Below are 260,947 nucleotides of genomic sequence, written 5' to 3' on the forward strand. Positions count from 1 at the left end.
ATACAAAGTATCATAATAAATGTAGTTTAAAATTACTATTCAAACTTAATTTAAATTTTTAAAGTATTAAAAAGTTAAATTTTACCACCAAAAGTAAGTTTCATGGCTTTTGAGTCGCTGTAAAATAACGCTTTCAAAAATATTTAGGATGTATTGACAGGGGAAAATTTTTCGTCAATTTAGGTCGCTAATATTGGCCTTATTTATTGGTTAGTTCGTTCATCCAGTAGAAGGGGAGAAGATGGGGTAAATTGGGCGGATGGGGGTATCGTTATTTTAGCCAGCTAAGAGTATCTCTATATTAGAGTATATGAAAACTGGTGCAACATCCAAGTAATTGTATGTCGATTCACCAAACCAGCAATAATTAACACTTTAATTGCACGATCCTTTTCTATCAGTCTTTCATTTAATTGCTATTGGGCTATGACTTCTAAATAGGCGAGACATTTCCAAATCTAACATTTTAGAACCTTAAAAAAATCCAACGCTTAAGTTTTTTGTTAATTAAATTATTCTTTTCAGGTGTGTTGACCAAAACTTAAATAGGTCCCCGGGATCTTAAGAGGATACTTAACAAGTGATGTTCATTTTTAATGATGGAGGACAAAATCATACCTTTAATAGATTTAATGTACTTGTGAAAATATTTTGACACTGCTAGCTTGAACCAACCCATAAAGTACCCATTTATTAAGTACCCAAAGTTTTCAAGCCAACGAGAGAATGAAAGAACGTCTTTTAAGTATTTATGTCCCTAAAGAATGACTGATAAACTGACGGATCATGTAATTTTTACACTGGATGCTCATTGATACAAAGAATTCCCACCAAAAATTTCAGCTGTCTATCTTAAATAGCAGACAAGAAAATCGCAGTCTGACGTACAGACAAAGTAAATAATAGAGTAGCTTCGCTACTAAAAAGTCAATATTAACAATGCCATATTCATAGAGCAAATATCAATTTTATATCAATATATTCAACAAGGATGACAACATCCATAAGAAATTTATTAGGGAATTAAAAAATCATGCTGTTGTGCAAAAAATGTAAATAAAAAATACATTTTGTCTTCATAACAATCATTTTGATTGTCCTATTCCTTTTCGATCATTCATTTAATTCAATTTGAGTTAAGCCGGCTTTTCAACTGCTTTCTTACTGACGGATGTACCGACAAAACTATAGAGCAGCTTCGCTACTAATATTAATGAATGTATGATAAATGAAAAGCAATATATATTTATTGTTGAAAGTGTATGGGGGGGGGGGGGCGGAGGTGCTACCGTCCCAGTGTGCTTTGACGTCCGCATATGCATTGGTACTTCATTATCAAATTTTCATAACTGTATATTATTAAAACAGCACAAAAATATTCCTTTCCCTTTGACTTCTTTTTATCATCATTAAAAACCACCTTTCATTCTTTTGTTATTGCGATTATATTTAAGTAAAAGACTAGAGGGGGCATTAACTATATGCAATTCTGTCCACAGGGCGGTTACCCTGTCCCAATTTTTTATTGGCTCTTTAAATTAGCTAACAGAGTCGAAAATAATAACAAAGCCTTGTCCCTACATCAGAACAGAAAATAACAAAGCCTAATCGCTACAATAGAACATAAAGCAATTTGCTTGAAGACGAAAAAGGTCTCTGCCACTTGGGGCAGTTAGTTGTTTGGGTTATACAGCTATACTTGTGCATTTATTGAGAATTTGAAACAATGTACGGAAGATGATTAATATACTATGCGGAATTAAGGGGACACCTATATGGTCGTAAGGGTAAAACAAAAGGAAGTGGCTAGTTGTCAGGGATGGAGGGGACACTGGACTGTAAATTGCACCTGTACCCAAAGCTTGAAAACCAATTTATCTTTTTCCTTGGCTTTAAAACTTTGGATACTTTCATAGTTAATTCCAAACTTTTCAGCCAATAATTTTGTTCAGCATTATTGTTGATGTGTATCAATTTATTGTCCATTGTCTTATCCCTTTAAATGCCTGTAATTATTGTAGTTTGATGAGGTGGGTTGGGAAAAGGATATGTGTTAAGGTAGGTCAACTAGGGCACACCAGGAAGGCAGGGAGTGTCAATAAATCACAAAAAAAATAATTAATACTCTCATAGGACTGTAGTCTTATGTTTATAGAGGTCCTAGGGCGGGGGTAATGGTGTGTTTGTCCCCCTCATATTTTATAAACCCTCATTTTAACCCTGTAAAAATAGAAAGCTTGGACGGACATTCCTAACCCCTTTATCCCTGTAATGAAATAGCTTGATCACTGCCATTATTGATCCCCTCCCCCTCCCCCCAGTTGTCTTGTTTCTGTGCAGTTTAATTATTTATTTCCTGGCCATACACGCGGTTTTCTAGTGTCCATACATTCCCACCAGTTTAATTATTTATTTTCTGGTCATACACGCGGTTTTAGTGTCCATACATTCCCACCAGTTTAATCATTTATTTCCTGGCCATACACGCGGTTTTCTAGTGTCCATACATTTCCACCAGTTGAATTTTTTATTTCCTGGCCATACACGCGGTTTTCTAGTGTCCATACATTTCCACCAGTTTAATTATTTATTTCCTGGCCATACACGCGGTTTTCTAGTGTCCATACATTTCCACCAGTTTAATTATTTATTTCCTGGCCATACACGCGGTTTTCTAGTGTCCATACATTTCAACCAGTTTAATTATTTATTTCCTGGCCATACACGCGGTTTGGGTGTTGATGCATTCCCCCAAAATAGTGAAAATTCTGTAACCCATATAATAAAGTAACATGATCTTTGATGTCTGTGAGTATGCTTGTCTGTACCGAAAGATCTCGCTCACCGTCTAACTGATATTATTCTCCTTTGCACTATATAGCTTCTGAGAGGGCCTTGGAAAGTTTATAGCTATTTTAAGCGAAGGTAACATAACCCTTCCCTCATTTTAAGTGCCCCTAGAGATCTTTAGAAGCATTACTCAAAATCCTTGTATATAAAATGGTAATGTTTTTTGTCTGAAGCTTCAAATTTCAATATTTACTAAACCGATTGAGTTCTTCATTTATGGAAGCTTTACATAGGTCCTCCTTAGCTAGCAGAAGATTTAAATATACATTAGGATAAAATTTTGTTTGGGCGAGCTAGTGCAGAATTATGTTGATTGTATGAACATATAATAATATTGGTTAGAGTCCTCTTTTTATCAAACTTTTCTTTCCATCATAATTATTATCATATACCAATACTAGCTGCCTCGCCACTAGCCTCTAGGGGCACTTTGATATATTTGTTTGGGCTCGCTAGTGCAGAATTATGTTGATTATATGAAAATATAATAATATTGGTTAGTGTCCTCTTTTTATTAAACTTTTCTTTCCCATCATAATTATTATCATATACCAATACTAGCTCCCTCGTCCCTAGCTTTTAGGGAAAGAGGGGGGGGGGGGAGATGTAAGAAAAATAGCCTAAAACCAACCCATGTCATGTTTGAAGCTTCAGATCTTAAGCTTTAAAGATCTTAAGCTTCAGACAAAAAAGCTTTACTACTTTATATTATAGATTTATTACTCGAGGCTACGTCTCTAGAATCAAGGGGTACTGTATTCTCAGATTTTAAAAAAGCCTATAAACCATCCAGGGATTTATGTGAAGCTTCCCTTAAAAGGAGAACTTAATCGGTTCAATCTTAAACTTAAGACAAAAACCTTATTACTTTTTATGGTAGGATATATTTAATATATTATCTATAATACTATAATAACCAGAATAGAGAGCTGAATCTGTTAGCCGGTTAGTGAGATCTTAAGGACAAACAAAAAGCTTACTACTATGTTAAAGGATATTAGATAGATATATTATTATAATTAATGAAAATTTCTAGATATATATTACTTCAATAAATCTTTCCATCAACCAAAGCAATAAAAAAACTGCCATAAATAATAATAAAAAAATGTATTTTATTATTAAAATTTAAGATTTTATACTTATATTTTGAATTTTAAGCGTTTTTTCTACATAAAGTTATAATCCTCTGTTTGATTTACAGTGTTTTTGACAAATATATTAACTTCTTACAGACAAACTTGTACAGTAGAGTTGCAATTGATACTTTTATCATTTATCTGTTATTAGTCAAAGGCCATTTTAAATCCAAAAACGTTGAACTATAGAGTCATGCTTTTAAAGGGAAACTATTATATAATTTTAAATTGTTTTTCTGTCTGTTCGTCCATCTGTCTGTCCGTCAGCTAAGTTTTCTTGGCTACTGTTAAAGGTAGATGTTTGTAGTTCCCTTTAAATATTTACTTGGATATATTGATATGGACCTCATTTATTGGTCAGTTCGCTTCTCCAGTAGATGAGATAAAGGGGGTGGATAGAGGTATCGTTATTTTAGCCAACTGCGAGTATAACTTTAGTAGAGTAGATGAAAATCTGGTGCAATATCCAAGTAATATTGTATCGATTTCTTTGCCTCGCTTTGTTATTTTAGTAGAATTAATTAAAATAGTTTCAAGCTTCGCTACTTATGATTGATTTCATTCTTATTCTAAAGTAAAAATATATAAAAATATACATTACAATAAAAGTAGATAGAAAGATAGATAGTTGGATAGATAGATAGATAATATATATTATATATAGACCTCTCTTGCAGGTAGAAACTTTATAAAATAATATCATAAGGCAGCAAAAGTCATAGCGAGGAACAGTTTTCACAAAAATAAATATCAACCAAAACTTTTTCAAATTGATGATATACATATTTTAAATTTTTTCACAGGAAAGAAACTAAAAATAGCATTAAATAAAATGTTATTGAACTTGAACTCCTTAAAAAAAAACAACTAGCGACTACGCCCTTCTTGGGGCACTCGAGGGACGAGGTGGGGAAGTCGACCCTCCACAATACATTTTTTTAGGGTACAAACACAAAGACAGACAAACATTCTGTTACTTTTATATAAGGGTTAATAAAAAAATGGATAATCACCAAGTGTAAAGTCAAACAAACTTTGGAAAATTACCAATGCAAAATTACCAATACTATCAGACCGACAATGGGCTATTTACTACACAATTCCCAAGAGTTTTATAATAATGTTTTCTTATTCGTTGGCTTAAAAACTTTGAGGACTTTTGTGAATTTAGTTTGGTTTTTCATTAAGTTGAGTATTTAAACGTTTCAACCACTAAATTTAATCTAAAGAAGGGGTAATTTTGTGTATCATCATTGTGTATGTACATCAATTTATCAGCCATTGTCTATCTCTTTAAATCCCTAAATAGTATAATCTTTGTCTGCCCTGGTTGTTCTATTTGTTTGTTAGAACCCCCTTCCCTGTTCTTTGTGTGTAAATTTAGTCGATACTTATCATGAACTATGCTGTACCAGGACTTTAGATGTGCATACAATACAGATTATATTATATAGTAGCAAATTTAAATTGGCTATTTTTTTTTTTCAAATTAGCCTTGGTATCCAAAGCTTAATAACTTTACAAATTTTGATTATTTGGTTCAAAAATAGTTGTTTATCATCATTGGGGATACTCCTAATTTGTCCCCCTCAAATTTCAAATTCTAGTTTTTAGGGGCGATTTCTCGTGGGGGGTTTTGGTTCCCTCCCCCAAAATAGTTATGAACATTCTCTTGAATTATTTAAAGCTACTCTGTAAAAGATCCTTCAGTACACACATTAAATAGACATCTTGTTACTTTTATATAAGGATTTGCATATTATCTTTTATTATAAACTTTTTATGCACATTATGGACAAAATTTTTCTTGTTTACTTAATGCTAACTCCATTAAATTTTTAGTTACATTGTCTGATTTCTAAAGCACAACCAAAAGGAAAGCAAAGCAAATGTTTAGGTTGGGTTAAACAAAAAAAGGGGGATTTATTCATGATACTCAGCTTTAAAAGTTAAAAGAGGGAATTGTCATTTGCTTTGGGGCGGAGGGGGGGGGGGGTGAAGGGGGGGATTTATGTGGGGGAAAATGCCGCTAAATATCGTGCAAGTTCCCCCCCCCCCATCGACCCCCTAGTTTCCCCCTGTTTCGATGGTTTACCATTTGCTATTAGCATTCCTACAAAATTGTTTAAATATTTTATTACAATAGCAAAAATAAAAAAAAACAATGCATTTTAATGCAGAAATAATGTAAAATTAGCACAAAACTATAGTATTGTGTTGCAATTTTTTTGGCTTTCTTGTTTTTTTAGTGGGTTTTTAAGGACCCCTAAGCCAATTGCAGGTGACTCTCAAGGGAAGGGAAAGTCACCAACAACACTCCTCCCTAAAAAATACACAACCCCCCTAATAAAAAAATTTCCCTAGGTAAATAGTATGTATATTAAAATTGCCCTCAGTCTAATATCAGTGGCGGCCTCGCACGCCCACCAGCCGTAGTGGCTGTTTAGTTCGGCCGTGGCAACTTTTTGCTGCGGAATGGGGGTTAATTTTCACCTTTGCCCCCTCAAGAAGTACACCCCATACATCCCCAAGAAAATTTGAGCATTGGGGAATGGGCGGGGGGGAGGGGCAATGAGTTGCAGTGATATGGTTCTTAATATTAATAAGCTCTCCCTCTAGTTGTAGTTTGTAGTGGCTTCAAATAGATTTATTAGGTACTAAACTACCTATCCTCCCCCCCCCCCCTTAATAATTTGGGTATTCCTTTTGGTGAAGGGGCGAATTTACCCCTCTTGACTTTATAACTTTATTTTTACCTGTTCAATAGAAGGATGGTTATACACCCCCCCCCCCAACCTCACCTCTCTTCAACTTTTTTTAAAGCTAATGATAATGACCGAATTATTGGCCTACACGGGCACACTTACTTACATAGTATACCTTTCACAAATTGGACTATCATTGCCACCCCACTCCTCTTCCTTGGGTGTGCACCCAGGTGTGGGTGGGAAGCAGAGGTGTGATGTCTTGGTACAATTTAGCTGGCCACTTAGTTTATTATTAGCTCACCTCACCTAAACACACCCGCCCAATAAGTAAACAATAAAAAATAAACTTTACTATTTTGATGATATTTTTTTCAGGTATTTTTTCCTCCATAAAGAAAGACTTACACATTTGTGATTATTTAGTGACTTAGTGTTTTTAAATTATTTTTGTTTTTTACAAAGTTTTGTTTTAAAGTGAAAGAAAAATGAGACTTTCTTTCTGGTCATTAATAACATAGCATGCAGATTTCATCCAACCACGTTTTCCAGTTTCAAAATGGCCGCTGCATAGCAAGGTACGGTTTGGTTTGGTGACGGGATGATGACTTTACACAAATTTGAAGATAGTGTCCTCAACTTCTCAGTAAGAAATCTCATCAGAGCCATTACAATTTCGCGCCTTTTTTCTTAACAGGAAAAAAAGCGCGCGAAATTGTGGCGCCAAAAACGACTTTTCATCTTGGCTCGTCTTGGCACTGGAAGAATTCACAGATATCGTATTCGTGGATTCCCCTGTGTCATTGTGAGCTGGTGGAAATTTTGCATCATTGTGTTCAAGCAGGTGTCATCCAGCGACAGCCAGTTCAATTCTGGCAAATTTTTCAATATTTCAGGTAAAATATTGTGTGTCATTAAGTCGATAAACATTTAAATTTAAAAATGAAATTTAGTTCGTTTTTTTCTTAAAAAAATCTGTTAAATTTAAAAAAAAATGTATTTCCTGGGTAAATATACTCACGGCTAACCTAGATTTAGCTTGGTTTTTCAAATAATATTTTAGTTTGAGACATGCAATTCTATTGATTTCTTTACTCAACCATCAAACACACATTTCATTTCTTTTATTCTGCACTATTGGCTGCGCTCCTAGCATCTAGGAGATTTGTACATAAAGGAGTAGCATAAAACCAAACCTAGATATAAAAATTGAATAGCCAAAAACCATTCATGGACCTATAAGAAGCTTCCATAAAATGGAGAACTCAATCGGTTCAGTAGTTATCGAAATCTTATTCTTTATATAATAGTATATTTCATCATGTATTTCAAAATATGCTTTTTAGATTTGAAAATAATTTGTTTGTTATTTTTAAAAATAATTATTTATATTCGATTTTATATCAAGTATTTTATAATATTTTTATCATTTTTTTGTAATATGCATTGTACATTTTTAAAATAATTGTAATTGATTAAAACAGATAACAACATACTTCCTTGATAGTAAAAACTGATATCTAACTTATTATTATACATATGTTTTTGTTTTATAGATTTTATTATCACATCGTATTATAGACATTTAAATGAAAAAATTAAAAATTGGTTATTGAATTGTTTGTAAAAATTGTCTGTAATTCTATGTTATGCATGATTTTTCAGTATGGCTTAGAACCGGTTCTAATCCAGCGGTTTTTAATCTGTCTCGAAGCCATGAAGAAAAATAATTATTTTTTTCTTCAAATGTTTTGTTTAAATCAAAATCAAGCCATTGAAATTAAAAGATCTTTGCTTTAATGACAAAAACAATATTCAATTCTATCAGCAGTGTGTAGATGTGGGGTGTAAAATTAAGGGGGTTTCATATATCCCCCTAGGTTTTAGCCCCCTACAATCCTTGGATTGAGCCTAATCCTCTGATACACCCTCCTAATCAACAAAGTAAAACTAAATCAGGGGGTTGAGGGGCCGGATTTACCCTCCAAACACTAACATTTTGGAATTACAAAACCCGCAAGCTAAAATATTACCGCACAAGTTAAAACCCTAATTTAAGGTTCTTGCTACTATAGAAATTCTATGAAATTCAAATCCTACGGGGTCCTATTTCATGGATGGTACAAAACAAACACTGTGGTTTTACCATTTTTATCTATGATATCATTGTGTTTCATCCAATCCAATGGTAAAATTTTTGCATTCTGTGACCTTTTGTATAAAAAAAGTAAAGTTTTTGTTCTACAAAATGATTGTCATTTAAGGAGTAAAATGTTATTTTAACGCCCTTAGCATCAAAGGAATCTATTTTCAGAATGGGGGTAGAAAGGGACAGAAAAATAACCCAAAACTATTCCAAAACCTAAACTTTAACAGTAACTAGCATAAAATTAATCTGGGACTTATTTAAAGCTTCTCTACAAAAGATAAATTGGTTCTGTTAGACTCTAGAGGCAACCCCATCATTTTTATTTTATTGGCGGGGGTTACCAAATAAGAAAGTACCCAAAGTTTGAAGAAGGATTTAAAACTCTGGGTTCCAGTATAATTTCCCCTTCCTTTATCCAATTGTTATATCCCTAAGTTCTGAATAGAATTATCTTTTATTATCCTATCCCTCTTTCTCTGATATTTTAATAGAGTCTTTAATTTCCTTCCCTTGCATATTTTATAAACCATTGAATTTGCACTCCAAAATTGCGCAAATTACCTTTTTTTCGCAAAAGGACCGTTTGTAATTCCCCTATAAAATGTTTGTATATCGCTTACGTTAGGTAGTATATGTTAGAACCCCATAAGGTTGAACGTTCTTACAAGTGCTTGAAACATGTTTTAACATCCCCAATGAAGATACACAAAATTACCCCTTCTGTAGATTACAATTAGTGATTAAAACGTTTGGAGATTCAACTTAATGAAGCAACTAACTAAAATAAAATAAAATAAATAAGAAAACTTTGGGGACTAGTGTAATAAACAGCCCAATGTCCCCTCCCTCCCTTGTAACAGAGAGAAGCAGTCACATATAGAGCACCAAAACTACCAAATGATTAAGAGAGAGAGGTGTTAAAAGTCGTCCACTCATAAAATACCTAATTCTTCCAAAATTCGAAAAAAACTTTTTTTTGCATTTTAAATAATATATGAATAATCAAGGGTTGGATAGATAAAGACAGGATTATAAAAATTAATATAAATCCTTATAATAAAGTAACAGGATCTGTGTGTGTGTGTCTTTACCGAAGGATTTAGCTAAACACTAAATCTATATGGTTCTCCTTTACAATGTAGCTTCTCTTAGGTCCTGGGAAGGTTTAAACTATTTTGGGTGAGGGTACCACCAACCTCAAAAGATAAATAAAATTACACCCTCCCTAAAAAAAATTATGGGGGTTGGTCGACTCAAGTGCTCCTAGTAACACTATCTTGAGTTATGCTGAAATTCTAAAATTGTTTAAAATTGATTTTTTCTTCAGAAAACATATCCCTCCAATCCTGAAACCTTACAGTGTAAATTGCAACTTTTTAGAAAGACTTCATTAATATTTTTTGCAACTTTTTTTTCAACATGAAACAACACTTTTAGCAATGATGATAGCCTATACCCAGGGAGGAAGTGAGGGGACATTTGACTAAAAGATTTTTTGAAAAGGCCCGGGCTATCAAAACTAGTATTAATTTCATGATTTTTCAAATATTCGTGGAAAATTGTCTGTGATATAATGTAATACATGATTTTTCATTATGGCTGAAAACCGGTAAAAAATCTCTTTTCTTCCCTGATATGAAAATGTACTTTTTAACATAAATATTTATATTAATTGTAGCTCATTTTTTTACTATCATGTTAGACTGTTTTTCTGTTCTTGAATCAACATAGTCAATACATGTCGACATTTATATCGAAGGATAAGACACTGGGCATCCACTTCCCTCCAATTAGGATGAATAAAGTTACCCCTCTTTTAACACTGTTACTTTATACAACCCAAAAAACATTGAAAAATGAAAAATGGAGTTTATCATTGAAGGGCAATACAGTCCATTACCCCCTCCCTTCCTGAAAGCAAGCCAATATCATATATAAGCTGTCTATCTCCCCCCTTAATCAAATGCTATATAATCATAAGGAAAAAGGATAAGAGGATGAATACTCACCCCTTTTTCATGGTAAAATACTACTTCCCCATCCCTAAATTTAGAAGCAGACGAAAATCAAAAGCCGCCCAGGGCTTTTTGTAAGTCAATCATAAATAATAATGTGAATAAAAAGAAAAGCGATATTTAGCAAACAGCCGTGGGCGGTCAGAATCAGCTGAATGTTCATTATGAAAAAAATTTCCCCCTTTTTAGAAATAGAAGGATTCATCTTTCATGAACAAATTTTTTTAAATAAAGATAAAATTCTATGTAATTTTTAATTAAAACATTAAAACAAAAATATCTAATCTAATATTCTTGCCCTAAATATGGAAATAGTAAAAAGTAAAAAAATATTTTTTTTAATAATTTTTAATCCTCCCATTTGAAAAGTAGTGAAATAGCAATAAATTTTAGCGCGGCAACAGCGCTGAGTAGGCCTCTAGGCCCACTGCCTATTTTCGTCTTCTAGTTGCTTCGATTCCTCTCTTTTATTTTTTTCTCTATGTATATAATCGACATAAATAATAAAGATATTATGTCAACTTTCTACTCCTAGGTTTTACAGGATAGAATATCAGGGAGGGAGGAGACATTGGGCTGTTTCTTACACTAGTCCCCAAAGTATTAAATAGCGTTTTAATATTCATGGGCTGAAAAACTTTGGGGACTTTTATTGAATCATGATTGGTTGGTTTATTTAGTTGAGTGTTTAAACGTTTTTACTACTTATTGTAATCTAAAGATAGCGTAATTTAATGTATAATAATTGGTGACGTACAGTACATCAATTTATTAGCCATTGTCTTATCCCTTTAGATCCCTGATATAACATACATATGTAATTTGAATAATAATTTTGTTAAATGGTAAAAATGTCAATTTCATAAACGTAGTCATTTCGCGAGTTATAAATGGTGGTAATTTTTAACAAAAATGTTATGTATTTTAACATTTTGTCATATATAGGTCATAGTTTTAAACAAAACTACGGTACTTTCCCTCAAATAAACTATCAAGCACAGAAACCCATGTCATATTTTTCGATAGGCTTCTTTGATTAACAATTTTAGTTTTATAGAATTTTGATTGGTTGGTTCATTATTAGAGTAAAACACCAAAGGGAGAAAGGGTTAAATAACTGTATCTCCCCATCGCAACCGCCTTGTGCAACCTTTCTATTGGGTCATTGAAAATCAACCAATGGTGTCGCTTATTTTAACACAGCAAAGTGGCAGAAAAAAATTTAGAAGCAGACGAAAGAGGTCTTTGAAATACAAATATAATGTAGAAAGGGTTGTAGTTGTCTGTATATACATCTATAATATAGATCTGTTGGTTCATTAAGTCAAGTGTCCTAATGATTTTAATCTACAGAAGGGGTAATTTTGTGTATCATCATTGGGGATGTACATCAATTTATCGACCATTACACTATCCTTGTATACATGACAAATATAGTCATTTAAACTTTTATAATTTATACTTTTTTATCGATTCATTTTCACCCTCCCCTTACCCCTCCCCCCCTTAAAATATTTTTGTTGCCTGCAATCATCGAAATTAAATGACAATTTCCCCCCTCACTCCCCCCGAGTATATTTCCTGCAATACGAAGCCACAATATCCCCCCTCCCATATAAACACACAAAACGTCATAACGTCCAACTGTCAACCCTCCCCCCACCCTCATCCCCCATCAAACATATGTGAATGTTTGACTGTATTTTTCTAACCAAAAGAGATTAGAATATCGATAGAGGGACAATTGGTATGTGGTTTGGTCAGAGCAATCGATATATTATTACTTGAATGTTGCACTAGATTTTTATGTACTCTGATAAAGTGATGCTTGCAGCTGGCTAAAATAGAGATACTCCCAATCCACCCCCTTTACTATATCCCCTCTTCTTCTACTTGATGGATGAATAAACTGACCGATAAATGAGGTCCATATTAGCAATCTAAATCCACGACAATTTTTTCTTTGTCAATATATCAACGTATATCCTATATCCATTGTCAGAAATATTTTTAGAAAATATACATTATTTATTAAGTCTACTCAAAAATTTGTGTTTTCAATCGACCCAGGAATCCTGAGTGAGGGGACAATGGGGACAATTAGATGAACACTTATTTGTTGGTTATTAAAATCATTTGGGGGAAATTTAAGAAAAAAGTGTCATAGTATACAATACACCAATAAAAAATCAACTCATATCCCAACGAATTAGATAACGTAACTTTAAACTTTGGGGACCAGATAATTTACAGTCTAATGTCCCCTCCCTCCATGACCAACACACAAACAGATTCACATTCAGTTACTTTAGTTATAAGGATTGGTTCTCTAAACTTTGTTAACTCTATTGTGTAGAAGCTAATATGTTTCAAACCTGCAATTTATCAAAAATTTTATGTCACAAATCAATGATTTTACCCCCCCCCCCCTTTCCTCTGGCCACCTATCTTCTTGTTTGGACTTTAAATTCGAGGACATGGCTAATGATTCTTACAAAATAGGAAAAATAAATCATGAAAACATAAAAAAGCCATACAATTAAAGTAAAAGAATAGAGGGGGCAGGGGTAAAAAACATGACTGTATGTCCAAGGGTTGGAGACCCTGTGCAGTGCAGACTTTCATTAGGGTCTTTGAATATCAGCCAATAGCGTCGGAAATATTAACACAGCCAAGTCGCTACAAAAGAGCAAAAAGCAATTTGCTAGAAGACGAAGTTTAAACTGTTTTGCCTCTTACTTTTCCACTTTTTAATTTAAAAATAGTGTCTCTTACTTTCAAAAATTTTATCAATAATCTTTACCCTGTGAAAATTTCACATTAAAATATGATTCAGAAATATTATTTATATACATTTTAAACGATATGGTAAATATTAATTATAGTATTTGATTTAATTTTCTTATTCTATACTCTATTCTTTTGATTTTTAAATTTGACTATAAACAAGGAATACTTTTTTATTTATCATACTTATTTATTGTTAAAATTCTATTGATTTGTAAGAATTTGAAATGACAAATCCTTGAAGTCCATTTTTATTTTTACCATTTTTTAAAGTGCAAAATTGCACATAAACGCATACAATCAAACTCAGCACACTGTGCTTTAAAACAAAATAAGTTGTATATCTTTAAAAACAAAATAAACAAGTTATTGGTTCCAATTGTTTAATTTAAGTTTTTTTGCAGGGAGAATATTTTGGATTATAAATTACACTGGTACCCAAAGTTTTATAACCTCTTAATCTTTTTGGTTAGCTCAAAAAATTTGGAGTTGAATTTAATTACTTGGTTTCAAACTATTAGAGATCAAACTTTTCAATTAAAATTTTTTTACCTATAACAGGGTTAATTTTGCTTTGGATATCTTTGGATATTTATATCAATTTTCATCCTTTTCTTATCCCTTAAAATAACTGGATATTTATAAATAAAATTTCTATTAAACGCTTTGCTAATTTCACAAGATAAAAATCATTAAAAAATCATTCCATTGGATAGAAATATATATAAAATCATTTTCTATAAAGAATTCTAGAGCAATGAGAGTAGACTTAATTTTTTCTCTCTCAATGTTTGGAAATTTAAAAAGAGACGCTTTTGGTTTTTTGACGTAAAACAAATCCAGAATTGAAACTTTCTTACCCTTCAACTTATTTTGTGCTCGAGCATGGAGTGACAGAAGGCTAGAAACTATCTGATACAAACCTTGAAACTATGATGCATAAGATCTCAAGGATGGGGGATAGTTATCTTGAAAAATAAAAGGTTACGCAAGATACAAAATATGAAAATAATCTTTGATAATATACAGGGAGGGATGGGACATTGGACTGTAAATTGTAATGATCCCTCCCCAAATGTTTTTAAAAACATTCACTTATTCTAAAAATAATTTGAGTTCAACTAACTAACAGTATTCAAACGCTTCCCCAAATAATTGAAATGTACAGAAAGGATAATTTTGTTTGTCATAATTAGGTATAAACATGCTTTATAGTTCCTTTTTAATTTATTTTGTTCTGGCGATTGTTAGACCGAGTCTAGAAATTATTACCCTCTGGATCACAAGCAAAAAAAACGTTTTAATTAAGTTCATTTTATGCTTCTTTATAAATTTACAATTTTTCTTGCGAATATTTCCCCAAATCCATGCTGATGAAGAAAAACAAGCAATGGTAAAACTTGTTATTTTTATTGTTGCAAAACTTGATATCAATTCATTGCTTTATCCTGTTGATATTAGGTGCTTCTATTGGCGTATAATTGAGTTTAATTAAAGTGATCAGGCTCGGGAATCTTCACTAAAAAATCATCTCTCTGTCCAAAGTAACATCTGAGTAAACTCCCATAACGCAACGGACTGACGTACGGACAGACAAAGTTAATTATAAATCAGCTTCATTTATAAATAGGGGAATCATTAAAGGCTTTCAAAATATCGTAACATATAGAGAAGTTAAATTTTTATTGTTTGTCCGTTGAGATCTAGCTAACATTCATTTTAGAATTTAGTTTTGGGATGGATTTAGGATATTTTTCTGCCCTGTTTATTCCCTTTCGAGTACCGAGCCCCTAGATTCTAGGGGCGTAGCCACTAGTATATGTAAAAAACTGGGATCTAAAGGGATAAGACAATAGCTCACAATGATGAATGATGATAGGCAAAATTACCCCTTCTGTAGCCTAAAATAAGCGGTTTAAACATTTAAACACTCAACTTCATAAACCAACCAATCGAAATTCACCAAAGTCCCCAAAGTTGTTAATCCAACGAATAAGAACACGTTATTATGAAACTTTGGGGACTAGTGTAATAAACAGCCCATTGTCCCCTCTCTCTCTCTGTGTACAAGAGCTCTACGGTTAGAAATATACACGTTCTACAGTCATTCAAGTTCTGTTTGCTTATATCAATACACTTTAGTGTAATAAATTAGGAATTAAGGAGGGAGATGACATTTGACTGTAAATTATACTGGTACCCAAATAAAGTTTAATAAACACATTCTCTCATTCGTTGCCATAAATCAGGTTAAAAAATGCAGTGTTCAAATTTTACAACCAATAATTTAAATCTTCAAAACAGAAAATTCTTTTGGTGGGTGATAATCAATTTATCGTCCATTGTCTTATCCCTTAAGATCCCTAATGGTTAATAATTGTTTGTATTACATTATTTGATTTCTTTGGTAAAATCTCTCATATTGCTAGAGAACCAATTACCCTCCCCCCTCCAAATTTAAAGACAACTTCAAAAATTATTATACGCCAGAACTCTTCCCCCACCCCCTTATAAAGGAAAAATAAAGATTTGAGGAAATTTTTGTTAAAAACCATAAATGTCCCCTCACCCCTAACCCTTTTTCATTCAATAACTGAATATTAATCATGAGGGGTAATATATGTTCCAATTTCGTTTTCAGAGATTTTCCCCATAACCTTATTATATACTTTCATGTTAAATGAAAGATTTGTACAATTAAAATTTGTTTGTTTTAATTAATAGGTTAATACATTTATATTGGAAAAAAATATTTTTTTTTCTACATTTAAAAAAAAACATGTTTAATTAATTTGATGAGCATATAATATCATTTACTTCCTGAAATGTTTTTCGTCAAACGAAATATCCACCCCAACACTACTATCTTTCATTTAATTGTTATATCAAGTGCTTTATTAAATTCTAAAATACATGTTTTAACCCTTTACAGTCGGGCCCCTTGCCGCACCTTAATCGGTCGGGGGGGGGGGGGGCGTTCAACGCCCCCCCTTATTATCTCAGTTCCTATTAGAGCTAGAGGGCTAATTTTTTTTGTGCAAGTCCCCTGTTTGATAATGAATTTCCGACCTTTTATAAGTCTAAGTCAATTTTCGCTTCCTTCACCCTTTTATTTAACAACCTTTGTTTTTAGGTCTTTTTTTACTTAAAAATTTCAAACGGCTGTAATTTTCTTTTTTTTGAAGCTAGAAGAAAATTTTTTTTCCAGAAAATGTTTATCTTTATGTAAATTTTACATTAGAAATATCAAAATATAAATTTCAGCGGCCGCAGCTGTACTTAGCAGCTGCCAGCCGCCGCAGTCGGCGGTCGGCGGGAAAACGGCGGCGGATCTTCATGAAATTTTAATACGTTATGTAGACATGTAAGAAAAGCTTAAGTTTAAAATTTGAAGTCTCTAAGTCAAAAATTGCGGCCACAGGAGCCTTTTAAAGATTTCTGGAGACCTGGAGGATCAGGACCTGCAGGATCATACCTGGAACCTGAAAGTGACATGAACACCTGTATTTCATATAAGGATGTACTACTAGAGGATTTTTTAGTATTTTGGTATGATAAAATGCTTTGTTTTAGTCAAAAAAATATTTTTGCTCTTTACCTGGATGACCCTGCCAGGTTTGCTGGCATCCTGTGCCCGCCAGGATGGAGATTTTCAAAAAATTCCAACTCTCAGTTATGTGTCATACCCATACTTAAAAAGTCAAGCAGTTTGGGCTCTTTATCTTTCACACACAGAAAATGAGATAGAAAAAACCGGATGGGGGGGCGTTCAACGCCCCCCCCCCCCCCCCCCCCGACCGTTAAGGGTTAAGTATAAAAATAATATTATAATTAAAACTGTAAATTGAAATAAAATATATATTTTTAAACTCTTATCTTATGTATTTTTAATCAAAATTTTAGCAGCAATGCTTCTCTTTAATTAAAAGTCTGTAAACAAAAGACGAACCGCTTTAAAAGAATTGACTTTTATTGACGATCAAGATGTCAAATTTTAAGTAAATTTTTAAGTCGATCGAACATTGCCCTTATGCCTTCATGCCCTTGTAACTATTATTTCGAAAAAAGTAAGGAACAGCGCACAACAAAAAGCAATATAGATGGAAAGACGAAAAAAATTATATGTAGATAAGATGTTCAATAGTAGGAAGAATATTGTTATAAATTGAGTCTTATATCTAAATTAATCACCAAGAAAATAAATGTTAATAAAGTATTAACAAGAAGAATCTGAACACATAAATTCCTCTCCGTACGGACAAAATGAGTTATTAAGTAACTTTGCTTCGAATAGAGAAGCTTTTGGTAAGTACAAGATTTTAGAAAATAACAATTGACTTTGAGGGTACTCATACCGGTTACTGTGCTGTTATGCTTCACATAAAAACATTTTTAGAACCATTAAAAATACCATTTTGTTGTAGGCTGTTCATCACAAGAAAGAATAGATAGGGTAATTGAAGATTAATTGTTCGGCATCCTTTTTTTTTCATCCCATAGTTTACAATAGACTGTGAGAGGAGATTGATTTATCGTCCATTGTCCTCTCCATACATCCCTGTATTTTCCACCCTGTAGCGCCAGTTATATTTATAAATTATTTTCCTATTTGTAAACTTTGAATCAGGAATTATGGGATAAGTAAATATGAAATATCTAGGTTACTATATATCAGCTTCTGCTCGACCCATTGTGTTAGATTTTCTAGGGAATCTTACTATTGGCCCAATAATAGTTTTAGGTTATATATTTCAGACAAGTCTGTTCGCAGGATACAGGGTGAGATGATTTTATTGGCTGCTATTAAAGGTAGCTAAGATTTTTTGTGATTCCTCTTAATTATTAAAGTGAATTTTAAGTAGTATACAAATTGTTTTGTCCGTCAATCCGTCGGTAATTATAGAATTATGGGACATTAATCTTTAAAGGGCAAATAAGAGTTCCTCTTTTGTTATCTATGAGAGCTACATTGCATTATTCTATGAAAAGGAGAAATGGTTGATATTATATAGATGATTGTCCTATACCTGTCTCCCTGGGTAATGCAGTATATTAGAAAATTGAGAAAAATTTGGAGGGAAACATTTAATTATAATTCTCTTATCCATTTCTCTCTGACGAAGAGAATAAATTTAGAGGCGATTAGGATATTGTTCGTTATCCTATCCTTTTATCTCTGGTTATTGCAGTATTTTTTTAATGTTGAGAAAGAATTTTGGGGAAATATTGACTTATGATTCATTTTCTTATCCCTTTCTCTCTGAGTTAGGGTATTTTATGAAGAGAATAATTTTAGAGGCGATTTATATATCATACATTATCCTATACCTGGTTATTGCAGTATTTCAGTAATATCAAGAGTATATCATTGGCTTATTCCCTTCTCCCTGAGCACTGGAGTTTTAAATTTTTTTTAGGGGAAATGGAATATATATGGTCCATTATCCTACCCCTTTATCCCAAGTAAGTCCAGACATTCCATGGATAAGAAGCTTCACTGTAAAGGAGAACCATATCCGTTTGCAGTTAGAGGGATCTTTAACTATAGAAACACAGAATCAGACATCCTGTAACTTTTATTCGCGGATTGTCATGTCCCTTTCTCCCTGGGTACTGCAGTATTCTATGAAAATGTAAAGTCACCCTTTTCATAATTACATAAACTTTATTAAGAGCAAAGCTTTGCTATAATTAGGGTCTGAACGTCTAATGGTGGTTTTTTTGAGAAATTCTACACTACAACTTTATCCTATAATAAGGGTTTCATCCATAGATGCCTCTAGGAAGTATAGGAGGGGGGAAGTTGACCCTTTACTTTCAAGTTTAGTTTTAAAAAGAAAAAGTAAAATAATTTTGGTGGAGATTTTTGTAATGATTGAGGTACCCTCCCAATAAAGGTCATAAATCTTCCCTGGACATATAAGTAGCTTCATTGTTTAACAAGAACCATATCGGTTCAGTGGTTAACAATATACTTAGTTACAGACATCCTGGTATTTTGAAAGTATAAAGATGGTAATATGTCATTGTGAAAACATATAACCAACCTTAAAAGAGCAGTTTATTTAAATAACTAGCCTCTAGGGAAGGGCAGTGAACGGACGCAAAATAGTTTAAAACCATCCCAAGATATTTATAAACCTTAAAAGTATTATTAATCCGGATCAGCATTTTCTTAGATCTTTAGCTTTAGTCAGCTTCCCGCAGATATCAAAATGAAAACTTATAAGATTAAAACCAGTTTTCTTAACCCCGCGTGGCCGAAGGCCCGTACTAAGAAAACCGGTTTTACTTGTATGACTTTTATTTTAATATTTGTGAGAATTTGTCCGTAATACGATGGTATACAAAATTTTTGAGTATGTCTGAAAACCGGTTCTAATCCAGCGGAAATTAGTCTGTTTCGAAGCAAACCTTGTTACTTTATATTATAGGAATAGGAATATTTCAACAAGTAATATACTTGTAAGTTCTCTTATAAATGTTATCGTTCTTGTTGAGTAGGAAATTGATAACAAAATAAAACTTATTTATTTCAAACTTTTCAAGGGATAGAGTATTTTTTAGTAGCGAAGGAACTTTATAACTTACTTTGGGTATCGTTACTTTAGCCAGCTGCCAGCATCACTTTATCAGAGTACGTGAAAATCTGGTGCAACATTCAAGTAATGATATAACGATTCACAAAACACACTTTTGATTTTAAAACATAACGTCTAAGCTTTTTTTAGGGGGCATCTATTTGTATTTCATCATTTAAATGTGCATTTTAACAAACGAACCCAAGGACATGTAAAGACTGTAAATTATGGAGTAGCTTAACAGTAGAAGAAATAAACAAATAGTATGAAAGCTGCAAAATTTAAACTGAAATTTAGCTGCAATTTTAGGAATCAAAATATTTGTTTTCTTCAATATATCTATCTTCCTCTCTCTCTCTCTCTCTCTCTCTCTCTCTCTCTCTCTCTCTCTATCTTTTTCTATTTCTCTCTCAACTACTATTTTAGTAGCGAAGCTACTATATATTACTCACGTTGTCTATCGTTCTATCAAATCGTAAGTCTGTAACGGCTAATAAAATTTTTTAGATGACCCTGCGCATCCAGTTTTAACATTGTTTTGTCCGTCGGTCAGTCAGTGAATATTAGGAATCTTTAATTCTCCAAAACATATTTGATTTTTATAGGGAAAGTGTAAGTTTCTTGACTACCCATTGAAACTAAATTATAAACCTTTGATTTGTTGTATTTTATAATTTATATTTTTTTTCGATTATTCTTGATATTTTACGAAATAATTAAACAATTATTTGCTTCGCTCTTTATGGATGTTGTCATCCTTGTTTATATTCACTTGACCCCTATAATGTCACTTTCTCGATATCTTGACAAAGCTAAAAGTAGCGCAGCTACCTAAAAATATCTTTTTGTCTTCTTTTATTTGTTTTGAATCCTTTTATCATAGCAATGAGTTTGAAATTTAAACCAGAATAAGCAGCTTGTAGTGCCTAATAAAATATGACGTAATACAATACAAAGATGATATGCCAGTATACATTTTACCATTGGTCAATTACAATGTATACTCTAGATTATCATTGGTCATTTGTATTGTATGACGTCATTTTTTATTAGGCACTACAAGCTTTTTCAAACCATAACAACTTTTAAACAGGTTAATTTTTAGATATTTTAACTATCATTAAGTTGAGATTAAATTACTAACAATTTATATGATTATAGAGTTGCTTTGCTAAACGTTTTTTTCCTACTTTTTGTATTGTTTGTTATTAAAAGCGAATCTTTTCTTGATTTATGGACCGTCCGTATGTTGGTAATAGATAACTCTGATAGTTGATTAAAGCATATTAGAATCGTCTAATCTGCTTCAAACTTTAAATGATTAATTCTTTAAGAAAGGTGCAATAAATGGCGTAGCAAATCTATAATCATTACCAAAAGTCCATTTTAAGCAGGTTAATTTTTTAGCAATTTCAACACTAACTTTTTAAAGTTTAAAAGTTCCCTGTCATTTTAATGTTTTAGATACTCATTCCAAGGACAATTTGGTAAATAGATAAGAAAAGTTACTCTATAAACAAATCTTAACAAGGTTGACAACATCCATAAAAGAGAAGCTCTGAAACGGTAGGACAAAAGGACATTAACACTTGTATGGTGTCAGAACTGAAAAATCAGAATATAAATGAATAAGAGTCAAAGCATAATTGTGAGTAAATTTGTTGAAAAACTTCTTGATACAGGATAATGTTTATGGACATACTTACATTTTTAGGATTTGATTATAGAGTTGCTTTGCTTATAATAATGAACTTTGTTGTCCTAGGAATCAGTAAACCAAAAATCAGAACAATCGGATAATTGGATCACATACAAATTAGTTGTAAAAAATGTAAAAAATCAACATGTTAAAAATGGACGTACGGACATTTTGGTAATGATTATAGAGTTGCTACGCTTGCTAACTCGTACCTAACTACTACAGGAATCACCATGCAAAGTTTGAAATCGATAGGACAATTCTAACATGCCTAAATTAATGAAAAATGCTATCCATCTCAGACGTACGGACGAACGGACCGACCCTAATTATAGAAAAGCTTCGCTTATAAAAATGTAGGTTTTTTATTGACAGCATTCTTTATTCTTTTATTTTCTTCGTTTAGATTTATGAAATCTAGTGCAGTTCAAGGTAAAATCTTCCTGGGATTTTCTCGAAAAATGAGTAATGACTATTCCCGATTATTTGTAGACCTACTTTTATTGATTAAAATTTTGTAAAACTTAATATATACGTTAAGACGTTTGGTCTCTAATAGCCCTTAGTTAATAGATTTGTGTAAATAATCGATACCAAGGACATTTACGTGAACTGTATTAGATCCGTTTTCTCAATAATATTCTCACCTTTCAAGTGCTGACCCTCAAAGAAAGTTATATTTGTTGAACTTATCTTTTTATGAATATTGTCATCCTTGTAATTACTGTATTTTTATCCTATTTTCATTCCTTTATTGAAGTTAATATAAATAAGATTCTGTTTATATTAGATTATATAAAAAGTTATATAAATAGATCCCAAATAGATCTTTAATTTAAGCAGAAAGCATTTTTTTTCAAACGCGAAGCTTTTTAATAATTAATAATTCTTATATTAAATGTTTTACTAAATTCTAAAATACATGTTTTAAAATATATTTTTAAACTCTTTTTTTAAAGTATTTTTAATCAACATTTTAGCAGCAAAGCTACTCTACAATTTAAAGTCTGTAAACAAAAGACAAACCGCTTTAAAAGAATTGACTTTTATAGCTGACCAAGATGTCAAATTTAAAGTAAATTTTTAAGTCGATCGAACATTGCCCTTATGCCGTCATGCCCTTGTAACTATTATTTCGAAAAAAGTAAGGAATAGCACACAACAAAAAGAAATATAGATGGAAAGACGAAAAAAATTATATGTAGATAAGATGTTGAATAATAGGAAGAATATTGTTGAAATTGAGTCTTATATCTCAATTAATCACCAAGAAAACAAAATGTTAATAAAGTATTAACAAGAAGAATCTGAACACATAAATTCCTCTCCGTACGGACAACATGAGTTATTGAGTAACTTTGCTTCGAATAGAGAAGACTGTGGTAAATACAAGATTTTAGAAAATAACAATTGACTTTGAGGGTACTCATACCGGTTACTGTGCTGTTATGCTTAACATGAAAACATGTTTAGAACCATTAAAAATACCATTTTGTTGTAGTCTGTTCATCACAAGAAGAAGATAGGGTAATAAAAGATTAATTGTTCGGCATCCTTTTTTTCATCCCATAGTTTACAATGGAGTGTGAGAGGAGATTGATTTATCGCCCACTGTCCTCTCAATGCATCCCTGTATTTTCTACCCTGTAGCGCCAGTTATATTTTTAAATTATTTTGCTGTTTGTAAACTTTGAATCAGGAATTATTGGATAAGTAAATATAAAATATCTAGGTTACTAGTTGTCAGCTACTGCTCGACCTATTATGTTAGATTTTCAATAATGGTTTTAGGCTAGATATTTCAGACAAGTCTGTTCGCAGGATACAGGGTGAGATGATTTTCTTGGCTGCTATCAAAGATTTTTTCTGATTTCTCTCATAAAAGTGAATTTTAAGTAGTATACAAATTGCTTTGTCCGTCAATCCGTCGGTAATTATAGAATTATAGGACATTAATCTTTAAAGGGCAAATAAGAGTCCCTATTCTGGTATCTATGAAGGCTGCATTATTTTATGAAAAGGATAAATGGTGGATAATATATAGATCATTGTCCTATACCTGTCGCCCTGGGAAATGCAGTATATTAGAAAATTGAGAAAAAATTGGGGGGAAACATTTACTTATAAATCTCTTATCCATTTCTCTCTGACGAAGAGAATAAACTTAGAGGCGATTAGGATATTGTTCGTTATCCTATCCTTTTATCCCTGGTTATTGCAGTATTTTTTCATTATCGAGAAAGAATATTTCTATATCATTCATTATCTTATCCCTATCTCCCTGAGTACTGCAGTATTCTATGAAAATGTAAAGTCACCCTTTTCATAATTACATAAACTTTAATAAGAGCAAAGCTTTGCTATAAATAGGGTCTGAACGTCCATTGGTGGTTTTATTGAGAACTGCTACACTACAACTTTATCCTATACTAATATCTCTGGATGCCTCTAGGGACACTTTAAGGACGGGGGGGGGGGGGGGGAATATGACCCTTTAATTTAAAGTTTAGTTTTAAAGAAAAGTAAAAACAATTTTGATGGGGGATTGATGTACCCTCCCAAAAAAGCCAGAAACCTTCCCTGGACATAAAAATAGCTTCACTGTAAAGAAGAACCATTTCGGTTCAGTGGTTAACAATATACTTAGTTACAGACATCCTGGTATTTTGAAAATATAAAGATGTTAATATGTCTTTGTGAAAACATGTCATTATTGATTCAATTTCTAACTAATCTTAAAAGCTTTAACAGTTTATATCAATAACTAGCTGCTTCGCTCCTTGCTTCTAGAAAAGGGCGGTAAACGGACGCAAAACAGTTTAAAACCATCCCAAGATATTTATAAACCTTAAAAGTATTATTAATCCGGATCAGCATTTTCTAAGATCTTTAGCTTTAGACTATATTAGTTATTTATCGCATTGTATTATAGTCAGCTTCCCGCAGATATCAAAATAAGCTTAAAACCAGTTTTCTTAATCCAGCATGGCTGAAGGCCTGGACTCAGAAAACTGGTTTTAATTGTATGATTTTTCATTTTAATATTCGTGAAAATTTGCCTGTAATACGATGGTTTACAAAAATTTTGAGCATGGCGGAGAACCGGTTCTAATCCAGCGGATATTAGTCTGTTTTGAAGCCATACTGGAAAAACCTTATTACTTTATACTATAGAAATAGGAATATTTCAACAAATAATATACTTGTAAGTTCTATTATGAATGTTATCGTTCTTGTTGAGTAGGAAATTGATAACAAAATAAAACTTATTTATTTCAAACTTTTCAAGGGATAGCGTTTATTAGTCATTATTTATTCAACTTTTTAGTAGCGATGGAACTAAATAAATTACTTTGTCTGTCCTTTCGTCAGACCTATGAGGAAAATGAAATTTACTTAGCTGATATTTGAGATAGACGTCTGCTTTTTGTGTTAAAATTCTGATGACCAATGAGCACATATACTTGGTTCGTCGGCAGGGATCTAAAGGAATAAGACAACTTGGTCGATAAATTGATACTCATCCCCAATGATGATATATATCTTTAGATTATAATTAGTGGTTAAAACGTTTGGACACGTAATGAATCAACCAATGAAAATTCATTAATCCCTAATGTTGTTAAGCCATTGAATAAGAAAACGTTATTATAAAACTTTGGGGACTAGTGCAATTAACAGTCCCCTTTCTCTTTGGTTCGCTTGTCTGTCGGTCTTTCGGTTTTTCTCTCGGGGTATTTGATATTTTACAGAGAAATTGTGATTAATTGTAAAAATTCTAATAACAAATTAGCATCTAATCTATAGCTTACTTTGTCTGTCCGTACCTTATGCACTAGCGGACATACATACATACTGACATCCAGTTACTTGATCAAAAACTACTTTCTAGAATCTAAAAACCCTTGTTTATCTGTCTGATCATAACCCAAAAATAATTTAGCTTGCTAATTTAAACAACTTTTTTATTTGTCAGATCGTTCATCCAGTATGAGGAAGGGGATGAGGTAAATGTTGGAATGTGGGTATCATTACTTTAGCCAGCTGCCAGCATCACTTTATCAGAGAACATGAAAATCTGGTACAACATTCAAGTAATGATATCACGATTCACAAAACACACTTTAGATATTTAAAACTTTCCCACAAAGACGTTTAAGCTATTTTTTGGGGGGGGGGGGAATATCTTTTTGTATTTCATCATTTAAATGTGCATTTTACCAAACTAACCCAAGGACATATAAAGAAGGTAAATTATGGAGTAGCTTAACTATAGAAGAAATAAACAAATAGTATGAAAGCTGCAAAATTTAAACTGAAATTTAGCTGCAATTTTAGGAATCAAAATATTTGTTTTCTTCAATATATCTATCTTCCTCTCTCTCTCACTCTCTCACTCTCTCTCTCTCTCTCTCTCTCTCTCTCTCTCTCTCTGTCTCTCTCTCTCTCTCTCTCTCTTGCTCGCTCTCTTATTTTCTATTTCTCTTTCAACTTCTATTTTAGAAGCGAAGCTACACTATTACTCTCCCTGTCTATCGTTCTATCAAATCGTAAGTCTGTAACGGCTAATAAAAAGCTCAATTTTTTAGATGACCCTGGGCATCCAGTCTACACATTGGTTTGTCCGTCGGTCAGTCTGTAATGCTTTGGGAGTTATTTCATTTTTGTGACCATTAAAAATCTATTCTATAACTCAATTCGTCCGTCTTTAATTCTCCAAGAAATATTTGATTTTAATAGGGGAAGTGTAAGTTTCTTGACTACTCATTGAAACTACATTATAAACCTTTAATTTATCATATTTTATGATTTATATTTTTTTCGACTATTCTTGATATTTTACGAAATAATTAAACAATTATTTGCTTCGCTCTTTATGGATGTTGTCATCCTTGTTTATATTCACTTGACCCCTATAATGTCACTTTCTCGATATCTTGACAAAACCAAAAATAGCGCAGCTACTTAAAACTAAAAAATTATGCTTGTCTCTTTTATTGTTTAGAAACCTTTCAGCATAGCCATAATTTTCTATAGTTTAGATTCATACCGTAATGACCGACCTTATAATTTAAAAAATGAAGCTTTTCTATATACAGACGGTCTGTCTGTTTGAACGTTTGTAACATTTGACTCTTTACGAAAATCTAGATATTTAGAAGTTTAAAATTTAAACCAGAATAAGCAGCTTGTAGTGCCTAATAAAATATGACGTAATACAATACAAAGATGATATGCCAGTATACATTTTACCATTGGTCAATTACAATGTATACTCTAGATTATCATTGGTCATTTGTATTGTATGACGTCATTTTTTATTAGGCACTACAAGCTTTTTCAAACCATAACAACTTTTAAACAGGTTAATTTTTAGCTATTTTAACTATCATTAAGTTGAGATTAAATTACTAACAATTTATATGAATACTAATGGTTTTTAATATAGAAAAAAACAACCTTTGCCTTTTAGGGAAGCTTTAAGTATTACCTATGGAAGCAAATCCTTAAAATTTATAGAAACTAAATTTTTAAAATTCTAATTATCGATATATTAGTACTTGGATTTTGTACCAGATTTCTATGCACTCTGATAAAGTGATGATCGCAGCTGGCTAAAATAACGATTCTCCCTTGCACCCTTTTTCCCCAACTCCTACCCTCCTACGGAATGAACAAATAGGCCAATAAATGAGGTCTATATTAGCAATCTAAATTGGAGACAAATTTTTACCAGACAATATATTCATGCATATCTTATATCTATTATTCTAAATTTATGTAACTTCCAAAAAAAACTAAAGAAAACAGTCCAAACTAAATATTTGTGTAAACGTTTTTCCCTACTTTTTGTATTGTTTGTTGTTAAAAGCGAATCTTTTCTTTATTTATGGACCGTCCGTATGTTGGTAATAGATAACTCTGATAGTTGATTAAATCATATTAGAATCGTCTAATCTGCTTCAAACTTTAAACGGTTAATTCTTTAAGAAAGGTGCAATGAATTGCGTAGCAAATCTATAATCGTTACTAAACGTCCATTTTAAGCAGGTTGATTTTTTTTAGCAATTTCAACACTAACTTTTTAAAGTTTAAAAGTTCCCTGTCATTTTAATATTTTAGATACTCATTCCAAGGACAATTTGGTACATAGATAAGAAAAGTTACTCTATAAACAAATCTTAACAGGGTTGACAACATCCATAAAAGAGAAGCTCTGAAACGGTAGGACAAAAGGACATTAACACTTGTATAGTGTCAGAACTGAAAAATCAGAATATAAATGAATAAGAGTCAAAGCATAATTGTGAGTAAATTTGTTGAAAAACTTCTTGATACAGGATAATGTTTATGGACATACTTACATTTTTAGGATTTGATTATAGAGTTGCTTGGCTTATAATAATGTACTTTGTTGTCCTAGGAATCAGTAAACCAAAAATCAGAACAATCGGATAATTGGATCACATACAAATTAGTTGTAAAAAATGTAAAAAATCAACATGTTAAAAATGGACGTACGGACATTTTGGTAATGATTATAGAGTTGCTACGCTTGCTAAATCGTACCTAACTACTACAGGAATCACCATGCAAAGTTTGAAATCGATAGGACAATTCTAACATGCCTAAATTAATGAAAAATGCTATCCATCTCAGGCGTACGGACGAACGGACCGACCCTAATTATAGAAAAGCTTCGCTTATAAAAATGTAGGTTTTTTATTGACAGCATTCTTTATTCTTTTATTTATTTCGTTTAGATTTATGAAATCTATTGCAGTTCAAGGTAAAATCTTCCTGGGATCTCGAAAAATGAGTAATGACTATTCCCGATTATTTGTAGACCTACTTTTATTGATTAAAATTTTGTAAAACTTAATATATAAGACGTTTGGTCGCTAATAGCCTTTAGTTATTATATTCAGTTAATAGATTTGTGTAAATAATCGATACCAAGGACGTTTACGCGTGAACTGTATTAGATCCGATTTCTCAATAATATTCACATTCTTCAAGTGCTACCCCTCAAAGAAAGTTATATTTGTTGAACTTGTCTTTTTATGAATATTGTCATCCTTGTTTTTACTGTATTTTTATCCTATTTTCATTCCTTTATTGAAGTTAAGATAAATAAGATTCTGTTTATATTAGATTATATAAAAAGTTTTATAAATATAAAGTGGCCCAAATAGATCTTTAATTTTTAATTTAATTAGTTTTTTACGCCCGTCCGTCCGTTATAATTAATTTAGGCATTTGACAACACTTTTTTTATGTTATAATGATCTTTTTATAATGATTTTTGGAACAATATTCTATGAAATGCATCTCTATAATAAAAGTTTTGTTATTGCTTTATAGAACCATACGATTCATATGTTTTCAACAAGTTTTAGAACCGGTCTTATTTAGCAGAAATAAATTATATTTTAGGCCGTTCTGGAAAATTTTTTAAAAGTTTAAATGAATTTGAAAACTACTATTTGTAAGCCAATCATAGCCAACGAATAAAAGAACGGGTCTATAAAACGTTGGGTACAAGCAATTTATGTACTTTAGACCTAATCAAAATGTTCGATTACATTATGAAAGATTTTGAAGCTTTACAAAGTATCCCTAAAAATCAGCCATGTTACATCATAAAAAAGGTGGCTTATCCATCTGTTTCTGAGGTGCCTCTAGAGGCCTTTAGGGGTGCAGATGCTATTCATATCAATATAAAAACCAAGCCTATTATAACTAGTATACATATGTGGAAGGTATAAATTTATTAATATTGTTTTACTTTTTGATATATGTCATGTAGAACCTTAATCAATTATTAATTGGATATAAAGCACTGTGCGACTATACTCTGAACAATATTATATTTCTTAGACATCCAAAAGTGGGGGGTAAAGTGATTTAGACCCCCTCAAACATTGAAACCCTCATTTTACCCCCTCAAAATTTTACATAATACATTAGATTATCCCCCTCAAACCTTCAAAAAATCCTCATTTTACCCCCCTCAAACCTTAAAAATACCCAGATTTTACCCCCCCCCCCCTCAAAAAAAAAGCTTAGACGTACCTCAGGAAATAAGCCAAATCCTATATAAAATGTCTAAGGCTAGCCTTTTAAGTCTTATGTATTCCTTAAAATCTAAGGCTAGCCAAAGAAATCTTATATAATTTGACTCATTGTTTGAAGATTGTCTAAATAAGTGTCTTATCGAGCAAAAATCCCAACTCCTTATTTTGAAATAAATTAAAATAACGGAAAAGGTGTTGTTTTTCGTTTGTTTGTTAATTATTTGAGATCAAGTTAGGTTAGGTACTATTAGATACTGGGTAGCCCCGAAGGCTCATTAATTTAATGTTTTTTAAGCCTTGGAATTCAAGAAAATAGAATCGTTGTATTTACTTTAAACTTTCATCTCTCTTTTAATCAAGAATTATTTTATTTTGAGTATTTTAAGTAATATTCGTATTTTTTTCAAATTAATTTTCTCTACTTATAGAATGCTACTGCATGGTTTAGGCAATAAATATGATTTTTATTGTACATATGTATTTTATTTATTGTATTAATTATGGAGAAAGTGTTTCATACAAGTTTGTTCATTTAGACAATAAAAAAGCGAAGCTACTTTAAAATTCACTGTGTCTATCCGTCAGTCAGTTCGTAGCGCTATGGGGGAAATGTTATTATCTCGGCTGTCATTTAAGATAAACAGTTGAAATTTTCAGTGAAGATTACTATATCTAGTCTTTACATGTTTTGTCCGTCTGTCAGTCGGTCATGCTTCAAAAGATGTAATTTTCTTTGAGTTTTTGTTATTATGAAAACTGAACATTTGCCCACTATTTCAATAGATGATTTTTTTGGTGCTTCGCTACTTATGGATGTTGTCATCCTTGTTTTATTAAATAAAAGATGACAACATTTAAGCATGAAACAAAATAGACAGACCGACAAAATAATTTCAAAGTAGGCGGGGAGAAATCTTCACAAGAAAAGTCTGAGTAAAGTATACAGTAATAAATATATATTTTTTTTGCAGATGTTAAAAGAATTTTCTTTAGAAATAAAGGTTTTCATTAGCCTAAATTCTTAAGTTTCATTTTTTGGGTATAGTCCCTTTCGTGACAACGCTTCTTAAGGGGGGTTTCGTCGTATTTTCACAGTAGCTTTTGATTAATAGTTTATTTAGGTTAGGTTATGTGATTGCCCTGCATGGTTAGGCATTTGACCCCACAGGGTCAGAGCCCCCCCGCAGGGACTAAATATAGGAGAAAATCTTGTTTGAAAATACGACGAAACACCCTTTAAGAGCCGTTGTCACGAAAGGGATTGCAACCAAATTTTTTTCTCTCCATATTTATTATTTCCATTTTATTAATGTGTATATGAGCTCCTTGGCGACAACAACAAGCGGATTTCTAAGGATTTATTAATACATACTCTAGTGAACAAAGGTCTGTCAAATAGCCTAAAACCCCCCGGGAACCATGTATTCAATTGAATTCAAATGGTTGAGAGGTTAGCAACATCTTAAAAAAACGAAAAATAATTATCTTGTGTATTTTTTGTATAAACACTAAAGTCTGAAAAAAGTCTTCATAGATAGGAGGGAAAAGACATAGGATTGTAAATTAAATCACAATTGAAATAATTTTTATGATTAAAACTCTGTGTTTTTGGAATTTTTTGAAAAATATTTTAAAAAATTCTCATATATACTGTACAAAATCGAACCATGAATTGGTCTGTCATCTTATCATATCATCTTCTATTCCATACAAATAATTAGAAAGGTTTTCTTTGTACTGTGATATAAATGTCAACATGACTCTAAAACCTGGTAATATATATTTAGCTATTAAGTTTTAATACATTTATTGATTAAAAGAAATTATTTACAACATTTCTATTGTTTTTAGGCTTTTTTATTTTCTTTTTATTGCAGATTTTTTTCGGAAAAAACCGTGATTTAAATAATACTTGTTAAACATTTTTTAATATGTTTTTAAAAATAATTTTATAAATAGATTCGTAAAATTAATTACAAATGAAATCCTTATATGTTTCTAAATCATTCATAATCTTTTTTTCATGGCGAAACTTTTCTATAATTAGTAAATGTCCGTCTGTACGACCGTAACGTACAGGTCTTGTCGTTATTTTAGACATGTAAGAATTGTCTTATCGACTTCAAACTAAACAAAATGATTTATCAATCGTAGCATTTCTATAATCGTTACCAGAAAGTCTGTACGTCCATTTAAAACATAATAACTTTTTTGGCAACATTTTTTATGTGAGATGAATATCCTATTCATTTGATTTTTAGAAAAATGATTCCTTAGACAACAAGGTATAGTGTTATAAGCGAAGCAACTGCACAAAGTCATAGTAAAAAGTTTGTCTTTAAACTGTATTCTGTATTTAAGCAACTTTGCAACAAATTTACATACTATTTTGTTCTTATCCTAAATTAATTAATTAAGTTATGACACTCTACAAGTGTTAATGATCGTTTATCCTTCCGTCTTATTTTGGAGCTTCGCTTTTTTTGATGTTGTCATCCTTGTTATTGATAAAGAATATAAAAAAATACTTTTTGTAACAAGGATCTTTTAAATTAATTACAGATTAAATCCCATTATGTTTCCTAACTATTCATTATTTTTCTTTTAATTAAAATCTAATTTTACTTTAAAATCCTTTTAAAGGATTTTAATCATATGCAACAATGGTATTTATATCCATAAGTCGGGGAGGGAGTGGACAATGGGATGATTATTACACTAGTCCCCAAGGTTTTATAAAAATGTTTTCTTTTTCATTGGCTTAACAACTTTGGGGACTTCATTTGAATTTTTATTGGTTTGTTTATTAAATTGAGTGTCCAAACGTTTCAACCACTATTTGTAATCTATAGAATGGGTATATTTGTGTGTCAATATTGAGGATGTACATCAATTTATCGACCATTGTCTTGATAATAACATGGATGTCCATATGTAGCACAGCAACAATAACATTATTTTACAAGAAAATAACAGTAAACTGTAATGCAGTAAAACAGTAAGGAGTATACGGTAATTTTACTGATTATAAGCAAGCCTTAAAGATCTTAAGAGATAAAACAATGGACGATAAATTTATGTACATCCCCGATGATGTTATAATAAATTGCCCCTCCTATAGATTACAATTATTTGTGAAAAAGTTTGGACCGGTTTACACCAACTAATCAAGATTTTAAAAAGTACCCAAAGTTTTTAATTCTTTAAAAGACAATAAAACTTTGGGTACCAGTGTAATATAAAGTCCAATGCAAATTTTAGAGATGTTTTACTACCTTTATCTATAATACAAAGTAGAATGATGTCTGTCTGTCTGTCCGTCTGTCCGTCTGTCCGTCTGTCCGTCTGTCCGTCTGTCCGTCTGTCCGTCTGTCTGTCTGTCTGTCTGTCCGTCCGTCTGTCTGTCTGTCCGTCCGTCCCTTAAGATCTCGGTAACCCCTGAACCGATCGGATTCTACTCTTCAGGGAATATACCTACTGATCCTGTGGTGGTTTTAGGCTATTTTAAAAAATCTTTTGGTCCTTGGTCCTTTTAAGAATTTCGCGTTATTTTTTTTAATCACTTCTTGGGGCAAAGCCCCTAGAGGCTAGAGGCGAAGCCGCTGGTTATTCATAAAATTTTTAAAAAAAAGACATAGATCTTTCAGAAAGTTTTTTTTTATGATTTTAATGATGACTTTTTCTTTACTAATTAGAAACTAAATTAAGTCTTTAGAGATATATCTATTTTTTAAAACGAATGGTTTCCGCTATTTTTGCTATCTAGAAATCAGTAGATACCTAATGATTTTAAATAAAATTACCCCTTCCGTAGATGAAAAGTTTGGACACTGCTAGTTGAACCCTCCCCAAAATAGTTAAAAATCTTCCCAGGTCCTATTGTAAAATAGAACCATATCTGAAATGGGTTTTTGAAATTATGCCGCGTTTTAAACAGAGTATACAACTATTTATTTCATTATTTCGCTTTTGTTGGTACGGCCTTCATAGAAGAAAACCAAATTATCTTCAATCCATTTTTGCTGCATATTTATTAATGCATCTTTTTAGAGCTGTATTAGACATTTTACAAATGGCTAAAATAATAATTTTAAAATTTTGAATTCTTAAGTTGTATACTCAATGTCGAAAAAACGCGGCATTCATCTTTCAAAAACCCATAGCAGGTCCTATTGTCCAACGGTTAGGGATATTCTTTGGTACAGACTTTGGGTTTCTTTTGCTTATCATTATTGGGGATGTATATCAATTTATCATCCATTGTCTTATCCCTTCAGATCTCTGAAAATTTTGGATAGAAATTTAGAGAAAATTGTTGTAGATGTAACTATTTTGTGCTTCGTTGGTTATGATTGATTTGCATAGATAGATAGATAGATAGATACACAGTTTATAGATGGATAGATAGATACACAGTTTATAGATGAATAGATAGATAGACATTATAATGGTAGATAGATAGATACAGATTATAGATGGACAGATAGACATTATAATGGTAATAGATAGATGAATAACTTTATATGGGTTGATTAATAGTTATTATAGGCAGATAAATACATAGACTTTACAGGGGTTAATTGATAGAGATATAATATAGGACTAGATAGAAATTATATGAATAGAGATAGATAGGCCTACTATCGGTAGATAGATAGATAGACATTAATAATTATATGGGTAGAAAGACATAATATGAAGATAGAATGATAAAAATTATATGGATAGATTAATAGAGATATAAAAAAATGAAGTTGCTTTGATGTTTATGAGTAATAATCATGAATCGATATACATGATAGATAAAAAGATAGATATAAAATAGGTTGTTAGATGGATAACTGTCATAGAAAGATAGATAGATAAATAAATATTTGGATGGTTGGTTATGATTGATTTCAATCATAATATACTTTTACTCAAGAGAGAGAGAGAGAGAGAGAGAGAAAGAGAGAGAGAGAGAGAGAGAGGGAGAGAGAGAGAGAGAGAGAGAGAGAGAGAGAGAGAGAGAGAGAGAAAGAGAGAGAAAGAGAGAAAGCTATCAGAAGAAAATGAAAAGGGGTAAAAGGTAAAAAGAGGTAATTGCAAAAAGGGTAAGAGACATAAAGGTTTTTTGGAAAATTGGGAGGGAAACTAATGCAGGGAGAAAAGGAAAGGTCTGTTTATTACACTAGTCCTCAAAGTTTTATAAGATTTTTGTTGGGTTAACAACTTTTGGTACTTTTATTGAATTTTAATTTGGTGGTTCATTAAGTTGAGTTTTCAAACGTTTCAACCACTTATTGTAATCTACAGATGGAATAATTTTGTAAATGATTTGGTATGTAAATAGATTGTTCTGCCATTGTCTTATCCCTTTAGTTCCCTGAAACTAATCACACCGATTCTAACCGCAACAATATCATTTTCTTCGCTAGGCAAACAAATTTTTCATCTATAATAGTTATTTCTTTCATCGTATTATAAACGGCTTTCCGCGGATATAGAATGTACAATTATAAGATTTAAACTGGTTTTAATCTTATGATTGTACATTTCTATATTCGTAGAAAACTGGATATAATACGATGCTAGACATAGTTTTTTCGTATGGATGAGAAATGGTTCCTATCCACCGGATTCGAATGAATACGAGAAATCTATTTATCTATCTATCTAAACCCGGCTTGCTATCGCGGAGGTGTCGGGTTCGATTCTGGACCACATACCGCGTCATACTATAGAGACGAGAAGAGGGAATAAACTGGCACAACTCAATAACCCTTTATATCCATCGGGTGTAAGGAAACTATAATAAATTGTTTTTTGTAAAATCAAACAATCAATATTTAATTTAAGTACCCAAAGTACGAACAGATAACTCGTTTATAAAACTTTGGGAACCTTTATAATCTACAATCCAATGTCCCCTTCATCCCTGGATTTTAAAAATTTCCATGTCTGGAACCCCTGATAAAATGTTCACCCCAGCTTCCCATAATTAAGCACCTAGCACCTGGATATTCTACACCCGAAGGGGTATTTTTACCTCTAGGGTATTTTATTAGTTGTATGTTATGATTTTAGCCAGGGAGGGAGGGGACTTCTATTTAATCTTTGTCGGTTCAGTCTAGAAGTGTCTAAACTTTTCAACCAATGTAGCTAGACAAAGTGTTTAAAAAATCAGCCATGTGACGTAATAAAAATGAGGGAGATGAAAGAAGAAGTGGGAAAGAAAACACCTAGTAATCACTCATTTTTATGACGTCACATTGCAAACTTTTGAGACGCTTTGTCTAGCTACTCTCTAGAATATACCTGTATATTACAGTAATCATCGACGAAGCCCAATCTGTCCCACTTTTGAGCAAGACGATTCCTTTATGACGTCACATAAAAGGAAAAGAAAAAGGGAAGGGGGGGAAGAAAATCTCTTTAAAAAAAGAGATGGGAGAAAAGGGAATCGTCTTGCTCAAAAGTGGGACAGATTGGGCTTCGTCTAATCATCGTTTAACGTTTAATAACGAGAGGACAGTTGTATAAAAGTTTTGGCATTTTTAACAATTTTTACGTTGATTTGATTTGAAAGCTAGAAATGAGAAGTAATTATAAACAATTATATTTAGATTGACAGACAGATGGTAGATAGATAGATATCATGCATGGAGATTAAGGGATAAGACAATACACGATAAATTGCAGGGAGTAATGAGGGGACAATGGATCGAATATTCAATTTTTAAGAGTCTCAGACTTTGGGTACTGGCTGTAAGGGAATGTGCAAGAATTCAGTAGGTTCTGACTGACTTTGGGTACTAGCGCATCAATGCCCCGCTAACTAGCTGAGTTAGTTTTGAATATAGCAGACAGAAAAATTTGTTATTAGATGGCTGGTTTTAACAAATATTTTTCGCAAGATAATGTCATTTCATGTATATAAACTCTACTGTTATATTTATGTATTAAACAATCTAAGAACCCCTTGAATTTTAGGTGTCAGTTAAAAATATTTGAGAAGGGTTGTTCTAAACACGATTTTTCTAGTGATTAATTACAGAATGTTTACTACATTGTGATGTATTGGTAATTTAATTTTCAAGTAAATCGCGCCTTATGGAGGGATGTCGTGGAAAGGACTATACCCTGATTTTTTTCTTAGAACTAATTTTGTTCTATATTATATTACCATGATCCCTTTACAATTTTGGTCAAATTTTCTGGATAAATCTGGTTTTCATTGCTTTTCAGCAAAAACTCTTAAATTGAATAATTGCCCATTGTCCCCTCCCTTACTCCCTGATAAATTGATTTACATCTCCATTGATGATAAACAGGGAATCTTCACATTAGCCGTCTATCTTGAATAGGATCCGAGAAAATCAAATTCCCCCTTTAACGCTAAGGTTGATGGAAAAATTAAAATGTACAGTTTGATATTGAGAATATTTATCTATCGTATTTGTATTAAAGACAGCTTTCCGCAGATATTAATATGAATTATTATAAGGTTAAAACCATTTTTGTTGGCCCTAAAGGGCAGAAAGCAATGGCTAACAAAACTGGAATGGATCTTAAAATTTTTATTTTAGTATTCTTGGAAAATTGTCTGTAATTCGATGCTATACATGAATTATCTGTATGACTGAGAACCGTTTCTAATCCAGCTGATATTAATCGAAATCGAAGGCATACTTTAATTTATATGTACATTGCACATAGTATATAGACAAAAATTGACAATCTTTTTATGACATCAACTAATTAATTGTACAAAACCATCCTTGTTTAAAAAGTCTCCGGATGTCTAGCTCCCTGTCTATCTGGTTCTTGGTTCTCCTTTACAACTCATAGGTCCTGGAAGGTTTGTAACTATTTTAGTGGAGGGTACCTTCAACCTTTCCAAAAAAAATGACAATTTATTTTTTTAAATTATTCTTTTTAAAACTAATGTTGAGAGGACTTTTGCCCCCCCCCCCCTTCACTTTAAGTTTAATTTGAAATTAGATTTGATTGTAGTTGCTTTACTAAAAAAATTAAAATCATCCAAACGGATCAAAATTTGATTGACGCGCGGCTGGCGAGCCCTGGTATTAATGGTTGACATAATTGGACCATATATTTATTATCTACCAGGGAGGGAGGAGACATTGGGCTGTTTATTACATTAGCCCCCAAAGTTTAATAATAATGTTTTCTTAATAGTTGGCTTATTAACTTTGTGGGCTTTAGTGAATTTTGATTGGTCGATTTATTAAGTTGGGTGTTCAAACGTTTTAACCACTAATTTTAACATACATAGGGGTAATTTTGTGTATCATCATTGGGAATGCACATCAAATTATCGGCCACTGTCTTATCCCTTTAGATCCCTGCATAATTGGATCATATATTTATTATCTACTGAAGTATATCACCAAAAACCACTCCATGTCATTAAAGCTTCAACTTTAAACACACAAATAATACATTAGAAATCAGAACAGTAATAGTTATTTATCATGCATCGTATTATAGACAGCTTTCCGCGGATATTGAAAATTATATTAACATAAGTTTTGTTAGACCAAAATGTCGATGGCCCAGGCTACCAAATCTGGTATCAAATTTAAAATTTTTATTTTAATATTCATGGAAAATTGTCTATAATACGACGCTTTACATGATTTAGCAGTGTGGTTGATAACCGGTTTTAATAATGCGGAAATTATTCAGATTCGAAGCCATACAGTAAAATAAAAGTAATTTTTACTAAAATCTATAGCTCTTTAGTAGCGAAGATACTCAATTTTTGGAAATTTTTTTTTTAAAAACGGGATTTTTTTGAATGCTTGTATAGAGAGAAGTATTTTTTTGTGATGATTTCTAAGGCCATTGAGCTGTGTATCCCTTTATCTCAGTATCTATCTATCTCTGTATCCCTGAGTATCTTGGTATCTATCTATCCCTGTATTCCTTAGTATCTCAGTATCTATCTATCCCTGTATCCCTAAGTATCTCCGTATCTGTCTATCTCTGTATCCCTGAGTATCTCAGAATCTATCTATCCCTGTATCATTGCATAACTCAGTATCTATCTATCCCTGTATCCCTGAGTATCTCAGTATCTATCTATCCCTGTATCTCTGAGTATATCAGAATCTATCTATCCCTGTATCATTGCATAACTCAGTATTTATCTATCCCTGTATCTCTGAGTGTCTCAGTATCTATCTATCCCTGTATCCCTTAGTATCTACGTATATGTCTATCCATGTATCCCTGAGTATCTTGGTATGTGTCTATCCCTGTATCTCTGAGTATCTTAATATATATCTATCCCTGTAGCCCTGAGTATCGTATCTTGGTATCTGCCTATCCCTGTATCTCTGAGTATCTTGGTATCTAGCTATCCCTGTATTCCCGAGTATTTTGGTATCTATCTATACCTGAATATTTCATTATCTATCTATCCCTGTACCTCTGAGTATCTCGTTATCTATCTATCCCTGTATCCCTGAGTATCTCAGTATCTATCTATCCCTATATCGCTGAGTATCTTAGTATCTATATATCTCTTTATCCCTAAGTATCTCAGTATCTGTCTATCCCTGTATCCCTGAATATCTTATTATCTGTCTATCCCTGTATTCCTGAGTACCTCAGTATCTATCTATCCCTGTATCCATGAGCATCTTAATATCTATCTATCCCTGTATCCCTGAGTATCTCAGTATCTGTCTATCCCTGTATCCATGAGTATCTCAGTATCTGTCTATCCCTGTATCTCTGAGTATCTTGGTATCTGTCTATCCCTGTATCCCAGAGTATCTCAGTATCTGTCTATCCATGTATCCCTGAGTATCTTCGTATCTATCTATCCCTGTATCCCTGAGTATCATGGTATCTATCTATCCCTGCATTTCTGAGTATCTTGGTATCTGCCTATCCCTGCATCCCTGAGTATCTTGCTATCGGTCTATGTCTATTCCTTTCACCCAGAATAATTTCTACTTGAGTAGTTGTGTATGCTGGTATATTGGTGTGTAAAGGCAGGGAGGAATGGGACATTTGACTGTTTATTACAGTAGTCCCCAAAGTATTATAATTACTTTTTCCTGTTCGTTGGCTTAACATCTTTGGGGACTTTTAATGAATTTTGATTGGTTGATTCATTTAAGTAAATATCCAAACGTTTCATACACTAATTATAATATACAAAAGGGTTAATTATGTGTATCATCATTTGGAATGTTCATCAATTTATCAGCCATTGTCTTATCCCTTTAGATCCCTGGTGTAAAGGTCTGTTTGATCAATATAGATAAACTTTACTAAAACTTCTGCAAGGGAGTTTACAATGCTAGAATTATAATAAAGCTACAAGATTAGATTCATATTGCAAATAAAGAAATACATCCAATCCTGCAGATTTAATAACAAATTGAAATGTAGACAGACTTACACAAGTTAACAGTAGAGTATATTCGGATATTCAATTTAAATCACAAGCATATCTTTTCAAGTATTTATTTAACTAATATTAAATGCAGTTTTGGGTAAATATGATTATTATATTTATGAGTAAATATGAATACTTTATTGACAATTATTAAATATATTAAACGACTTAAAACTATTGATTAATTATGCTGGAAAGTTCTGAAGTAGCAGGATGTCTGTTTATGTGTAGGAACACCAAAGCAGCAGGATGATTGTCTGTCTAATTAATACAAAGTATTAATTAGCTGTACACTTAGAAGAGGTGGAATATTTGTCTGTGTCAAACTCGTTGAAGTAGTGGGATGTCTATATGTAGCTGAATTGGCCTAAAGAAGGCTCGACCCCAAACCAGAAGTGTTCTGTGTATGGACTCTCAATATCAACTGAGAACTCATAAATGTTCTCTTAACTTTTCCAACAATAATTGAGAGTAAATGAATACATTCCCCCGTTTAAGCTAAAAAACTTAAACTTGTCTGAAACTATAATTATACTAAATTTTCCCCCTTCTGACGCCGTCAAGGCTTCACCAAGACTCACAAGGTTGATCCAGCAAACTTGGGTCAACATCCATGCTGGGAGAACCAACATCCTGAAAAACTCCGGCATCGAGTCCGTCATCCCTCTCCTCATGAGGAGTGATCAGCTCCTCATCACCAGCAGCAGCTGGAACACCGACAAAAGCCATCACAGAATCATCTACAGCAGCCATCACCGCATTGTTTACAGCAGCAGCAGCTGGAACACCGACAGCAGCCATCACAGCATCATCTACAGCAGCCATCACTGCATTGTTTACAGCAGCAGCTACAGCCCCCTCTTCAGCAGGCACTGAAACCTGAACCTCCATCTCAGCACTGGCATTATCTGATACACCTCCCGACACCATCATCACCTCACTGGTAGCCACTGCCTCACTGGTACTCCCAGCCTGTTGCAGCTGCCAATGTAACGCAGGTAAATCATTGTTTATTTTGCGCCGGATCTCAGATAACTCGCTGAATATGTTTGCCAAATGCCTCTGAACTTCTGCCTCCTTTTGCGACATCTCCAAAATAGCCCCCTTTACACTAGCTTCATGACTGGTCAAAGCATTTCCCACTTGTTGTCCCACCTGTTGTCCCACCTTTACTGAACTATTTTCACAAATATCAGCCACAGCAGTTTGTATACGCTGCACAAGGTAGGTAGCTTTCTGTTGCATCCCCTCCGTTATCATTTGTTGAACTTCAGCTTCTACATTTTTAATACATTCCATCAAATCCTTCTTATTTTGCGACAGCATGTCCCTAATACGTTTTTGGCCATCTTTCTGCCACAAACTTTGCGCAACATTCAGATTTTTAACAGTTTCAGCGATCATTTCAAAGTTGAAGCTACAGATGTACTAAGACGACCTATATCTCCATCGCTGAGAATCAACTCTCTCTCGCCGCATCTGTCATTCTTGCGTTCGGCTCTATTCCGCTCCACCTCTACTCGTAGATCCGGTAAATCTTTTTTCTGTTTAGGACCCAAAGTATCTGCCCCAACAGCAGGACGCTTGACCACGCCTCTTCTTGAGCCTCCTTCACCTCCATCGTCATAGCTCTTGCTGGCCCCCTTCGTCTTGACCGACACAGCTAAATTGTTGGGCGCCAGAGACTGTTTCTGCCGTTCACCACCCCTACCAACAGATTTGCCAGATTTCCGTCGACAACCTCCAGAACTAGAGTCTGCCACTTTCACATGCTCTGGCTTGTCAGTTGGGGGTTCAGTCCAACTCTCCAGATCCGAATCACTTTGATCACTCGGTAACCTGTCCCGGGAGTCAAGATCCACCTCAAGACCGTCATTGCCAGTATCAGCATCAGATTCAGGCTCATACCTGGGCTGCTCAACCTCATACTGCCTTCTACTGGGACCAGCTCTATCATCAGATTCAGGCTCATACCTGGGCTGCTCAACCTCATACTGCCTTCTACTGGGACCAACTCTATCATCCCTTCTGTACACCACTTGCCGCCTGTTAGCTCTATCATCCTCCAACCTCTCTACAGATTTCTCGCGCTCCCCTCGCTGCTGACCAGGAGCCCGCCGCTGTCTCTCGTTATCATCACCATTTCCTGATAATAATCAATATTTTAATATTATAATATTTCAATATATTATATATGTAAGACGACATTTAATACAGATTACATTATACAGATTATGTTGTCAGGGATGCCAAATTACAATATTTTATTGCTGCCCCGAAGGATACCTGGAAAATTTCACACAGTTACACAATTTCCCTAGACAACCAATACACATCAGACCCACTATCACGCCAGCCGCGCCAATCACAGCCATGACAAAATGCTGCCAGCTATCGGTCAACCAATTAATAGATGCATTATACAGATGTACAAACCAATCTTCTGTAACCTCTACAGTAAATGCATGTGAATTAGTAGCCAATTCCGAAAGTTTAGCCTCTTCCACAGACTCCAAATCTCGCACTACCTCCTCCCTGTCTAAAAGATGCTCAAATTTTACCGGTACCTCCAACAAACTGTCCTCCAATGGTTTAGTTTGAATCAACTCCATCCTGGCTCCCTGGTTGCCTATGTACAACCCTGTTTTAACCCGTACAAACACTGGATTTTTTCTGCACTCAACTGTCGTTAACAATGATACATTCTTGACCAACCTGGTAAACGGCTCCACTGCTACTGTTCTATTATCCATTAACAAGGAAAAATGACCGAGATAACAAGGCAATTTTACTCCTACAGTTACATTCAACCATCTTTTTTTACACACAGACACAAGCTCTATTTCACCCAAATGTTGGATCAACAAATTCCCGACCTGTTTTATGTTGGAGTGAAATAAATTGTTTTCCCAACATCCCTGTTCTGTCCGTAAAATCCTTTCCACTTGATAATAAGAAGAAGTCAGCTGTAACAACAAAGCACTATCCTGAAACTATAATTATACTACAATATTTTAAAAAACTATACATATAAGAACTTTAAGACTATACTAAAACTTATGCAGGGGGTTTACAATGCCAGATTAATAATAAAGCTACAAGATTCGATTGATATCCTATTATATAAAGTAGTAAGCTTTTTTGTCTGTTGCAAAGGATCTTACTAACTGCTAATATATATGGTTTTCCTTTTCAGTGAAGCTTCTTTCAGCCTTAACGAAACATAATGTTCAAATTATAGCATCATATTACAGACAATTTTCCACAAATATTAAAATATAGTCTTGGGGTCAACAAACTGGTATTGATTTTATGATTTTTATTTTAATATTTATCTATAATGGTACATTGAATACCTAGTATGATTTTAAAAGGGTTTGTTTAAAAGAAATACAAGTTCGATTTGATTGACTTTTAGACTTAAAACACTGCTAAGGAAATTTAATAAACTAAACATAAAAGAACTACAATACTTACTTAAAACTGTACCATATGAGAGTGTACAATGCCTGAATAAGATTAAAATTGAAATAAAATCACAATATTGTGGATTTTTCTTAATGAATATTTAGAATTATTCTTCCATTATGGATTTGAAACTGATTAATATTTGCTGAGAACAGGTTCTCAGCCATTCTAAAAAATTACATATTGTATCATCAATTTAGGTTGCTAATAAAGACCTTATTTGTTGGTCAGTTAATGCATCTAGTTAAAGGGAAAGAATGGGGTAAGGGGGGTGGATGGGGGGGGGGGGTGCCAGCTGAAAGTATGACAATATGGTGCAACATCCAAGTAATTATATATTGATTATTGCAACACACAAAACACGAGAAATTGCATCTCTCTAATCTTGTAGGTCTATTGTTTTTCTCCTAACACTCTTTCAATCTTTTTTCTCTTCCCCTCTATAACCTTTACTCAATGCAGTGCAGTTAAAAAGGTTAAGTTTTTTAAATTTTATCATAATTTTATTGAATTGAAAATTAATAAACTAGAAACTTTTTCCCTGTAAAAAAATGTAGGTTGTCTGTTTGTTCCAAAAGACCAAGGAATGATAAATATTTTCTTTACTGGCAATCTTTATATATGTCCCAGGCAGGCTTTTACCCATATTCGGGGAGGGTAGGTTAATCCTTCCCCTCAAAAAATAGGACGTAGGCACTAGTTAGCCAATTATACAGTTGCTTCGATCGCAAGACTCTTTATAAAAAGGGATAACGTCATCAGGAATACTGGGATCACTCCCAATTACAATAAACAAAATTACTCCTTCTCAAGATTAAAATTATTGGACGAAATGTTTGGACACTTAAAGTTTGTACATCAAGATTTAATGAATTTCCTAAAAGTTTTAAAGCCAACGAATTAGAGAATGTGTTTTAATGGGATAAGAAGGGGGCAGAAAAATAGCCTAAAATAATTTTAAGGATTAAATCTAAATGAAATAAAATAGCCTGAAACCATCCCGACACCTATTTGAAGCTTCCCTAAAGGTAGAAATCAATCATTTCTGTAGTTATCAAAATATAAAGTTTCAGACAATAAACCTTACATAATCTTTACTCATCAAAGCATCATGTCTTTTTTTATAAACCAACTAAAGATTGTTTTAACATGAAACACTGTGTATTGGACTTATTAAATAAAAATAACATGTTTAATTAAATTGTGTTGATCACTCTATGTACTTTATAGAATAGGATGGTAGTATGTAAATTTTGGGATGTAAATTAAAAATATTTTTAAAATTGTGTTATCATCTCCCTCCCTCCCTGAAAATAGATAAAATATAAACATGAGATATGAAATTTTAATTATCATTTCCATGAATTTCTATTTCAAATATAAAACTTTGTATTACAGAGGGAGGGAGGGGACATTGGACTGTAAATTACATTTTACGACATGCTAACTTTATATCCTTATATAAAAGTAACAGGATGTCTGTCTGTTATATGTAAGGAATATCTCAGTAACCGCTGAACAAATATGGTTCTCCTTTATAGTAAAGCTTTTCATAAATCAAGAAAAGGTTTTTAACTATTTTGAGGAAGGGTAACACCTCCCTCTCATGGCCCCTAAAAAAAGTGGTATTTTGTATGGCGATATTACAGGGGGATAATTGTGGACATTTTTGCATGCTAACATGTAACTTATTTCTTGGTCAGTTCGTTCATCCAGTCGAAGGGGAGGAAATGGGTAAATGGTTTGGAAGGGAGGAATCGTTATTTTAGCCCGCTGCGTGTTTCACTTTATTAAAAAACATGAAAATCGGTGTAAGATCCAAGTAATAATATATCTATTCTTAGAAGATATCCCCTTGGTACGTTTGTCCTCTAGTGGGGGTTGTTTGTTGGTGTACTATTAGTATATAGTTGCTACGCTTCTTAACACATTATTAAATTGGAAGGTTCAGTGATTTTGAAAGTAATGGACGGAAAAAATTTCATGGATTTTTTACTTAAAATCTGCAAAATAGCTTTATTGGCTATACATACAATAAATGTAGATGTATAATCCAAACAACTTACTTTCCCTGGTGGTTGAGTGTGAGACTCTTTTTGTCTGCTAGCAAATTGCTTTCTGTTCTTTTGTAGAGACTCGGCTGTGTTTATATTTCCGACGCCATTATCTGATTTCAAAGACCCAATACAATGCCATGTGGGTTAAGTTACATTAGCCATCGTTCCTTCTTTACTTTAATATACCAACTAATCTTTTAAACAGGGATAGATTAATGAAACATTAGCCGATAAATTGATGTAAAATTAAATACCCAATGATGACCCAAAAATTACCCCTTCTGTAGAATAAATGTATTATTTGAAACGTTTGAACACTCAACTTAATCAAAATTTAGTAAAAGTCCCCAAAGTTATGAAGGCAACAACGTTGTTATAGATCTTTGGGGACTGAATGTCTGAAAATTAGATTAATATTTTTTATGGAGGAAGGACATTGGACTGTAAATTTTCACAAACATGGTCTCTAATTCGTTGGCTTAAACCCTAAAAGAACTTTATTGGTTGTAAAAACTAGCAGTGACCAAACTTTTCAATCAATAGTTTTATCCATAGAATAGGTAATTTTGTTTACCATAATTGGGGGTTTAAATTGATTAATCTAACATTGTCTTTTCCCTTAATAATAAGTCTTAAATCTAAAGGCTTAAATTTCCAAACTTTATGTATTTTTGCTTTGTTGGAGCTTAATACAATAAAGTACATGTAATATTTCATATCAAATAGGATGTACAATAATTTTAGAAAAATACGTTTTTTACATCTCTAGCTGTTTAGGAGATCTTATTATATTCATGCGTAGATAAAGATTTCTTCCATCCACCCCCATTACCCAACCCCGACCCTTTTACTGGAAGGATGGACTGACCAATAAATGAGGGCCATGTTAGCAACCTGAATTTTCCCCTGTTAATACATCCACGTATTCTATATCCATTTCAACTAAGTCATGAATATTCCTTTTCTTCCCCATAATAATTTTTGGCTATTTTCAATATTTTGGGGAAAGATTCTTTTATTGTCCTATCCCTGGCAATTACCCCAGCAAATATACTATGTCACGGACAGAACTGGGTAGGGATAGATATACTGAAAGAAAAAGAATAGTTATTTCTTTCATCGTATTATAAACCACTTTCCGTGCCGAAGGCACGGGCTAAAGAAACTGGTTTTAATCTTATGATTGTACATTTCTATATTCGTAGAAAGCTGGATATAATACGATGCTAAACATCGTTTTTTCGTATGGATGAGAACCGGTTCCTATCCACCGGATTCGAATGAATACGAAAAAAAATCTTTCCTATAATATAAGGTACCACGTTTTTTGTTTATAGTTAAAGATATCTCAAATTACAGGTCCAAATGGGATTTTATTTTTAAATGTTTTAGGTCCAGTTGGTTTGTGGCTATTTTTCTTGCGGTTTACACCCCCATAAAGGTATTTGGATTCAACTAGTTTTTTTAATATGGCTTCGAAATCGTTTAATATAGAACTGGTTCTCCTCCATACGAAAAAATCATGTATTGCATCGTATAACAGACAATTTTTCCTAGTAATTAAAATAAACATCTTAAATTAATACCAGTTTTTTAAACCGAGGCTAACAAAACTGGATTTAATCTTATATCTATTTTTATTTTGATATCCGCAAAAGCTGTCTATAATATGATGCGATAAATAACGATTCCTGCGCTACTAAATCATTTATTTATGAGATTAATGTATGCCCTCATTGATATTGGCCGGAAGTAGCTAATTTCATATCAAACAAGAATAACAATCAGCCATAGGTGGCAGGGACATACAAGCTTTTTTATTTTGAGGCGGGTAAAGTTGGGAGTTTTAAAGGTTGGAGTGGGTTAATAAAAGATAGTTCATATTGAAGCAATAAATTATATTGGCACTGGTGGATTCGCCCCTAGTGATTTGTTTGGAAAAGGTAGGGGGCAGAAAAAACCTTAAAACACTTCCATGACACTTAAATTTACAAATAAAATACCCCAAATAAATTCCAATAGCTTTGTGAAACTTCACATTAATTGGAGAACTTTAAAGTCAGTACTTGTGAGATCTTAGCGGACAGATAAAAAGCCAACTACTACTTGATATTATAGGATATTTAGATTTTAAAACAGTATATTTTAAGGTTTTCCTTGAGAATGTCAATTCAATCTAAAATTTGTACTGGATATTTTATTCATGATATCCATTGTTGTCCATTAACTAAAAATCCATTATAATACTAATATCTGAACAAGTGTGTGTGTGTGTGTGTGTGTACAGCTTGAGAGAGTTACATAGCGAGGAACATTTGTAATAGCAAGTGTGGTTTAGCCATGTTCAACAAACTGTGACGGGGCATTGCGCGCCACTCTGTACATGTTAAATAGAGATATACTCTTTAGATCTCTTTACACAAACAGATGACCAATAAGAAATACTGTTAGGGGGCATTGCGCGCCTTTCTGTACATGTTTAATAGAGATATGCTCTTTAGATGTTTATACTCAAACAGATAACCAACAAGAAAACCTTGTGTTGTTTAGCCATGTTCAACAAACTGTGACGGGGCATTGTGCGCCACTCTGTACATGTTTTATATATACTCTCTAGATTTCTTTACACAAACAGATGACCAATTAGAAAAACTGTTACAGGGCATTGTGCACCACTCTGTACGTATTTAATAGATATATGCTCTCTAGATCTCTTTACACATACAGATGACCAATAAGAAAAACTGTTATGGGGCATTGCGCGCCACTCTGTACATGTTTTATAGAAATATACTCTCTAGATTTCTTTACACAAACAGATGACGAATAAGAAATACTGTTACGGGGCATTGCACGACACTCTGTACATGTTTAATAGAGATATGCTCTTTAGATGTTTATACTCAAACAGATAACCAACAGAAAACCTTAGGTAACAGCAAGTGTTGTTTAGCTATGATCAACAAACCGTGACGGGGCATTGCGCGCCTTTCTGTACATGTTTTATAGAGATATGTTCTCTAGATTTCTTTACACAAACAGATGACCAATAAGAAAAACTATTACGGAGCATTGCGCGCCACTCTGTACATGTTTTATACAGATACACTCTCTAGATCTCTTTACACAAACAGATGAAGAATAAGAAAAACTGATATGGGGCATGGCACATGTTTACAAGAGATATGCTCTTTAGATGTTTAAACATAAACAACTAACCAATACAAAAACCTGTGGTAACAGCAAGTGTGGATTTGCCATGCTCAATAAACTGTAATGGGGCATTGCGCGCCACTTTGTACAAGTTTAATAAAGATATCTTTACACAAACAGAAATACTAGGGTTAGTGTTGGAAAATTGACCTCAACAAAGTCAAGTTTGGTTTTTAAAAGTAAAAAAAAATTTGATGGTTTAATTTTTTATAGGGCTCTCCCAAAATTGGCATTAATATTCCCTGTATGAAGCTTTACTGTAAAGTAGAACCATATCAGTTCATAGTGAGATCCTTCACTGCACACACACAAACACAGAGGCATTTTGTTATTTTTATGTGTGGACTAATGCCTCTTTTTCCAAGACTAGCGGCTATGCCCCTAGAGGCCTCTAGGAGCACGTAGATTAATTTTTTTTCAATTAATGTTAAAATCAGCTGGTAATCATAATATTTTTGTCACTAGATGGTGTAAATTATGTTTTTAGCTTATTACCAAAAATATCTGCAGCTTAGTGTTTTTTTTTGTTTTTGGCGATTTCTCTTGAGAGGGTGATAGTACCCTCCTCCAAAATAGCTATAAACCTTACCAGGACCTATGAGAAGCTACACTGTAAAGGAACACCATATCAGTTAGCGAAATCCTTTTATGCATAGACAGAAAGACATCCTATTACTTTGCACATTATGGGGCGATTCTTTGTATTTTTCACAGTAGCTTTTCTCCTATTTCTAACCCCTGCGGGGGGCTCTAACCCTGCGGGGCTTATTACCTGACCCTGTGTGACAATCTTCTAAACAAATATAACCTAACCTAACCCAAAATAACCTATAAAGAGCCATTTTAAAAATACAACGAATTGCCCCTTATGGGGCGATGTTACGAAAGGGACTATTCCCAAAATTATTTTTCTAACATGTGTATATCTATTGTCTAAAAGTACAACCACTACCGGAAGATGATCAAACCATTCCTTCTCAATAATTTCTCTCAAACCCCTTCTTCAATAATAATTTTTTCCCCTCCCCCCTTTCTTATCCCAATATCATTTAACTCTAAATATTTTAGAAACAAAGATTTTAGACCGATCATTTAATGGATTTTTATAGGAGAAACGTATACAGAAATTTGCTCAAGTGGATTTGAGTTTGAATTGCAGCTTTGGACCTCGCTTGGTTGTTTCCAACTAGCATTGTCCAAACTTTTCAACCAATAATTTCAATCTACAAAAAGGAGTAATTTGTCTATCATCATTCAGTATGTACATCAATTTATCATCCATTGTCTTATCCCTGAAGATCCCTCTCTGTAAAGAGTACATACTGCTTTGATTTTAGATATTTGAGACAAAGGTCATGCAATACAAAAAAGTGACTTGACAATGTCAGAAGAGTCAGGAATGTGATCCTTTGTTACAGGTGAGAGCAGATTGTGCATTATTGTTTTAGGATCTCCATACCTGTGTATGAGAGTCCTTTCCATTGCATCATAATCATTCTTAAACTTTGTGGTTTCCTCCTGTAAGACTGGACTCAGGAATTTGTTGTAAAGAAGAAGAGCTCGCTCATGATCAAATTCAAAGTCCTCAGTGGATGCTTCAAATCTCTTAAGAAAATCAAAGATGTCTATATCTGAATTATTATCGAAGACTGGGATGGTATCATAGAGCATGTTTCCCTGTGATTTTCGAGAAGCACCTTTAGACTGATACAACTCACGAATTTTTGATGTTTTTTTATCTCGTATTATTCTAATGTTTAAACCACCTCCACCACTAAATAGGAGAAAGGAGATAAATGTACAAAGCACTTGTGTAAAATTTTAGGAGCGTAGCTTCTTTACAATGATAGAGATCAGGGGCGTCGAAGCTTTTTTTTTGGGGGGGGGGGGGGGTAAAAAATTTTTAGGGGGGGGTAAAATGACGCGCGATCGCGCCGCAAACTTTTTTACCCCGGGGGTAAAATTTGCTTGGGGGGGGGGGGTAATCCCCACTTTACCCCCTTCCCCCTTGGACGTCTATGATAGAGATACGCAGGGATCTAAAGGGATAAGACAATGGCCCATAAATTTATGTACATCCCCAATAATGATACACAAAATTACCCCTCTGTAGATTAAAATTAGTTATTGAAACGTTTGGACACTCAACTTAATGAATCAACCAATCAAAAGTTGTTAAGCCAGCATAGTTAGTAAACTTTTTTCTTTTTAAGAGCTGAGCTATTTATGGATTTTATCATTCTTTTTAAAAAAATATTTATAATCTTTAAAAAATACAGTACAATGACCAAATAAAATTATGTAACTCAAAAGGAAAACTTCTTAAAATTTATATAAATCCGTCAATCCAATAATCAACAAGGATGGCAACATCCATAAAAGCGAAGCTCTGAAATGGAAGGACAAACGAACATTAACACTTGTAGATTGTCAGAACTAAATTAGCAGAATAATAATGCATCAGTACAAACAACATTGTAAGTAAATTTGTTGCAAAACTGCATAGATAGATGAAACTGTTTGATGATATAGATGAAGGACATACTTACATTTTTTGAACTTGTTTATAGAGATGCTTTGCTTATAACATTGTACCTTGTTTCAATAGGAATCAGTTTTCAAAAAATCAGAAGAATCGGATAATTTTAACATACTAAATTTGTTGTCAAAAAAAGTTAAAAATCGACATGTTTCAAATGGACGTACGGACATTCTGGTATTGATTATAGAGTTGCTACACTTTCTAAATTTTACCTAACTACTACAGAAATCATCATGCAAAGTTTGGAATCGATAGGACAATTCTAACCTGTTTAAATTAACGAAAAGAGCTAACTCTCTGTGACGGACGGACGGACGGACCGACCCTAATTATAGAAAAGCTTCGCTTTTAACAAAAAAAGTCAAATATATCAAGGGAATTTTTGCCAATAGAATGTCCGTCCGTCACAGAGAGATAGCTTTTTTCGTTAATTTAGGCATGTTATAATTGTCCTATTGATTTCAAACTTTGCATGGTGATTCCTTTAGTAGTTAGGTACGATTTAGAAAGCGTAGCAACTCTATAAATATTACAAGAATGTCCGTACGTCCATTTTAAACATGTTATTTTTTTACTTTTTTAACATAAATTTCTATGTGATCTAATCAACCGATTGATCTGATTTTTGGTATGTTGATTTTGCTTCGACTCCTTTACATTTATATTCTGATTAATCAGTTTTGACACTATATAAGTGTTAATGTCCGTTTGTCCTACCGTTTCAGTGCTTTGCTTTTATGGATGTTATCATTCTTTTAAGTTTTATGAAAAGGATAAAACAATTATTTATGATTCAGATGGATTCGTTTAAAAAAAAAGTTATATCCTTATTCAAAATGTGGTTGTAAAGAATTATCACCTCCACCCCCATGGACAATGACATATGAAAGAAGTAAGAAAGATCTTGGTTTTTATAAAATTTAGATATTATTTATCTTATTTTCTTTGCAAGAGTAGCCTTAAACCACCCCTAAAACATGTAAAGCACCACTAAAGTGGAGAACTCAATCGGATCAGTAGTTGTAGAAATATTAAGCTACAGACAAAAAACCTTACTACTTTTAATTATAGGATTGAGGTTTTTGTTTTGTTTTAGTTAGTAAAATTTCGCTAACCACTAAACTGATTGAGCTCTCCTTTTTATGGAAGCTTCACATAGATCTCCAGAATGATTAAGGCTATTTTATTAATGATTTAAGTCTTGGGGTGGTTCATGGCTGTTTTTTATACCCGTTTCCTACAAATACAAAAATCCTCTAGATGCATGGGCACAGCCGCTAGTTTTAGAAATTAGATTCTATAGTTTCAATTAGAATTGAATGTTTTATTTTAAAAAGCAAAGCTTTTCTATACTTAGTGTCGGAACGTACGTCCGTCTGGAACGGATAGCTTTTTTCGTTAATTTAGGTATGTTAGAATTGTCCTATTGATTTGCATAGTAATTCCTCTAATAGTTAGGTACGATTTGGAAACTCTATAATCGTTACAAGAATATCCGTACGTCCATTTTAAACATGCTTATTTTTAACTTTTTTAGCAACAACTTTTTATGTGATATATTTATCCGATTGATCAAATTTTTGGAATACTAATTCCTATGACACTGTACAATGTTGTAAGCGAAGCATCAATAATCAATATATAATCAAGTCCTAAAAATGTAAGTTATCCTAAAACATTATCCTGTATTTAAGCAGTTTTCAACAAATTTACTTCTAATTTTGTTTTTATGTTTTATACATTTATATTCTGATTATTAAGTTCTGACACTTTACATGTGTTAATGTTCGTTATCTTCGCTTTTATGGATGTGGTCATCCTTACTTTTACTAAACTAGCGGTTGTGTCCTAGCATCTGTAAGGGATCTGTATTCTGTATGGCCTAAATCCAATCCAAGTCTTAAATCTACAAATAAAATAGCATAAAACAATCCCGGGACCTATGTGAATCTTCTCTAAAAAGATGAACTCAAAGTCTCAATCAGTTCAGTAATTTTTAAAACTTAAGCTTAGTTTTTTAGATATATTATTGGATTTTCTACAATAAAGGATAAAGTTTTATCAAGTAAAATTGTATTAAACTTATGCATTATCATTATCAAAACTTAATTATAACCAAGGAAGTTAAATTTTTGATAATGCTATTGATATTGAAATCAAAATAGATCTATCAATTCAGTCATATTATTTTTGTTTTAGATTTAAAATTATATTTTTAAGTTTATATTAAGTTTAGCTGCTACTCTATATAAAGAAACTGTTCGTAAGTCCTTCATCCTCTATTAAAAAGATTAAAACGAGCATAAAAAGCAAACGGATTTGAGATTTCATACCCCCTCTAACCCATAAGAAAGGCTTGGACGTCCTTAATGCATCTAAATGCAGGAATAATCTAAATGTTCGTTTGTCCATCTGATTTTTTGAGGATTGCTTTTTAAAATAATTTTGGAGTAATGTTTCCTAGAACAACAAGGTACAATATTATAAACAATGCATCTCTATAATTAAATCTTAGAATGAAAATGATTTTATGTTTAATTTTGTTCACCCAAATTAATGTTTTGCTTAATAAGTTCTGTCACTTTACAGGGTTATTGTTCGTTTGTCCTTACTTCTGAATTCAGAGCACCGCTTTTTTATGAATGTTGTCATCCTTGTTTTTTTTCTCTAGATTTTAAAGATGGGAAAGTGGGTATTCGGATATGGAAGTCTCATGTGGAAGATTGATTTTCCGACCATTAGAAAAGTTATAGGGTATGTCTATCTATCTATCTATCTATTAATCTATCTATCTATCTATCTATCTATCTATCTATCTATCTATTAATCTATCTATCTATCTATCTATCTATCTATCTATCTATCTATCTATCTATCTATCTATCTATCTATCTATCTATCTATCTATCTATCTATCTATCTATCTATCTATCTATCTATCTATCTATCTATCTATCTATCTATCTATCTATCTATCTATCTATCTATCTATCTATCTATCTATCTATCTATCTATCTATCTATCTATCTATCTATCTATCTATCTATCTATCTATCTATCTATCTATCTATCTATCTATCTATCTATCTATCTATCTATCTATCTATCTATCTATCTATCTATCTATCTATCTATCTATCTATCTATCTATCTATCTATCTATCTATCTATCTATCTATCTATCTATCTATCTATCTATCTATCTATCTATCTATCTATCTATCTATCTATCTATCTATCTATCTATCTATCTATCTATCTATCTATCTATCTATCTATCTATCTATCTATCTATCTATCTATATATCTATCTATCTATCTATCTATCTATCTATCTATCTATCTATCTATCTATCTATCTATCTATCTATCTATCTATCTATCTATCTATCTATCTATCTATCTATCTATCTATCTATCTATCTATCTATCTATCTATCTATCTATCTATCTATCTATCTATCTATCTATCTATCTATCTATCAGGTATGTGGAAGGGTATGTGCGTACAATGGAATGGGCTGATGAGGTGCACAGGGGGGTGCCTGCACAGAAAAGTAGAACAGCTGCCATATTTGAGTAAGTAGATCAACATTTTCTTGAGTGTTAATTTTTTTCTAGGGGCGATTTATTTCAAGAGGGTTGAGGTATCCTTCACAAAAAAGTTATAAACCTTACCTGGACCTATACAGAAGAACCATAAAAATATACCAGTTTGCAAAAATGTTAGCATTAGAGTAATAAATTATCAAATTAGTGGATAATTAAAAATCTACAAATTGCAAATAAGACTATTAAGCAGTGAATATTTCATTTTCCTCAGTTGTCGTCTAAAAAGACGTAAAAAAAAAAATTTTACAGAATAACTAACGCCATTTTACAGGACGTTTTTGCTGTAAAATTTTACAGCAATTGTGTAAAATTTACAACGAAAATTTTACAGAAATTTCAGTAAAATTTTACTATATAAAACTCTATATCTATTGCGTGGTACTGAATATATGTAACAACCATTGTCAAACTAATTTTTTTTCTCGGGTGAAATAGGTGTATATAGAATATACGTGGATATTATGACAGGGAAAAATTTGTCGTTATCAAAACTCCCTCTTGCCTGTCCCTCTCCAATTTTCCCATATTTTAATTAGACAACTATCCTCTAATTCAGCGATGATTAAAGAAATTGCGAAGATAGTGTAAATTTTTATGCATGTGTATATTTACTGGTCCATTTTCTAATAATTAAACCCTTGAGACCTAAACAGCTGATCCGAAGATTTGAGATCATTTTTCTCGTATTCATTCGAATCCGGTGGATAGGAACCGGTTCTTATCCATACGAAAAAAACTATGTTTAGCATTGTATTATATCCAGATTTCTACGAATATAAAAATGACAATCATAAGATTAAAACCAGTTTATAATACGATGCAAGAAATAACTAATCCAAACGTTGTAAAGGAAAGAAAATAAGTTTATTAGTAAGCCGTGAAAGTTTCCTAAGTTGTCGTCTATAAAGGGTTAAAATCAAAACTGCTTTTTAGTTGCAAATGTAACCACTAGGCGCTCTCTAACAATTGTTAAATTTTTCAAAATTATTCTTTAAGATATCAAAAGGAAATTACGTTAATATATAAATATACTTTAAACAACATTTTATTGCAAATATATTTTAATTTATTACAAAAATATATGTAAGAAAAGGACAAGAATTTAAATGACAATTTTTAAATTAAATAAAAAATGAATTTCAACCATCAGTAGTCATACTTTGAAATGTTTGTAATTTTTTAGATTTTATTTGAAGAGTATAAACTCTAATTGTTAAGATATTATGGTATGGTGACTTGTAATTAATTAGCGGTTACGCCCCTATAAACCTCTAGAGGCACAGGTTGGAGAGGGAAAATTCGACCTCATTCCATTTTAAATTTGAGTTTCAAAAGAGTTAAAAAGATATTTTTTTTTTTTTGGGGGGGGGTGAAGAAATTAAAAGTTTAAAACCTTCCCAGGACCTATAAGAAGCTTCACTGTAAAGGCGAACAATATCAGTTCAGCGGGTAGCGAGATCCCTCGGGACAGACAAAAAACGCTTACTACTTTATATAATAGGATATCATGTATAGAAATCAGTAATGAAGCTAATTCTATGCGTGGTAATTAAAAATGGATGTAGAAGTACGTGGATATTATGATAGGGAAGCAATTGTCGTCAAATTAGCTTGCTAACATTGAATTCTACTATTGGTCAGGGAGAGGATTAGTTAAAGGAACTGGAAGGGGTTACTAATTATTTTAGCCTGCTGCAAGTTTCACTTTGAGAAAAAATATAAGTTTTAGGGTAATAAATAACTGAATATGGGTAAATTATAAGGAGAGAAAATAAGTTTATTAGTAAGCAGTGAATATTTCCAGAAGTTTAAAAAGGTTTAAAATTAGTTACAAATTTTGTCACTTGGCGCTCTCCAACAATTGCAAAATTTATCAAAAATAGTTTCTTCGATATTTTTTTTTTAAATGTGAATATTCTAATACTTTCAACGGCAAGTATTTGCTAAATGTAAATTAAAATACAATAATAAAACTAAAATAAGAACAAGAAAGTTTTTTTTATTGACTTTTAGATAAATTAGATAAATGGATTACAATATTATAGTTGACATGACGTAAATTAGCTATTTCCGATTGTTACATTCTTTAACCCTTAACGGTCGGGGGGGGGGGGGGGGGGGTTGAACGCCCCCCCATCCGGTTTTTTCTATTTCATTTTCTGTGTGTGTAAGATAAAGAGCCCAAACTGCTTGACTTTTTAAGTATGAGTATGACACATAACTGAGAGTAAGAACTTTTTAAATATCTCCATCCTGGCGGGCACAGGATGCCAGCAAACCTGGCAGGGTCATCCAGGTAAAGAGCAAAAATATTTTTTTGAATAAAAAAAAGCATTTTATCATACCCAAATACTAAAAGATCCTCTAGTAGTACATCCTTATATGAAATACAGGTGTTCAAGTCCCTTTCAGGTTCCAGGTATGAACCTGCAGGTCCTGATCCTCCAGGTCTCCAGAAATCTTTAAAAGGCTCCTGTGGCCGCAATTTTTGACTTAGAGACTTCAAATTTTAAACTTTAGCTTTTCTTACATGTCTACATAACGTATTAAAATTTCATGAAGATCCACTGCCGTTTTCCCGCTGACCGCCGACTGCGGCGGCTGGCAGCTGCCAAGTACAGCTGCGGTCGCTGATTTATATTTTGATATTTCTAATGTAAAATTTACATAAAGATAAACATTTTCTGGTAAAAAATTTTTCTTCTAGCTTCAAAAATAAGAAAATTACAGCTGTTTGAAATTTTTAAGTAAAAAAAGACCTAAAAACAAAGGTTGTTAAATAAAAGGGTGAAGGAAGCGAAAATTGACTTAGACAAATAAAAGGTCGGAAATTCATTATCAAACAAAGGACTTGCACAAAAAAAATTAGCCCTCTAGCTCTAATAGGAACTGAGATAATAAGGGGGGGGGGCGTTGGACGCTCCCCCCCCCCCCCGACCGATTAAGGTGCGGCAAGGGGCCCGACTGTAAAGGGTTAAGGAGAATTTTCTCAATGACATCTAAGCTATGATAAGATCTAACATTCCTGCCTAATTATGACTGCAAGTCATATCCTATTATATAAAGTAGTAAGCGTTTTTTGTCTGTCTCGAAGGATCTCGCTAACCGCTGAACCGATATTGTTCTCCATTACAGTGAAGCTTCTTATAGGTCATGGGAGGGTTTTTAACTCTTTTGAAACTCAATTTAAAATGGGATGAGGTTGACTTTCCCCCCTCCTAGCAGTGCCCCTAGAGGCTTCTAGGGGAGTAGCCGCTAGTCTATAATACAAAGTAAGACGAATGGTTAACGGACCCAACATGTAAAATCCTCAGAATGAAAAACTCAAGGCATCAAACTTTTAAATTTATTCAACGTTTCGAGGGCAAAACTGCCCTCATCATCAGGAATTTTTTTCGTCCATGTACATTATTAACAAAACACAAATTGAAACTGGCAAACTACAAAGTAGAACGATTTTTGTGTGTCTGTCAGTCCGTCTGTCGTCTGAAGCTTAAGATCTCAGTAACCGCTGAACCGATTGGGCTCTACTTTTCAGAGATTATACCTTCTGGTCCTGTGATGGTTTTAAGCTATTTTCCTGGGGGTTGGGACACCCCCAACCCCCCAAAAAAATATAAAAAAATCTCCCATTTTTTTTGCAGGAGATTTTCTTGGTCCTTCTTATTTTTTTTACGATTTGCACCTTAACTTTTTTATCATCTCTTGGGGCGAAGCCGCTAGTAAAATGATAAAGAACAAAGATAATTATTTTGCGAAATGTTTAACTATTAAATCTATGATTACAAGACAGAATGATTTTCTATGTTAACAAGGATGATACCATCCTTAAAAGCGAAGATCCGTAACGGTAAGACAAACAAACATTAACTCTTGTAGAGTGTTAGAACTGAAAAGCAGAATATTTGTTGTCCTTGAAATTAGTATTGATGTATAGGATAACTATTTTCACAAAAAAAAAATTGTCGAAAAAATTAAAAATCAACATGATTTAAATGAACGTACGGACATCTTGTAATAGTTATAGAGTAGCTTTTAAAATCTTACTTAACTGTTACAGGAACCATCATGCAAAATTTGAACTTGATAGGACAATTCTAACATGTCTAAATTAACGAAAAAAGCTATTCATTCCAGACGTAATTCTAGACTGACCCTAATTATAGAAAGACTTCGCTTTAAAAATTATTAGTTTCAGGTAAAGTATTGTATATTTAAACAAGGATGACAACATCCATAAAAGCGAAGCTCTGAAACGGTAGGACAAACGGACATTAACACTTGTATAATGTCAGAACTGAATAATCAGAATGCGTATGTATAAGAATCAAAGCAAAATTGTAAGTGAATTTGTTGAAAAACTGCTTGATACAGGATAATGATTATGGACATACTTACATTTTTAGTACTTGATTATCGAGTTGCTTCGCTTAAAATATTGTTCTTTGTTGTACCAGGAATCAGTATACCAAAAATCAGACCAATCGGATAATTAAGTCACATACAAATTTGTTGTTAAAAATGCTATAAAAATCAACATGTTTAAAATGGACGTACGGACATTCTGGTAATGATTATAGAGTTGCTACGCTTTCATTACCCGTACCTAACTATTAAAGGAATCACCATGCAAAATTTAAAATCGATAGGATAATTTTAACATGCCTAAATTAACGAAAAAAGCTATTTAAAAAAGTAAAAAAATCAACATGTTTAAAATGGACGTACGGACATTCTGGTAACAATTATAGAGTTGCTACGCTTTCTAAATCGTATCTAACTACTAAAGGAATCACCATGCAAAATTTGAAATCGATAGGACAATTCTAACATGTCTAAATTAACAAAAAAGCTATCCGTGACGGACGGACCGACCCTAATTATAGAAAAGCTTCGCTTTTAATATGGGGAAACTAAAAAAAGAGGGAGAGAAAGTAAGTTTATTTGTTGGCAGTGAAAATTCAAGGGTTGTCGTCTAAAAATGATTAAAATCAAAACTGTATTTTAGTTACAAATGTTACCACTAGGCGCTCCTTAACAACTGTTAAATCTATTAATATTTTTCTGTATTATATTTTAATTAATTGTTATTTTATTTTTTAGATTAAACAAATAATTTTTGCATATCTATTTTATTTAATTACAATAGCATTTCAAAAATAATTAAAAACAACATTTCTTATGTAAACTTTTAAATAATTAAAAAATTAATCATTAATCTGATAACATAAGGACGCTGGCTGGTTTTCTCAAAAATGCTTTTATATGAAGAGTCAATTCTCTAAATTTAGAGACAAGACTTTACAATGTAGTATGTCAATAGTTTAAATTACATTTATTGGATATTTATTAGAAAGAATTTATTTTATTCCCCAGGTATTTAAAAATATCAAGACTTGGAAATCAAGTTTTTTGGATATATGCATATATAGCTGTCCTGTTTTGACAAAAACGTTGTGATGACTATTTTGGTTGTGCCTAATTGATTGCAATCTATTGTAATACAAAATTATATGTAACTTATGCTTGCAATCAAACTTTTCAAATGCACTTCATGCAACTATCTTTATGTAAAAAAGATATTAGTTTAATAATAATCAAGTAATAAATAGTTAAATATATGGGGAAATTAAAAATCTAAGGAAAGAAAATAATTTTATTTGTAAGCAGTAAATATTTTCAAAGTTGTCGTCTAAAACAAGGATGACAACATCCATAAAAGCGAAGCACTGAAACGGTCGGACAAACGGACATTACACTTGTATAGTGTCTGAACTGAATAATCAGAATATAAAAGTATAAGAGTCAAAGCAAAATTGTAAGTAAATTTGTTGAAAAACTGCCTGATACAGGATAAAGTTGATGGACATACTTACATTTTTAGGACTTGATTATAGAGTTGCTTCGCTTATAATGTTGTTCTTTGTTGTCCCAGGAATCAATATACCAAAAATCAGATCAAACGGATAACTCGATCACTTAAAAATTTGTTGTTAAAAAAGTAGAAAAATCAACATGTTTAAAATGGACGTACGGACATTCCGGTAAAGATTATAGAGTTGCTACGCTTTCTAAATCGTACCCAACTTCTACAGGAATCATCATGCAAAGTTTGAAATCGATAGGACAATTCTAACATGCCTAAATTAACGAATAAAAGCTATCTATCTCGGACGGACGGACGTACGGACGGACCGACCCTAATTATAGAAAAGCTTCACTTTTAAAGAGTTAAACTTAAAGCTGATATTTAGTTACAAATAGTGCCACAAGGCGGATCTATAACAACTAGAAAAGTTTTAAAAATTATTCATTAAAATATCTAAATGAAATTTTTAAAATAAATGTTTTTTAAACACAACATTTTGTTGCTAATTTATCTCTTTTTTTTATTAACAAGGATGACAACATCCATAAAAGCGAAGCACTGAAACGGTAGGACAAACGGACATTAATACTCTTATAGTGTAAGAACTGAATAATCAGAATATAAATGTACAAGAGTCGAAGCAAAGTTGTAAGTAAAATTGTTGAAAAACTGCTTAATACAGAATAATGTTTATGGACATACTTACATTTTTAGGACTTGATTATAGAGTTGCTGCGCTTATAACATTATACTTTGATGTCCCAGGAATCAATATACCAAAAATCAGGTAAATCGGATGATTAGATAACATAAAAATTTGTTCTTAAAAAAGTAAAAAAATCATCATGTTTAAAATGGACGTACGGACATTCTGGTAATGATTATAGAGTTGCTACGCTTTCTAAATCGTACCTAACTACTACAGGAATCATCATGCAAAGTTTGAAATCGATAGGACAATTCTAACATGCCTAAATTAACGAATAAAAGCTATCTATCTCGGACGGACGGACGTACGGACGGACGGACGGACGTACGGACGGACGGACGTACGGACGGACGGACGGACCGACCCTAATTATAGAAAAGCTTCGCTTTTAAAAAGTATATATAAAATCAAAAGTAAGAATTTCAACATTATTGTTTTAATAATAAACAATTTAAAACTTACAAGTGGCATAGTGTCTTATACAGGTTTCATCAACTGATACTAAAATCTTTGAAGAGTTTTTAACTCAATTATACATGATTACTTGTAATTATTAAAAAAATATTATGCCTTAAAAATTTGTTTAGTGTAGCTGAAGGCTAGAAATTAGTGTCAAGGGGAAATTTTCACTTAGAATTGTTTGTCTGAATCACATTACATAATCCTTGACTTGTAATGTATAAGAGTCAAACATTGTAAATTGTAGCTAAGATTGTGTTATTTTCAGTTGCAAAGCTACTCTATGATATGAAATGTCCGTCTGAAACGTTTTTGGGGAAATTGAATTTGTCAGCTCCTATTCAAGAAAAATAGCTGAATATTCTAAGGATTAAACTAATAAACAAATTCACATTAAAAACAAACTTCATTGAGATTTCCTCATTGGTTGGGGTGTTAGATCGATTCCTAGATTTCTCGACTCCTATTTAAGATAGACGGCTGGCTTAATTATTTTGTGATTAAATATATGCACATTCTTCATATTTTTAACAAGTGAAAATAAGTTTATTATTAGGCATTGAAAATTCCCTAAGTTTTCGTCTAAAAAGGGTTAAAATTAAAACTATTATTCTAGTTACAAATTTTATCACTAGGAGCTCTTTTAGGACTGTTAAATTTATCAATACTATTGTTTATGATATTTAAAGGAATAATTGTTTTTAATTTTATACTTAAAACAACATTTCTATTGCAAATTTATTTCATTTGATTACAAAGGTATATGCAAAAATGAAACGTCGTTATTTTATAGTAACTTTTAAATGAATTTTAAAATTGTTACTATTTAGACTAACAAATCTGTCAATAATTTCTAGCTCAAGCTTATATTTGAGGAGATTTATCTCTTTTACATAAAATATTAATACTACTGTTACATATTGGGAGATGGTAGGACTCCCCCCTCCTGGTTCAATAGAGTAGAAAAGGTGGATCGCATTTAACCCCTCACTACTTCAAGTGGCACTAGGGATGTATCTGCTAGATATCTGTTGTAACGTTTTCTTATATTTAACAACTTTGGAGACTATTATTGAATTTTGATTGGTTGGTTCATTAAGTTAAGTGTCAAAACGTTTCATCCCCTATTTGTATTCTACAATAGAAATAGAGAATTATATTCTGAACCCTTTTTTCGTCAAATCTAAGAAGGAACATTTCTAGCAGACAAAAGTATTGTTTACTTTCGACTCAAGCTGATGTGGATTCTTAAGAAATTATAGACTCGCTACTCGATAATGAGGCAAAATTATTTTTGTGAAAAATCATCCAAAAGCACATTAATAATCTACAAAAATTAAACAAAATCATATGTTTATAACCCTTTTAAGATTTTATTTAATTTTTGTAATTTTTTTTATTCGATTTTGGAGGATTTTTCACAAAAATAATTTTGCCTCACCAGCGAGTAGCCAGCCTAACTTTTTTTTTTAAGAATCCACCTCGTTACTAAGCTTTCAAATTTAAACGAAATTTTTGGGCAATTAATTCTGATTCCGCAAAGCTTTCTACTAAGAAAATATACTGTTTACAGCTGACTTTTATCTAAGTGTGAAATGAAAAAAAACATGCATTCTTAACAAGATGTGTACAAAATTTCAACCAATGAAATTAAATGTATGTACCGATGCGATTCTCCTATTGGCTCAATCAGACATTCCCTCTCTTTCTTAGTACCTTTATTTATTCTACAGAAGGGGTAATTTTGTCTAACTCCATCAATTCATCGCCCATTGTCTGATCTCTTTGGAAACTGGGCCTTCTACTTAAAAATTGTCATCCTTGTTTCTATTTAGATCGGACAACCCTCATGACAGAGTCTATGGAGTGGTCTACGAAATTTCCCAGGTAAAAACAAAAATTCCATGGTAGGGATTTACAAATTTCCCAGTTTAAAAATAACTATATTTATAATACATACTATGGACTACATCCCTAGTTTTGTATAAAAAAAATTAAAAAGTTTTTTAAAAATTGGGGGTTAGGGGTCATTATTTTCCTAGAATTCTCCCGTATAAGGTTGGTTTGCAGTGTCATACAAAGTGAAAACCATCCCAAAGACATGAATCAGGAATAAGCTTACAGCTGTGGTTTAGATTGAAGCTTCAAGCTAAATTTGGTTAAATATCCTTTTTGAGAAATTAGCTGAAATTAGCAACCATACCCATTTACCTTTCTAGGACTACTGGGATAGAGTTCTGCAACCTAATGTTAGCTATAGAGAAAGAGGAGGCTATGGAGTCAAAGAAGTCAGGAATTAAAAGCTTTCATAAAACCAAAATAAATGCAAATAATGTTAGAGAAATTGTATGAATATTAGGGTTAGGCCAGATATCTGGTTTGGACAGATATGCAGCCATTTTCAATATCCGGCTGGATACTGGATATTAAAACTATACGGCCGGATATCCGGCAATATAGTTTTTTTTATATTATACTACAAGAATTCCTACATTTTAAATTTGAAATGGCTTAAAATTTTTTTTGAAAATTTTATATTAAAAATCTCAAAACATGATTTTTGGCGGCCGCAACTGTACTTGGCAGCTGCCACCGCCAGCAGTTGGTGGCTAAACAACATCCAATTTTTCTCAAGAAATATTTTTTTGCTATTTCAATATCCTGTTATTTGGCATTAGGAATCAACTGGATATCAGGTATCCGGCCAAAAAAGTATTGCGCCCAACCCTTTGGCATTTTCACTGATTATTTATTGCTTGCAATTTGTAAAATGAATGCATTTGAATCAATTTCAATTGCAAAAGACTTTGAAAGCGTTTTTATGTAGATTTGTTCCTTTTGATGCTGGTGCAATTGATGTTCCTGATAAAGTAAGTGATCAAGCCTGTGGTGTGCATAGCACATTATGCTTGGAGGTTGTAAGTTATCAAAGGTTAATGCAGTGTTCTTTGATAATTTATTTTAGCACATGCCTAGACCAAATGTATATCAATCATATATTCATGTTATAAGTAATAAAGGTAAACAATAAGAGAGAATATAAACTGCATTGTGGAAGGTTGACAAAAATAGTGTAGGCAGAGTGTGCAATTTCTATAAGCATAAAATCATATACATCACTTACTAAGTATAATAAATAAAAGGGGGGGTGTCTTAGCTCAGTTATAACACACTGAGTTACGATGATGACAGTTTGAGTTCAAGTCCACATGAGGTAACATGAATTTCTTAGTCACATTCATGCAATTTCCCTTGGTTGTGTAAGAAGGGAGATAATAGAGTAGTTTGGATAATCAATAGTCATGTGCATAATATCATGCAGTGCAACCATTAACCCAAGATCCTCTGGGGGGAGCATCATTCATTACAGTGACTTAATTTGGAACACCTGCCATGCTTGGTAAGGGTGAGGTAATGAAGAGTAGCTCCCTTGAGACAGCGAGTCAAGTACTTGGAGCTTGAGCTGGCCCTGATGTCTTGCAAAAGTGTCTCGTCCTACTCCTTGACTACACAGGTCCAAACACTAAGAAACTATGGCTAAATGCACAATATAATATACAATTATATTTCATTTAACAACTCTGGTGACTAAACTGTATAATTATATTTAGATTATGGTGACTTTGTTCCTAGGAGATAAGAATAGTGAGTACTATATGCCTGGGACAATAGATGAACTTGCAAAGAACATTGTCAAGGTAAAAAATATTTTAAAATTTGATTTAAAACTGGAAAAATTACTTTTTGTCAATGAAATTTATTAAAACACAAGCGGAATATAACAAAATAGACAAATAAGTTAACATTCATTAGAAGCATCAAGAAGGTCAGAGCTTTTTTAAATATTAAAAATCTTTGGGGCACTTCAAAATTCATTTATTAGGAGTAATCACCCCTTTACCCCCCCCCCCCCCTTACACTTGGATGCCTCCTAGTAGCAAGGCACAAAAATTTAAACATAACATAGATGATCATATGGACGTGATAATGATTAGATTTTTATTGGACAAGGGAATCATTACATGAATTTTCAAATGCATATCTCAATTATCAGGTATCATCAGTAAATCCCATACAGTCCTAGTTTCAATAGACAGATGGACAAACTGATTAGTATATTCTGGAGAATTTGCTCATTGGTTAGAATATTCTTCAAAAAGTTGCAGCAATTAGATTTACTTAGAAACTGTTTTTTTGGGGTACTATCCCTGCTGGGCTCTTTTAAATTTTACTCAAGCAAACCTAACCTAAATTAAGCATCAAAAAAACTTTTTTTTTACAAAAACTATATTTGTGAAAATATAATACTTGTTTTTCTTATGAAAACGCATGATAAATATTTTAAGTAAGTTTATTGGAAATTTTTGACAATCCGACTAATTGAATCTGTCAAATTAAAGAGATATTCAGTTAGGGTTTGACCAATGGATATAAAATATACGTGGATATAACAACAGTGGAAAAATTGTCATTAATTTATGTTGCTAACATGGACAACATTTATTGGTAAGTTCGTTTATCCATTAGGAGGATTGGAGGTGGGATAAAGGATGTGATTTTAGGTGTTCGTTAACCAGCTACAAGTTTTACTTGTTTAAAGTACATTATAATCTGGTGTAAGATTCAAGTAATAATACATCCATTATTGTGCCACATTTTGAAGTTTTCTAAATTTTAGGCTGTTGGGGCTAGTGGCACAAACTTGGAATACCTATATTCAACTGCAGAAGCTTTAAGGTATATTTTTAGTAGGGTTGGGCCGGATATCCGGTGTGGCCGGATATCCGGTCATTTTCAATATCCGGCCGGATACCGGATATTGAAACTATCCGGCCGGATATCCGGCTATAACTTTTTTTTATATTTTACACCAAAAATCTCTGCTTTTTAAAATTTTAAATGGCTCTAATTTTCTTATTATTGAAGCTAGAAGAACATTTTTTGAATATGTTTATCTTTATGTAAATTTTATATATGAAATCTCAAAAGTTTATCAATAATTTTATTTTGCTACTTTAATATCTGGTAATTTAGCAGGTTATCCGGCCGGATATCCGGTAATTTGGCCGGATAACCGGATATTGGCCGAATACCGGATATCCGGTATCCGGTATTCGGCCAAAAAAGTATCCGGCCCAACCCTAATTTTTAGGTATTGGAATAGGTTTCATCTATCTGCCTGCACATCTACGTACTTATATCGCATTCATTTATATACATATATCCTTATAAAAAGTAACAGGATGTATGTTTGTCTGTACTGAAGGATCTCGCTAACCACTGAACCGATATGGTTCTACTTTACAAGGTATCTTCTATAATTGTCTATCCATTTTGTCTATCTATATATCTGTCCATCTATCTATATGTATGTCCATCTATCTATCTGTCTGTCCATCCATTTAACTGTCTTTCCATCTATCTACCTATTTACCTGGAATGATAATGCCTCCCGGAGCCACTGACAAACATGTTTGTATGTATATATGTCAATCTATCTATCTATCTGTCTATCCATCTGTCAATCTATCTATATGTCTGTTTATCTATCTATCTGTCTATCCAAGTATCTGTCTATCTATCTAGAATGATAATGCCTCCCGGAGCAACTGACAAACCTATGTTTGTTGGTATATCTGTTAATCTATCTATCAATTTGTCTATCTATCTATCCACCATCATTTTTGTTGAGTGACAAAACCTCTAAAACCTACCAACAAACACATATGTCGGTAAATCTATCTAACTGTCCATCCATCTACCTATTTATCTAGAATGATAATGCCTCCCGGAGCCACTGACAAGCATATGTTTGTTGGTATATCTGTCAATCTTTCTATCTGTCTGTCTATCTATCTATCCACTATCATTTTTTAGAGCGTCAAAACCTTTCAAAGATACCAACAAACACATATGTCGGTAAATCTATCTAACTGTCCATCTATCTATCTGTCTGTCTGTCCATGTATCTATCTAGCTATCTGTCCATCTATCCGTCTGTCCATCTATCTCTCTGTCTATCTAGAATAATAATGCTTCCCGTTTGTTATGTTTGTTGGTATATCAATTTATCTATCAATTGTCTATCTATCTATTCACTATCATTTTTTAGAGTGACAAAACCTCCTAAAGCTACCAACTAACACATATGTCGGTAAATCTATCTAACTGTCCATCCATCTATCTCTCTATATATATATATCTATCTATCTATCTATCTGTTTATCCATATCTATCTACCTATTTATCTAGAATGATAATGCCTCCCGGAGCCACTGACAAGCATATGTTTGATTTGGAGGCTGCCGCCAAGAAACTGGAGGTTCTTATGAAGCCCAAGGGTACCCTTCATTTTAGAGATGTAGCTGCAGGTAAACAATCTATAGACAGACAGGTGACTTGTAATGTAGAGTTGTTACGCTTCCAGCAGTAATACACTATATTAGAGTAAAACACTAGAGGGGGAAGGATTTAAATTACTGTATCGCAATGACCTTGCACCGACTCTCTATTAGGTTTTTGAAAATCTACCAATGGTGTCAAGAATATTAACACAGCCAAATAAGCAGAAAACAATTTGCTAGTGGACGAAAAAAATTCAATTTCCTTAAATACAGAATACTGTTTAAGGACATTTTTAGGACTGGATTATAGAGATGCTTCGCTTTTAATATTGTACCTTGTTGTAATAGGAATCAGTACTCCAAAAATTAGATCAATCTGATAATCTTACTACATAAAAATTTGTTGTTCAAAAAGTTAAAAAAAAACATATTTTTAATGTACTTACAAACGATTACTACGCTTACTAAATCTAACTATTATAGGAATCATCATGCAAAGTTTGAAATCGACAGAACAATTTTAACACGCCTCAATAAACGAAAAGAGCTAACCGTTACGGACGTACCGACCAAAATTATAGGAAAGCCTCGCTTTTAAAAATGAGACGTAAAAGATAACCTTTCTTTATTAAGCCAAATCATAATGAATAAATACACTGTTTGAACTTTATTATAAAGTTGTATAATTATCCGCTAGGTGTCTATTTTAAAATTTAATTAAATTTGATATAATGATAATCAAATACATTTTATTTGAACTTTTCTTAAATAAATGATTTTAGTTAAACATAAATTTATCATGCGTCTTATACACTTTTTAAAATATGTAAAAAACGGAGTTAAAGTTTTCATGAATAAAATATATCAACAAATATACATAATGATAAACTAACATCTTACTCAAACCGTAAAATAATCTCAAACATTCCTCGTTAATATTTATGTGATCCTCTCAAGGATAATTAGTCGTAGAGAGAGAGGATGATGGACTGTGTGATAGTCCCCAAAGTTTAATAATAAACTTTTCTTTTCGTTAGCTCAACAACTTTGGAGACTTTTGATAAATCATTGTTTGTTGGATTATTAAGTTGATTGTCCAAACGTTTTAACCACTAGTTGGAATCTAATGAAGGATTAATTTTATGTATTAGCATTGGGGATGTATGTACATCAATTTATCGACCATTGTCTTATCCCTTTAAATCCCTGATAATTAGTAGTATTGCAAGGATAATATGACAAACCTTAATAAAGGCGAAGCTTTTCTATACACAGGCTCCGTCCTTAACGGAAAGCTCTTATAGTTAATTTTGTAATTATCCTATAGATTTCACACTTAGGCTAATGATTCCGGTAACATTTAGGTATAAATAATAAAGTGTAGCAACCAGAAGGTCCATTGATCCATTTAAAACATGTAAATTTTTCAATTTTGTTGAAATTTTTTTTAAATGATATAATTGTTCTTTTTAGTTTTCAAATAGTTTTTTGTAATAATGATTCCTAGGACTATTAGGTATAATTTTATAACCGAAGCATTTTTAAAATAGATTTTTAATTGACTTTTTTTTTGATTTTTTTTCTAAATAATATAAAATTTTATATGGGTTGTAGCTCCATATATTGTTTATGTTCGTTAGTCTGATTTAAAACTTTGCTATTGTGAACTTTAAATTACATTCGTACCTAAAGTTTATTATTACTTGGTTTGGTTACTAACATTTTGATTGGTTAAACTTTTGAACCAATACTTCAAATAATATAATTCGGGATATATATAAATTTAAGGCCATTGTCTTATCTTTGTTTTCTCTAGATGAGAAGTATGAGAAAAGAAGAAATATGATGAGAAAAATATTCAGAGCTGTGGACGATAATTATAATAATTATATTGATGCCAAGGAGTTCTCGGATCTTACAGGTAGATAGATAGATAGATAGACAGACAGACAAATAGATAGATAGACAGACAGACAGATAAATAGACAGACATACAGACAGCTGTGGATGATAATTATAATAATTATATTGATGCCAAGGAGTTCTCGGATCTTACAGGTAGATAGACAGACAGCTGTGGATGATAATTATAATAATTATATTGATGCCAAGGAGTTCTCGGATCTTACAGGTAGATAGACAGATAGATAGACAAACAGCTGTGGATGATAATCATAATAATTATATTGATGCCAAGGAATTCTCTGATCTTACAGGTAGATAGATAGATAGATAGACAGACAGATAGACAGATAGACAGTTAGACAGATAGACAGATAGACAGATAGATAGATAGATAGATAGATAGATAGATAGATAGATAGATAGATAGATAGATAGATAGATAGATAGATAGATAGATAGATAGATAGATAGATAGATAGATAGATAGATAGATAGATAGATAGATAGATAGATAGATAGATAGATAGATAGATAGATAGATAGATAGATAGATAGATAGATAGATAGATAGATAGATAGATAGATAGATATATAGATAGATAGATAGATACATACATAGATAGATAGATAGATAGATAGATAGATAGATAGATAGATAGATAGATAGATAGATAGATAGATAGATATATAGATAGATAGATAGACATATAGACAGATAGATAGATAGATAGATGGACAGACAGAGAGATAGATAGATAGATAACTAATTTATTTTTTAGAAAATGTTCTTGGATTAAAATACTCCCCAAGCGATATAGAAGACATTCTGAAAGAAATTGATAAAAATAAGGTAAAGATAAATGTTTAATAGTTATTTCTCGTATTATATTATAAACAGCTTTCCGCGGATATAAAATGTACAATTATTAGATTAAAGCCAGTTTTTTAGCCCCGAGGTGCCGAAGGCACGGGCTAAAAAAACTGGTTTTAATCTTATGATTGTTCATTTCTATATTCGTAGAAATTTGGATATAATACGATGCTAGACATAGTTTTTTCGTATGGATGAGAACCGGTTCCTGTCCACCGGATTCGAATGAATACGAGAAAAATATTTCTACAATATTTACATACTAGCGGCTACGCCCCTAGGCTCTTGAGATTGGGAAGCAAAGTGAATGAAAACAATATCGGTTTGTGGTTATCAAGATTCTTCGATACACATATAGATTTATATATGTACCACATAAACATAAATAAATAGAGGGTAAAAGTTTCTTCTTTTCAGAGCAAATTCAATCTAGTTCTTCTATGTATGTATATCTTGCTGCTAACTCTACCCTCCCAGTTCTTTGATCTTATATAAAAGTTGGCAGGAGGGAAAAATTTGATTACACCCCTAAAACCCAATCCTAATTGCAGATGGGTAAAATTCCCTCCTCTTGGACGTACTTAAATTTTAAAAGTTTATTTTATTTTAGGATGGTAAAATTTCCTTCATCGAATTTCACGAATATTTCATGGAAGTCCTTGAAGAATGCGAGGAAAGATTTAAGGTATAGTTTTATCGCATTGTATTACAGACAGTTTTCCACGGATATTAAAAGAAAAAATTATAGGATCAAAACCAGTTTTGTTAAACCTGAGGGGCCGGGCGGGACTGAATAGGAAATACGGCTTTACAAACAAATTAAATGCAAACATAATTCGAAATCAATATTTTTGTGCCAGTATTGTCAATAAATCCCTAAAATGATATGAAAGTTCTGATATGTTGATTTAGTTTTCATAATGCTAAGGAAAGTACGGACATAAATATAACCAGTCTTGTTAATGAGTAGCATCGCTACATAGATATTATTTTTGTAGCTGTATTTATTTCCCTAGGAAAATGGGGATAGTTGTCATCGCTTTTTGCCTTACCTATTCTATTGACGTCATAGTCGAGGAAAAGAGAAAGGGAAAAGAAACCTCTTATAAAAGAGATGGGGTATAAGGTATTTCCTGTCATCAAAAGAATAGAATAGATAGGCCAAAAGCAGTGACATCTATCCCCATTTTGTTAGGGCACTATAGACAGCTACTTATTTTTTAGGTTCAGTTTTATTCCAAAACTGAAGCTCCGAGGACAGGAGTTGATGGTATCGGTCATGCTCTCATGACATATGAGATGATGCAGGTATAGAGTGACAAGGCATTCCCCCCCCCCCCCTTCCCAATAAGTATATTTCCCAGAGAGAGAGATGGGCTGTTTATTACACTTGTCCCCAAAGTTTTATAATAACGTTTTCTTATCTGTTGGCGTAACAACTTTAGGAACTTTTAATGAATTTTGATTCCGTTGAGTGTCCAAACATTGCAACCACTAATTATAATCGAATAAAAGAGTAATTTTTGTGTATTAACATTAAAGATGTACATCAATTTATTAGCCATTGTCTTATCCCTTTCGATCCATGATATTTTTCTTTTCTTGACCAGGAATCAAAAGACAATAAATTACCCCGCGGCCCGCACACCAAAACCTTTAAGTTTTTTTTACAGGGGGAAGGGTGGTTAAATGTAGTGCATCTTAAATTTTATTTGGGGGGCGGGGGCGCCACTTGTACTAATTACCTGATTTGTAAAAAAAAACTAAAAACTCAAAAATTTGGAGGGGGTACAGTTTGTACAAATTCATATAACGTTATAGAGTTTTTTCCATCAAAATAACATTAATTTACATAACTCGTGATTGGTAACTTTGTTTATCATACTTGAGAGATACATCTATTTTGTTAATTTTAATTTATGGACACAAATATCAGAGAGAGAGGGGACAATGGGCTGTTTTACCCAAAGTTTTATAATAACGTAATCTTATCTGCTGGCTTAACAACTTTGGGGCCTTTAAAGAATTTTGATTGGTTGGTTTATTCCGTTGAGTGTCCAAACATTTTAACCACTAATTATAATCCTCAGAAGGGGTTATTGGGGATATAAATCAATTTATCGGCCATTGTCTTATCCCTTTAGATCCCTTGGGAAGGGTAGTAAAATACTGCATAAGAAAGTGCATCAGAAATTTTTGTACCCCCTCTTCTAGAATTTTTACCCTTGGGGGTAAAATTTATATGGGGGAGGAAGGAGGCGAAGGAATATTTACCCCACATAATTATTTTTTTACATATCTCGTAATTATTGTTCATTATAATTGGGAGATACATCAATTTTGGTAAATTTAAAATTATGAAGACAATAATCATTATTCATTTTTTGGGAGATACGGGAAGTGTCATATGTGACGTTATAAAAATACGTCTAAAAAGAAAGGATAAGAGGAGCAGTGAGAAAGGAAACCCCCAAAAATTTATGGATTTTGACGTACATTTTTGACGTCACATATGACACTGTCCGTATCTCCCTTTTTTTAGGATTCCGGCATAGCCCCTAGCGAAGGGGTGTTAAGCCTGCCCCGAATGTTGAAGGATAACTCTACCCTGCTGACCCAGATGTATGACGGTGTCAACCCAAGGAAATTATAAAAATCGTTAGAATGTCAGCAAAGATAACTTTTATTTATTATAAACATAGTTTTCAATAAAAGGGAAGGGGGGAAATTGTTAATCTTAAGGATTGAATATTATAATTAATTTGTGCTACTTTCCCCAAAAAAGCCCTTGCGAGCACAGAACCCCTACCAACTTTAATTTTAAAATAAATTGTTATTATAGGGGTTAAAGTATTTCTTTTCTAAAAGCCTTCGGGGCTACCCTGAACCACAATCAACCTAAGTGAAACTAAAAAATTACCCCCCTCCCTTATTCTCAATAATTTTTTTTTTAAATGGGAGATCATTAAGACACTTTGAGTGAAATTACCGAATTTGTTCTATGACGTTTTACAATTATTGATCCAGAGCAAGAGATGTTCTAGATTTCTTTTTCCCTGACAACATTCAAGATGCCATGGACCTGTGGTTCAAGAAATCAAGGTGAGATCTGTCTGTCTGTCTGTCTTTTCCCTGACAACATTCAAGATGCCATGGACCTGTGGTTCAAGAAATCAAGGTGAGATCTGTCTGTCTGTCTGTCTTTTCCCTGACAATATTCAAGATGCCATGGACCTGTGGTTCAAGAAATCAAGGTGAGATCTGTCTGTCTGTCTGTCTTTTTCCCTGACAATATTCAAGATGTCATGGACCTGTGATTCAAGAAATCAAAGTTAGATCTGTCTGTCTGTCTTTTCCCTGACAATATTCAAGATGCCATGGACCTGTGGTTCAAGAAATCAAGGTGAGATCTGTCTGTCTGTCTTTTTTTCCCTAACAACATTCAAGATGCCATGGACCTGTGGTTCAAGAAATCAAGGTGAGATCTGTCTGTCTGTCTGTCTTTTCTCTGACAATATTCAAGATGCCATGGACCTGTGGTTCAAGAAATCAAGGTGAGATCTGTCTGTCTGTCTTTTTTTCCCTAACAACATTCAAGATGCCATGGACCTGTGGTTCAAGAAATCAAGGTGAGATCTGTCTGTCTGTCTGTCTTTTTTTCTGACAATATTCAAGATGCCATGGACCTGTGGTTCAAGAAATCAAGGTGAGAACTGTCTGTCTGTTTGTCTTTTCCCTGACAATATTCAAGATGCCATGGACCTGTGGTTCAAGAAATCAAGGTGAGATCTGTCTGTCTGTCCGTCTTTTCCCTGACAATATTTAAGATGCCATGGACCTGTGGTTCAAGAAATCAAGGTGAGATCTGTCTGTCTGTCTGTCTTTTCCCTGACAATATTTAAGATGCCATGGACCTGTGGTTCAAGAAATCAAGGTGAGATCTGGCGGTCTGTCTTTTCCCTGACAATATTCAAGATGCCATGGACCTGTGGTTCAAGAAATCAAGGTGAGATCTGTCTGTCTGTCCGTCTTTTCCCTGACAATATTTAAGATGCCATGGACCTGTGGTTCAAGAAATCAAGGTGAGATCTGTCTGTCTGTCTGTCTTTTCCCTGACAATATTTAAGATGCCATGGACCTGTGGTTCAAGAAATCAAGGTGAGATCTGGCTGTCTGTCTTTTCCCTGACAATATTCAAGATGCCATGGACCTGTGGTTCAAGATATCAAGGTGAGATTTGTCTGTCTTTTCCCTGACAATATTCAAGATGCCATGGACCTGTGGTTCAAGAAATCAAGGTGAGAACTGTCTGTCTGTCTGTCTTTTGGTAGGGCCAGAGATCCTAGGGAATAAGACATTGGACAAGTAATTCAAATACACCCCCAATTATAATTAATAAAAGTACCCTTTATGTAGTTTTAAATTATTGGTGGAAAGGTTTGGATACTTCTGGTTTTAACAACCCAAAGTTCTAAAGTCAACCAATGAGAGAACATGTTTTTTTTAAAATTATTTACCAGTGTAATTTGCAGTCCAATGTTGTTGTTTTTTGGTGTGTTCATTGTATTCAGTTTTGTTCTACCATTTCAAAAATATTTGATATATACTATGAAATTGATATTATGTCACGGAAAAAATTTTCGACAATTTAGGTTGCTATTTCCCGCTACAAGTTTCACTTTTTTTGAGTACGTGATAATCTGTTGTAAGATCCAACTAATAATAAATCCATTATTATGAAATTTGTTAGACTTTTTGCCTTTTGGATGCTGTCCTGTTTTAATATCATTTGTCTTGATGTACATTGTACAATCCCTTAATCAGACCATTAGGAACACATTGATGGAACAATCCGAACATATAATGTGTGAGAAAGTGTACATATTTTAGTACAAAAGTATTTCATGGAACTTGTGACAAAATCTTCGTCTGTTGGAAATCGCAAAACTTGGACGGATTAACAAATCTATAGTGTAGATATATATAACTACCTGCCTCCCTTAATTAAGGACCTTTTTCGTCTGCTAGCAAGTTATTTTCTGCTTCTTTGTTGATTTTCAAAGACCCAATTGAGAGTCGACACAAGGTCCTTGGGATGGGGACATACAGATGTTTAACCCCTTGCCCATATAGTGTTTTACTCTTCTGGCGGATTTATGTCTCTGATTAAGCATCTAGAGTAATAAATCTATTATATTTGTAGGAAAACAGATAATATAATTAAAGAGAAATATACTGGACTTGTAGAAGAAGCTCTAGCTGGAAAATTAGGTAAAACTATTAATCTTTATGACTAATCTTCAATAATTGCCTAGATATTTAACTAGGTGGCTAAGAATAAACTCTTATAGCTATAGAATCATCTATAAATGTTTCTATATGGCTGGGTATCAACTCCTATTTAATAATCAATCAAAATATCTATATAGCTGGGTATCAACTTCTATTTAGTAATCTGTCTATGTATCTGGATGACTTGGTTTCAAATTCTATTTAATCATCTACCAATGTTTGTGTATGGCTGGGTATCAACTCTTATTTAATAATCAATTGAAATATATATATGGCTGGGTATTAACTCTTATTTAATCATTTACATTTATATCTACAACTCCTATTATCAATTATCTTTGAATCTTTTGGTTGGGTATAAAATCTTATTCAAATATCTATTTTTACATCTAGATGACTGAGAATCAACTGTTATATTTTTGTAGATCTCTGTATATATAACTGGGTATTAACTCCTTTAATGATATTTACTTTGTATCTAGATGACTGGGTATCAACTCCAATTTAATAATCTGTCTATGTATCTATCTATTTTCAATATGACTGGGTATCACCTACTTTTTAATCATATATGGCTGGGTATCAACTCTTATTTAATAACCTATCATTCTGTGTAGATGACTGGGTATCAACTCCTACAGAATGTCTTGCCTTATCAATTCTTCTGAACCAGTTTCCCAGAAATATCTACAGAAACAAGCCAGAAATGTATTCAGGTAACCACTCTCTTCCACCAGATTCCTATTAATTTTGCACCAATTTATCCAACCATGTAATAATTCATTAAAGTTATGAAGCACTGAAAAAATTCTCATTAAAACTGTATAGAAACACACTTTCTAAGCTCCTTCAGCGATGCTTATTTACTTAAAACGTCTTCTACAAAAATATAGGAATAATGACTTGATTTTTCATTTTATTTCTGAACTTTCGCCTAAAACTGAACTAATTACAGGTCAAATTTCAGCATATTAATGTATGTTTTTTAAAAAGGGTGCCAGGTAATTGGTTTAATTTAGCGGCAATCCTAAAGTCATAGTTATTTTTATGTATAGGAGATGAGAAGGCCCAGGGTGTTGCCATGAAAGCTCTGTTCTATGGTTACTGGAAATCTCTGACCCCCCTCCAGATAGCCTTCCTACCATGCATTGTCATGAGCACTGCTGAAAATTTACACTATCAGGCAAGTTTAGCATTACATTGTACCTAATCGAATCGAGAATCATTTTAAATATCATGTGAAATCAATAGTTAAATTTGTTATTAACACAGTTTAATAAGAATTTATTTTCATGTATGGCTTCAAAACTGGTTATAAATAGATAGATTAGAACCTGTTCTCAGCCAAGCTGAAAAATCATGTATAGTATCGTATTATAGTCAGTTTTCCATGAATAATAAAACAAAATAACCTTTTAGGAACTTGGATATCAGATTTGGACAAATTACATCCAGGTAAGTAAATTTAGAATTACTTCTTATTCGGAGCTAAATTCCCCCCTTTTTGATTTTTTAGTGAGAGAGGGGGGGGGATAAAGAAGTGCCCCTATTTCAAAATGAAAAATTGATACTTTCCCTCAAATTGGCTAGAGAGCACAGAAAACTCACTGCATTATTTTAAAATAAATTAAAGGGATGGGGGTCGCTAACCGTGTGGGGTCTGTACATGCGGTGCCCTAACCCAATGAGTCTACCCTGTACTTAAAAACCTAAACTCTTTCATCTCAAAGCAAGGGTTCCTTGCTCGCTAGGAACTTTGAGAGAAACTGTGAATTTCTCATAATTTGAGATAATAAACTTGTTATCTTAGGCTAAGCTGCATGAACATCATCCATTGAAAAAAGTTGAATTCATCTTCCGACAAAATTTAGAAATTGTCAAGAGATTTGGTAGATTTCCCCACAGGTGCGTTATTTTTGTAGATTCCTCTGGTGCTATGTTTTTGTATCGTAGCTACTCAAACTAGGGGCATGTTCGCAAATCCGTTGTGAAACACAGTTACGTAAAGTGGCTATGCTTTTTGTAGAATCTTAAGAGGTATGGTACAATGGAATATAAATAATACTGCCAACCACCCGAAATTTATTAACAAGTTCAATTATTCTTAAGCTTGAAAATATTTAGGGGGGGAGGGGATTGAAGATTGACTAAGTTATGCAAGTTAATGTAAGGTTTAATAATTCTTTGGGGCTTTATCAATTTATTACTTGCAAAATTATTTATTTTTTTAAAATAAAAGAAAATTTAGAAAATTGATAGAATTGACAATAAAATTTGTATCGTTTATGTAAGTTTGACTATAGTAAAGCATTTGTTTTGGCTTAGAGACTTCAATTAAATCTTGATAGGGTTGTACAAACCTTAAGTGTTCAAACTTTTCCACCAATAATTCTTATTTACAGAGAGTGTATTTTTGTTTATCATAATTGGTTATGTACAATGTACATCAATTTATCATTAATTGTATTTTATCATTAAAGATCACAAAGTTTAATAGTTTTATGTTTTTATTTGTGGCATTTGAGTACCAAAAGAATAAAAATATTTTTATTTAAGGAACAAGATGTTGAAGAGACAGTCAACTGAAGAAGAGGTTTGTATCTTTTTCTAGAGGTGGAGTAGGAGGATTTTTTGAAGCAGCTTATAGTGCCTAATAATGACGTCATACAATACAAATGTCCAATGATAGGCAATGATTGCAATTGATCAATGTTAAAATGTATACTGGCCTATCGTTGGTCATTTGTATTGTATGACGTATTTTTTATTAGGCACTATCAGCTGCTTCGTATTTCTTATTCAGAGACCTACGGAAGCCCAAACTCTGCAAGGCTACCCTAATCCAATATCACCAACTCTAACCGAATCAAAAAAACTTCCACTTTCTTATTTTAATTTTATTGGGGTTCTGCGCACGACTAGGCACTTTGAAGGAAACCTCCAATTTAATTATAACTTTATAGTAGCTACGCTCTAAATATCATGACAAAATATCGCATTACAAATGCAAAGATTATGACTTATTAAATATTCAATTGGAAAATAATTAAATGGTTTATATTTCGCGGGAAATAAAGGGATAAGACATTGGAGGATAAACAAATCTTCCACACTCAAATTTATATAACTTTGTTAGCAGGCAAATGTTGAGGGGAAGCAAGGATTGTAGATTAAAATAATCCTCATTGTCCTCTCCCTCCCTGGTGTTCAGCAATATGGGTCATATTACAGGGAGGGAGGGGGCATTGGACTGTAAATTATACTAGTACCAAACGTCATATAAACATGCCCTCTCATCCGGTTTTAAAAATTGATTAGATTGAGCAGTGTTTAAACTTTTCTATCAATAACTTTAATCTACAGAAGGGGTGATTTTGTTTATTATAATTGATTGTGTATTTCAATTTATCGCCTACTGTTTTATTCCTTAAGATTTAGCATTTAAAAGTTTATTTTGTTGACTTAATGTATTTAATTAAAAGTGGTCATGGCTGTCATGATATTAACATATCTTATAGTACAATAATACTATAACATTAACTATATACAAGAATATGGCGAAGCTTTTCTATAATTAGGACTCATTTCAAACATGTTGATTTTTTTTATGTGATATAATTATTTTATTATGATTTTTGGAATAATGCTTCTTAGGACAACAAGGTACAATCATATAAGCGAAGCATCTCTTTAATAAAGTATAAGACATGAAAGTCTGTCCTAAAACAGTATCCTGTATTTTTGTAATTTAAAAAAAAAATGTAAAGATATTTAAATCTTATTAAGTTCTGACACTCTACAAGTGTTAATATTTGTTTGTTCTGTCGTCTGTTTTGATGGATGTTATCATCCTTGTTTTCTAAATATTCAATTATAATCAAATTAAACATTCGAAACATACTTTAAAAAAGAAAATAAATATAAATTATGTTTTGATTAGATTTGTGGGGGAAACTTATATTTATAAAACAAGGATAACAATATACATATGCGCAAAGCATTGTTATAACAATATTAACTAATTACAACTGTATGTTTCGGTTATGACACATGTTTTATTGTCTGCTTTATAAAGATGTCTATTTAGATTTGAATAGAATGACAATTATATGTCAGCTACGGCCACTTTTATCTAATAAAATGATATAATCGACATAAACAATTCATGGGCGACTCGAACACCACCCTTAAAATCATGTTTGGGTGATCTGATCCACCCTTTTAATGGTCAATAAATTGAAATATATATTCATTCCCTAATGATAATAAACTAAATTACCCCTTCTATAGAATAAAAATGTTAGTTGTAAAATTTGGATACAATTAGTTTGTAACTAACCAATCGAAATTCAACAATAAGTTTTTAAGTCAACGAATGAGAAAACGTGATTTAAACTTTGGGTACAAGTGTAATTTACAGTCCAATTTCCCCTTATTCCAGTGGCGTGCACTACACAGCAATTCACCAATGTTGAATAAAACCATCAGGGGGTAAATTCCCAATTTCAAATCAAAGGGGGTTGTCGAGAATCCCCTACTGAACGCCATTGGCAAAACTCTGTGCACGTCACTGCCTATAATCCAAGCATCCATTGTAGGAAGCCTATCTAAGTAAGGAGGCCACCAGGTTGCCAGACACATTGCTGGAATAATTATAATCCAAGTATCCATTGTAGGAAGCTTATCTGAGCAAGGAGGCCAACAGGTTGCCAGACACCCCGCTGGAATAATTATAATCTATCTTATCTATCCATTATAGGAAGCCTATCTGAGCAAGGAGGCCACCAGGCTGCCTGATACCCCGCTGGAATAATTATAATCTATCTATCTATGATAGGAAGCCTATCTAAGCAAGGAGGCCAACAGGTTGCCAGACACCCCGCTGGAATAATTATAATCTATCTTATCTATCCATCATAGGAAGCCTATCTGAGCAAGGAGGCCAACAGGTTGCCAGACACCCCCCCTGGAATAATTATAATCTATCTATCTATCATAGGAAGCCTATCTGAGCAAGGAGGCCAACAGGTTGCCAGACACACCGCTGGAATAATTATAATACAAGCAACCATTGTAGGAAGCCTATCTAAGCAAGGAGGCCACGAGGTTGCCAGACACACCGCTGGAATAATTATAATCCAAGTATCCATTGTAGGAAGCCTATCTGAGCAACGAGGCCATCAGGTTGCCAGACACACCGCTGGAATAATTATAATCCAAGTATCCATTGCATTGTAGGAAGCCTATCTGAGCAAGGAGGCCATCAGGTTGCCAGACACCTCTGGAATAATTATAATCTATCTATCTATCTATCTATCTATCTATCATAGGAAGCCTATCTGAGCAAGGAGGCCACCAGGTTGCCAGACACCCCGCTGGAATTTAATGATGATGGCTCATTTAAAATTGGTACTCAGGTATAACTTACTAGCGGCTACGCCCCTAGAGACCACTTGAGAAGGGGGGTAGTTTAATTCACTACCCAAATTTTTATTTTAGATTTTTAAAGAAAAAGTAAATAAAAATTTGTGAGTGGGGGATTTTTTTCTAGGGGCGATATCTGTTTTGAGGGTGGTGATACCGGATCAGTAATATTTGGCATAAAATCACTTCACATAAATTCATTTCACATAAAACATTTCACATAAAGTATCATTTGACATAAACTCATTTCACATAAAGGTACACTTCACATAAAAACGTTTCACATAAACTCATTTCACATAAAGGTACACTTCACATAAAGGTACTTTTGTCATAAAGATACACTTCACATAAAGGTACATTTGACATAAAGGTACATTTGGCATAAAGGTACATTTGATATAAAGGTACATTTGGCATAAAGGTACACTTCACATAAAGGTACATTTCACATAAAGGTACGTTTGACATAAAGGTACATTTCACATAAAGGTACACTTGGCATAAAGGTACATTTGACATAAAGTTACATTTCACATAAAGGTGCACTTCACATAAAGATACATTTCACATAAGATACATTTCACATAAAAAAATTTCACATAAAGGTATATTTTGCATAAAGATACACTTCACATAAAAATTTTATTTTACCAAAAATGTATATTTTACATATGGGTAAACTACACAAAAAAAAACGTTTCACACAAAAGTAAATTTCACATAAAGGTACATTTCCCATAAAAAACATTTCACAGAAAGGTATATTTCACATAACGGTACACTTGACATAAAGATACATTGAACATAAAAGTACTCTTCAAATAAAAGTAAACTTGACATAAGGTACATTTCATATAAAACTACACTTCGCATAAAATCATGTTTTTTATAATCTTATTCTGGTACCCAAAGTTTTATACTAGTACCTAAATTTTATACTTGTACCCAAAGTTTTTTAATGGTACCCAAAGTTTTATACTGGTACCCAGAAATTTATACTTGTTCCCAAAATTTTATACTGGTACCCAAAGTTTATACTGGTACCCAAAGTTTTATACTGGTACCCAAAGTTTTATACTGATACCCATGACAAATGTTTTCATGACAAATATAATTTATGACAAATTTATGTGAAATGTATCTTTATGTAAAACATTTTATGTGAAAAATTCTTTAATGAGAAAATTTTTTATGTGAAATGTATCTTTATGAAAAACGTTTTTATGTGAAATGTACCTTTATGTGAAATGTACCTTTATGTAAAATGTACCTTTATGTGAAATGTACCTTTATGTGAAATGTACCTTTATGTCAAACGTACCTTTATGTCAAATGTACCTTTATGCCAAATGTACCTTTATGTAAAATGTACCTTTATGTGAAACGTTTTTATGTGAAGTGTACCTTTATGGCAAATGTATCTTTATGTCAAATGTTTTTATGTCAAATGTACCTTTATGTGAAGTGATTTTATGTCAAGTGTTTTATGTGAAATGAATTTATGTGAAATGATATTATGTCAAATATTACTGATCCGGTGATACCCTCCCTTAAAATAGTTATGAACCTTCCCAGGACCTATGAGACGCCCCCTAGTAAAGAAAAACTATATCGGTTCTGCGGCTAGAGAGATCCTTTGTACAAACACACAGACAGATAGCCATCCTGTTACTTTATTACTTAGAGGTAAAAAAGTAATGTGCAAATTAGGGTTGGGCCGGATACTTTTTTGGCCGGATACCGGATATCCGGCTGATTTCAAATGCCGGATATCCGGTATCCGGCCGGATATCCGGCAAATATCCGGTTATCCGGCCAAATTACCGGATATCCGGCCAAATTACCATATATTAAAGTAGCAAAAAAAATTTCTTCAGAAATCTTATCTAAATTTACATAAAGATAAACATAAAGATAAAAAATGTTATAAGCCATAAAAGTTATAGCCATTAAAAATTTTAAAAAGCAGAGATTTTTGGTGTAAAGTATAAAAAATTATATAGCCGGATAGTTTCAATATCCGGTATCCGGCCGGATATTGAAAATGGCCGGATATCCGGCCACACCGGATATCCGGCCCAACCCTAGTGCAAATGCATGTGTATATAAAAGTAACAGTATCTGTGTGTAAGAAAAGAATCTCGCTAAATGCTATACTTATTTGATTCTCCTTTACAATGTAGCTTTTAAAAGGTCCTGGGAAGGTTTATAAATAATCTCGGTTTTGTTGGCCTGGGTCATATAATTTTTCATTTTAATATCAGCGGAAATATTATATAATAGTTATTAATCGTTTCGTATTATCGACAGCTTTCCGCGGATATAAAAATGCAAAAAAAATATAGGATACAAACCAGTTTTAATAGCCTTAAGGGACTGAAGGCCTGAGATAATAAAACTGGTATTGATGTTATGATTTTTATTTCAATATTTGTTGAAAACTGTCTTAATATAATGAAACACATGTTTTTTTCAGTATGGCTGAAAACCGGTTCTAATCCCCCCGGATATTAATCGGTTTCGAAGCCATACTGAAACTAACAATAATTTAGGTTAGTCAGACAGATGAAGGCCCCTGGCCGGATCTAGACTTCACCACAAAGGTTGCCTCCCTCTCTGTAGCTGCTTAGAATTCTCTGCTGGACGTTGTAACATTAGATATGTTAATACTTGGATGTTGCACCAGTTTTTCATGTACACTAAGAAAGTTTTTTCTTCTGATTTATACGTACTATGATAAAAGTCGTTTGTTGGTATAATAATAACACAAAAGTTTAATTGGGCAAGGATGATATTCATCAACTTTTAAACCTTAACCCCTCTCATGGAATCGTATTAAAGACAGTTTTCCGCAGATAGTAAAGTATTTATTATTACATTTACATCAAAACAGAGAATAAAGGTAGATTTTTATTTGATTTTGCCGTCGAAAATTATTTTTTAATACGATACATGAGTATTCAGAGTGGATAAGATCCGGTTTTCAGCCAGCGGAAATTAATCGGATTCTGAGCCACAATGGAATATATTTTATACAAAAATCTAATAACTTGTTGTCATTGTACGTCATTTAATCCCAAGCAAAGTTATACCTAATTGTACATTATTGTGATTACATATCTATTTTTATTGTTATTAAATTATGATTTAAAATGATTTTTAAAATTCTAAATATATTGACATCGTTGCTTAATTTTCAATAAATGCTTTAGATAGAAATAAAGTTTTTATTTCTTCAGATTATTATTATCTGGACATAAATATCTCTAAAACTGCCACGTGTCTCAGCGATTTTGTTCAAACCCTAGTATTTCATAAAGAAATTAAGTTTTTAAAATATTTATTGTAAGAGATTTTAAATCTTTTATAAAAAATTGTAAATCATCTAAAGGGAGATTTAAAAGATAGCCTTTTATATAAAGTGGTTTAAGGATATCTTGTATCTAAATTAAATTCTGGGTAATGGTTTTAGGCTATTTTATACGCCCTGCCTCTAAGAGTGCACCTTTTCAACAAAAAAAAATACCAAATCCATTGTAACTTTTATAATTTATTTTTCTGACAAACGTAAAACAAAACACAGTGATTAATAAAACTAAAAATAATAACAAAACTTGAACAAACACAAAAAATGCCCATTTTGCAATCAGAGTTATAGAAGGAAAAAATATTTTCTTTTGGAATGACAACGAGATTTCCAGTATGGCTTCAAAACCGATTAATATCCGCTGAATTAGAACCAGTTCTCAGTCATATTGAAAAAACCGCATTTAATCGTATTACAGACAATTTAATAAATACTAAAATGAAAAAAAACTTAAGATTAATGCCAGTATTGTTACCCGGGCCTTCGGTCTCTCGAGTCTAACAAAACTGGTATTTATCCCATGTATATTTTAATTTAAAATCCACGGAAATCTGTCTATAATACGATGCGATAAATAACTATTTAAGGAACGATTTCTCTGAATTACAAAATAACTATCACAAGACAAAAATCACATTTTATTTAACATTTTTTATAAATTGTGCTTAAAAAAGTGAGATTTAAAAAAGTTTTTAATTATTTCTAATTAAAAAACGGCAATTTAGTCTTAAAGATTTGATATTTAACTTCATTTATAAAAAAAATTCCTAAAGCACATAAGAATTAAGAATAACCAAAAGGTCACCTCCCATTCACATCACTTTTAACAGTATTCAAACTATCCTTAATAAGGGCTGCGCCCCCAGTAGATTTGCTACTGCCGTTCTTGTTCTCCCCGCTACTGCCACTGCCATAAGCGCAACAAACTGTGTGGACAATCCACTTGATAATAATGGCTGCAATATTGCTGGTGGCTACTACGCCACCCACACTGGCACAAAGACCCACCAGCCACATCCAAAATCCTTCCCTGAAAAAAAAACATTAACATGGTGGTTTCTCTCAAAGTGACTAGTCAAGCACAGAAACCCCTCAAACCCCTTCTCAAAAAATATTGAAAATAAGGGGATAGGGGGCTCGGGGGGGGTTAGTATTTCATTATAATAATTATAATACCTTTAGTCAGGTAAGGTTATAGTAAACTGAGTAGGTTCCCTCGCAGAGGTTAAGCATAGGAATCCCCCTTCCCCACATTATTTACAATTTATTAATAAAAATAAGAGAGAGCTCGATAGACTCTTTGGGGTAAAGCTAAAATTTATTGAGAGATAGAATGATTGATAGATACTGACAGATAGACAGATAAAAATTGACTAAAAGACAACCGTCTTCAGAAAAAGAGCAATGTACTTTGTGAAACCCAGGCATATATAATTCTTATACTTAACTTACTCTTACGTAGTTACGATCAGACCCTTATTAATAAATTAAAGAGTAGCTACGGTACTATAATTCTCAGAAATGATCTCAATTAATTGTCAATACCTATCAAATAACTTTCACTGAATAATTGGGAAATATAATATTAGGAAGGAAAATAATTAGAAAAAAAGTTTCTCGTATTCATTCAAATCCGTTGGATAGGAACCGGTTCTCATCCATACGAAAAAACTATGTCTAGCATCATATTATATTATATCCACCTTTCTACGAATATAAAAATGTACAATCATAAGATTAAAACCAGTTTTTTTATTAACAACTTTGGGGACTCTAGTGAATTTTGATTGGTTGCTTCATTAGGTTGGGTGTTCAATCGTTTCAACATCTAATTTTAATCCACAGAAGGGGTATTTACATCAATTTATCGGCCATTGTCTTCTCCCTTTAAAAATCCCTGCATTAAAGTAGCTTAAGCTGTGTGTCTGTTATATCCAGTAAGATATCGAAAACAGCGTAACACGGTAGGGGCTAAAATATTTAGGAACCTTTTTAAAATTCTTAAACTCCGCCCTACCCTTAACTTAAATTTAGCTCTTACCTATCACTCGTAACTTGAACCTTCATTGCAGAGAGGTCATATTTGAAATATATGCCAGGTGTCCCATGAGAGCCCTCCTGGTGAGATATAGGTCTTGCAAGCTCCTAGATAGATATATTATTAATGCCAGGTGTACTATGAGAGCCCTCCTGGTGAGATATAGGTCTTGCAAGCTCCTAGATAGATATATTATTAATATCAGGTGTCCTATGAGAGCCCTCCTGGTGAGATATAGGTCTTGCAAGCTCCTAGATAGATATATTATTAATATCAGGTGTCCTATGAGAGCCCTCCTGGTGAGATATAGGTCTTGCAAGCTCCTAGATAGATATATTATTAAAACCAGGTGTACCATGTGAGCCCTCCTGGTGAGATATAGGTCTTGCAAGCTCCTAGATAGATATATTATTAATACCAGGTGTCCCATGAGAGCCCTCCTGGTGAGATATAGGTCTTGCAAGCTCCTAGATAGATATATTATTAATACCAGGTGTCCCATGAGAGCCCTCCTGGTGGGATATAGGTCTTGCAAGCTCCTAGATAGATATATTATTAATATCAGGTGTCCTATGAGAGCCCTCCTGGTGAGATATAGGTCTTGCAAGCTCCTAGATAGATATATTATTAATACCAGGTGTCCCATGAGAGCCCTCCTGGTGGGATATAGGTCTTGCAAGCTCCTAGATAGATATATTATTAATATCAGGTGTCCTATGAGAGCCATAGCTCTTGGTGAGATATAGGTCTTGCAAGCTCCTAGATAGATAGTACCTAGTTTAGGAGGATAACTAAATTTCCAAAAGTTTAGGAACATAGGACATAAGATAGATAGATTCAGAGTTAGACTTAAAGAAATAGCTAACAATTTAAACTGAAGTAACTAATCCAGCGGATGATTTTCTTCTTAACGATTAAGAGGCAACTTAGGTCTATAATCTAACCTAACTAACCCAATAGGGCTATCCCTTACAAACATAACCCTGTGGGAGATCTCTTACATTAACGCTGTATTGATAGGTCACCCTTTTCCAACAACTTTAGACAGGTTTGTATTTATAATCTAACCCTACCTAACCTAACCTAACTAACCCTGTAGGTACCTCTTACCTTAACACTGTATTGATAGATAACCCTTTTCCCACCAACTTTAGACAATTCTGTATTTATAATCTAACCCTACCTAACCTTATCTAACTAACCCTGTGGGAGATCTCTTACCTTAACGCTGTATTGATAGGTAACCCTTTTTACAACAACTTTGGAGAGCTCTGTATTTATATTCTAACCCTACATAACCTAACCTATTTAACCCTGTGGGAGATCTCTTACATTAACGCTATATTGATAGGTAACCCTTTTCCAACAACTTTAGACAGTTCTGTATTTATAATCTAACCCTACCTAACCTAACCTAACCAACCCTGTGGGGATCTCTTACCTTAACGCTGTATTGATAGGTAACCCTTTTCCCATCAACTTTAGACAGTTCTGTTTCTATAATCTAACTCTACCTAACCTAACCTAACTAACACAATAGGGCTATCCTTAACCTATTTAACCCTGTGGGGATCTCTTACCTTAACGCTGTATTGATATGTAACCCTTTTCCCACCAACTTTAGACAGTTCTGTATTTATAATCTTACCCTACCTAACCTAACCTACATAACCCTGTGGGGATCTCTTACTTTAACGCTGTATTAATAGGTAACCCTTTTCCCAACAACTTTAGGAAGTTTGCATCTATAATCTAACCCTACCTAACCTAACCTATATAACCCTGTGGGGATCTCTTACCTTAACGCTGTATTGATAGGTAACCCTTTTCCCAACAACTTTAGAAAGTTTGCATCTATAATCTAACCCTACCTAACCTAACCTAACTAACCCTGTGGGTATCTCTTACCTTAACGCTGTACTGATAGGTAACCCTTTTACCAACAACTTTAGACAGTTCTGTATTAATAATCTAACACTACCTAACCTAACCTAACTAACACAGTAGGGCTATCCTTAACCTATTTAACCCTGTGGGGATCTCTTACCTTAACGCTGTATTGATATGTAACCCTTTCACCAACAACTTTAGACAGTTCTGTATTTATAATCTAACTCTACCTAACCTAACCTAACTAACCCTGTGGGGATCTCTTACCTTAACGCTGTACTGATAGGTAACCCTTTTACCAATAACTTTGGACAGTTCTGTTGGAACAATATCGATGAAATAATGGAAGGTCATCTTATCTAAAAAATAAAAAGAAAATCAATAAAAAATAATATAATTATTCTTTATATTTTGTACATATTTGAATTATTCCAGCCACCGAGTATTAACACACACTGAGAGACAGACAGAGAGATAGACAGACAGACAGACATCTAGTGTACATATTAATATTACTTACTTATATTTGTAATTTTTTCTTCTCCCTCTAAAGGTTGAATAATACCAGCTACTGAGTCTCCAGACAGACGGATAGACAGACAGACAGACAGACAGACATCTAGTGTACATATTAATATTACTTACTTATATTTGTAATTTTTTCTTTTCCTTCTAAAGGTTGAATTATACCAGCTACTGAGTCTCCAGACAGACGGATAGACAGACAGACAGACAGACAGACATCTAGTGTACATATTAATATTACTTACTTATATTTGTAATTTTTTCTTTTCCTTCTAAAGGTTGAATTATACCAGCTACTGAGTCTCCAGACAGACGGATAGATAGACAGACAGACGGACAAACATCTAGTGTACATATTAATATTACTTACTTATATTTTTAATTTTTTCTTTTCCTTCTAAAGGTTGAATTATACCAGCTACTGAGTCTCCAGACAGACGGATAGATAGACAGACAGACGGACAAACATCTAGTGTACATATTAATATTACTTACTTATATTTTTAATTTTTTCTTTTCCTTCTAAAGGTTGAATTATACCAGCTACTAAGTCTCCACACAGACGGACGGACAGACGGACAAACATCTAGTGTACATATTAATATTACTTACTTATATTTGTAATTTTTTCTTTTCCTTCTAAAGGTTGAATTATACCAGCTACTGAGTCTCCAGACAGACGGATAGATAGACAGACAGACGGACAAACATCTAGTGTACATATTAATATTACTTACTTATATTTGTAATTTTTTCTTTTCCTTCTAAAGGTTGAATTATACCAGCTACTGAGTCTCCAGACAGACGGATAGACAGACAGACAGACAGACAGACAGACATCTAGTGTACATATTAATATTACTTGCTTGTATTTGTAATTTTTTCTTCTCCCTCTAGAGGCTGAATAATACCAGCTACTGAGTCTCCAGACAGACAGACAGACGGACAGACATCTAGTGTACAAACATATTAATATTACTTACTTATATTTGTAATTTTTTCTTTTCCTTCTAAAGGTTGAATTATACCAGCTACTGAGTCTCCAGACAGACGGATAGACAGACAGACATCTAGTGTACATATTAATATTACTTGCTTGTATTTGTAATTTTTTCTTCTCCCTCTAGAGGCTGAATAATACCAGCTACTGAGTCTCCAGACAGACAGACAGACGGACAGACATCTAGTGTACAAACATATTAATATTACTTACTTATATTTGTAATTTTTTCTTCTCCCTCTAAAGGTTGAATAATACCAGCTACTGAGTCTCCAGACAGACGGATAGATAGACAGACAGAATGACAGACGGACAAACATCTAGTGTACATATTAATATTACTTACTTATATTTGTAATTTTTTCTTCTCCCTCTAAAGGTTGAATTATACCAGCTACTGAGTCTCCAGACAGACGGATAGATAGACAGACAGACGGACAGACATCTAGTTTGCATATTAATATTACTTACTTATATTTGTAATTTTTTCTTCTCCCTCTAAAGGTTGAATGATACCAGCTACCGAGTCACCAAAACTAAACTTCTCAATTCTAAACAAGGATGGATAGTTACATAGAAGTTAAACATTTACAACAACAAAAAAAGACGTGTGTAGCCGACCTTTAGTCTTCAACCCCCTGATGCACATCCAATTTAACATCTTCAAGCACAGAGCACATAGAAGATTTTTTCAATTAAGATTTATTTCAAGAGTTGTAGTTTTTGAGCAAGTTGACTTATTTAAATACCTATCTATCTTAATTCGCAGCCGAGTTATTCAAATTTCAGCAGATAGTAAAATGAAAAAATAATGAAGCCAACAAATTGGAACTAATCCTATAATTTTCCATTATCCTATTCGCCAAAAATTCTCTGTAATACAATATGATACATGATTTTTCAGTAAGACTCAGAGCCAAACTGGAAAATAGTTATTTTTTGGTGAAGTGTTTTACCTGTGTGTGAAATTATATTCATGATCTCCCAGGAAGCTTGCCAAGTGGGCGTGGGCTCCAGGTATAGGTAATACCTGTAATAAAATGAAAAGGTTAACATTATTACAGGCCTTGAGAAAATATTTTTATATTGAAAAAGAGCTTTTTTATCTGGAGGGGGGAGGAGATTTTTTCAAGGGTAATTTCTCTTAGAAGGATGAAGAAATCCTCCCCCAAAAATTTAATATTCTTTAACCAGATCTATAAGAAGCTTCACTGTAAAACGAGGATAACGCCGAAAAAATTTAAGTAGGACATCCGCTGTACCATAGGCATGAGAAATAAATCAAGTGGGTTTTTTATGATAATAAAATATAAACTTCTTGCTAAAACTTCCAACGGTTGTATTGTATCTAGTTCACATACTTTAATCAACAAAAAAAATATTACCTTTCCAGCAGTGACATGAAAGTTGCCAGCAACTTTGTTAAGCGTCAGGGAGCCATGGATCCTGCAGGCATCATGTGCAGTTTCTGGCTGGTTCCTGCGCCCAGGCATGTCTCCATACAGCCGCTGGAACCCAGATTTCCATAGGATATCCTTCAAAATAAAATGGTTGGTTATTAGTATTATTCTAGCATTGATAATTTATTTGATAGTTTTAGTCAATTTTCTAAAAATTTCAAAATTAGAAGTACCTATTCAAACGTTTCAACAAAATTTTGATTTAGAGTTGGGATAATTTTGTTTTTTATATTGAGAATGTACTTCAATTTATCTATCATTGTCTTATACCTTAGAATTCTTAGAAAATTTGACATAAACTGGTTGACACAAATTGTTCACCTTTACAGTCAGCTTCTTATAGGTCAAAGAAGGTTTATATATAAATTAGGAGTGGGTAAGTACCGTCCTCCACCCTCCCAAAAGAAAAAAATGTATTTCTCCCCTAAAATTAAAAAAATTTCTATTATACAATAATTTAAACTTTATAATATTCATTGATAATACCTGCAATTGATGATATTCTTCTCGTAGATATGAATTCAATCTTCCCATCTATAAATAATAATTTCTTATTTTAGATAATGTCACATCAATGCATTTTCCATCCTATCTATTTTAATTTTCCTAATTTTTTTAACTGTTTTTATCTATCTATATGTCTATTTCTTTCTATCTATCTGTTTTAGGTGCTTCCCTCAAGCGTATATAAATGTCTATCTATCTATCCACAGTACCTCAGGAAAAAAACACCATTTAATGTTCCTCCAATTCATACCTACCACGTGGGTTTTTCCCTTAATCATCCAAATGTATCTTATCAATCCATCTATATAATATAATAATATGTCTATCTATCTATCCAATGTACCTCTGTGAAAAAGACCATCTGATGTTCCTCCAATTTATACCACGTGGGTTTTTCCCATAATTTTCCAAAGGTGTCTATCTATCTATCAGTCTGTCTAACTGTCTGTCTATACACCTCACCTCTGTGAAAAAGATTATTTGATGTTGCACCAATTCATACCACGTGGGTTCTTCTATTAATCCTCTAATTGTATCTTATCCATCTATATAATATTTGTCTATCAATCTATCCACCGTACCTCTGTGAAAAAGACCATCTGATGTTCCTCCAATTCATACCATGTGGGTTCTTACTTCTTCTCTTAATCCTCCAAACGTGGTTATATGTCTATTTATAATATATCCATCTATCTATCTAATCTAAGTACCTCTGTGAAAAAGACCATCTGATGTTCCTCCACTTCATACCACGTGAGTTCGTCCCTTTAGTTCCATATGTGTCTATCTATCTGACAAGTTGTTTGTTTATCTATCCGCCTGTCTATTTATATATCCATCCATCTATCTAATCAATGTACCTCTGTGAAAAAGACCATCTGATGTTCCTCTAATTCATACCACGTGGGTTTTTCTCTTAATCCTCCACAGGTGTCTATCTATCTATCTATCTGTCTGACTATCTGTTTGTCTATCTAACCGCCTGTCTATTTATATATCCATCCATCTGTCTATCTATCTTACCTCTGTGAAAAAGACCATCTGATGTTCCTCCAATTCATACCACGTGGGTTCTTCCCTTAATCTTCCAAATGTGTAGGCATTTTGATCTGTTTTGTCTAATATATCTGCTCCTATCACTGAAATAAAAACAGCGTTTTACCTTGAAGTTGCCTATTGAGCACAGAAAACCCACCGAAAAATAAAATAGAAATTAAGGGGAGGGGGTAATTTTTATCTCTGCACGTTTAATATGAACCCAATACAACCTAACCTAAGGTAAAACATTGACGCATGAAAAACTACTCCCCCACCCCTAAATCAATTTTTAACATAGGGGGTTTTTATGCTTGCTGAACACTTGAAAGAAAACCGAAAAAAAAATCATTAATCAATTAAGTTAGATAGATCGACAAATTGATTTATAGACAGACAGACAGACTTACCATAATTATAATTACAGTAAAGTCTACATTTAACTGGATGAATAGAGATGGACGGACATACCCTAATCATAGAGCAGCTGCGCTACAAAAAAAGTCACTTACAATCACAAGGCATTGCTACAGTAAAGTCTACATTTAACTTCAGTTTAAATGGCTAAATAGATGGATTAAAGGACAGACATTAGAGCATCTGCGCTACAAATAAAATGTTACTTACAATCACAGGGCATAGCTACAGTAAAGTCTACATTTAACTTCAATTTGAATGTATAAAGAGATGGATAGACAGACAGACGGACATACCCTAATCATAGAGCAGCTGCGCTACAAAAAAAAATTAACTTATAATCACAAGGCATTGCTACAGTGAAGTCTACATTTAACTTCAATTTGGATGTATAAAGAGATGGATAGACAGACAGACGGACATACCCTAATCATAGAATAGCTTCGCTAATACAAAATGATACTTACAATCACAGGGCATAGCTACAGTGAAGTCTACATTTAACTTCAATTTGAATGTATAAAGAGATAGATAGATAGACAGACGGACATACCCTAATCATAGAATAGCTTCGCTAATACAAAATGTTACTTACAATCACAGGGCATAGCTACAGTAAAGTCTACATTTAACTTCAGTTTGGAATGTAGATCTGCATCTGATAAAAATCTAAACAAAATTATATCAAGTTAAAAACAAATAGAAATTAATTTAACAAGGATAACAACAGTCCAGATGTATCCTTAAATGAAAGTAAGAGGATGTCACTATATTTGTCTGTTTGTACTGAAGAATCTTAATAAACGCTGAACCGATATGATTCTCCTTTACCATGTAGCTCATCAAAGGTTCTGGGAAGGTTAAAAAGTATTTTGGAAGATGGGCACCACCATCGTCCCAAAAAAAGTGGACACTAGAAAAAAAATGAATCCGCATAAAACTTTTTTTTACTTCTTTTTGGAACTAAAATTGAAAATGGGGGGCGTGGGGTCGACTTCCCCCTTAATAAAAGTAATAGAACTGCACATATAAAAGTAATTATAAACTACCTACCTACTAAAAATATTACCTAAATTTATAGGAAGTCCAAAAGTAATAAGTAATCTCTGAATGAAGTAACAGAACTACACAAATGAATGTAATAATAAATTACCAGATAGATTACCTAAATTTATAGGAAGGCCAGAAGTAATAAGTAATCTCAGAATGAAGTAATAGAACAACACAAATGAATGTAACTATAGATTACCTAAATTTATAAGAAGGCCAGAAGTAATAAGTAATCTCTGAATGAAGTAATAGAACAACACAAATGAATGTAACTATGGAGATTGAGGCCCCGGAGGCTGTTCTCTCTGTGTAGGTCAACTCAACTTTGGGAAATGCATCTAACTCTGTCACCACCTAAAAAAGTATTAAGTTTAAGGAAACAAAGTGTACTCAAAAGGAAACTTTCTCGTAAAGCACTGAAATTTTATACCTCATTTAGAAATTACCTTTGAGGACAATTACAATTAACTTAAACTGACTTAATTCTTTTAATTTAAATTTGATATGTCTGTCTGTCTGTCAGATCATGCATCAGGTATATTAATTTACCAAAATTTCATTGTTGACCCGCTGTAACCAACAACTGAATTAATTTAAGAAAAGATATTTCGTGATTTCAGCTGTTTTCTAAATCATCTTAGTTGTTATAATGACCTTTTATCTTTCACACGTCTACTTATTAAGATAATTTTACAAGTCCTCACCTCTTTTAAAGCTTTTTTTCTATGTCTCAGCACCATTCTGACTAAATCTACACAACCTTTGTCTTGGTGTGCTTATTCACTTTTCTTAATAATAACATATCATTCTAAATAAAACATTTTTTCTGTAAAATTAAAAACATTTAATATATATATATTTTGTGTAAATTTCTTATTGGTTAGGTTATTGTTATAAAATAAATTTAGGCACATATATATATAGAGCATTTAATTTGTGAATTAATGATCATGATTTTAAAATAGGCCATAGTATTCAATAAATCTTTCAATTGTACCTAAAAGGTGTAAAATATAATAAAATATCTTTATATAAAAATATTACAATTTTTGTGCATCTTTTGTGAATTTGTTTCAATTGTATCTCACTTAATCACAGAAATTATCATTAGGTAGATGGTTATTAGTTGTGATAGATTAGAATCAAAATTTTAAAATTGCAAAACATTTTTTCAGGTGTACTATCATACATATAAACTCTAAATGGACAGTCAACAAAAATTAAAATACATAAATGGATTGCTTTAGTTTTGATATACTAAATTTTCCACGGAAAATAAAATAAAATTTATAGGATTAATGACGGGGCCAAGAAAACTGGTATTAATCCGAGCATTTATTTCACTATTAGCGGAAAACTGGTTATAATACAATGCAAAAAATAACTCTTATATAATAATAGACTTTTTGTCATAAATATAAAAGGTTAAATATAAAAATATCAACATTATAAAATATATAAATCTTTTACATGTGTTGCATCTAAAACTATAGAAAATCAGCTGATTTATCAGTGTGTAATATTATTAATAAAACAATTTTTGTTTTGATTTGATGCACAAGTGTAAATTTACATTCCAATGGCTACGCCCTTTCCCTTCAAGTCGTCTTTGTTAACACACTCCAGCATAAACCTAAAAATAATTTTTTTTTGGATAATGCACCAGATTTTCATGTACTCTGAAAAAGTGTTGCTCGCAGCTGGCTAAAGTAAAGATACCCCCACCACCTCCCCACCTACTGAATAAACGAACTTATCAATAAATGGGGTTCATATTAGCAAGCTAGGTGACGACAAATTTTCCCCTGTTAATATATCCACGTATATCTTATATCCATTTTAATAGGAGAAAAGCTACACTACAGATTGTCAGCATTCTTATTTACACATGTAATTTTCTTTGTTGGCTAATATGACAAAGAAAAAAAAATTGAAATGTAAAACATTTTAGAAAAGTACAAGTTTAAAAGGCTGAAATGACAGATATATACAACTTATAACCTAAAAAAACTGGACTTTTATACCATAGAACTTATATTACCGAAATCTTAAATATCTCTCTTTTAAAACCTTAAATAGTCATGCGAATGTATATCTATATCTATCTAGTTAAAAGTGTTATTTATAACATTAGTAATTTTAGCCTAATTTTGGGAAAGTTATATTCTAATCTATCATATACAAATAAATTCAAATCTTACTTTGCAACATTGGCTCTTGGAACGCGTCCTGAGGCTCCAGGTACATGGAATCCATCAACGGTTGTCTAGATAAACAGATATTTTCTCCGAGGTCGGCAATCGCAGAAACATTGAGAAAAATATTATGCAAGCAGCTGCTGTTAAAAGTATATCCAAAGCCTGGGGTAATAATATAGGTCTTCAATCCGCAGGTCATCTATTGCCGCGGCCAATTGAAAAGGCAATAACTTACTTGCAGCAACAATCACCAGTATCCGCCGAATTTCACCTTTGTTCGACAAATGCCGCAGCCAGAAAACTCAAAAAATGAAGAACTACCACCCTAACAAAACAATTGCGGCAGTTTGTGAACTTCCTTTAGTTATAAGTAGCAAATTTTTGTGACTGACTAAACCCCTTTATACATTAGCTTTGATGTTAATATTACCTTAATTTCACCATTAGCCAAGGCACTGTTGGTTAAACCAGGAGGACGGACGACTGTATAATCCAAATCCTTTATCAAAGGAAATAACAATTTCACATTCTTTCAAATATGTTCTTTGTGGAAGGGGGGGGGGGGGGGACTTAAAAAGGTTTATATTTTGTCAATATTTTAAAGAACGTGGTGCTACGCCCCTAAAGGCCTTTCGGGACTCTTTTAGAGTAAGGGGGGGGGGGAGGGAAGTCAACCATCCCTCATATTCAATTTTAGTTTTAAAATGAAAAAGTAATTTTAGGGGGGGGGGGGCGAACTTTGATTACTTTTTTCAAACCAATAGTATCCAAACTTTTCAACCAATAGTTTAAAAATACAGAAGGGATAATCATGTTTTCCTTTATTGGGGGTGTAAATCAATTTATTGTCCATTGTCTTATCCCTTAAGATCTCTGATCATATATAATGTTATTTCTATTCCTTGGCATTTTCATCCAGCCACAGTTCTGTTTCTCTCATGTTGTTCAGAACACTTTTAATCATGGGTATGAGAGTCCATCTTAGGAACCAAGGTGCTTCTCCCCTGAAAAGATAACCTGTATTTTCAAAGATGAATTGATTGATTAATAACTACAATAATATGCATATACTAGCGGATACACCCCTATAAGCCTCTAGAGTTACTTAAGTAGGAGGAGAAGTCAACCCTTCCTGTTTTCAATTTAAGTTTTTTTAAAATGGAAATGGCAATATTTTTTAACATTCCCTGAACTAATAAAAAGCTTCACCGTAAAGGAAAACCATATCGGTTTAGCGGTTGGCTACTCCCTTCGCTACAGACAGAAAAAAGGCTTACTACTTTAAATAATCGGATATTTCTCGCATGGTTTTATTTGTCTGTGTACATTGAATTTGGCAGTTGTTGGTAAAAGCTGTATTAGTAAAATGATAGGCATACCTAGAAGATTCTTCAGTATACCAAGAATGACAAATAATCAGACGCTTCAAACTATTGCTTCGAATAGCAGAAACAATTTCCTAAAAAAATTATAAGTTATACATTTCATTACTCTATTCAAGGATATAGTGATATGTAAAAGTCTAAAAGAATTCTTCTATCCATCTATCTATCTAGGCAACTATCTTTCTCTCTATATATCTCTGTAGCTTTAGTATAGCTAGTAACACCTGAGTTATCTGTCTGAAATCTAATCTTCTATCTATCTATTCATCAATCTATCCATCTTTTTATCAATCTTTTTATCCATCTATCTATCTATCTACTTTACATATATCTCAATTTAAGTATCTATCTATCTATGTATGTACCTCGGTAGCTTTAGTATAGCCAGTAACTCCAGCTTTATCCGGCTGAAATCCCAGGCAGGAGAACACGACATCGTGCTCGGCTAACTTTGAGCTGAAACTCTGAAAAGTTATACATACCAGAGAGGGAGGGGATATTGAGCTGTTTATAACACTAGTCCCCAAAGTTTTAATATATCATTTTCTTATTCCTTGGCTTAACAATTTTGGGGACTTTTATTTAAATTTTGATTTGTGTTTAATAAGTTGAGTGTCCAAACGTTTCAACCACTAACTGTAATCATAATTCGAAACGAAAACCAGTTACTTTTTCATTTAATTCATGTTATAGGTCAGTTATACATAATTGAATTCAGACAAAACTTTGCATCGAAAATTATATCACCCTCCCAAGATTAATATATGCCCACCCATAAAAAAAAAAAATATTTTTCGTTTTTTTTTTAAATCGAAAATAAAATAGGTACCTAGGTATTAGGTAGATTGTTGAATTCAACCCACCCGTCAAGTGCCACTAGAGGCCTCTGCTGGCGTAACCGCTAGTATTTAAATAATGAATTACCTCTTTATCAAAAATATTGATAGATTCGATGGTAAGTTTATCATCCTTGACAGTCAACTTATCAGGATTTCTAACTAGGGCGGTAACATTGTGCCCTGCTTCTAGGGCTTGCTTAACTACATGTAGACCTAGATAGAATATATTTACAAATAGATTTGCTAACACCAGGCAGATGGATTTCTAACTAGGGCAGTAACATTGTGCCCTGCTTGCTTTAATACATGTAGACCTAGAAAGAATATATTTATAAATAGATTAGCAAACATATTGATAGATTTCTAACTAGGGCGGTAACATTATGCCCTGCTTTTAGGGCTTGCTTAACTACATGTAGACATAGATAGAATATATTTATAATAGATTAGCTCATAGGCGTCCAAGGGGGGGGGGGGGGTAATGGGGCGATTACCCCCCCCCCAAACGAATTTGGGGGTGCCGTAGGCACCCCCAACATGTTTTTCATTTTACCCCCCCCCATTTAAAATTTACCCCTACCCTGGGGGTGTTTACCCCCCCAAACAATTTTGGGGGGGTAAATACTCCCCCCAAAATAGAAAATCTGTAACAAAAAAAATTTTTGCGCGCTTCGCGCGCATTTTTAATAGTAAATTTTTGATAAAATTTAAATTACCCCCCCGAAAAATTTTACCCCGGGGATAAATTTTGGGGGGGGGGGGTAAACAAATTTTACCCCTGCCAACAGATTTCAGGGGGGGTAATTACCCCCCCCAAGCAAATTTTACCCCCGGGGTAAAAATTTTGGGGGGGGGTAAAAAAATTTGCGGCGCGCTTCGCGCGCCATTTTACCCACCCTACAACCGAATTACCCCCCCTTAAAAAAATTTTAACCCCCCCAAAATAAAAAGCTTGGACGCCCCTGGATTAGCTAACATACAGATGGATTCGTAACTCGGGCGGTAACATTGTGCCCTGCTTCTAGGGCTTGCTTTATTACATGTAGACCTAGATAAAGATATATTTAATATTTATAAATAGATTAGCAAACATAGAGATAAATTCGTAACTAGGGCAGTAAAATTGTGCCCTGCTTCTAGGACTTTCTTAACTACATGTAGACCTAGATAAATATATTTATAAAAAGATTAGCTAACATACTGATAGATTTCTAACTAGGGCAGAAACATTGTGCCCTGCTTCTAGGGCTTGCTTAACTACATGTAGATCTAGATAAATATATTTATAAATAGATTAGCAATCATACAGATGGATTTCTAACTAGGGCGGTAACATTTGTGCCCTGCTTCTAGGGCTTGCTTTACTACATGTAGACCTAGATAAAGATATATTTATAAATAGATTAGCAAACATACAGATAGATTTCTAACTAGGGCGGTAACATTGTGCCCTGCTTCTAGGGCTTGCTTAACTATATGTAGACCTAGATAAAGATATATTTATAAATATATTAGCTAACATACAGATATATTTCTAACTAGGGCAGTATCATTTATGCCCTGCTTCTAGGGCTTGCTTAATGATGTGTATACCTATATAGATAGATTATCTAACATACAGATGGATTTCTAACTAGGGCAGTATCATTTATGCCCTGCTTCTAGGGCTTGCTTAACTACATGTATACCTATATAGATAGATTATCTAACATACAGATGGATTTCTAACTAGGGCGGTAACATTGTGCCCTGCTTCTAGGGCTTGCTTAACTACATGTAGACCTAGATAAATATATTTGTAAATAGATTAGGTAGCTAACATACAGATATATTTCTAACTAGGGCAGTAAAATTGTGCCCTGCTTCTAGGGCATGCCTGATTATATTCTCTTTGGGGGTGGAGTCGACCTCCCCCAAAAAGTTATAAAACATTTAATGACCTTTAATGTGAAAGAGAATCATATAAGTCAATCGTCCAGCGAGATCTTTATATACAGACATAAATTTACAGGCATCCTTTAAGTTTCCATACGGACAAGGCTACAAATATATATATGAATAGAGAAGCTACTCTTCAATAGTAAATACCTGTTTGTCCTGTAGCGCCGAAAACTGCAAACTTCATTTTTTTTGTCTGAAAAATCATTGAAAAATAACAACTCGCAAAATTCATATGAGATCTTTAAAAGTATCAAAATACTTTATGAAAGTATAAATTATAGTTTTGAATAACAAATATTAGAACAAGAGGACTTGACCAATATATATATAGTGAAATGGTTTCAAGGTGACTGTTTAGCCATCATGATAGTATAATATATTTTAACCCAATATAAGTTGAAAATTAACAAATTTTGTTGTTTATTATTACTTTAGGTTAGGTTAGGGATATGGGCAGCCCTGCAGGGGTTATGCTTAAGGGGAAATAAACTAGCTAGCCCATCCATCATTATTTGAATTCATTTGAAAAATATGGAGGTGGGGTTTCTTTAATTAACATGTTTCTTTCTTGTTCTACATTTGTTTTTCATAATACTTGACCCTATCATAACAAATAAAAAAATAACAAAGTAATCACACTTTTCCAAAATTAAGGTTATACGTTTGTTGAGGTGGTGGTTGTCCTGCGTTACCTCCTGTTGAGCTTGACTCTTTATTCCTATTTGAAATTAAGTTCATACATTTAATATCAATAAGCTGTAGTATGCACTTGGGTATTACTGAAACCTAAGGGATAAGACAATGGACATAAATTTATGTAAAATACGTCTCCAATGATTACAAACAATATTACCATTTCTGTAGATTAAGGTATTTGTCACAAAGTTAGGATATTATTCGTTTGGCTCCAACCAAAAGATAAAAGTGGTTAAAAAACTTTGGGTACCAGTGTAGTTTACAGTCCAATGCCCCCTTAAAAACTTATTTTTGGCCCCTGTGGAGCCTGGCCCTATCCCTACAGGTGTAAAACCCTTCACTTTACCTATCCTAACACTAATTAAGCATTGAAAAAACGTTTTTTTTATTTCTCAAACAGTTGTGTGCGCGTATAAAAATCTTCGATTTTTTAAAATCAATTAATTTAATAAAAAAAAATCTTCCAATAGTTTTGAAAAAAATCTGGGAGTTTCTCGAAAGGTTTTTGAATCATTTTCATACAACTATTAAAAGTGAACGAAAATGGGTGTACTAAAAACAATTTGCTGTGAACGAGCGTTTTGCTGTATCCCATTGAGATACGCAACAGCACTGCTTAGCTTCATCAACTTGGTGGCTGGAGTTGCTATCATTGTATTCTTTGCTCTCATCAATGGATGGCAGTTCTTCTCTGAATACATCAATTTATTTCTCTGTCGACGATTAAACGGTGATGATTTTGATTGTGGCATTGATGACGATACTAGATTATATGCCAACCCAGAACAACAAGAGCCTTTGAATACGTTACGAGCTTGGATTGGACTTAGCCTTGGCATAATTTGTTTCATTGTCGGCTTTCTGGCCATCTTTGGCAACAAAGAACGAGTTCCTTGCCTGCTGTACATCTACATATTTGGTGCCATCTTGATCCTGGTTACTGGCTGTGCAATGGAAATTGCCGTTCTTGTTAGGCTAAAACCTGCAAAACGCGTGATAGTGGAAGCTTCTTTGGCAATGGTCGCCGCTGCGTTGGTCATTGGATATTCTTGTCTGGTTGTTGGACTTAGATGTCGTGAAATGAGACACAGAGATTGCAAGTGATAATTTGGAATTTTTAAACTTTTGTATTAACATTTTCGTAAAATAAAAATTTAATAAATTGATTGTGTCGTATTGATTTTTGAAATGTAAGCATTTATTTCTAAATTAATAATAATTACTATAATATAGAGTAGTAATGTTTTTTTGTCTGAAGCTTAATAAGTTTTAGAATGTAATTCTTTATTCCTAAAGCCATGGTAATAAAAACCAGGAAGGGAGGGGTTGAGCTGTTTGTAACACTAGCCCTCAAAGTTTTATAATAACGTTTTCTCATTCGTTAACTTTGAGGACTGTTTTTGAATTTGATTGTTTGGTTCATTACGTTTAGTGTCCAAACGTTTCATTCACTAATCGCAATCTACAGAAGGAGAATATTTATGTGTATTATCATTGGAGGTGTACATCAATTTATCGGCCATTGTCTTATTTCTTAAGATACCTGAACCAAAACACACATCCAGCTACTTAAATATTAAATACTAGCGGCTACGCCCCTAGAGGCCTCTAGTGGCACTTTAAATGTTTTTGTTCGTTAAAGTTAATTTTTTATGTACGATACCACCTTATTTGACGTTGAAGTCTCCCCTACATTTTTTAAAATTTCGATTTTTTTGTCATTTCTCTTGGGAGGGTGGTGGTACCCTCCCCCAAAATAGTTATAAACCTTCCCGGGACTTATGAGAAGCTACCCTGTTAAGGAGAACCCGATCGGTTCAGCGGTTAGCGAGATCCTTCGGTACAGACACACAGACACACACACAGATACACACACAGACATCCTGTTACTTTAGTATAAGGATAGATAGATAGATAAAAATAGTATGAACAAAATTCCTGTGTTGTGGAAATGTTGGCATTAGTTTAGGATCACAGGGCAAAGGAGGTTCCTAAAAAACAAGAATAGTTTTGAAATGAAAAAATGATGAGTGTCTTTTCGTCTACAGCATACAAACCCACAGATTTATGTTCAAATCTTTTTTAAATGTACCTATTTATCTTTATATACTTATTTCATTTTCCGCTATGAAATAATTCTTATCAAATAAATAAGTTGATAAGGTATGTTTAGTTTTTATTAAATCTGAATTAAGCCTAAAAGAAATTCAATCCAACCTGAAAGTAAGATGATTGAAGGCACTCAGTGGCTGTAGCCCTCTTGTTAGGATCATACATGAACAGGAAGTTTAGGAGTCTCAACCCCGCAGGGCTTAACCACGGAAATTTCTGCTTTATATTGTTGTACGGCTGCTGTTTCAAATCGAAATCCTAAAAAACAAAGACATCTAGTGTCTAATTGTAGTAATGAACTATCAAAATATAAAATAACAGGATGTCTGACTATCTGTTTTTATTTGTAAAGCGAATGAACTCGCTTACCGCTGAATCGATATGGTTCTCTTTTACTGTGAAGCTTCTTATAGGTTCAGGGAATGTGTGTAACTATTCCTTTCAAAACCTTCCCCCTCCCTCTCCCCCCAAACATGACTTTTCTTTTTTGGTTTGAAACCAAAGTGGTGGGACAAATTTACCCTCTTTCCCTTTATCAAGTGCCTTTGAAACTTCTAGGAGCCTAACCGCTGGTAGTAGTTACTTTACTATAAAAATATAATTTCAGTATTGCTAAGAGGGGGGGGGGTAGATATACCACACTTTTCTGGGATCTTGCTGGGTCAAGTATCAACTGTTGGGAATATCAAAGGATGACTCCATGCAAAATTTGAGCCGGATCCGGCCAAAACCGGCCGTGAATTTTATGAAAAACCGATTTTTCCGGTTTTTAGGGGGTATCTGTAAATCGATTCAGCTGGAGCAAAACCGGTTAGAGGTACAAAAATTTTTACTTCACATGAAATTTAGCCAATGCAATTGCCTACAAAATTGTACTTCATCATAAACTTGATTGGACAACTCTTTCCCCTCCTAAATGTCCATTAAAACCTCGGAAACGGCAAAAATCGCCAAAAATCACGCCTTCGGCGGCAAATAACGGCTAAACGGTCAGCCGGAGGCGAATGAAACATAAATAAAGAAATGTCTGCCTCAAAAAGTTGTTCAACATCACAGAGATGCTTGAAGTCTCTAAAACGACTCCTTCCCCTCCTTTAAGGGGAAAAACTGAAAAAACGTTATTTTCAAAAGTATGCCAACTTCATGGGTGTGGGGGGCACTGAACCCGTCACCCCAGGGTCACCAAATATAAAGTCTAGGCGGCCCACAATGCTGAATTTTCACCAAGTGAAAGTCTTGTGTCATTATCTCTTATGAGAAAAAAGTTATTAATTAATTAAAATTTCAAATTGTGATTTTTTGATGGATTTCTTAGATGAAATGACAGGCTGGTCAATTTTTAGGCCATTTTTTGCTGTTTTCGGCCCGCCACGCCCAAACGGTTTGAGATAATCTCACGGGACCTTTTGCCCGACCTAAGCCTGGTTATTTGTAAGGTCTAAGAAAAAAAAATCCCGGATTGGATGAAGCACGACGTCGCTGCGTGCCGTCAAAAATCGCTGGTCGGCTCATTTTGCCCCCTCAAACCCTCACCTCGTGCCTTTTTTCTGTGTAAAGATTATAATTATAATCTTTTGCGTAAGTCTGTTTTTTTTCCTAGACCTCACAAATAACCAGACTTAGGTTGGGCAAAAGGTCCCGTGAGATTATCTCAAACCGTTTGGGTGTGACGGCCCAAAAACCGCAAAAAATGGCCTAAAAATTGACCGGCTTGTCATTTCATCAAAGAAATCCATCAAAAAATCACAATTTGAAATTTTAATTAATTAATAACTTTTTTCTCATAAGAGATAATGACACAAGACTTTCACTTGGTGAAAATTCAGCATTGTGGGCCGCCTAGACTTTATATTTGGTGACCCTGGGGTGACGGGTTCAGTGCCCCCCACACCCATGAAGTGGGCATACTTTTGAAAATCAGGTTTTTTCAGTTTTTCCCCTTAAAGGAGGGGAAGGAGTCGTTTTAGAGACTTCAAGCATCTCTGTGATGTTGAACAACTTTTTGAGGCAGACATTTCTTTATTTATGTTTCATTCGCCTCCGGCTGACCGTTTAGCCGTTATTTGCCGCCGAAGGCGTGATTTTTGGCGATTTTTGCCGTTTCCGAGGTTTTAATGGACATTTAGGAGGGGAAAGAGTTGTCCAATCAAGTTGATGATCAAGTACATTTTTGTAGGCAATTGCATTGGCTAAATTTCATGTGAAGTAAAATTTTTTTTACCTCTAACCGGTTTTGCTCCAGCTGAATCGATTTACAGATACCCCCTAAAAACCGGAAAAAACCGGTTTTTCATAAAATTCACGGCCGGTTTTGGCCGGATCCGGCTCAAATTTTGCATGGAGTCATTCTTCGATATTCCTAACAGTTAATACTTGACCCAGCAAGATCCCAGAAAAGTGTGGTATATCTAGGGGGGGGGGGGGAGTTTGTACACTTATAGGAAATGAAATTCAGTATCAAAGTTTGGGAGGGCCGTGTGGGCTTGTTTTTAAAGTTATCAACCTAATTCTTTTTGTAGACTCTCTGTTATGATTGGATATACACGTATTTCTTTGAAAATTGAATTTCGGCACTTTCCTTCTAGGGGCTTGTGGAGCAAAAGACCCCCCAAAACACTAAAAATATGAGTTCTGACCTTATTTTTAAAGATATCAACCTGATTTTTTCTTATAATACTTTTTTAACATAACCTAATCAACGAACCATTACAGATTTCATTTTGGGACTTTCCTTCTAGGGGCTTGTGGAGCAAAAGACCCCCCAAACACACTAAAAATATGAGTTCTGACCTTATTTTTAAAGATAGCAACCTGAATTTTTTTTATAATACATTTTTAACATAACTTAATCAAAGAACCATTACAGATTTCATCTTGGGACTTTCCTTCTAGGGGCTTGTGGAGCAAAAGACCCCCAAAAACACTAAAAATATGAGTTCTGTGCTTATTTTTAAAGATATCAACCTGATTTTTTAGATATAATACTATTTTAACATAACCGAATTAACAAACCATTACAGATTTCATTTTTGGAATTTCCTTCTAGGGGCTTGTGGAGCAAAAGACCCCCCAAAACACTAAAAATATGAGTTCTGACCTTATTTTTAAAGATATCAACCTGATTTTTTAAAATACTTTTTTAACATAACCGAATCAAGAAACTTTTACAGATTTCATTTTCGGATTTCCTTCTAGGGTCTAGTGGAGCAAAAGACCCCCAAAACACTAAAAATATGAGTTCTGTGCTTATTTTTAAAGATATCAACCTGATTTTTTTAGGAACACTTTTTTAACATAACCGAACTTGGTAACTTTTACAGATTTCATTTTGGGACTTTTCTTCTAGAAGCTAGTGGGGCAAAAGTCCCAAAATGAAATCTGTAATAGTTTCTTAGTTCGGTTATGTTAAAAAAGTATTATTTTTAAAAAATCAGGTTGATATCTTTAAAAATAAGCACAAAACTCATATTTTTAGTGTTTTTGGGGTCTTTTGCTCCACAAGCCCCTAGAAGGAAAGTCCCAAAATGAAATTTGTAATAGTTCATAGATTTAGAAATAAGCTCAGAACTTCTATTTTTAGTGTTTTTTTGGGGTCTTTTGCTCCACTAGCCCTAGAAGGAAAGTCCCAAATTGAAATCTGTAATGTTTCGTAGATTCGGTTTTGTTAAAATAGTATTATTAAGAAAAAATCAGGTTGATATATTTAAAAATAAGCTCAGAACTCATATTTTTAGTGTTTTGGGGGTCTTTTGCTCCACTAGCCCCAAGAAGGAAAGTCCTAAAATGAAATCTGTAATGGTTCCTTAATTCGGTTGTGTTAATTTTTTTTTTTTATAGATCAGGTTGACATCTTTAAAAATAAGCTCTAAACTCATATTTTTATTGTTTTTGGGGTCTTTTGCTCCACTAGCCCCTATAAGGAAAGTCCCAAAATGAATTCCGTAATGGTTTCTTAGTTCGGTTATGTTAAAAAATTAGTATTTTTAAAAAATCAGGTTGATATCTTTAAAAATAAGCATAGAACTCATATTTTTAGTGTTTTGGGGGACTTGCTCCACAAGCCCCTAGAAGGAAAGTCCCAAAATGAAATCCGTAATGGTTTCTTAGTTCAGTTATGTTAAAATAGTATTATTTTTTAAAAATCAGGTTGATATCTATAAAAATAAGCACAGAACTCATATTTTTATTGTTTTTGGGGGTCTTTTGCTCCACAAGCCCCTAGAAGGAAAGTCCCAAAATTAAATTTGTAATAGTTTGTAGATTCGGTCATGTTAAATTAGTATTTTTATAAAAAAAAATCAGGTTGACATCTTTAAAAATAAGCTCAGAACTCATATTTTTAGTGTTTTGGGGGGTCTTGCTCCACAAGCCCCTAGAAGGAAAGTCCCAAAATGAAATACGTAATGGTTTCTTAGTTCGGTTATGTTAAAATAGTATTATTCTTAAAAAATCAGGGTGATATCTTTAAAAATAAGCACAGAACTCATATTTTTAGTGTTTTTGGGGGTCTTTTGCTCCACAAGGCCCTAGATGGAAAGTCCCAAAATGAAATCTGTAATGGTTTGTTGATTCGGTTATGTTAAAAAAGTATTATAAAAAAAAATCAGGTTGATATCTTTAAAAATAAGGTCAGAACTCATATTTTTAGTGTTTTAGGGGGTCTTTTGCTCCACAAACCCCTAGAAGGAAATTCCCAAAATGAAATCTGTAATGGTTCGTTGATTCGGTTATGTTAAAAAAGTATTATAAAAAAAATCAGGTTGATATCTCTAAAAATAAGGTCAGAACTCATATTTTTAGTGTTTTGGGGGGTCTTTTGCTCCACAGGCCCCTAGAAGGTAAGTCCCAAAATGAAATCTGTAATGGTTAGTTGATTCGGTTATGTTAAAAAAGTATTATAAAAAAATCAGGTTGATATCTTTAAAAATAAAGTCAGAACTCATATTTTTAGTGTGTTTGGGGGGTCTTTTGCTCCACAAGCCCCTAGAAGGAAAAAGCCGAAATTCAATTTTCAAAGAAATACGTGTATATCCAGTCATATAAGAGAGCCTACAAAAAGAATTAGGTTGATAACTTTAAAAACAAGCCCACACGGCCCTCCCAAACTTTGATGCTGCTATATATTTCATTTCCTATAAGTGTACAAACTCCCCCCCCCCCCCTTAATATCCGGTGGATTAGAGCTTGTTCTCAGCCATACTGAAAAATTATGTATATCATCGTATTATATATAACTTTCTACGAATATAAAAATGTACAAGCATAAGATTAAAGCAATTTTTTAGCCCGAGCCTTTGGCATCTCGGAGGTAAAAAAAAGGTTTAAATCTTTTAAGTTTAGTTATATTTGTACATTTTAATATCCGCGCAAAGCTGTTTTTAATACGATTAATAACTCTTACCTGAACAGCTGGCAAGGAAGAAAATTCTGGCCAAATATGATCGTTGGGAGTACCCAATAGGTCAACTATTAACTGCAACTGGTGGATTTCTGATTTACCCTGAAATATATTTCTGTAAAAGGGGGATGTGGAAAATAACCATTTGGGCAGGGGGGGGGGGGTTTACTCGAGAACCCTTAGAGCTAGAGGGAGCTAATTTTGGATATAAGCTTCTATGGGGCCAAAGTTACTTTTAAAATTATCGTCGACCCCCCACCCCCACCCCCCAAATTTTTTTTTTTTGGGGGGGGCAGGTGGATTATACTATAGGAAGTTTCTCATAAACGACTTGAGATAAATGGAGCAAACCTTGGGATACAAGTTTTGTAGGCCTATATTTGATTTTAGAATTATCGTTGACCACCCACCCACCCCAAAACCCCTAATTTAGGGGGGGGGGTGCAGGTGAATTATACTATAGGGTGTTTCTCATAAACGACTTGAGATAAATGGAGCAAACCTTAGGATACAAGTTTTGTAGGCCTATATTTGATTTTAGAATTATTGTTGACCACCCACCGACCCCAAAACCCCTAATTTGGGGGGGGGGGAGGGGGCGGGTGAATTATACTATAGGGTGTTTCTCATAAACGACTTGAGATAAATGGAGCAAACCTTAGGATTCAAGTTTTGTAGGCCTATATTTGATTTTATAATTATCGTTGACCACCCACTCACCCCCAAACCCCTAATTTGGGGGGGGGGGGCGGGTGGATTATACTATAGGGTGTTTCTCATAAACGACTTGCAGCAATTTTATTTTGGGTGCTACTCCCTTAGTTTTAGAGATAATTGGATGAAATCTTTTTGGCAGGGTCACTAATTACCCCAACTATTGGTATCTTTAAAAAAAAAACGGCTGCGAGACCGCCGTTTACCGCCGCCACCAAAATAATTTTTTTTATTGCATTTCTCACCGAATTAGGCAATTTGGAATCATTTGAGACCATGTTATTTTTTTCAAAAATTTTTCGCCTTACAAGCAACCCTGCGGGGGATTTAGTCATTTTTTTCAAATTCTTGAAAAAAATAACATGGTCTCAAATAATTCCAAATTGCCTAATTTGGCGAGAAATGCAATAAAAAATTTTTTTTTGGTGGCTGCGGTAAACGGCGGCGGGGGGCGGGAGCGGCGGTCCCGCCGCCGTTTTTTTATAAGATACCAAAAGTTGGGGTAATTAGTGACCCAGCCCAAAAGATTTCATCCAATTATCTCTAAAACTAAGGGAGTAGCACCCAAAATAAAATTGCTGGTATGTCGTGTGATAAGTCACCACATAGGGTGTTTCTCATAAACGACTTGCAGCAATTTTATTTTGGGTGCTACTCCCTTAGTTTTAAAGATAATTGGATGAAATCTTTTGGGCTGGGTCACTAATTACCCCAACTATTGGTATCTTTAAAAAAAACGGCTGCGAGACCGCTGCTCCCGCCGCCGTTTACCGCCGCCACCAAAAAAAAAATTTTTATTGCATTTCTCGCCGAATTAGGCAATTTGGAATCATTTGAGACCATGTTATTTTTTCAAACATTTTTCGCCTTACAAGCAACCCTGCGGGGGATTTAGTCATTTTTTTCAAATTCTCGAAAAAAATAACATGGTCTCAAATGATTCCAAATTGCCTAATTCGGCGAGAAATGCAATAAAAAATTTTTTTTTGGTAGCGGCTGTAAACGGCGGCGGGAGCGGCGGTCCCGCCACCGTTTCTTTTAAAAGATACCAATAGTTGGGGTAATTAGTGACCCAGCCCAAAAGATTTCATCCAATTATCTCTAAAACTAAGGGAGTAGCACCCAAAATAAAATTCGAAACAAAATTGTAAGTAAAGGGGGGGGGGGGGGGAGAAATGTGGTGACTCGTCACACGACATACCAGCAATTTTATTTTGGGTGCTACTCCCTTAGTTTTAGAGATAATTGGATGAAATCTTTTGGGCTGGGTCACAAATTACCCCAACTATTGGTATCTTTAAAAAAAAACGGCGGCAGGACCGCCGCTCCCGCCGCCGGTCGCCGTTTACTGCCGCAACCAAAAAAAAATTTTTTATTGCTTTTCTCGCCGAATTAGGCAATTTGGAATCATTTGAGACCATGTTATTTTTTTCAAAAATTTTTCGCCTTACAAGCAACCCAAAGAAGATAAAGTATAGAATAGAATCCAGGTAGAAGATTCTGCCTGGCTAGCCTGAAGTAAAATTGGTACTTTTGAAAGACCAAAACGGCTACAAGGCTGTTAGTTAATAACATGGTTTCAGTAATTATTCAGAAAAAATATTCAAAATAAATTTCTTTTCCAATGATTTACTAAAAGCCATGTAGCCAAGAATCCAGCTTCCTCTTCCCTATTCACAATGAATTAAAAATGAATTTAATGTGCATATTAAGCCTTAAAAAAATTATTATGTAAGAAAATTTACAAAAAAATATTGGTCTCAGTATTTATATTATAAAACTAGGTTGCGCTCTTATGTTTCTTATATTAGATGTTGATACAAATTAAACTTTTCTAGTTTTGTCCAACTAGTCATTGTGATTTGTACTTTATCATTATTGTTTTTACTGCACAAGTCAAAGATTCCTTCAAATTTCCCAGAAATATTTAGGGTTTTCATTTCTATTCCTCCTTATTCTATGAAGCAACCCTTCAGGGGATTTAGTCATTTTTTTCAAATTCTCGAAAAAAAAATGGTCTCAAATGATTCCAAATTGCCTAATTCGGCAAGAAATGCAATAAAAATTTTTTTTTGGTGGCGGCTGTAAACGGCGGCGGGAGCAGCGGTCCCGCTGCCGTTTTTTTTAAAAGATACCAGTAGTTGGGGTAATTAGTGACCCAGCCCAAAAGATTTCATCCAATTATCTCTAAAACTAAGGGAGTAGCACCCAAAATAAAATTCGAAACAAAATTGTAAGTAAAGGGGGGGGGGGTGGAAATGTGGTGACTCGTCACACGACATACCAGCAATTTTATTTTGGGTGCTACTCCCTTAGTTTTAGAGATAATTGGATGAAACCTTTTGGGCTGGGTCACAAATTACCCCAACTATTGGTATCTTTAAAAAAAAACGGCGGCAGGACCGCCGCTCCCGCCGCCCGTCGCCGTTTACTGCCGCAACCAAAAAAAAATTTTTTATTGCTTTTCTCGCCGAATTAGGCAATTTGAAATCATTTGAGACCATGTTATTTTTTTCAAAAATTTTTCGCCTTACAAGCAACCCTTCAGGGGATTTAGTCATTTTTTTCAAATTCTCGAAAAAAAAATGGTCTCAAATGATTCCAAATTGCCTAATTCGGCAAGAAATGCAATAAAAAATTTTTTTTTGGTGGCGGCTGTAAACGGCGGCGGGAGCGGCGGTCCCGCTGCCGTTTTTTTTTTAAAGATACCAGTAGTTGGGGTAATTAGTGACCCAGCCCAAAAGATTTCATCCAATTATCTCTAAAACTAAGGGAGTAGCACCCAAAATAAAAGTCGAAACAAAATTGTAAGTAAAGGGGGGGGGGGGGGAATGTGGTGACTCATAACACGACATACCAGCAATTTTATTTTGGGTGCTACTCCCTTAGTTTTAGAGATAATTGGATGAAATCTTTTAGGCTGGGTCACTAATTACCCCAACTATTGGTATCTTTAAAAAAAAACGGCTGCGAGACCGCCGCTCCCGCCGCCCGCCGCCGTTTACCGCCGCCACCAAAAAATTTAGGCAATTTGGAATCATTTGAGACCATGTTATTTTTTTCAAGAATTTGAAAAAAATGACTAAATCCCCCGCAGGGTTGCTTGTAAGGCGAAAAATTTTTGAAAAAAATAACATTCCAAATTGCCTAATTTGGCGAGAAATGCAATAAAAAAAAAAATTTTTGGTGGCGGCGGTAAATGGCGGCGGGAGCGGCGGTCTCGCAGCCGTTTTTTTTAAAAGATACCAATAGTTGGGGTAATTAGTGACCCAGCCCAAAAGATTTCATCCAATTATCTCTAAAACTAAGGGAGTAGCACCCAAAATAAAATTGCTGCAAGTCGTTTATGAGAAACACCCTATAGTATAATCCACCCGCCCCCCCCCCCCAAATTAGGGGTTTGGGGGTGAGTGGGTGGTCAACGATAATTATAAAATCAAATGTAGGCCTACAAAACTTGTATCCTAAGGTTTGCTCCATTTATCTCAAGTCGTTTATGAGAAACACCCTATAGTATAATTCACCCGCCCCCCCCAAATTAGGGGTTTTGGGGTGGGTGGGTGGTCAACGATAATTCTAAAATCAAATATAGGCCTACAAAACTTGTATCCTAAGGTTTGCTCCATTTATCTCAAGTCGTTTATGAGAAACACCCTATAGTATAATTCACCCGCCCCCCCAAATTAGGGGTTTTGGGGTGGGTGGGTGGTCAACGATAATTCTAAAATCAAATATAGGCCTACAAAACTTGTATCCAAAGGTTTGCTCCATTTATCTCAAGTCGTTTATAAGAAACATCCTATAGTATAATCCACCCGCCCCCCCCAAAAAAAAAAAAAAAAATTGGGGGGGGGGGGGGTGGGGGTTGACGATAATTTTAAAAGTAACTTTGGCCCCATAGAAGCTTATATCCAAAATTAGCTCCCTCTAGCTCTAAGGGTTCTCGAGTAAACCCCCCCCCCCCCTGCCCAAATGGTTATTTTCCACATCCCCCTTTTCAAACTATTTTAATTTAAGGAAAAATAAATAATTTTCGAAATTAAATAGGAAAAGAAATATTAAATTATTAAAAGTTTAATAAGCATCAATGCGGTCTTTTAGTAAATCTTGATTGGTTGGTTCAAACTAGAAGTGTCCAAACTTTTCAACCAAAAAACTTAGAGATATGCATCAATTTATATTAATAAAATGTTTTGTTACGTTAAAAATATCATGAAATAACTAATATAAACAATATTTTTCTGTTATTGTATATTGCATTACTAACTTAATTGAAACAAAATATTCTTTCTTATCACCATCTTATCTTTTTAATTGGATAATAATAGTTGAGTAATCGTTTTGTGTCTTTTGTATTTTTTACAAAAAAGTGGATATTTTACAGAATTTTTGTAGATGACAATTTTAAAAAGGAGCTTGGTCTTTTAAACAAAACAATATTTTTAGTTATAATTGGCGAAATTTTTTTTACTAGGTTAGGCTATTTATTTATGCAAGGTTAGGTTAGCTTACATAATATTGGGTAGAGTAGCTCCGAAGGGATAGGGCGTCTTAGGTTAGAGCCTCCCGCAAGGGTTTTGCATGCATAGGGGAAAAGACTCCTCCTCCCTTATTTCAAATTAGAGATCGGAGGGGATTCTATGCTCGCTATGCACTTTGACGAAAAGCACCAAAACATTTTTTTAAAACCTTCAAAAGCTTGGCATTAGCTAAAAAACATTTGTACCTGTAATAAAGGTTTATGAGCTAACAACTCTCCGAGTATACACCCAGCACTCCACATGTCTATGGCAGTGGTTTGGGTCTTGGCATTCAGCAGCAACTCTGGGGCTCTGTACCACAGGGTTACAACCCGCGGGGTCATAGGTTTCAATGGTAGGCCATAATATCTAACATAAATGAGCTTTTAGATTACATAATTAAAATGTCTAAAAATATAGGACTATATGAAACTCTGCCCACAGGGCGTGGACCCTGTCCCGATTTTTCATTCGGTCTTTGAATTTAGCTAAATGCGCTGGCAAAATTAATCAAATCCAAGTCCATACAAAAGAACAGAAAGTAATTTGCAATCAGACGAAAAGGGTCTCCATCCATTCTGCCAGGTAGTTTGATTATATATCTAAACTTAAACATTTATTAAGAATCCATTGTTGATTACAGACAGAGTAGTGAAAGCTAAGCTTTATAAAACCAACGATGCGTGTTAAGATATGGATATATGATATAAAAGGATATAACGACAAATTTGAAAATTTGTCGTCAATTTGGGTTGCTAAAGTGGATCTCATTTATTGGTAAGTTCGTTAATCTAGTAGAAGGGGAGGTGACGTGGTAAAGGAGGTGGATGGGGGGTAATTGTTATTTTAGCCAGCTGCGAGTATTACTTTATCAGAGAACATGACAAACTGATACAACATCCAAGTAATAATATATCAATTGTCATGTTTTACCTTGCTAGTCCGAAGTCAGCAATCTTTAGGCTTCCTTGACCAGTGAGCAGCAGGTTCGAAACTTTCAAATCTCTATGGACAATAAAGTTTGAGTGGAGGTAGGCCAATCCTTGGAATACTTGCCGCATTATACACTTCACCTGAATACAAAACCTTGATCAAGTAAAGAATGGTACTAGGGATCAAGTGAAGAATATTATAATAAATGTTTTTTTAGCGTTTAATTAAGGAGACTAGCAAATGCTATATCATGGTAGAAATATAATTCATATAAATTGATCAAGTAAACTAAAGTATTAAACTAAATGGATCAAGTTAAGAATAGCACTAATATCAGGGAGGGAAGGGACATTGGTGGACTGTTTATCACACTAGTCCCAAAAGTTTTATAACTAAGTTTCTTATTCGTTGTCTTAACAACAACTTTGGGGACTTTTACGTATGGGGTTATTTTACGTATCATCATTGTTGATGTATATTATTTTATCGGTCATTGTCTTATCCCTTTAGATCCCTGACTAATAAAAATGTGGATCAAGTGTAGAATAGTAACCGTGATTCAGAGAATGGATTTTGCTGCATGTTATCAAACCAGTGCAAAAAGATAAGTGTATTATAGTAACAACAAATATGGATCAAGTGAAGAATACAACAAACACATTTATGGATCAAGTATATAACAGTACCTGTGATTCAGAGAATGGATTCTGCATGTTATCAAGCAGACTGGCTAGATCATGTTCACAATAATACGGATAAAAATAGTTACCTAAAGTGTATTAAAGTAACAGCCTAAATGGATCAAGTGTAGAATAATACCTGTGATTCAGAGAATGGATTCTGCATGTTATCAAGCAGACTGGCAAGATCATGTTCACAATAATACATGACAAGGAAAATTGATTCCAAACTTCGCCCCACTGCAATCTCTTGCACTCTGAGTAAAAATTTGATTATTTTAAATGTTATATTTTTTATATTATTCGCAACAAAACAAATTAACTTTAAAAAACCATATTAAAGAATTTAAATTAAAACGAAATTTTGATTATGGGGGAAATGCCCTTTAAAACTAATAAAAAGATATTTTCTCTTATCATTATAGTTTAAGTGCCGACTAATTTTGGATGTTGATTTCCTTTTGAATTTACAAAAATGTGAATAAGCCAATTACAGAGTAACTTCGCTACGTACACAGCTATAAAATAGGAAGAAAGGAGACAATAAGCTATTTATTACAAAAGTTTTATGATAACGTTTTCTTATTCGTTTGGTCAAGAACTTTGGGAACTTTCATTGCATTTTGATTAGTTGGTTCATCTAGTTGAGTGTCTTGATGTTTCAACCACTAATTGTAACTTACAGAAGGAATAAGTTTGTGTATAGGGGATGTACATCAATTTATCGTCAATTGTCCTATCCCTTTATATCCCTGGCTATAAACCGTACCTGACAATATTTTCATGATCACAGTTGAGTAGAATAGAAATTTCTCTTAAACCAGACACGGGTATACCATCCTTTTCTCTTTCCATTCTGAATGAGAATAGTTATTTCTCGCATTCTTGGTAGGTCTATTTTCCCTAAATCGAAAAGTAACGGCTGGCGGCTCAGCCATTTAGCCGTTTTTTGCATTTTTTTAAGGGCAAATTCATCATTAATTACGCAGGAATCAACTTTTTAAAACATATTTTTGGTTTAATTCATTTTAAATGATAGCAATAACCATTTTTAAATTTCTAGTAGTACAGCTACCGGCTAGAACCGCTTGATAAGGTTTTTGAGCGACAAAAAGTATTATGTGGAGATAGGTTTCGTGACTAATTTGCCTTAAGATATCAAAAAAAATAGCAAAACGGCTGAGCCGCCAGCTGTTAGCCGTTACTTTCCCAACTTTTTGTTCGATTTAGGGAAAATAGACCTACCAAGGATTATTCATGCAAAATTTCAGGTCGAAATTCAAATTCTAAGTGCCATTTAATCATTGATTACGAGATGGTTGCATTACCCCCCCCCCCCCCCACCCCCACCCCCTTAGTAAAATACCAGCTACTTAGTGAAATGAAATGAAATGAAATGAAATATTTATTTTATGACACATAGTAAAATAGGCATACATATATACATGACATAAATAATCACAAACAAGCAGTAAAATTGATCATGATTAATTAATTACAGTATAATAACAAGGTTAATAATATCCACATAAGACAAAAAAGTTAATATACGTGTCAAAGGACTAAATAATCTCTCTCGAGGTGATATTAGATAGCCTTTGCAAATATCATAGAAAAATAAGCTAAAAGGTAGTGTGAATCTTTTTATTAAAACGAGAAAGTAAACATTTTATAAGGGTATATTACAGGGATATGAATAGAGAAAGGATTTGCAGACGGAAATGGTAGGATGATTGTGTGAGTGTGTGTGAGTTCATATTAATGATTAAAATACTTATAATTAAGTAAAGAATTGAGAATTGATTAATCTAAGGCTTGTAAAACAGACAACATAGAGGTTTTACATTCTTAGGTGGCAAGAACGACAAAGTAGTCTATTACATGTTATATCTATTCTTGAGAGAATACATTTTTTAAGCTGCTTCTTAAATTGATTTAGGTTTAAGGCATTTTTTATATTGTCACGGTCATTAAAACTATTCCATGTATTAGGTAGAGAACAAAGAGGAAGCCTCTCTACTAAGTTGATTCTGGAAAAAGGAACAGTGAGATTATTATTGTTCCTCAAATTATAGTTACCATTTAATTCCCCCCTTCTTGGCCACATATTATTAAAAGACCTGGGCAACAAGTTATTTATGTACTCATAAATAAATTTTAATTTAAAATAAAGTGATAAAGATTCAAAGGGTAAAATATTGAGCTCTTTAAATAAAGGTCGAGAATGACTGTAATAAGTTGCTTGCTTAATACATCTTACAGCCATTTTTTGTTTTGTTATGATACCAGTAAGATTTGAATGTGATGCACACGAATAAATAAGGATTCCATAAACCAAATGACAATGAAAAATAGAGAAATACAGAGCCTTGAGGGCCTTTTCAGTAAGTAGACTTTGGCATTTTCGTAGACAAAATAATGATTTAGAGAGTTTTTTGTTCAACTCATTTATATGAACTTTGAAATTCAAGGCTGGGTCCAGAAAAATACCTAAAAATTTTATAGCTGGAATATCACTTTCATGGTTGACAAAGTCAATTCTATGTCTAAGTAAAGGGTTAGGGTAAAGGGTATTTGGTTCATTATCATCAAAATAGAGATTGATTTCATTCCAAGGAATAAGAGAGGGGGTAGGATAAAATATAGTGAATTTTGTTTTGTTGGGATGTAATGACATTTGATTAGCCCTAAACCACTGGGAAATATTTTTGAGTTCTGCATTAACAAATTCAACAAGCTCATTCAGGTTTTTACCAGATGCTAATATAGTGGTGTCATCACAGAAGAGAAGGACTTTTAAAAGTGTTGTTTTAGGCAAGTCATTAAAAAATATAAGAAACAAAATAGGACCTAATATGCTACCTTGGGGCACTCCACTATCTATCTCTAATGGATCAGAATCAAAAAGGCCAAATTTAACAAATTGATTTCTACCTGTTAAATATGATTCAAACCAATTGAGCATATTGCCATGGATGCCAAATTTACGTAACTTCATCAGAAGAGTATTTTTGGGAACACAGTCAAAGGCTTTACGAATGTCACAAAAGATTCCAATTGTATACTCCTTGTTATTCATAGCTTTACTAACGTGATTAAGTAGGTGAATCATGGGATGAAATGTTGAGTTATTTGGCTGGAATCCAAATTGTAGTTCATCAATAAGATTATTTTCAGAAAGATATGCTTGCAAGTTAATAGCAATAAACTTTTCTAGAATTTTTGAAAATATAAGAAGTAGAGAAATTGGCCTGTAATCATTAAGATTAAAAGGGTCTCCGCCCTTTTTGAAGACAGCAGTTACTTTTGCAATTTTAAATTGGTCAGGTACCGAACCAAGTTCAATTGATTTATTGAAAATATGGCATAAAGGATCTAATATATAATGGACAACTTTTTTTAATAAGAATGATGAGATTCCAAGGTTGTCACAAGATTTTTTTATCTCAAAGTTATTAACAATTTCGGTTATATTTGCAGGTGTGATTGGGGGAATATTAAAAAGATTGCCAGATTCTTCAAGATAAGAATCAGGTGGTCTGTCAGTAGGTGGTATAGTCTGTCGAATATTAAGAGCAATACTAGAGAAATGCCTATTAAATGCCTGTCCTATGTTCTTTTCACCAAGAATGTCATTACCTTCAACAATAATTTTATCAGTTGTAAATTTTCTTTTTGAGTTCAAACCAGCTGCATCTTTAATAATTTGCCAACTCTTTTTAAGATTGTTTTGGTTGGAGACAAGAAGATTACTGTAATATAACTTTTTTGCAGTTTTTAAAACTTTGTTATAAATATTTTTATATTTAGTATACAATTCCTTATTCTCAGTTGTTGGAACTTTTGCTAATCTAGATTGTAATTCAAATTTCTTATTCCTAGACCTTAATATACCGTTGGTCATCCATTTTTGAATGAAGTGGTAATTTTTATTAAATCTGATTTCTTTAACAGGAAAGTTTTTCTCAAAAGAAGATTGAAATAAGTTTTGGAAAATAGCATAGCTTTCTGTAGGGTTATTTTTTTCAAAGACTTCATTAAAAGACAAATTACTTAAGTCATCTTTAAAGCTTTCAGTATTATTGTCAGAAAAGACTCTGGTGGAAATTACTTTTGGGCTTGGCTTGTGTTTATTAGTGCTAATAAAATGAAAAGTTGAAAAGTGATCACTCAAATAAGTGGTTATTATTCCAGCAACCATTTGATCCTTAATATCATTTGTCCATATGTGGTCAATAAGTGTAGCTGTATTATTATGGGCTGACACTCTAGTAGGATTAGAGATCAGCTGCAAGAAGCCAGCGCTGCAGAGCATGCTGACGAAATCAGCTGTATAGTTATGTACATTGTAAGATAATAAATCTAGATTAAAATCTCCACAGAGAATAGCTTTACATTTTCTCTCATTAATAGAATCTAAAATACCTTGAAAATGTTCCAAAAAAAGCTCAATTTGCATATTAGGTGTGAGATTGTTTACACCAGTGCTAGGAGATCTGTAAAAATTACCAATAACAAGTTTTTTCTTGTTGTTAAATTCTAATTCAATAAATAAGCTTTCAATAATTTTTTCATGAAAAATGGAGTACTCATTTAGAACAGAGAAATTTAAAGATTTGTTAATATAATATGCTACCCCTCCACCAACGAAAGTTGATCTTGTTTTAAATACAATCGGATGATACAAAGATATTTCAAAAATGGATGGAATGACAATGGAGTAACATTCTTGTATACAAATGATGTCAAAAATAACCCCTTTTTCTTTCCAAAAATAAATTAAATCAGAAAGGCTAGAAAATTTAGCATTTATGGATTGTAAATTTATACTTAAAATAGAAATGTTTTTAGAGTTATTAAATTTTTCACAAAATTGATCAGGAGAATAATATGAACTATCTAAGTCAATTTCTTTATAAATATCAAAATCTTCGTTGTCATCATATAACAATCTATGAAAATTGTTGTTACTTAAATTGTCTGTTCCAAGCCCATGGAATGTTTCATTCATTTATATTAGATCTAATAGTAGGAGAGAATAATAATCCCACACACACCCATACGTGGTAAAGTATACAGGTAAAATGAAGGGGGAAAGAGTAATCAAAAGGGAAAAGGGGCGGGAGAAGGAGGGAGGAAGGAAATAATATATACATGTGAGAAAAAAAAGGGTTGAATTTATCATTTACGGCTAAGAAATTATAGAAGTTTAGGGTGTCCGACAATTTTTTTAAATAAGTGATAAGGTTAAGTTATTAAATCAGATTTACTTTAATTGAAGAATGTAGAGGAATTAAATTGTTACATGAAAAAAAAGTAAAATTAAAAACTACATGAGGTAGAATTTTAAGATTAAAATGAAATTAATTCTTTCTATGAATCAGCATTAAAATGAGAACGAGCAAGATCATTATCATTTGGCAATAAACCTGTAGTTTTCACAACTTCACCTTTAGGAGCTCCATTAATCACATCTTGCCAGCCCTGATTTTCATTTAGAGAATTGATGCTGGCAGCTCCAGGACAATCTGAAGACTTCTGACTCCCATGGGCTCCACGACCTTTCCCAGCAGGCTGACCACCACGTCCACCAGGCTTCCCCCCACGTCCACCAGGCTGCCCCCCACGTCCAACAGGCTGCCCCCCACGTCCACCAGGCTGCCCCCCACGTCCACCAGGCTGCCCCCCACGTCCACCAATCTGACTGCCACGCCCTCCAGATTCTCTACCTTCTCTGCCTGGACCTTTTGATCTCAATTGGCGATTGTTAGAGGGAAGATCTGCTCGGCTTTTTCTACTAGCTGCTGGATCATGAAGTGCAGCTACAGCATTATCAACAACAGCTGATGGCTCAATCCTTATATCATCTACAAAAAATACCTCAGAGTGCTCAGCTTCAGTAGTGCCATCTCTAGAGGCTGCCTGTCCTTTGCTATCAGCCAGGGAGAACCTAATGTTACCATCAAAAGCCCAAGCAGCCTTGACTCTAGCGTCTTCTTTCAAAGCTAAGAGATACTTGTGATTTCTAGCAGTTAGGTCAGGATAGGCAGAGTAATATTTTACCCCCATAGTGGCCTCAGCAGCAGTTGGATTCGGCATATATTGCCTCTTATATCTAAGGAAAAGATTTCTCATATACCTGGAAACAAATCTTATAATTATGGTTCTAGGTTGATTATTCTGTTTCCTACCAACAAAGTGACCATTTGAGAGAAGGTCAAAGCATTTGGGAACGCAGTCAAGCTTTTCAGGCCCCCATTTAGTGTTCACATCAAGGACTTCAGGCTTAGGGGTAAGCTTTCTCAACACAGGTTCTATGACAGCATTATAAGCTGTTGTCATACAAGCTTCATCAGCTCCAGCTTTTTTGACTAGATCAGAAGGCACAGATAGCCCATGTATCCTGACTGCCCAATTTCTTGCATACTGTTCGTTGCTATTGCAATATAGCTCTAGCTTAGAAACATTAGGTGGAGTTTTTTTTTCACTATCTTTAGCTTGGCATATAAGTTCAATGAGTTTTTCTGCTGTCACATTATGCTCAGTGAGAATCTTTGATAAATTCTCAATATTTTTATCACTTTGAATTTCACTGTTATTAGTCGCCATTTTAAAAATAGAAAATTGTTGGACACCCTAACACCAATAATTTCTATTTATAAGTCATACAGGATATGTAGAAATATACGTCCGGTCAGTTCAGCGGTCAACTATCAACTGATCTTAGGGAATAGAAAATCAGACGGTAAATCGATACCTTCAATTATGATAAACTAAGTTATCCTTTCTGTAAGTAAAAATTATTTGTGGAAAAGTTTAACCCCTGCAAATTTAAACAAACCACCTAATATTTTTTTAAACTATGGGTAACGATTTGATTTTCAGTCCTATATTCTCTCGAGTCTCTTTCCCCTCAGTTACTCAATAGTTAAAATTAGTTAGATAGGTATGTTTTTTTTATCTTAAAAAAAACTTTCTGGTCGAATAATAACACTTGCCTATAAATTTTTGGATTACCTTAATTTTTTCAAAGCAACAATTTCACCAGATTTTGTGTCTCTTGCTCTATAAACAATTCCATACGTTCCTTCTCCAATCCTATTATATAAAACATGAAATTTTTTGTATGTCAAATAAAATCTCGCTAACAACTGAACTAATTTAAGGTCTTATTATAAAGGAAGCTTTACAATCATAGCTCCAGAAATTGTTTAAGTTTAAATTAAAGTCTTAGGGTGGTATAAAGAATACTTATTTATCGTATCGTAGAGTTTTACGCAAATATTAAAACTGGTTTTAATTTGAGATTTTTATTTCATTTTTCGTGGAAAAAATTCTATGATACGAAAAATAATTTTTCAGTACAGCCAAGAACCTTTTTTAATCCAGCGGATATTAACCGGATTCATAACGATACTTGAAAACAATTTACCTACCTATTTAATTTTTCAAAATCTGTGACATATCTGCAGCGGCCAAACTGGTCACTCTCTGGAATATCCAGAGGTCTGCCTGTTCGTAAATCCATCATTAAACACTTCTTGTTCTCTAAATAAAGTATGTTCAGTTCAGACAAATTCAAAAAATTTAAAAATAAAACAAAACTAGGAAGTTTTCATAAAAAAAACTGATGCTTTTTTTGGAATAAAAAAGATTACTGTTCTTTCGTGTACTGTACAGACATTGGTAAAAAAACCTATAGAATGGCAAGACATCTAAAAATATTAAACATAGAACAAAAAAGGCCAGATACAAAAAAAAAATCGTTATACAGACACACATACATCCTAATACTTTGGCAGACGGACATCCTATTAAAGTGTATAACGATTGGAAATTCTTTCTGATACGTTCAGCCGGAAATAATTAAATCCAATAAAAATGAAACAGTTATTCAAAAATTCGTTATTTTAGCCAGCCAGAAGTATTACTTCACTTTTAGAATACAAGAAAATCTAGTGCAACAACTAAATAAATATATATCAATCAGTACATTTATAAATGAACCTACCTTGTAGAGAAGTATTGAGTCCCCCACCGGACACAAACTTGCTGCCCCCTCCTCCATCTCCCATTTTAGATAAATATTATTATATTTTTAAATCTAGAAAATTTTCAAGTCAATTAAAAAGTACACAACAATTCTCAAAAGGGTTTCTTATTTCTATGGGAATAGGATAGATAAAGATTTCTTAATGAGAAACATATTATTAAAAGTTACCCAGGAATATAGGGATAAGACAATGGCCTATTAATTTAATTTTAAATTCTGCAAGAAGAAATTCTTTTCCAGTAAGACTTCGAAACCGATTAATATCCACTGGAATTAGAACCAGTTCTCAGCTATACTGATAAATCATGTACAGCATCGTATTAAAGTCAATTTTTCACGAATATTAATATAAAAATCATATAATTAATACCAGTTTTGTTAACAATAGACATAAGCCCCTCGGGGCTAATCTTATAACTTTTCATTTCAATAACCGCGGAAAACTGTCTATATTACGAACCATAATCTACATTTTGCGGCAGTTCTCAAGATCTTAAAAATTAGCTAAAATAAGAAGAAATGAGTTGATTCTAGTACCCAAAACCCTATGACAATCAAAAGAATGAAGATTAAATCCATTGTCCCATTCCTATATCCCTGAGTTTACAATAACCCAAATATTCAGTGAGAAAGTAATAGAAGACAAAGTGATTTCCAAAATTTTTATATCCTCTTTAGTTCTTCCCAAAGTATAATAGGTTTTTTTTACTTGCATTTTCTAAGTAAAACCCAGAGGAAAAACTTTAATTTTTAATGAGTAGGTAAAAATTCATAAATAAATATTATTACATAAAAATTCAGGTTTCTAAAATTTGGATTGTTCAATATCGGTAACGTAGCATAATATTTAGCAATTTTAATCAATTTGAATGAACCTAAAAATAGTCATTTATTGTATCGTATTATAGACAGCTTTCCGCGTTTAATAAAATGAAAAATTTTAAGATTAATTCCAGTTTTATTGGCCCTGGCCAACGAAACAGGTATTGATTTTATGATTTTTCTTTTATTAGTGGGAAATTGTTTAAAATACGATCCGATACATGATTTTTCAATTCAGCACCGAACCGGTTCTAATCCAGCGGATATTAATCGGTTTCGAAGCCGCAATGGAAATTAAGTTGAAGTTCTATATTATCTTTTAAAGATTTAGGGACAGTGTAAAATACATTTAGGATAGAAACAGTTTAACATAAAAAAACATTATATGATTCAAATTGAATAAGATCACTAAATACCTGTCTCTTTAAGTGATTGAGTCGTACTATCAATTCTAAACAATAATATACAATACATCAGGCGTTTTTACATTTATAAAAATCAGAAGAAAAACATAATGATTCGTAAACAAATAAAAAATACATATATATCAGTTCATTTCTTTACATATATTTAAAATATTAAATCAACAAATGAAAAATAACAAGCATAACATCATGCATAGTTTATAGAACAACCAAAATTTTAGCAGATTTTCTTACAAAATTAATTTTCAATGTAAATTTGATTTACCCAAAAAGTCTTAAAAGAGCTCAACTATTTTATAGTTTTCTCAATTTATATTTTTTTCTCTTAAGAGTTCAAAAATAATACAAAAATAATGTTAAAAAACAAAATTTTAATTTAAAATAATAAGGCAGATTTTGGTTAACATTACATAAAAAAACTACCTAGGTACCTAAGAAATTATTCAAAAACTAACCTAATCAACAAGCAGGAATATTAATGTCCACAACTAGCGCAGCAATTGTATTCATAATCAAAAGGACCTAAGACTGGAAAACATTAAAAAAAAATTCTTATTTTGTAAATATAATATACTGCAAATTCAGTAGAGTAAAACAACCCGCGTAAATAAACGACTAACAGACGTACAAAATATTATAATTCAAGTGTAACTGCGCTACAAACAACTTTGTACACCAAATCTATCCTCTCTTAAACCTAATTATTTGGCTGCAGCCGCCGTTTCCTTCGAATGTTTTGACTTGATATGTGATGACAGCTTGGTGGCCTTATCATATGAGATGCCGCAGTGTGTACACTTGAATGGTCCGGTGTGCACCTTCTCGTGCTCAGTCAGCTGTTGCTTAGTCTGCATTGCGTCATAAAATCAGTTTCCCGCCAAAAGTTTGACAATTTGGCGCCAAAAATGTAAAAAGTTCTCTCCAAAAAAGCAAAAATGCCACAATAATTTAATACAATCTTAATATGAAACACAAGAATAAATATTTAGAAAGACAAAATGTTGTAATCCAGGTATGTAAATTAACTAGTAAGTTCTGAAAATTAAACTGCACAGGAAATTGATTTCATGATGTTTGCCTGGAAATATTTATTGCAGTATTTACAGGTTATAGGTTCTTGCGCTGAGTGGATCATTTTATGGAACCTTAGGTTCTCTTCAGTCTTAAATGTTTCCTGAATAGATAATAGATTCATTAGAAGATGAATAGATAGATGGATAGAATTTAATTGTAGGTAATTGGTTCGGCGCTTTACCTAAAAGTGTCCATCGAGCACTGAAAACCCAACCCCTTATTCAATTAAAAATAAATTGATACTATGGGGAGGGGACGGGGGTTAGTTTCCGTTTGTTTGTTTTAGGTCAAGGTTAGGTCATATTGGGTACTGGATACTAAGAAGGAGGCCTTGCCACATAGATGAATGGTAGAATTGAAACATAGTAAATTGAAACAATAACAAAAATGTAACATAACAAGCAAAAATATCATAATGGCGAGAGTGAATAAAAAAAGGAAAATTTAGATGAAATGATATTTTGAACATAAAAAAATGATGTACGCATTGGATAGAAACATACCTGGCACATATCACACTTATGCGGCCTCTGATCACTATGTTCCTTCTCGTGTGCATACAGATCAAATTTGTTTGAGAACTTTGCATCACACATGTCACAATGATATGGCTTACCACCAAGATGAACTTTCTCGTGAACCTGAAAACAATAATTTGAAAACACTTTTATACTTTTAAAATCCGTTTATATAAAGTAGTAAGGTTTAATGAACTGTTTGATTTCAATGTGATAGTGCAGTTTCACATGCTCCTAAAATAGTTTATGCTCATACTAAATCAAAGTCTTGGGAACATAATACGCTATTTCTCTACTTCCTCCCTTCAATTTTAAGAGATCATCTAGTCTAGATAATCCAAGGACAAAATCTGCTTGTAATGTGATGCAAATAAAGCCAAATATAGGATATAGATTATAGGTTTAGTAACAGACAACAAACGCTTTAATTGTACATCCTTTGATTGAAAGTTCTAAATATGCATGGGTATTGAGCTAAGCCGGTTTATAGGCAACGGTATTCCCCCTCATCTTTACTGTGTCACATGTCAGATATATAAGCATTGGGTACCATTTTTAACGTCTTTTGTATGAATGTATTAATGTACTTACCCTCATACTAGAATTATATGAGAACTTTTTGTGACAGTAGCTACAGGAGAATAATTTGCGCAGAGTTGTTTTCTTTCCGCTACCACCACCTCCACTCTCACCCTTAACAGACGTTGCCACGCTACCCCTCGGACTCGCGATACTTAGTTTTATTTGCGGAGCATCATTTGTAGGCGATGGAGGAATTGTTAAGCTTAACCCGCCGCCGCTTCTGGTAGCGATACTGGAAGAGGCAACTGGCGGCGTATCGCCGCCGCCATTTGCTGTGTTGTTTGAGTTGGTAGGAGGAGTGGTAGGTGCTTTTTTGGCGGCTGTCGTTCCGGAACAAGCTTTGCGGTGTTCGGTGATGTTACGGCGGGGTATGGCTTCGCCGCATTTCTCACAATGCTCCTGAAAAGTAAATAAAATATAAATAATATACTAATGTGACTAGATGTGTTTGAGTGTGTGTGTTTTCCAGTAAGATCGCTGAAACCATTGCACTGACTTAGAGGTCTATAATTTACAGCTCTGTAGATTGTTTTGGGGGTATATTGTTTATTCCTCCCAGTTTTGTGAGCCCCAAGGGGTCGATTGTATGGGTAACAAAACTGGTATTAGTTTTATGATTCTATTTTAATATAAGTGAAAATTTTCTGTAATACGATGCCATAAATGATTTTTCAATATGACTGAAAACCGGATATAATCCAGCGGATATTAATCAGTTTTGATCGCCATACTGGAAAAGTACTTACTTCATGTCTACTTCTAGTCTTTTTTCTCTTCACTCTTTCAAAAACACTACCATGGAATGGGGCAAAAGGGTTAGATAGAAGGTATAGTTTTATTAGCCAGCTGTAAGGACCATTTTATTAGAGTACCATCCAAGTAATAATAAATCGATTCACTTACTTCGTGTCTACTTCTAGTCTTTTTTCTCTTGACTCTTTCAGATACACTTCCAGCACTTGGATCATCTAACATAATCAAATACCTTTTCTAAATATTATTTTAAACATACATAAATGGGGAGAAAAGAGAGAAAGTAAAGAAAATAAAAAAATAAATCCCTAGAATAAAAAATCTAATAAAAAGGTTTTAAAGCAAGTATTTTAGGTAACTCAATGGGAAAATTAACAAAATAGAAAATGCAAATTTGGATAATTACAAGTGTATAGGTATTTTTGTGTACTTTGTGTGTGAGTGTCATAGTTTGTTAGTGTTTGGACTTAAGAAGCCATGGAGTAGAACGAGACACTTTTAAAGTCAAATAAAAAATAATTTTAATTCTATAAGGAAAACTATTTAATTTAAGTATTTGTTCCTAAATCAGAATCAGAGCTGCTAAAATAAACATTATTCTTTACATACACTGGGTCTTCGCTAGTTCCTAATGAATTAATGATAAAGGTTAAAATAAATGGGTCTTAAAAAGGGTTTAAATTACAACATCATTACATTAACTTTTTATTTTAAAGTTAGAATGTTTTTCAACCTATTTTTTAAAAAATACACTATTCTATTTCTAAGACATGAAGATATATATCGATTTAAATTTACCAATCATTTTCAATTCATCTAATCTATTGTAGAAGTAAATCAAGCAATATTAATTTGGTAACTTTTTAAACATCGATTGTTACTCTACAGTTAAGTTAACATCTGAAAAACCTCAAAATGTCCCAAAATAATTTGCAAATTGCCAAATTAATTATTTTTCAATTGACATTAAATAATTCCTAGTGTTATCTATAAATAAAAATTAAATCACTGTTTTTAATGCCCACATATTTTTAACACTTTATCCCTGCCTTTGCCATCTGGGGTTGGTGCTGTTTTAATAGCTTTGTTCCTCTGCTTTGCTTTCTCTTGTTCTTGTGGCGAACTTGTAGGCGAGTCTTTTTCTTTTCCTAAAATTTTTACATCTTTATTATCATGTTTAGATAATCTTTAAAATTATATCTCCAACAAATGTGCAAGATATTTGAAAAGATTATTATTTACAATAAATCATAGTTTTTTTGATGTATTTTTGAGATTTTATTCTACCAGGATCTTAAGGGATAACACAATGGACGAAAAATTTATGTACATCCCCAAGTTGCAGACAAAAATCGCCCCTTTTTTAATAGATTAAAATCATTGAATGAAAAAATTGGGCACTGCTATTTTAGAACCAACTAATCAAAATTCTAAGTATCAAAAGGTATCAATAAATACGTCAACATTGGGTACCAGCGTACTTTACAGTCCAATGTCCACTCCCTAACTGACTTTTTACGATAAATTGAATGTAATTTTCTATCAAGTAACATTCTTAGGGTATATGACATTGACATGTTTTTTTGTCAAAATGTAAAACCACCGCCTAAAATATCGTCATACTTAAAGTAACTGACATAAATACATCCATAATTGGTAACTATACATCTATTTCTTGCCAAATTTTCCTCTACACTTTTTAATATGCCATAAATACATCCTCCATACATTCTATTGGTGAATTTTCTTTACCTGGACTTGTTAAATCTTGAGTATTAGAATTACTGGAGGCAGGATCAGTAACATCACTTTTTAAGCCTCGCTTTTTCATAGGCTTACTAGAATCCAACGTGTCCTAAATAAAATCAAATCTATATTTTGATTAGGCCAGGTAAGGATAGGGTAAAGCGGGGCGAACTCGGTGTTTTTTTCGGTTTTTGAACCTGCAAATCGTAAAAATTATTTTTTTTAAATGGGACCAAGACCAGTAGAAAGATCTCGGAAAAGTCGATCAGGTCCTAAAAGGACGTAAACCTAGGACTTTGGGAAGTTTGTCAAAATTGATCTCTAAAACGGCCTTGAGGCGAAGTCGGTAGGGCATTTTCAAGCTTCGAAAAATCGATGACGTATTGATTTTATTACAGCATGCCCAAAAGGTAAAAGTTGCTAAATGTAATAAAGAGTATGCACAATATTAAGATAGGTCAATTTTTTCTACCAAAAAAAATAATTTTTCCGAAGTACGCGAAATTTGACATTTTTTTTCGGAAATTTTTTTGATAAAAAACATAAAAATACTACTAGAAAAAAAAACTTTTTATGACTTTAAAGGCCTGATCCTTAAAATTCAGGCAATTTTGAATAGATTTGGCCAAAAAAATATTAGTTCTATTAGCAAAATTTCCTAAAAAAATCAAGTTGAAAAAAAGAAAAAAGTTTGGCAAAATCTGTGGTCGATTTTCCAGCTTCAAAAAACCTATGACATATTGATTTAATTACAGCATGCCCTAAAGGTTAAAGTTGCTAAATGTAATAAAGAGCATTCACAAAAAAATTATGAAGATCGGACAATTTTTTCTACAAAAAAAAAAAAAAAAAAATTTCTAAGTACGAGAAATTTGACTTTTTTCTCGAAAATTTCACTTTTTTATAAAAAATTTAAAAAGTTAGTATAAAAAGTGAAAAAACCGAATTCGCCCCGCTTCACTTTTAGTCGATTTAAGAAAAAACTATACAAGCTTTTTTAAAGTTTTAAACGGAAATGGATAGCCTATTAGATTCTTAATAAGTCCCCTGAAGACGTCTAAGCTCTAGCTCTTACCAGTTTTTTTCCAACTTACCCTTTTTCCGACCGAAGCAAAAAAATCGGGAAAAATTTTTTTTGTCGTCCGACTTTAAGGCCCAATAAGTACCCTAAAAATTCATCTCACAAAAATTTCATTTTATACTTTTTTGTAGGCAATTTAATAAGAAACAAATTTGATTTTATGTTTTTTTCTGTCAGTCGATTAGAACATGGAGAAAAATGTCATTTAATGAAGGTGGTCAAAAAAATACCGACTTCACCTCAAAACCGAGATCGCCCCGCTTTACCCTAGATTATATTGAGGATAGTGCTGCCATTTCTAACACTAGCAAAAATATAGTCACTATGTTTTTGAAAAAATGTGTTTGTGATTTTGTCAATTTCATTTTTAGGCTGTATTTTTGACAATATTTTTTTATCCACTGTCAAAATCACATCTTTAAAACTGTTTTTTCTGACAGTCAAATCACTGTTTGAATTACAGTAGATGTCTGTATTTTTCCATGTCGTAGACCCGCCATGTGCCACTACCCATATTGGAAACTAGGTAGTCCAACACAATTAGAGCATCCCAGAAAAAGGTTCCGCAGGGTTAGGAACCACCGCAGAGGTGAGGCATAGAAGAAAAAACTAACCCACCCCCATTACATCTTTACTTTCAATTTATTTCAAAAATATGAGGTAAGGGATCAGTCACTATGTGTGAAATCACCAAAGACTTGAAGTATTCTTGCAATTTGTATTGGAACTTCTAATTTATCTAAATTGACATATCCCCGCATCACTGAGATAAATGATTTACAGACTATACTTGCATCCCTGATATGATTTAGAGACTATACCTGCAAAGAATTTGATTTAGTTTTAGGTTCTTCACTTGGAGCTGGAGTTGGCACTGGAGTTGACGGCGTCGGAATTTCCTTAACAATTCTAATCTTTGCCTGTCCTATTATTTTCTAAATTTTAAGCTTTTCTAAATATATTTATTGAAACAAGCAGTTGTGTCCCTATCATCTAAGAATTTGTATTCAACAAAGGAAGAGATAGGATTAGATAAATACCATTCAAAGGCTTAAATTTAAAATTAAAACTACCCGAGACCTTTCAAAAGTCTTCCTAAAATGTGGAATTCAATTTGTTCAGGAGTTAGCAAGATCTTAACTGACATACAAAAAAAACTAACAACTTTATGTAACTAAGAGTGATTAACATAGTTTAATTAAATATGTTATTTTTATTTGATAAAAGTCCAATACACGGTGTTTTATTGTTAAAAGTAAAACAAATCTTTAGTTGGTTAATAAATAAAAAGACATGATGCTTTAATGAATAAAAACTAGCGGCTTCGCCCCTAGCCTCTAGGGGCTTTGCCCCAAGAGGTGATAAAAAAAATTAAGGCGAAATTCGTAAAAAATTAATATTTATTGTTTTTAGTGAGAGAATGTTGCTATTCTTTCATTCAAAATAAATGCTGGAATAAAAAATATTTTTGAACAAAGGACCAAGGAAATCTTCTGCAAAAAAAAAAAAAAAAAAAAAAAAAAAAAAAATGGGGGGGGGATTTTTTTGTTTTTGGGGGGGTTGGGGGTGTCCCACCCCCCAAGAAAATAGCTTAAAACCACCACAGGACCAATAGGTATATACCCTGAAGAGTAGAATCCGATCGGTTCAGTGGTTACCGAGATCTTAAGGGACGGACGGACAGACAGACGGACAGACGGTCAGACGGACAGACGGACAGACGGACAGACATCGTTCTACTTTGTATTATAGATTAGGTATATACTGTTTATTAAATCAAAAGAAAATTTTTCTACAGTAGAGGTAAGCAATGAGAGCGGCGGGGGTTATTTTGCATAATAAAGGGGAAGGTGGTGAGGTATGTAAATTTGGGCTTTTAAATATGACTTATCTTTCTTATGAAGCCATACACAAAGGAAAAAAAAACTTACCACTTTGTGAAATCTTTCTGTGTGCCAGAGAAGACCTCTCTCAGTAAAATCTTTGTCACATATATCACATTTAATTAGTTTATGTCCAGAATGGACTCGTCCATGGTCCAATAGGTCTCTCTGTCTCTTGAAGGTGGCCTACAAGGATAAATTTAATTAGTTTATGTCCAGAGTGGACTCGTCCATGGTCCAATAGGTCTCTCTGTCTCTTGAAGGTGGCCTACAAGGATAAATTTAATTAGTTTATGTCCAGAGTGGATTCGTCCATGGTCCAATAGGTCTCTCTGTCTCTTGAAGGTGGCCTACAAGGATAAATTTAACTAGTTTATGTCTAGAGTGGACTCGTCCATGGTCCAATAGGTCTCTCTGTCTCTTAAAGGTGGCCTAGAAGGATAAATTTAATTAGTTTATGTCCAGAGTGGACTTGTCTATGGTCCAATAGGTCTCTCTGTCTCATAAAGGTGGCCTAGAAGGATAAATTTAATTAGTTTATGTCCAGAGTGGACTTGTCTATGGTCCAATAGGCCTCTCTGTCTCTTAAAGGTGGCCTAGAATGATAATTATCAGTAGCGAATCTAATCTATAATTCACTGTTTGTCTGTTTGGCATTGAATGGATTACAGACAAACAGATGGACAGACGTATGGATGGATAGATAGATAAATTACCTCGTAATGTTTCCATTAAAAAAGAAAATGATTCAGTATGATAAGAGGATCAGTTTGTTTTCATTCATAAATAACAGACATATAGACAGACAGAGAGATAGATAGATAGATAGATTTATTACCTCACAATGTTTGCATTTATACAGATTATGATTCTGTCTGATATGAGCATCAGTTTGCTTTCATATTTGAAAAACAGACAGACAGACTGAGATAGACAGATGGACAGACATATAAATAGATATATAATATTACCTCGCAATGTTTGCATTTATACAGATTATGATTCTGTCTGATATGAGCATCAAACTGTTTCTGATCCTCGTACAAAGTGTTACACAGCGTGCACAGGAATCCTGGGGAGGGCAACATTATTTGGTTGCAATCACCTACTATCTGGTCACCTACAATAAAAATAAGAATGATAACATACATAAAAATAAAGTTTAACAGATAAAACGGTTAGACAAACGGACATTAGCAATTGAGTAAAAATGAATTAACCCTTAACGGTCGGGGGGGGGGGGGGGGGGGGGGGGGGGCGTTGAACGCCCCCCCCATCCGGTTTTTTCTATCTCATTTTCTGTGTGTGAAAGATAAAGAGCCCAAACTGCTTGACTTTTAAGTGTGGGTACTGGGTATGAGACATAACTGAGAGTTGAAATTTTTTGAATATCTCCATCCTGGCGGGCACAGGATGCCATCAAACCTGGCAGGGTCATCCAGGTAAAGAGCTAATTTTTTTTTGACTTAAACAAAGCAATTTATCTTTCCAAAATACTAAAATATCCTCTAGTAGTACATCCTCATATTAAATACTGGTGTTCAAGTCAATTTTAGGTTCCAGGTATGATCCTGCAGGTTCTGATCCTCCAGGTCTCCAGAAATCTTTAAAAGGCTCCTGTGGCCGCAATTTTTGACTTACAGACTTCAAATTTCAAACTTAAGCTTATCTTACATGTCTACATAATGTATTAAAATTTCATAAAGATCCGCCGCCGTTTTCCCGCCGACCGCCGACTGCGGCGGCTGGCAGCTGCCAAGTACAGCTGCGGCCGCTGAAATTGTATTTTGATATTTCAAATATAAAATTTACTTAAAGATAAACATTTTCTGCTAAAAAATTTTTATTCTAGCTTCAAAAATAAAAAAAATTACAGCCGTTTGAAAATTATAAGTAAAAAAGGACTTAAAAACAAAGGTTGTTAAATAAAAGGGTGAAGGAAGCGAAAATTGACCTTGACTTACTTAAGGTCGGAAATTCATCATAACACAGGGGACTTGAACAAAAATTTTTAGCCCTCTAGCTCTAATAGGAACTGAGATAATAGGGGGGAGGGGCGTTGAACGCCCCCCCCCCCCCCCCCCAACTGATTAAGGTGCGGCAAGGGGCCCGACTGTAAGGGGTTAATATTTCTAATCATCAAAAAGTTAAAACAAAAATGTTAAGGTAAAGTCTCTAGATATGGACTTTCTGAAAATAAAAATAAATAAAAAAATAAAACATAACTGTTAGAGGAATTATCATACCAAGTTTGAAAAGAATAGATACAGGATTCACCAGAGGGTCTATAGCGCCTTTAAGGGGGTGAAATAGGGGAAGGCAGCCATACCAAATTTAAGGTTTGGGATGGTGTTAACAACCCTACCTATTCTGCAATCTACTGGATAGGATATTTTTAACATGCCTAATTTTACAATAAAAATGTTCTTAGAAAGAGTCTTATTTTGTCTTTTTAAAAAGCGTGATTAAATATCACAATTAACACTTCGGGCAATTTCGCTCCCTCTCCCCCTTCTCTGGAAAATAAAACTTACCTTCTGTCATAACTATTTCTGAGGTTTGTAAATATTGTGTTTGATGATTCATCTAAGCAAAATTAAATAAATAAATATGGATTAATACCTAAGTACATAATATCTATCTAAAACATTGAAACTATTACTATGTATTATATCAATTAAGGAGGGAGGGGACATTGGGCAGTTTATTACACTAGTACCCAAAGTTTTATAATAACGTTTACTTAATCGTTGGCTTAACAACTTCGGGGACTTTTATTGAATTTTGATTGGTAGGTTCATTAAGTTGAGTGTCCAATCGTTTTAACAACTAATAATAATCTACAGACGGGGTGATTTTCATATCAATCTACATCAATTTATTGGTCATTGTCTTATCCCTTTAGATTCCTGGATATCAATATTGCTATAAAAAAAAAACAGGACTTTAAGATAAAGGTTGTATATCCATATTTATATTGTTCATTCCTGTGGATGTGCCGCGACCATATTAACAGCTTCTATTGGCATACCATGACTACTGCTGCCATGGTTGCCAGCTCGAATCTCAACCGTTGTGGCAATAGCAGCTGCGGGCGGCAAACTGGCAACAGCTGTAGCATGCGGATGTGGTGGTGGGCCGTGGTGAGCAACAGCAGATGTTGTGATTGGCGGCGGCTGTGGTCTAGATTTGTTGTTGACGTTGTTGTAGTGTTGGACCTTCAGCTTTTTGTGGATTTTTCTGGTGTCGTCCTGGCTTGGAGCAGGCCGCCATTCTTCTAAAAAAATATTCAAATATTTGTTACCTCCTGAAGTCAAATATTTTTAACCTTAACACGCTCGTCGTCAGGGAGGTGATAGGTTCGAAGCTCAACAACTGCGTTATAACTACAGACATTAAAAAATATTTACTAAGTACTCCTAAAAATAGAACCTTAGATAGGCTTCTGATATTTTTAATGGTAGGTAATAGGTACTTGGTTTAAGATTTAGATAATTTCAATGTAAAATTCTAAAATTGTGTTCAAAGGAAAGTTAGATAACTCTAAGTACCTAGAGGATTGGGAACATATAAAAAATATAAAAGAACATTTAAAAAGTAATTTTTCTCTTTAACAGCCTCAATCTAACCATGAAAATTGAAGGCTGTCTAAAAATATCAAATTTCTTTTACTCCAAACACCCAAAAAAATTACTACCTGTCTCTACATCTCCGCCATCCACTATTCTAAGATCATCTCTTTCATCATCTGTGCTGGCAGCGTGAATAACAGCTGTTTCTTGAGTCATGGCCGAGTGGAGAACCGCCTTAAACAATAAACTGTTGCATGTAACTGTCTAGGTAATGGTATTATATAAAGTAGTACGCTTCTTTTGTCTGTTACGAAGGATCTAATTAACAAGTGAACCGACATGGTTCTCCTTTAAAATGATAAGTAATACTTATAGGTCCAGGGAAAGTTTACAACTTTTTGTGGGTGTATGGTATTTCTACCATTATGTAGAGACTTGGCTGTTTTAATATTTGCGACGCTATTGGAAGAAATTCAAAGACACAATTGATTGGCACAGGATTCACGTTGTGGAGACAGATAGTCATTTAACCCTTTCCCCTTCTATGTTTTACATTAATAATCATACCTTTGTAGCATTTTTATATCCCTTGACTGGACTAGTGGGATGTAGAGTTCCAATTATTTTGTCAATCTCCTTTGGCCACTCGGCAACAAAGGCGGCATCTTGCGACTGGTCAGAGTACTTTATTCCCAGCAGGTTGAATATGGATTTTTCTATTTCTAGTTTGTTGTACTCCGGGAGGATTAGGGTTGCTTCCTCTAGCATCTAAATTATGATAAATTGTAAGATTGTGTTTATAAACAATTTACCTATATGACGTTACATTCCAACACCAACACCAATACCATTCCAAAATGGAATTAGTGGACTGGGCCAACAAAACTGGTATTGAACCTAAAAATTCTATATACTGATTTTTTAGAATGGCTCATAACCAGTTTTAATGTAGAGGAAATAATTGGATTCGATTTCGAAACAAATATGCACACTCTAAGACTTAATTTTTAAGTTTCAACTTCCATGAAACATTAAATAATAGATATACTTAGGGTTGGCTATCCGAATCCAGAATCCGGGATCCGCCCAATTTTTGAATCCGAATCCGTTTTTTAATAGCGGATTCGGATTCTTAATTGGTAGGCTAAAATTAGCGTCTTGAATTTTTTCTTTCAACTCCCTCTTTTTTAAGGCAAAGATTATCATCATTAGGTATAGGTATACAATATCTTTTAAAATCTAGTTCGATTATCGGAAGTGAATTATAGAGACCACCAAGAACATTAATTTTTAGGACATATTTAGCACTTAAATTTTTAATAAAACCCTTTTAAAATATTGCTAGAATCCGGAATCCGTGGGAATCCACCATTTTTTGGACGGATTCTTGTAAGAATCCGAATCTGGTCCATAAATTTGACGGATTGCCATCCCTAGTTATAAACATTATGCCTATTCATCCTAAGAATACCAATTTTTAAATATCAAGTCAATAAGATGATTGTCTTTAGTATAGGTATCATAGAAATAATGTCTTAGTTATAAATCATATGTAATCTTAAATGGTCTCATACTGACTTACTGGACTAATTTGTTAATATTCTTTCAATACTTATTGCATAATGTATGATAAGGGCAACGTTGAGAAAAAAAGATATACCATATATACCATACCATACATAATATTACATATTATTCATTAAAAGCCCAAAAACGACATAATAAGGACGTATTATCAAGCAAGTATTCTAGAGATGCTTTGCTTTCAAATAAACAAATATTTTACCTGAAAACATCTTGATGGTTTAAGAAAAGGAAAAAGTAGGCCAGTTAAAAGTCTACTCAAATATATACTCCCGTCTGAACAATGGAGAATTGTGTCCCTGTTCATGGATAGATACTTCTATATCTTTCTTCAAGTTGCATGTAATTTACTTCGTCCGTCTGTCTGTCATGAAATATACATACTAATGAGGAAAAATGGATAAATGGAATTAACTTAACTACCTACAACATTTGTTTTTGTATGTTATTCATTTGTCGTGGCCCTTAAGGGTGTACGTACACATTCGGTTAATGTGAAGGAAACGAAGTTGTGGGTTTCGTCCTATTTTCACAGTAGCTTTTGAAAGGTTATTTTAGGTTAGGTTACTGCCCCGCAGGGTTAGAGCCCCTCACAGGGGCTAGAAATAGGAGAAAAGCAACTGTGAAAATATGACGGAACCCGCAACTTCGTTTCCTTCACATGACTTGATAACTCAATATGTACGATCTTCTGTTTAAAAGTGATATCTTAATAATGAAGGTTGTCATCCTTGTTTTAAAAAAATCCTTTCATTATTCATTAAAGATACGGTCAAGAAATGGTTGAGGCCAACTTTTCAGTCACTCAAAAATAATATCTAACAACCACAAGACGAAGTTTTATACAAATATGCAAAAAATATTCGAAAGGTACATTTTGTCTTAATAATGATACTTAATATCCAGCAAATAAGTAAGTGGCCAAATTAAAAGATAAATAAGTAGATATGCTAAACTGATTCTTTGTTGGGGGGTAAGGGGCGATTACTGCTATGTTTTTTTTCATCTATATTTGTCTGATTTTCATAAGACTCAGAAATAATAAAAGTATCTCCTTTCCTGTACATATCACTGAAATACATGTTCTGTAGGTCCTGCTGGATATGCCGTACATGATCCTATTTTACAAAAATGACATTTTTGGTATTATTTAATTGGACGTTGTTTTGTAAACACTATGAAAGGAAATTTTTCATAGCCATTTGAAATGTTCACGAAATCTTAATTCTTGAATTAGGTTTGTTCTTAGTAAGTTAAAAATAAATTTAATTTTTCGCAATTAAAAACTTAATGGTAGGTAAATTCTTTTGAGTACGTCCTGTATCAAATATTGTGATGAAACATTTAAAATTGATTTTAATACCCTTTAAAATAAAATCAATGTCAAGGAGAGTTGACTTAATGTGTAGAATGATTTTATCAGTTGGCTTTTTGGCTTTTGAGTTTGACAGAAACTACACAGTATGAAGCAAAGCTTTAATAATCACGCAACGCATTACTGTTAGTTTGACAATAAAGTCTTTTTTAAAAATTATCACTTTTGCCTTGGATGTTATAGTGGCATACATTTGTATGCCTAGCCCCACGGGCATCATTTTTTTATGTCTACTGCTGTCCAAGATCTCTGAAACAGTACATAATTAGTTTTATAATGGACACAAACAATTTTAGTTATGTACTTACACTGTAGTACATAAAAAGATTAAATATAGGTACTAAAAAAAGATTTACATAAAACAAGGCTAGAAATAGTTTCTACAATGATAATTTAAAATCATACAAATACAATACAATAATCATGTAAAAAATATATATATAATATTCTAACTAAACGCAAAAAAGGAAAAAAATATACATAACAATGTCTGATTAATAAAATGATTACTGGCTTTCAGCTAACTTTAAAATTGTTTTACATTCATAAGCTTAATTTTGATGCCCATATAGAGAAATTGTTATAAAAAAATATTAAATACAAAAATTTTAAAAGTTAAACTTTTTCTTCATTTTTCTTTTCTGTTTCCATGCTATCTTCTGAATCATCTTTGTCATCTATTTCTACCTTTTTAGGACTATCATTATTTTCTATTATGCTTGAAGCTTCTGTTTTTAAATCATCTTCATGTTTATTATGGCTATCATTAGTATCCATTTCTTCGTCTGATTGCCCATTAAGATCTTTTGAAGTGTCATTATTGCTGTTGGAATTATTTTCTTCCATGTTTTTAGAGCTGTCTTCTGAAGTTGCGGATTTTTCAGATTTTGCTGGAACATTTTCTTGATTGTTTTCTGATGTTACTTCTTCATCAATACACTCTTCTGTTTCCTTATTCAAATCTTCAGTATTTTCATTTTCAAGAGTTTCATCCATTTTCTTATTTTCTTCATTAACCTTTTCATCATCTAGTTGGTGGTCTTTTTCTTCTTCTTTTAAGTCTATTTCTGATTTAATTGTATCTAAATTATCATTATTTTCCTTTTCTTCTTCTGATGTATTTTTGTCAATAGATTCTTTTTCATTTTCAACTTTGACTTGAATGTTATCTTCAGTTTTTATTGCACTATTTTCCTCTTTAATAATAACATGATTAATTTTTTCATCAGAAGTATCTTTTTCTTTTTTACAATTATTTACTTTATCTTGGTCCAATTTTTCAATATCTGTTTCAGAATTTGGGTCTTCAATAGAAAAATCTTCATTATTGTCAAAACTTTTATTTGATTTTTTTTCATTCTTTATTACAGAACTATTTTTACCGTCGTTACATTTTTCCTCAAGTTCAACTATTTCATCAGATTTTTTATTATCAGTTTCATTTTCATCAATTTCAATCTCTTCAACTTCTCCATTAACTTTCTTAATGACTTCTTTATTTTCTGATTCATTTTCAGAACCATTGCTTTGATCTTCGTCAATTTGAACTTCAGGGATAAGGGCAGCTGCGTCTATTTCATTTTCGTCACTGTCTTCAATAACCTGATATAAAAAAATGATGTATTAAATCTTGAACAGGACCACAAAAAGAATAAAATCTACCTATATATTTTTATCTATGTTTCAAAAGAACATGTCTAAGATCATTTTAGTGATTATTAAAGGATATAGATAGATAGATATTATGACAAGGGATTTTTTGTTAAATAAGGTTGCTAATATAGTCCTCAGATTTAGGTCAATACGTCCTTCTATAGTTCGGGCACAGGGGGATGGGGGTCTCGTTATATTAGCCAGCTGTGAGAATCATTTTATCAGGGTATTCGAGAATCTCTCACAATATCCACGTATTGTATATCTAATGGGGTATCATATTTTACGCAGGGATCTTAAAGGATAAGACAATTGGCGATATATGAAGTATATCCTCAATGATGATAACAAATTTACCCTCTCTATAGATTAAGATTATTGATAGATAAGTTTTGGATACTGCTAGTTGTAACCAACCAATCAAGATATATTACTATAAATAAATTAACGCAGCTATTTCCTTTTCCTTTTTTTTGAAACATAAATAATAAATATAGTCTATACCTCCTCAATTTCTCCATTTTCTTTCTCGCCATCAATTTCGACCTCCATTACATTATTATCGTCTCCATTTGTTTTCTTTTCCTCCACTTCTTGGATCTCGTCAGATGCATTCTATAATGAAATTAAAAACATTTAACACAAACATAAATAACTATATAACTCGGATATTTCTAACTGTTAATGTTAAACAGAGAGAGAGAGGGTACAATGGGCTGTTATTACACTAGTCCCCAAAATTTTATAATAAGGTTTACTTATTTGTTGGCTAAACAAACTTTGTGACTCTTAATAGATTTTGATTGGTTGGTTTATTAAGTTAAGTGTCCAAACGTTACACAAACTAATTGCAATCTACAGAAGGGGTAATTTTGACATTGAGGATGTACATCAATTTTTCGGCCATTTTCTTATCCCTTTAGATCCCTGTATGTTAATAGTGTCTATTCAAAACAGACACATACACTTACACATGGCACAGAAAAAAACATGTCTTCAGTTGGTTGAAAAGTTTAGATACTACCAACTTATAAAACTAGCAAATATTACAGTCCAATGTCCCCTTCCAAATCGCCAATCAAGTTTTATAAATACCTAAAGTAACCGCAAGAAATAAAAAACAAGTATATAAAACTCTGGGTATAAAACTCACCTCTTCAGATTTATCCTTATTGTTTGTTTCAGATTCTTCAATCTCGTCAACAGAAACATCAAGAATATTGCTGCCACCACCTCCATTAGTTTTCTCCTCCTCTTTCAGAGGAATGCTCATGTTGCTTTTGTACAGGTTTACAACCTAAGATAATAATTACCTAATTTTTTATGGCAATTTTGCTTAAACACAAATCAAATCTTCCTTCACCCCCCCCCCCCCAAAAAAAAAGGAGGAAATTTACAAACAGTTAACATACTTCTAAATACTGGGTTTAACCCTATCTCATTCTTGGACGGACCCAGAACACGGTAAATTTAGTAGGGAAGCTTCACTTCACCAAATAACTAAAAAAAAAACAAACCTTTTCATCTGCCTTGTGAATGCCCTCAATTGACTGTGTGAAACTGGAGCGAATCCGTTCCGTGACCTCGACAATCATTTGTTGATTCCTGGTGTTGTTGAGACCCGCGTGCATCCACTTCTTGCGGATTTCATTCACCATCCCTTTCATCCTGTGGTAGAGGATTGTTCAGATATTGGAATAAAAGCTACCTTGAAGTTAGAAACCTGTCATAACAGCATTTTTGGTACAATGGGCGATAAATTTATGTACACCCCAAATGATTATAAACAAATTAACCCTTATGTAAATTACAGGTTGAAAAGTTTGGACAAAAAAATAATGATTTAATACAAGCCTACGAATTAAATGACGTGTTAATAAAACTTTGGGTACTAGTATAATGTACATTCCCATGTCCCCAACCTTTAACAAGTCTAAGTTTTGGCGTGGTTAAGATAGACACCTGCCATATTTAAGCTTGTCAAATTTAAAACTAATATCTGGACTTTCCTATTAACAGCTCTGTCAGCTTCTAGCAGCATGGCATCAACAAAATGTCGTTGTTGTATCTGATTTCGCGCCACAGCAGCAGCTGTCGGATCAGCTGTTCCCGCGGCAGCTGTTGTGGGTGTTGATGACAGCTGTTGACGTGATAATGATGGCACTTGTTGTTTTCGACTTGTGGGGGTTGAACTAAAACAAAAATATTTTTACTTTTAAAATAACTGTTTTTACAGTAAACTTTAGGTAATGAAGTAGAGTAATAAATATGGGAATATTATATGTCTAAAACGACAATTATTCAAGTTATAATAAATTAATTAAGTATTACTACAGAGTCTTTCCCTCAAGCTTGTGATCTGTACAGATGAAGTGGTCTATTGAATGAAGCTTGATTGTTAAAAAAGAAGCTCCATAGAATATGTGTTCTGATACATACCTAGCAAAGATATATAGTAGCTTCGCTTCTAAAAATCATTTCTTACCTATTATGACTACGACCATTTTGAACAGGGGTAGAACTTTTGCTTTTGGCTGCCGCCTTTTTCGGCGTCTGTTTCGACGATTTTCCGTTGGTAGCTGCCGGTGGTTGTTGTGCTTTCTGGTACATGTGTATTGCGAAATATAACGCCCTGGCGGCGCGTATCGGCACCCCATCACAGCATAAACAATGCCACTGATCCTCCTCATCAATTTTGGCAAGATATTTTTTGCCCAAGTTCCACTTGAGACACTTGTGGCAGAAAGCCTTTGGGCAGGTGTCACACAGATAGATCTGACCGCCCTCGCTGCACCACCGGCAGAACTCGTCGCTGCCCTGCTGGTCTCTGGCCCAGCCGCCCCGCCCATAGGAGCCCCGGCACGACTGGCACATGATTACGCCCAGTTCGGGGTGACGTTGCACTGCCCCAGGAACCTTTAACAAAGAATAAATCAATTTCAATAATGTCAATTGAAAAGAGGGCGAGTCTCAAAATCATAAAAATTAAAACTTTACTAATACCTCGCCTCTAGGTATTAAAGATAAAAAGGGTTGCTGCTGATACATGTTAGTAGCTTTAAAGCAATGGACAATTGATTTTTTTCTCTGATTCTGTATACCTATGTTTTTAAAGTTGTGAAAAAGACAAAAAAATAAACAATCATAGACAATGGCCGATAAATTAAAATCACACAATGATATTACACAAATTACTCCTTCTGTAAATTACAATTATTGGTGAAAACGCTTCGAAACTTTTCTTAATGAACTAACTAATCAAAATTCAATTAAACTTCCTATTGTTGTAATGAATAGAATAAGAAAACGTTATTATAACTCTTTGGGGTCTAGTGTAAAAACCAGCCCAATGTCCCCCACCTCCCTGCAAAAAACCTTACCTTATAATTTAGAACACAATTACAGACAGTACACTTAATCTGTCTATTTTCCAACTGGGCAAATTTTGGGGCAGTTGTTTTAATCTGCGTCAGTTCCGTTGGCGGAATTTTTGTAGAATAAAACTTGGCATCGGCCGTCAGCTGGCTGCCAATAGACATCGGTGAGTTGGAGACCAGCGCCTTCTTGTTGTTGTCGATTGTGATGAGATAATCTTTGCCCTTTCCGCCTATCACGCCACGGCAATTTTTGGCGCCACATTTACATACTTGTCCTGGAGAAAAAAGGTTGTAGTAAGTAAAGGGATTTCCCTCAAAGTGTACTTAGCCGGGCACTCTTTTTTGGGGTACACAGTTAGCGTTCTCCACAGAGCAATTGCACCAGAAGAAAAAATATCTCCACCCCTGCTCTTATTTTGTATAAAAATAGGGGATGGGTGTTATGTGCTCACTATGTGAGGAAGCCCCAGCTGAAAAATTATGGATAAAGGTTGTACACAAATAAAGGAAGCTAATATCATTACTTTTTTTTGAAATGCATATTGAATTAGATAACTGAAAGATTAATCATATTTTAATTCTATCCCAACCAAATATGGATTTATAGCCTTTTTAAAGGTTCCAATCCAAATACAAATAATATGATAGGTAGGTATTTGAATTAATATTTTTTCTTATTCTACAAAATATTTTTATGCCTACCTTAATCCATCAATCTTAAATGTGCCAAAAAAAACGCCATAAATCATTCTATAAAGAGAGGGGTAGGTTTCTGGTAAAATCCGTAAAGGTTATGTGTTATAAGTAAAAAACAGTAGTAGAACGATAAATATTTATGTTAACTTTTAAAAAAAAATTTTGTCTATAGTTCTTTTCAATAAGAAATACACATTTAGTGAATATTATAGTTCTATTATTTTTAAGCCTTAAAACACACACCTTTACGGATTCTACCAGAAACCTTCCCCTTTTTTTAAAATAAATCCACTTACCATGATTTTTATCAAACAAAGAGAAGTTGTAATCATAAGTAATCTCTTCAGATGGGAGAATATCCCTCTTGGCAAATACCGCCATTCGTTGGAGCCCGTTCACGTTCCATTTCTGCATCTCACAGTTAGGGTCACAGGAGTGATTGACAAACCTAAAAAAACATACTTAGTATTTTGTTTGATAAAAAGAAAGAGTTAAGGAAGCGTTAATTTAAGCGAGAATGTTTTTTGGTGGCGGAAAACGGTGATCCCGCCACCATTTTTTTAGAAAGATAAAGCTAGGTAAAAACTGTTCCATTTAAAGAGTTTTCACTCAATTATCTCAAAAACTAAGAGAGAAAAGCAAACAATATAAAATTGATGCTACTTTAAGTACTAAGTTATGGTAACCCCCCTCCCCCCCCCCCAATTTCTCAAAAAGTACATTTTCTCATTTACGTAAACTATCGCCTATGCCCCTCGGGAATTTTACAGATAGGGTTAATGTAGATTGACCCGTAATCTCAAACTTCTATTAGAAGATTAGAATTACCCTTCTCCAAAATAGATTATTTAAAGGATCATTTTTCATGCCGACAGACATCCTGTTACTATTATATAAGGATTCAAACCAACCTGCATTCTGAGCCAGCGCGTTGAGCATCGATGACGGTCCTGCCATCAATCGCCAGGCAGTAATGGTGAGTGTCACCCTTGTACCGCGTCAACATACGCTTCTCAAACTCGGCGTTGGTGCATAATTCTCCCATGTACTCCAGTATCAAGGTGCCTAGTTAGACAATCATGTTTTATATTGGAATAGCATGGATATGATCATATAGAGATTGGACAATGTGATAATACATTAATTTTGTACCTAGCACCAGCTGTTTATGACTACCTAAATTACATTGACAAGAAAAATCAAAATAAATGCTGTATTTTTATTAAAAGTTCTTTCATATTTATGAAAAATTTGAACTCTTGAAATACATAAAGGAATATTTTTTCTAAATAACAACTGTTTGCCTCCAATTTTCCCACCACCGCAGACCGTTAAAAGTTTTTTTTCTTCTCGAAGTAAAATAAAAATCATTCTCTAATAGTATAAGCTACCTAGAGGTAATCATAAATGGAAATTTTAAATGCAAAATAGTAATACATGTCTACATGTCATTGAATCTCAAAATATTTTAGTATAAAAACTTTATATTAGGTATAGTCAATAGAAGAATGTAATATAAAACATGAATGTTTCCTGATGGTATAGACTGTCGGGCCCTGACACCCCACCCCTTCTTCTGTGTCATAAATCTCTCTAGCCCAGGCGCATACTGCCGCTTTTGTAGCCGCTGGTTCGAGCACCGCTCCTTCTGCGGACACATCTCCTTGTCGCACTCAGTAAATAGGGATCTGCAAAATAAATTGTTACGTCAATTTAAAAAAAAATAACATTCAAACATATCTAAACCTTCATTAGAAGAGGTATAATTTAAGGATTAAAATGGAAATAAGGGATTAAAGGTTATATTTTTATAAATACATCCTTTTAGAAAAAAATCTAGGTACCAATTTTAAAAATCTCTGCAACCAGTTAGAAAAATGAAATTTTCAATTTTTATTTTACCTAACTAGTGAAAAGTTAATGGAAAGCACCCAAAATTTGTTGCAATCATTTTACAATTTTACGAGTACACAACTACCTTGCTTCTTGCAAGGGGACCGTCCCACACTTATTCATTTCAGAAAGGTGGGGGAGGAGGGTAGTCCGAAGGTTTTATTAATAATACTTAGTTTAATCCACAAACATCAAGAAAGTTGGATAAGATGTATTCAGTTTACCCTAAGCTTGATATTTACCACTAAAACAAATAATGTACCTGTTAATACAGTTGTCCACACAAGCAGCATCTTCTGGGTTGGCAGGGGCTTTACAATTACATCGTTCCGGTTCATAATCCTTAAATCAAAATATACATATCAAAATAATCAATATACATTTCGTTATTTTTTCGCTCGAAGATTATTTTCAATACATAGGTAATGAATAAAGATATTTGCTTGTGAATTGAAAAAAAAAACTATTTTATCGTAAATGGACGTACAAACTATATTAAGTGAAATAAAATTGTAAAAAGCATAAAAAACAGCCAAGATAAGCCAAAACTCATAAACGTAACACATAGATAGATATCTAACTTTATGAGGCCATTGTTTAAAAGCTTCCAAAGACCAAATGATTGAGAGATTGATGTGGGAGAAATTTGACAACTATTTTAAATTAGTAAGTAAAAAAGATAACTTCAGACTAGAAAAAAAAGTCGAAAATTTCTACAAACCTGAAGGTGAACGACACTCTTCCCTAAATAAAAGTTAGGTGCTAATGACGTTTTACAAATTTGATAGAAAAAAAACTTAATTTAGCAATTAATGCCGTTGTCTTAAAAATGTTGATGATTTAGAACCAAAATTAGCGATTCTATAATAAAACCATTTGCTTTCCAGACTCATGCCCTTTTCACTTAATTTAGCTGTTTATATCTTTAATTCTGAATTTTACAATGGTTTACCTTTAACAAATCTGTCTTCTTGATATCACCGTTGTACAAATTCTCCTGTAGCTGTTTATATTTCCAACTTATGGGATTGCCCGGGCCAGTGGCGGGCGAAGCCTTGTTCGGCGCCCTCCCGCCCGACGTAGGAGTTCTGTTCACTTTGCCAGGAGTTCCATTTTTGCTGCGGTTCAACGGAGACGGCGTTAAATTGGTGCCTAATGACTTTTTCACTGCCGGCGATTGGATAAAATTTGCCGGTTTAGCACGTTTTGACGGCGGTAACGGACTAGGCACTTGATTCACACGTTTCAACGGATTAACCGTCTTGGGCGTTAAGTTCGCGGCCGGCTTTTTGGGCGGCTTAACGGACGACGGTAAAATGTCGAGATTAACTTCTTCGACATCGTCGACGACGTCACAAGTGACGTCCAGAAATTGGCTGATGTCCATGGCCTACCCAGCCAGTTTTGACGGCTTTATAGATTTACCCACACGCTTTACATAAAAAGTTTTCTGAAAAAGATTAATTATTATTAACAGAAGCTAGCCGGAATAAATCATTTAGCTAACAATACACCAAATTAACATTGAAAAAAAAAACTGCTGCGTCCCTAAGTGCTCTGTATTCGAAGAGAGAGAGAGAGAGAGGTAAAAAGACAGACGTACATATTATTTTAAATAGCCTAAAAATAACTCAAGACTTATAAATATATAAACATAAAAATGGAATAACAAATAAAAACAACCATCCTGGGAATTATAAGAAGCTTCCCTAAATAAGCAGACCTAATCGGTTCAGAGGTTAGCGAGATCTTTACGTATGAATAAAAATCCTTACTACTTTTACTATAAAAAGGATATTTTTGAACCATATCGGCTTATACATCAAAAAAATTCTTTTCAAATGATAAGATTTACAACAAAAATTAACATAATTTTCCACTTATATTGTATATTTTAGACACATAAACAATTTTAAGGACAAAAAAAGTTATAAATAGAGTTGCTACGCTACTTTTATCACTTTTAATCTGTTTGTTTACTATTTTGCGCTGATGCGCACCAACTTGCGCAAACAAATAAAGAATGCCGCGTTCGTTAATTAACTATTTCAGGACCGGGATAAGGTTTGGAGGGATTAATTTTATTACATAAAAATATTGTTTTCTGAATTTTTATAGCAAAGCCTTTCTATATATAGGGTCTGTGCCTTCGTATTATAAATCATATTTCATTGAATTGAAGAATAATGACTCATATGACAATTGGTACTATGTTATAAGCAAATTTTCCTATAATTTGTTAAATTTTAGTACATTCACATGATAAGAAATTTTGTTTTGGCTTATCAATAATGTTGAATATCGTATGCGTTTTTAAAAGCGAAGCTTTTCTATAGTTAGGGTCGGTCCGTCCGTAACGGATAGCTTTTTTCGTTAATTTAGGCATGTTAGAATTGTCTCATATGAACGAGAATTTTAAATATAATAACCTCAGTTAATAGGTTTCCACCTATCCCATGAAGCCATAACCAAGCGGAGATTTTATTAGCTTTTTCTCATTACTTGGGGGTATTAATTTTCCATGTAAATTCGGTAAAGCTAAATAAAGCTTAAAATATTTTTACTGTGTCTCGGAAGCACATTCCATCCAGTGCACTGTTTAAGGCACAATTTTTATTATATATAATATTCATTTTTTTCATGCACGGTTTTGTAAAAAAAAATCATTTTCAAGAATAAAAAAGATATTTACAATAAATATTTTTTAAATAATTAAAAAAATTTCAATTTTTGCTTATAATTTAAAATAAATATACAATAAAACGAAAAATTACAAAATTAATAGAGACGTCTAGCGTTACATTTTTAAAACAAATTTTATCTCTTCAGAAAATATTCTGATTATTATAAAAAGTAGCCCTTTATAGACGAAAAATGATGTTTTTTTAAATTGGGGTAAACTAGAATTACAGAGGCTAGGGGCGAAGCTGCTAGTTACATTATAAAGATAAAAGTGTTGTAAATTTATTACAATTATTGCCCCTCACCGAGTCATACTACAGACGTAAAAATAGTTTCTTCTGTTGTGTTACAATATCATTTAGGATTGTTGGAGAATGTCATGGTCCAAATTCTCAGCTCAACAATTCGTGCAAAAGACAAAAGTCGTGCAATCAAAAAGACGTGGTTGTTTAACGATTGTTACTTCACCGAGGCGTGTTGCTTTAAAATATCATGGACTCTATTGTGATTGTTATAGTATCTTTTGGGTATCCTTATATAAAAATACGGACGGAAGTACGGACCGACCCTAATTATAGAAAAGCTTCGCTTTTAAAAATTATAAGATGTCTGTATGTGTTTCTGTCTTACAGTGTAGAATATCATAGGAGCTGGGAAGGTTTATAGCCATTTTAGGGATGAGTACCATCACCCTCCCGGGTGAAATCTCGACTAAAAAAGCTAACATGTCTCTAAAATTTTTTGTTCTTTTCTTCTTAAAACTTATATTGAAAGTGGGAGAGAGGAAACCTCTATCTATCTATCTATCTATCTATCTATCTATCTATCTATCTATCTATCTATCTATCTATCTATCTATCTATCTATCTATCTATCTATCTATCTATCTATCTATCTATCTATCTATCTATCTATCTATCTATCTATCTATCTATCTATCTATCTATCTATCTATCTATCTATCTATCTATCTATCTATCTATCTATCTATCTATCTATCTATCTATCTATCTATCTATCTATCTATCTATCTATCTATCTATCTATCTATCTATCTATCTATCTATCTATCTATCTATCTATCTATCTATCTATCTATCTATCTATCTATCTATCTATCTATCTATCTATCTATCTATCTATCTATCTATCTATCTATCTATCTATCTATCTATCTATCTATCTATCTATCTATCTATCTATCTATCTATCTATCTATCTATCTATTTATTTATTTATCTATCTATCTATCTATCTATCTATCAAGGTGAGAACGTGACAGGGAAGGTGGAGAATATTTTTGGAGAAGTTGGAATAACAAAATTGACATGTTGGAAATTAGGGATATAAAAAAAACATTGTCCATACATATCTTGAAAAAAAGCTAGAATCGCCTAATTTAATGATGGTGTATCTTGATTTTGGTCAAAATTTGTGTTTTATTATTTGTTATTATTTATTTTCACTAAGTTTCATCAAGATATGTCAAATAATTCGGGTGCTAGATCGATTCCTAGACTTTAAATTTTCGTGATTTTCTCAAGTCCTATTCTATATTGATGTCTTAAATTTCAGGGATTAAAAAAGATTGAGATTAGCTTATTAGTTGGGGTGCTAGGTTCTTTAAATGAATTTTTATTGGTGTGTACATTAAGCTCAATGTCCAAACGTTTCAACCACTAATTGTAATCTACAGAAGGGGTAATTTTGTGTATCATCATAAGGGATGTACATCAATTTATCGGCCATTGTCTTATACCTTTCGATTCCTGAAAAAAAAACACTTACATCCACACCCACCTTAACAAACCAGCACACACCCCCATACACACACACACACTGTGCGCGCCCACTTGTTGGTCTGTTCTGTTCTCCTGTGCGCATATTCCCCTCTGCGCTCACACCAATCTCATCTGGGTCTTCAACAACCAACCATCAGGGAACTTCAGGGATAAGACAATGGACGATAGATTGAATATAACATCCTTAATAATAAAAAAAAAACATAAACATAATAATAAATTAAATTACCCCATATGTAGATTTAAATTTTTAGACACTTTGAAACCAACCAATCAAAACGATTAAGAAAATGTTATTATAAAACTTTGGGTACCAGTGTAATATATAGTCCAATATCCCCTCCTTACCTGGTATTGTTCATAATCATGTGTCAACAACGCAGGGATGATTTGTGTATCATCATTGGGAATGTACATCAATTTATCAGTCATTGTATTATCCCTTTAGGTCCCTGTAGAATGTAGATTGGTGTACCTACTACGCCTAGTAAGCTACTTTAGTGCGTCCATTTTAATCAAAGATTCCCCTTTCAAACAACCTGTAACATGTAGTATACAAAACAGCTAACACGCGATTTTTTAGCGAATTTTGTGTAAATGGTGTTATATAATCAATATTTTATTTGCAACTTCTTTAATATATAAGAAAAATAACATTAATGTATTTTATTATAAAAAGTATAACGGTTTTTTGTCTGTAGCTTAAGATTTCGATAAAATATGAATTGATAGGCAAGCTTCACATACGTCCAGGGGGAGGTATTATGCCATTTTAGTTATAGATTTTAGGATTCAGATTGTTTTTGGCTATTTTTCTACACTTATATACCCTTCAAAAAGAGCTGATAGTTTTTGAGAAAACAATAATATTAAGAATCAATTAAGAAGAACTAAAACTAGATTGTACGGTTTGTTAATCCAACGTAAAAGGCAAATCTTATATTGAAGTTTATGAGTTTAATGACAACCTCACCAGAAAAGAAGAATATATTTTTTGGAAAGATGGACAGTCGGATAAACAGATCTATTGAATCATCTATGCAGATAACTACCTCCCTCCTTTTCAATGACCTTTTTCGATTGCTAGCAAATTGTTTTCTTCTACTGTGCTGTGTTAATATTCACGTTTACATTGGTTGTTTTTCAAAGACCCAATTGAAAGTCGGCACAAGGTCATTGCGATAGGAAAATACAGTTATTTAACCTTTTCTCCCTCTAGCGTTTTACTCAAAAGTTGGATATTTTCGCTGATTAGATTGGCTAAAAGAAATTATCGAAATTTAAGCACAATGAAGAAACACTTTCTACCTGTTGTTAATTCCCAGGGAGTAAGGGAGGGGACAATGGGCAGTTAATTCAATTTTATAGTTGTGACCCTTTATGATTGGAAACCCAGATATTTCCAGATAAAACAAGTATTTGCAATATAGCAACCTTTAGTGGAAATTTTTGACTTTTTGAATTGTTTTTAATTCGAAATGCACCATCCTTAAACTGATGCTTTACTACAAGCCTTAGATTCTAGAGATCAAAACCCTTGTTTACAATTCATTTTCATAATTGTTATTATTTAAACTTCGGAAAATTAAGTAAAATACCCTTTTACTACAACATCTTTTACCCAAATTTTTTTATTGTATTTATTAAAAAGCTTAGACATGAAAAAGCCTTTAAATAATTATATTACAAAACTTACTAAAACAATTACCTTCCTACAGAACTTTTAACTCAAGTTATTTCATTTAACGAAATAAAAATGAGATACCTTGCGTCAAAATTTCATACTACATAAATAAAATAGTTGAGAACATAAGTACATCTTAATTTTAAAGATCTTAAGGTTTAAGTAACATATCTTAGGATAACTGGTAGCTGCGCTCCTAGCATCCAGGACAGAAAAATAAAATAACACCATCTTGAGATTTTAATGATAAACAAACCTTGAACAACTCAGGACTTCGTGAATTTTCCCTAAAATTTTGAAATTAATCGGATCATTAATTACAGAAATATTAAGCTAAAGACAAAAAAACTTTTGCCTTTACATTAAATCAATAAGAAACATCTAACATGTCTAAAGTAACGAAAAGAGCTAACCGTTACAGACGTACAAATGTGCGGGACCTAATTATAGGAAGGCTTTGCTCATAATAACTAATAGTCTTAATATAATTTATTTCTACAACGCACTAATCGGAATGAATTAACATTAAACAAGAATTAGATATAAAAAATGTAATGATTCAATTTACAAAATAATTTTCAAAATCAAAATATTCTGTCTGCTTGTTATTGTTTATCTTTTTGTTGACGCGCTAGTTTGCCGCGAGATTATGCATGATTTTGCGTGACGTCATTCATAATTGGTCCCCAAGATTGGTTAGAAACTGCTAAATTCTTGCATGTTCCCTTTAAGCCAGTCCCCAAAGTCTGAGACTCCTAAAAATTGAATATTCGATCCATTGTCCCCTCCCTTACTCCCTGGTTAATTCCCCTTACAAGCAACTCGACTGGTATGTTCAAACAAAATTGCATAAATTATGTATGTCCGTTAAGACCTCGCTAACCATCTAATTGATTGAGTAATCTATTTAAGGAAGCTACCAGTATAACCCTGATGGTTTAAGCCTATTTAAATATAATAAAATATTTGAATGGTTTTTGTCTATCTTTCTGTCCTTTATCACTCGATCTTTAAATACAAAGCCTCTAGATGCTAGGGGGACAACCGCTATACTATAATAAAAAGTACCCAGTAAGTTTTTTTTGTCTATAGCTTAAGAGCTCTCTAACCACTGAATCGATTGAGTTTTCCATTTAAGAAAAGCTTCACACAGGTCCCGGAATGGTTTGGGGCTATTTCATTTTTAAGTTTAAGATTTGTAATGGTTTAAAGCTATTTTTTTTTTCTTTTTTTTAATTGAACCCCTTACTGCTAGAGGCGCAACCGCTAGTTTATAAATAAATTGATATTGAAATAGAAATTTTTTATTGCCAATAAATAATTTGATTTAGAAAAAAATATCAACTTTTATTGTATAAAATGAAGATAATTATGTTATTTTAAATCAACACTTTTCATATTAAAGAAACAACTTGGTGCCCTAAAAACAAGGATGTTCTTGTCAAAAGTTACAAAATCAGGGAATGAACACGTTTGCTCATTAGTTGGCCTAAACATTCTTAGGAACTGTCCATAAATAAAAATGGTTTACAGCAGAGAAAGGGGACAATGAGCTTTTGATAATACTTGTCCCCAAAGTTGTATAATGACATTTTCTTATTTGTTAGCTTAGAAACTTTGGGGGAATTTTGATTGATTAGTTGCTTCAGTAAACTTAAGTGCTTAAACGTTTCAACCACTAATTTTAATCTACAGAAGGGGTAATTATGTATATCATCATTGGGGATTTTCATTAATCTATCGGCTATTGTCTTTTCCCTTTAGATCTCTTGGTTTATATATTTTCCTAACCTTCGCTTATTACTAACTCCTAATTTTACAACCTGTAAAACGAGCACCATGACAGACGAATGGTTTTCTTGCTAGGCGCACGAAGCGCACTTGAACGCGCGTAGTGCTCCGTGCACAGTTCTGATATCCCAGGCGCATATTCCCCCATGTGCGCGCAAAGACAGCCTATGGTTTTTTACCTATGTGCACACCTTCACACACACACATACACGCACACATACGCACACGTACACACACACACACACAGACACATACACAAACAGGTGGTTATTAGTAAGTAGCTACTCTATAACCATAGATTTTATCTGTACGTACGTTTAATTAGTTGCTTTTTTGTTCATTGACTAATCTTAAAAAATATAAAGATACTTTTTTATAAACTTTCTCAATTTATATTATGATAATGATATATTTAATGATTTATTTAGTATACCTGCCAAAAATCGCATTAATTTCATTTTCTGATATAATATGTAGTAGATTTTAAAAATAAGAAATTTATTTCGATCTGACCTGAGGTGGGTTCTTGTAGATCTTAATATGTTATTTAAAACCCCTTGGGAAGTTTCAAGATTTCACAAAAAAAAACCAAACCAAATACAGCTTATACTGAATATATGTCTAAAATTCGCATAACCAATTTGAAATAGCTGGACAACGTGTCTCAAAAATCCGCCATGTGACGTCATAAAAATGAGGAAGATGAGAGGAGAAGTGGGAAATAAAACCCATAAAAAAATAGATGGATAAATAAATAATCCCTCATTTTTATGAAGTCATTAAGCTGATTTTTTGAGACATTTTGTCCAGCTACCAATTTGCATATTCTTATTCACTTTGTTAATTCATTGCTATATGAAATAGGCTTCTGAGATATCTTGAAATGATTCTCTTGGAACTTCTCTATAAATAACTTTATTCGTCTGTCTGTTTGTCTGTTCTTAATTCTTATGTAGATAAATTGTAATATGTCAACCTCTTTCGAAAGTCAAAATTTAGATGGATCAATATACAACAAGGATGACAACATCCATAAAAGCGAAGCTCTGAAACGGTAGGACAAACGGACATTAACACTTGTATAATGTCAGAACTGAATAATCAGAATGCGAATGTATGTCAAAGCAAAATTGTAAGTAAATTTGTTGAAAAACTTATTATGGACATACTTACATTTTTAGGACTTGATTATAGAGTTGCTTCGCTTATAATATTGTACTTTGTTGTCCCAGGAATCAGTAAACCAAAAATCAGACCAATCGGATAATTAGGTCACATACAAATTTGTTGTTAAAAATGTAAAAAAAAAAATCAACATGTTTAAAATGGACGTACGTAGTAATGATTATAGAGTTGCTACGCTTTCTAACTCGTACCTAACTATTACAGGAATCACCATGCAAAATTTGAAATCGATAGGACAATTCTAACACGCCTAGAATAACGAAAAAAGCTATTTAAAAAAGTAAAAAAATCAACATGTTTAAAATGGACGTACGGACATTTTGGTAATGATTATAGAGTTGCTACGCTTTCTAAATCACCATTCTTAAGGAATCACCATGCAAAATTTGAAATCGATAGGACAATTCTAACATGTCTAAATTAACGAAAAAAGCTATCCGTGACGGACGCACGGACGTACGGACGGACCGACCCTAATTATAGAACAGCTTCGCTTTTAAAAATGTAATACCATATTATGAAATAATTTTTTGTCCTCTAAAATTGGAGGCTAAAATAAGACGATATTCTACAATTTATAAAGCGTAAAGGATTTTAGTAAAGCAAGTATAATAATCTTTTTATATAAACAAGTTGCTTTTTTGAATGTAGTTAAGGATACCGCTAATCGCTACACCGATATGGTTCTCCTTTACAGTGAAGCTTCTTAGAGGTTTTATGCATTTTGGGGAAGGGTATTTCTACCCTCCCAATTTTATATTTTTAAATAAAAGTAACAGAATGTCTATCCATGTGTGTGTCTGTAGCGAAGTATCTTGGTAACCACTAAACCGATATGGTTCTCATTTACAGTGAAGCTTCTTTTTGACTTTTTCAATTTTAAAACTAAGATTTCAAGATCAACTTCTCCCCTGGTTCACTTGTTTCTTTCAAACGATTAATGAACACAGTAATAGTGTCTGACTGATTATGACGTAACAAAATAAATTAGCCAATGAGAGGCCACTATAAATTTTACCATTGGTCAATAACGGCCTCTCATTTTTTTTGTTACGTCATAATCAGTCAGACACTATTACTGTGTTCACGATTAATCGTTTAAAATTTAAAGTATTGTTGGATCATGGAAAGAAAACAAAGTCATTCCTTAATTAGGACAGAAGTCACCTTCCTAGAAAGGACATAAGTAGCTTCCCTTATGTGAGAATTTGTTAGATGAAGGGCATAACTTGTCTCCCTTAACAAAGATTTTGCAAGATGAAGGACATAAGTAGCCTCCCTTCACCACACAAAACCTAGCTTTTTGGTCCTTCACATAGCAAAATCTTGCATAAAATAGTTTATCTGTCCTTCACATAGCAAATTCTTGCAAAACATAGCATTTATGTCCTTCACATAGCAAATTCTTGCAAAACATAGCAAATTCTTGCAAATCATAGCAAATTCTTGCAAAACATAGCATTTATGTCCTTCACATAGCAAATTCTTGCAAAACATAGCAAATTCTTGCAAAACATAGCATTTATGTCCTTCACATAGCAAATTCTTGCAAAACATAGCATTTATGTCCTTCACATAGCAAATTCTTGCAAAACATAGCAAATTCTTGCAAAACATAGCAAATTCTTGCAAAACATAGCAAATTCTTGCAAAACATAGCATTTATGTCCTTCATATAGCAAATTCTTGCAAAACATAGCAAATTCTTGCAAAACATAGCATTTATGTCCTTCACATAGCAAATTCTTGCAAAACATAGGAAATTCTTGCAAAACATAGCAAATTCTTGCAAAAAATAGCATTTCTGTCCTTCACATAGCAAATTCTTGCAAAACATAGCAAATTCTTGGAAAACTTAGCATTTCTGTCCTTAACATAGCATTTATGTCCTTCACATAGCAAAATCTCACAAAACATAGGTTTTTCTGTCCTTTTTCTACCAGGAGATCAGAACTAAATCAGAACACACATAACAAGAGTTTTACATAATTTAACTCTGCATAAATTATGATAATTCATTATTATTACCCCTCCCCCCCCCCTATTTAAAATTTACCCCTGCATAAATTATGATAATTCTTTATATTACCCCTTCCCCCCCCCTATTTAAAATTTACCCCTGCATAAATTATGATAATTTATGCTGAGTTAAATGTACTGTTTTAACTTCTCTCTAACAGGATATGAGAACTGGGAGGTTGTGACAAAGAGGCCAGCTATGGTGCCATGTAGGAAAAGTGGCATTGCATTCTAGGGCCTAAAAGGCGTCATAGCTGGCCCCTTTTCAGTCCATCATATGACATGGGAAGGAGGTTGAGGAGCATTTTATGCAGTCTAAATTCCCAAGAATGCAATGCCACTTTTCCTACATGGCACCACCTCACATGTCATATGATGGACACAAAAGAGGCCAGCTATGACGCCTTTTAGGAAAAGTGGCATAGCATAGTGGAATTTAGGCTGCATAAAATGCTCCTCAACCTCCTTCCCATGTCATATGATGGACTGGAAAGGGGCCAATTGAATAATTGTTAATCTGAATGTACTATGTAAACACTCTTGTTATGTGTGTTCTGATTAAGTTCTCATATCCTGTTAGATAGAAGTTCAAACAGTACATTTAACTCAGCATAAATTATCATAATTTATGCAGGGGTAAATTTTAAATAGGGGGGGGGAGGGGTAATAATAAAGAATTATCATAATTTATGCAGGGGTAAATTTTAAATAGGGGGGGGGGGAGGGGTAATAATAATGAATTATCATAATTTATGCAGAGTTAAATTATGTAAAACTCTTGTTATGTGTGTTCTGATTTAGTTCTGATCTCCTGGTAGAAAAAGGTCAGAAAAACCTATGTTTTGTGAGATTTTGCTATGTGAAGGACATAAATGCTATGTTAAGGACAGAAATGCTAAGTTTTCTAAGAATTTGCTATGTTTTGCAAGAATTTGCTATGTGAAGGACAGAAATGCTATTTTTAACAAGAATTTGCTATGTTTTGCAAGAATTTGCTATGTTTTGCATGAATTTGCTATGTTTTGCAAGAATTTGCTATGTTTTGCAAGAATTTGCTATGTGAAGGACATAAATGCTATGTTTTGCAAGAATTTGCTATGTTTTGCAAGAATTTGCTATGTTTTGCAAGAATTTGCTATGTTTTGCAAGAATTTGCTATGTTTTGCAAGAATTTGCTATGTTTTGCAAGAATTTGCTATGTGAAGGACATAAATGCTATGTTTTGCAAGAATTTGCTATGTGAATGACAGAAATGCTATGTTTTGTGAGGTTTTGCTATGTGAAGGATAGAAAAGCTAAGTTTTGCAACTTGAAGGACATAAGCAGCCTTCCTAATGTAAGAATTTGTCAGACAAAGGACATAAGTCACCTCCCTTAAGTTAGATTTTGTTAGATGAAGGACATAAGTAGCCTTCCTTAGACCAATTTTCAGTGACTTCTGTCCTAATTAGGAATGACTTTGTTTTCTTTCCATGATCCGTATTGTTAGCTTATTATATATTGCTGCGCTTCTTAAGGACAAAATTGTCTTTAAAAATTTGATTTCATTCAATATAATTAGCATATTTTTAGCAAGAATATTTTCGTATAAATAATACAAAATAAAGGCTTAAATTACTAAAAGCCTATATACAAACATGCCTCTTTTTCATAAATATACATATCATAAATGTATATATAATGTAAAGGAGTGAAAAAAACCGGTGACTATGAAAATAAACCCACCTACCCCATTATCTTTGAAATTTGACTCATAAATCTTTTTAATCTGAAATAATTAGGTTAAGTTAGGTTAGATATAGTTGAAATTAAGTGTGGTCTGCAATTTCAGGTCTGTAAATTTGATTACAAAACATTTCTAGCTGTCAAAGGCAGAAATTTAAAAAAATAATATATTATGATTAAGTTATCATTTATTGTCCTAGGCCTTCTAAGGAAATGTGATAAACAAAAATAAATACCAAGGGGGGGGGGGAAGGGTATTTTCACCCATAGGGGGTTCTCAACTTCTCAACTGGAAAACTTCCCACACACACACACACACACACTATAGTACATATTTATGGCAAAAATTGTCGCCCGGCCGGATCTTTAAAAAAAATCTGGATATTTGCCAACGAATAGCGCATTTAAAGCTCGGGCTTTAAATATATTCTTATGTTTTTTTTTCAATAAAGTGATGTAACATGTTTAATTAATAAATCATATTTTGTACATAAGTCTTGTTTATATTCCATAAGAATATCAGTAACCTAACTTAGGTTTCATTGGGTTTTAAAACTTTAAAAATATTTGTGACTTTATCTTATACATTTCTTGTAAGTGTTGCCTAACCAAATTTTAGAGTATTTTTTGCAAGATTGAATTTTTGTGTTTTTTTTTTCTAATACTTACTATGGCTATGTTTAAGTACAGACGGACGTATAGACATCTACTATTAATATTGTAACTTCGCCATTAAAAATAGTTCTCCAAAATATTTAAAAATCGGCCTATTTTTTCAGATCTTAAACAAAACAGAATTATACAAAGACAGAGACTTAGGTACTAACATTCTGTAAAGTAAATTGTAGCAGGGTTCAAAAGGGATAATACAAGGGCTGATAAATAAACTTACATCCCAAATGATGATACACAAAATTACCCCTTCTGAAGATTACATTTAGTGACACGTTTGGAGACATAACTTAATGAAACAACCAATCAAAATTTACTGTCCCCAAAGTTGTTAAGCAAACGAATAAGAAAACGTTATTATAAAACTTTGGGGACTGGTGTAATGAGCAGCCCATTGTCTTCTCTTTCTCTGTAATTTGCCTCATATTGCCTAGTTGAGCACAGAACCGCCCCCCACAACCTCCCGCTATGTTAAGGTAAGGTTAGGTTAGGTTAAAATGGATACTTAGTAGCGTAGCAGGGTTAGAGCACTATTTGGGCCCCCCATAGGGCTTAGACATAAAAAATTGATATAGTCACTTTCGTAACATCGCACCTTATGGGGCGATTCTTCGTATTTTTCACAGTAACTTTTCTCCTATTTCTAGCCCCTGCGGGGGGTTTTAACCCTGTGGGGCAATCACCTTACCCAATATAACCTAACCTAAACTAAAATAACCTATAAAAAGCTATTTTAAAAATACGACAAATCGCCCCATATGGGGCGATGTTACGAAAAGGACTATTCCCAAAAAAATTACTTAACGGTTATCAAAACTGATAAGATATTTTATCCATGTCATTTTAATCAATTGAAATTTTGGAATGCATGTACCCATCCCTGTCTAAAAATACACAATTTTGAAGCTCAGGGAGGGAGGGGACATTGGGCTGTTTATTACACTAGTCCCCAAAGTCTTATTCCTTGTCTTAACAACTTTGGGGGATTTTATTGAATTTTGATTGGCTGGTTCATTGGAATGATCATTTTTTTCAAACACTTATTGTTATCTATAGAAGGGGTAATTTTGTGTTTTATCATTTGGGATGTACAGAAATTTATCGGCCATTGTCTTATCCCTTGGATCCCTGACTAAAGCCTACTATGAGCGAGTGTTATGCTAGTAGAGCGCATGTTATTGCGTCGGATACACACATACAGAGCTACTTAACAGGAATATTCTACGTTGCGTTTTTTCATAGTTATGTAAAAATTTGTGATCTTATGATCTTTATTACTGTATATTTGACCGTAAATTCAAGTTAGTTAAGTGAAAAGTGAATTGTATATTCTGTCGAATCACCCCTTCCTAAAATTGAATTTTTTGTACTCCTCCCCCCCCCCCCTCACATTCACTCAAATAAAAAGCTTGGACGTCATTGCATTTCAGTGTGGTTTAAATGTGTGTTTTTACCCCCACACTTAGAGGCTAGGGGCAAAGCCATTATTTTTTTTTAACACTGAGTTATTTACAAAATTACACATTAAGAAAATTTTGTACTATGATGTTAAAGGTTTGTAATGTAGCAATTATATTGAATATTTGGAAATATCCCCTTGATAACAAACAATCATACCCTATATTTTTTTATGATCCTGAACTTTTAGGTTAAATTAGGTTACGTAAGGTTTAGGGGTACAGAAAAAAAGAAATGGGGAGGGGGGGGGGGAGTAACCCGCAAACATCAACAAAATCAGAGGGTTTTAAACTAATATTTCACTGTGCAGTGGTTTAATCCTGGGAGGTAGGCTCTTTATTACACAAGTCCCCAAAGTGTTATAATAAGACTTTCTCGTATTCATTCGAATCCGGTGGATAGGAACCGGTTCTCATCCATACGAAAAAACTATGTCTAGCATCGTATTATATCCAGTTTTCTACGAATATAGAAATGTACAATCATAAGATTAAAACTAGTTTTTTTAGCCGGTGCCTTCGGCACCACGGGGCTAAAAAAACTAGTTTTAATCTTATAATTGTACATTCTATATCCGCGGAAAGCCGTTTATAATACGATACGAGAAATAACTATTCTTATTCGTTGGCTTATCAACTTTGGGGACCTTTATTGGATTAAGATTGGTTGGTTCAATAAGTTGGGTGTCCAAACGTTTCAACCACTAGTCATAACCTACAGAAGGGATAATTTTGAGTGTAATTTATAGGCCATTGTCTTATCGATTTAGATCTATGGGTCTAATCAAACCAAGGCATATAACATTAACATGCTCATTTAAATCAACCCAAAAAAAAACGTAAACAAAACGTGGAATTCTACTGTATAATTAGGTGAGAATGACGGCAGCAACGGCCCAATCCGCAGGTTCACTGGCACAGTGTCTCACTGTATTTGCTAGAAGGTAAGTAGTAATTTTCTTTTGATAATTTTTTTCCAGTATGGCTTTGAAACCGATTAATATCCGCTGGATTCATATCGAGTCCCAGCCACTCTGAAAATCATGTATAGCATCATATTACGAATATTTAAATGAAATTAAATTAAATTAATTCCAGTTTTGCTAGCCTGGGTCTTTGGCCCTTTGAGTCTAACAAAGCTGGTTTTTCATCTTATGATTTTTCATTTCAATATCTGGGGAAAGATTTCTAACTATGCGATAATTAACTATTCCACCAATCAAAATTTAAGGTACAACTTAAAGCTGGAACCGTTATCAAATAAGAAATTCATACTACTAATAAAAGTAACTATTTGAAACATTCAACCCATTTTTTGTATTTTAGACTTTTTTTGAAAATATAAAAAAAATTGTAAGGGGAGGGTAATTTTTTTCTAGGGGCTATTTATCTTGGGAGGGTTAAAAAGAACCCGATCGGTTCAGAGGTTTGCAAGATCATTCGGTACAAACATACAGACACACAAACATCCTATTACTTTATTATAAGGATTAATTAACACAATATGCCAAAAAGTTTTTTTTCCATTTAAAGACTTTTCATTATAAATATAATATCTAGATTATCATCAACTGGGTCTAGTGTATCCTTGACTACCTCAACCCTGTCCTCAAGCCCCTCATCAAGTTTATCTACATCACCGGCCTTGGTCAGGAGATTTAGCACTGGCGCAACTATGCAATGTAAGTATAAAGTTATAGAATTGTTTGTCCGTTTGTATGTTGGTAAGCCTTTTTATCCTTTTATCAATCTAACCATACATCTATTCTATCTATTATTTAATCTATTTAACCATCCATTTATCAATTTATCTGTGAATCCATCTGTTTATCCACCTATCCATTCATCTGTCCATCCATCTGTCCATTCTGGTCTAGTGTATCCTTGACGACATTAACCCTGTCCTCAAGCCCCTCATCAAGTTTATCTACATCACCGGCCTTGGTCAGGAGATTCAGCACTGGAGCAACTATGCAATGTAAGTGGTTATGGGTTTCTATATTTCTATTTTGGTATGCATCTCTATTCATCTACTTATTCACTCATCCATGCATCTAACCATTCATGAATTCTATATATATCTATCCATTCATGTATCTATTTATTTATCCATTCATTTATCTATCTGTCCATCTATCTATTCATTTGTCCATCCATCAAGCCATCCATTAATCCATCTATCTGTCCATCCATCCATTTATCTATCTATTTAACCATCTTTCACAGTGCGATCTTTTGAAAAAAATCGGGACATCCAAAAAATCTAAAATCGACTTTTATCTATCCTAGGACCTAATAATGGCTGTAAGTAGACAGCTAGAAGAGAAATTGTTGAAAAAATATTAATTTTTGGCGGATTTATGCCATTTTTAAAAAAGGTAGTGAAAAATTTCTTTTCAGTTTTGATGATTTTCCAGATTTTTTTACATAATTTTTTCAAAGCATCAAAAAATACATTTATGTTCATCTTATGAAAAAAAAAATTGATTGAGGTACTTTTCAGATACCTGTACCAATGTCTTATTAAAGAAAAATTTTAAAAAAATATTTTTTTGGTGGTGTAAATTGACATTTTGTGAGAAAATTTCACCAAAAATATTAAGTTTTTTAACCCCAAAAAATCAGTTTTCTCCACTTTACCCAAAAACGGACAGGAGGCTTCGGGGTTTGCAATAATAATATTAATATACAACATGTATTGTGTATTAAACAGTTTTCACAACCTGAGGCCTCTTGTCCGTTTTTGAGTAATTGAGCATTTTACATTGCATGGTTTGAACAATTTCGTTCTTGTTAATTTCAAATTTTCCCCCGTTAGAGGGGGAAGGAGTCATTTTAGAGCCCAAAGTCATCTCTGCAATATTTTCAAACTTTTTGAGGCTGATCTTTCTTTACTTCTGCATTATTTGCCTCTGGCGAACCGTTTCGCCGTTATTTGCCGCCGTTGGCGTGATTTTTAACGATTTTTGCCGTTCTCGCGGTTTTAATGGACATTTAAGGAATAAAGGAGTCGTTAAATAAAGATGACTTAAAAATACTTTTATTTTAGCAATTAAATTTGCTAAATTTCATGTGTTCTAAAAAATTTGTAGTTCTAACTGGTTTTGGTCCAGCAGAAATTCAAATTTTGGGATTAATTATAATATTGCAAAAACATTATATACGCATCAGAGAGAGAGAGAGAAATATACGTTTGAGAGAGAATATAATTTAAGTAATTATGCTTATATTCTTATACAAACTTTAAATGAAGATAGCTAGACTTAGAATAAAGGTATTAACACAAAATCAAAAGTGTTTTGAAAATTATGTTATTGTTGTTTATATCTGTAAAAAAATATTTGAAAACATGCCTTATAAGTGTCCTATTTTACTTATACTGGACCTACCTAAAAATGCCGGGACTCGAAATGGGTGCACTTGACGCTATATTCTTGTTCACAAACATTGTTTGCATTGAAGAAATATTTACATAGACGTTGATTTTGTTAAAATATTCCTATCCTAACTAAAGTTATGAAGTTTTATAGATTTTTTAAAAATAGGGTAGCTTCGCTCCTCCAAAACAGCAAGACGTACTTACCAAATGCACATTAGAAGTTAACAGAGGCAAAATTTAAGTTATTTCCGAGTTAAATCAAAAGAAATTACATCATTTCTTCAAATACAAGCTTATTTATTGAAGTTTACTTTTGTCTACTCTAAATGTCCCGTTTTTTGGCAAAAGATCGCACTGTGTCTTTTTATCTATTAACCCGTCTATTCAACCATCAATCCTTCTTTTCTCTGATCCATTTAACAACCTAATTATTCACATATTGGTGAATCTATATATTTATACATCTATTTATCTATCTATTTATCTATCTATCTATTTATCAATCTATCTATTTACAGGGAGTAAGGGAGGGGACAATGGGCAATTAATTCAATATAAGAGTTATCAAAGAAAGGGCATGAAATCCAGTTTAATCCAATAAATTTGTAGGAAATTATAAAGGGATTGTTAATTGAATAATAGATTTCCATAGCGTCATGTAAAGTGAAATCACAACTTGTTTTTGATGAAATATATTGAGGTTTTTTGGTGTGATTTTTATATTAAAAGATTATTGGACCTGGCCAGCTGCTAGCAAGAATATGACTGCCCCTTTTTATTCTGTTTATTTCCCTTGCCCCTTGCCCCTTGCTCCCACCTCCCTTCTCTCTTCTCCCCGTCTGCTACATTTCAAACTAACACAACGAGTAGCGACATTCTATGCGCAAGTCCCCAAACTCAGTCAGAAACTGCTAAATTCTTGCACATTCCCTTTAAGCCAGTCCCCAAAGTCTGAGACTCCTAAAAATTGAATATTCGATCCATTGTCCTCTCCCTTACTCCCTGATCTATTTATCAATCTATCTATTTATCATTCTATCTATTTATCTATTTATCTATCTATCTATCTATCTATCTATCTGCATCTAATCTTTTTCTGTCATGTTATATTAGTATCTATAAAATATTGATTTTATAATTTTCATGTTAGATAAATCCTATGTAATAATGTTACTATATGTGTGTGAGTGTGTGTTTGTATGTGTTTGTGTGTGTGTGTTTGTGTGTTTTTATGTATGTGGTTCTGTGTATATGTGTCCGATAATATCTCGAAAACAGCTGGAATTTTTCTTTGTAAAAAAAGCTTTATATCACTTTATGCAGGGTTCTTAAGGAATAAGACAATGGACATTAAATTGATGTACATTCCTAAATATGTTAAACAAAAATAACCTCTCTGTGTGGTTGAAAAGTTTAAACACTTCTAGTTTGAACCTACCAATCAAGATTTTAAAAACGACCACAAAAGGCAATGAGTCAAAAAAAGATGTTTATAAATAGGTACTAGCATAATTTACAGTCCAATGTCCCCTCCCTTCCTGCACTCTTTACATAAATCTACCAAATACGAATAATCCTTATACTAAAGTAACAGGATGTTTGTACCTGTTTGTGTATCTGTGTGTCTGTACCGAAGGATCTCGCTAACCGCTGAACCGATCGGGTTCTCCTCATAGGTCCCGGGAAGGTTTATAACTATTTTCTTGGGGGGTGGGACACCCCCAACCCCCAAAAAAATGAAACCCCCCCCCCAAAAAAAAAAAAAAAAATTTTTCGCCCCCCCCCCCAAAAAAAAATTTTTTTTGTTACTTTTTCTTTTAAAAATCTAAATAAGAAATTGGGTTATCAAATTCGACTCTCCCCTCCTCAAGTGCCCCTAGAGGCCTCTAGGGGCGTAGCCGCTAGTCAGGAAAATAAAGGGATAAGACAATGAAGATATTACATTGATATACTTATACATCCCCATTACTGATAAAAAATACCCCTTCTGTAGATTAAAATAAAAGGTTGAAAAGTTTCAACACTACTAATTTGGAACCAACCAATTAATAAAAGTACCCAAAGTTTTTGAGCCAACGACTAGGAAATTATGGTAAAACATTGGGCCCCAGCGTGTTTTTTATCCCAATGTCCTCTCCCTCCCTGTAATTAATGCAACCTTTGACATGAGATTCTATCTAATAAGAATTTATAAGATTTAGTAGTCTTATATTTTCCCTATATAAAGGATCTTATTATACCTAATTTATATAGTAACTAGCGGCTACGCCCCTAGAGGCCTCTAGTTGCACTTTAGATGTTTTTATATATTAAAGTCTCTACGTTACTTCTTTATTTTACGATAATTCTCTTTATTGAAAACAGTAAAAATGTCGAACTATGACGTCAGAAAAAATTTACAATTAACCAATGAGAGGCCGCTATATATTTTACCATTGTGAATACTGGCTTCTTATTGGTTAATTGTTAATTTTTTCTGACGTCATAGTTAGACACTTTTACTGTTTTCCTCTTTATGTTACGTTGAAGTCTCCCATATATTTTTAATTCTTTCGATTTTTTGTCACTTCTCTTGGGAGGGTGGTTGTACCCTCCCCCAAAATAGTTATAAACCTTCCCAGAACTCATGAGAATCTACCCTGTTAAGGAGAACCCGATCGGCTCAGCGGTTAGCGAAATCCTTCGGTACAGACATACAGACACACACACAGACAAACAAACATCCTGTTACTTTAGTATAAGGATATAAGTATGTGTGTGTAATTGTATGTCCAGTGTTTAGATCTCCTGAACGGAAAAGTTTGTAGTTGGTCCAGGGCAGGTTTCTAGCTATTGGTGGGGGTTGTTCCATCTACCCTCCAAGAAAAAACAAAACAAATACCCCTCCCCCCCACCCAATATCCAATTGGACACTTTTTATTGTCTTGTGTTGACATACCATTAGCACCAATATTTCAAAGGTAGTGAAGAGTAAAGAAAACAGAAAATAATTTGAATCTCTCATCCTCTTATCAACAAAGATAGTTATAGGTGTTATGAAAAATAGTTGAAAGAATACTCAAATTTTCTAAGGACATGTCTGTGATTCTGGCATCAAGGATCTTTTTTTTAAAGCCCCCTACCCTTTTCAGGGGAGATTTAGGGGTTGATTTTCCGCCCCCAGAATTTTTTTCCTATTGTTCAGGCAGGAAATGGGGGTTATATCCAACAAAAAGGAAATTTTTTACTATTGTCTCTTTCTAAGCAAGAAAACACACTCATACTAAGGGTACCTAGAATTGGAGCAGGTTTGATATCAGAAACCTGAGCGTTATGAAAGAAACTGCAAATGTGAATATACACTTCAAATTTGTAGTCCCCAAATTAAATATTAGCACCTTAAGAAACAGCCATTTAAAAATTTTTAATAGACTTAAATGTCTCAGGAACTAAACACTTTTAAATCTACTAGCGGCTTCGTAGGGGCTTTGCCCCAAGAGGTTTGATCAAACCAATTTTCGTATTTTAGATTTAAAATAAAAAAGAAAAAGAAAAGAAAAATTTTTTTGGGGGGGGAATTATTTTTTTTTTTTTGGTGGGGGGTTAGTCGACCCCACTATATTATTTTTAGTTTTAAAAAGAATTTTTTTTTTTAGGGGGGGGGGTATTTTTCATTTTTTGGGGGGTTAGGGGTGTCCCACCCCCCAAGAAAATAGTTATAAACCTTCCCGGGAACTATGAGAAGCTACCCTGTAAAGGAGAACCCGATCAGTTCAGCGGTTAGCGAGACCCTTCGCTACAAACAAACACACAAACACACAGAGAGACAGACAGACATCGTTCTACTTTGTATTATAGATATCATGTTTTCTGTAGTTAATCACGAACCAAACCATACTTTTATATCTAATGGTCAGGTTTTATATAATCAAACACAAACCAAATCAGATATCTTGTGGCACACACCTACTCTTTATCATAAGATCAGGTTTCTGTAGTCAAATATGTACCAATCCTGAGGTTCTCAGACACACATATATATATTTTATGATCAGGTTTCTGTGCATGAACATGAACCAATTCCGATGTCCTTTATTACATACTTAAATTTAATGGTCAAGTTTCTATTATTGAACTTGAACCAATTCAGAGGTCTTTTGACACTTACGTACTTTTGTATGTAATGGTCATGTTTCTATAATCAAACACGAATCAAATCCGAGGTCCCATTACACTCACATACACGCCAGGTTTTACATAATCAAACACGAATCAATCCAGAGGACACACACGTTCTTTGCCTGAATAGTACATATATATAAATGGATGTATTGTTACTTGGATCTTACATCAGATTAGCATGTTCTTTAAAATAAAGTGAACTCTGTAGCGGGCTAAAATAACAATCTTCCACATCCCCTCCCCTCCTACCCTCGACCAAGCGAGGGGAAATTGCAACCTAAATTGACGACTATTTTTCTCCTGTCATAATATCCACGTATATTCTACATCCATTTATATATATGTATATAACGGTTGAGAGGCCTACATATTTCACCGGATAAAAGAGAAAGAAAAATACGAGAGAGGGATAAAAAGAGAGAGAGAGGGAGAAAGAAAGAGAGAAAATAAGAGTGGAAGGGAGAGAGATTGGTTTTTCAGGGATAAGACAATTAATGATAAATTAATTCAGCTCCAAATTCTTAAAACTAGAATTCTGCTTTTTGTAGATAGCCAAAGTGAAAGGGATGTAAATAAGTCTAGCTGCCATTGTCCCCTCCCTCCGTGAAGGTTTTCTAAGATTGTATCCATTTGTTGTTGGTAGTAGTTGAGTGTTTGTTCGTGTGTTGTTAAGACATTTTTGCTACAGCGCTTTTACGTGATTTTTACAAATTTAAATATTATGTCAAAAAGTAAGTCTTGTATATTAATGGATATAGAATATGTGAATATAATGACAGGGAAAACTTTTTGTACCTAATTGTTATGGGAATAATCATTTAAAGCTTGAAATCAAAAGGCAATTCTAACATGTCTACTTAAACTAAAAGAGCTAATTGTTCCTGATGAACCGACCCTAATTTTAGAAATCTTTGCTTACAAAAAGAATAATTTTTTTAATTAAACGTCAACTCTTTCATAATTCTTGGATTTATTAAGCATAATTCTAGGTGATACAGAGTCTTTGAAACTATTCGTCTTTAGGACTTCAGATATATCCCTTACTGCAAGAAATGGGACATGCGATGTAAGGGTTGATTTACATCTAGATGTTAAAATACTTTACAAAGTTATATTTACAAAAAATTTGCCCTAATTTAGTTTTATTAAAATTTACTTTTTAATTTTAAAAATGTTTTTTAATTACATAATGTTAACTAAAATAATAATATGAAATAAAACAACAAAAATCTAATGAATGTCATAGTTAAATTTTAAAATATTTAAAGACATCTAGCGGCAAATTTTTAGTTAATATTTACACATTGAAAATTTTCTTCCTACTGGTTTGGAATAATATAACAGCTGAATATTTATTGTATATTGATGAGCATTTAAAGGAGAATCATATTTTTATGTCGGGTCAGCGAGATCTTTTGTTACAGATAAACATACATCCTATTATTAGTATCAAAGCTACTCTATGATTTGAAATGTCCGTCTGTATGTAGGTCAGTCTTAAGCGGTTCTTAGTTACACCAACAGCGTCGTATGCTATATTAATTTGTGGTCTATCAAACTCCAGATATTTCTTTTGAAAATGCAAGAATTAGAGGGATGGCTACTGAGGAATGTTGATAAAGTTTTCAATATTAACTTTTATATACATAAAGGCTGTCTTAATTTTACTTATAAAATTACATTAAAAAAATATTTAAAATTGTGTTTTATTTATAAAATGTTATTTAAGGTAATAACATTAAATAAAATAACAAAGATCCAACACATATTACAGATAGATATAGAAATATTTAGAGACATCTAGCGACAAATTTTTGGTTAGAACTTTATACATAACAATTTTTCTACCTACTGGTATGAACTATTTTAACAGCTGATTGTATATTGTATATATATGTATGTACAAATGGAATACAATATTTCGAAGGTGTGTAGCTTTTGATCTCGGTAAATGGTGAACCGATTTTTTTCTATTCTACAGGGGGTTCTTATGATTGGGAAAGAAAAGTTTTATAACTATCCAAATTAAATAACATGTGATTTTAGGGTCGATTAGAGGGGGCTTTTGACCAATATTATTACGCTCCAACTTTAGATAAAAAATATATAAAGCTTTACTGTAAAGGAGAATCATACATTTTGTTACAGATACACAGTCAGACAAACATACATCCTGTAATTTTATACAAGAACTAGAGGCTGCGCCCCTAACATCTAGAGGCTCTATATCTATAAAGGGGCAGTGAAAAGCAAAAATGTAGCCTTAAACCATACAAAGACTTGAATCTAAAAAACAAATAGCTTAAAACAGTCTTTAGACATATTTCAACCTTCCCTAATATGGAGAACGCAATCGGTTAAGTAGTTATCGAAATCTTAAGCTTCATACAAAAAAACGTACTACTTTATGTAATAGAATATGTTTGTGCGTTTTGCCTCAAATATGTATGTTTAAGATGCTCTTTGAGTAATACATTTTGTAAATATTCCATAAGATTTCCAAAAATGTTTTTAATACAATGCATCCTGTTATTTTTATATAAGGAGCTGCGGCCCTAGCATCTAGGGGCTCTGAATTTGAAAGGTTTTGTGAATAAAGAAAATAGCCTAAAACAATCCCGGGAATATAAAAGAAGTTCCTTAAGATTGCTCTATTAAATTACATTTTCTAAATATTCCATAAGATTTTAAAAATGTTTTCCTATTTGGGCAAGGAGGGTCAATTTCGACAATCTATAGGTAAAGTAAATTTGTGAGAAAAATGATAAATGTTCATTACTTTGTACGTACCAATCATGAGATTCTAACAAAAAGTTACAATATCTATCTATCTATCTATCTATCTATCTATCTATCTATCTATCTATCTATCTATCTATCTATCTATCTATCTATCTATCTATCTATCTATCTATCTATCTATCTATCTATCTATCTATCTATCTATCTATCTATCTATCTATCTATCTAGACCCCTACCCCTTGGTGCTGTGTGGCCCCAGTGGATCAGGAAAATCAACAGTTCTCAAGAAGGTTAATATTTATCTTTTTTCTTGGGAAGGGGGGTCTTTTTTACCACTACCAACAGACTGACCGACCAAGTAAATCATATACTGAATGCTTATTTGAATCTTTACAAAAAATTCTAACTGTCTACTTGATAGCAGCTGAAAAATACATGTTTCCACTTACATTTTATTACAGACGGACTGACGGACGGAAATTTGAATTATAGAGTAGCTGCTCTACAAAAAATTAGCTTACTAGAATAAAACTAACCAGAGAGAAGACAATGGGCTGTTTATTACACTAGTCCTCAAAGTTTTATAATAAGTGAATTTTGCTTAGTTGAATCATTAAGTTGAGTGTTCAAACGTTTGAACCACTTATTTTAATCTACAAAAGGGGTAATTTTTTTGTATTAGGGATAAACATAAAATTATCGGCCATTGTCTGATGATCCCTTTAGCTCCCTGAAAATAAACTCTATATGAAAACACACCAGAACTTTTTAAAAATGTCTATGTTGCAGTTATTAGCAGAGTATGAGGACTGTTTTGGCTTCTCAGTATCCCACACAACAAGGAATGGATATATTATACGTGGATACATTAACAGGGGAAAATTAGTTTTTAATGTAGGATGCTAATATGGACTCATTCATTGGTCAGGAGAGGATTGGATGGTATAAAGGGGTTGGATGGAGGGTATCATTATTTTAGTCAGCTGAAAGTGTCTCTTTATTATAGTACTAGCGGCTTCGCCCCTAGCCTCTAGGGGCTTCGCCCTATATAGTTTGGGAAGTCAACCCTCCTTAATAGAAATATTCAAAAAAATTACTCTGTGATAAAATTAAACCCAGGTTGTGCGCTTTATGCAGAAAAATTTTAATTTGTACAAATTAAACCCAGGTTGTTTGCCGTATACAAAAAAATTTCAATTCGTAAAAATTAGACCTAGGTTGTTCGCATACACAAAAATTAAAATTGAAAAAAATATATTTAGATTTTTTTTTTTGGGGGGGGGGGGATTTATGGGGGCTTTGCCCCATGTTGCAGTGGGGTTCCCCCACCCTAATTACTGGTTTTTGTTTAAAAAAATTTAAAAATAAATAAATTTTGGAAGTGGAGATTTTTTTATTTTTTTGGGGGTTGGAGTGTCCCAACTCCCAAGAAAATAGCTTAAAACCACCAGAGGACCAGTAGGTATATTCCCAGAAGGGTAAAGCCCAATTTGATCAGCAGTTACTGAGATGTTACAAAAAATGTAAAAAAAAAAATTTGAGGGGTTGGATTTTTTTATTTTTGGGGGGGGTTGTTGGGGGTGTCCCACCCCCCAAGAAAATAGCCTAAAACCACCACAGGACCAGTAGGTATATTCCCTGAAGAGTAGAATCCGATCGGTTCAGTGGTTACCAAGATCTTAAGGGACAGACAGACAGACGGTCAGGCGGACAGACGGACAGACATCAAGCTACTTTGTATTATAGATATGAAAATCTGGTGCATCCTCCAAGTAATAATATATCTATTTAACCAGAAATCCAAGGCCTGGAGAACTGGATGGAAAAGATTATCATTTTGTGTCCAGGTAAACTGAAAAGTTCAAATAATTTCCGTGTTTTATTTAATTTCATTTTTTCCCTTTATTTCCAGAATTAATTATTGTAAGTAATAGGATGTTTGTAGCGAAGAATCTCAGTAACTACTGAACAGATATGGTTCTTTTTAAAGAGAAGATTCTTACAGCCAAGAAAAGATTTTTAAATATTTTAAGGAAGGGTATCCACCTTCCCAAGAAAAATCTTTACATTTTTTAGGGATGTTATGACAGATTTAATAGATAAAGAAGCTTTTATTGAGCATGCCACATTTTCTGGAAACATGTATGGTACCAGCAAGCAGGCTGTACAGACAGTACTACAGTCAGGTAAATAGAAACATGTATGGTACCAGCAAGCAATCTGTACAGACAGTACTACAGTCAGGTAAATAGAAACATGCATATAGTACCAGCATACAGGATGTACAGACAGTACTACAGTCAGGTAAATAGAAACATATATGGTACTAGCAGATAGGATGTACAGACAGTACTACAGTCAGGTAAATAGAAACATGTTTATAGTACCAGCATACAGGATGTGCAGACAGTACTACAGTCAGGTAAATATAAACATATATAGTACCAGCAGTATAGGATGTACAGACAGTTCTACAGTCAGGTAAATAGAAACATGTATGGTACCAGCAAGCAGCTGTACAGACAGTACTACAGTAAGGTAAATATAAACATATATGGTACCAGCAGATAGGATGTACAGACAGTACTACAGTCAGGTAAATAGAAACATGTATGGTACCAGCAAGCAGGCTGTACAGACAGTACTACAGTTAGGTAAATATAAACATGTATGGTACCAGCAAGCAGGCTGTACAGATAGTACTACAGTCAGGTAAATATAAACATATATGGTACCAGCAGATAGGATGTAGAGACAGTACTACAGTCAGGTAAATAGAAACATGTATGGTACCAGCAAACAGGATGTACAGACAGTACTACAGATAGGTAAATAGAAACATATATGGTACCAGCAGATAGGATGTACAGACAGTACTACAGTCAGGTAAATAGAAACATGTATGGTACCAGCAAGCAATCTGTACAGACAGTACTACAGTCAGGTAAATAGAAACATGCATATAGTACCAGCATACAGGATGTACAGACAGTACTACAGTCAGGTAAATAGAAACATATATGGTACTAGCAGATAGGATGTACAGACAGTACTACAGTCAGGTAAATAGAAACATGTTTATAGTACCAGCATACAGGATGTGCAGACAGTACTACAGTCAGGTAAATATAAACATATATAGTACCAGCAGTATAGGATGTACAGACAGTTCTACAGTCAGGTAAATAGAAACATGTATGGTACCAGCAAGCAGCTGTACAGACAGTACTACAGTAAGGTAAATATAAACATATATGGTACCAGCAGATAGGATGTAGAGACAGTACTACAGTCAGGTAAATAGAAACATGTATGGTACCAGCAAACAGGATGTACAGACAGTACTACAGATAGGTAAATAGAAACATATATGGTACCAGCAGATAGGATGTACAGACAGCACTAGAGTCAGGTAAATGAAAACATGTACTGTTCCTACAGTTAGTGTATTAATATTAGCCAGTAAGAGCAAGCAGCCTATCTTCAATAGCAGCCGAGTAAATCAAGTTTTCATTTAGAAAACTAATATTCGACCAATTTTTTCAGGAAAAATCTGCATTTTGGATATTGATGTTCAAGGAGTGAAATCGGTCAAGAAGACAGATCTTAAGCCAAAGTAAGTAAACAGGCAGTGATGTCCAAGCTTTATATTTACAGGGGGGTAAATGAGGGGTTTCTAAGGTTTAAGGGGGGTAACTTAATGTATTGTTTAAAATTTTAAGGGGGATATAATGAGGGGTTTCTAAGGTTTAAGGGGGTTGACTTAACGTATTGTTTAAAATTTTAAGGGGGATAAAATAAGGGGTTTCTAAGGTTTGAGGGGAAAACTTATTGTACATATTGTCTAAAATTTTAAGGAGGGGTAAATGAGGGTTTTCTTAGGTTTGAGGGGAAAACTTTTTGTACATATTGTCTAAAATTTTTAAGGGGGGTAAATGAGGGGTTTCTAAGGTTTGAGGGGAAAACTTATTGTACATATTGTTTAAAATTTTTTAAAAAAATTTAATTAAGGGGGGTAAATGAGGGGTTTCTAAAGTTTTAGGGGGTGCGGGAAACCATTATACCCCTATCATCGGATGTCTATGTAAAGAGGACAAAGAAATATATAAGAACAAGGATGACGACATTCATAAAAGTGAAGATCTGAAACGGTTTGACAAACAAACATTAAAACTTATAGAGTGTCAAAATTTAATAAGCAGAACATTAATTTGTGAGTCTGATTAAAATTGTACATGAATTTGTTGCAAAATCGGAAATATAGGGAATACTGTAAAAGCACATACTTTCATTTTTAGGATACGATTATAGAGATGCCTTTCTTTTCATATTGTTACTTGTTGTCCTAGGAATCATTATTCCAAAAATCAGATGAATTGGATGATAATATCATCCAAAAAGTGTTGTCAAACAAGAAAAAAAATCAGCGTGTTTTTAATTGCAGTACGGACTTTCTAATAACGATTATATAGTTGCTACGCTTTCTAAACTGTCAAGGGAATCATCGTTTAAAGTTTGAAATTGATGGGCCAATTCTAACATGTCTTAATTAACGCAAAGAGCTATCAGTTACGGACGGATGGACGAATCAACCCATATTACAGAGTAGCTTCGCTACTAAAAACTAAAATTAACTTAATATTAAGGTATGTATTTATCAAGCCACCTTCACTGCAAGTTTTAGAAGAGAGATTGCGGGGCAGGGGCACTGAGACTGAGGAGTCACTTAATAAGGTAGATAGATAGATAGATAGATATATATAGATAGACAGACAGATAGATAGACAATAGAGAGATTGCGAGGCAGGGGCACTGAGAGTGAGGAGTCACTTAATAAGGTAGATAGATAGATAGATAAATAGATAGACAATAGAGAGATTGCGGGGCAGGGGCACTGAGAGTGAGGAGTCACTTAATAAGGTAGATAGATAGATAGATATATATAGATAGATAGATAGATAGGTAGATAGATAGATAGATAAGGGAAAGATTTTGTGGCAGGGTATCGATGGATACAGATACTTTATGATAGACTAGCTGCTGCGCCCCTAATATCTAGGGGCTCCATATTCGAAAGTGTAAGGAAGGGCAGAAAAATAGCCTTAAACCATACCCCCAGACTTTAAAAATAGCCTAAAACCATCTCAGGACCTATAAGAAGCTTCGCTGTGAAGGAGAACCATAACGCTTCAGCGGTTAGCGAGATCCTTCGTTATAAGACAAAAAAAGCTTACTACTTTATATACTAGGATAAATATAATATAAATTGATTGATTTACAACTGACTGACACATGTAGAAAAGGTTTACTTTTTAAAATGACTTGGGGATACGCGTCTCTTTGCATCTAGGGGCTCTATAGTTGGTTGCCTAATAATGCTAATTTTTTTTAAAACGGGTCCTCAGAATAAGGAAATTTTGTTCTATTCGTCGGTAAAGGGCTACTTTAAATGCAATGTATTCTAAAATTAGTTTTAAAATTTACCGGTAGGCGTCTCTTTTTTTAATGTCATATTATTGTCAAATTTATTATTTTGAAAAACTTGATCAAAAAAAAAGTTCACTATTTTTATGTTAAAAAAATGAAGAATAAATAATTTTTTTTGTACTTTTTTAAAAATTATTACCAGACTCTGTAAAAGAAAAAATCGTTATTATATATATACAAAATTGTCATCCAGCCAATAAATAGGTCTGAGATAGGAGATTTCGCTTGCCCTAATTTGTGAAGCTTGACTAAGCAGTATTATTTGGATCATGACCCTTTACCAGAAACTAATTTGAATTCATAAAGGTAAATAATTTCCGAATAGCCTCCCGCCTTAGGAGGGTTTTCCATAGAATAAGGAGGAATAGAAATGAAAACCCTAAATATTTCTTGGAAATTTGAAGGAATCTTTGACTTGCGCAGTAAAGACAAGTACAAATCACAATGACTAGTTGTCACTAGTACATACTCTTGTTTTAATTTTGGTAAGTACAATTGACCACATTTGTAATTTTAAAGGGTCAGCTAAATGGGTACAGCCCCTTCCTCCCCCATCCCCCCCTTCCACAAGTTAATGTATGGATGTAGTTGCTATCATGTATAAATCAGCTGTTTAAAAACAAACATAAGAGCGCAACCTAGTTTTATAATATAAATACTGAGACCAATATTTTTTTTTGTAAAATTTACATAATAAAATTTTTTTAAAGCTTAATATGCACATTAAATTCATTTTTAATCCATTGTGAATAGGGAAGAGGAAGCTGGATTCTTGGGTACATGGCTTTTAGTAAAATATTGCAAAAGGAATTTATTTTAAACATTTTTTCTGAATAATTACTGAAATCATGTTATTTACTAACAGCCTTATAGCCGTTTTGGTCTTTCAAAAGTTCCAATTTTACTTCAGGCTAGCCAGGCAGAATCTTCTACCTGGATTCTATTCTATACTTTATCTTCTTTGGGGTTTTCACATTAGAATTAGAAATTGTTTATAAGTCCGCCAAGATCTCTAAAACCTAAGTACAGGGTGGAAACTTGACAATTCTTATAGGACATTTCCATGGGAAGGGGAGATAGTTAACAACGTTTTCCAGTATGGCTTTGGAACCGATTAATATTAACGGAAAAATCATGAATAACATATTACAGACAATTGTAAACGAATATTAAACTAAAATTCATAATGCCCATTGCCAATACCAGTTTTGTAAAAAAAATTCGTGTACTCTTCTTACATAACAGTAACAGGATACTTGTCTGTTAGTCAGTGTGTGAGTCAGTACCTTAATATCTCGCTGACCGCTGGACCGATTTGGTTCTCCTTTACAGAGCTTTTTAATAAATATTAAAACTAATATATAAAGTGGGCCGACTTCTTTTATCTCTATGTGCAAATATAAAAACAGATACATTGTTCTAAATATTTTATTTGTTTAAGTGACAAAAAACTTTTAATCTATAATACAAAGTAGAACGATGTCTGTCTGTTTGTTTGTTTGTCTGTCTGTCTGTTTGTAGCGAAGGATCTCGCTAACCACTGAACCGATCGGGTTCTCCTTAACAGGGTAGATTCTCATATGTCCCTGGAAGGGTTATAACTATTTTAGAGAAATTAATTTTTTTTTTAAATTTTTCAATTTTAGAAAGAGAGTTCAACGAAAAACAAACATCAAACGTAAATTTTTTTTACTTTTTCTTTTAAAATCTAAAATAAGAAATTGAATTACTAAATTCGACTCTCTCCTCCTCAAGTGCCCCTAGAGGCCTCTAGGGGCGTAGCCGCTAGTAATGATATAAGGCAAGACTATTCTATACAAACTTCAAAGTTTCAAATCATCCGCTAGGAGCCTCTATAATATTTAAAACATTATTTTGCTCACATAAACATGCATTATATTGTTTTAATTACAATTATTCAAATGATTTTATATGTTTTTAAGAAGTTTGTGTATAAAATTTTTAAAACATTTAGGTAAATTTTTTAAAATTAGTATTATTTGTTTATAATTATTTTATTTATAATTTATACATGTAAAATCACTAGCGTCTGATGGAAGTTCATCTTAACAGTTGGTACACATATCTGTGCCGCACAAGCGATTCATTGAATTACTGTAGGTAAAATTCAGGCGAAGGGTGGCTAAGGTTTAATTAGAATATTCAAAAATTTATAGAGGAGTTTGGGGGACATTAAATGAGAACCATGTTAACAACCTAAATTGACGACAATATGCGTCTGTCAATATCAATATTATATATCCATTCAGTATCTAAAAATTTTAACCCTATAGAGGCTTCTAGGGGCGTAGCCACTAGTATTATAATAAAGTATTACATGCAGCTGGCTAAAATAACGAAACCATCCATCCACCCCTTTTAACCCATACACTCCTTACCTACTGGATGAACAAACTTACCTATAAATAAGATCCTTGTTAGCAATATATCCACGTAAATTCTATATCCATTTAGTGTCTAAATATTTCAACCCATGCTTTTTATTTTAGAGATTATCGGCGGCTGCGCAAGAGCTGGAGTACGGAGAAACGGAGGGGAACTTTGACATCATTATCGTAAACGATGACGTTGAGGCTGCCTATCAAAATCTTAAACAATTTGTAATCCATGATCTTGAAAAAATTAAAAATGTACCTTTAAGTTAAATTTTAAAGTATTGTATTTTCCATTATGGATTAATATCCGCTGGATTAGAAACGGTTCTCAGCCATACTTTAAAAATGTATAGCATCGTATTACAGACAATTTTCCATGAATAATAAAATATGAAAAAACATAGAATCAAAACTAGAATGTCAGCCCGGGCCTTCGGCCCTTTGGGGCTAACATACCTGGTTTTAATGTTATAATTTTTAATCATAATATCCTTGGAAAGCTGTCTATAATAACTATTTTCATTTAATATTTTTCAATCCTTTTTTGATTTTCCTAAATAATTTTGAGATATGATAAAAAAAGATTGATAAATTTTATAATATTTAAATCTGAGATTCAATAATATAATTTGTTATTTTTCCCATATTGATTTATATCATAGTTGATATGTTTTTTTTTTCTTATAGATTTATAATAATAAATGTGTACCTTAAAAATTTAATTTTTTATTAAACAAGAATGACAATATCCACAAAAGCAAAGCTCAGAAACGGTAGGATAAACGAACATTACCACCTGTAGAACTGAATAACTGAATATAAATTTTTTTGTCTAAATGAAATTGTAAGCAAATTTGTTGGAAAACTGCTTAATTACAGTTTAAGGACATACTTACATTTACAAGACTTGATTTTAGAGATGCTTCACTTATAACATAGTACCTTGTTGGGGTAATGGAAGTTGCGGGTTTTATCGTATTTTCACAGTAGATTTTGTAAGGTTATTTTAGGTTAGGTTAGGTAAAGTAAAGCTATTGTGAAAAAACGACAAAACCCGCAACTTCGTTTTCTTTCCATGATCCCCTTGTAATAGGAATCATTATTCCAAAAACTAAATGAATAGGACGGACGGACCGACGCTCATTATATAAATGCTTCGCTTTTAACAAGTACAATTATGTCCATAAATAGCGGAGCAAAATCAAGCTAATAGTAAAATAAAATTGGCTGTTGAAAGCTAAATTTTTAGTAGCAGAGCTACTATATTATAATTCACTGTCTGTTTGTCAGGGATTAGAAAATGGAGGATAACACTCTCAATTATGATCAACATAATTACCCTTCCTTTATCAAGATTGAAATTATTTGTTTGAAAGTTTTGACCTAACATGATTTATTAAAATACCTTAAGTTTTTAAGTCAACGAATAAGAGAACCAGTATGATTTATAAACAGTCCTCAAAGTTTTATGATAACTTTTTCTTATTCATTGGCTTAACAACTATTGAATTTTGATTAATTGGTTCATTAAACGGAGTGTCAAAACGTTTTGAGCAGTAATTTTAATCTTAAGTAGTGTTAATTTTGTGAAACATCATTGGAGATTTACATCAATGTTTCGATCCTTGTCTTATCCCCTGGATCCCTGTTTATTAGTTTACATAAGATGATAATTTTTTTTTTTTGGGTGGGGGGGGGGTTAACCTCCAACAGGAAGGAAATTACTGATAATTATTTTCGTGTCCATTTTTTCGTGACTGCCCAAATTAAACACATATTATAAAAAGGACACTCTGCAAGGACTTTTTAAAAGCTTTTCTATTATCAGGGTCGGTCTGTCCGTCTCCTTTTTAATTCTTTTAGACATGTTAAAATTGTCTTATTGATTTAAAACTGTATAATGATTTCTATAACATGTGCGATTTAGAAAGCGTAGATTAACTGTAATCGTAACCTGGAAGTCCGTACGTCCAGTTAAAACATGCTGATTTTTAACTGCTTTAACAACATTTTGCAACAAATTTATGTACAATTTTGTTTAGACTTACAAATCTATGTTTTGCTTTTTCTGATTTGACACCCTACAAGAGTTAATATACGTTTGAATGTAATCTTTAAAAAGTTAAGATAAAGAGTATACCTTTTAGTAACTTTAAGCATCACAGGTTTGTTAGTTAAAATTAATGCTTCTAGCTTGTCCCTAAGCAAAAGTAAAACAAGGATGACAACATCCCTAAAAAGCAAAGCTCTAATATTGGACAGAATTGAAAATTAACACTCTAGAGTTTTAAAAACCTAATAAGCAGTACATTTATCCAAACAGAAAATTACAATAATTTACATGCAAAGTTTAAAAACGATAGGATAATTCTTACATGATATTTTTTGATTAGGTATACGCCGCAGGGTTAGGCCCCCACACCTTTTAAACTTTTATCAGCCAGTGCTTAACTTACTCTTTCTGTGAAAGCACCATATATTTTTACTAACGGCTGCGCCCCTAGCACCTAGGGGCTCTACATTCGAAGGACAGAAAAATAGCCTAAAACCCTACCCAGACTTATTTTTAAATAGCCTAAAACCATCTCAAAGCCTACAAGAAGCTTCACTGTAAAGAAGAACCATATTGGTTCAGCGGTTAGCAAGACCCTTCGCTACAGACAAAAAAAAAAGCTTATTACTTTATATTATAGGATTTAAAAAATCACTGAACCTCGAATAAAAATTATAACTTATCCCAAAATACGAAGATAATTAAAGTCCCTCAACAGATTATGACGTCATACGATAAAATAACCAATGAGAGGCCAGCATAAATTTTACCATTGGTCAATTACAGTGTATACTTGCCTCTCATTAGCTATTCTATCTTATGACGTCATAATCTGTTGAGGGACTTTAATCATCTTCCCAAAATACTAAATACTGGAAATTTTATATCTTAAAAATTCTACTTCATAATTTATTAAAGGCACTTGTGGTTAAGGGGGGGTGGGTGGTTTAATAGACCTTCATCTTTTCACTTTTGCCTTAAAAAGAAAAACTGGCGAATTCTGTTGGGAGGGTAAATTTAACCTCCCCCGGAACCTACATATAAGATGCTTCACTGTAAAGGGTTAACCATATCGGTACTTCGGTTGGGGAAATTCGACTCTCTCCTCCTCAAGTGCCCCTAGAGGCCTCTAGGGGCGTAGCCGCTAGTAATGATATAAGGCAAGACTATTCTATACAAACTTCAAAGTTTCAAATCATCCGCTAGGAGCCTCTATAATATTTAAAACATTATTTTGCTCACATAAACATGCATTATATTGTTTTAATTACAATTATTCAAATGATTTTATATGTTTTTAAGAAGTTTGTGTATAAAATTTTTAAAACATTTAGGTAAATTTTTTAAAATTAGTATTATTTGTTTATAATTATTTTATTTATAATTTATACATGTAAAATCACTAGCGTCTGATGGAAGTTCATCTTAACAGTTGGTACACATATCTGTGCCGCACAAGCGATTCATTGAATTACTGTAGGTAAAATTCAGGCGAAGGGTGGCTAAGGTTTAATTAGAATATTCAAAAATTTATAGAGGAGTTTGGGGGACATTAAATGAGAACCATGTTAACAACCTAAATTGACGACAATATGCGTCTGTCAATATCAATATTATATATCCATTCAGTATCTAAAAATTTTAACCCTATAGAGGCTTCTAGGGGCGTAGCCACTAGTATTATAATAAAGTATTACATGCAGCTGGCTAAAATAACGAAACCATCCATCCACCCCTTTTAACCCATACACTCCTTACCTACTGGATGAACAAACTTACCTATAAATAAGATCCTTGTTAGCAATATATCCACGTAAATTCTATATCCATTTAGTGTCTAAATATTTCAACCCATGCTTTTTATTTTAGAGATTATCGGCGGCTGCGCAAGAGCTGGAGTACGGAGAAACGGAGGGGAACTTTGACATCATTATCGTAAACGATGACGTTGAGGCTGCCTATCAAAATCTTAAACAATTTGTAATCCATGATCTTGAAAAAATTAAAAATGTACCTTTAAGTTAAATTTTAAAGTATTGTATTTTCCATTATGGATTAATATCCGCTGGATTAGAAACGGTTCTCAGCCATACTTTAAAAATGTATAGCATCGTATTACAGACAATTTTCCATGAATAATAAAATATGAAAAAACATAGAATCAAAACTAGAATGTCAGCCCGGGCCTTCGGCCCTTTGGGGCTAACATACCTGGTTTTAATGTTATAATTTTTAATCATAATATCCTTGGAAAGCTGTCTATAATAACTATTTTCATTTAATATTTTTCAATCCTTTTTTGATTTTCCTAAATAATTTTGAGATATGATAAAAAAAGATTGATAAATTTTATAATATTTAAATCTGAGATTCAATAATATAATTTGTTATTTTTCCCATATTGATTTATATCATAGTTGATATGTTTTTTTTTTCTTATAGATTTATAATAATAAATGTGTACCTTAAAAATTTAATTTTTTATTAAACAAGAATGACAATATCCACAAAAGCAAAGCTCAGAAACGGTAGGATAAACGAACATTACCACCTGTAGAACTGAATAACTGAATATAAATTTTTTTGTCTAAATGAAATTGTAAGCAAATTTGTTGGAAAACTGCTTAATTACAGTTTAAGGACATACTTACATTTACAAGACTTGATTTTAGAGATGCTTCACTTATAACATAGTACCTTGTTGGGGTAATGGAAGTTGCGGGTTTTATCGTATTTTCACAGTAGATTTTGTAAGGTTATTTTAGGTTAGGTTAGGTAAAGTAAAGCTATTGTGAAAAAACGACAAAACCCGCAACTTCGTTTTCTTTCCATGATCCCCTTGTAATAGGAATCATTATTCCAAAAACTAAATGAATAGGACGGACGGACCGACGCTCATTATATAAATGCTTCGCTTTTAACAAGTACAATTATGTCCATAAATAGCGGAGCAAAATCAAGCTAATAGTAAAATAAAATTGGCTGTTGAAAGCTAAATTTTTAGTAGCAGAGCTACTATATTATAATTCACTGTCTGTTTGTCAGGGATTAGAAAATGGAGGATAACACTCTCAATTATGATCAACATAATTACCCTTCCTTTATCAAGATTGAAATTATTTGTTTGAAAGTTTTGACCTAACATGATTTATTAAAATACCTTAAGTTTTTAAGTCAACGAATAAGAGAACCAGTATGATTTATAAACAGTCCTCAAAGTTTTATGATAACTTTTTCTTATTCATTGGCTTAACAACTATTGAATTTTGATTAATTGGTTCATTAAACGGAGTGTCAAAACGTTTTGAGCAGTAATTTTAATCTTAAGTAGTGTTAATTTTGTGAAACATCATTGGAGATTTACATCAATGTTTCGATCCTTGTCTTATCCCCTGGATCCCTGTTTATTAGTTTACATAAGATGATAATTTTTTTTTTTTGGGTGGGGGGGGGGTTAACCTCCAACAGGAAGGAAATTACTGATAATTATTTTCGTGTCCATTTTTTCGTGACTGCCCAAATTAAACACATATTATAAAAAGGACACTCTGCAAGGACTTTTTAAAAGCTTTTCTATTATCAGGGTCGGTCTGTCCGTCTCCTTTTTAATTCTTTTAGACATGTTAAAATTGTCTTATTGATTTAAAACTGTATAATGATTTCTATAACATGTGCGATTTAGAAAGCGTAGATTAACTGTAATCGTAACCTGGAAGTCCGTACGTCCAGTTAAAACATGCTGATTTTTAACTGCTTTAACAACATTTTGCAACAAATTTATGTACAATTTTGTTTAGACTTACAAATCTATGTTTTGCTTTTTCTGATTTGACACCCTACAAGAGTTAATATACGTTTGAATGTAATCTTTAAAAAGTTAAGATAAAGAGTATACCTTTTAGTAACTTTAAGCATCACAGGTTTGTTAGTTAAAATTAATGCTTCTAGCTTGTCCCTAAGCAAAAGTAAAACAAGGATGACAACATCCCTAAAAAGCAAAGCTCTAATATTGGACAGAATTGAAAATTAACACTCTAGAGTTTTAAAAACCTAATAAGCAGTACATTTATCCAAACAGAAAATTACAATAATTTACATGCAAAGTTTAAAAACGATAGGATAATTCTTACATGATATTTTTTGATTAGGTATACGCCGCAGGGTTAGGCCCCCACACCTTTTAAACTTTTATCAGCCAGTGCTTAACTTACTCTTTCTGTGAAAGCACCATATATTTTTACTAACGGCTGCGCCCCTAGCACCTAGGGGCTCTACATTCGAAGGACAGAAAAATAGCCTAAAACCCTACCCAGACTTATTTTTAAATAGCCTAAAACCATCTCAAAGCCTACAAGAAGCTTCACTGTAAAGAAGAACCATATTGGTTCAGCGGTTAGCAAGACCCTTCGCTACAGACAAAAAAAAAAGCTTATTACTTTATATTATAGGATTTAAAAAATCACTGAACCTCGAATAAAAATTATAACTTATCCCAAAATACGAAGATAATTAAAGTCCCTCAACAGATTATGACGTCATACGATAAAATAACCAATGAGAGGCCAGCATAAATTTTACCATTGGTCAATTACAGTGTATACTTGCCTCTCATTAGCTATTCTATCTTATGACGTCATAATCTGTTGAGGGACTTTAATCATCTTCCCAAAATACTAAATACTGGAAATTTTATATCTTAAAAATTCTACTTCATAATTTATTAAAGGCACTTGTGGTTAAGGGGGGGTGGGTGGTTTAATAGACCTTCATCTTTTCACTTTTGCCTTAAAAAGAAAAACTGGCGAATTCTGTTGGGAGGGTAAATTTAACCTCCCCCGGAACCTACATATAAGATGCTTCACTGTAAAGGGTTAACCATATCGGTACTTCGGTTGGGGAAATCTTAAGTTAAAGACAAACAGACAGGCAAACATCCTGTTAATCTTACATAAGGATTAGAACAAGGACGTCCAAGCTTTTTTGTTTGAGGGGGGGGGGGTGGTAATCTTTATATCATATAGGCAAGTACGCCCAAGCCCTTTTTATTTTTTTTTTTGGGGGGGGGGATGACAAATTAAAAATGTTAGGGGGGGGGGGGGGTTGGGTGTAATTACCACTTTACTCCTCCCCCTTGGACGTTCCTGGATTAGAATGAAAGAAAATAAATCTCCCATTATCCAATCCAAAATAACTTGAGATAAAAATGAAAATTAAAGTCTCATTAAAAATGTAAAAATACATTTATTTTATTGTTTTCTTTTCTTATCAAGATAGGCCTTTTAATGTGTTAACAAGGATGACAACATCCCCAAGTAGCGAAGCAAAATTTTTTTTTGTATAAAAATACAGATAAGGAGATTTTGTATGATAACTAACAGACTGACAGTCAAAGTAAATTACATACTGAAATCTTAGAAAATTATTTTGATACTATTATATTATCAACACAAAAAAGATATAGAGAAATATGTAAAAATTTAAATAGCTACCACTTCTTTCACCTTTGAACACAAAAATATCCCATGGAACAACTGGTAAATTAATTTAATACTGTCATTTAAATTTTTTTTTGAAACCGAACCAAATACACCAAAGATGTGGAGAAATATGTAAAGAATAATAATAAAAAAACAGTTATAAAACTGCTTAAAAGCAGTCTGCATTACCGCCATGGATATCTATAGTTAGTTATGCTTCATAATGAATGTTGATAAGAAGTTCCTTTAAAAAATTCAGGTTTCCCCCACTTCGTTTTTACGGACATTTGAAATTATAGAGTAACTTCGCTTCTAAAATACAAAGTATTTCTATAATTAGCATTTAGACAAATTTAGGAATGTATTTTGGCTCAGGGAGTAAGGGAGGGGACAATGGATCGAATATTCAATTTTTAGGAGTCTCAGACTTTGGGGACTGGCTTAAAGGGAACATGCAAGAATTTAGCAGTTTCTAACCAATCTTGGGGACCAATTATGAATGACGTCACGCAAAATCATGCATAATCTCGCGGCAAACTAGCGCGTCAACAAAAAGATAAACAATAACAAGCAGACAGAATATTTTGATTTTGAAAATTATTTTGTAAATTGAATCATTACATTTTTTATATCTAATTCTTGTTTAATGTTAATTCATTCCGATTAGTGCGTTGTAGAAATAAATTATATTAAGACTATTAGTTATTATGAGCAAAGCCTTCCTATAATTAGGTCCCGCACATTTGTACGTCTGTAACGGTTAGCTCTTTTCGTTACTTTAGACATGTTAGATGTTTCTTATTGATTTAATGTAAAGGCAAAAGTTTTTTTGTCTTTAGCTTAATATTTCTGTAATTAATGATCCGATTAATTTCAAAATTTTAGGGAAAATTCACGAAGTCCTGAGTTGTTCAAGGTTTGTTTATCATTAAAATCTCAAGATGGTGTTATTTTATTTTTCTGTCCTGGATGCTAGGAGCGCAGCTACCAGTTATCCTAAGATATGTTACTTAAACCTTAAGATCTTTAAAATTAAGATGTACTTATGTTCTCAACTATTTTATTTATGTAGTATGAAATTTTGACGCAAGGTATCTCATTTTTATTTCGTTAAATGAAATAACTTGAGTTAAAAGTTCTGTAGGAAGGTAATTGTTTTAGTAAGTTTTGTAATATAATTATTTAAAGGCTTTTTCATGTCTAAGCTTTTTAATAAATACAATAAAAAAATTTGGGTAAAAGATGTTGTAGTAAAAGGGTATTTTACTTAATTTTCCGAAGTTTAAATAATAACAATTATGAAAATGAATTGTAAACAAGGGTTTTGATCTCTAGAATCTAAGGCTTGTAGTAAAGCATCAGTTTAAGGATGGTGCATTTCGAATTAAAAACAATTCAAAAAGTCAAAAATTTCCACTAAAGGTTGCTATATTGCAAATACTTGTTTTATCTGGAAATATCTGGGTTTCCAATCATAAAGGGTCACAACTATAAAATTGAATTAACTGCCCATTGTCCCCTCCCTTACTCCCTGATTTTGGCTGCTATTTAAGGTAACTGAATTCCTATACCAGTGAGCATCTAGTTGTTAAGTTACTTAGTCCGTCGGTTTTTTTGGTGTTACAAAAGACCAAAACATATTTTATGCTAAAAGATTTTGTCATTTCTTATATTTTCAATGAGCATAATAAATATCTGCTCGATAACTAACATTGACCGTAAGTCCATCTACAAATTTATTGTGTTTCGCTACTTATTATTGTTGTCATCCTTGTTTATTTATTGAAATGTATATATTTACTGCAATTGTAAAGATATAGAAAAGTAATAAAAATAAAACATTTCAAGTTATTTGGCTTTTAAATAATGCACTATAATAAAATAAAGCATTTTCAGATTCTTTAAAGCTTTTCAATAATTATGGTCGGTCCGTCCGTCCATACGTCCTTCTATAATTGTTAGTCTTTTCGTTAATTTAGACATGTTAGATTTGTCCTATCGATTTCAAACTTTTTAGGATTTATAACAGTTAGGTTTGATTTTGAAAGCATAGGAACTTTATAAGCGTTACCAGAAATCCGTACGTCCATTTAAAACATATTGAACTTTTTGTATGATGTTATTACCCTATTATCTATTTGATAATAATGATTCCTAGGACAACAAGGTTCAATATTTTAAGAGATATATACATCTCTATAATCTAACTGAAAGTACAGACTTACAAATTAATGTTCTGCTTGTTAAGTTTTGACACCCTACAAGTGTTATTGTTTGTTTGTCCTTTCCTCTGATTTTACAGTTAAATAAAGAGGCGGCTGTTAATTTATATTCTTTCATAATATATAAAACGCTCCTAGAGGCCTCTGAGGACACTCTAAAGAGAGGTACCCTCCCCCAAAAAAGTTAAAAAACTTCCCTGGAATAATAAGAAGCTTCACTGCAAAGGAGAACCATATCAATCCAGCGGTTAGCGAGATCTTGAGCTGCACACCTAGATAGACATCCTGTTACTTTTAAATTAGAATTAAGATTTAGGCTAATATCAACTCCTTTTAAGTTTAAGTAGCTTAAAATACAACAGTAATAAATATACAAGATTAAAAAGAGACTCTTTAACTTACATTTTGTCTTACATTAGTTATAGGGCTAGCTCGAGTCAGAACTTTAATTTGTAAGTCTAAACAAAAATGTCCATAAATTTTCAATTGTTGTAAAATTGAATAAAAGGCTGATACAATAAAAGGAAATACTTTCATTTCTAGGTTTTGATTCTGGAGATGCCTCGTTTATAATATTGTTCCTTTTTGTCCTAGGAATCATTATTCCAAAAGTAAGATGAATAGTATAATTATATCATACAAAAATTGTCTAATAAGCTAGTAACACTACATACAGGAAGTTTTTAATGGACATACACACATTTTTAGGTTTTGATTATCAAGATGCTTCGCCTATAATGTTGTACCTTAATATAGGATAATGATATAACGCAAGACATTTTTATTATAAAGCTAAAAATAAGCATAATTTGATTCGACGTATGGACTTTCTGGTAGTTGCTACCCTTTCTAAATCGTACCTTACTGTTAGAAGAATTATTATACAAATATTTAAATCGATAGGATAATTCTAACATACCTAAATTTACGAAAAGAGCTACCCGTTACGCACGTACTAAGGAATGACGACCCTATTATTAGAAAAGCTTCGCTTTTAATAACCTCACTGTAAAAGGACGTAAACGTCCTTGTTCATGAAGACATACGTGTAATCCCAAGTTATACAGTAGCTTCGCTACTATAGAATATGAAAATTGTAGAGTTTACATTTAATTACAATTATAAAGAGCATGAAATTATTATGGAAAGGGACAATTTTTCAGAAAAAAAGTATATATTTTTATAAAAATGTACAATTATAGGATTAAAACCAGTTTTTTTTTAGGCCCCGAGATGCCGAAGGCATGGGCTAACAAAAATGGTTTTGATGTTATGATTGTAGATTTTATATCCGCGGAATACTGTTTATAATAAGTTGCTAGATTTACCTTAGATCTTAAAAATCTATCAACAAAAACTTTGTTTTAAAAATAAATATCAAAACCCCAGTAAAAATTATTGTTTTTTGCTATATACAGATAAGCCTATTCCTTAAAAGGCAACCCAACGAACGTTCACTTAAACTAGCACAATTCATAAATAAGAAAAATAGCGAAAAAATTGCTTATAACTATAAATGAAAAGACAGGACATTGAATTTAACAAGGATGACAACATCCATGAGTAGCGAAGCACAAAAGATTAAACAACAGACTGAGTGAGTTTTAGAACATATGTTCAGTGGTCATAACACAGAAAAGAAAGAGAGATAATATGTAAAAACTTCAATCACGAAACCTTAATCAATCTTTTAAACCATGACCGACAGACAGACGGATAAAACTTAAACAATGTATAGATTAGATTCGCACATGTCTTAGGAATTTTCATTAAAAATTCTAGCTGTCTATCACTAGTAACAGCCGAGAAAATCACATTTACAACATAGCGTTACGGACTGACTGACATACAAAGTTTAAATTAAAGAGTAGCTTCGGTACAAAAAGTTGGTAAGTACGTATGAACATATAGTATTAAGTAAATCTAATTTTGGCTTAATTAGATCTTTGCATGTATCCCATACATATAAGGAAGGGAAAGTTCATCTGAGAATAAGTTTTTGCCTCCATCTTTTCGTTGTCATTAATTCTTTTTGCAAAACGAGGAAATTTTTTTTAACCAGGATCGTTTTCTCTTGGGAGCGTTGTGTTAACCTCCTCCAAAATAGGTATAAACCTTCCCAGGACCAGAAAACTGTAAAGGAGAACCATATTGGTCCAGCAATTAGCGAGATATTAAGCTATAGACTGGTACACAGACAGACAGACATCCTGTAACTCTTAGATTAGATTATATATCCGGGAGGGAGGGGACAATAGGCTGTTTATCACACTGATCTCCAAAGTTTTATAATAACGTTTTCTTAATTGTTGGCTTAACAACTTTGGGGACTCTTATTGAATTGGTTGGTTCATTAAGTTTAGTGTTCAAACATTTCAACCAATAATTGTCATCTACAGATAGAATAATTTTGTGTATCATCATTGGGGATGTACATTAATTTATCAGCCATCCTTATCTTATCCCTCTATATATACAATTCGTATTAGTTGATTTTTGATTTTTTAGATTTAGGTTATAAGTAAAAAAATAGAGGCGAAGCTGTATCCTTATACTAAAGTAACAGGATGTCTAACTGTTTGTGTGTCCGTGTGTTTGTACCGAAGGATCTCGCTAACCGCTGAACCGATCGGGTTCTCCTTAACAGGGTAGCTTCTTATAGGTCCCGGGACGGTTTATAACTATTTTGGGGGAGGGTACTACCACCTTCCCAAGAGAAATCGCCCCTAGAAAAATTCCCCCCCCCAAAAAAGATTTGTAAATTTTTTTAACTAAAAACTAAAAAAAATTTCAACCCCCCCCCCAAAATTTTTTTTTTTTACTTTTTCTTTTCAAATATAAAATAATAAATTGGGTTATAAAATTCGACTCTCTTCTCTTCAAGTACCCTAGAGGCTTCTGGGGTCGTAGCCGCTAGTTTGTAATAAAGTAAAAGGATGTTTATGTGTGTCTGTCTGTCTGTACCGAAGGATCTCCATTATCGCTTAACCGATATGGTTCTCCTTTATAATGTATCTTCTAATATGTCCTAGGTACAACCACCCTCTTTAGAGAAATCGCTACTGTATAACTTACTGGACTTCCCTTCGAACAAGGAAGTCGGTAATTTTATTTTTTAAGTCTGCAATGGAAAGTGGAGAGTTGACTTCCCCTCCACCTCAAGGGCCTCTAGGGGCGTAACCGCTATAATAACAACAAAAATGAGTAGGTTTATAGTCTAGTTGCTTACAGGGAGTAAGGGAGGGGACAATGGGCAATTAATTCAATATAAGAGTTATCAAAGAAAGGGCATGAAATCCAGTTTAATCCAATAAATTTGTAGGAAATTATAAAGGGATTGTTAATTGAATAATAGATTTCCATAGCGTCATGTAAAGTGAAATCACAACTTGTTTTTGATGAAATATATTGAGGTTGTTTGGTGTGATTTTTATATTAAAAGATTATTAGACCCGGCCAGCTGCTAGCAAGAATATGACTGCCCCTTTTTATTCTGTTTATTTCCCTTGCCCCTTGCCCCCACCTCCCTTCTCCCTTCTCCCCGTCTGCTACATTCCAAACTAACACAACGAGTGTTTATTTCCCTTCCCCCCACTTCCCTTATCCCTTCTCCCCGTCTGCAATATTCAAAACATACATAACGAGTAGCGGCATTCTATGCGCAAGTCCCCAAACTCAGTCAGAAACTGCTAAATTCTTGCACATTCCCTTTAAGCCAGTCCCCAAAGTCTGAGACTCCTAAAAATTGAATATTCGATCCATTGTCCCCTCCCTTACTCCCTGAGTTGCTTATGTTAATCCTAAACTAAGTGGGTAGAGTAGGCAAAAACCATCCAATGCAAAAGGTGTTCACATAAAAATACTTAAAAAAATTATATAGCAAAAATAATCAATTTAGTGTGTCATGTTAGACTTTTTTGACATTTACAGTAGTATGCAATTAAGGACGTCAAAGCTTTTCTTTTGGCGGGTTACATAAAAGGTTATAAAGTATGAAAGGGGTAAACAAACACCCCTTTACCCATTTCTATATGGAAGTATGCCTTGCCCAATAAACAGGCAAATACTTATAAACAAAGGTTGTACCAATGGATTTTTTTTTAAAAAAGAGAGGGAACTTAAAGGATAAGACAATGGATGATATATTGATATACATCCCCAGTTATAATAATCAAAATAACCCCTTTGTAGATTAAAATTATTGGTTGAAAAGATTAGAAACAAAGAGTTTGGAACTAATCAATGAATCAAAGAACTCAAAGTTTTTGAGCCAACACATTATTCTTAGAGGCTTGGGTATTATTGTTTTTAAAATTACTAAAATATAGAAAATTTTCTACGACATTTTGAAAACACTGTTAAAAGCAATTGGCATATAAAAATATTTAGCTAAGCTCATAGCTGGAGGGAAAAAGGTTTATTTCAACAATTTATAAAAGTAGTTTTATGGTATTTCATTAAGTTGCTATAAGCGATTCTATTATTTATACTCTAGTAGTTTTATGGTATTTAATTAAGTTGTTAATCTACTTTATAATTTATACTCTAGAAGTTTTATGGTATTTCATTTAGTTGTTAAGCTACTCTATAATTTATACTCTAGTAGTTTTATGGTATTTCATTAAGTTCTTAAGCTACTCTATAATTTATACTCTAGTAGTTTTATGGTATTTCATTAAGTTCTTAAGCTACTCTATAATTTATACTCTAGTAGTTTTATGGTATTTCATTTAGTTGTTAAGCTACTTTATAATTTATAATCTAGTAGTTTCATGGTATTTCATTAAGTTGCTAAACTACTCTATAATTTATACTCTAGTAGTTTTATGGTATTTCATTAAGTTGGTAAGCTACTCTATAATTTATACTAGTAGTTTTATGGTATTTTATCAAGTTGATAAGCTACTCTATAATTTATACTAGTAGTTTTATAGTATTTCATTAAGTATCTATCTATCTTTTTATCCATCTTTCCATCTGAATTTTTATCTATCTTTCTTTCTATCTACCTATCTATATATTCATCTATCTATGTCTATCTATCTTTCTATATATAATTTTGCCCTTCAAAGCTTGTTTTTAAGCTTTAGGTATCAATATATTTTACAGTCTAATGTCCCCTCCCTCCCTTATAACTAACATAGATTTTCCAAATAAAAAATCACTAAACCTCTTACATAAACATTTAACATACAATTTTTTAGATTCAATATAATTTTTCAAAACCCTATTATTGTATTTAAAAAGTTATAACTTATATTAAAATTTCTTTTAATACACTAAATATATTTTTATTGATATGAAAAGCCGCTGATATGTCATTGGCTAAATATAACCATAAGCCCATCCTACTATAAAATCCTAAAAAAATAACATATGAAATTAAATTAATCAATAACTTATAATCAAAACCATTAATTTTGAATAAAATTAAATTTTATACTTTTTTATGCAATAAAGATGATATTCATCAAAAAATAATTTTATAAATAATAATTTTTTATAGAAAAATTAACATTTTTCTGTTCATATGTTTATATTTCTACGTATTTCATATCTTAACCAATCAAATTTTCGGGAGGGAGGGGACATTGGGCTGTTTATTACACTAGTCTTCAAAGTTTTATAATAACGTTGGATTTCAACTTTAGGAACTTTTATTAAATTTTTATTGGTTTGTTCATTAAGTTAAGTGACCAAACGTTTCAACCACTAATTTAAACTACAGAAGGGGTAATTTTGTGTTTATCATTGGGGATATGAATTTATCGGCTATTGTCATATATCTTTAGTTCCCTGAGTCCATAAATAATAGAACAGTAAGTTGTTATACAGTGCAAAAATTAAGCCACCCTACTTCCAAATACAGTAAATGGGTCCTACTACAAACGCAGTCCCAAACGTCGGAGTGGACACTTAACCTAACCTATTTTAGACCATCTTATAGGTTTTTAAATGCCTAACCCCTGCGGGGGGCTTATTTGTCAATTCATATCTTAACCTAACCTAATCTGTATAGAAATACTTAATAAAATTAATATTTTAACACTCCTGCGTTTGTCCACTCCGACGTTTTGGACTCCTGCGTTTGTCCTGGAACCAGTAAATGTAATATTTCAACGCAGGGATATAGGGGTAGGACTTCGAAATGTATAATTAATACCAGTCCCCGAAGTTTTATATTTTATTGGTTAGTTCAAACTAACAGTGTTCAAACTTTTCCACCAATAATTTCAACTTTTTAAAATCATAATTTTGTGTGTATATTAGATTGTCTTATCCCTTTAGACCACTGTAAAAATTAGAATAGACTGTGTATAATTGGCAGCTACTTCTTATTAATAAATCATCATTTACACAATTATTTACATTTTTGACATATAGCTTTTGATAATAGCAAATAAAAATCTTATTAGTAGCGAAGCTACTCTATAATTCACAATGTCCGTCCGTCCGTCTGTCCGTCTGTCCGTCTGTCCGTCCGTCTGTCCGTCCGTCTGTCCGTCCGTCCGTCCGTCCGTCCGTAATTAATGAATTGGGGGAAACGTGATTTTCTCGGCTCCTATAAAAGATAGAGAGCTGAAATTTTTTGACAACATTCCCATCATTAAGGAGCACAATTAACTATAAAACATCAATGGCGGTCGGACTGCTTTTTAGCAGGTTTTAGGCTATTTTTTATATTTTCCAAATTTTCCCCATATCTTTGGTGTTTATGGTCCGATTTTCAAAATTTTTTCAGTTAAAGATATCAAAATTAAATTTCCCATCATTTGAAGAAAACAAAAATGACGGTCAGACTGCCTTTTGCAGGTTTTTGGCTATTTTTATATTTTTCACATTTTTCCCCATATCTTTGGTGTTTATGGTCCGATTTTCGAAATTTTTTCAGTTAATGATATCAAAATTAAATTTCCTGTCATTTGAAGAAAACAACAATGACTGTCAGACTGCCTTTTTGCAGGTTTTTGGCTATTTTTGTATTTATCACATTTTTACCCACATCTTTGGTGTTTATAGTCCAATTTTCAAAAATTGTTCAGTTAAAGATATTAACATTAAATTTCTGGTGTTTTAAGGAAAGAAACAATGGCGGCCAAACTGCCTTTTAGCAGGTTTTTGGCTATTTTCATATGTTTGACATATTTCCCCATATCTTTGGTATTTTTGGTCCAATTTTAAAACTTTTTTGCATTAACAGTTTCAAATTTTTTTCCCCCATTGTTATGTGCATCTAGTATGTAATTTACTTTAACCGTCTTCATCATACAAAATAAAACAAGGTTTTGTGTTTATTTTCTCCAATAAATCTATTCTTGATTTTAATAAATACACTTTAAATCTACTTCTACGTATTCCCATCCACAATTTTTTGTGCTTCGCTACTTATGGATGTTGTCATCCTTGTTTTTAAAATCAAAGCTTTTCTATAATTAGGCTCGGTCCGTCCCAATGTAACGGATAGCTCATTTAGTTAATTTAGGCATGTTAAAATTGTCCTATCGATTTCAAACCTTGCATAATGATTCCTATAGGAGTTAGGTACGAGTTAGAAAGCGTAGCAACTCTATAATTGTTATCAGAAAGTGCGTACGTCCATTTTAAACATGTTGCTTTTTAGCTTTTTTTTACAAATAATTTTTATGTGGTAAAATTATCCGATTTGTCTGATTTTTGGAATACTGATTTCTAGGACAACAGAGTACAATGTTATCAGCGAAGCATCTCTATAATCAAGTCCTAAAAATGTAAGTATGTCCATAAAAGTTATCCTGTATTAAAGTAGTTTTTCGACAAATTTACTTAAAAATTTTTTTTAAAATCATAATCTATAATTCTGATTATTCAGTTCTGACACTGTACATATGTTAATGTTCGTCTGTCCTACCGTTTCTAAGCTTCGCTTTATGGATGTTGTCATCCTTGTTTTAAAATAAAGTTCTGTGTGTCTATCCGACTGTCTGTAAAAACTGTATGAGGAATCATCCTGGCTGCTACTTAAGATAGACGTCTGAAATTTATGTGGAGATTCCCTATAATTTGTTGAGCATCCCTTATATAACTTTCTTTTTTTGTCGGCCATGCTACAAAAGATCTAAGCATAAAATTGCTATCTATATATCCATCCAGTTGGTGCCTTTTTGTTTAAGTGTTAATTTGATTTCATGCAAATTTTCGGGGGGCAAAATACCTTATTATCGCATTGACACAAATCCCCCCCCCCCCCCTAGTTCATATCGTTTTTCCAATTAGTGGAGGGATGATGAGAGGAGGAGTGGGAAAGAAAACTCCTGAAAAAGAGATGGATAATTCCTCGTTTTTATGACGTAACATGCTGATTTTTTTTTTTGAGGGACTTTTTACGTCTTCAATTAGTGGCATCAAACTCTAGAGGCTTAAAAACCTTAAGGGGAAAGTGCACCTCCGCCACCCCCCGATTTGGAGTTTTGTTTTCAAATCTGAAAAAAAAACTTTTTTAGAAGAGTAGGCGTATCACCTCACCCATGGGAGGATCTCATAAAAAATTATTTTTTCGGGAGAGGGTTCGAATCCGGGCCCATTAACACTGAAGGCAATAATTAAGGGGGATAATTTGCAAGCAAAAAAGGGATTTAACCAAATCATAAAAGTTTTTGAAACTCATTGTCTATAGATGAAAGATGAATTATGTAGCGAGAAATGCCAATTAAAATAGATAGACGAGAAGAAAAAACAAGTCAATGTGCGTTCATAGATACGTAAATGTATACATATTTGGATCATTTGCAGTTCCAGGTAAAAACAAAATGAAATGTAGATTAGCATCGCTTCTCTAAAAAGTTAAAGTAATAACAAGCAATAACATATGAACATTGACACTTGTAGAGTGTCAGAACTGAATAAGCAGAATATACTTATGTATAGCAAAATTGTAAAAAGTTAAAGCAATAACATAAGAACATTGACACTTGTAGAGTGTCAGAACTGAATAAGCAGAATATATTTATAAATAGCAAAATTGTGAGTAAACTTGATACAGGCTACTGTTTAACGACATACTTACATTTTTAAGACTTTATCAAAGAGATGCTTCGCCTATAACATTGTACTATGTCGTTGGAAATCAGTACCAGAACTGTTAAAATTTTGAATATTTAAGGACATACTTTCATTTTAAAAGATTAATTATAGAGATGCTTTGCTTATAACATTATACCTAGTATTTATAGGAATCAGTATTCCATAAATCAGATGAATAGGATAATTATATATCACATAAAAAAACGTTGCCAACAAATTTTAATATCAGTATATTATAGATGGACGTACGGACATTCTGGTATCAAACAAAGAGTTGCTACGCTTCTGAATCGTACCTTAATATTACAGGAATCACTATGCCAATTTTGAAATCAATTGGACATTTCTAACATGCTATACCTGTATCCCTGATAATTCTATAATAATTCACCAACATGCAGGAATACAGTGATATGTAAATGAAGGATAAAATCTAAATCCCCAAAAATCAACACCTCTTAAGATATAAAAAAAATCATGCGTATCCTTGCAAAAAAGTATCAGAATATCTATTTGTCTGTTTGTAGCTTAAGATCTCATTTACCGCTCGACCGATAAGATTCTCATTTACAGCTATGGTTCTTTTAGGTCCATGAGAGGAAAAAAGAGTAACCACCTTGGCAAGGGGGGGGGAGGGTAAACATAAAAAATTAAAAATTTTAAGGGCACCCCCAAATTCATTTTTTTTGGGGGGGGGGTTAATCACCCCTTTACCTCACACCACCCCCATGGACGTCACTGCACCCAGGAAAAGAAATTAAACATTAATTTAAAACTAATATTACATGATTCAAATTTTTCCCTTTCTCCTGAAACTGTATAGATGTATAATTTACAAATTTTCGAATCCGTGCCAATAATTTTCTCAGAAATATAACAAAGACAATTAAGTTCAAAGGTGTAATACAAAGGATGTATTATTACTTGGATATTGCACCAGATTTTAATGGTTCTCTATTAAAGCAAACCTCGCAGCTGGCTAAAATAATGATATCCCATCCAAGCTTTTACCCGATTCTATCCTATCTTACTGTATTAACGAACTGACCAATAAATAAGGTCTATATTAGCAAGCTCAATTTACGACAAATTTACTTCTTTTGGCGTTATCCTGTTACAAAATTTTTTATCAATTTGAAAATTTGAGTACCCCCCCCCCCCCCCCCCCCCCCCCCGACAGTCTGGATAGTCTGCGGGAGGAGGAAAAGATTTGGACACAGGAAAAAGGCAAGCTTCAATTTAATTCAATAACGTGTCCGTGCTGTGTGGGGAAGCCGAGCGAAGCGAGGCTTCTCCACAGCACGGACACGTTATTGAATTAAATTGAAGCTTGCCTTTTTCCTGTGTCCACAACTTGATGTCGGGGTACTCTAATTTTCTAAATTTCAAAAACTATTTTAGGTTAGGTTAGGTTAGGTTATAGGCTAGGGAGCCGAGCGCTGCGGCCACGGATGTTCGTTGTCTGGGGTACTTTAATTTTCTAAATTTCAAAAAACTATTTTAGGTTAGGTTAGGTTAGGTTATAGGCTAGGGAGCCGAGCGCTGCGGCCACGGATGTTCGTTGTCTGGGGTACTTTAATTTTCTAAATTTCAAAAAACTATTTTAGGTTAGGTTAGGTTAGGTTATAGGCTAGGGAGCCGAGCGCTGCGGCCACGGATGTTCGTTGTCTGGGGTACTTTAATTTTCTAAATTTCAAAAAACTATTTTAGGTTAGGTTAGGTTAGGTTATAGGCTAGGGAGCCGAGCGCTGCGGCCACAGATGTTCGTTGTCGGGGGTACTTTAATTTTCTAAATTTCAAAAAACTATTTTAGGTTAGGCTATTTCTTTTAAATATTGCTACGCAACCCACAAATAAAATTGTTCTTGCTAAAAATAGGCGGACGAGAGGGAGAACATAAAGGGGACTGGGAAAAGGGGGTTGTTGGTCAGATGGGAGAGGAAAGGGGTAAACAATACAGTAAAAAAACGCGGACACGGAGCGGACGAGAGGGAGAACATAAAGGGGGCGGGGATAAGGGGGTTGTTGGTCAGATGGGAGGGGAAAGGGGTAAACAATACAGTAAGAATTCTGTATATAAATAGACTGAAAGCTTGAAGCTGTTTGCTAGTCGACTGCCTTGTAGCGAGGGACTGAGATCCTAAACTGGTTGGCATGGTTGACTAAGGAGGCAAGGCAAGGCTCGTGTCTCGCCTTATATACCCTCCCTCCCTTCCTCCTGTCCAACCTAATAATAGTTTACTTAAATTATTATTTTGTTGTCGGGGGGGGGGGGGGTACTCAAATTTTCGAAATCGCTAAAAATAATACTAAGAGGAATCTACCCTTCTTTTTATATAAACCTTACTACTTTATGTATAAACAAGGATGGCAACATCCATAAAAGCGAATCTATGAAATCAATCGGTAGAACAAGCGAATATATGAAAACTTGTTGCAAAATTGTATTCTTTTTAAGGACATACTTACATCTTTAGGACTTGATTATAGAGATGCTTCGCTTATAATATTATACCTTGTTGTCCTAGGAAACATTATTCAAAAAATCTTATGAAGAGTATAATTTTATCATACCAAAATTTGTTGTCAAAAAGTTCAAAATCAGCCTGTTTTAAAAGAACAACGGTCTTTCTAGAGAGTTTTAAATCGTATTCAAGTGTTACAAGAATTATCGGGTATAGTCCCTTTCGTGACATCGCACCTTCATTCTTCGTATTTTTCACAGTAGGTTTTCTCCTATTTCTAGCCCCTGCGGGAGACTAGATATCACCTAACTCAATATAACCTAACCTAACTTAAAATAACCTATAAAAAGCCATTTTAAAGATACGACAAATCGCCCCTTAAGGTGCGATGTCACGAAAGGGACTATATCTAAAATATCATGTTTGAAATCGATAGGGCAATTTTAACATGCATAATTCTTAACAATTAGAGTATATCCGTTACGCACGGACGTATGCACGGACTGACTTTAATTGTAGAAAAACTTCGAAATGTAAATTAAAAAAAAAACTTATCGAAAATTGAGACATTAGCATAAAATTCATATCCCACGTATACAAATAATTGGGATCTAATGCAGTTTACGGTAAAATGTTTCTGATATCGAACTTTTAAGGCTACTAGCGGCCAAACGCCTTATATTTTTTTTGACCAACACTTTTCTATCTTTAATTTTAGTTTTAAAAAACAATTTTTTTTTTGAAGGGGAAGGGGTAATTTTTTTTCTAGGGGCAATTTCTCTTATTAGGATGGTGGTACCCTCTATCAAAATAGTTAGGAATAGTCTTTATTCAGTAATGCACAATTATCTCGCAGCGCACATAAATGCGCGAAAAATAGAACCTAGTAATAGTGTCTAACTTTTTATCTTTGTAACCTAACAAAAATCGAAGAATGTGAGGGGAGGTGGGAAAGGAAACCCCTAAAAAAGAGATGGATTTTTGTTACGTCACAAAGATAAAAAGTTAGACACTATTACTAGGTTCCGAAAAATACTTATTTTATGCCTGTGTTTTCTATAGTCAAGCTTTCCATGTTTATAATTGGATCCTGACTATTGGATTTTGATCCCACGAACATTTCACCGTGAACTGCACTAGATCCAAGAAATCCAATAAGAAATGGAAGGGAGGGAGAGGACATTGGACGGTAAAATGTTAAAATTAAAACGTTAAGGATGTTAAAGGGGGTTAAAAGGTGATTACCCCCCTACCCCTCCCAAACTTTTAAACATAGATCATCTTCGATTGTTTTTTATATCTATAATACAAAGTAGAACGATGTCTGTCTGTTTGTTTGTCTTTGTGTTTGTCTGTTTGTTTGTGGCGAAGGATCTCTAACAGCTGAACCGATCGGGTTCTCCTATACAGGGTAGCTTATCATAGGTCCCGGGAAGGTTTATAAATATTTTCTTGGGGGGTGGTGAAAAATACCCCCCCCCCAAAAAAAAAAAAAAATTATTTTATTTTTCTTTTACATCTAAAATACGAAAAATTGGTTTCATCAAACTTTTTGGGGCAAAGACCCTAGAGGCTAGGGGCGAAGCCGCTAGTGATATTTATATAACGTAATAGAAGCTGTTAAAAAGTTAAAAATCAACATATTATGTATAGATGGACGAACAGATATTCTGATAACGAATATAGAATTGCTTTGTCTTCTAAATCGTACCTAACTGTTATAGGAATCATCAAGGAAAGTTTGAAAAGGATAGGACAATGCTAGCTAATTCCTGTTTAAATAAACGAAAAGAGCTAACAATTCCAGACGGACCGACCCTAATTATAGAAAAGCTTCGTTCTTAAAAAAAATTGTGGAGTATATCCGATAAAAGAAAAAAAAAGAATATTAATGTTTATTCAATTATGTCTCAAATAGCTACGGCACTAAACCACACAGCCAAGGATGACTCAATTTACATGGACATAGTTAAGTTGTAATTTTTGCCACTAGGCGACTCATTTTAATTGTAAATTTACAAATAAATTAATAATTTTGTATTGATTGTTTAAAACAATTTGTTTTTACAAATATAATATTTTTGTAAATATAAATATTGTTTTTTTTTAACTTAATTTGGAACATTTTTATAGAGTAGTACTAAAATAACAAATTAAATAGACAGATTTGTTTTTTCAAGTTACAAGTTCCATAATCAGAAAAAAATACTGCACATATACATGTTTAGAAGGACTAGAAGCATCAAGTTCAGATAGGAATTCATAAACACCTTATTATCAAGCCACATGGATTTATACCTAATTGGTAATTCAAACTTACTCTTTAATCATTTGTATGTTATTTAAAAGAGTATTCTGAAGGTGGGTCTATGTCTACACCGAAAGGTGCTATAACTGACAGGGGGTGTGAAATATTTACCCCCGCACTTTTATTGTCCTAAAACTAATAATCCTTATAATAAACTAATGAAATATATAATAACTAAAGGCTACGCCCCTAGAGGCCTCTAGTGGCACTTAAAATCTTGTTTCCCTATTTTAATTATGTCTATGTTGTGTTTAAGTCCCTAGGTAATAATAGAAAAATTTAGATTATTTTATTTCTCTTGGGAGGGTGGTGGTACCCTCCCTCAAAATAATTATAAACATTCCAATGACCTATAAGAAGCTGCCGTATTAAAGAAAACCCAATCGGTTCAAATGGACACAGAGACAGACAAACATCCTTCATGAATAGTTACGTAAGAAAATCAGACAGCCAAGGCTAACTCAATTTACATGAAAATAGTTTAGTTTTAATTTTTGCCGCTAGGCGACTCATTTAAATTGAGAATTTACAAATAAATTTAAAATATATTCATTGTTTGTTTAAAAAATTTGTTTTAAAATATAAATATGTTTCATATACTAATGTTGTATTTATTTGACTTAATTTGAAACGTTTTTTTATTGAGAAGTACAAAAACAGCAAATTTAATAAACAGTATTGTTTTTTATTCATGTCGTTAGTTAGTATTAATTTATTATGTAAATCAATTTTGTTTTGGAGGACTTAAAAATTCAAGTTCAATTGGAAATATTGTATATCAAATGATATAGGTCTCATAGTTAATTCATTTAATGGAAATTTAAATTTTCTTGATATATTATTTAAAGGAATTACCAAAGTAGGCCTATGTCTAAACCTAAAGGTGCTAAAACTGACAAGGGGGTGTGGAATATTTACCCCTGATTACCCTGAAACTATTAATGAATTATAAAATTACTAGCGGATACGCCCCTAGCATCTAATTCTAGAGACTCTATATTAATAGGGATAAATGAAAGGGCAGAAAGATAGCCTAAAACCATCTCAAGACTTCCAAGAATCTTCACTGTAAAGGAGAACCATATCGGTTCAGAAGTTAGCGAGAACCTTTGAAACAGACAACATAACACCCTACTACTTTCTATTATAGGATGTCATGAATAGTTACGTTAAGAAATCAGACAGTCAAGGCGGGCTGGCTCAATATACATGAAATTAGTTGTAATTTTTGTTGCTAGGCGACTCATTTTAATTTTTAATTTACAAATAAATTGAAAATATTTCAATTTTTTAATTAAATTAATTTGTTATCTTACATAAATATGTTTTATTTATCAACGTTTATAATATTTAATGTTTGAGATGATTTAAAAGTTTCATTAGCGAGTAGTACAATAAACAATTTAACTATAATACTATAAATAATATTCTCTGTATCAAATGTGTGTACAAGAAAACCTTAAATGTGTAAGTTTCTGTAGGACCTGTTGATTCAGGTTCAAATAGTTAGAGTATGTATAATCATTGGCTAATTACCCTTATTTTGCTGTAACAGGATGTATGTTTTTCTGTACAGAATGATTTTGCTAACCGCTGAACCAATCGGGTTCTCCTTAACAGGATAGCTTTTTTTTACGTTTCTCGATTTTACAAAGAGAATTCAACGCAACATAAACGTCAACGTAACACAGACATATTTTAAATATATAAGTGCCACTAGAGGCGTAGCAGCTAGTTAAATATTAAATCATAGTGCCTTTTTAATCATTTCTATCCTATCATATCCCTATAATAAAGTAACAGGATGTGTGTTTGTGTGTCTGTGTGTTTGTGTGTTTGTTTGTCCCGAAGGATCTCGCTAACCGCTGAACCGATCGGGTTCTCCTTAACAGGGTAGCTTCTCATAGGTCCCGGGAAGGTTTATAACTATTTTCTTGGGGGGTGGGACACCCCCAACCCCCCAAAAAAATGAAAAATCCCCCCCCCCAAAATTTTTTTTTTTTAAACTAAAATTAAAAATTAGGGGGGGGGGGGGCACCCCCCCCCCCCCAATTTTTTTTTGTCCCCTCCCAAAATTTTTTTTTTAACTTTTTCTTTTCAAATCTAAAATAAGAAATTGGGTTATCAAATTCCACTCTCTCCTCCTCAAGTGCCCCTAGAGGCCTCTAGGGGGCGTAGCCGCTAGTTATATGTATAAAGTAGTACTGTATTTTGCCTGTAGATATTTTCTACCTTTTCAAATACTAAGCCCCTAAAGGCTAGGGGCACAACCGCTAGTTACATTTTTAAAAATAATCTAAAGGAGGGCCTCTGCCTAACGGAGTTAAAATTGAGAGGGGTTGTGATATATTCCCCCCCCCCCCCGCGCTTTGAACTGAACATCTTAAAACTAATGTTAACATTTACGGAAAATATTGGCGTTAACGAGATCCTAATGTGCTTTAAAACATATTTAATAGATTGCAATGGGAATGTTCTTGTTAACCGCTGAACCGATATGGTTCTTTATACAGTAAAGTCTCTTAATATAGGACCAGAGAATATTTATAATTATTTTGGGGGAGGGTACGACTAAAACCCTCCGAAAAAAAAGCCCTAGAAAAAATTACTTAATATAGATGTTATTACATTCTGTTAAATAGATGCTTCGCTTACTAATGGTTACGCCCCTAGAAGCCATTAGAGGCACCTAAGGTGGGAGGGGGAAAAGTCGACCTCCCAACGTTTTCAACTAAAGTTATAAATAATGTAATTAAAAATATTTTTTGATGGGGGCGGGGGGAGGGTATTTTTTATTTAGAGGGTCGAGAAACCCTCCCCCAAAATACAATTAAAAACCATACCTGGACCTATGAAAAGCTTCACTGTAAAGGAGAACCATATCGGTTCAGCGGTTAGCAAGATCTTTCGTATAAAGGAGACATCCAAAAAATAAGTCAAAAATCTTATTATTAAATATTATAAAAAGATAAAAATTATAATATTTAAAATGAACATACGGACTTTCTTGTAATGCTTTATATAGAGTTGCTGCTATCTAAATTGTTCCTAGCCGTTACATGAATCTTAAAGTTTGAAATCAATAGGACAATTCTAACATGTCTAAATTACCGATAAGAGCCATCTGTAACAGATGTACCCAGTGGCGTGCGAAGCACTTTGTCTAGGGGGGGGCATTTTGAAGATTTTGTAAAATTTTGCCCCCCCCTAAAGCAAAGTGCCCCGGGGGGGCACTTTGCTTTAGGGGGGGGCATTTTGATTATATATACTAACTTTAAATAAGGGCGTTTTAAGGGGTTGGATTATTTGATTATGGGCCTTCTAGTCCTTATCCCTTCTTCCCAATCCCTTCCCCCATCCCTATTCTCCATTTATATCCCCCATCTCTTCTCCCCCATCCCTTCTCCCCACCCTGCAATGACCGAAGGGAAGGGTGCTAGAAAGCATCTTTGAAAAAAAGTACAGAAGATAATTTAACCTTCCCCCCCCCCCCCACAAAACATTTTTTAATGGGTGGAAGGGGATGTTATAAAATCTCAACAGGAAGGATGAATAACCCCATTAAATTTTTTTTTGGGGGGGAGATAAAAACACTCATTTTGGAAATAATTTACTTAAAATTTACCTATTATGTAAAACTGATTTTAAACAAGGATGACAACATCTATAAGTAGCAAAGCACAAAAAAATCAATAATAAGAATACAGACAAGTAGATTTAAAGAGCATCTGTTGAAATCAATCTATATTTTAGATAGAAAAAGTCACAAATCCTTTTTTCTGTATGTTGTGTGATGACAGTCAAAGTAAATTACATACTGGATGCTCGAAACAGCAAAATATTTTTTTTTTTAATCTTATAATCCACAAAAAAAATTATCCTTCCATAAAAACCAAAGATATAAAGAAAATTACTTGTCCTTTCATCTACAGATATAAAAATCTCTTAGAAATATGGAAAACTTTGGGGTATAGTTTCTTTTGTGGCAACGCCTTTTAATAGCTTTTAATAGGTTATTCTAGGTTAAGTTGGGTCAGGTGATTTCCCCGCAGGGTTAGGCAATTGTCCCCGCAGGAGCTATAAATAGGTGAAAAGCTGCTGTGAAAATACGACGAAATGCACCTTAGGAGGCAATGTCACAAAAGGGACTATACCCAAAATTTAAAAGATACAAAAAAAGCCAAAAACGTCCAACCTCCATGAATTTTTAATAATTAATTATACTCCATAATGATGGGAATGTTAACATTAAGTTTTAGCCTTCTATCTTTAATTGCAGTTGAAAAAATCACATTTCCCCCTTAGCATTTCGTACTGACAGCCATAGTGAATTATAGAGAAGCTAAAAAGTTATATCAACATATCCTACCCTCTTTAAATGGCACTTTAAAACTCTGTTAATTTTTGATTAAGTGGTGTTTCCAATGATTTATAAGGGAAGTGCGTGAAGCGCACCTAAAAATATTTACTCCCCCTTTGAACTAAAATCAATTAAAGACAACAAGAGTGGCGTATTTTATCAAGTTAGGAATATAGAGTGTAGTTAGTTTTAAGGGTTTTTAATGAAAATTGCCATAAAAAAACATGTCTTTTTGTAAGGGTATGTACACAAAAAAAATGATAAACTTATCCTGAAAATAATATGACATCATATATAGTATTAGTTATTCATTTAGACAGACATACAGTGTTGAGAAAAAGGCTTAGATAAATATCAATGCTGTTTCTTTTTTATATAAAATAACTTTTTAATTAAATATTTGTTGTTTTATAGAAATAAAAACAAAATATACAATGAAATAAAAAGAAAAAACCGTTTGGAAGGGCGCGAAGCGCAAATTTTTTCTTTAAATATGCAAGGAGGGAGGGGTTTTTGGGCTATTTATTACACTAGTCCCCAATATTTCATATAAAATTTTCTTATTCGTTGGCTCAACAACTTTGGGGACTTAAGTCGAGTTTCCATACATTTCATCCACTAATTGTAATCTATATAAGGGTAATCATCATTGGGGATGTACAAAATTTCTTTGGTAAAAAGTTTATATTATACAAAATAAAATACTTCCTATTACCTGGTTTGTTATGTTCAGTGAAAAAAGATTATTACCTAATTTCTACACTATTTAAAACATTTGTTAAGGTTAAATGAATAGTAACTGTCTGTTTGGCGCGAAGCGCCAAAATTTTTTTTTTGAGTATTTCTACACTAATTAAAAAATTTGGTAAGGTTAAATGAATAGTAACTGTCTGTTTGGCGCGAAGCGCCAAATTTTTTTTTTGAGTATTTCTTGATCTTTTTTTTGGAAACTGGGATAGTTTTGCTTTTTGTAGGGTAGGGGGCAAAAAGGGGCATTTTTGTTTACCAGGGGGGGGCAAAATGGGGCATTTTTCAACATTTAGGGGGGGGGCATGGGGGGCGGTGGCTAGGGGGGGGCAGGGGGGGGCGTTTTGGTCGCTAGGGGGGGGGGCGATTGCCCCAAATGCCCCCTTCGGTTCGCACGCCACTGGATGTACCGACAAAAAAATAATAGAAAAGTAACACTTTAACTACCAGCATTTTCTATATTTTCGCGCTTCTGTAAAAAAACTGGTTTTGATAAAACAGGCAATTAACCCCTAAATAAGTGGAATATAATTCTAGTTTATAAAATTGCCGCTACTCGTCTATAAATAATATTTAATTATTAATTTTATCTTTTACAATATCGTTTATATGTTTTGAGGATTATAAATGTACAAAATTAAAAATTAATTACAATTAAATTTTATCTATGATTTTAGATTTAAGAATAATTTAGTAAAAAAGCTCAACAAATCAAAATTTAAAATATATAAATAATGAAATTTTATATTCAATAAGGGCCGATTTCTCAATGTTGCATCTCCAGTAAACATATTAAAATTTGAAAGGGGTTACCCCGCTCATCCAAACAATACGAAAGGATACACATCATTAAATGTTAATAAAATATATTTATACCACTATACAAATGGTAACGTATTTTAAGAACTTAAAGAATAGTTTCCCTAAATTAACTCCTTTAAGGCGAATACTTGTTTTTATTTATAAGATATCCTTATAATAAAGTAACAGGATGTGTGTATGAATTATCTCGATAACCGCTGAACTGATCGGCTTCTCCTTTAGAGGGTAGCTTCTCTTAGGTCCTGGGTAGGTTTATTACTATTTAGGGGGAGGGCATCACCACCCTCCCAGGAAAAATCACGAAAAACGCAACATAGAGAGGTATCGTAGAGACTTGAACCAAAAAAACCAAACAATTAAAGTGCCACTAGAGGCCTCTAGGGGCGTAACAACCAATTTGGACAAGCATTTTCTGAAACCTTAAGCTTCAGACAATAAATCATTCTACTTTATATCATGGGTTATTGTCTGGGAGGGAGGGGACTCTTTTGATTCTAATCCTACCCAAGGGGGAATTTTGTTTAACCTAATTGGAATGATGATTTATTTATTATCCATTGTCTTTTTCTGTATATCATACTTATAATAAAGTAACAGGATGTTTGTATGTCTGTCTGTCTGTACCGAAATATATCCCTAACCACTGAACCGATATGGTTCTCCTTTACAATGTAACTTCTCGCAGGTCCTTGGAAGGTGTATAACTATTTGGGGGAGGATACCACCACACTCCCAAGAGAAATCGCCCCTAGAAAATAATACCAAAATTAAAAATTATTATGGGACCTAATTTGTTGGTACCAAAAATTTGGGTACTTTTATTATATCTTAATCTTTATTCAAACTTTCAATGTCAACACTTTTCAACGAAAAATTTGAATCTACAGAAGGGGTAATTGTTTATTTTTTTTAGTATGTGCATTACTTTTTCGTCCATGGTCTTATCACCTAAGATCCCTACTAAGATCATTACACTCCAAAGTTTTTGTTCAATATTTTTTTTTGAGGGGGGGGGGGGGAAGTTCAATCTTCCACTAACAAAATTAGAGTATAGTCGCTTTCGTGGCAACGCCTCTTGAGGGCTTTTCGTCCTGTTTTCACAGTAGCTTTTCATAGGTTATTTTAGGTTAAGTTAAGTTAGGCAAATGGCCCCGCAGGGGCTAGAAATAGGAGAAATTCCATTGTGAAAATACGAAAAAACGACGTCCCTTGAGAGGCGTTGCCACGAAAGGAACTATAAACCAAAATTAATGTACGAATACGAAATATTATAATAATATTATCCTTCGCATTATTATATATAATATAATAATGCGAAGGATTTGGGGAGGGATTTTAAATTGTCCTATTCCCTAATTTTCTGTAATATGTCGTGCAAAATATTAAACGGTGTAAAGAAAAACAATTAAGGGAGAAGATTACTTTTATATCAATGTTTTTCAAAAAAAAGTTGACCAATGAATAAAAACCCGCGACCGAGTTCGAATCTCTGCTCTACACTGCGTTGTAACTAAAGAGGTTAATAATGGTTCCAACTGCTGCTAGGCAAGATGCGTGATATTAATATGCCCTGGCTCAAAACAGTTAAAACTCATTATTATGCAGAGTTAGGACTTTAAAACAAAGGTCAAACAATCAAAAAGTTTTAACTATACGTAAAAGACATTTTATAACTAGTATTGCTACGTCTTCAATATTTTCCCCTAAGTTTGAAATGTATTGGATGATTCAACCTTTATTCTAAAAAAAATCTCTATTAATGAAATTCAAACTCATTACCATGCACAGTTAGGTCTTTCAGACAAAGGTGGTGCAATCAAAGAGTTCAAACAATACATAAAAGACACTTTATAACAACTCTTATAGAGTTGCTACGTCTTCAATATTTTCCCCTAAGGTTTGAAATTGATTGGATGATTCAACTTTAATTCTAAAAGTAGAAAAAAATCGCATTAATGAAATTCAAACTTTTTTTTGAAAACTTTGGTAGTGATGGTTATCATAGCAAATTTTAACAAATTTGCATGCTTATATTTCACATGATGGGCTGAATTTGAATTTCCGAATGTGTACACAGTTTCCTCGGTGTTTCCTCATCCTATTTCAATATTTACTTATAGCTAAAAAAGCTTCAAACTTCCAAAAAATTTGAATGTTTAATGTATAGATCGTTTATACATTGAAATTTAGATTTTTTTAGAAGTTTGAAGTTTTTTAGCTAGTAGTAAATATTGAGATAGGATGAGGAAACACCGAGGAAACTGCGTATACATTCGGCAATTAAATTTCAGTTAACTTTTTTACATTTTTAACCCTTAACAGTCGGGCCCCTTGCCGCACCTTAATCAGTCGGGGGGAAGGGGGGGGGGCGTTCAACGCCCCCCCATATTATCTCAGTTCCTATTAGAGCTAAAGGGCTAAATTTTTTTGTGCAAGTCCCCTGTGTTATGATGAATTTCCGACCTTAATTAAGTCAAAGTCAATTTTCGCTTCCTTCACCCTTTTATTTAACAACCTTTGTTTTTAGGTCCTTTTTTACTTAAAAATTTCAAACGGCTGTAATTTTTTTTATTTTTGAAGCTAGAAGAAAATTTGTTTTGCAGAAAATGTTTATCTTTGTGTAAATTTTATATTTGAAATATCAAAATATAAATTTCAGCGGCCGCAGCTGTACTTGGCAGCTGTCAGCCGCCGCCATCGGCGGTCGGCGGGAAAACGGCGGTGGATCTTTATGAAATTTTAATACATCATGTTATATTATACACCGTTAAGGGTTAAAGCGAAGCTTTTCTATAATTAGGGTCTGTACGTATGTTCGTCACAGTTAGCTCTTTGGCATTTTAGGATTGTCCTATCGATTGCAAACTTTCGATGATGATTTTTTCTGTAACATTTAGGTAGGATTTAGTACGTCCATTAAAAACAATATTTTGTTTGATATAATTATACTATTTATCTGAGTTTTGGAACAATGATTCCTAGGACAACAAGATACAAATTTCTAAGCGCAGCATCCCTATATAATCAAGTCCCAAAATGTAAGTAGTAAGTATTTTCTTAAATACAGTGTGCTTTTTTTGTTATGAGAACTTTTTTGAAAGCAATTTTACCCCACTTATAGTTATCAGAATTTAATGATTAATGGCTTATTTTCTTCGTTTTTTAAGGCAATTAATAGAACAACAAAAAAATATTTCAGTTTTGATTTAAAAAGTACAGTAAAATCTAAAATTCAAAACTTAGGTGTCAACATCTAAAAATGGTTTTAGCGCATTTTTCTTATGCTCAAATAATCAATCTTTTGCAAGAATGGCTGCTAAACACTACAAAGTTGAGATAAGTTGATATATAAAAATGTATACAGATACTATTAGGGACATGTACTAGAACATATCAAAGTTTGAAGGTCATATCTCAACCAGGGAGGGAGTACTGGCCCCCCAAAGTCGACTACAGAAAATCCATTTTTTAAAGAAAAATGCGCTAAAACCATTTTTATATGTTGACACCTAAGTTTTAGATTTATTTAATTTAGATTTTACAAAAACTTAAATATTTTTTTTGTTGTTCTATTAATTGCCTTAAAAAACAAAGAAAATAAGCCATTAATCATTAAATTCTGATAACTATAAGTGGGGTAAAATTGCTTTCAAAAAAGTTCTCATAAAAAAAACACACTGTAGAATCTTGTATTTTTTAGAAAGAATTCATAACACTAGTCCATACCCATTATAAGAACGTTTTCTTATTCGTTGATTTTACAATTTTGGAGACTTAAATTTTGATTGTTTGTTTTATTGAGTTGATTGTTCAAATATTTCAACCTCTAATTTTAATCTACAGATGGGGTTGATTTTGTGTATCTTCATTTGGGATGTACATCAATTTATCGGCCATTGTCTTATCCATTCAGATCCCACTTTTATTTACATGATTTTGCAACAAGTTTAATAGTTTATATACAATTTTGTTATTACTTTTAAATTAATATTCTGCATATTACATTTTGACACTCTACAAGTGTTAATGTTCGTTTGTTCTACCATTTAGTTAAGAGCTTCGCCTATATTTAATTTTTTAGTACTAAAGCTACTTACAGATTTTTTTTTTTTGGGGGGGGGGAAGTCAAAAAATAATATTTCAGGAGGGCGTGGAAATCCCCAAAACCTCCCACAAAAGTTTCAAACCATTTTCCTATTGGTTAATAATAAAATTTTAAGAAACACCTATTTATAATAAATTTAATCAACCACATGCGATAAAAAATATTAATTTAGATCAAAATAATAATTTTTTGCAAAAAATTTAATGCCTAAGTTCAATTTTTAAGCATAATTAAATTTTTAAGCTAATAAAATTTTACATGCTATGAATTTTAGCAAAGTTATATGATAAAAATGTATCATATGATAGGTAAAATATAGAATTTGAGTGGGTTGATTTTTCATTTAGGCGCAATACATTAGCGCGCCTATAAGCACAGAGTTACGTGCACACACGCACACACACACTATTACGCGCATAAACAGACAAAGGTACATCTTGTATTCATGTATTAGATGCCAGGGATCTAAAGAAATAAGACAATGGCCGATAAATTAATGTACTTTGCCAATTATAATACAAAATTACCCCTTCTGTAGCGTAAGATTAGTGGTTGAAACGTTTGGACACTCAACTTAATAAACGAACCAATCAAAATTCCCCAAAGTTGTTAAGCCAACGAATAAGAAAACGTTATTATAAAACTTTGGGGACTATTGTAATAAACAGCCTATTGTCCTCTCTCTCTCTCTCTCTCTCTCTGGCGTGCACATTTATACACCAGGGGGGTGTCAAACCATTAGGGGCTGAAAAAAGTGTGAGGTAGGACTTTCTCAAACTCACTTTTAGGGGGTGTTGACACCTCTCTAAACCCCCCCAAAGACCCAGAGAGACTGAACAATGAACTGTTTATTACACTAGTCCCCAAAGTTTTATAATAAAGTTTTCTCATTCGTTTGCTCATTTGAGTGTTCAAACGTTTCAACCACTAATTTTAATCTACAGAAAGAGTAATTTTGTGTATCATCATTGTGGATTTACATCAATTTATCGGCCAGTGTCTTATCGCAGAAATATATAATCATTACTGAATGCATTGCAAGACCATACTGTACATATTTTACCGTGCCTTAAATCTATAGCATCAAATGAACATACAAATTATTTAATGAAAAACGCTATGACTTCAAATTTAATATGTATTGAATATATTTTGAATAGAAACGTCAATCATTATATGAGTCGATATATTATTACTTGGATGTTGCACCAGATTTACATGTGTCTTGATAAAGCGATGCTCGCAGCTGGCCAAAATAATAAATCCCTCCACATCCACCTCCTTTACTCCTACTGGATGAAGGAACTAACAAATAAATGAGTTTCATAATAGCAAGCTAAATTGACGACAAATTTTTCCTGTCAAAATATCCACGTATATCCTATTTCCATTATTACATGACGTTGCAACATTCAAAGAGCGAGGCTGTTCTATAGTTAGGTGTTGTGTTCCTAACGTTTACACTTTTAACGAATAGCTTCTCATATTAATAGCTTTGCTTGTTAGAATAAATTGCTAGGACGCCCGAGCTCCTTTTTGCAGGGGAAGAAGGAGAGGGGGGGGGGGTTGATATTTTGAGGGAGTGGGTTGGGATTTTACCTTCGGTTATATTTTACTTGTGGGTCTATATGTAATGGTAGTGGGGCAAATTATCTTTAAAATTAGCCATGTGACGTCATAAAATTGAGGGAGATGAGAGGAGAAGTGAGAAATAAAACCGCTAAAAAAGATATGGATAATCCCTCATTTTTATGACGTCACATGGCAGATTTTTTAGACACTTTGTCAATATTAAAATAATTTAAATTTTTTTGGCTAGGGGGGGGGGGGGATAAATTTTGTAATTGGGGCATGTGGATTGTAATACACCCCCATATCTCCCCTCCTTTATTTGGCGTACTTTGTCTTGCTGTAAAGTACAAAATATCTATATACGAAGAAATGTTAGATGATTTAAATTTTTAAGGTTCACTTCACGTACACAAAATTATGGACAATTTTTCTGAAAAATAAAAAGGTACATTTTCATTTCCAATATGGCTTCCAAATCAGTTGGATTAGAACCTGTTCTCTGCCATACTGAAAAATAATTTTTTTTTTCGCCTCGTATTAGAGACAATTTTCCAAGAATATTAAAATAAAAATTTATACCAGTTTTGTTAGCCCGGGTTTTCGGACCCTCGTGACTAACAAGACTGTATTCGAAGGATCGGAAAGAGGCTAGAAAAAAACATCCCAATACTTGAAATAAAAATGAAATAGCCTAATACCATCACAGAACCAAAATGAAAATAGTTAGAAAAAAACCTAAAATAGAAAACCCAATTGGTTTAGCAATTATTGAGATCTTCAGCTTTAGACAAAAAAAAACCGTTTGGTACTGGGATAGTTAAATACTTTTTTCCCCTTGCATCTTCGAAAACGAAGCTGTAGGTATAAAATTTTCTTCAGATTTTATTTCCCCGTCCGTGATTAAAAATCAATAGCTTGATAATGATGACAATATAAAAGCTAATGTCTGCTTTCACAACTAACAAACAGACAGACAGACAAACAGACAGACGGACAGCCAAACAAACCAGGGATCTAAATGGATAAGACAAAGGCCTGTAAATTGATGTACATCTACAATGATGATACACAAAATTACTCCTTGTGTAGATTACAATTAGTGGTTGAAACGTTTAGACAATCAACTTAATGAACCAACCAATCAAAATTCAATGTTGTTAAGCCAACGAATAAAAAATAGGGACTAGTGTAATAATCAACCCATTGTCCTCTCTCTCCCTGCAAATTAACAGATAGATATTAGTTATATTTTCAAAGTTGAACAAACCCTCGAAGAGGAACTAATATTCTTTAAACAAGGATGACAATATCCATAAAAGCGAAGCACTGAAACGGTAGGACAAACGGACATTAACACCTATATAGTGTCAGAACTGAATAATCAGAATATAAATGTATAAGAGTCGAAGCAAAATTGTAAGTAAATTTGCTGAAAAACTGCTTTATACAGAATAATGTTTATGGACATACTTACATTTTTAGGACTTGATTATAGAGTTGCTTCACTTAAAACATTATACTTTGTTGTCCCAGGAATCACTATACCAAAAAACAGATCAATCGGATGATTAGATCACATAAAACTTTGTTGTTAAAAAAGTAAAAAAACCAACATGTTTAAAATGGACGTAGGGACATTTTGGTAATGATTATAGAGTTGCTACGCTTTCTACATCGTACCTAACTACAAAAGAAATCACCATGCAAAATTTTAAATCGATAGGACAATTATAACATGCCTAAATTAACGAAAAAAGCTATTCGTGACGCACGGATAGACGGACGTACGGACGGACCGACCCTAATTATAGAAAAGCTTCACTTTTAAAAATATAAGTAGAGGAGCAATAAATGTATAATTATAGATGTTTAATCCAGACAACTAACTGACCCAAGCGGTTGGGACACTTTTCGTCTGCCAGTAAATTGCTTTCTGTTATGCTGTAGCGACTTGGCTGTGTTTATATTTACGACGCTATTGGCTGATATTCAAAGATCCCAAATAGCTCTTGCCCTCTCTATCATTTTACTTAAATAGCATATGAAACCTTTTTTATGAAAAAAGAACAATAAATTACTTTTCTGTTTAATAATATTTATGTTTTAGTTTTTATAAATTCGCCAAGAAAATAATCGAATTATTGTTATTTTAAGCCTTTTTTTGACCAGTTAAATTTGTGTTTTTAAAATACTTTACCCTCTTATATAACATACTTAAATGCAGCTTCTTAAAGGCAAATAGAAAGAGAGAGAGAGAGAGAGAGAGAGAGAGAGAGACAGAGAGAGAGAGAGAGAGAGAGAGAGAGAGTAAAAGAGATAGAGAGGGAGAGAAAGAGAAAATAATCAAGGATGACAATATCAATAAGTAGCGAAGGTAAAAAATAAAAACATAATTATTGGAAAGACGACAACATTTAGTTATGAAGTTAGTACATATGGAGAGGAATCCAGGGATCTAAAGGGATAAGACAATGGCTGTTAAATTGATGTACATCCACAATGATGATACTCAAAAATACCTATTCTGTAGATTAAAATTAGAGGTTGAAACGTTTCAACACTCGACTTAGTGAATCAACTAATCAAAATTCACAAATTTGTTAGGCCAACGAATAATAAAACGTTATTATAAAACTTTGAGGATTAGTGTAATAAACAGCCCAATGTCCCCTTTATCTCTGTGAGATTTCTCTTGAATAAATATCAGCCATTCCTTGTAAATAGAAGCTTTAAGTAAATCCAATTTTCCAATCGACGTACTTACTTTATTGAGTAGCTTCGCTAAACTAATAACAAGAATGACAACATAAAAGCGAAGCTATAAAATTAGTCGGTATGACAAACGAACATTAACACTTGTAGAGTGTCTGAAAAAGTATTTGAATTTAGAAGTCTAAACTAAATTTTATTTGTTGCAAAATCACTTAAATACAAGATACTGTAAGGACACATTTACATTCTTATGACTTGATTATAGAGATGCTTTGCTTATTATATAATACCTTGCTTTCACTATTCTAAAAATTGTTGTAAAAAAAGTAAAAAACTTACATTCGACCTTTTTGGGAACTATTATAGAGTTGCTGCGCTTTTAAATTATTACAGGAATCATCATGCAAAGTTTAGAATAAATGGAACAATTCTAACATGTCTAATTCAACGATAAAGCTATCCGTTACGAACATACGGACAGACCGACCCTATTTATAGAATAGTCTTGCTATTAAAAAAGAAATAAGAGAGAAATATAGAAAGGGGCCTATTTTGGCGGCCTTCGAAACTTTATAATGAAGAATAAGCCTATACATATACACACACACACACACACACACACACACACACACACACATAACATAGGCAGCAGATTTGGGGGGATGGTTGCTTTCAAAACCACATTGCCCCCCCCCCCCCTTTCTCTTTCTTATGTGAACTTTTGTGTGCGTTTTTAGCTGAAAGAGAAAGAAAAAAGATGATAATAAGCTTCTTTTTTCTCATACATACAGAAAGAGAGATTAAAGAAAATAAGAGAGAGAGAAAGGCGAGAGGGAGAGGGGGAGGAGGGTAACTACGAAGGAAGGCCTGTGCATGCGTGTGTGTGTGTGTGTGTGTAAACCAAAAAGCTCCTCAGTTGCGGCAGCGCTTTCATCTAGTTGACACATAGAGGTATGCTGCGCTTTTTTTCATACACAAAATTTCGCGCATTTTTTGCTTAATTTTTAGTGGATTTTTTGGTGATATTATTAATGATTTTTTTAATAAATATAAAGTGATAAATGAAGTGAATTTTATTCATTTTTAGTTGTTTAAAAGCATTTATGAATTAAAATTAGTGTTTTTTTGAGCTATCAATTAAAATAGATGGCCCTTTTTGTGACCCTACAACAGTTAATTTTAGTGAATATAAAAAAAATATACGTTTGAATACCCTATAATATAAAGTAGCAAGCTTTTTTTGCATGAAGCTTAAGATCTTAGTAACTACTGAACCGATTGGGTTCTCTGTTTTAGGAAAGCTTTACATGGTATTGTGATGGTTTTAGACTATTTTATTTTCGGATTTAAGTCTCACGGTAGTTTTAAGCTTTTTTCATAGCCTCTATATGCTCATTTAAAAATAGTTATCCTAGATGCTAGGGACGTAGCCGCTAGTTAATATTATTACAACTATTAATAATTTTAAACAGGGGAAAAGTTAATATTTAAAAGTTATTGTAATTATTAAAAATATTCAATTTTCAATAATACTTAGATTCAGTCTTTTGGTCAGGTTTTAGGATATTTTCTAGGGGTTGCTTAGAAAGTACTCCTTCGGATGATTACGACATCCCCCTCCGACCCCATTTTCCCTCAACAATATTTTTTTTATTTAAAACCAATGGAAGAGGGGGGTTCGTGGGGGTTAATACCCAGAAGCTAGGGTTGCAGCTATAATACTATTTCATAAAAAGTTTCTATAAACATTCTTTGTAAAGAATTTTTCCCTGCTTTCTAAAAAAATGTTGCACTAATAAAATTGATGAGAACCCAATCTAATATATTAAAAACGCCATATGGTCTATTTGATAAATTCCTCAACTTTTAAGATTGTTGCAAGAAAAAAGTTTCTTTTTTCTCTCAACCCCCCCCCCCCCCCCCCTATTTTTGAATAAAGTTTGTTTCTAGCCTCTGCAGTGGGCTTTAACCCTGCTGGGGCTTTTAGAAATCTTACTTGAACTAACTTAACCTAAAAAGGTTTAATGTAGTCTTATTCATGCTTTAAATTGTTTTTTTCCTTGGTATAAGTTTAATGTTTATTTTTGGGGGTTTCATGGGATAACATCTAGAGGATAATAACACAAAAAAGCCTAATATTGCTGTACCTGAACCTGGATAACCTCTAAAGGTTGGGTGCTCTACAAGGTTCCATTTTTGCAGGGATCTAAAGGGATAAGACAATGGCCGATAAATTGATGTACATCCCTCAAAATTAATACACAAAATTACCCCTTCTGTGGATTACAATTAATGGTCGAAACGTTCGGACACCCATCTTAATGAACAAACTTATCAAAGTTCAATAAAAGTCCCAAAAAATGTTAAACTAACAAACAAGAAAAGGTTATTATAAAACTTTGGGGACTAGTATAAAAAGCAGCCCAATATCTCCTCCCTCCCAGCATTTTAGTGTATCTAGATCAAAACAAGTGAATGCTTTCATGGTTTACTAACCATTCAATAGGCATTTTAACCAGGGATCTAAAGGGATAAGAAATTGGCTGATAAATTAATGTACATCCCCAATAATGTTACACAAAATTACACCTTCTGTAGATTAATATTATTGGTTTAAACGTTTGATCACTCAACTAAACGAACCAGCCAATCAAAATTCATTAAAGTCCCTAAAATTGTTAGACCATCAAATAAGAAAAGTTATTATAAAACTTTGGGGACTATTGTAATAAACAGTCTATTGTTCCCTCTCTCGATCCCTCTGATTCCAACTCTTTTCTTTATCTGATTGAAAATAAATTTTTCCTTTGAAAACCCATTTAAGCATAATTTATTGGTAGCGCAGCTACTCTTAAATTAGTGTATATCTGTACGTCTATCTGTCAATAATTACACCAGTACCCAAAATTTTATAACCACGTACTCTTATTTGTTGACTAAAAACTTTGAGTACTTAACTAGTAGTCTCTAAACTTTTCAACCAATAATTTTAATTTACATAATTTTGTTAATATTGTTTATCATCATTGGGGATGTAACATTGTACATTAATTCATCGTCCATTGTCTTATCCCATAAGATCATGGTTCTGATTTACGTTATTAGATTACTAGCGACTGCGCCCCTAACACATAGGAAATATGTATTCTAAACGACATGGAAGGAAAGAAAATAGCTTTAAACAATCCAAAGACTTAAAATAGCCTAAAGACCATCCAAGGATCTATCTGAAGCTTTCGTAGAATGGAGAACTCAATCGGTGCTGTAGTTATCCAAATCTTAAGCTACAGACAAAAAAAACCTTACTACTTTATAATAGTTTATACTTATATTTATTGCTTCAACTGTTTAATAATTTGATGTTCTATTTTCGTCCCAAAGCTTAATAAGGTTGCACCACTAATGCATATAACAGTTCTTGTTTTAAATTGTTTAAAACATAGAAGCTCAAAATTAAAGGAGTTAAAAATTTTAAATATCTAAAGAACATGAATAGAATAAAGAAAAAAGTAAATCATGAAAAAAATGTTATATAAAATTATCTTATAGTTATTATTGAATTGTTTTTTTAGATTAAAACCAGTTTTGTTAGCCCCGAAGAGCCGAATGTTTTGATTTTTTGATTTTAATATTTTTGGAGAAATGTCTGTAATACGATGCTATACATGATCAGTATGGTCAAGAACTGGTTCTAATCCATTGGATATTAATCGGTTTGGAAGCCATACTGGAATTCCATTTATTCTAAAGTACCTATCTTTTAAACCTTGGGCGATAGAACAATGGCTTTGTAGTAACTTTTTTCAGGAAATTTTTCACTTAAAACTTTTTTCCTAGCTCAATAATTCAAATTATAAAAAGCGAAACTTTTCTACATTTAAAACAAAAAGTGCAGCAACTTTATAATTAGGTGTTAACTAGGGAGGGAGTTGACATTGTGATTGAACAATATAAATTTTAATTGTACCCAAAGTTTTCTAATATCCTCTTTTCATTAATTGGTTAAACAAGTTTGAGTACTTTCAATTTTGATTGGTTGGCATATTAATCCAAAACAGTCTTACTAATCACTGAATCTTATACACAAGGAGTAATTTTGTTTATTTTATCCATTATCTTATCCCCTATGAAACAGTTTTTTAAAGAAAAGTTCTGTTAGTCAAGGTTGATTTCTCTTGGGAGGGTAGAGTTACCCTCCCCCAAAATAGTTAGAAACCTTCCCTGTACCTAAATAAAGCTTCATTTTAAACCTACAGGTCCAGCAGCTAGCGAGATCTGAAGCTAAATAAAGACAGACATACAAACACCATATTACTTTTATATAAAGCTAAGCTACTTATAACTGCGCAAGTTATGGGCGTAGCTGTCCTTGTTTAAACTAAGCTCAATATTTCAAATGATTTTTATCTTAGAAACTAAAGAATAAATTGCATAGTATTTTATAACGATTATCTTTTTTAAAATTTCTTAAAGTTAAAAAAGATTTAAATGGATAAAAATTTGACAAATTGAATTACATACTCGATTGCGTTACTGATTGGCGACGGACAGACAGACAGATATAGATTCAAAGATAACATAATTAAATAGATACATAAATCAATAGCTTAACACGTAGAAATCAGATAGAGAGGAGACAATGGGCTGTTTATTACACTAGTCCCCAAAATTTTATAATAATGATTTCTTATCCGTTGGCTTAACAACTTTGGGGACTAGTGAATTTGAGCGTGCAAACTTTTCAACCACTAATTTAAATCTGCAGAAGGGGTAATATTGTGTTTTATCATTGGGGATGTTCATCAATTCATCGGCCATTGTCTTATCCCTTTAGATCTCTTGATATAAATACAAATAGATAAATATTATTACTTAAAATTATAAAGAAAATAAGAAATAAGACTGTCCTCTTGATTTCTAAAAATGATAAAAAAAAACTAAGAAATAAGACTCTCCTCTAAGTAAGGGTTGCTAATGTGTGTATAATTTTACATAAAAACCTCAAATAATTTTCACGGATTTATGGATAAGATAGTTTTGCATAAAAATCTCAAATAATTTTCATGCATTCATGAATAAGATAATTTTACACAAAAGCCTTAAATAATTTTCCTCAATTTATCTCGACTTTTTCCAGACAGTTAACTATTTGATTGCACGGCTATTTACTGAAAGTTTTTACTGTGCGCCCGTTTATGAGCCAAGACATTCCCTATACATAATATCACACAAAGATACACTTTGAACGTCTTTAGTTATGACGCAGTTTTTGGCTTCTTTGCTATCGTCTTGGGTGGGGAAAGGACAACATAAAACATATTGAATTTATTGCCCATTGTCCGATCCATAAGTCCCTGGCTAATTTTAGAATAGATAGATGGATAGATAATCTGCTAATTTGCCTGTAAACCAAATTTTTATCCCATTTTATCTATTTTATCTCTTTAGGGATAGGATAATGGAAGATAAAATTATGTACATTTCGAACAAAACAAAGATAAACAAATTACCCCTTTCCGGACAAGGACGTCCAAGCTTTTTATTATAAAATGCCCTCTTGTGGCCTTAAAAATCTAAAAGTAAAATTTTCTTTTTGTGTTTCTTACAAATGGATATAGGATATACGTGGCCGGATATATATTGACAGGAGAAAATTTGTCGTCAATATAACTTGCTAATATGGACTTCATTGTTCAGTTCGTTCATCCAGTACGAGAGAAGATGATGGGTTAACATCTAAGTAATAATATTTTTATACCTATCCAGTATCCATATTCCCTAACTCCTGTGTGTGTTCTTTATATCAATTTTTGGGTGAAAATTACAAAAATTAATAAGATTATGGGGGATTTAATTGGCATGCTAATATCACGAAATATGTAAAAAGGTGCAAAAAAAGAAAGAGAGATGGAAAGATAGGGAAAGAAAGAGAGGAGAGAGAATGAGAGAGAGTGAGTGAGAGAGAGAGAGAGAGAGAGAGAGAGAGAGAGAGAGAGAGAGAGAGAGAGAGAGAGAGAGAGAGAGAGAGAGAGAGAGAGAGAGAGAGAGAGAGAGAGAGAGAGAGAGAGAGAGAGAGAGAGAGAGAGAATGAGAGAGAGAGAGAAACCTCTAACTCTTCATCATTCCCCATCTCTGAGAGAGAGAGAGAAACCTCTAACTCTTCATCATTCCCCATCTCTCTTTCACCTTTCCCCGTTTCTCTTTGTCTGTCTCCTCTCTCTCTCTCTCTCTCTCTCTCTCTCTCTCTCTCTCTCTCTCTCTCTCTCTCTATCTATCTATCTGTCTCTCACTCTATTTCTCTCACTCTCTCCCTCTTTCTATATCACATTCTAAAATCCTATCTATTATAGGTCACATAAATAAATAGATAAAATACCATAAAATTGATAAATAGATAAGATTTAAACAAATTAAATATCCTTTATCTAATTTAACTTCAACATATAAAATAAAAGAAAAAAAATATATCCATAAAATAGGATAATCATTTCGTATACAAAATTATTGAAAAAACGCTGAAATATCTGTATGTTTAAAATTGATTTATGGACTTTTTGGTAATTGTTATAGCGATGCTACATTTTCTAAATTGTACCTAACTGTTATGGAATCATCAGGCTTAAAGTTTGAAATCGATAGGAGAATTTTAACATACATACTTGAGCAATAAGAGCTAATGACGACGGACAAAATAACCCCTAAATAAAGAAAAACTTAAAAACCTAATTTTAAAAATCCTTAAATATTTCTCTTTGCATTATTTTAAAAATTGCAAAATCTACCAAAATTTCTAGACAAAATTTGTCAATTTTCTCAAACTGTTTTTTTATTATACAGAAGGCACCGCAAAATTGCTTCTAAAAAGCATTTTTTTCACTCAGTAAACATTGAACAAAAACAAGTATAATAATATTCTCAAAAACTAAGCTGAGCATTAAAATAGCATTAACCATCCTAAGACTTGAATTTTAAAGCTAAAAGCCTAAAACGAAACCCAAAGCTTCTCTAAAATGGGGAACTGATTTGGTTTTCGATATTTTAACGGAAAAGCAAAAAAGCATCGCATCTTTATTTATTAGAATATTATCTTAAGAGAACGTAAACAGCAAGTGAATAAAATGCTAAAACAATCAAGAATCTAAAGGGATAAGACAATGGACGATAAATTGATGTACATATCCAATGATAATACACAAAATTACCCCTTCTGTAGATTATTTGTTCTTGAAACGTTTAAACACTCAACTAAATAAATTAACTAATCAAAAGAAGTCCCTAAAGATTTAAGCCAACAAATAAGAAAAACGTTATTATAAAACTTTAGGGACTAGTGTAATAATCAGTCCATTCTCCCCTATCTCTCTCTGCGAAACTATAGACTAACAGACAATAGTTACTTGTAGAGAAACTTCGCTGACGAAAAAGCTTTTTTATGGTCTTGGGAAAGAAGTTTTTGAAAGCAGCTTGTTAGATTGTTCTTGCAGATACAAACAGCCAAGAGAATCTACGTTAATTCATCTTATTATATAAAGAAGAAATTTTTTTTTGTCTGTATTTTTAGATTTCGATAACTACTGAACCAATATGATTCTCCTTTACAGTGAAGCTTTATTTAGATACTAAGATAATTTTAGGCTTTTTTTTTGATATAAAAGTCTTGGATGGTTTTAGGCTATTTTTATCCTACCATACCCTTGAAATACAGAGTCCATAGAGGCTAGGGGCGCAGCCGCTAGTTTAAAAAAAGTAATAACTAATTTTGAAAGGATATATACATGCAGGAAAAAGATGATTAAAGTCCCTCCACTGATTATGACGTCATACGATAGAATAACCGATGAGAGGCCAGCATAAATTTTACCATCGGTCAATTACAGTGTATCCTGGCCTCTCATTGGCTATTCTATCGTATGACCTAATAATCTGTGGAGGGACTTTAATCATCTTCATGCAGGAATCTTTAGGGAGTAGACATGGACGATAAAATAATGTACATACTAATACTTATTAAAATTATTGCTGAAAAAGTTTGGACACAGTTTGTTTATACCAACCAATCGAGGTCTAATATAGATACCCAAAATTCATAAAACTCAGCCAGACAAACGAACATTATCAATTTCAAACGTTGCATAACAGACGGATGTACAATCGACCTAAAAAACATTTGAAATAAAAAAAGAAAATTTGAGAGTGTACCTTTAAATAGAATTTTGTGATTTATGATCTGCCAATAAATTTGGGATCCCAATCCATACAAAAAATAAAAATGGATGAATATTATAAAATTTAAAATACGGAATAATCCTTATACTAAAGTAACAGGATGTCTATGTGTTTGTGTGTTTGACTGTGTGTTTGTCTGTGTGTTTGTACCGAAGGATCTCGCTAACCGCTGAACCGATCGGGTTCTCCTTAACAGGGTAGCTTCTCATAAGTCCCGGGAAGGTTTATAACTATTTTGGGGGAGGGTACCACCACCCTCCCAAGAGAAATGACAAAAAATCGAAATTTTTAAAAACTTATGGGAGATTTCAACGTCAAATAAAGAGGTATCGTACATAAAAAAATTAACTTTAACAAACAAAAACATTTAAAGTGCCACTAGAGGCCTCTAGGGGCGTAGCCGCTAGTACTAATAAAAAGTAACAGGTGTACCAAAGGATATCACTAACTGCTTAACCAATATGGTTCTCCTTTACAGTAAAGCTTCTTATAGGTCCAGTGAAGGTTTACAACTATTTTGAGGGAGGTTACCTCCACCCTCTAAAGAGAAATTGCCCCTTGAATAAATATCTCACCCCCCTAAAAAAAGGTGTATTTTTTTAAGAAATGTAAAGTTGGGAGTCGATCTCTCCTCTCCCTCTCCCTCCTTAAGTGCCCCTAGAGGCACCTGAGCCCTGATTAGGAGGCCAAAAATAATTATCTATTGCTATTTTAATTGAGCAAGGACAAGACGTCCAAGGGCGTGGTTAAAGGGATGTTTTATCCCTCATTTTATCCCCCTCAACAAAAGCTTGGACGTCCTTGCTTGGGGTTCGAATCATTCCGGAAATCCTGTTTAATTTTTCTCGAATCTTTTTCTCTGTTCAAATTCTAAAATTTGTGTGGGAATGAGAAAAGCAAATTTAAGTTTTAATAAAATTTGCTTTCTTAAATTCATTTATTAAAAATCAAAAAAGTTTTTGGTTTAAAAGCTTTTTAAGTTTTACACCAATTAACTTTTATAACATTACATAAAGATTTGAGGACCTGGGTTTTTTGAAAGATGATCTTGTGTTATCTTTATTGTCGGCAATAAGCTACACAATGTTATATTATGTAATTTATTTACAATTCCTATGAGAAAATCTTAAAAAAGACTAAAATTATTCTTTCCCTGCTGCATTACAGTACTTTCGTCAGCTATATTATTACTTGGATGTTGCACTAGATTTCATATACTCTAATACAGTGATTCTTGCTGCTGGCTAAAATAACGATACCATCTATCCACCCCCTTCCTCCTACTGGATTAAAAAACTTACCAGCAAATGAGATTCATATTATCAATTGATGACAAATTTTTCCTTATCAATATATCCAGGCATATTCATTGTTATTGAGCGCTCCTTATGGACATTGTTGATCTTGTTTGTTTACATATCACTATTCCAAAATAAATAATCATTTTACTCTTCAAACCTATAAGAGATGTTTACTTATTACAGCCAAATAAAAAAAACAGCTAATATTTCTTAATTTTCAAAATAATTTCTTAAAGGATAAAGATATACCATATTATAAGTTAAGTACGTATTTATCAGGGATATAAAAGGATAAGACAATGGCCAATAAATTGATGTAATCCCCAATGATGATACACAAAATTACCCAATCTGTAGATTAGAATATGTGGTTGAATCCTTCCAACCAGAATTCACAGAAGTCCCCAAAGTTGTTAAGCCAACAAATGAGAAAACGCTATTATAAACTTTGGGGACTAGCGTAATAACTAGCTCTCCCTCTCTGGTATTTATAGAACTCCTGGCGACTTTTATTTAGGACAACTTTTTTAGCAATAATAAATAAACACCACCCCAATCTATATAGCTAAAGCTATCAGATTTAAAATTTGTATATTTTGGTGATATTTTGTTAGGCGCGCGAGATATACGATTGTAGTATTTTCCACTATACTTCATTTTAAGATTGTGCCCCCACCCTCCGGCCCTTCATCCCCCTTACCTCCAACTTATCTGCAAGTCAAATGTAAATGTGATTTTTTACAATTATTTAACTATTTAACCAGGCTATGATCTATCCTATTATATAAAATAGTAAAGTTATTTGTTTGTTTGTTTGTACCAAAGGATCTCGCTAATCTATTTACCTTTTGAGTTGTTCATTTAAAGAGTAGCTTTTCGGTAGAATGGTTGTATGCTAATTGATTTTTAGCTTTAAGTTATTGGTTGGTTGTTGGCTATTTTTCTGCCCCCCCTCCACCCCCCTCCTAGGTGCTAGGGGTGCAGTCACTATAAAAATAAAAGCAATAATTTCATGAAGTCTCATTAGTACAGAAAGGGGGGGGGGGATTGTTGTTTGAATTTATAATTACTTAATAGGATATTGCTATACAAACGGCCCAAAGTATAAGTCCTGGAAACATGATATAACACGATTTTTTCATTGATTATTCTATATGGATTTTAACATTTTTAATCTTTTTTTCCGATTTTTAACAACGCGATCCTCCATAGCCTCTAGGGGATTTATAATGGAGGATGGCGGATAAGCCTAAACTCATTCAAAAACCCATGAAAAGCTTAGATACGTAAATGGCCTAAAAACCAAAATATACAGCTTTCTTAAAGACAAACATTAAAATCCTTTTAAAAATCATCATTTTTATCTATAATACAAAGTAGAACGATGTCTGTCTGTTTGTGTGTTTGTCTGTTTGTTTGTAGCGAAGGATCTCGCTAAACGCTCAACCGATCGGGTTCTCCTTTACAGGGTAGCTTCTCATAGTTCCCGGGAAGGTTTATAACTATTTTCTTGGGGGGTGGGACACCCCCAACCCCCAAGAAAATAGTAAAAAATACCCCCCCCCCCCAAATTTTTTTTATATTTTTCTTTTAAATCTAAAATTTTAATAGGTTTGATTAAACCTCTTGGGGCAAAGCTAGTATAAAATAAGGTTTGTTTTTACTAATACTTTTCTATTTCTCTAATAAATAAAGATGACAACTATTATAGGAATCCACATCTAAAGTTTAAAATTCATAAGATACGTACGTACGTAGTAAAGACTAGATAATTATAGATAAGCTTCGCTATTTAAAAAAGATATTATCAAAAGCTTATTTTTATATCCAACTCATGCAAATGACGTTGCTGTAATTCATATTTTGGCTTTCCAGATGCTTTCCCTCAAATTGCCTATTGAGCACTGAATTCAACCCCCTTCCCCTCTTTAAAAAACATTGAAAATAAGAGGGGGGGGGGTACTTTTTTCCCGATGTCTAATAATCTAATCTAAAGTAATGAACAAACAATTAAAAAACTGCCTCCCCCCCCCTCTTAAAAGTAGGAGGGGGGGGGGGGGGGTCTGTGCTCAAAAAGGAACTTTTGTTGGAAATTGCCGGTTTTTCATCTAGTTTTCTGGGAAAATTTTAAAATTATCATTTTTATTTCCCATAACTTTGGTTCTAGATATCATTTAATTTTAGACAACATTATATTCATTCATAAGTAGCGCATTAATAAGATACTTTTAGAATTTTTATTAAATCACCTGTGATCTCGTCAACTACTTAACCGATAAGGTTCTTTATTACAGCGTAGATTTTTATAGATTCAGGGAAGGTTTAGAACTATCTTAAGGAAGGGTACTTTCAACCTTTCAAGAGAAATCGCCCCTAGAAAAAAATACGCCCCCACCCGCGCAATAAATGTTTTCTTTTTTTACCTAATTTCAAAACCGACTTACCCCCTCACTTCTTTTTAGTAGCGGAGTCGCTAGTTTTAAATGATAATCCCATAAATAAATTAGTAAGATTTTTTATTGGTTTGTCAAACTGAATCGATTAGTTTCTCCATTTTAAGGAAGCTTCCAATAGATTCCAAATTTGTATATCCTATTTATATCAAATGGAAATATTCAAATTATTCAAAAACCAAAACAAATAAGACCAGATGAAACTTGCAAAACGGCTTATTTATCCATCCATTTGTTATCATTGCACCGCGCACAGCCTTCAAAATTTCGTGCAGCGTCTTATCGTTGTTGTTATCAGAGACCTTCAAAATTTCGTGTTTGTTTTCATTTTTAAGTTGCTCAAGCATAATTGTTTGGGACTGGTTTTCTGAAAAACAAATTGTATAAATGTAAACTAGCATTAAACCATCCTAAGCCTAAAATTAAAAAATATACATAGGTTTCCTGAAAAGAAGAAACTCAATATATTGGTTCAGTGGTTAGCGAGATCTTACCGACAGGCAGAGAACCAAAAATAGCCTAAATCCAATTCTAAGGCTTAAACCTTAAAATAAATAGCCTAAAACCATCCTGGGACCTTCCCTAAACAAGATAACTCAATCAATTATGTAGTGGTTGAAATCTAAAGCTTCAGATAAAACTTTTCTTTTGATGGTTTTATGCTATTTTTTGTCAGAATAACTGTCTCGTTCCTTCGGATAAGCTAAGCTTTAATATTTATCGCTGATATGATATATTTTATCAAGGTATACTAAATCTTTTTTATTCCAGTAGAGCTATGAATCCAAATTATTTCCGATGTATTTGGACTGGTTCTACGCCATACTGAAAAATCATGTATAGCATTGTATTTCACGAATATAAAAATAAAAAATCATAGAATTTTTACCACTTTTGTTAGCAAGGTCCTTCGACCATTCAGGGCAAACAAAACTGTAGGGATAGCCATCGAAAACCACAAAGAGTACTTCTTTTTAAAAACTAGTGGTTAAGCCTCTAGAGACAACTATGGTCAATTTAATAGAGGAGTCAGTTCAGTGGTTAGCGAGATCTTTCGGTACAAACTCACAGATAGAACAACAGAAAAACATCCTGTTGCTTTTCTTAAATGAAAAATTAAAGTTTGATAAGTTCCTTTTTAACACTAATACCTTAAACATACAGTATAAATATAAATCAAACAATATAATAGCAATGGATTTATTATTACTTGGATGTTGCACTAGATTTTTATTTACTCTAATATTTTAAAATTTGTGGCCGGCTGAAACCCCTTTACCCCTCCCCTCCCCTTCTACTGGATTAACGAACTGACCAGTAAATGAGGTCTATAAAAAAAGCTATATATATTGATGACAACTTTTCCCCTGTTAATATATCCACGCATATCTTAGATCCATTAAATTAAAACAATAATGTAAGTCACTAAATAAACAAATATATATTTGTAAAATTTATTCATTTGTCACTTTATATCAAAATGCGAAATTCTTTATGAAATTGTTAGATAGTCTAAAAGTATAATTTTATTATTTTTTTAGCAAAGCTACTCTATAACTTGCTCTACGTCCACGGGACATTGGACTGTAAATTATTCTGGTACCCAAAGTCTAATAAGTTATAAACATGCTTATTCATAAATTGGCTTCCAAAGAACCTAGTAAAAGTGCCTGACTCTGATTATGACGTAAAAAAATAGCCAATGAGAGGCCTCTATAAGTTTTACCATTGGTCAATTACAGTGTATACTGGCCTCTCATTGGCTAATTTCTTTTTACGTCATAATCAGAGTCAGACACTTTTACTAGGTTCCTTGTTGTGGCTGTGCTATTTATGGATATTACTGTTCTTGTGAAATTTTGAAGTAATTGTGAAACAATAAATGAGTAAAAACTATAAAATGTTTTATATTTATGTCCTTCAAGAATTAATAAAACAATTTTTTTTCATTACGAAAACTATTTTATTTCTAACTTTTTATTTATTAAAAATTTCATTTTTGATTTTCTTTAGGGATAAGACAATGGAAAATTGATTTAAATTCATCCTTTATGATAATATTGTAGATTAAAACTTTTAGTAAAAAGTTTAGACACTAATGTTTTAGAACCAATTAAAGTACTCAATGTTTTTGATAACATAACTTTGTTATAAAACTTTATTTTACAGTTTTACAGTGATTTACAGTTCAATGTCTCCTCTCTTCATTAAAATTACATAATTAAAAACTTTCTTTATAAAGGTAATCAACCATCAACCCTAGCCCCCCCCCCCCCCCAATAAAAAATTATTAATCATAAATTATATTTTAGGTAGAACTAGTTGGAGTGGGCCCCCTCACATATATCCCAGCCAACATTACAGATAACGCGCCAAAACAACAAAAACACTGAGTGGTGACCTCACAGTTTAGTGATTTTATTCAGCAGTGTTTTATAGAGAGATAGTTGTCTCTTAGTTTAGTGATATACTGAGTTTTCATGATTTGACATAAAAAAGTTAGATCAAAAAGCAGTATTATTCAAGTAAACTATAACTTAAAAAGTGGTGACCTCTTAGAATAGTGATCAATTAAAAAGTGACCTTTAAAGTTAGTAAAAGTACAGGCTGACCTTAAACAGCAATGACCTTTTAAGTATTTAAAGGTGACCTATAAGTTTTATAAAACTAATTATTAAACCTTTTGGTGATAATTAGGCTGAAAAATATTTAATGATATCAAATAAAGATATTAAACCACCTGCTACAGTAAAAATTAAGTCTGAAGTAAATGAACCATACCAATAAAAAGTTCAACATTTTTCTTTATCATTTTTGACAGCTGAATAAAAAATATTTGATTGATGAATTTTCTTTGTTTTGAAAAAAAAAATACATTTCGTAGTGAAACAGAAGTGAAATAATGTAAAAAAGTGATCTTATTTTAATTAATTAATCCCAGTGATTTTATAAAAAAAAAAGGTTAAGTTGTTTATTATATTAAAAAGTGACTTTTTATCAGTAGCCCAAAAATTTGGGGGCACCTAGAGTTCAAGTCTTTGTGCTTTTTTGATTGGGGGCATCAAATAATAATATAATACATTAATATTACCCCCCAGGGCCCACCCCCCTACATATCTCAAGTGAACAAGACGCCCCCCTCTCCCTCAACCTCTCTTGTGAAGAAAGAACCCAATTACAAGGATCACAGGAGGGTCATAGGTAAGGATCAAGTGCGTTTTAGGAGATTTTTTAAAAATTAGGAATTGATCAAAGAATTTCCCCCTTCTCAATTGTTATTACTTTATTAGAAACTAGTGGCTACGGCCCTAGAGGCCTCTAGGGGCACATAAAAAGAAAAACAAACATTAGATGGGGGTTATTTTTCCAAGGATGATTTATCTTGGAAAGGAGAAGGTATTATTCACCCCCCCCCCTCTATATAGTTAAAAACCTTTTTTGGACCTATAATAAGCTTGTTGTAAAAAAGAACCATATTGGTTCAGTGCCTATTGTGATCCTTCGCAAAAGACAGACATCCTGTTACTTTTATATCCTATAATATAAAGTAGTAAGGTTTTTTTGTCTGAAGCTTAAGATTTTAAGAACTACAAAAAGACTGATTGAATTCTCCTTATTAGGGACGCTTCACATAGGCCCTGGGATGGTTTGGGGTTATTCTATTTTAGATATTTTGGATGGGTTTAGGCTATTTTCATACCCATTTCTACCCCTTTGAATACAAACCCCTAAGTGTAACATAAAACGGCAAAAAATTAACAAGCAATGTAGTTTTTTTTCCAGGGATCTCAAGGGATAAGACAATGGCCAATAAACTGATGTACATCCTTAATGATGATACACAAAATTACTCCTTCTGTAGATTGCAATTAGTGATTGAAAATTTTGGACACTTAACTTTATAAACCAACCAATCAAAATTTTAATAAAGTCCCCAAAGTTGTTAAGCCAACGAATAAAAAACGTTATTTTAAAACATTGAATATTTTCGAGTATAGTCTCTTATGGGCAACGCCCCTTAAGGTACGTGTCGTGTTTTTAAAGTAGCTTTTCTCCTATTTCTAGCCCTTGCGGGAGGCTCTAACTCTGCGGGGCCAATTTCCTAAAATATATATAATATCCCTAAAACGCACTTGATAATACTAGTGGCTCAAGAGTGAATATCCAAAAAGAAAACAACAACCACAACATACAACAACAAATCATCATCAAGCAACATCATAGAACAGCACTCCCAAGTTGTTAAACAACAACCGTTGGCTGTAGGCTACATTAGGGTGTGGTGTTTCAATACAACATGGGGCAGGGGGAAATTTATAATACATGCCCCACTCCCCCCAAATAATGTATGTAAGCGATGAGTATATCTACTAATAATTGATAGAAGATTAGAATCATTACACAGAGTAATTATCCATATATCTTGAATAGAATCTACAATATACATACATACATACAGCTCTACATCATGAGTTATATCAGGAAAATTATTTACATCAATAAAATTTTAAAATTTTAAAAATTGTTTTAAAATTAGATATTTAAATGGAAAATGTGTAAATAAGAATTTTTAGATAAATAAAAAAAATTTGAATAGTGGAAATATAGGTAGATAAAAATAGAAAAATAGAGTGAGAGAAAGAAAGAGAAAGAGACAGAGAGAGAGGGGGGGGGAGAAAAAGATAAAAAAGATAGATAGATAGGCCTATGGACTAAAAACACACCTTAAAGATAGATAAAAAGATAACGATATAGACAGAATAAAAAATTAAACGATATAGATAAATATACATTTTTCTTACATGTTAAACTTAAGATTTTTTTGACATACAATTTAAACAGTTTTATGTTGACTTTATGGCATCTGGCCTAAGTTTAAATTAAATTTCCAGAGGCAATTTCTTTTGAGTTAAAAATAGTTAAAAAAAAACCTTTCCTTAGCCTATAAGAAGCTCAATTGTAAAGGAGAGCCATATAAATAAATTGGTTCGAGAGGTTTTAAGCTACATACACATTACACACGTACAAACATCCTGTTAGTTTTAAGGTATAATCAAAGCACAAAAGTCAAACATATTAGAAACCTAATAACATTATGATTTATGTTGACAAAATGACAGCACTATATTCTAACAGGTCATGGATGACACGTGAATTTTATAATAGTTATTTATCGCATCGTATCATAGACATCTTTCCGCGTATAGTAAAACTGTACATTATAAGATTGATATAGTTTGTTGGCCCCAGAGGGGCCGCAGACCCTGGCTAATTACTAGTGTTAATTTTATGATTTTTATTTTAATATTCGTAGAAAACTGTCTGTAATATGATGCAATACATGATTTTGAGACCCGGTTTTAATCCAGCGGATATTAATCGGTTTGGAAGCCATATATACTGTAAATATGATTCTTATCTGAGCTACACGCTACATTTATTTTAGTCATAACTTTATCCAGGAAGGGAGAGGACAATGAAATATAAATTAATCTACAATTCATTATTCCCCCAATATGAAAGTTAGTATTACATTAAGAAAGGACCATTGGGCTGTACATTGTACTGAGGTGAATTCTTTAATAGTTATTTCTCGTATCGTATTATAAACGGCTTTCCGCGGATATAGAATGTACAATTATAAGATTAAAACTAGTTTTTTTAGCCCCGTGGTTCCGAAGGCACCGGCTAAAAAAACTAGTTTTAATCTTATGATTGTACATTTCTATATTCGTAGAAAACTGGATATAATACGATGCTAGACATAGTTTTTTCGTATTCATGAGAACCGGTTCCTATCCACCGGATTCAAATGAATACGAGAAAAAAAATTACCTCACTAAAATCAGTTTGCCCCACTAAAATCAGTGAGGCTCACTAAAAATTTAAGGGGGATAATTTTGCCTCACTAAAATTTTAGTGAGGCAAACTGATTTTAGTGAGACAAAATTTTTTTTAAGAATTAAACTCTGGTGCCCAAATAAACATAATAGCACGTTGATTTAAAAACTTTATTTAAATAAACTTTTTTCTTAATTTGGTGATTGGAGGGAGGATACATTGGTCTGTTTATTACACTGGTCCCCAAATACCGTTTTGCTATCCATTTGCTTAACAACTTTGGAGACTCAAGCAAATTTGAATGGTTTGTTCATTATTCAAGTTGAGTGTCCACTGTTTTAACCAGTAATTGTAATCTACAGAAGGGATAATTTTGTGTATCATCAACTAGATGTATATCAATTTATCGACCATTGTTTTATGCCTTTATATCCCTGCTCCATCCTCCAAAGAGAAAACACCCCTAGAAAAAATTCCTTTGTAAGCCTTCGCAACTTTTGGTTAAAATAATCCTTGTTGGTTTTCATTTAATCCTATTAAAATAAAAACTGCTATTGATGGCATTTAAGAAATTTAGTAATGGATGTAGAATATACGTGGATATTATGTCAGGGGAAGAATTGTCGTCAATCTATCTTGTCAACAAGGCACTCGTTTATTGGTCACTTCGTTCATCCAGTATGAGGGGAGGGATGGGGTAAAGGAGGAGGAAGTGGGAAGTCGTTATTTTAGCCTGCTGCAAGTTTCACTTTATTTTTGAACATGAAAATCTGGTGTAAGATCCATGTAATAATATTATCCATTAATCTAGTTGACTAAAAACTAGTTTCAATAATCTTTACTCAAAAAAATATCTTTGATTATAGAATTACTTTGAATGCTCAAAAGAGGGTAACGGAATCAGAAACTTCACACAATTTTTTAACAAAGTCAGTGCTTTCCCTAAAAGGCCTAAGCCAGAATCCCCCCCCCCCTCCTCCCTCAACCCTAATTTATTTTAAGGAAAGTGGGATAGTTTTTCTCCTATACCTAACCCTTGAGGGGAGTCCTAACCATACTGGGTACCTAAACGGACTTAAAGTAATAAAGAAACAAACGAAAAACTACTCCACCCCCACTCTTTGGTAGAATATTCTGAAGTCTATTAAAAAACAAGAAACAACACAGATTGTAATATGACATAGATAAAAATTTGGAAAAGGGGAATGTCTACATTCTACGAGTACACTTTTTCTTTGAGTTAGATTCTAATAGATAAGAAAGATTGATAAAGGGCTTTCTTTAAATTCTTTTTCATTTTTGTTAAGGAGGAAGGGGACAATGGACTGTAAATTATACTGGTACCCAAAGTTTTTAAACCATGAGCTGTCATTCATTGAATGTTACTTTTCTTAAATGATGATTTTGTTATATAAAAAAAATAATTTCACCAATAATTTTTGAGGGGTAATTTTGTCTATCGAAATTTAGTATTGCTGTTTTAGTTCGTTTTGATTTTTTCATTTTTATGATTATTCAGTTCTAAAATTCATTATAGAGTAACTTCGCTCTTTAGAAAAAGGCTTAAGGATTTAGTTAACTATGGATTGGGTTGGGTTACTTTCAGGGAAGGAGGGGATATTATACTGTAAATTACTCTGGTACCCAAAGTTTTATAACCACGTTATCTTAGTCATTAGTTCAAAAAACTACTTTTATAGAAATTTTATTGGTTTGGTTCCAAACTTTTCAACCGATAATTGTAACCTACAGAAAGGATGATTTTGTTTATCATCATTGGGAACATACATTAATTCATCGTCTATTGTCTTATCCCTTAAGATCCCTGGTTTACGTTTAAGGCACAAAGACAATTTTTGAGAATAGTCCCTTTCGTGGCAACGTATTTTTAAAATGGATTTTTCTAGGCTATTTTAGGTTAGGTTAGGTTATATTGGGTTAGGTGTTTGCCCCACATGGTTAGGGCCCCCCGCAGGGGCTAGAAATAGGAGAAAAGCTACTGTGAAAAAATACGAAGAATCGCCCCTTAAGGTGCGTTACCACGAAAGGGACTATACCCAAATTTTTTTTTATTGGTTAAACATTCAGAGATCTTAAGGGATAAGACAATGGATGATAAATTGATGTAAATCTCTAATAACAAAACTCTATATAGTACCCAAAGTTTTGAAGCCCACGAGTTAGAGGACTTTTTTGATTAAAGTACAAGTATAATCCAATGGGCCTTCCCATTCTGATAGTATATGAGATACAGGGATAAGATAATGGAAAATGATTAAATATTGAATTGCTGTAGATTAGATCCTTATATAGTAGCTTCCAAACTAAAAAGTATCCTTTAATAAAGTAGCTCTAAACGTTCATTTAAATTAACAGTTTTTCACAAACTTTAAAACAGTTTTTTTATCGAATATATCAAACTAAAAAGTATCGAATATATCAAACTAAATAGAATAGAATTAGGTTTTTAGTATGACTGCGAAATCATTTAATATCCGCTGGATAAGAACCGGATTTTATATTTTTTTATCTGAGGAAAGCTGTATACAATATTTTGTTTCTTTTCCTACAGCAATTTTAAAGCTTTTGGAAATTATTTAAGCATCACTTCGATATAAATCATCAAATCTCTTCTAAAGCAAAATATTTTTTTTTTGCTGTTTAAAAGTAGCTCCTTAATATTTTTTCTTTACCATATTTAGTGAAGTTAATTAATTGTTAAAACCCCTCTCAACATGGCTTTAAAGGATCAGGAATTTAGGCAAAAATAAGAATTCTGTAGAATTTTGGCGGTTTCCCCCAAAGTGCCCTGCAATAATAGACCCCCCCTCTCTTTGAAATAATTTGATAATAAAAGAAGGGGATGTAGTTTAAATGTTTTTTTTGTCTTTAGTTTAAAATTGTCTAGTAAGTTTAGTTTAAATTAGGTACTAGGTAACCCCACAGGGTTAAGACCCCAATGGGTTAAACATAAAAAAAAGTAACTGCTACGGATTTTAATCTATTTGTAAAATAAGGCGGGAAGTATTTTTAGTATTTTTTATATTATTCTTTTTGCTTCAATACTAAGGCCTTCATTCCTGACTTTAACTATTTGAATTTTTAAGTACTCAATAAGCAAAAGCAATAAACAGTAATTGCTTTTTGAATTAGCAATTGGTCAGCACGGTTATGGGTTCGAAACCCATTACACTGATTAACAGTTTCAATTATAGTTTCAGAGAATAGTTATTTCTCGCATCGTATTATAAACAGGTTTCCGCGGATAGAAAATGTACAATTATAAGATAAGAACCAGTTTTTTATAGCCCCGAAATGTCGAAAGCACGGGCTAAAAAAACTGGTTTTAATCTATGATTGTACATTTTTATATTCGTAGAAAACTGGATATAATACGATGATAGACATAATTTTTTCGTATTGATGAAAACCGGCTCTAATCCACCAGATATTAATCGGTTTCGAATGAATAAGAAAAAAAAGTTTTAAATGGAGGGAGAGGACATTTGATTTCCCCTTTCCACCCCTCCTACTGGATAAACGAACTGATCAATAAATGAGGTCCATATCAGCAACCTAAACTGACGACAAATTTATTTTACAAGCCAAAAATTTGAAAACATTTTTTCTGATTCGGTGTATTTGGAACTTTGGGCAGTTTTATGTAATCATGAGTGTTTGGTTTAAACAAGCAGTGTTTAAACTTTTCAACCAATAATTTCAACATAAAGAAGGGACAATTTTGTATGTCATCATTGGGCATGATTATCCTTTATAATTTTGAATAAGCTTTCAGAGTTTCTAATGATAAGAATTAAAATGACAAAAGGTTTTGTTTAAAAAGAAATATAACTAAGGCAATAAGCAAAATCTTAATTGTTGCTTTAATTGATGTTTAAAACTTAAAGACCAAAAACACTTTAAGTTCAGATAGTTTTAAAGCTCAAATTACTTTCCAACAATAAGATTTTTAAATACTGGATAAAAAAAACAAGAATGACAACATCCATAAGTAGCAAAGCACAAAAATCATTTATTAACAAACATAGCAGATCTTTTGTGGTCATAAAAAAGAACATGCAATTCTTAAACAGTAATATAGCAAGGAGTGGGGAAGAACATTAAGAAATAGAGTAGCTTCGCTACTAAAAAGAGTAAAATGAACACACTAATAGAATAAAATATTATAGGACACATTTAGCAAATATATAATATCCACAAATAGCCTAATACCTTTCCTAGACCTTCTTTAAAATTTATCCGTTTACAAGATCTTAACGGATATGTAAACAGACAAAATGTTATTTTATTAATATGTATTTAGAATTATTTAGCTCTGTTTCTTATTCTACCATTAATACATTTTTATATGTATCTTATTTCTATAATATCTTTAATATGTGGATGTATTGACAGGGGAAAATTTGTCGTCAATTTAGGTTACTAATATGAATCTCCTTTATTGGTCAGTTCGTTCATCCAGTAGGATGGGAGGGAATGAGTAAAGTGAGTGGAGGGGTATGTATCGTTATTTTAGCCAGCTGCGAGCATCACATTTTTTTTGTTAGAGTACATGAAAATTTAGTGCAACATCCAGGCAATAATATATCGATTTAATAGGCTATTTAGATATATCACGAAGTATGGCTGGTTCCTTAAAGCTTCTGATAAAATGGTGTAACAGTTGAATTTTAGCAAGTACTGGTAACCCTTGATGCTTTTTGTGACAAATAATCGACATGTTAATGAGTTATGTATCGATTCGTATTATTTACAGCTTTCCGCGGATATTAAATGGAAAAATTAGAGGATTAAAACCAGTGTTGTTAGTTCTAAAATGCTGAAGGTCCGGGTTAACAAACCTGGTATTAATCTTATGATTTTGTATTTTAATATTCGTGGAAAATCTGTCTGTAATACGATGCTATATATGATTTTTTAGTATGGCTGAGAACCGTTTTTAATACGAGAGATATTAATCGATAATCAAAAAACTTTTTTTATCGTGATATTAGCATTAACATTAAAACCAATTATTAAGCAATAATATATATGTAATATGTATACCCAGTAGTTGTTTCGACCTTAGCCCTTTAATATTGTCAGGAAAATGGCCTAAAACCAAACAAAGACATTTTTAAAGCTTCGCCGAGATCTTTAGTTTCAGACAAAAAACTTTATATTATTTGACTAGTTGCGGCGCCCCTAACATCTAGTGGCTTTGTATTCGAAAGATAAAAAAAATCGCCTAAAACCATCAAAAGACTTAAATCGACAGACCTATCCAAGATATAGAATAGCGCCACTACTAAATGAAAAACATTGTGTATGATTATTTAACATTGGCCTAAGGGCAAAAGCTATTAAGCTTATAAAAGTCTCCTAGAAACAAAAGAAAATAATTTCCAGAATGGCTTGGAAACCGATTCATATCCGCTAGATTGAAATGGTTCTTTAATATCAATAACCGCGTAGAGCTCTTTATAATACGATGTTATAAATAACAATTAAGCGCGAAGCCGAACTATATGTAAGATTTGCCTGTTTGATTGTGTGTCTTCAATTTTTCAGACTTTTAGGGATGGAGGGGACATTGGACTATAAATGTACTGGGACCCCAAAATTTTATAACCACGTTCTCTCATTTGTGGCATTAAAACGTAGGGACTAGTATTAATGATTGGGTTGTACAAAACAGCAGTGTCCAAACTTTTCAACCAATAATTTTATTTTATTTATCGTCCTCTCCTTTAATACAATATTTTGTTCCTTACTTATAAGATTTTTAAAGATAAAAGTCTTTTTTTAAACATTTTTCTTAGAAAGCTGCGCTACTATTGAAAATAATTGTCCTTGCTTTTAAATTGTCGTCTATCATACGTACAATAAAGAATATATGTTTCTTCAAAAAATGAAATAAAGTATAATTTTTATGATGTTTTATAGATAAACAACCCTTTGATTACACGACCCTTATCTGGGTATTAGGTTAAGCAACACCCCATAGACAACCAATTCTTTGATTGCATGACCTTTGTCTGGAAGTTCTAACTGTGCTTGTGCCTGTTTTGGGCCAAGGCATTTTTCTTGCTCTAAATGTCGCGCATCTGACAAATATAGCAAGTGTGGAAACCATTTTTGACGTCTTTAGTTATGACGCTGTCTAAAAAGACGTGTTATATGTTAAAAACACCTTGGGGACCCCCCGCCAGTTTGGGCCTATAAAGCAGCCATTACTTGTGTAATTAACTTGAGAAATATCTAAACGTCATTCTTTGTCTTATGGGCGCTTTTAGTGCGGGTTATGGATGTAGAATATATGTGGATATTATGACAGGGGAAAAAAATCTTCAATTTAGGTTTCTAACATGAACATGGAGGGGATGGGGTAAAGGGGGTGGATGGGGGGTATCTTTATGTTAGCCAGCTACAAGTTTTACTTTATTAGAGTACATGATTATCTGGTGTAAGATCCAAATAATAATAGATCCATTGTTTGTGTACTCTCATAAAGCAGCAAGAATGACAACGTCCATAAAAGCGAAGCTCTAAAATCAAACGTTAAAACAAATTAACATGGACACTTGTAGAGTGTCAAAACTTGATAAGCAGAATATCAATTTAGAAATGTATACAGGATTATGCTTTTACATTTTAGGACTTGATTAAAGAAAGTATTACTTATACTATTCTACCGTGTTGTTCTAGGAATCATTATGAATAGGATAATTATAGCATACAAATAATTTTTGTCAAAAAAGTTGAAAAAAATATCATGGTTTATATTGATGTTCAGACTTACTGGTATTGGATTATAAAGTTGTCATGCTTTCCAAATCGTACCTAACTGATGTCTTAGGAATCACCATGCAAAGTTTTAAATCGATAGGACGATTGTAATATCGGAGCTATCCATTACTGAAGTACAGACCGACCCTAATAATAGTGGCTTTGCTTTAAAAAAATCTTTATAGCTTTTATTCTTTCAGAATTTAATGCCTTTATGGATCGTGTTTTTTAAACTTTTTAACAATTCCCTCTCAATTTAAATTAGGTCTTTTACTTTACACCTTTTTAAAATATAAGATGACAATACAAGTCCAAATAACAGAAGACTAAAGTATAGTTATGATATATAGAGAGTTTTATTGTATTTTAAATAAATGTAATTTTGTAAAATAAAACATTAGCAAAGCGTGCTTATTTATTTCACTTGATGCTTAATTTTTTAATTATATGGCTTCTGATTAATATCCGCTGGATTAGAACCGGTTCTCAGCCATACTGAAAAAGCATGTATGGCATCGTATTACAGACAATTTTTAAAAACTAAATATAAAACAAAAATCATAAAATAAATGCGATAAATAACCGTTTTTTATTTAGAATACTATACTATTAATCCACTCTTGTTACTAAAAACATAATCATTTATTGAAAGGGAAGGGGGGGGTGAGTGAAAAATGCTCCAAATTAAAAAATGGGATACTGCAAGAATTTTTATGGGTGCTTGAAATAAAAAGATTTGAACACAACAATAGCTTTGTAATGTTATTATTCATTTCTCTGTAATAAGATATCTTCCCAAGTTATACCATGGTGTTGTTCTTATATCAACATAGCACTGCAGTCATAATTTTATCATAAAAATAGCGTAATTTTAGTTCTAGTTGAAATATCATTTTTAGAGTTTATGTCTATTTAATTAAGTTTTTGTACATTAGGGTAGACCAGCGACTACAGTACTGTAACTCATCCGATGAAGGTTATACCTGCAGCCTCTATCCTATTATATAAATGAGTGAACCACTGAACCGATATGGTTTTTCTTCACAGGAATGCTTCTTATATGTCCAGGGAAAGTTTTAGGCTATATTAATTTTAGATTTAAGCCGTCATAATGGTTTTAGGCTGCTTTTCAGCCCAATGAAAAAGCACAGCCGCTAGTGTCATATAAAATGGTCAAAGTTGGATGTTGGTCGTCCACCGCTCTGGAAAAACCCTGAGCACGCCACTGTCTTCATTCACAATCTGAAAATTGAATAACAAATATTTAACAAATAGCAATACTAAAAGCTTATGAATATTTACAATAGCCTAAAATGCCACATCTATTTCAAAATCGTGCCGAGCGTTAAAACATTCCCTTAAAAACTTACAAATTAGCTAAGTCTTTTTTTCGCATAGCTACTATGAAAACAAAACAAAAAGAGAATGATACAAAAATATATGGAACAATCCCATCACATTATTAGTTAGATAGTGTACATATTTTGGTATAAGAGGGAAGAAATTTGTCCATTTCATTCAGCGTTAAAATGTTGATTTTACAATGATATATCGAAGGAAAAATTGTCGTCAATTAAGCTTGCTAATTATTTGTTGATCAGTTCATTCATTAAGTGGGGAAGGGGTGGATCGTTATTTTAGCCCGCTGTATGTTTCTGAAAATCTGTTGTAAGATCCAAGTAATAATATATCCATTATTATCAAAAAAAGGTTTTTCTACGCTTGAAATGGTAGAGCTAAAATGAAAATTAACTATATTGTGGGTTGACTTATCGTGTATTAGGTATCATGCTTTTGTGGATTGGAAATTTATTAGTTTTGAAAGAGAGAATGAGAGAGAAAGAGAGAGAGAAAGAGAGAGACAGAGACAGAGAGAGAGAGACAGAGAGAGAGAGAGAGACAGAGAGAGACAAAGAGACAGAGAGAGAGAGACAGAGAGAGAGAGAGAGATAAATAAATAAAAAAGAGAGAAATCTTCAAGATACTAAATCGATTTGAATCATATAATTTCTAATTTTTAATATGATTTTATTAATCTTAAAACATAAAATGTATAAAATAAATTATTTTCTATTTATTCTTATTTACGATACCTTCATGTGATGCGTTAAAGGAGTTTTAAATAATTTCAACATACAATGGGTTTAATAGCTTAAAACCTACTCACCACTAAAACAAACCTTACTTTTTATTACAATCATAAACTTAAAACAATTTTTAAATCTTATAAATTCTATTTAAACATTTTCGAAATTCATGAAAAATCATTGTTTTACCAACTCTAAGTGAAAGATATTATCAAAATAAGTTTTTTTTGGAGGTTAACAGGAAAAATATTTTTGAAAATAATCTATAGGTAGGTTTTTTATCTATATTAGGAGGGTGAGATGGTATGTAAGGGGTGGGGAAGTTAATTCTCCTTAAAAAAAAATAAAACTTATTTGCTAGTCACTTTATTATGATAATTTAAGATAATGATATTTGCAAAAAAATCATTTATACTTTAATCTTATGTTAATATTAAAATATTTGTAGGAGCGCATTTTCATGTCTAATGTCTAATGTCTAACAAACCAAAAATAAAACCGTATCAAAGCTGTCGTCATCATATTCATGTACAATTTCAAGGTTTCATATCGACTATATGACTTTGATTATAAGTGGTCGTGGCTAGCATAATAAATTAATGGGGTGTGAATAAAAATTTCATAGCTGCGGTCGTCAATTTAACAATTCAGAGAGTGAATTGCTTTTGAGTAAGTGATTGGACACCCCCTAGAGTTTGGTTTAAGGGGTGTGTCAATGTTTTCGTGTGCGCTTCGCGCACCGCCCTGACAAAATCCTCTGCACGTCACTGTTTTTATCTATTACATTAGCATATCAGAAAAGGACAATTAAATTCAATAAAAACAACGAGCTAAAATAGAAGATTCAGTGAATTAAAAAATATGTACAGTCGGACCTACAGACTAGTAAAAAAGTAGCTGTGTTACTAAAAAGCCACCTATGTTTATTGCATTTTTGGTGGAAAATAAAAATTTAGAAGGAAAAAATGCTTTTAAAATGCTTCATAAATGTTCTAACAATAAATTTAATTTTTAATTTAGCTTTTTATATTTTAGATTAGGTTGTTAGGCAAAATTATTAATTAAATTTAATTAATTGAAATTTAATTATAATTAAAACATTATGCCTATTGTCTAAATAATTGATGTATCATTACATGGATGTTGCACCAGATTTTCATGTAATCTCATAAAATTATACTTGCAGCTGGCTAAATATCAGTACTCCACATCCACTCCATTTATTCCATTCCATCCCCTCGTACTTGATTAAGGAACTTAAATTTATTATGTTGATAAAACATCAGCACAATTTCTAGCAGGTTTGTGGGAACATTTTAAATTGTGTGTTAGTGTGTAATCAAACTGACAAGACTCATTTTAGTTTACTCTTGTTAACATACATGACATATATATACTCAAAAATTGCACCACATAAAATTTGCCATCCTTAAAAAAGGTTATACTCAAAAATAGCCAATATAAAAATATTATTCTATTGTTCGATCTTAATCAAAATGACAAGACTCATTTTAGTTTACTCTTGTTAACATACATGACATAAATATACTCAAAAATTGCACTCCATAAAATTTGCCTTCCTTATAAAAGGTTATACTCAAAAATAGCCAATATAAAAATATTGTTCTATGGTTCGATCTTAATCAAACTGACAAGACTCATTTTAGTTTACTCTTGTTAACATACATAACATAAATATACTCAAAAATTGCACTCCATAAAATTTGCCTTTCTTAATAAAGGTTATACTCAAAAATAGCCAATATAAAAATATTATTCTATGGTTCGATCTTATCCAAACTGACAAGACTCATTTTAATTTACTCTTGTTAACATACATGACATATATATACTCAAAAATTGCTCTTCATAAAATATGCCTCTCTAAAATCATGTAATAAAGGCTTTTCTCAAATATTGCCATTATAAAATTAGACCTTATTCAAACTGACAAGACTCATTTTAGTTTACTCTTGTTAACATACATGATATTAATATACTCAAAAACTGCACTTCATAAAATATGCCTCTAAATCATTTAATAATGACTATACTCAAATATTGCCCACTATAAAATCAGACTTCATAGAAATTGACAAAACTATTTTAGTTTACTCTTGTAAACATACATGACAATGATATATAAAAATTGCGCTTTAAAAAATACAACTTTCTAAAACCATGTAATAATGGCCATACTCAAAAATAGCCCATCTCAAACTATGCTATTTTAAGATTAGATTTCATTAAACCCATTAGAAGAAAATTATAAGCAAGGCTAAACTCATAAATAGCCTATCTTAAAAAAGACTAGATGCTAATTTGTTAGAAGAATTTTCACAAAAAAAATCTGTATTTTTTTTGTTTACCAAATAACCCTTCAAAGTTACTTGCTTACTAATGCATATTACCCCACTTATATATGATGAAATGAGATAAAATTACACTGTAAATCCAGGCTAATTGGCATAAAATTTTGCATAATTGGAACAAAAACCCTTTAAAGTATCTTACAACTAAATTTAACAATTCGTGTTGTTTCTATATTGTAAAATAACACATTTTGAATGATACAAAAATATTTTAGGTGCTTAATCACAAAACTGTGAAAACTAGGGATAAAAAATGTAAAAACTAAAAAAATCTGATGTAAATAATGTTTTAACTTAACAGGCCAGTAAAGTTTCAGCCCCAGAAGTTGGAGATGCTAGCTTCACAGGTAACAACATTTTAAGAAGTGCAGCTACTCTATAACTAAGAGGTTTATGTTTGTTCAATGCTCATCAATTTATAGATAAGTCACTTCACTTAGACCTATTTTTGAACCATTATATACCCCCGACATTTATTTTTTTGACGTAGGTTGTGTGCAAAATGCTGCAAATTTGGAAGGAGTATCACATAAAATCATCTTTCTTTCTGAAATAGTAGCCGAGTAAATCATATATCATAGCGTTACGAACAAACGCCCGGGAGGAGAAAGTATTAAGTAGCTTCGCTATTATAAATGTCTGAAATATCTGTATCAACTACTGGAATGGATATATAATACGTGGATATATTAACAAGGGCTAAGTTTAGGTTAATTCAATATGAACCAATTTTTTTGTCAATTCGTTCATCCCGTAGGGGGGGGGGGGGCTGAAATGGAGCGAATACGGTGGAGGGAAGTATCATTATTTTAGCCAGCTATGAGTATCACTTTATTAGAGTACGTGAAAATCTGGTGCAATATCCAAGTAAATATATAATCGATTATTCTAGGTGTATCTGAGTTCTGTGATATCTGTATTACGGAAGCATCGTCACTTTATATCAGATGCTATCTGCCTCAGGTTAGTAGGAAGCATCGTCACTTTATATCAGATGCTATCTGCCTCAGGTTAGTAGGAAGCATCGTCACTTTATTTCAGATGCTATCTGCCTCAGGTGTGTAAACAATTATTTATCAATTCTTAAAAGACTGTCCTTTTGGATTTTTAAAGCAAATTTATCCTTATATAAAAGTAAAAGTTATCTGTGTCTGTCTGTCTGTCTGTACCAAAGAATCTCTGTAACCGCTAAACCGTCAAGTTTAGGTAGAAATGCTGATTTTAAAAATGTATTTAAGATATAAAAAAACGTTTGTACTCTCCTTTTATAAATGATAAATTTATAATAAATTCAGTAGGTTACTGCCCATCTTTTTAGAGGATTTAATATAGGCATTTATATTTTGTCAATTTTTTTTTTAAATTTCATATCTTTATATCAAAGGAACTGGATGTCTTTCTGTCTTTGTGTGTGTTTGTACCTTAAGATCTCGCTAACCGCAGGATATATTTAGTATATATGTACACAAGACCTAGTAAAAATAATCTATCCCTATTCTTTGGGTTAAAACCCGCGGAAAATATCAAATAATAAAAAAAGATTTAACAAGGATGATTATCTACAATAGTCTAACAGCAAATCAAATTTATTTTAATTTGATTTGTTTAAAGATGTTGTATGGTCAAGCTTTGACAATAATAAAAAAAATATACAATGTGTGATATTAGACAAAAAAACAGTTAATTTGTTTATACTAGGAAGAAAGTGGACATTGGGCTGTTTATTGCGCTAATACCCAAATTTTATTATTCGTTGGCTAAATAACTTTGGGGACTTATATTTATTTTTGATCATTAACTATATTGACCAAACCAATTGTAATCTACAGAAGGGGTGATTTTGTGTATTATCATTGGGGATGTATATCTACTTATCGGCCATTGTCTTATACCTTTAGATCCCTGATAATTTTAGATAATTAGTAGTTATTCCAACCAGGTAGCTTAAGGGATAGACAATGGACGATAAATGAAGTGTTTCCTCTGTTGATTCAAAATATTTGACAACCCCATCAATATTTGATAAAAGTTCCCAAAGTTTTTTGATCGAACCATTGAGAGAACCTTTTATAATACTTTGGGCACCAGTGTAATTGTGAGTCCAATGTCTCCTCCTTCCTTTTTGTAGAATGTTCATTCATCCTACGGCCAAACGGTCAAACAGAGTAGCCTCGCTTTTTTCCAAATATTAAAATTCCAAATTGGTTGAATTATCAGTTAATCTCGCTTTCCTAAAAAATCTGAAAATCGCGGCATCTTTTTTAAATGTTAAATATATATTAATATTTAAAGAAATTTAATACTTTCTCTTATTTGTAGTAAAAAAGATAAGGGAATCGTCATCTCGGTGCTAAAAAAACTCTATTAATCTTAAAATTGTACATTTCATTTTTGTGGAAAGCTGTTTATAATACGTTGCGATAATTAACTATTCCAGTATGGCTTGAAAATATCTGCTGGATTAGATCGGGTTCTGAGCCACACTGAAAAATCATAAATATTATAGTATTACAAACAATTTTCCACGAATATAAAAATTAGAATCATAAAATTGATACCAGTTTTGTTATCCCAGGCCTTCGGCCCCTCTGGGCTAAATAAACAGGTTTTATTCACATAATGTTTAATTTTAATATCCGCTTAAAGCTGTATATAATACGATGCGTTATAACTATTAAAGAAGTCGATACACTTTTAGCTAATTTAAATATCATTTTCTTCACGTTTTAAATGGCCGAAAGGGCCTAGAATAGTGGCATGATTTAAATACCCCATTAAAAATATAAAAATTAAAATGCAGAGAAAAGAAATGGTAATAAACAGTTCAACTTTTACTGTTATTACTTTATGATTTATTTAAAATTACTACTTTTTAGGTTTTCAAAATAGACTTTCGTGAATAAATTAAGATGTTAATGTCTATTAAAGCTAAAATTTATACCTAATAAATGAAAAGAGATAGAGAGGGAGAGAGAGAGAGAGAGATAGAAATTGAAAAAGAGTGATTGCAAAAGAGAGAGAGGGAAGGAGAGAGAGAGAGAGAGAGAGAGAGAGAGAGAGAGAGATGGAGAGAGAGAGAGAGAGAGAGAGAGAGAGAGAGAGAGAGAGAGAGATGGAGAGAGAGAGAGAGAGAGAGAGAGAGAGAGAGAGAGAGAGAGAGAGAGAGAGAGAGGGAGAGAGAGAGAGAGAGAGAAAGTGAGACAAAGAGAAAGAGAAAGAAAAAGAGAAAGAAAAAGAGAAAAAAAAAGAGAAAAAGTGAGTGAGAGAGAGAAAGAGATTAAGAAAGATACAACAAAAAATAAAATTCATAAAGACGTACGAACATAATCATTAATGCGTAGCTGCGTTCTGTAAATTCTTAGACATAAATAACTGTATTAAAAAAGATTAATGTCAAAGTTAAAAATTCTAAAATTGTTCTCTGAATTCATTCTCAGGAAAAGCATTTTGAAAACAAATAGATAATAGCTATACACAGTTTTCCGCAGAAATGAAAATTGTAAGGTTAAAACAAGTTTTGAAAGCCCCAAGGGGGCCAAAAACACGGGCTAACAAAACTTTTATTAATTTTATGATTTTTATTTCAATTTCATAGAAAATGTGTAGTATAGATTTATATACAAATAACTACCTCCCTTTTTCAATGACCTTATTCGTATGCCTTTAAATTGTTTTCTGCTACTTGGCTGTGTTAAATTTCCAAACATGATTGGTCAAAGAAAAAGTTACTACAAATATTTTATTTTACTTTTTTTTCTTAGAATTTCTAAATATGAAGAACGTGATGAAAATTTGAATTCCTTTTCTAGCATGGCTTAGAAACCGATTAGTATCCACTGGATTGGAGCCATAAGGAAAAATCTTGTATAGCAGCGTATTACAGACAATGTTCCACTAATATTGAAATAGAAATAAAAAGATTAAAACCGGTTGCTGGCCCCGACTGGTTTAAATCTTATAAATTTAATTTCAATATCCACGGAAAACTGCCAATAATACGATGCGATAAATAACTAGTAGCACCTTTTTAGGGCTAAATTTACGGCTTGGTTTCTATTCAATATGATAAGATATTACAAACAAAAATTCTTATCAAAAGGTTTAAGACGGCTCAAAAGAATTTAATTCTTCCAAGCTTTTAAATTAAGAGTTTTTAAAATTACCTTTAAAAATTACCTTTAGCAGTTTTACAAAAACACTCCAATGGCATTTTTTTCTTTATCTATTTTTTGGGTGTGTATGGGTTTATAGACAACAATTTTAGTAGTTTATTTCAAAGTATTTTAAACTTGAGTTGGAAAGTTATTAAAATTATTAACTAGCTCAAAAATAAAATCAGTAGCGTGCACAGCAATTAACCTGGGGGGTGAAAAAAGGGGATAAAAGCCCTTTTAATTCAAATTTAGGAGGGGGGGGGGGGTGTCAAACCTCTACCGCACACCACTTTTATAATAAGTTTTTATGCATTAAAAGAAAAGAAACAAAGTCAATTTTGTACAGAGGTAACACAACAATAACATGCTACCAATATTCTTGAAGGAAACTTGAATAATCACCCTAATTCTGTAATAATCAGTAAGGGAGAGGAAAATGTATTTTACACTGAATTATCTTATTCGTTGCCCAAAAATCTTTGCACCTCTGTTAAATTTTGGTTGCATGGTTGGTTCCAAACTAGTGTTCATTAATTTGTTTACATAAGGGATAGTTTGTTAATCATCATTGAGGATGTTTATAAATTTATCCTTTTGTTGTCTTATCATTTTAGATCCCTTTTGAGGCTTTTTAACTTTTCTACTTCAAGTTAAATATACTTTGAACATTACTATAGTCATTGATAAAAGTGCTATTGTATTACTTTTCTACTTTGACTTACAAATACTTTGAACATTACTATAGTCATTGATAAAAAGTGCTATTGTATAACTTTTCTACTTCAAGTTAAATATACTTTAAACATTACTATAATCATAGATAAAAAGTGATATTGTATAACTTTAAGTTACAAATACTTTGAACATTACTATAGTCATAGATAAAAAGTGCTATTGTATAACTTTTCTACTTCTAGTTGAATATACTTTGATCACTACTATAGTCATAGATAAAAAAGCAATTTTTCAAGATACAAATTAAGATTTAAACACTTTCATTTTAAATGTATTCTTTTTCATTGGCATGTATATAATAAGGAAATTTATGAATAAACTAGCGGCTATGCCCCAGAAGGCCTCTAGGGGCTCTTAATTCCTTTTTGGATAAGTTGGGTACCATCCACTAAAATAGCTATAAACCTTCCCTGGACCTATAAGAAGCTTCAATGCAAAGGAGAACCATATCGGTTCAGTGGTTATTGAGATCTTGAAGGACAGACACAGTTATACTTCCTGTTACTTTTATATAAGGATAAAATAAACTATAATAAACACACTTGTACTCTTTCTTAAACTTTTTTTATTGCACGAACTTTGTCTGCAAGTCTTAAATGTACAAAGTAACACCTTTTTATAAATCAAGGCATTTTTCTTTTATTAAATATAATATCACGCATCTGACATAGCAACACAGTTTTCCTATCTATTATATAAATTGTTTATGTTTTAATATTGTATTGAAAGTTTATTATTCATAAGCCGTGCTTTTTATCAAGATTTAAATTCTAAATGATTCCCTTTAAATTCAAGGAGTGTAATTTCCACCACCCCCCGAACCTGCCTTTTTAACAAGAATTTGTAGGGTTTTTTTTGGAGGGGGGGGAGGGGGGGGGGTGGGAGATTTAGTTGCTCCATCAAGGCTTATTAAAGTCAGTTATAAAAAGTAGCTTCGCTACTAATATTAAATCTGACGAAATAGAGGAGGTTAATCTGGTAATGTCCTATTAATTGACCAAGGGAATTTCAATAATAGTTATCTATCGTATCGTATTATAGACAGCATTCCGCGGATAAAAAGAAAAATTACATGATTACTTCTTTGGTTTGGTTTTCCCGAAGGGCCGAATGCATTGGCCAACAAAACTGGTATTAATGTTATGATTTTTATTAATGTCTTTGATACGTTATGATGCTTGATTTTTCAGTGTGGCTAATAACCTGTTCTAATCCACTGGATATTAATAGGTTTCGAAGCCATACTGGTAAAGAACTATGCCCATGGTCAGATTTTAATCATAACCTTTTCATAGGGGTGTGTTTTGGGGGATGTTTCTATGCGCCCGCTAAAACTTTTAAATCTGCAAATAATAATTTCACAAAAGTTTAAAAAGTTAATAAAAGTACCCAAAGTTGTTATAAGTCAACGAATAACAAAACGTATAAAACTTTGGTTACAATATCCCTTTATACTAAAAATTTTGATGTATTCTCAAAATTTTACAGAAGTGATAAACTAAAACTGTAAAACATTTTTACTGTAGATAAGATTACGAAAGAGATAGAGAAAGAAGGATAAAAAGATGGATAGTAAAATAGAGAGATGGATAGATTAAACAGAGTGAAAGAGAGGGAAAAGAGAAAAAGGAGAAAAATGTAAAGAGAGAAAAGGAGACAGAGAAAAGAGAAAGAGAGAGAGAGAGAGAGAGAGAGAGAGGGGAGAGAGAGAGAGAGAGAGAGAGAGAGAGAGAGAGAGAGAGAGATAAAGAGAGAAAAAGAAAGAGAGAAAAGCTGAGAAAGGAAGAGATGGAAGAAAATAAGAAAAACAAATATAACGTCTATTTTTCTAGAAAGTCTGAGTTTTGTTTCAGTCAGTTAGTAAGTGAGGAATAAGGAGACGTCAAAGCTTTTTATTTTCAGGAGGGTAAATTAGGGGTTTCAAAGATTTATGTTTAAAAATTTTTAGGAGAGGGGGGGAAAATGAGGAGTTTTAAGTTTGAGGGGGATAAACACCCCTTTACCCCAACCCTTGGACGTCTATGCCGAAAGAGTTGCTACGTATCCAAAAATAAACCTATATATATTTTTTATGTATGATAAGATAACACTTTTTCTTATAATAACATTTTTACTACATTGAAGCTCCTCTGAGAGTAAAAGGTGTTTTAATTTTGTTTTAAATTTAGTTATCATCGCTAAATTGCTAACAGTTGGACGGACGGACAGACAGAAAGACGGATCAAACCATTTATCAAGAAGACATTCATAAATACATAAAGGGATTTTTTTAATGAAACAAAAATCAAATTGAACGGACAAAGTAAGTAAGATGTAAAAAATGTTTTAATCTTATAATTGTACATTTTTATATTCGTAGAAAACTGGATATAATACGATGCTATACATAATTTTTCAGTATGGCTGAATTCTAATCCATTAATCTTTTTCGAAGCCAAAATGTCCAAAATAAATTATTTTCGACAAAAGATAAATCTATGAATAGAAAGTTTCTTGTTGATATATCTTGACCAAAAACAGCTTAATTTTTGGGGTTAGATGGGTGTAAAAAAATATTACTGCCATTTTTTACTCAAACACACTATAAAAAATTCTTAATTTTATTTGATACTTATTATTTTAGTGCACTTTGTTGGTTTAAATATGATATTCTGTATCGCTATAGTGATCACCATTCATGTAAAAACTGGAGGTCATAGTATCCAGTGATCTAAAGGTATAAGACAATAGCCGATAAAATGTACTGTATATCCCTAATGATATACACCAAATTACCCCCTTCTGTAGATGAAAATTAGTGGTTGAAACGTTCGAACACTCAATTTAATCAAAATTCCATGAAATATGAAAACGTTGTTTTAAAACATTAGGGACTAGTGCATTAAACAGCCCATTGTCCCTTCTCTCTCTGTACAACATCTATAAAATGGACTGTTTCGTAAAGTTTAAAGAGTTGCTACCCTTTCAAACTTATACCTTATTGTTTAAAGAATCATCAGGCAAAGTTTGAAGTCAATAAGACAATTCTAAAATTGCCAAATTAACAATTATAAAAATACTTAACTTCGCACAGTGTATTTTAGTATATACCTATAAAACGCCTACTAGGGGATGTAAAATTCTTTAATTTCCTATGAATTATGTTAATCAAATTAATTTTACGTATTTTTTCTCAGAAATTAACAAAAATAAAATATTCTTGTTAATTGGCAATAAAAAGCTTTTTATAAATGTCATTTAAAATCTCTGAAACAAAAAACAATTTCGTCCATAAGAAGCGCAGCAATAAACCTAATTTCAAGTAATTTTTAAAATCCGTCATATGAATAGGAAGAACCAAATTTGAAGCCCTTTGACAATAAATAACTATTTTTCTATTATTTTAGGGTGCTGAGAAAACAGATTGGCGACAATTTGCGACAGTCAATGGCAAAGGTAAATTTGAAATGTCAAATGTCAAAGTAGTGAACTGTATTTTCGTGTGTCTGTCTAAATAAAATTGTGGGATCATGGAAAGAAAACAAAGTGAGGGGTTTCGTCTTATTTTCAAAGTAGCTTTTCTCCTATTTTTCTAGTCCCTGCGGGGGGGCTCTAACAGTGCGGGGACAATTTCCTAACCCTGCGGGGCAATCATTAACATTTATCTAACCTAAAACATATAAAAAGCTACTGTAAAAATACGACGATGCCCGCTAATTCGTTTTCTTTCCATGATCCATTTTTTTCGTGAATTTTTTACACCCTTCCACTAATAACGATTTCTCCTTATTTGTGCGGTCCTTGAGACCTCTAAAACAGTGGGTTTTTTTTGTACGTCCGTCATTTTAGAGGGAAAAGGTGCTCTATATGGATGTCTACTTATTTAGCTTGTAAGTTACTGAAAATAATTTCTATAAGTTTAATGGTTTGAACGGTTTTACACGAAAGGACAGTAAATTTTTTTTTACATTTTTAAAGGCCTAATGTGAACTATTTTAAGGGAAGTTTTTTTTTGTAATACTCCAATCCCCCTCCCTATGGACTTCCTTGATCTCCTTAACTTAGTTAATTTTTAGGTTGCTATTTGATATAGACGGCTAAAAATTGTGTCTACAAGTAACGTCAATCAGTCTATTTTCTAGGGATGGGCCGAATACCGGATATCCGGCTGATTTCTAATGCCAGATATCCGGTATCCGGCCAGATATTAATAATGGCCCGATATCCGGCAAATTACTGAAAATCCGGCCGGAAAACCGGCTACCCGGCATTATAAATCAGCCGGATATCCGGATATTGAAAATGGCCGGATATCCGGCCCAACCCTACTATTTTCCTTATTAATTCTCTTTTTTTATAGAGTGTAAGAGAAGACCTTCTAAGAATTGGCAGCGGAATTATTCAAAGAGAAAATTGGTCCGCGATTAGGTAAATATTAGTAGCGTAACTACTCTTCAAGGGTATGTATGTCTGTATGTCTATGTTTTAGAAGCATAGCTACTCTATATATAAGGTTAGGCCGTACACCTGTCATAGATTATTAAAAGAAAAAGGTGGTAATTGTTTCTCTCTGTCTCTTACTCTCTATGTCTGTCTGTCTAACTCTCTCTATATCTGTCTTTCTCTCTGTCTGTCTCTCTCTCTCTCTCTGTCTATCTCTCTCTAAGTCTGTTTGTCTCTCACTCTCTATGTCTGTCTATCTTACTCTCTCCGTCTCTGTCTGTCTGTCTGTCTATCTGTCTCTCTGTGTGTCTCCTTGTCTATCACTCTGTATGTCTCTCTGTCTGTCTGTCTGTCTGTCTCTCTCTGTCTCTCTGTTTCTCTGTCTATCACTCTCTAAGTCTGTCTGTCTGACTTTCTCTCTCTGTCTCTCTCTCTGTCTCTCTCTCTGTATGTCTGTCTCTCTCTCTGTCTGTCTGTCTCTCTCTCTGTCTGTTAAACATGTTGAATTTTCTACATGTTTAACAACATATTTTTATGTGATCTAATTATCCGTTTGATCAGATTTTTTTGTATATTGATTCCTGGGACAACACAGTAAAATATTATGAGCGAAGCAACTCTATAAACAAGTCCTAAAAATGTAGGTATGTCCATCAAGCAGTTTTTCAACAAATTTACTTACAATTTTGCTTCGCCTCATAATTTTATATTCTGATTATTTAGTTTTGACACTATACAAGTGTTAATGTCTGTTTGTCCTATCGTTTTAGTGCTTCGCTTTTGTGGATGTTGTTATCCTTGTTTTTTCTATTCCTTCGAGAGACCCTGACACTATCAGACTTGCCGTTTTCACACGTTGTAGTGTACAAAAATATATATTGAACTTCACATATTAGTAAATTGACTCTTAATTATTCTTTTATTCTATTTTTAAATAATTCTAGTTGCTAGTTGAATATATTAATTTTGTTACAGATGATCGATTGATAGGTAGTTAGCTGCTGAAAGGGGAAATACGGGAAACGATCGAGAAAGGAAGATTTGTATGGGATAAGTTGTAAGAATATATTTTAGTTGTAAGTTTTACCGCTAGAGTTTCCTAAAATTATACCAAAAACAAAATTGTTATGTTAAAAAACTTTTTATCCTAAGCTCATAATGCATCTAATATAATTTTTAAAATAGAAATATTAAACTTGAATAAAAGCTCAAGTATAAATATAAAGTACAGCTTACATTTACATAAATTGTGGAAAACCCTTTAGATTCAAATTTATAAGCTTCTAGCTCAACAAAATTACATTTGTATTCTATATTACTATCTACTCTAAATTTTGAAGCCTTCTAGGCTGACTTTCTGCATTTCATTCTCTATGTCTGTCTATCCTTCACTGTCTGTCTCTCTCTCAACTAGAGAGAGAGAAAGAGCGAGAAAAAGAGAGAGAGAGAGCGAGAAAAAAAAAGATAATTGGAAAGACATACTTATAAAGAATCAATGCTACTTATATTTTCATCTGTGCACAAATTGATAAATTGTCGGCAGTTACACTCGTAATGAACTAGGGGCGGGGTCAACACAAACAATTTTTCAGGGAAGGTTGTCTCAGTTACAATTTACCAAGAGATTAAACATCCTTATGTAAAAGAAACATTATGTTTGTTTTAGTTTTCGTATGGACATGGGTCATTCTAACCACTAAACCGATATGGTTCTCTATGGAGCTTCTTTAAGGTCAAAAAAGTGTCTACTATATACTATTTTAGGAGAGGGTACCCCTTCTACAAAAATACATTTAAAAATAATATTAGCTTAATATTGCTGCCATGGGGTATTTTTGTTTTGTATTTCTTCGAAATACCTTATTACTTGCCTTTCTTATACGTTTTAGTCTACAGAACTATATTTTTTTAAAATCATATATTAGTAAAATGACGCTTAAGCAATTTATGCTTTTTTTTGAATTCCAGTAGCTACTTGAATAATTTAATTTTGTTACAGCTGATCGATTGATAGATAGATAGCTAATAAAAGTGGAAATATAGGGAAACAATGGGGAAAGGAAGGGGGGGGTCTATGGGATGAGTTGTTATGATATATTTTAGTTGTAAGTTTTACCGCTAGAGTTTCTTTAAGAATTGTGCTAAACACAAAATTATAAAGTTTTAACAAATTTATCACCCTAATTACATAAATGTTAAATAAAATGTAAAAATTAAGGTATTAATCTTTAATGAAAGGTCAACTATAAATATCAATTAAAATAAGTCTTTACATGTACTGTGAAAAGTTAATTATAATAAAATTTGTGAGCAAATCTGTATAAAAGGGCAACCACCATTTTCTTATTCTCCATTGTGATATTTGATGCCTAGAAGGTCTTTTACCCTTAGTGCTGTATCTGAAATCATTTAACACAGAAAAGCTTTAGAAACGATACTTTAGTTTAATTACACTGTAACAATTTCTATTATATTTTTTAAATTTCAATGTATTAATTTTGTCACAGCTGATTGATTGATAGATGCATTCAGGGATCTCAAGGGATAAGACAATGACCGATAGATTGATGTACATCCCCAATAAAGATAAACAAATTACTCATTCTGTAGATTACAATTGCTAGTTGAAACGTTTAGACACTCAATTTAATGAAGCAACAAATCTAAATTCAATAAAAGTCCTCAAAGTTGTTAAGCCAACAAATAAGAAAACTTTAATATTAAACTTTGGGGACTATTGTAATAAACAGCCCATTGTCACCCCTTTCTCTTAGATGGAAATCTACGGAAAGGCTAAATATAGGGGGAAATGGGAAGGGGAAACATATGCGATAAATTGCTAGAGTTTATTTCAGTTGTGAATTTTACCGCTAGAGTTTCCTAAAATCATATCAAAATTAAAATTATAAGGTTTCAGCAAATTTTTTTCCTTATAATAAAATTTTGTGTATTTAATGCAATAAAAAGAGGTATTAAATTTTAATTAAAGCTCAAATTTCAATATAAATTACAGCGGGGACTTACTTAAACCGTGAAAAGCCATTTAATAATCAATTTGAGTAAACATCAATAACTCCGCCACCATTTATGCAATCGCCAGTTTACATGATGTTTGAAGCCTCATATGTACCCATATAATCGATATACCTGTTTATGTTCTGCATACATGAATGAGAAATTCTACAATATAGTGTGATCCTTATCTATAATAAAAAGTAGAACGATGTCTGTCCCTTAAGATCTCAGTAACCACAGAACCGATTGGATTCTTATCTTCAGTGAATATATCTATTGGTCTTGTGGTGGTTTTAAGCTATTATAAAAAATAAATTAATTTGAAATTAGTGGCCACAGCACCAGAGGTACTTATTTTTTATTTTAATTACCTCTTGGGGCAAAGCCCCTAGAGCCTAGGGGCGAAGCCGCTAGTTATGACTTAAAGAATGACTTTATAGCCCCTTCTCTATTAAAGAGCACGTAATTAATCCTAAACGACGCAT

General features: G+C 32.9%; 7 protein-coding genes and 1 long non-coding RNA gene across 17 annotated transcripts in view; 3 read left to right on the plus strand and 5 right to left on the minus strand.

The window, feature by feature from the left end:
• Positions 1-54,374: 54,374 nt before the first annotated feature.
• On the plus strand, positions 54,375-85,244 carry LOC145314645 (uncharacterized). Of its 2 annotated transcripts, XM_080154643.1 has the most exons (22): positions 54,375-54,454; positions 55,188-55,280; positions 64,186-64,237; positions 64,570-64,641; positions 65,176-65,220; positions 65,962-66,048; positions 67,029-67,087; positions 68,603-68,721; positions 70,511-70,615; positions 71,379-71,449; positions 72,081-72,155; positions 72,695-72,778; positions 74,013-74,111; positions 74,496-74,572; positions 76,674-76,741; positions 77,380-77,478; positions 77,818-77,945; positions 78,182-78,217; positions 78,573-78,667; positions 79,319-79,355; positions 82,093-82,179; positions 84,742-85,244. In XM_080154643.1, exons 1-22 carry the CDS (start codon positions 54,381-54,383, stop codon positions 84,817-84,819), a joined length of 1,740 nt encoding a protein of 579 aa, XP_080010769.1. In that variant the 5' UTR covers positions 54,375-54,380; the 3' UTR covers positions 84,820-85,244. The 2 variants fall into 2 exon arrangements, with proteins under 2 accessions (XP_080010769.1, XP_080010770.1); XM_080154644.1 differs by lacking the exons at positions 82,093-82,179; positions 84,742-85,244 and adding an exon at positions 81,840-81,908.
• A 475-nt stretch (positions 85,245-85,719) lies between these two features.
• LOC145314646 (endoplasmic reticulum-Golgi intermediate compartment protein 2) lies at positions 85,720-96,306 on the minus strand. Of its 5 annotated transcripts, XM_080154645.1 has the most exons (11): positions 96,183-96,306; positions 95,678-95,832; positions 95,024-95,097; positions 94,000-94,115; positions 92,956-93,003; positions 92,395-92,544; positions 91,966-92,039; positions 91,481-91,560; positions 89,752-89,843; positions 87,598-87,701; positions 85,720-86,586 (listed from the first exon to the last, which is right to left on the minus strand). In XM_080154645.1, the coding sequence occupies exons 1-11, from the start codon at positions 96,216-96,218 to the stop codon at positions 86,358-86,360; spliced, it is 1,158 nt and encodes a 385-aa protein (XP_080010771.1). In that variant the 5' UTR covers positions 96,219-96,306; the 3' UTR covers positions 85,720-86,357. The 5 variants fall into 5 exon arrangements, with proteins under 5 accessions (XP_080010771.1, XP_080010772.1, XP_080010773.1 ...); XM_080154649.1 differs by lacking the exons at positions 85,720-86,586; positions 87,598-87,701 and adding an exon at positions 87,746-87,989; XM_080154648.1 differs by lacking the exons at positions 85,720-86,586; positions 87,598-87,701 and adding an exon at positions 88,118-88,205.
• Positions 96,299-99,282, minus strand: LOC145314648 (uncharacterized). Its single transcript, XR_013877832.1, has 6 exons — positions 99,257-99,282; positions 99,056-99,135; positions 98,576-98,680; positions 98,107-98,173; positions 97,680-97,744; positions 96,299-97,111 (listed from the first exon to the last, which is right to left on the minus strand). It is a non-coding gene; the product is annotated as an uncharacterized LOC145314648 (long non-coding RNA).
• Positions 99,283-99,985: 703 nt separating this feature from the next.
• Cdc2rk (cyclin-dependent kinase 10) lies at positions 99,986-125,018 on the minus strand. Its single transcript, XM_080154651.1, has 12 exons — positions 124,906-125,018; positions 124,331-124,442; positions 123,912-123,992; positions 117,664-117,750; positions 117,034-117,151; positions 116,215-116,354; positions 115,488-115,650; positions 110,051-110,149; positions 104,755-104,907; positions 104,472-104,528; positions 101,989-102,555; positions 99,986-100,113 (listed from the first exon to the last, which is right to left on the minus strand). Exons 1-11 carry the CDS (start codon positions 124,967-124,969, stop codon positions 102,475-102,477), a joined length of 1,155 nt encoding a protein of 384 aa, XP_080010777.1. The 5' UTR covers positions 124,970-125,018; the 3' UTR covers positions 99,986-100,113; positions 101,989-102,474.
• Positions 125,019-125,238: 220 nt separating this feature from the next.
• On the minus strand, positions 125,239-140,611 carry LOC145314959 (uncharacterized). The gene is made up of 18 exons (XM_080155033.1): positions 140,532-140,611; positions 140,046-140,105; positions 139,190-139,285; positions 137,971-138,171; positions 137,529-137,637; positions 136,819-137,108; positions 136,366-136,417; positions 134,803-134,951; positions 133,880-134,017; positions 132,770-132,847; positions 130,874-130,976; positions 130,171-130,269; positions 129,684-129,749; positions 129,272-129,336; positions 128,378-128,767; positions 127,772-127,909; positions 127,273-127,368; positions 125,239-127,042 (listed from the first exon to the last, which is right to left on the minus strand). The coding sequence occupies exons 1-18, from the start codon at positions 140,580-140,582 to the stop codon at positions 126,896-126,898; spliced, it is 2,328 nt and encodes a 775-aa protein (XP_080011159.1). The 5' UTR covers positions 140,583-140,611; the 3' UTR covers positions 125,239-126,895.
• Positions 140,612-140,968: 357 nt separating this feature from the next.
• LOC145314649 (uncharacterized) lies at positions 140,969-149,427 on the minus strand. Its single transcript, XM_080154652.1, has 12 exons — positions 148,934-149,427; positions 148,244-148,323; positions 147,621-147,776; positions 147,000-147,152; positions 146,385-146,536; positions 145,396-145,667; positions 144,501-144,931; positions 144,023-144,207; positions 143,533-143,681; positions 143,169-143,312; positions 142,520-142,630; positions 140,969-141,964 (listed from the first exon to the last, which is right to left on the minus strand). Exons 1-12 carry the CDS (start codon positions 149,366-149,368, stop codon positions 140,978-140,980), a joined length of 3,255 nt encoding a protein of 1,084 aa, XP_080010778.1. The 5' UTR covers positions 149,369-149,427; the 3' UTR covers positions 140,969-140,977.
• Positions 149,428-162,533: 13,106 nt separating this feature from the next.
• LOC145314650 (guanylate kinase-like) lies at positions 162,534-181,881 on the plus strand. Of its 4 annotated transcripts, none has more exons than XM_080154654.1 (10): positions 162,534-162,753; positions 163,870-163,942; positions 164,559-164,680; positions 173,510-173,571; positions 174,071-174,117; positions 175,072-175,128; positions 175,358-175,467; positions 176,828-176,897; positions 177,928-178,015; positions 181,279-181,881. In XM_080154654.1, exons 2-10 carry the CDS (start codon positions 163,878-163,880, stop codon positions 181,432-181,434), a joined length of 777 nt encoding a protein of 258 aa, XP_080010780.1. In that variant the 5' UTR covers positions 162,534-162,753; positions 163,870-163,877; the 3' UTR covers positions 181,435-181,881. The 4 variants fall into 4 exon arrangements, with proteins under 4 accessions (XP_080010780.1, XP_080010779.1, XP_080010781.1 ...); XM_080154653.1 differs by having other exon boundaries at positions 162,535-162,753; positions 174,071-174,121; positions 175,076-175,128; XM_080154655.1 differs by lacking the exons at positions 162,534-162,753; positions 163,870-163,942; positions 164,559-164,680 and adding an exon at positions 173,227-173,277 and having other exon boundaries at positions 174,071-174,121; positions 175,076-175,128.
• A 38,100-nt stretch (positions 181,882-219,981) lies between these two features.
• LOC145314651 (uncharacterized) overlaps positions 219,982-260,947 on the plus strand; it is an 89,119-nt gene continuing 48,153 nt past the window's right edge. For both annotated transcript variants that reach the window (XM_080154659.1, XM_080154657.1), the window contains exons 1-7: positions 219,982-220,018; positions 233,360-234,248; positions 235,194-235,526; positions 248,435-248,483; positions 249,029-249,099; positions 256,412-256,460; positions 257,365-257,432. In XM_080154659.1, coding sequence (XP_080010785.1) covers positions 235,516-235,526; positions 248,435-248,483; positions 249,029-249,099; positions 256,412-256,460; positions 257,365-257,432 — 248 coding nt within the window. In that variant the 5' untranslated portion in view covers positions 219,982-220,018; positions 233,360-234,248; positions 235,194-235,515. The remainder of the gene's footprint in view (positions 220,019-233,359; positions 234,249-235,193; positions 235,527-248,434; positions 248,484-249,028; positions 249,100-256,411; positions 256,461-257,364; positions 257,433-260,947) is intronic.

This window comes from Acartia tonsa, chromosome 3 (assembly GCF_053477335.1).
Source record: "Acartia tonsa isolate MP-2025a chromosome 3, ASM5347733v1, whole genome shotgun sequence".
Classification (NCBI taxonomy): Eukaryota; Metazoa; Arthropoda; class Copepoda; order Calanoida; family Acartiidae; genus Acartia; species Acartia tonsa.

What these genes read in the sequence shown, in the direction of transcription:
- LOC145314645 (XM_080154643.1), top strand. Translation starts at nt 54,381, where the DNA reads ATGGGAAAGTGGGTATTCGGATATGGAAGTCTCATGTGGAAGATTGAT. An exon ending in TGACATATGAGATGATGCAG is followed by an intron (nt 72,779 to 74,012) that starts GTATAGAGTGAC and finishes CCCTTTTTTTAG; the next exon opens with GATTCCGGCATAGCCCCTAG. An exon ending in GACAGTCAACTGAAGAAGAG is followed by an intron (nt 79,356 to 82,092) that starts GTTTGTATCTTT and finishes TATCTATCATAG; the next exon opens with GAAGCCTATCTGAGCAAGGA.
- LOC145314646 (XM_080154645.1), bottom strand. Translation starts at nt 96,218, where the DNA reads ATGGTGCTGAGACATAGAAAAAAAGCTTTAAAAGAG. An exon ending in GAAAAAAAGCTTTAAAAGAG is followed by an intron (nt 95,833 to 96,182) that starts GTGAGGACTTGT and finishes ATACTTTTTTAG; the next exon opens with GTGGTGACAGAGTTAGATGC. An exon ending in AAGAATATCATCAATTGCAG is followed by an intron (nt 92,545 to 92,955) that starts GTATTATCAATG and finishes TTTATTTTGAAG; the next exon opens with GATATCCTATGGAAATCTGG.
- Cdc2rk (XM_080154651.1), bottom strand. Translation starts at nt 124,969, where the DNA reads ATGGGAGATGGAGGAGGGGGCAGCAAGTTTGTGTCCGGTGGGGGACTC. An exon ending in GATTTTGAAAAATTAAATAG is followed by an intron (nt 123,993 to 124,330) that starts GTAGGTAAATTG and finishes TTTATATAATAG; the next exon opens with GATTGGAGAAGGAACGTATG. An exon ending in TTCAATCATCTTACTTTCAG is followed by an intron (nt 104,529 to 104,754) that starts GTTGGATTGAAT and finishes CTTGTTTTTTAG; the next exon opens with GAACCTCCTTTGCCCTGTGA.
- LOC145314959 (XM_080155033.1), bottom strand. Translation starts at nt 140,582, where the DNA reads ATGATGCCCGTGGGGCTAGGCATACAAATGTATGCCACTATAACATCC. An exon ending in AACCATCAAGATGTTTTCAG is followed by an intron (nt 138,172 to 139,189) that starts GTAAAATATTTG and finishes ATCATAATTTAG; the next exon opens with ATGCTAGAGGAAGCAACCCT. An exon ending in AGACTAGAAGTAGACACGAA is followed by an intron (nt 128,768 to 129,271) that starts GTAAGTGAATCG and finishes TTTACTTTTCAG; the next exon opens with GAGCATTGTGAGAAATGCGG.
- LOC145314649 (XM_080154652.1), bottom strand. Translation starts at nt 149,368, where the DNA reads ATGGACATCAGCCAATTTCTGGACGTCACTTGTGACGTCGTCGACGAT. An exon ending in AGAAGACAGATTTGTTAAAG is followed by an intron (nt 148,324 to 148,933) that starts GTAAACCATTGT and finishes TTTTGATTTAAG; the next exon opens with GATTATGAACCGGAACGATG. An exon ending in ATTGTGTTCTAAATTATAAG is followed by an intron (nt 144,932 to 145,395) that starts GTAAGGTTTTTT and finishes TCTTTGTTAAAG; the next exon opens with GTTCCTGGGGCAGTGCAACG.
- LOC145314650 (XM_080154654.1), top strand. Translation starts at nt 163,878, where the DNA reads ATGACGGCAGCAACGGCCCAATCCGCAGGTTCACTGGCACAGTGTCTC. An exon ending in AATCAACAGTTCTCAAGAAG is followed by an intron (nt 173,572 to 174,070) that starts GTTAATATTTAT and finishes TCTATGTTGCAG; the next exon opens with TTATTAGCAGAGTATGAGGA. An exon ending in GGCTTCTCAGTATCCCACAC is followed by an intron (nt 174,118 to 175,071) that starts AACAAGGAATGG and finishes ATATATCTATTT; the next exon opens with AACCAGAAATCCAAGGCCTG.